General features: G+C 35.8%; 3 protein-coding genes across 3 annotated transcripts; 2 read left to right on the top strand and 1 right to left on the bottom strand.

Annotated features, from left to right (window-relative positions):
- Positions 1–34290: 34290 nt before the first annotated feature.
- On the bottom strand, positions 34291–70769 carry SLC6A15 (solute carrier family 6 member 15). The gene is made up of 12 exons (XM_056482354.1): positions 70575–70769; positions 59957–60433; positions 51173–51330; positions 50556–50682; positions 48923–49104; positions 47525–47635; positions 43847–44088; positions 43548–43740; positions 42202–42394; positions 39589–39748; positions 37002–37164; positions 34291–35637 (listed from the first exon to the last, which is right to left on the bottom strand). Exons 2-12 carry the CDS (start codon positions 60243–60245, stop codon positions 35266–35268), a joined length of 2190 nt encoding a protein of 729 aa, XP_056338329.1. The 5' UTR covers positions 60246–60433; positions 70575–70769; the 3' UTR covers positions 34291–35265.
- A 65566-nt stretch (positions 70770–136335) lies between these two features.
- LRRIQ1 (leucine rich repeats and IQ motif containing 1) lies at positions 136336–235207 on the top strand. Its single transcript, XM_056515839.1, has 26 exons — positions 136336–136464; positions 137698–137809; positions 138826–138896; positions 140086–140188; positions 140993–141198; positions 143036–143110; positions 143290–144558; positions 145366–145518; positions 146696–146846; positions 150731–150924; positions 151827–151954; positions 158015–158088; positions 158382–158475; positions 161187–161363; positions 168216–168692; positions 170654–170792; positions 173152–173271; positions 187287–187376; positions 188092–188216; positions 188832–188927; positions 189273–189358; positions 197117–197218; positions 217576–217699; positions 219258–219318; positions 224065–224185; positions 234942–235207. The coding sequence occupies exons 1-26, from the start codon at positions 136336–136338 to the stop codon at positions 235079–235081; spliced, it is 4617 nt and encodes a 1538-aa protein (XP_056371814.1). The 3' UTR covers positions 235082–235207.
- Positions 235208–248272: 13065 nt separating this feature from the next.
- Positions 248273–265831, top strand: ALX1 (ALX homeobox 1). Its single transcript, XM_056516266.1, has 4 exons — positions 248273–248623; positions 250723–251027; positions 254531–254659; positions 265208–265831. The coding sequence occupies exons 1-4, from the start codon at positions 248392–248394 to the stop codon at positions 265526–265528; spliced, it is 987 nt and encodes a 328-aa protein (XP_056372241.1). The 5' UTR covers positions 248273–248391; the 3' UTR covers positions 265529–265831.
- The last annotated feature ends 22527 nt before the right edge of the window (positions 265832–288358 follow it).

The raw sequence follows: 288358 nt of genomic DNA, 5'->3' as shown, positions 1-288358 counted from the left end.
GAGACAGTCAGCACTTCACCATCCGTTTTCTTTTCACCCAATTTCTTAACACCAAGGAAAGAGGCTACACATCAGTACCCATCAATATATATTAGAGCCAGGATTTTTTCCCATAAGCATGTTTTTAATTTTCTGCATCATTTTCAGCAGTCAACCTGTCCAACAAATTCGGGGTATAGCTGAACAATCCCCATTATATTCTGGTGGGTAGTCCAGGAGTTAATGGTTAATTTCTTTCCTTTTCCATATAATTTTTACCACTATTTAATCTACTGATATCTGTTCCTTGGTACAGGGTGATTTAATGGTAATGTGCTGCAACATAAACATGTAATTACCATGAACATTTCCCAACAGAAATGTGTCATCAGTCTGATGCAGCCTTTTAATTCCCATTGCACAAAACAATGTCTTCTTTTGTAAGAAAGAAAATTCTGATGAATTTGAAATGTCATTTTATGTCTGTTTTTCTACTGAGTTAACAGTTTCATAAGAAACAGGTTTTCAGATGCATTTTCCCTGGAGCCAAAAGGTATTTTAAAAAATGTAACTGTGGTGAAGGACCATGAAGTTGATATTGTTTTATTCTCCTAACCTCATTGTTACAGTTCTTAAGGCCAGAGGAATGATATCATCTGCATAACACAGAAAACATATTTTAACCTAATTCTGAGTTCAGGCATTCTCTAGAAAACAGATGGAATGGCTGCACTCACAAATGCAGTCAAGAATGAAATATGACAATTAATGCAGGAATTACATAAGAACTCAAGCTATCTTGCTATCACAACTATAAACTGCAGCTCAAAGTTAGAGATTAATGTATCTTATCCTTGAAAGTTGTGCTTTCTATTCTAAAATTCTAAAATTGTCCTTCTTGGCTATTCTCAGAGTATGGTTTCCCCTTATCATCAAACTTAGTAGTGAAAGAATAGGCATTAAAAATATTTCATAAAACTGCTGAAGTAGATTAACTCCATCCACTTGGCATGCTGTGATTTGAACCTTATGACAGCTCTACACAATTATTCTTAAAGATAATAAAGGTGTATAATTAATTGGAAATTTATTCAAAAGTATGAGGGGTAAAAAACCCAAACAAACAAATTGCTGTGTGAAAAATGGACAGAAATAAAAACCTGAAGAATTTCTGCCTCAGTTTCAGTCAAAAGCACACATTTTGTTCAGGCAGCAAAGCACTTCAATGTTCTTTATGCTTTTTTAGACCTATTCAGAATGCAATTGAGATAGAATATGTTGGGAATCACTGTGAATTATTACTTATTTTCTTTGATGGAAAATAGGAATTAGTCTCAATTTTCACCTCTTTATTCCATCTACTTTATCCAAGAAGGTAAGTTATGATGAATGATGTGCATCTGCTACTCTTTGGTTCATTCTGCAAGTCTTCTGCAAAAAACTACAGAAAGCAGCATAATTTTTTTTATGGCATTGAATTCTGATGAGATACAATTTAATGCAACCACAAGCTTTTGTTCTCAAATAAATATCCTCATAGTATAGCAAATTAGAAGTTCTCTGACAACATGGAGGGATTATTCACCTACCATCAGATATCTTGTCTCTATCAAATGGCTTCAAGTCAATCATTTCAGCCCTAAGAATTCTGAAAAACTTAGTAAACTCCTTCCTAAATGCTTTGCTTTTTGGAATAGAGAAATATTTTTAACTCTTTAGCAGTGTTAAAAAAAATCACTTTAGTTTTCAGTTATTTATCAAATAGCTTTGTAGCTGCTCCTTACAAAACACCTCTGTTCTGAAAACATACCTCATGCTGATTGCAATTGAGGAGAACATAATTAGAGAACTGTCCACAAATGCAACTCACATTATATTCCATTTGAAATACTATTACTTTGGTGCTGATTGCAGAGCTCAGTACATGGATACTGGAATTTGCAATCTGACCACAAGTATTCTGTGCTGATCCATTCTTTTCATCAGAGTTTGTGAAACTAAGCCATGTGTGGCAGAACATTAATTACATATATCTCTTTTAAAATCATCCTTCTACCATAAATAGGAGAATCTGGATAGTGCATTACCATTTGTTATTAGAACATTTTGGTTTTACCATTCAGCTTCTGTGACAGTCCAAGAAGCTGACAGAAGTTGCATTTAGTGTGTATTACACTTTGTTTATTTTGGATAGAACTAGTCAAAAGAATTCATTATTATTTATGTTACTGAACAGCTAGAAACTCAGATCTTAGGTGAGGATCCTACAATGTTAGATACAGAAAAAAGAGAGGAGAGGAGAGGAGAGGAGAGGAGAGGAGAGGAGAGGAGAGGAGAGGAGAGGAGAGGAGAGGAGAGGAGAGGAGAGGAGAGGAGAGGAGAGGAGAGGAGAGGAGAGGAGAGGAGAGGAGAGGAGAGGAGAGGAGAGGAGAGGAGAGGAGAGGAGAGGAGAGGAGAGGAGAGGAGAGGAGAGGAGAGGAGAGGAGAGGAGAGGAGAGGAGAGGAGAGGAGAGGAGAGGAGAGGAGAGGAGAGGAGAGGAGGCTAAATTGATTCCATTTCTGTATAAATAATAATATCTTATACTGTAATTTTGAAACAAAAGATAGCATGCATATGTTTCATTGAGAACCTCAGAATATATATTTTATGACTTTAAAAACTTTCTGTAACATTTCTTACAAAATGTGAGCATGAAAAATAGCTCTAAAAACAAAGGATTCTGCAACTTTACTCCTTCTAGAATTAATATAAATTAAAATATGCAAAAGTAACATCATGTGTAGAGAAGGCAATAACCTAAAAGTTACTATTTATATTTTTCTGTTTTAAATTACTCAAGACAATGTTTTTTCACAATTTATATTCTATGTTTCGTACTGCTTGGATGTTTCTTCCTTTTCTAATCTCACTCTGTGATCCTTTTGAAATATTTAATATTTTTCATGCTGCAACCCTATAACTTCTAGTAGTGGAACTACCTGGGGTCTCCTAACTCTCCCTGGCTCATTCATGAGCCTGAAGAAACTAGAGCACAGACAAAAGGCGTCGAGGTTTGGTGGCCTGGCAGCATTTTTCAGGCTATCTTTCATCACTTCTGGATTGTGCCATGATTTAGGACACTATGATAATTAACTCTACAAGCAGTTCCCAGGCCAGTTCTCTCATCTGTGATTAGCCAGCTGCTGTCCTTTCTTAGTTACTGATCATGCTCCCAGCCAACTATTCGATATTTTCACACAGTGTTTATATTCCCTGCAAGTCTGTAATCATCTTATCTTCCCCTTAACATCTTCCTAATGCCAAGCTGCTGTTTTCTAGCTTATCACCTTCCAATCAAACTATCCTTGCACACTATTCCATCTGTTGTGTTTCTGTTACAAAATTTGGTATTTGAGAATGTTTGGAGGAGCCTACAGCTCCTGCATTATTGAGCGAATCACCCTCCAACTTCAGAAACATTGGCTCAGATTTCTGGCCTAGATTCAGATCCTCTCAGAGGTTTTAAGCAGTGTTCATAAATGTGAGGGAGGTGGTTTCAAATGAGACTTGTGAAAAGAAAAATAAAGAGATGGAGAAGAAAGACCTGGTTCCACTCTCTTTAAAAGTCAGCCTTTAAATATATCAGATATTTACTGGAACAAAGCAGGCTTTTGGAGCAGGTTTTACACATAATTCCAGATATGAAACTGTGTTGAATTCTGTTACTTGTGCACATTCCAACAGCGACACTTATACTTCACTGAACTTGAACTTTGTGGGACACAGCACAGTACAGAAGGTGAGGAGAAGGCAGAGCCTATGTACTGCACACACAAATCTCAAATGAGCCTCCTTGCTCTTGCACTGCAACACATCATTCTTAAAAGAAGTGCATGCATATAACAACATGCTTCAGTGTTTCAGTAGCATTATTTTAGAATCTGCTGTCTTCTAGTTGTGGAAGGTTGCTTTGGTAAAAGATCTGCATACTCACATAGTTCCTTTGGTGGTGAATTGTGTTGCATCCTGTTAGTGACCAGTCACTACTGATGTCCCCCAAGCATCAGCTTTGTCCTGTTTAGTATCTTTATTGATGATCTGAAGGGATAAAACCCTGAAAATGTGAAGAACAGCATAACCTGTGTACATATCTTATACTAGCAGTCTAAGGAAGCAAGGAATGCAGACTAACTAATTACAAGATAATAAATTGCACTTGCTATTTGAGGAAGGATGTTTCAATTCAGACACAAAAGTGATTATGTTCATCTCCTTTGTGCCAATAGAACTTTCCAGACCAACACTTAATTTTTGCGACATATTTATCCTGTTTCTTTATTCTAGATGACCCTTTGCCCCATAGTATGAATTTGAAGCTTTAGTAGATATGTTATTGAAATAAAATTGTCTAGAGAAAACAGATATGGCTACAAGGCTATGAGAGGGAAGGTTTAAAATAAAAGACAGGTAAGGATGTTAAAGCTTATGTCAGGTGAACATCACTCTTGACTTTGATTTCCCAACAAAACTGAATTTCCTCATGAAGTGTAAGAGATTTTTGCACTTGCATGAAATTGTAAAACAGAGCATCAGTTGAATGTCCTTTTTCATGAAGATGCTGCACATCAAAACTTAAAAGGTTTTTCTGTGACAAAATTAGGACACACAGTAGGAATCATTTCATTGTCACAAACCTGTTTATGAGTTGAAATATTAAAAATATGTATTTGTGTCACCAGCTATATAAAAGATAGGAGCTTACATTGACTTTCTAGTTTTTGTTCAGGGCATGGTCATATGACATCAGAGGTTGGATTTGCCTCTTGAGAATATTTTTGGTTCAATTGTCTTCTACCAGTAGGTGTCTTGCAGTTCAAAAAGCTATACCAAGACCCTTGTGCTTTGATCATAAATACCTCAGCATAGAAATGGAGCAAAAGTAGAATGTGCTCTGATTAGAATATGTTCCAAGAACAAAAATACTTTAAAAGCTCAAATTCTGCAAGTGTAATTTTGTTATAAGCTCTCATATGGAAAACTAATCAAAAGGATCTTGGAACATAGCATGCTTTCATGCTGGTCCCAAGGAAAAGGGATCAAATTAGTTACAAAGATTTACTAGGCAATGGAATACCTGCACAGCATAGTGAAACACTACACACAGATAGCAAACAGCCAAGTGAGCCAGCTCAGGTGTTGGATATCTGCTCTTCTCCAAGGCAAAAGTACCAGACTGTGTGGAGCAGTGCTGCTCCAGACATGAGCTGAGCCCAGAACTTAAGACTTCTCAGGTGCAAGGGAAGATACTGCTGAGCTTGGAACTGGTTGGGAAACCCAGTGAAACATTCTTCTGATTGAATGTGTTTAATTTCAATTGAACTTTTTAATGTGTGAACATTTTAGTTTTGTAAAAGAGAAAATTATGTCAGAAAAAGGTAATTATTTTTTTGCTGATATGAAATACACTGCTGCAAATGCATGAACTGTGCTACTTTCTGAGATTCTTCCATTTACTGATCATTCAGTAAGATTTCTCAAACATTTCTGTCTCCTTCTGTCTATAGTATAACTGATATAAGTATAGACCTGAAATAAACTGATTTATCCAACTGTATGCAGAGAAATGCATGAGGAGAAGACAGTGGATGTCTCTCTAGACTTCAGTGAAGTGCTTGCCACTGTCACCCACAGCATTCTCCTGATGAAACTGGATGCTCATGGCTTGGGTGGAAGTGCTCTTCACTGGGTGAAAGATGGTTGAATGGCCAGGTTCAGAGAGTGGCAGTGAATGAAACTAAATCCAGTTGGGGTCTGGTCACCACTGGTGCTCCCCAGGGCTCAGGGTTGGGCTGGTCCTATTTAATATCTGTAATGATGGTCTGGAGGAGGGGCTTGAGTGCATCCTCAGTAAGTTTATAGACAACACCATGTTAGGAGAGTGTGTTGTTCTGCTGGAGAGTAGGAATGCTCTACAAAGAGCCCTGGACAGCTTGGATCAATGGGCATGAGGTTCACCAAAGCTAAGTGCCAAGTCCTGTGCTTGAGTCACAGCAACCCCAGGCAGTGCTATGGCTTTGGTATGAGTGAGTTGAGAGCTGCTCAGCACAAAGGGATTTGGGAGTGCTGGTGGCCAGGCATCTGAACATGAGCCAGTGCTGTCTCCAGAGAGACAGAAGGGCAATGCCAACCTGGTCTGTGTCAGGAATGGTGAGACCAGCAGGGAAGTGATTGTCACCCTGTACTTGGCACTGGTGAGGCCACACCTCAAATCCCAGTGTTCAGTCTTTGGCCCTCACTTCAGAGAAGACACTGAAGTGTTTCCAGAGAAGGGCAGCAAAGCTGGTGAAGATCTGGAGCACAAATCTTGTGAGGAATGGCTGGGGTTGTTCAGCCTGGGGAAGAGTTTGCCACTTTCTACAACTACCTGAAAGAAGATGGTAGCCAGGTAGAGGTCCATCTCCTGCCATGTCTCAAGTGAAAGGATGAAAGGAATAGGCCTTAAGTTACCAGAGGTTCAGAGTAGATCTCAGGAAAAAATTTTTTCACTGAAAAAATTTCAGGCATTGGCATAAGTTTCAGAGGGAGGTGGTGCAGTCACTGTCTCTGCAAGTGTTCAGGAGGTGATCTGGACATGCTTGAGCAAGCATTAAAGACAAGTGTATTATTGTGCAAATGCCTCCTTTGAAAAAGATTGAGTTAGATAATGCAGAGCATCCAGCTTATATGGAGCACTAACAAATGTCTCTGTATATTGTAATATATGCTTAGAAAGGTATGTTATTTTTTGGGACATCAAATACAGCAGTTCCTGTTTGTACAGACTGCAACTAAATTCTTTCCAATCTGCTTCATTGCCATTCCTTCTTCCCAGAACTTATTTGCAAAAGAATTTGAAAAGAGTTTAAAAAAGTCTATGTGACTTCTGTTGTTCTTGGGAACTAAGTATTCTGTGTTGATCTGTACTTTGTTTGACTTCAAAGCTACAACACACAGATATACAGAATGATAAAAAAATCTGTGTTTCATTCAACATCTTGCAATGACCTCTTCTGGACAAGTCAGGCTTTAAAAATGACAATAAAAGGAAGTACTGACATTTTTTTCTGATAATGTCCTAGCCTATGGTGATTTGTAGCTCATGGTTTCTTTTAGCAAGATGTAGTAGTTTTGGTTTAATAACCATTGATTAATCAATCTTATCTTTCATAAGTTTGGCCTCATCAGTTTTTGGACCTAAATCAAATCTTCAGTTGTAGAATTTCATACAAAGTATTTGCCTTGAAGCTGGATGAAAACTTTTGAGGATACCTCAGGTTTTGTATTCCTAATTTTTTATCTATATAAAAATATGTATTTATGTTTATTCAGGATGTTTTATTCCCTCCACTACAGATTGCTTTAATTATAAGCCTGCCTGTTAATGTAGAGAATCATTTTTAACTCTTCCTGATCCCACATTTCCTTTCCATGGGCCCTTTGCCATGTGCACAGAGAGCAGAGCAGTAGTACTCTGTAACTACACAAAGTACCTTTAGTACTTCCTCAGTCATATTAGTATCATTCTCTCTACAGCCCACAATCTCCACAGAAAATCTGCTAATAAAAACTTTATCACTGCTGAAAACCATGTTGCTTTTTTTTCCTTAGTCTATTCATTCAAAGAAAATAGTTGCTTACTATATACAGAATGTTAATAAATCACATCTTGTTACACAATAATCTACTCTTGTTCTGGAAAATGTTTTTTACTACTCTTGAAGGCATTATCATCAGTTGTTTGTAGAAAGCAAATGATGCATTATGACATTGCCAGAAACAATTGTAAGGAAAGCAGGACTTAACTACTTTCATTTCTTAGATCAGCAGCAAAAGTAGATAAGAAACTACGGGCTTGTGTTGCTAAAAAATGTTCTGAAAATGTGGAAACTCAGAACTAGGAACATTAATTCCTATAAACTTCCCATAGAATATGTGCTGGACAACAGTATGCTCTTCTTTCTTTATATCTCATACAAATCTGCCCTCCTTCAGTTTAAACTATTGCCTCTTGTGTTGTCACTACATGCCAGGTAAAAAGTCTTCCTTCTCTTCTTCTTCTAAGCCCCTTTTATGCAGTGAAGGGCCACGATAATGTCCTGAGAGCCTTCTCTTGTCCAGGCTGAACAGCCTCCACACTCTCAGCCTCTCTTCACAGGAGAAGAGCTCCTCTGACCTGGTTTAACAGGGCTGTGTCCCTCTATGTTGGGGCCCCACCACTGGAGGCAGCTATCCATGTAGGATCTCAAAAGAGTGGGAGGGACAGAATCACCTCCATTGTCTGTTCTTTATTCACAGCTCAGTATATTATTGGCTTTCTGGACTGCAAACACATTGCTAGCTCATGTCCAGTGTTATGTCCACCAGTATTCCCAAGTCCTCTGCAGAGCTTCTCTCAATCATTTCATTTCCCAGGCTGTAATAATATTGGGGATTGCCCCAACCCAGGGGCAGGAAGCAGTTGGCTTGGTTGGATGCTGTGAGGTTAAATACAAAGTGAATCCTAGGGATGCAGGTTCAGGGAGGCAGCCTGAACAAAGTGTTTGGTGATAACATTAAAAGTTCTGTAGCAAAGCTTTTACAGAAAAAAAGTCAAAACCAGATAATCTAACCTTTGGCTAAATGCTTCTTATGTAAATGATTTACATAAAATATTTAATAGATGTTAATAGTAGCTCTAACAAGGCTTAGAGGTATCATTAAACCACCCAGGCTTGGCAGGAAGTAGTCAGCCAGCACTTAAAAAAACCAAACCTCTCTCAGTAAAATGAAAAGAATACCTGCAGTTATATAGATTCTACAGCTGGTTAAAATACAACCATTTTGTCAAATGAGCTGAGCCATCAAATCTGAATTTATATTCACAATCTAAATCTAGAAAGCTATCAAGATATAAAGAGGTAAGTCTTCAAGCATACATGTATAAGATATGCAACCAGGTTAAAGACAAAAAAAAATATTATGGAGTACTTAGAAGAGGATGCCCAGTCCCAAAATTATGCACCTTCTTGCCAGTTTTGTCTTCAGAATCAATGGAGATCTTTAGACAGGTAACATTTCCTGAAGTGTCTCAGTGTGGCTAATTGAAAAATACTGTGGAGCCATCTGATTAGTGCATTTTAAAAAACCTTGCATTTTTTATTTATTTTACTAGAAATCGTTTGTCACTGATGTTGTATCTAGAGACTTACATTATTTTCATTTTACTATTAAATTTGCTTGATGTGATGAGTCACTGCAAATCAGCACCAGATGATTCAGAGGCTATACCCTGTACAGCTGCTGGAAATTGTGATAAAAAAAACAGCTTGATTGGTACCTGGAGGGATGTTTTCATGTATACATATGAAGATCCAAAGGCCAGATGGCTATTAAATATGTAATGAAGCTCAATTAAATTTTCAGGGTTGTTTTAGAGGTGGGGAAGAATCTGTTGAGACTCTTTTTGCTACCTTTCCTGATAAGGAGTTTTATCTTTGCCTCCTAGTTTTTTTTTATTATTATTAATAAAATTAATAATAGCTCGGGATGAATCAGCTTAGTGCAAACTTCAGTGGTCTGTATGAATGATTTGACATTTATATGAAGTGGCATGTTATAACTAGGTAACTAAGTAGGAAAAACAGGTAGGTAAACCTGGGAGTAAGAACTCTTGGGGTGCAAAACATAAGTTTGGATATGAATCTTTTTCTGAGCACATTCCGTTGATACTGGTAGAAAAAAATGTGAGATACTAATGGTGCTAACTTGAACAGAGCAGTTGAGATGAGGCAGCTTTTCACAAAGTCTGAATAACCTGTATTTCACTTGTACACAAATCAGTTTGTATGTAGTTAAAAAACAGTTAATGTTGGCTTAAATCAGCTGAGTGAGAAGGGGCAAGATCAGGGGTCAAAGGCAAATCCAGTGACCATTATAGAGCTGTTTGCTGTGGTTGGTACAGATGGTACTTTCTGATTCTGTCAGCTGAAGCCCAGCTGTGACACTCCTGTGTTACTTCTCCACTATTCTTCCAATAGATCATTACTCATAAATAAGATTTTTAGGCTGATTTTTATGGGAATTTAAGGTAAACCCGCAAAGAGTTCCCACAGAATTTTTCCTGGATATGTGTCTAGGTCTCAGAGTGAAAAGACTCGCCCACAGCTGATTAACTCAGCACAACTAACATCTTTCTAGTTCTTTTTCTTGTTCTTGACACTACAAAAAAGTAATGGATGAATGCTGCCTACTATGTGTCATGTGCTTAGATTCAAGCAGTTCACTGTAAAATGCCAGTCCATAAAGTGTTTATTATAGTGTGCTCTTGCACCTTCTGCAGCATCATTCATGTCTCACTTTTTTAATCCATGCATGGTGTTACTCCTCTGTGTAAATAGCTCTTATCAAATCCAGATGTTGCACAATCTTCTTTCATAAACTTGCCAAGACATCTGATGCTATAGCTGTGATAGCATCCATACTCTATCCACAAACACATTAATACTTTGCTCTCCTAATCACATACAGCTAAGAACCTTTTCAGCTCACATTCGTGGTAAACCAACTCCAAAAAGTAGTAACTTTGAAATCCCCTTTTTTTCTTGGCTGTTGTGTTGCAGCACATCAAACATAGATGGTTTGATATTGGGGAATGACTTGCCTAGCTAGAAATTAGGCTGGAGAGGATGATCTGTTGGATAGTCCTGCCTGGCACAAATTTTCAGCAGTGTAAGACTGGGCTGCCCTGTGTACCCTGGCAGTATGTCCTTTGTGCACGGTGTGAAGAATGATCAGGTATGGTGGTTCCAATTCAGCTTTTACACAACTGTTCAAAGAAACTCTTCTTGTAGCACTGATGTTTTACCTCCTTGAAACCAGTGATGTTAGAAAACTGCTGAATTTCTTCATGGTGACTTGCATCTTGAAGTGTTTAAGAATATGACTCTTAATTAGCAAATTCATTTAAAAAATAATGTGGACAACCCAGCTACTTTCCCCAGAACAAAGCAGATATTTATGCCCTTTTTAATAAACATCACATGACTGGTGAACAGCAAAGAATAAAAGTTCCTGTGAAAAACAAAATAGTATTTTTTTCCTTTTTTATATGAAACACTAATACTACATTTCTGGCACAATGGGATGCTGTTCAAAGAAGAAAATTAACAGTACTTCCTATCACTTTCTTGCTCAGAAATCTGCCCTTGAGCAAAAACTTATTTTTTCCAATTTCTTAGTGTAAATAAAATCCAGAGCAACCAGCAAAAGAACAGGCAATACTCTACTTCAGGAATGTAATACAGCTAGTTTCCCATCTCTGCTGGAACTCCTTACTTAACTTCAAACTCCAGTTTTCACATTATCCAGGTTTTTTTCTTCTTTAATATTTTTACTGCTTTTTCCATTGAACTCTCTCTTGCTGAGATGTTAGATTATTCACTCACTGAGAGTTTCTGGTTTATGCTTCTGTATATCTTTCTGTCCATCTAGCTATACATTTGTGGCTATGCAATATATAGAAACATAAGCCAAAGTTTTCAACTTAAGGTATCATATAATATATTGAATTTACACATTTGATTATGTGGTTTTTATTACCTCAGGATAGAATGAAGAAAATGAGTGGTTTCAGGTAGAACTTTTAGTCTGATCAATTACAAACATGTAATTTTTTAATTATTACTTCTTCCTCAAGATCTTTTCTCCCTAGTCATCTTGAAGAAATTTTTGGATTCCTTTGAAGGTGTTGACACTTGTTTACATATCTGTTATGATTTATATTTCCTGTTTAGCACACAGCTACTTCTAAAAAGTACATGAGTGAGAAGTATGTAAAGCCACAGAAGGATGAGCTTATTTTACACCCTAAATTCACATGGATATCCTCAGGAGTAACAATATTCTTCTGTGCAATCCATGTAATTGCATGCACTCTGACAGATGAAGCATGGGGGCAAAGCAATCAACTCATAATTTTTTTATTATACTGAATGTTTTTCAAAGATTTGTTATTAAATAATCTTCTGAAATAGATCTCTTAGTGTGAAAACATATATTGTTTTATTTATTTACCATCTGGTAGCCTGTGAACTCAGATCTGTGCAAGTCCTTATTCTTGGAGAAGGCTTGCCCTTATGAAATTGTTGTAAATCTGACCATACCAAAGAAAAAGAATTGCACATGATTTATTCTCTTAATATAGAAATCACATATATTAGCAGAATAATGTAAATTTTACATAATTGGTAATAAGGAACCAAATTTAGGCAGGTCAATAAAATGCAAGTGTTTCTTAAATAATGTGTATCAGTAATAAAAATGTGCAAGTCTCAGGATTTCAGCTAAAACAACTGAGAAATTGAACAAGTTCAAATGTCAGTCTACAGGGTATAATTTCATTACTTGCAGACTTTTATAAACTCAACTGCTCACAAAAAAACCCTAGATTTAATTGGATAGTAAAGATGGAGAAGGTTCCACATCAGCATATTTTGCCCCTTTCCTCTATAGTTTTTAATGGGAAATTTACTCTTTTTTTGTCAAGCCTAAAAATGCAAGCACTGATTTTTCTTCTTTAAGAAACTGAAACATGGACATTTTTGTACATAAAATTCAGAAATTTGTGTATGTGTTGGCTGAAGAATCAGCATTCTTGCCAAAATCATGTGTTTGTCAAAAGAGTTTGAGGAAGCTATATGCTGTTTTTATTTAACTGAAAACTAGTCTAGCAATTGAAAAAACATTGATAGAAAATATTTCTTAGCACCAATAAGAAGCCAAATACTGTGTGATTTTAGGTTTTCCACCCAAAGGAGCAACCACTTGTTCATCTTTCTGCTATCAAACAGTTTTAAAAGGATTCAAAGACAGTGGTGGCCAAGATAGTGAGTTTTCATGCTCTGCAATCCTATTCCTAATTTTTAAAGCACTTTTAAACCTTTCTCCTTATTTGCCTGCAGCTGAAATACTTCAGGGAAAATATGAGATCAAAAAGGAGTGGAGGAAAAAAACAAGTTATTATATTGAAAATTTGGATTGCACAAAAACATCAATTTCATGTTTCATTTTGTTTTAAAATAAATATTATAAGTAAATACTTTGCCTTTGAAAGCAATGACATTTCTGAGAATTTAGATTATGCAATTATCTGAAGTCCACAGAAGAAGCCTGAATTGCCTGAAACCTGTGCTTTGCAGCTATAAAAGAAGTAATTATTTCATTTAGTTCTTTAACAAACATTTAAAAGCCAACAGTAACTCAGTTTATAAAAGTACAAATATTAAATCCTCCAATAAAAAAACCAAAAACCACCTTTCCTGTTTTGACCTTAAGACATTTCACTGTGTGGTCTGTACAGGTACTTCTGATCAAGCTACAATAATGAGTCAGATTTCATCTCTGCTTTTTGTTGTGAATAGGGAAGGCAATTAATGTGGAATCAATTTGGGAGTCATCCTGTACAAAACAGTGTGGTTTTTTACAGGAGGCTACAGAAGATAAACAGTTAGTTTAATGATTTGTTATCAACATTCAGTTACCCTTCTGCCTCATGGATAAATCATGTTTCCACACCCAAGCAATATAACTTCAGTGAATGTTGTAGTCGTGGAAACACCTGTGCACTGTGTAACCTTGTCATGCCAATAAAGATTACAGATCAAAATGCTTAAATAATTCACCAGTTTTACATCAAAGGGAGACAGATTCTCACAATACAAAACAAGCAAAAATAAGCAAAATATAGAGGAGAACAGGAATTTCCTGTAAAAATCACCGAATACTCCTGATGTCATTGTGTAATTATAATCTGTAAAAAACTAGGGATCACTTTAGCATCCTGCAAAATAAATTGGAATCTTCCTTTGAACATTTTACTCAGTCCCGTGCTGCACAATACGTATTTACCATTGCATTGCCAGGTTCAATTTTAAAAGCTGCACTCTTTTCAAATGGTGTGAAACTGAAATGTAAAAGGAAATATAGTACTGTATTATGTGCAGAAAAAGCTTATTAGACTTCAGAAACAGTTAATAAAATCCAGTCTTGAAACAGAAAATAGATTTGCAAAACAGAAATATGAGATAAGACTTTTGCCTCAATCAGGAGGACTTTTCCAAAAAGTGTGAAATGTAACAGAGGACAAGGTTACATTCTGGTCTCATTTTTAACAGTTTGGAAAAAAGAGTACTTGAGCCAAAATGTTGCCTTTAATGTTATTTTCAATATTCCATCATGATTTTTATCAGTCATCTCCCTTTATAACAAGGCCTTTTTTCTCTTTCCATGTTGGGGCCAATCTTACAACAGAGCAAAACAGATCTGAATTTCCTTTTTTCTTTCTCACATAGTCAAATGGTGAGAAGAAAGGTACCAGTTTGATGTGTTCCCACCCTGTCTTTTCTCTTTTGTAAAATGAGATATCAATGAAACCCTAGATCATTTCAAAGTGTTAGTTACAGAAAATCTAACTATCTTAAATGCTGAACATAATGAGAAAATCACAAGTCATGTTTTAAAGAGCATCAGTTTTCAACTGATTTTACAAGGACTAGGAAAAGAAGGTGAAAATAAAACAAACTATGTTTGAAAAAAGAAAAATATTTGAAGGAAGACTTTTTTCAGTATGGGGGAAAAAAAGCTAAAACAATAAAAACCAAGACTTTTTAATAGGTGTGGAGGAGGTATTCGTAAGCAGTTGAAAAGAATCAGAAAATGAGAAATCACAGGGTGAAAAAAGTTTAAAAGGTGAAAATAATGAAATGTAAATAAATGAAATATAAATCAGAACCAGACTGTCTAGAATAAATTGAGCAGAATTTACAAGGGAAGAAAGAAATAAAAAGAAGCAGATTTATTTCAGAACTAAAGGCCCTTCAAAGAAATCCAAAATGTATAAGAAAGTTGACCTAAGTGAAATGATGTGCAGTTAAAACTGGAAACATAATTAAAAGTAAAGTGGTTGGAAATATTATTATGAACAAAAACCTGAATACTTAAAAATTGAAAATAACCAAAGAATAAAATTAATACTGCTGACTGAAACATAAAACTCAAAGTAAATAAAATGGGATTTCATTCAGAGTGTAAAAATAATATGGCACAAAAAGCTGCAAGAGTTCAGTTTGTTAATTTCTAAAACCAATGGAAGAGACTTGACCTTCATTTTAAATATACAAATCAAAGTGGGAAACTATTCCTTTCCATAGGCAAAACCAAAAGCTGTCACTTTTTATTTGCAGCACAGTTCTGTTTGGGTTTTTCCTTACAATTTCTCAACATAGAAGTTGGAAAAGCACTAAAAACACAGATCTCTTTTTTTCATTTTACTGACTTACATTGGCAAATACTCACCCTGAAAGAAGCTAAGATCATAGTCCTTCTTCCCTGATACCTCATAATAGCAGACTCAAGATCTTCAACTCTCTCCACTGACGAGTGGTACAACTGGACACAGAAGCTTGTTCATACAAAAGCTGACTTCTTTGCATGTATTTTTGTACCAAAGGCCAAAATTTATATTTTGTTCAATGAGAGGAAGGATAAGAGAGAAAAATCAAGTTTCTATCAGCTTTCATGAAGTCCTGTGAAAGATGGTATTAAATTTCCTTAACTGACCAGCTAGCCTGGATCAAGTACATCTTTATTTTATGTACTGTTATGGGCTACTCGAGGTAGGAACCTGTTCTTTTTCTGAAGATTGCATATCTGGTTCCTGTAGAGAAAGAATAGATATTTAACTCATCAAAGACTTAAAGATGACCTGGTATCTAGACTTAAATGTTCTCTCTTTCCACTTAAGCCCTCTCCTAACTTCAGTTTGAAATCAGAAAAAAAGACAAAAAAACTGCAGTGTGAGTCTGGTGAAACGAGGCTGCCAGAGCATATTTCAGATATTTATACTTACTCTGGTTTTAAAGCTCTAGACTTGCTAAGTTTTTATTCATAGTACTGCCTCCTTGAATTTACTGCCTATGTTAAGCATCTCTACAATAAATAGTTCTATTTCTTGTTCCAGTGTAATTTTCAGGTTATAGGGTATGGATCACAACTAAGGCAAATCAAAACTTCTGAAATTAAAATGCCATGTCACCTTCATTTAGTTTTAAAAAATCCCACACCTTTAAGAATACAGCATGAAGTTATTCTGATCCACATTTACAGTAAGTATGCATGTGACAAAGAGACTTTCCAGACATAAAATCTTACTAATGAGTACTGTATTTCCTACTATTGGAAAAATAATGCACCATTCTCTTTTTGAATAGAGTATTTTATTTCAAAGTATTACCTTTGGTTACTATTTTAGAAGCAACCCCAATGGTTTTAAAGCTTCTTTTGAAACTTGAGTTGATTCCTGTAACAGTGAACTTGTGTTTCTTTTAAAAACTCTGAAATGTATGGAACAAGCAGCTATTTTAAAAGATATCCTTAAAAAGAAAACATTGCCTAATCCAACGTGGAACAGAGGATAGCTGTTTTCCATACCATAGAAATATTTTATAATTTCATATAAACAAAATGGAAATTAAACTGTTCTTTATGAGTGTATCCTGAAACATATAGTAGCATATTCAAGGTTGGCATTGAGCAATAAAATGGGAGAAATGAATGTTCCCTGATGATGTGGCTAATGTTTTCATACTGAGAGACAGTTTCTTTCCTATTCTCTGCAGGTCAGCTGGCACAAGCACTCATGATGGAGAAAAATGGTACTGTTTCACCTTGTTGAAAAAGATAAATGTCAAGGACAGCCTACACTGGGATTGCAAATCCTTCATGATTCATAGGCTAACATATAGGGTCACAGGTTTGTCACAGCAGTAAGAGCACTGACACAGTAACAAGCTGAGGGAAGATGATGCTTAAAATGAGCAAAAGGAAGGATGGACAACTGTAAGAGTAGCCAAAGCCTACACTGCTGCAGATTCCTGGACAAAATCCTGCAAACCATATTCCATAAGATATGAGCTTAGGTTTCAGGATCATGAAACTTTTTCTTGGTTTCTTTTTGCCATACTCATATTATTTCAACAGCAGCAGTGCTGCTGGGTTCTGATGCATTCAGACAAAAATTCTGTGCTGCTAAGACCCTTCACTGAAAAAGGAAGGGAGTGTTTACTATGGACATTATGCAGCCTCCTTTGCCTCAGGCAATTTCTGCAAAATCTTTGTGGAAATAAACTTTTCCTAAGGAGAGGAGGGGAGAGGGGAATACAAGTAAAAAAACAATCTTTGCTTTTTTGTCCATTCTTACTGTGCCAGAGAGGAGGTTTGCAGTTTCAAAAAAAATTAATGAGTCTCCCAGTTCAAATATGTCCCTATACTTTAGCATAGCTTTCAATATTGTGTTTTGTTATCCATAGTGAGTTAAATAATCTGTATCAAATGTTATTATGTTGTATGAAAGCTGTCTGAAGAAACACTATCAAAGTTTTATGACACAAGGTCTTGAGTTTCCAGGAAGATGATTACCTGCTCCTTGTCACAAAACTGATGTGTGATTTGGAAGTTTTAAATGCACTTATTAGTTAGGGGGAGAGAATGAACAGATATGAATACAATGTGCATTTGTCACTAAGCTGAGAGGACAGTATGAGAATAAAGAATACAGAGGAATCTAGTATGCCTGGGGTCAATGATTTTCAGTATATTTACTGAGAGAAAACATGAAATCATTCTTCATTAAATTTGTAGATGACATGCAAAGAGAAAAGGTATTTATATTCCATTTATTTTGCAGGGTTTGGCAGAAGGAGAGCTTCTGTGAGACACTTACCACAGTCTTTTCTGGTGCCACACATGGTCTCTGGAAGAATTTGAGAAAAGGGCAGCAGCCAAGAGAGGTAATGGGCAAATCTTGATCTGACTATTACTAGAAAGCAGAATATTTGTGAGGACTATTTTGTAGTTGTAATGTGGGGTGGGGACAAAGGGTGTGATGTGTGTGTGTTGTTTGCCAGTGTCAGTGCAGTCATGACATCAGCTCAAATTCGGTGGATAACTCTTTATCCACCATGTGAGGTACGTGTAGACTCTGTGGTGAACGTATATTTTAATTATACATTTTAAATATGTTCTTCCCAGAGGTGAGGGGGGGATGTCTGGGTGAAGATGACCCGGTGCAGGCAGAATAGATGCAGCCTGAAGGAAGCTGCAGCCTTTGGGGGAAGAGTTACAATCCGTGGAAAAACCCTTTGGTGAAGTTAATGAAGGATTTTATCCCATGGGAGGGACCCCACGATGGAGCAGAGGAAGGGCATGAGGAGGATGGAGCAGCAGACCTGAAGCTTTATGAACTGACCACATTCCCCATCCCTCTGCCACACTCAGGGGTGTGAGGGGCAGAGGTACAGGATCAGGAGAATCTGAGCCTGGAAAGAAGTGGGAGTGGAGAGAAGGTGTGTTTAGTTTTGGTTTTGTTTCTCACCATCCTACTCTATTTTCAATTGGAAATAAACTAAATTATTCTTCCTCAATTTTCATCTCTTTTGCCTGTGACAATAATTGGTGAGAAATCTCCCTCCCTCAACCCATCAGCTTTTAATCTTTTATTGTTCCCTTGTCCAGCAGAGGAGCAGAAGTGACAGAGTGGCTGGGTGGGCACCTGGCAGCCAGCCAAGGTCAGCCCACTGCAGTACTGAACAGTGAAGGGAGAGCTTTTATCAATATCCATGCTCTCTGCAGAGTCTGTGCAGTTAAAAATAAAGCAAATAAGCTACACAAACTGGAGAGCAACTTTTAAAAAGCAGTGAATACCAAAAAGGTACTAAGAACAGATGAAAGATAATTGGTTGAAATTGCTCTCTGGAAAGTGCAATTTTTGGGAATATCATGGTAAATTTCTTATGTGTAAGCAGAGCATAAGGATTGGATGGTGCAAGTGTAGATACTGTGATTTCCTCCTTCCTTTCTCTAAATGACATTTGTGAAGTAATTTTTTGATTAGGATGTCTACTTCTGGTGTTTATTCAAGAGGAAAATAAGGTGATTGCATTCCTTTCTGTAGGTAAGCGTGGAATAAATTTCTTAAAGTACAGACATCTTTAACAGGTAGAAATTTCACAATATACAGTGGCTGGAGGCTTATATAAGACAAATTCAGACTAATATTGAGGAATTCCTTCTTTACACAGAGTAGCTAGCCATTGAAATAGCTTTCCTAGTGGAGCATTGAATTTTATATCATCTGCAGTCTTTAAATAAAGGCGAGATCATTTCTCTAAAACATCTCTAGCTCAGAAGTTGCAGTGGGTACATCACTTAGTTTAAAGCCTACAGCTTCTACAAGCAGGTCAAGCTATGATGATTCCTTATAGACTTGAAATCTATTAATTCTTAAGAGTTAAATGTGAGTGATAGGTTGGAAAAGGAAACTTAGGCACAAATTTAGTGAAGTGCTTGTAGAGGTGAAAAAGGCAAACACAGACTTGTTTTATAAACATGAAGGTCTGCATCCAAAAAAATGTGTGGATTCAGTGCATGACTAGTGATTTCATTTTAATGCATCTTACTGTGGGTTTTATCTTGTAAAATAAAATGGAAAGATTTTGGAGAAAATCAACAATTCTATAGGACAGAGGTTTGGGGGTATTTTTGTGATAATTTTATTCAATTATATTCATTTCATGTCTGAATTGTAACATTTTACTCAATGGGTACAAATGGCAAAGAAAGCAAAGAAAACATGGTGCAGGATGTTCATCTTTCTGTATACTTACCCCTATAAAAAACTTGGTTTAAAAGTAGGATCACTAGCATTCCATCACATCCAGATTTTAGATGCTTTCAATTTTCATTATTCAAGTTATATTTTTTGGAGAAACAGCTGTAGAGTAGGTTGAAGCCAGGTGCTTATCATGAACCATATTGCATAGATAGTCATTTTTTATGACTATAGCCACCTACCTCCATTCAGGCTGAAAATTTCACTGATTTTTGGAGATGTTTAGAGAATACTTGCAGACAAAGAAGAACTTGCTCACAAATTTATCCTTCTTGGAACAACTATATAGAATTGCTTCCTGAACTTGTCAACAACCAGAAGCAAAAATAAGTTGTCTACCATTAAACGTGAAGCAAAATTACAATTAAGCAAATAAGTGTAAAAACTGTTATGCCTGACATCATATATATGTGTTTTTTGCTTTCCAGTATATGTATTCTATCAGAGTAGCCATACACTTTTATTTTATTAACAATTATGCCTTGCTTCTGAATATAAGAATGATTAATGATTGATTTGCCATTGTTCCATACTTTATCAGGTGGTTCTTGCCATGCTTTAATTTGAATGCAGGCTTTATTGCCAGCTGCTTTGTTCTACACCCCTCCAAGATTGTGTTTACAGAGCAGGAATAGCAAGGAAAACTGTCAAAGGAAGACAAAACCTTTCATCCGTGTGAAAAAGAGCTGCACATCCCTAGTCCATCAGAGGGAAGACTGAGCTGATCAGTTTAGTTCCCTTTTCTTTTAAGGACAGTGTGTCTGAAGTTTGACATCCTGCTATGCACTTCCTCATCTGACAAATAGAAATTAGGGTTTTTCCCAGCTCATCTAAGGGCTGTTCAGATTTGGGAGTCACATACAGAGAAAGTTATTTGGTATGAAGTCCATTTTATGTTCTGGTTTGATCTTTCCCCCTGGCTTTAGCAGCCTACCTGGTTTAGCCAACTGTGTTCTCTCCTTTTCTGGATGGCATTCACAGGCAGCTCGTTTTTCACCTCCACACTGGAACAGAGTTTTCCTGGAGTAGTTCTTCTTTCTTAGAATTGAGGATGACAGCTCAAATGTTCTTAGAGACTTTGCTAAATGGATTTTGGATGGTCTCTTAGGAAGAGGCAGAGCTGGATACTGATCAGGATGTCTTGCTGTACTAAACTAAGATGCATGGGCTCAACAACCTTAACCTTTTTTTCATTTTCTCCTTGACTGCAGGGAAAAACATTGTATTAAACCACAGCAATGTAGATTCAAATACAGGCAGAGTTTTGAATTATTTTATGATTTGTATCCTTTGATTCTTTCTCTTCTTGTGGGGTCTGTCCATTCACTAACTTACTAACTCGCTCACTCACTCACTCACTCACTCACTCACTCACTCACTCACTCACTCACACACTCTTAAATAAACTGGCATTAAACTCCCACCCCTGCATCTCTTAGAGTCTAGGAATTTTAACAAGTAGAGCTGATGCTTTCCTTGTGCAATAGGTGGTGTGGCAGCAACTGACACATTCCATATTATATCCTGCTTCTAAACAGTGTTTATCCTGTAAAGGACATTTACCAAGTGTAATCCTACATCATTAAATCTTTTAGTATTCATGTATATATGAACTGTTTTCTACTATATTTTATCCTTCAAAAAAAAAGCTAGAAATCTCTTTCACACATGATTACCCAGATAGCTGGTGTTGACTATGTGTGAGTCACTGGGGGAAAGTATATCAGTACTTGTGAAATTTTAGAAGATACAACAGGGTTCCCATTGTGTGTTTTTATGAAATTATGATGCATTCAATTGGTTTGCTTCAGGTTATCTATTGTCTGGTTCCTGTTTTACATGAGGATAAAGAGTATTTTCCCAGTACAAACCCAGACCATTTATTATATCAAATAATTCATCTCTATCCATGAAAACAAAAAAGCTATTTCCCTAGAAAAGTTGTAAAACAGATCATGCAGTTGATCTAGGAAAATTGGGCTTTGCTCATAGTAAAATATGACTAGCTGGTAAGCAGACATTTCTTTTCAGTAGCAGAGATAATGAAATTTCTTCCTGACTCATACTTGGGGATTGAAACAAATAGATGCAAAGTTCTCAAGGCAGGGTGCTTTTCACCTTTAGAAATATGTCTCCCTTCATATTTTAAAATTAAATTTATTTTCTGTATATGGAGAAAAAAAAATTGAAGATCTAGTGATAAACTGCCTTTTTTCTGCATTTTGGAGGGTTTCTGTAGTCCCTTGTTACTAGACAGTGAGACACTACAGCACCTCATATAATTTTTTCTGCTTATTTGGCTGGCAGTACTGTGCACTTTCAGCAGCTCCATGGCTGTGCTGCACAGTGTCTTTTTGTGTCCATGAGCTGTATGTTTCCAAAGCTCAGAAGTCTGATTCAAAGAAACTATGAAAATGCACAGGCAGCAGAAATGACAACCTACAATATCTTCTGTGGTTCACCATGGATGGGAGCCATGACTTCTGACTCCTCTTTGTGTGGGTGGTCACTCGACAAGCTATCTGCAGGGATATTACTAATACACTGATACTTTTATTTGAAGTCCAAGCCTATCAGTTAGAATTAGATCATGCTGAAGAACAAACACATTTTACGAGGACAGTGAAAATTTTCTTTGAAATGAAACTTAGCCTCATGAAATCCACAGTTCTGGCAAGTGTCTCCAAGTGGATGACCTATTCATCACCAGCAGTCTCTGCAGTTGGTTGAGGAAAACTATCAACAAAACACCTCATTCCCATGAGCATCAGAACATCCCTGCTGCCAAAAATAGTCTCATTTTTATGACTGTATAACATGCCAGGATCTAAATATGACTATTAGCCACAAGACTAAAAAAAAAAAAAACTGTTTTGATTTTGTGAGCTGAGTATTCACAGATCCCCATTACGCAATAGTCCTAAATAAGAAATCCAGGTCTCAAACAGCCTGGATTTCTAGGAGGAGCTGCAAGTATATTAGCTGCAGAGGTGTTTTAATGCAGAAGCACCAAAACTTTTTGTAGCAGCCTACACAAAGTAGATTATTTCTGAAAAAGCCAAATATATCTTCCCATTACAAATAAAATCAGGCATTAATAAAAGGTTTCAACATCTGTTGTTCTCACTGTTTCTTTGATTTTTAATTTTTTTGCTGGAAATAACTGGGCAAAATGTTATATTTTCGAGAAAATTCCAGTACCAAATAAGCATCTTTCTACCACAAAGAATTTCTAAGCAGCTATCAACTTCAGCTTGTCAACTTCACAAAATGATTACAAAATCCCAAACCCTCCTGTACACAAACCATTCTTTTTGTCCTGCAGTTCTCAGAGCTAAAGCAGCCTTGCCTGTGTCCCCCTGTACGTGGTGTGACTGAATTAAGCCTGAACTGAGAGTGCCAAATTACAATGTTGAACTTCTGGAGAAGAGCTCCAGCTGATGTCGCTGCTGGATGCTTTTTCAAGTTCCATTCTGTGTGGGGGCAGCATTATGGATCATGCTGTCTAATCCATTCATAATTGATTACCTCAAGCCTCTGTCCATAAAACTGAAATATTATGCACAGCACTGTATTGAATGGGCTGGATGTACACTTATGATTACTCTTGAAAATGAAATGGGTAGACACCCTGCCCAAAATATACTGCTCTATACTGCCATAATGGAGGAAACATAATAGAGTGTCACAGAAAACTCTCAGGCATTTCTGTCATTGAGAAGAATGGTTTTCATGAGGATTGACCAATCTATCTATGTACCAATCCATATTTCTGTCTTCATTAATCTATTTCACAAGGGATATGAGTTATTTCTCCAGATTGGAATCTGTGCTCTTATCAGCAAATCTTTTGGCTCAAAGCACTTTAGCAGTGTACAGTGAAGGACTCTCAAGGAATTAAATTCTTCATTGCCTACAAATCTGTTAGTCTTAGATGATATTTTACGATTTTCTTTTGAATTTGTGAGCAAACTTTTGACTGAAAAGCTAAAAATTAACCTGAATCTCACTCTGCCTTGGGAGTAGCACAATTGTGTTATCCATCCTGAAGATCAGGTAATTACTATTGTTATTACAATGATCAGATTCACAGTTATACTACTACACTCCCAGTGTAGTCATAAGTCATATACTGGTAGAAAATTGAATCAGTAGATCAATGATTCTTGCCTTTATAAAGACAATTTCTGTCCTGACCAGCCACAGCCTAGCTAAAAAGGAAATTAGTTATGAACCTAACTATGAAAGTGCTAAGTCAGCTTCCTTCAGAGAACATGCAAGAAGATATTTGTGTCCTGAAGTAGCCCAAGCATATGTGGCTTAAAATACAAGAACCTCAGCTGAACCTGAGATTCCAGGCCTGAACTTAAGTTACATGGTTGTGATTGTTTTGGAAAGGAAAAGTCAAAGGATTCTCTACTTGTGGAGCTGGCTGAGTCTAATATTGACTGCAAGGGACCTAGAACTTCATCACTGCTAATCCAATATAACTTCCCTTCACTTGAATGCACCTAGAGTTCCTTATGCCTTCTTTAAAAGAAATTCAATGTAAAAATAGAGTACTAATTATTAACTAGAAAAAGTTATTTTGACTGTCTTCAACAAAACAGTGAAAATTTTTATTACTACTACTACTATTATTATTATTATTATTATTATTATTATTATTATTATTATCGTGGGAATATTAAGATAAGGGTGGCAACATATTCAGACTTTATGCAGAAAATGACTAGTAGAAGAGAGATGAACTAAATGAAATTACACAAGAAATATCTGTCAGAACTAGTATTCCCTGATGCATAACTCTGTACTTGGACCTTAAGAAATTCTCTCCTGCCAGCTACTTGTTTGATATGCAGAACAGATTTCAAGCTTACATTGTATACCTGTCCTGACATCCTTGGTACTCAGCTGTTTGGACATTCGTGCACCCTGTGTCACAGCTCCACTCTATGTCATCAGGCTCCAGATGTGCCTTCTCTGTACAGCACCTGCTGCCAGACAATCTCCTGTTCCCAAAGCTCACTCATGAGCTATGTATAAGTGCACATGGTCAGGAAATGTCAACATGCATTTGAATTTTCTACTTTTAAAGCAAAAATCCCCAATTAACTTTTATGCACCTTAAAAAAAAAAAGTAATAGTAAAAGATAGCTAAACCCCTCAATTAAACTAGGGAAATGCCTGATCCTTCTGTTAGCTGAAAAAAGCTGCAAAAAAGCAAACCTATGGTAAACACATTTCCCAAGGGTTTTAGGGCCAGTCAGCTCTGCACTATGTATGTGAAATTGTATCAGTATGCAGTGTGTCCTAATCCCACAAAACACGTTTTAAAGAAAGGACACATTTCTTTTTTTGTTTTCATAATGAAAGTTTCAGCTTCTTTCTCTCTTTTCCAGTGGCCATGATCTGATCTTTTCTAAATCTGCCACAGATTTCATATGTGTGCTTTCTAGTTTTTTCTTCCCTGCACAATGGAGTTCAAACATCCTATTTGATGGGATCTTTGTGCAAGTACAAATTTAAAAAAAATAAATAAAAAAAAAAAAAAATAGAAAGCATGCATCATGGGTCTCACAGTACTAGAGAGGGGCTAAAATTATCCAAATTATTCTTTCATTCTCACAGGCTTAAAACTGTTGGCAAATCAGTGTTATTGTAACATCAGCAAAGAGGGAAGTCCTGTGCATGTTGTGCACACCCTGTGCATTGCCTGTGGTTTTGAGCAGCAGTAACAACCCAACCCATTCCCAGCAGGGTGACAGCACCCTGCTTCCCATAGATTGTTTCCCACCCCTTTCCAGGGGTACTGTAGTGTCTAGGAATGAGGTGTATCCCATGGAAATTGCACAAAGTTCTACCTGCACAAGAAGAGTCCTCCCACTTGCTGATTTGGAGGTTTTTACAAGGTTATCAAGCATTACTCATGACACAGATTACAATTGCTCTTCTCCTTCTCCTTCTCCTTCTCCTTCTCCTTCTCCTTCTCCTTCTCCTTCTCCTTCTCCTTCTCCTTCTCCTTCTCCTTCTCCTTCTCCTTCTCCTTCTCCTTCTCCTTCTCCTTCTCCTTCTCCTTCTCCTTCTCCTTCTCCTTCTCCTTCTCCTTCTCCTTCTCCTTCTCCTTCTCCTTCTCCTTCTCCTTCTCTTCTCCTTCTCCTTCTCCTTCTCCTTCTCCTTCTCCTTCTCCTTCTCCTTCTCCTTCTCCTTCTCCTTCTCCTTCTCCTTCTCCTTCTCCTTCTCCTTCTTTCTTCTTTCTTCTTTCTTCTTCTTCTTTTATTTTTTAATTTTATTTTTTATTTTTTTATGAAAAGAGATGAAAAGCTAAAGGTGGGGAAATACCAAGTTACACAAGCACCTACAAGCATACTCTTCCCTCCCATGAAAGATATTGTCTCGGGAAAGGATTTTTTTAAAACTCAAATAATTATTTTTAATTATTTTAAATTATTTTTTACACTGTCCCCTCCATGTGGAAAGGAAGTACTTGCCAGCAGAGATGAATTCTTTCTAATGCTGGTGATGATGCAACTATATTAATTCAAGACTAGACTATCAATTAAAATTAGGAGCCAGAGCACTGTAAATCAAAAAGATACTGGCACACACTGGACAGTTTGGCACAATGATGTGACATGTGAATCAGTATGTGTAGTACATGAAAGAATCAAAAATCAAAATCTTCATTCCTAATGGTTGCACAGGGATATGTCTTCAAAGGGTTAAACTGTGTGACACGAGAGAAAGCAAACACAGATTTAAAGCTTCCTCTGTCCCATATTCAAGACTTTCCACATTGTAGTATGACTTGCTTCATACATGGCATGAAGTATCATGTTTTCCCCTTAAAACCTGAAGTCAACAAAATGAGGGGTTAATCCCTTAAGTTTATGAGGCACTACCTCACCTCCTTAGCATCATATACTCAAAAAAAAAGATGAAGAGAGGCATTGTTTTGCCAGTTTTTGGAGTGGTTAACTTGTTATTTTATCTTTTAAGAAAGGCAAGTGAAGAGGAATAAAAGTGAGCATCACAGTTAGTGTCTCATTTTGTTGCTGTTGCATTTTTCTCCCCATTTTAACAATTGTAATAAATCTGGGTTTAGAGAGATGCAGACTTGGAAACAGTGATGCAACCTCTGGGGTTGCTTCTGTCCAAAAGCACAACTGTAAGACTGTTAAAGATCTCTGAGCTTGGCTCTTGCTCTTTTTGCATCAAATAATTATATCCATGTCTCACTAAAATCAGTATTCACTTGTCCTTTCTCAGTAAAACACTGTCTTGAGGGAACAAGTAGGTATCTCCCACTGAATATGTTTATCTATACTATTGTCTGTTAGTACCCTGCCTGAAGCAAACCCCAATTTTCTTCATTTCTAGGCACAGTCTTAAAATCTGTTACCCTACATGCTGAATTTCTGACATATTTTGCCTTGGCAGCACTCAAAACTTCATATATGTCTGTAAATGTGCTAGGAGTCAAATCTCAGATCTGACTTTGGACACATTTGCAGTCTTTAAAGAAATGGTTTGCCATGCCTAAGTCATGATATACTGCTAAATAAAATTAGCTATTCAGTATTAGGACTGATGATGAAGGGTGAACAAGACACTCAATCCCACTTCAAGACAGAGAAAATTCCCAAGTTAGTTCAGCAGCAGCAAGCAGAGTTGAAAACTAGGAGTGGCAAATTCTTATATTCACTTTGAAGACAGGATATGGCTCTAAAATTTCCCTCAGAATTTTTTTCATAGATTAGTAACATGATTTAATAAGAATATGCTTTATGAATTTAATACATATAGTGAAAGTTCACATAAGATAGGCTTTTTATTGATATAGGGGAATTGGGAACTGCCCCTTCTAGGCCAAATTTGAGGTTATCTAGTGATACATCTCTGTCTTTTGTTACTAATGAACAAGATATGTCCATTCCCTATCCCACTCCAGCAGTCTATTCCTTTCCTGACTATACAGCGCCTCCTCCCTCCTGCATCTATCCTGACACTCACTTCACCCTGTGATAAATCAATTTGATTCACAACTTAAGAAAAAGAAATTGGAATAACAGGTGAAGTTTCCTGGGCTAATGTAATGCATCTGTCCATGGAGGTCTGATGAATATGAAAGTGGGCAGGAGTGAGAGTAAGAAGATTAAAAGAATCTCCTCCTCCTCCTCCCCTTCACCAAATTGCTGGATTTGTTCTGTTGCTTGTTCAGCACATCCCATAACAGGTGCTTCAGCTAAGAATGTTTTGGAGTGTTGCAGAGAATGAGAATTAGATCCCTGTGTCCTTTACACAGACAATACAAAGATGCAGGATGTGTGCACAGTCAGTGTTCTGGAGCAGACTCCTGACCTGTGCAATACTGGCTCAAGTGTTTTCTGTCCAGCACAGCAGCACAAGCTCAGCTTCTCTGCATTCAGACTGCAAATGCAATTAAGAAAAATGCAGATAATTCAACAGTGATTTTGCCTGAGGCTGCTTCTGTGAACTCCAGATACTTCAACAAGCTGTTGAGTCCTGTAGATTGCTGATTCTATAAGGGATAAAAAAAAGATATGGAAGGATATAAACGTAATCCCTGAAAACAGAAAAAGGCTGTGTAGTGAAACTTAAGAATTCTGATTCAATTTTGTTTTTAATGATTGCTATAAAGCCATTATTTAGTGCCTTTCTTGTATGGCTGTAAGGCCATACATTCATACTCCATGTGCTGTCTAATTTGCAGCTACTTGACAACTGCAAATTATGTAAAACCCTTAAGAGGCTGGATACTTTTGCAATTGTTTACTTGTTCATAATGTAGCTTTCATAGAGAGTACTGAATATTTCTAAGCTGAAAACAAAATGTTATGTTTCTTTCTTTGGTGGCAGTGCAGGTTTAAACAATTTCTGCTCTCAGCCCTTCCTTCCTGTCTCCACACCACCACGTTCATTGTGCCAGCACAGCTGTTTGTGCAGCTTGTGGTGAAAATGGGAACCATCTGAGAAATCCCAAGACAGCAGAGAGGAATCAAAATCAAAGGAAGCCTATAAAAATGTGTGAATTAAGATGTATGAGAGGCTAACCTTGCATTGTGATGTCTATGAGGTCTATGGACGCCCTGTTATGTTGACCCTAAAGCATCTGAGATCTAAAACTTTTAATCTCCTATGAAATTTCAAAATATGTCTAAAGAACCCTCTAATTTATGGAATTCAAAACCTCTTTCTCTGTCTAGTGACCTTATTTTTTTAGCTGTTTGTTGCTTTGAAGATTTCTTATGGAGGAATATTATTAAACTTACTGAAAAATAAACACTCCTGAGGAGTTAATACAGACATTTAAGTGCCAACTCCTTTATGCTCTTCTCTCAGGAAGTAAGATGAATTGTAGCTAGATATATATTTATGTGTACAAGGTATATATAGGTGTACATATATATGTATATGGTGAATATATACATATATATATGTATATATAGGTGAAGGGAATGTGTACATATAATCTTTGCACAATTTTTTAAAGCCACTGGCTTTTTTGTGTCTGGTAAGCAGTTTGTCTGGTATTGCTGCCTATGGGACAGCAGAACATTCATGACAGCTTTCTTAAATACAATATCCATATAATTAAACACAGTTTTAGTCAAAATATTTTATATTTGAGCAAAGCTGAACATCCAATGTCTACAGTGACCCACAGACATTGATGTCTCCCCCGTCTGTTGGGCAGTTTCTCCAGAGTTCCTCAGCTCCTTCTTTTTTTGATAAAAAGGGGTTCTGTCACACTTTAGTCTCACACCAAATGTTGCCCATTTATAGGCATATAATTTTGGAGCACTTCACTGTCCAGATGCTTTGCATATGGGAGGCTGGGTATCTGGTTTCCATTCCAGGGACCCAGCAATAAAAAGCATATCATTTAGGTGCTTTGAGATTTTGGCTAATTTCAAGTCTGTGATAAATGGTTGGAACTATTCATATCCTTGATGCTAGACAAATGCCCAAGAGATTTACTAAAATGTTAAATCACAGTTACACTGTGGACTCAGAGCTTTTAGTCACAAATTCAAGTTTCTTCACCTCATATTCTCATACCTGGGTTTTCTCTGCTTTTAAGTAATTATTTTTCTCCTTAAACCTCAAATACATGGCAAAATTTCACTATTGCTATTTTACCCTGATAGTTTTGTCTTCAGATCTGACAGCTAAAATGAAGTAATTTTGGAAGGCTGCATTTCCTTAATATCTTTTCCCAGAACATCTCAAAATGTTTTATAAAAAATAACAAGCTCTTCACTATTCAGAGACACTTGAATACTTGAAAGGAAATTCTGGCACAGCTCAAGTCTTTCTTCCCAGCACAGCGTTCTCCTGTCCTGATTCATTCCTCCTCTCTCCTCCTCCCATGCTAACAAAACCTCAGCTACCTTTGATTCATACCTCTGTTTAACAGCTATACCCCACTGCAGACTGTTCCTTCTAAAGCCTTGATTACACCATGCTTCACCACCCATCAAAATCTGTTTTCCTCCTGAAGTCCTTTATTCCCCCCCATACCCCTTTATCTTTTTGATCAACTACTACCTGTTCAATTTACACTTTGTCATTAATTGAATGTCTTATTTCCTCAGTATCATTTTCTTTCCTCTTTTAATGTGTTCCATTTCAGTTCCACCCCCTTTCATCAATCTTTTGACATGTTTCTTAATTCTTTACTTGAAGGATTGCAAACCTGACTCTCTTTTTGCATGTGTTTCCTTTTTGCTTGAATCAAAAATCTGAAAATCAACTAGACTTGCTTTGAAGGAAATTTCTTTTGTCTTTTTCACCATTCTTCGTTTCACTAATCAGTTCAACTTCTTTCAGTTAAGAGAGTTTCTCACATCTTTGAACTTCTAATGCTGGAAAACACATTCTTCTTTTTTCACCTGTTGAGTTTGGGTTGGACATGAAAGATTCAGAGGCCATCAAAAAACCAGAAAATGACATGGCACTGAATAAAAAGGGAGAATGTCTACATCTGTTTTTTCACTGAATGTATTCTTTATCTTAACACCCTAATTTAAAGACTATGCCATGGGAGCAGTCATTGCCATTCTGTGTACTTTGCTGGATAAAAATCACTAAAGACATGTTCTAATGCTGATTTCAGACAAGGTTGTCTTGGTTAGTATTTTTCACCCATTTAGTTGTCATTAATGATGAATACAGTGTAGATGGAGGACATGGTGGTTTTGTCAGAGCTAGTGAGAAATACTTTACCCCTTCCTTGCCAAAAGGGTTAAACAGACACCAAAGACACATTTACCAGCTGTACTACTCTTAAAATGGTGTGAGATACCTCAGTAGCTGCTTTCCTCAGAAGCAGTGTTGCAGGCTAGAGTCACTCCTTCTGCTGCTGCCTCTTCTCAGTGTTCTTTGCTACCTCTCCAGCAACTTTCATCTGCCTACTGACAACTTTAATCACTTATTGATGACAGCAGTGAGAAGCATTGAAGTTTTTAATATACTTATCAGTGTTAGTAGTAATATTAGAGTCAGAGATTCTCTTATTCCACTAATTTGTCAACTAATTACTTTGCTAATTTAAGAAATAAAAATATCAAGTAACAAGATATTTTCAAAATAATAATAAAAAAGTATGTTAGAAAGTACTGTTTCAAAATATTGATTCAAGAACCTACTGCCTGCTCTCAAGACCCAAAAGTGTACTACCTTGCAATGGGATACTGACAGATTGACTTTGCTTTTGACAGCATTAAAAGTTTGGGGTTTTTTAAAATAAAAATCCAAATATGTATGAAGGCTGCTGAAGGAGCAGATTATTAAAGTTCTGAGCTTTAGCCACACCATGATCATTCAGAAGTATTGTCTTGACAGAGAATATAAATACATTATTCTGCCCTTTTCAAAACTCCCAAGCAGTCCAATTCACCAACAGACATGACATATGAGCACCATCAAGTGGCAAGGTATGTAAATTACAGCTAGTATTTTAACTTCCTTTTTCCTCAAACCACAAAACCTAATTAGGCATTTCAATGTTTCTATTAAATTTCCTGCATTTAAAAAAAAAAAAAAAACTCATAACTGCCTTTCTGCTAACTTCTCAAAGATGTGGTAGAAGTAGAAAGCTTTTTTACAATATCCTGCATATCCCCTGAACTAGTTTTGAGTGTTCCATGGTGGTTAATACAGGCAAGTACTTTCAGAGTGCCTGAGATTCTTTTGCAAATACACCTTTTTTTCCTCTGCTACCACTATCACAATCATAACTGATTCCTCCCTAGTGTGACAAGACCCTTATGGCAGGATAAGAATTCATCAGCTAAACTGTATCTGCTGCTTCCTGAGAAGAGAATTGTTCAACTCTTTCCCCCCTCCCCCTTTTTTCATGCTTACATACTTTTCTTTTTTCTTTTTTCCCCTATTCTCTTTCTTTTCTTCACTACATGGTACTCTGTAAGGTATCAATAAAATTTTGATCCATCAAAGACAGGCATCAAGACTGTATGTGTATTCTGCACTTCACTGAATTTGGGAACCTGCACTGAAGAGTATGGAGGTGATTATGTGGCCTTCATTTGTGCCATATTAATTGTGGCTGATTCTTTTATATTTCTGTAGCAAAATCAGGTTCCAGAAATAATACTGGTTAGAGGAACCTTATGCCTTCTGCAATAATTATATTGGAAATCTCTTTTCACTTTCCACATGGATGATTTTACTCTTAGGCCATTTCCTAAGAACAAAATTATGTAACATGTAATTAGGATTTTCTTTAATTTTAAGCACAACTGATTTTGCAATGACCTCTTCCTTAAACCATCCAACTCACCCCCCAGATTAGTAGTTTTGACTGACATGACACACAGACATTCTGGCTCTTAAGTAGATGAATATGAAACCACTCTTCTGCCCTCTTCTTTTACTATTTTGCTCCCAAAGTTGAAGTACCAAAGCAGTGTAAATTCCCTTGGCTTTAACAGCAAGTGTACATAAAATTTCTTTCTTTGTTTCAGTAGTTCTTTCATTTATATGTAAGAACAGGATGTCACACTTTATAGTAATTGCTATTAGATATTTTAAATCTTCACATCTGGCTATTTTTCTGACCAGTACTGCTATAGTTTGGGCACACTGTGCCTTTTGAAGAGAGCATCATACTAAACCAGAGCTAAAGAACTTCTCCACTTAAGGGTGTTCAGTCATAGTTATCATCAAATTATGAACTGAACATCTGACAGTAGGCAGAACATACATTCTGGGCTTTCTCAAGCCTGAAACATTTAATGAAGCCAAGGTGATGTGCTAACTGGAGTTAATAGGAAGCAACCAATTGAGAACAAGTGGCTTAAATGAGTGAAAAATCTTAACACTCATTAAAAGTGTTGAAGCAAAGAGCAAAAGGGCAGACAGATATTCCCCAGCAGAATAATCTTCAGCAGTCAGCTAAAGCACCATTAGTCCCCTTTGTGATGCATTAAACAGAAGCAGCTATTGTACTTTAATAGCAATATCTCACTCACATTCATTTTAAGAGCTCTTCTGCAGCAGCAAACATTTGACCATGACTCTACATTGAAAACTAGGGTATATATAAGTAAAAGCATGTGTCAGTACTGTTAACTCTTCTGTAAGATCAGAATTCTGCACTGTGGAATGGGAACAGAGGGATGCATGCCAACAATCCCCAACAGTCACTTTTGAAGCCTGAAATGGTATGATAGTGAAAATTTGCTGTTGCTCTGCCACAGCAGGAATATTTTGTGCATGCTTGCTGTGTCTCTAATGATGAGCCATTACACACATGTTAATATTGCCAATACATCAGTTATCAAAGAATGAGCTGCTTAAATTATTCCAGCTCTACCCCCTACATTCTAATACATGCATTTTAGAGAAATACTTTAAATGCTTTCCTAGGTGCACAATTTCTATCACATAAAAATAAAATAAGCCTGATAATTAAATATAGCTTTTTGACAACTAATGCTACTTCTGATGACTGGAAATTATTTCAAAAGCTCTCAGGTTAAAAGTGGAAAATTATCTGAGGTTATTCTCCTGTGACAAAAGAGTTATCCATAAGGAATTTTATCAAGTTGCTAAAGTGCTTTGGTTTAAGATTCTGCTCCTTTCCAATTATTTGACACAGCTTTTCTTTACTGACATGCTCAAAACTGTGGTCATGAGACATAGAGCTTCAGAGACTTGCATTTACCTCAGATAAATTATTCTGGTTCTTTAATGCTGGGACAATGTAAGCAGGTTCTGCCCTTTGCTTATTTGAGGTAGAAAAGTCAAAAGTTAAAATTATGCCTAATTTTAAAACACTAAGGTAAGGAGTAGATCATGTACCAGCTCCCAGAGTACCAGCTTCCTGCTAGTTAAAACACTACATCACCTCCTGCATTCACAGTAAGTGGCCCTGTCCAGTAGCTTATTAAGAAGACTGACTTTTTTGTTTTCAAGTTCTTTTAGCACCTCTATTAATCTAGTAAACATCATTCCTCCAGGTAGTCCAGATGAGGAAAAAGCAGGCTGCATTATAAAAAGTGTATTAGGACATCACAGAGAAATACCTTATCAATCTCTTTATTCATTGGTTAAAATGTAATGCCATACAGTTCTTAACAATTACTGACTGAAAAAAATTATCTGCATAAAACAGAGCAAAACTGAAGGAGACTAATTAAAAAAGCCATCTTGCTTTAACTTCTGAAACGATTACATACAGAATAATATACATATTTACATTACAAGTATATTATATAAATATAATATATATGTAATCTTGTAACCACAATAAATATCAAGGTTTTTTTTAGGCACACAGCATAGAAAAAAATGCAGAATCTGCACAATCCTTAAGATTCTTGGAGTGACTCACTCTAACATTGTTTTCACACTGAAAAAGCAAATATTTTACACAAAATATACAGCCACAGTTTATGCAGTCCCCAGTGAACAGGGAATCTTTGATCGCCTTCCTATAAGTCTACTCCTTGATTTTCTATTCTATTGCTCTATACAACTATTACATAAGAAAATAGTTTGCAGGTTTGTTTTTCACTCAGCTAATAGCCTAAGTAATTATCAGTGCTAATAAAATAAGTACAGCTTATCTACATAAGGTATATACAGGTGTTTACACAAACACAGGTTTGGTGAACTAGTACTGAGCTCACCATTAATACTTGGGAGTTAACCTGAAATTCAGCAGAAAAAAAGGATTTTCAATGATATGGCCTCGGAAATATTTTATCATTTGAGCAAGACCTGGGCTTCAGAAATAGAAAGCTTTAAATTTAGAAGTAAATTAAAAAATCAAATTCTTGGCTATGCTGGCAGATGTAGGCTGCCATTGAATTTGAATGTTTCCTTCAGTGCAAATAAAAACTCAGAGAATTAATCCAAAGGGAGTTTTCTCAACCAGTACGTACAGTCACGACATTTCCAAGACTGTCACTATGGAGCACCTGAGATCGCACCCTAGTAAGTGATGCTGACCACTTCTCCCAGCAGGGCTGTGATCAGTGAGAGAAGAGACAAACAGCACTCTGTTTTACTGTGGTTACAAATCAGACTCTGGCATGTCAGGCATATCTGCCATCAGGTAGCCTATGCCATAACGTCCATTGGGAGCCGTGTCCAGAGTCGGTGATCCAGTCTGTTTTCGATAGATGTTTTTGCCAAAATTTGGAGATGGCACTTCACTTGGACTCTTCCCATGAATCAGACTTGTATTGTCTCCCTCCAGGTTAACAGGTTCCTTTATTATCCGACCTCTTTTGTAGGATACAGATGCCAGACTACCAGAACTGTCATCGATAAGGTTGCAACGGCGTACCATGAAAACTATTGGGACTGGCAGTATGGCCAGCACCATCAAAGATATACAGACAATCATTCCCCACGTGGGATAGCTGTGGAACTCTTCCATAGCCTGAGAAACACGAAAGAAAAACTATTAATACATCTTTACCAGAAAAATAACAAAACCTGCAGTTCTCACTGAGATCTGTAGTTTTCAAGCACATACTCCACTGCTCGCAGTGTGGGCACCACTACAGATCTCAAAGTAGAAGAGTTATGGAGATGTAGGATTGCTATCTTTCAGCCAGTGAACAGGACTAAAAGAATGTTGAATAGTTTCTGAGAGCACTTCAGCAGCACTCAAATCAAGATTTTCACTTTAGGCTTTCTGTTACATTTCTCTGTAGGTGTTCCCTGATCCATTAAAGGGTATCCAGAACAGATAAGTGTGCAGTGGTATCTGTAACCATGCCTGGAAGATTAGCTCTTGTTCTGTAGGCTAATAGCTGGTCTAGACAGGAACCATCTCAGTTACTGCCCTTTGCATAAACTTCAGGTACACTATAATGCTGGGGCACTGACTATAGCCCACACCTCTAGTGCATCCATGCATCAATGGCCAACAGGCTCAGCTTGCCTAGTTTTGTATGTGGAGATAAGCAGAATGTTTTGTATTCCAAGGTTTTTCTCTTTCTTATTTTTGAGGGGAAGAATCAAACATAATGAGCACTTATCTGAGAATCATGTAGTTGGTCAGGACAGAGGCAGGCATAATATCTATCTATAGTAAAGTCAACCTCTTGTGTTTATCCTTTACCTCTCTCTGCTGTGACTTCCCCCCTCCCCCCAGACAATTTGGGAAAGTTTCATTAGATTCATTTCTCTGCCATTTTCTCTCTCTCCATTTTGCATAAAAAGCCTGTAGAAATAGCCGAGGCTCATGAGCCTACAACCAGCCAACAACCAGAGTTACTTTGACTGAGTCTCTTTCTGAAGTCAAAGATCAAACCGTCTTGCCACTCACCCTGACAAGCTCTTTTTGGACACAGGTTTTAATACAGGTGCTACCTACACTGTGGAATGTGTTCCCAAAGGGAAAAAATTATGACATGGCTAAATCTCAATATTTAATTCCACATAAAAAACCTGATGTGATATCTGAAATTATTTATGCAGTAATCACTTGTTTTCTGCAGTAAAATAAGACTTAATGAAAATGAACAACCTCTCCAAATAGGTTGCCCAGAGTTTGTGTCAATCAGTTGTATTTTAAAACAGAACTACTCCAAAATTAAAAAATTGTTAGTTTTACATCAAAGTTACTTGAAATAAAAGCAATCGTGTTACTATTTATACTGATTTTGAATTTCTAGTTTCAATTTTTTGTCTGTTCATATGTTTCTCAAGTGCTTCAGCTACAACCACTATGATGATGATGACTGTATCATATATACATACACACCCTACATATACACATACATACTATGTACATACCATATCTTCAATCCAGGCATTGTAACCAGGAGGGCTTAATCCCATTTGGACAATGCTAGCTACCAGCAAACATAACAATACAAATGGTGAAACATACTTCCACATGTAGTAATAATACTGGCTTGGAGAAAACCCCAGCATATCCTTCAGGTCCTCCATAAATCTGTGAAGGGATTAAAATAGTATTGTTAGTGCAGACAGAGATTTTGAGTGCTATAATAGATACATAGCACCTAACCTGAGGGAATGAACACACTGGAAAAAATGCATAGATAAAAGTTCAGAAAGCTGTAGTTTAAATTACTTGATGGGCTGAAAAACAGAGCTTATACTAATAGTTCAGACCAGATGAACAAAAGGAAACCCTGCACAGTGCAGCGACTTAGTAGACTGCTTGCTGACCTGTGCTGGAAGATATTTAAACTTACTTTTCTTTTGTAGGATTCTTTTTTACATTTTCTTGTAGTGTCTACTGGGTTGTTTACCAGCACATCTTACAGATTGCACAACATTAATTTTGAACCCACACATGGGCTGCAGTCTAAAAAACCAAATTTGTCCATAAGCTATGGTTTGCATCATATAAGCTGCTGAAATAAAACTTTGCCAAGCTATAAAACTGCCTTCTTTCTCCTCAAAATTATAAGTTAAAAGACATGAACAAAACTCCTGTTTTTGTACTCATGATGGACTACATGGCTCCAAAGCCAGCAAAAACAGAGAATGCTTTTAGCAATAATTCTTTTGGAGTGTGCACAAGCAATGATTGCTTTAATTCCCTTGTGGCCCCACTCCCTTTTGAAATGCGCATCTCAAAAAAGCTCTTACAGAAGGATGTTTTCCAAGCAGTTACACATGTGAAGCTTCTGTCATGTAAACCCTCAGAAAAAAATTTTAACTGCACAACTTGAGACATTCTACTGCTTGTTTACACTGAAATAGAGCACATCATTAAAAGGAACCTGAATTTATAAATTGATTGTGCCCTCTATAAATAGCCTTCTTTTTCTGAGATCTCCAATTCCTCTTCCAGTTGAACATGAATCTTTACTTTAAAGACTTCTGTTTTCTCCATCCTACTTATCGTCTTCTAAAAGTCTCCTTAACTCAAGCTCCTTGTAGCACTGATTCCAGCATCAGAGATTTTCCTTCCAGGCTACAGAGACTCACAAGTTGTCTCTTTTCTATAGCACCCTTTGGATACCATGCTTTGGTTTTCTACTATCTGATCAAAGATTTTATGTCTAATAAGACATTTACATGAAACTTCATCTATAAGGAATCCTTGGTACTATCACAGTCAATTGCAGCCTGAGGCTGTTGATACTGACAGTTTTTGCACACAAAATTGTTAGGTTATTGAAGGATATTCTGGAGAAACATACATCAGTAGAAATACTAGGAATATTCCAGTGGTCATTATGAATGAGAAACTTGGCTGTTAAGCTTATAACATCTGTTATAAGATCATCTGTTTTATATCTATAACCAGGTCATCTTTTTTATCTTTTGATTGCATGTGTAAAATAATCTACGTGGTGTTTTTATATCTAAATTACCAATTATAGGATTATACATGTGGTCCAAGATGGAATTACCCCTTAATGAGCAAGTAGATCAAGTACTAATTGCACAGACCAGAAACAATGTCTGGAAACCATAAAATTAAATTTTCTTCTTATAGTTTTGTTTCATTGTGACAAAGGATTGGCTGATTGGCTCAGATCAAACAAGTAAAAAGTCAAATGAAGCCCCATCCATTCTATGTCACACTTTTTCTTCATGCAAAGGAATTACAGATGTTTTAATTACTTCAACGTGTTAGGACAGCATGCTCTGCTTGACCTGAGCATGGCAAAAATTATTTTTGATACAAACTCTTCTATTCCTTAGAAGTGGCACATCTTGATCTCACCTACTGAATACATTCTGCTAATTTTGGATACAAAATTAATTAAACAGGAAAAAAATAAGAGGGATTTATGGTCATTCCTCTTCACTCCATCCCAACAGGTGACTTTACTTCATTATCAACTATGCTGCTTCCAAGTAAGCTTTGACCCTGTTTTTGCTATCATCTCCTCTCTCAAAACCAATGCAAAGAAAAAATAATTGTTATAATACCCCAAACTAAATTTAGTTTGTAAATTGAACCTTTTTCTTTTTACTGCTATTAGAGTTTGCTTTTAGTGAAGTAGTATTTCTCAGGCTGTCTGAAAACTCCATTGAAATACTCATTCTCATCTGTTGCTTAGACCAAGGTTATTTTTGAAATCTCTCTTGAGACCTTTGTTGAGACAAATTCCCTGTATTTTCATATCCAGCCTCCTTTGTAAATCTCTAATTTTGCCCTTTTTAGACCTCTTGCAATCATTCTTTGGGTTTAAGTACACTGTTCTGATGTAAATTATCTTGCTCCAAACCTGTTCTTAATAACAGACTAGATTCTTGACCAGACTGACATGCTTTCTAATTACTTGTATTTCTGTGTATATTGCAAATGCTTCATATAATACAATTAAAATAGTAATAATTATTGTAAAGAATGGTGTTGGTATGGGCAGAGAGATACATTTCCTTCACTTACTTGTCTATTCCATAAATTCGGATGACTGCAATATTCTCCAAAATGACCACGATAAGCAGGGGCAGAGTAGCTGAGTAGTCATCAAACATTGTCACAAAATAATTTCCAGAGCGCTGCACAAAGATCAGGCCAATAAAAAATGCTACCAAGCAGCAGATGACTGGAATAAAGGAGAGAAATGTGAGCTATAACCACAACAAAGTTCCATGGACAAAGAAGAACTAACACATTATTTCATAAAAGTCAATAATATTTACTGTTTAGGGGGGTCTCAATTTTAAGCATATTAGTAATCCTACCTCTTTCCTACAAAATGGAGAAGTTGTGAAATTAGAATTACTAATCACCATACCACAGCAGTCCTGATTAAGCAGCAGAGATTAACCAGGTCACTATTTCTCACTGAGCACAATGTAAATGCAAGGGTAAAATCAACCAGTAGGCAAAACATCATACATCATGTTAATTGGTCACCAGCTCACTTTTTGGAATTCAGAATTGAAAAGAGCTTAGAAGTGAAAATGTGGGAAAAAATAAATAGAAAAAAGTTTCTATGATTCCAAAAAAGACTATGAATCTAAAAAATACAAAGACTGGATAGACTTACCCTAAAAGATCATAAAGTTCTATTAGGATCTGTCTAAATGTATTTGCATGTTAACCAACATTTCTGTCCCTTCTTTAGGGACAACCCAAAATATCTCTCTTGAAAGGCATAATGGATCTCAATATAATTTTTTCCAGTTTGTCAGTAACAGGACTTAATGCTTAAGTAAGTAAAATTTCAATTAATTGTTTCAATTAATTAACAGTTGTAGGTTGAGCATCAGTAAGACTGATTCTTATACTTAAAGTTCTCTTTCTTTTTTCTCTCAGGGCACTTAGGCTATTGATGCACTGAAGTAGTCCAAAATTAGATGAAATTAAATCTGGGTCAAAATATAAAAGATCTTTACAGAAAACATCCAGTGCACAAATCCAAGATAATAAATTATTATTGATTTTAGTACTGAAAGATAATAAATTATTATTGATTTTAGTACTGAAAGTAAGACAATGACACTGTTTCAAATACTATGGTAGAAGTCTAATCACTTTCTTGAGCCTTGTAGGAACTATTACTATAATGACTTTCTGAACTTTCCACCATTCAGCATGAGGAACAAAATTGTTGAAAGCAAAATAAATTTAAGCATTTGAGTTGGTTTTTCCTGAACTCAAAAGAGTTGCAAATGTGCTAACAATTCTGTAAAAATTGAAAGTTTTTGTCTTGTAAGCACAAAATCTACTGCAGCCATAATCCATCTTAAATGCCTCCAGTACTGCATGAAAAATAATCCAGATATTTCATTTTTTTTCAGGTAATTAACAAAACCCATCAGGTTGTAAACTTTTGAGTACAACTGAGTTTAGTCAAAATCAAGCATATACACCACTTTAAAAAGAGAAAGGCAGTTCTTGAATATTTCTTTATCTTAATTATTTCTTAAACAGAGTGACAAGGAATTACTGTAAAATGCTCCATTACCCCAGTGTAATAACTATATATCATGGTACTTGCAAAAATACTTAGGAAGAACAGCTAATTTCTAATTGTTGCACTGGTTGTTCAGCAAGAAGTTAAGACCTAATTTAAAAAACCAAACACACCAAAAACTGCTCAATAACTTAGGACTGCTGAAAAATCAATTTATTTATTTTTTTTGAAGAATTTGATTTTTTTATCTATCAAATATTACTTATTATCCCAGCAAAGTAAAGAAAGCAGTTGGGGGAAAAGCAGTGCTCTGCTGCATCAGGGGTTAACTCTTACAAAATGTATTATTATTTCTCTCACAGAGTTTATTATTTTCTTCATAGAGTTCAGTAATGTTAAAGCACCTTTTTTCAAAATTTATTTTATATCCCATCTTTTACAGACATTGATATGAAATCTGAGTTTGTGCATAACACACCAAGTGTCTTGCAACTGGTCCTGAATGTTTTCAGAAACCTCTCATACCTTTGCTGGTGTTTTATATAAAAAATAGAAATCCATCAAAATAGTCAAAGCTATGTGAACACAATACACCTCAAATAACATAGGGCACTTAAGTAATAAAAAAAACCTCAAACAAAACAACCAGACATCTTGTTTAAGACTTTATAAACATTTAACAGGGAAAATATGTTTCTCTAGAGAGCAACTGTACTCACTTTAGCATAATAAAAATTTCATCATAAATTAAGTTTTCTTCTGGCCTACTCAGGAATAATTTGTAGTAATTTGCAATGTAGTTTTACTCTATCCTTTTGTTTTTCCAATGTGTGACACAGGCTGGAATGGAAAGTATTCTAAAAGAGCCCAAAAGGACTGACCATACAGAAACTTGTAATAGAAATTAAATTAAAATTTAAGTTTTAGGGTGTTTATGCTACTGTAACATTCAGGAAAAGATTTTACTGGCAGATATTAATGTGCCTATGCATGGAAGTACAGTCTGGAATACAGTGATTTACTGCTCTGTAAAATGCTCTGTAAACATTCCTGTTTAAAAAAAAAAAAAGAATTCGTAGTCTCAAAACAAATTCAGCTTACTGCTCTATGGAGAAAAGAAAATTTGTCTAACTCACCAGTAAGAATTTCTTTCCTGACCTTGAATGTATCAACAATGGGTGTGATGATGCCTTCAATGGTTCCAAACATACTTCCAAGTCCCAAATTTACTAACATGAGAAAGAACATGACTGACCAGAAAGGAGAAGCAGGGAAGTGGGTCATTGCTTCTGTAAATGCAATAAAAGCTAAACCAGTTCCTTGAACTGCCTGTCAGTGAGGAGAAAAAAAAATTATTATATCATTATTTGTGATTTTTTTTTGTTTTGTTTTTTCAGTAGTATGACAGCCTGACAAGTCTGACTTTGTGTTCATGCAGTGTCATTGATTACATCTGGAAGGCAGAATGGGTAGTTGCTGTCTAATATATAATTCTTCCAATTAATACCATTTATTGAAACAGAATTTTCAATTTGATTGGCATTAACACAATTCTTTCATAGAATCATAGATTACTATGTTTAAAGGTGTCTCATGGATCATCTGGTCCAAACTTTCTTGGCAAAACCAGTCTAAACAAGATGGCCCAGCAACCTGTCCAGCTGAATCTTAAGATTTCCCATGATGTGGAATCTACCACTTCCACAGGAGATTGGTCCAAGGGCTGACTGTGCTCATTATGAAGAATTTTCTTTTCATGTCCAATCAGAACTTCTTTCTCTCTTTCACTGATAATTTTGCATGACAACTACTATATAGGACTACTACAAAATACACTCTGTTTTCTCCAGCAAGCATATAAAGGATTTCACTTCTATATCTTTGTTTCAAATTTAAACCACAGCCACAGTATAAGTCACCCATTTTATATTTTATCTTCAAATGCTGGTGCACATATATAGAAGTCAGTGTTTCAATCTGCAATTGCCTCTCTAAAGCTAGAAAACTCTAATTGCTGTTACAGATTTGGCTTACTGATTTCAAAACAGAATGATACTCATTAAACAACTGCCTAATAAGTAGATAATAATTTTTTAGTGTTAGTATTTATATCTAATATTAGTATCTTAACACTAGAATATCTTGCAGTCTGAGAAATTGAACAAGCAACACTTCTGTTCAGTCTTTGGAAAACCCTCACGCTCAATTCTTCTGAAAAACAGAGCTTAAAAAACTTATCACCTCTTGAGAAGAATGATATCATAATCAAAATATAATATAAATAGTCAAGACTATATTAAGACATCAGACCCAAAAGTCCTCAAGCAAGCTGGAATGTAACCATGTTTTCATCCAGGTCTTTCTAAGTGCATGGCTCACAGGTACACTGTACTGATCCTCTGTGCAGGTATATTTCACGGCTTACTTCAGGCTTACAAATATCCATTTGTTCACAATCTCTGCATTCAAGACTTAATCTCACCTTGTCAAGTTCATCTTCAATTTGACAAGATTTCAGCCCAAGAGAATCAAACTGTTCTTCTTTGACTTTCTGTATAATGTCATAAACTAAATTGTAATCTTCTGCTGTAATGCTTGAGAAATTGATATGATGTGGGATCATATCTTGGCTGAGATTGCCCAGTTTCAAAAGTTTTAAAATCTTCTCTGAATTTCTGTAAAACACAACAGAACAGAGAGAACAAAGTCAGTGGTCTGTGTTAGTTCATCGACAAAATAAACAGTAAAAATAATTTTAAAAAAAGAAATGGATATTCATACTGGGTAACACATTTTTCATTTATGATATTGGCTTTGAAGCCCAGAACTGCAAACACCACCAAAGTTGCCAGCACAGAAGTGAAAAAATTGATGAAGGACACCAGTACAGCATCAAAATGGCAGTTGTTGTCTCTCTTGTTGTAGCTTGAAAAGGCAATGACTCCACCAAATCCAAGCCCTAAGGCAAAGAACACCTGAGTAGCAGCTTCTCTCCAGACCTTGGGCTCCAGCATTATTTCAAGCTGTTTGAAATTAGATATAATATATGTCAGCTATAAAATGCATTTCTATTATATGAAAAAACAACAGAATAAACCCTACATCATACAATGCTAATACTCCACTACAACCATATTTTCATTATGATAAAATGAAAGCTGAATGCGACCTCTAAAGCTGGCAAACTTATGGGCCAGAATTTCTATTTATTTTATATTATCTAAACATCAAAGACAAACATGCTATACAGCATGTTCCCAACAACAAGACACTACTGGAGCTATGTAACTGAAACAGCTGATAGTTATACTGAGAAATAGGAGAACTTTTCTATTTACAGTATTAACTGTCTTTTATTTACAGTATATGTACTGACTTCTGTTAGTCTTAAGATGTATTTTAGATTGATCTAAATATCTAGATCTCTTAATAAATGCAATGAGTGTGATTAAACTTGGTTTTTTTGTTACTTTTCAAACAAACAAAAGGTGAACATGAGATACACATGCTTATATGGAATTATATTGCGAGCAAATATGCAAAGCAAAATGAAATGTATGAAATGAACACCTGCTACCACAAGCTGTATAGTGCATGAGTCAAATCTCTTAAGTCAGATGCTTTGAACTTAACCCTATGTTAAATGGGTCATGTATTTCAGAGGCAACTAAGCCTTTAATCAAAAAATTTAACAGTATTGCTCACTCAGATCAACTGCATTGCTCCTTCAAAAAAAAAACAACTTTGTAACAAAGTTATCAGTCATTATCTGTCTATCTCAAATTCTTCTAGATACTGAATCACAAAAAAGAATTAAAGAAGTACATGTCAAATTTAAATATCAGATTTGCTCAAGCTGATTCAGGGCCTCCATTAATGCAAGTGGTTTTTATTTTGTTTAAGTCCTAGGTTTCTTCATAACAGTAAAACTAAAAAGCATCAGCATAGATGCCATTATTAGACTGATTCTCTTACTCTCAGGAGAAATAAATATGCTGTTGTTACAAGATTTTAAATAAAATGTCTGTTTCCCATGGAGATATATTATTTATTACAGATAGGCAGCAGAAAGATTCTTTATTCATTTATATATAGCTGAAACACAATATGGTTGGGGAGGAAAAGGTGTTTATGACAATAAACATATTCCTGAGTTACAATTTAGATTATAATTACAATGCACAAGTGGCTATTGCACGTAGCTCTAACTCCATATCACACTGCTGTGCCAGAGCTTTCCCACCAGAGGGAGCAGGAGGAACATTCTTAACTATACCAAATCCCTAATTGGTTGAAATATCAAAACACTCCTCACTTCCTAAAATATATCCTTTGGTATGTGTGTTTTCAGATACATGTAGCCCAGACTTCCAAAATAAACTCTAGAATGGTTTTCTATTGAGTTCTGTATGTGAAATTTTGGAGTCTCTGTACTTCAGCTTCATATTACCCTACAGTTTAGCTGCAGTAGTTGCTTTAAGTGGTCCTTTCACATACTTTTCTTTAGGTTTTCCATCAAGTTTTCTTATTTAGAATTTCTGCTTTGTTTAACAGCCATGCCAAACAGAGAAATTCTCCCTTCTACATTAGTCTTGCACTCTCACACCTGCATCAGTGTGTGCCAGTCCTCTCCTGTTCTGAGAATTCATGGGAATTTGCTGCAATTGTCTGTGCTCAAAATGTGGTCATTTGCTCAACTAATTGGGCTGAAAATATGCTTCTCCCTCCCCTCTCACATCTATCTACCTGGACAATTTTCATGCTAGATTGGTTTAACACTCCTTTTTATAGCCTAGGTGCCCAAATAAAGTATTAGGATAGTGGAGTGAATGAAACAGGTGGGGGAGTGTGAATTTCTTCAGGTAGTCTCATATGAACCTACAGTCCAAATTAGCACTCAAATACAAAAAATTATAATGGAAATATTTTGTAAGGTTTATATTCACATATAATACATATGACATACAGGCCTCCCTACCTCAAATTTAAGCCACAACTTAAATTTTGATACAGAACTGGAAACTGTCAGAATAAATTAGGAACCATTTTTCTTTTGACATCATTTATATGAACAATTGAAACTACTGTATAATTAAGTATAAATGTAACTGTAAATTAAGCACAGCTGACACTTATTTTAAGTCTTACTCATGAAGTAGTGAATACTGAAGAGGTGTTGGTATCCAAGGGGAGTTTTTATATTTATTTTCTCTCAGTATCTAGTGGTACTTCTGCAGCCAAAGAAAGTATTAACACTGCAGCTGAGAAACCAAATTGTATCTTATAGATGTCTGTATTTCACCTCTACCTTAGACTTTCTCTCATTAGTAGGCATTTCATTTATCTCTTCCTCAGGTTTCCCAAATTTACCTGAGCAGCCTGCAAGTTCCTGCACAAGCATGACTCTCTAAAGCAGTGACAGTGAGTGAAGTGGAACATGACTGCATCAATGTGAGAGCTGACAAAGGTCATTTTTATGGGATGACAGTTTTCAAGACTCAAAACACCTGGAATCAAAACAACTGACAACAGCCTGTCATCTGGCATTAGCCACTATGTGCATTGATTTTGATTGCCTTATTATTCAGCTTTCATTTTTGAAATAATAGCCCTGTTCTTCTCAACTGTATTGTGAAGTGGACTTTTAGGAAAGCCCAAACTTAAATGCCCCTGAGTATGGCTCTGATTATTCAAACATGCTGTTCCTACAGTATAGATGTAGTTGCAAGAATCTGAGATAGGTGTGGGTAGAATTATGATCTTCAAGCTAAACAATGATTCACAACATCCCTTATCACCTCCATAGTTAGAAAATCTAAAGCTGTGTAAGGCATTTTCCTGGCAAAAATACTGGCAGTAAAAAATATATGCTTAGAACTGCTGCTATCCTGGCATGTCATAAGAAAATTGATAAGGAAAGCTGAGTGATGAGTACTTAAACTACTTTTCTATTAAATACAGGTCTCCTGTACTTTGGGCTACTATGTAAACAGCTTTAATTTTTTTTTCCAAAAAGGAGAGGAAAAAATGCTCTTTTTCAAAAGGAAAAGTTTACAAGTTTATTATGTATGCCTAGATAGTTCAAAGTAAGGCACTGACAACCCAGAACCAGACATTTCAATGTTAGAAAATAGCTAACTTCTCTTTTCTATATTTAGAGGTCTCTAAACTTCCTGAATCCTCTAAATTGTACTCTCAGTTGTTTAGCTTTGTAGAGGCTTACAACTCTGGGAACCCTCACCTAAGAGAGGTAACTCTACAGACCCTTGGAACACTTAGAGACTTTGGACTTTAGGGCTTGGTATTGTACCACTGAGATAAATAAAATTTTTGCAATTAAAGCAAACAGAAATACAGCCATATGTTCTATGAAAACAATAAGCTTAAATGAGAGCATTCATAAATGGTCAAATTGCTACTGACACTTTAATACCCTGCAAACAGAAATTAAGTACATACCTTAGGGGTGAACATGTGACGAATTCCATCCACTGACCCATTAAGGAGCAGTCCTCTGATCAGAAAGCATAAAAGTACCACATATGGAAAAAGGGAACTAAAATACATGATCTGAAATACAGGAAGGTAACATGACATTTAACATAGATTTTCTTTTGAATAGGTTCATTCACTACACACTATCCTTTAGATATATGATTGCATTGATAATCATCAAGAAATATGCAGAACACTCCCCATTCCCCTTGTCTCTGCAGAAGAAAGCAAAATCACATGATTGCAAAAGAAATTAAATTCTGTACTGTACAAAAGCAATAAAACTGCCTGATGTATTTATCACTAACCAATGAAGACCCGCTGGACTTCCAGGGAAATTCAGTATTAATTCAATGAGATGAAAACGAAGAAGTAAACTGTTGCAGAAATGTTTTTCTTTGCAAAAGAATTTTGACTGGGTGTGGCAAAGTTATGCAGCATGAATAGAAACTAATTTTGTCTTCAGAAGGAAAGGGGACAAGAATCAATAGGAAGTACATAACCAATTAATTCTATCACTAAGTAATGCTTACTGCCAAAACAAAAAATAGTAATCAAATCTGATCTTTCATTACCCATCACTGAAAATTTATTATTTTTATTTTATTTTTAAATTTTATTTATTATTTTTTTATTTGTTTTCTTTTTATTTTTTTTATTTATTAGTAAAATGATTCATTAGTTAAACTTGCCACTTATTTCTTTAACTGAAATGCCCCAAGGAGGTCACAGAAATTGCCATGTCAGTGTGAAATTTTTTTAATAGCAAAGAATTTTGCTATTGGGACAAATTCTTTTTCCTCTAAAAATCCCACTGAGATCAACAGATCTAGCAATTTTTTCACCAGCAAATCCAGCTGGTTGCATGCAGAGGAAAGAAGACAAGGTACAGTACTCAGATGCAAAGGGACAGTAAATCATTAGTCAAAAGAAACAATCCAGAATCCTAGCAAGCAGCTGTGTTAATGCCAGAAGCATGCATATGTGGATGCACTGCAATCACACAGTGAGTACACATGGAAATTTATCTCCTTAAACATTCAAAGTACAGAGACTTACACTGCACAATAAAGCTGAGGTACAGTTACATGCAACAATTACTGATGAGAAGCAAAATGATTCTTCTTCAGATCTCAATTCCCACTAAGTTACTGCCATTTCCAATAAAATTGCTATAATTTTAATGCTTAACTACTAATATTCCTCTAGTTGAGATTATACAAATACAGGGGTGAGTTAAAGCACTTAACCTGCTCCTACAGATTTCAGGTTATGTTTCACATAAAAAGAGTTGTTGAACATAAATGTCCTGAAATACTTCAAAATAAAAACCAATGTCATGCAGATAAACAGTATACTCACTTTGCCTGAAGACTGAATGCCTTTGATCATGGCTAAGCATACCATAACCCAGGCAGCCAGCAAGCAGATAGTCATCTTCCAGTTTAAACCCCCACTCTCTGACAGAGAGCTGGAAATATTCAGTGCTTCTCTGTACCAGTAATAAGTGGTTGCAGAACTTTTTTCACACTCTGGCTCCACAACTGTCAAAGAGACATTAACAAGTAAAGAATGGGTTCAGGAGACATATTTCATTATCACTTCTCAATTTCTAATTGTGCCATCATCATTTATTAAGAAACTAAACTCACAAAACAATCTTAAAATATTGCCTAAAAGATAAAGTGACATAAATGAAATAAATGTTTCCTACACACATATATTCAATGAAAGTTGTTATGTGTACTCCAGAAGTGATTCTTTGGATCATACTGTAATTCTGCTATAGCCATGTTACCAAACAGTTTAACAAACTTTGTGTATCTAGAACATGTAACACATAAATAGAAATATTTCCTCAGAAAAAAATATTTACTTAAGTTCTTTAAAAATTATTAATACCTGACAATCAACCACACACGTAAGCACGTCCTGAGTCAAGATAATTAATTAAAAAAAAAAGGGGAAATACACTCTTTTTAAGAAACCCAACACAGATGACAGATCTTCACTGAAATAACCTATTAAAAATTGAAAGATATTATCAAATATAATAGTTTTTTTAAGCTTAGTTCAGATGGCCTATGCTCAAGTTAGGCTAAGAGTAAATAAACAACCACTGCTGCTGAATTAATGGGCAGTAGCTTGTGGAATATAATCAGCTTGATAGTGTGTCAACATTTCTAAGTACTGACTATTTCTGTATAATAACTGAAGCAAGCAGCTCTGGAAGAGACACCACAAAAAGGTACAACTTTTCAAACACCCCTCGCTGTTCTTTACTCAAGTGGTAAATAAACCCACAAAAGAAAATTAAAGAAAATTTAGGATCTGAAATAAAAGGAAATTAAAAGAAGAAATAATTCATATTTCAATAGCAATAATGTGTACTTCAAGATAGCCAAACCCAAGGGATAAGGAACTTTTCACGTTGTTATAGAACATGTCCATAAGAGATTAGCTCATTACAACAAAACTCAGAGGACTGATTATATAATTTCTATTAATTTACAAAGAAAACAGTGCTCTTATCACTTGCATTTCATTGATATTTAAGTTTTTCATTTTATCTTTTGTTAACAAACCAACAACTTTTTGCCAGGAAGTATCCTACTAGTTTAAATGTAAAAATATCCTTCTTTGACTTTTATTTTTCACCAAGTAAGTATAAAAAGAAGTATGAACATCAGAAAAAAAGAAATAAGAATTTTTTTTTCTTCAACATACTAAATAGCATTCTCCTAATTTCATTACTCCTTAAAATGCTGTTGACAGTGATGCTTCTTTCCAAATACAGTGTATTTGTCTGGGATTAAGCTTTTGTATTTTTCAAGTATTATAATGTGACATCTTAATAAGATAGAAAACCACTTTTGCATAGAGCACTTTTGCACACAAATATCTTAAATTGTAGTTTTTCTCCTTTTTGTTTGAAAATCTCAAATTCTATATACTTTATATGATTTTTAAGAACCATATGTTAACACAGACTTACAGGTATGAGATGCATTTTTAACCAAAGGACATTGGTCCCACGGTAACGGATGCTGAAAAGACTGGGAAAAGTAAAACAGGCTCCATCCAATAATGACATTGTAGTACAGGGCCACAAAGAAGCATACCTAGTAAAAAGGAAAAAAAAACACAACCATAAAGTTACATTTATGAAGCAAATGAAAAATTCCCTGTTGAACTTCTGTGTATTTCTCCACATTAGTCAATGAATGTAAGTTTAATTCAACTAAATCAGAAGAAGAAGGGAACGACTTATCCCATTAAAATACCTGACATTTTCTAAATTTTCACTTTTGTCCATATCTATCATTACACCTATACTTTTATAGGCATTTTTCCTCCAGAAGACTACTCTGTACCACAGTTCCTAATTTTAAAAGAATCACAAAATACAAGTTGACTGACTAAACAGACATATATATACCAAACAGTTTTAATGGATCAATTCAAGTTCTAAGATCTTTAAAAACACTGACCTTGAAACTTTGAAAACTGACCTTGATGTCCAGCTACAAAACAATGGCCTTTCCCTGCAGCAAAACAGGAAATCTAAATCATAACATCTGAAAGCAAATGACACAACATTAAAAAACTTACTACACAGCTTGCAAATCCAATTCCTCCAAGCTTGGGGCTGATATAATTCCACACACCAATACTCCCTCGACGGATCCTCTGGCCAACAGCAAGCTCCAAGAAAAAGAGTGGAATCCCTATTATCAGTAGCAAGATTAAGTATGGCACAAGATAGGCACCTGTGAAGGGAACAAAGTATAAAATCAGAGTAAATGGAACACGAGACAGAACTTGACAGCACAAATGTGAAAATTTGTAATAGCTTCAAATTTGAATTAATGTCCTTCATGGCAAAGTTTTTTTGATGCAAGAATAATTTTAGCTGAACCTTGATCATAAGTCTTGTAAGATACTAAAACCCAAAGACACCTAATTTATAAAGCACTGTAACATATCTGAGGCAAATCCTTCTGCAGGGAGATATTACTGAAATGAGTTATTTGTTTGAAATTTTGGACATTCAAATTTTTTGGAAATGCAGAATCATCGGGAGCTGAATCAACATTTCTTAGAAAACCTTCCAGCTTGACTTGCAACAGAGCAGCAAGACTGGATTTAAAGGAAATATAGAAAACACTGTACACAACATCCTGAGTAAGGATAAAGGAACTTCAATCATAAGAATTTCAGAAGACATCTCTCGATTTCTCCATTCCTCATGGAGATGCTCAAACAGGGGATTTCATACTGTACACAATAAAGATGCTACTCAGCTGAGCAAGAAAACTGTATCAGCCTGTTGCTACAAGGCTCCAGACAGAAAACAGAAACATGAGGTGGAAGAAATGGAGTATTGTAGATCTGTATCTTACAGTACTCCCCAACTCTCTTCTCCAAGTCATATTTGAAAATGCAACTGTAACTCCACCTTCACATAAACATTATATATAAAGAGCAATTCCTCTTGTTAAAGGTCTTATTCCCAGGAATGATCATACACAGTTCTAACCTAAGGATGCATCCCCATTCATTTCAGGAAGTCTGATTGCAAGCAAATATATCCATACACTAAGCACACTTCCTCCTTGGTGTTGTGGGGTATTTAGTACCAGAGCTAACAAAACATGCAGGCATCAACAGTAAGCAACGTGGCACCTGACTTTGTGTGGCTCTTAACTGCAATACAGACCACTGTGCAGGACAACTAGCTCAAAGGCCTTGGAACTTCTGTTTGAAAACTATTATAAGGCTAAGGAAAAACATTTGAGAGATGCAGACTGCAGCACGTTGAAGCAAGCTACAGTGCAAAGATCTAAAGACCTCAGAAGCTTAGATTCAGAGCTGCTAACTTGTATAATCAGTGTCTTCATCCTGTGATGAAAGAGAAGCTGAGCAAAGTTCATAAACCAATTTTGCATTTAACCTCAACTCCAGCTAAGTCCTACTTAAAGTTCCCTCATCCAGGGTCAATTTTCTAGGGCTTTTTTTAGGAATCTATTAAAATTCACAGGCACTTTCATATCCTTAGTGGGCAATTTATCTCATGGAATACAGTTTATGCTAGAAAAGCTAAACTTTCCTAGGCTGAGCAAGAGGTCTCAGATGTTCTGGCAGCATTTGTTCCTGTTTAGTTAAGTCCACTTGCTCTTTTGCTCCTCATGAAGTACATACAAATTGGACATCCCCTTCCATTACAAAGATCTTATAAAGATATTAATCATGGACTAACTGCAGTCTTGAGTTCAAGACTAGGGGCATAAAAAGAAGAAATAAAATCTGAGAAAAAGGGGAGCCCTGACACAAGATATTGACTTCCTGGAATGAGTCCAGAGGCACTAAGTTGGTGGGAGGACTGAAAAACAGACTTGGGAAAGTTGGGGTTATTCAGTCTGGAGAAGAGAAGGTTCTGGAGAGACCTTACAGAACCTTATAGCAGTACCTAAAGGGGACCTACAAGAGAATTGGAGACCTTTAATAAGGGCATGTAGTGACAGGATAAGGGGGAATGGCCTTTAGATGGAGGGCAGTTTTAGATTAGATATCAGGGCGAAATTCTTTACTGTAAGGTTGATTGGGCACTGGAACAGGTTGCCCAAGGAGGTTTTGAACTCCCCATCCCTAGAACAGTTCAAGGCCAACTAGATGAAGTTCTGAGTAACCTGGTCTTGTGGAAGATTTCCTGACTATGGCATGGCAGTTTGAACTAGATGATCTTTATGGTCCCTTTCAAACCAAACCATTCTGTGATTCTATGGCAAACTACTGGTGCACCAGAAAAAGAATATTAATTTAATGTACCTCACAGTCTATAGGCTATGTTATCAATGAAGTAGCTCATTAGTAGTGTTTCATTTTCATGACTTGATAGTATGCTATGCAATGATATTGTCTGACAGTGTCTACTGAAGCACTGTTTTCACTGAGGTAACAGCTACATTCCTTTTCAGTACTTTGGTGTCTCTCATAGTTCATCTTCTACGTGCACATAGTGGAAAGAATGCAAAGGATTTACTTTCTATTAAGAGACAGAAGTAAATAAATGTGAGGAAAACTGAGGAACAGAGCAACAACCACATTCAAAAATTAGAGGGACTATCTGTCTTAAAAACATACAACACAGAAACCATTAAATACCCCTGACTGACTCTCAATATTCCTGCAAGACAGAATTTACATGGCAAGTGAGAAGCTTTGGCATCACTATCTTTAAAATATCTGCTCATGGAAAGCCAACAGTACACAGATGTTATATCATGCTACTGTAAATGATACCTTAGATCTTAATTAGACAGATGTGGCATAGCTGAGCAAGACAAACCTATACAGCTCCAAAAAATTGGGGCCTAGTGACTTACCCTGTATCCCACTGGATGACTGTATTAGAGCAGGAACTGAACCCAGCTCTTCAGTGTCCCAGTCCACAACCTTAATCACAAGGCTGCAAAGTTAAGCACACGTTTAAAGACTGGGCTGATGTGGGTGTTTTATGGTGAAGTATCAATATAAATTGCAAGATTTATCAGTTAGATTCTACTAAATGAGTTAAATAAGTGTGGTGTTAAATCCACATTGCATTAGACATGACAACCCTGTAAATCAGTGGGTAGCCAGACAGCAGAGTTCACCTCTATACTGCTAGGTTTGTGCAAAGCACCTGAAGTGCTGGTTCTTCTGATTATTTGAATCTCCTGAGCTTCCTTCTGATCTTGCTCCTGTCACCAAAACAGACATAATGGAAAATTGTGCATGTGTGTTCCAGTACAATAGAGCTTGGACATAGCTGGATTATACAACTGTATCACAGCTGCAAAGGGTTTCTGTGCCCCATAGTCAACATGAAACCACTGCATCTCTGGCCAAGCAATTTGCTGAAGCCTTCCTTTGAAGCTAGACATACTTCGAAGAACTCTTAGACATCCTCACTTCATCCTACAGAAGAATCACTATGGAAACATCTCAGCATGCCTCTTATTTCCCTGTGCAGGAAAACATGGGTCCTTGCAGTTATATTGGATAAGGACCATTCCAATTTGAATTTGAATAATAAATATGCCTTGAACAACATCCTACAACCAGCTCTCTGCTACACCTATCAGCTAAGCTGCCTTCTGAATATTGCAACTCTGTATACTTCAGGATCCCCAGGTCTCCTTTCAACATTTACAGAACTATTCAATTCTGAAGTCACTTCTTTTCTTTTTGCCTGTTTTGCTCTTAAACATTGGCTTTTATATTAAAAAAACTCATCTCAATAAGAAAAAAAAACCAAACCTCATCCTTCTTCACTATGAATGAATGACAAAGACATAAGAGATTTCATGAAGAGTCCATGATTGTTAAAACAGCACTGCACTGATTGTAAGAGAGCACAGCACTGCTTTAATTTCCTATTTTTTTTATTAAATCAAGCACCAGAATGGGATAGCTGATAAATTGTCTTTCTTGAGATTACCAATGCATTTGGCAACATTATCTACTGAAGTGGAATAATGACATTGGTTTTGATTTAAGCTCTTAAAAATGCTCAAAAAAAAAAAATCATAAAATTACATGATTCATTAGTGATTAAAGAGTTGGAAAACACTTTCAAAAGCAGTAACACAAGGCAACATAACCATTATCACCTTGATACTACAGAAGAATTTTCTTCTCCTAGCAATGCTTGATGTAACCTGAAAAACGTATTAACTTTCCACTTTTGTTTCAGCTGCTGCTGTGCTAGATTTTAATTAAGTGTCTGGTGTCTGATTGAATTCTTATTCAATCAAGGTGAAGTTTATTACTGTCTTGAAGGGAGACCCCAGCTCTTGCAGCTTACTAACAGAATGCAAGAAAGAAGCTGATGTTCAGAAGATAAATTTATTTTCAATATCAAATACTAAAATTTTTGAAGTTATGACAAGTGAGCAACAAAACACTGTAAGTTAAAAGTACACTAAGCTTCAGTAAGTAAAATTATTTACTACTACAAAATAGAAACTGCTTTTGTCAGGAAAATTCTGATAAATGGTTTTATGTTTTATCTGTAGCTTTATAGTCTATCCTCAAAGTCTTCCTGTCACTAGTTTCTGTTTCAGTATGTTCAGGTGTGGCTTTTTACAAAACTGTGGTTAAAGGGTGAATACCATTTTAGCCAATAAGCTTCAATGAGGAACTACACTTGCAAAATAGAAACTACACATTTCCAGTACACTAAAGCACAACTAAATTTTGAGTCTGATAATACTAGACTAAAAATTATACTGTAGTCATCAGTGAACTCAGGGCACTGAATATAAATCATTGACCCAAAGCTAATAATAAAGCCTTTGAATCCATACTCAAGTGCTGGAATAAAAAGGAATACTTGCATTACTCTAATCTCTCTTGAATTAGTTGTTAGCTTCTAACAGTAAAATGCAGAGGAAAAAGCACACAGCTTTTATCTGTAATTGTTTAGTAGTTCTTTTGAATTTTTATACCACAGATAAATTTTAGAAACTTACCTTTAAAAAAAAAAAAGAAAAAAAAGAAGAAAAATCGAAAAAATTAAGTTAGTGCTCACAAAAATGCAACACAAAATCTTTGGGCATGTAATATCTCGTAGACTACTCACTTTTCTTCAAAGTAACAGCAGAATAACTAATTTAATTTGCTTTTGTTACTTCTAATTATGTAGCAGTATCATTATTCTTCTGCTAATCCTAAAGGGAAATGACAACCAAACACAATAAACTTAAAATGATTTCCTTTGTTTGAAAATAGTGAAAGGTGTGCAAGCTGTCCTTTAGATGACAGTTATGAGCAGCAGGAAATCATAAATCTAGTTTGTCACTATTTATGAGCAACTTGGTGAGACTGGGCAGACCTGAGCAGTTTTTTAGGTTATCAAACACAGGAAGCTGAGGCAGCTCTGAACCTATGGTATGCTAACAGAGGTTATGAAATTGTTATATAGGATCTGTGCTTTCTGAGCAAACACACATTCACCTTCATGTAGCAAAGGAGGAGTAAACAAATCCTGCAGTGCAAAAATGAAATTGAGCATACTCAGCTCCAGTGGAAATCGCCTTTATCAAGCATCAAAGAAACAGTTTTTTTATCTGCTGGGCTCCAAAGAGTGGAAGAGGTGCCCTAAGTGCCAGATTGGGTCTGGGCATTGCCTGCCAGAGGTAAGAAGGGCCTGTATTGAGGACAGAGAGATCTACAGTGAGCTCCTCAAAACTTCACTGAGCATCTACAGCCCCTATTTCACAGAGCCTAAAACGCCTTTGTGCCCTCCCTCTCCAAGTGAGGAAAACCAGCACCCTGGAGTGCTCTCAGTCTCCTCCCAGACTCTTCTTTCCACTCCATACATTCAGCATTACAGCCACATCCCCAATGTGGATCCAAGTACATCCCAGCTGCATACCAGCCTTTTCTCTCACTCTCCCAAAAACGTTTTTCTAGGAATAGGACAAGTGTAAAAGTCAGCAAAGAGCTACCAAGTCTAGCTGTAACTCAGTTAACTATAAAAAAAACCAGACATGACTCTAGATATTTATGAGTTGCTATGAATTAAAGCAACAGGAGTAAGCGTTAGGTAATCACAAGAAGTAAATTGAAGGAAGTTGGTTTGGTGGAACAGACCAGACTCAGAAACAGAGATTGCAAAGATATCTACAGACATCCAAATTCTCACTGCAGCCTGGTGCTACTCAAGCTGTTTTTAAAGATGGTATCACTGGTATCTCATTGAAGTAGTAGAGAGCTCTGACATTAGGAGTGTCATTATGCCACAAGCCACAGCCATAAACAAACTAAATCTCTAGTGAAAACAGGGTGGGAAACACACAACTTTTTCTCCACAAAGTTCTCGAATAACATATTTGGGCTAACTTTGCTGTGTCTATGCTTATCTATGTTTATTTTGTTTTTCTTGTCACAGAAGTATAAAAAAAAATACTGAAATTAAGATTACTACACAGGATTTGCCTTTTCTTTTACTGTTGGCTTTAGAATACAGTGTTGTAAGAAGACTGTGAAAGAAACTACTGAGTAACTGTGGTTTTTACTTCTTTTTGGTTTAAATTGGAACTAGATTTATTGGTTTACTACTTTTTAATATACTTCCCTCCCCTCACATGGTATTTTCCACTTATAAGATCCTTAAACACAGAGAAGAAAATTAAGGTCTAAACTGAAAGTAGAGATCTAATCATACACTTCACAGTTCTAACAAAAATTCAGAGAAAGTTTTCCTTGTACCAAGAAACTTCAACAGGTATTTATGGTAAAGCTTTATCAGCAGAAGATTACAAAACAGTTCTAAGACAGATATTTACATGGGTTACATAAAACCACTCTAATTTTACCTAGAATACTTATTTGAAATAATATGTGTAGCAGAAAACAGAACCTCATATAAAATGTGTGTAGCTTTTTTTACCATGTGTCTGAAGTTTTCACTCCCTCCCCCTATTCCTCTATGCATTTGTGACAATTATCTATCCATCTGCACACACATACAGGCACCAATGCACTTTACATATTTCCAAGTTTTGTGTCACCTTCTCCACCTTGCATTATGATTAACTTGAAAACCAAGCAAACTTCAGCTCTAATGATCAATTCCTTTTCTCTGTTGTTCAGAAGGCTGCCATTTGCTAAAATGGTGCAAAATTATTATTAAAAGCCAAATACACCCTTGTCTCAGCATGTGCAGAAAAAACACTGTACCTCCACAGACTATGTTAAACATCCAATTTACTGCAATCACAGCACAGGAGAAAACACTTATCTACAATCTCATGTGACACCACAGCTACTTTTTCAAGTTTGATTATTAAAGTGTCATAATCCTTGAAGATTGGCTGGCTTACTGCTTTAGGGGTTTTTGGTTTGTTTGGGTTATTTTTGAAAAGTAAAATTATTAACGAGCTTAATTAATTTATATCTGACCTGAATTAAATTTATCCTCACTGACAGAGTAACTTTAAAAGCACCTGAGAGCATGAAACCAAGGAGCACACTGATGGATCCCTTCTTTTGGTTCAAAGGAGAATCCAGCTGGTTTGCAAAATTCCTAACTACATTAGACACAGACTTTCAAAGATACAACAATACAAAATAAACTGCTGTAGTCCATTATCCTTGAGACTACATCTTGACACCACACTTTAAATTAGTCATTTAATGACTTTCTCTCCAGAATAAAAAAGAAAAGAAACCTAAATGATAGTAAAAAAAAATCACTAACTAGATATAAAATAATTTAACTTTATCCTGAAGATAGAATATTTAGGATATAGGATAGAATAAGCGTAAACTTAATTTCTAGCACTTGAATTAAGAGAAAACAGAAAAAGAATTCCACTTGTATCATATTCTAGGTTCATTTCTATACTTCTCAATCAGTTGTATCATTCAGCTTTTAAAAAAGCAGCAGGAGTAGAATGTTATTCTTCACTTACTTTCTGTACACATTCACTTTGTGTATCATAAAAAGCAACAGGTTTGTTTTGAATTAGGCTAGTAATTAGCTACAACAGAGTGTGCATTAATGTAGTAAATTTGGGCATGGTATAGATTTGGATGAAATATTAATCCTGCATTCATAGAGGAGAGAAAGTCTCCAGCCTCATATTTCTAAACTGCATTCAAGACCACAGATGGTCAACTAACAAACAGCTTGATATTATTGTTTTAAGTGAAAGGTACTTTGTTATTTACGAAAATAGTAAACTGTCTAGCAGCACAAAAACAGATACAGTCCCTTAATGTAATAATTTAAATTATTTATCAGCAGTTAAAAAAAAAAAAAAAAAAAAAAAAAAAAAAAAAAAGGAAAAAAAAACCAAACAAAAAACAAACACACACCACAACTTTTTCCCTCCCAAAGTATTTTTGAGTTCCTGCCAGAAGTAAATCATGATCAAATGGCCAGGAGCTTTTAGCAATTAGAGAGTAAAGGTGTGAAACTTAGTACCACTAAATATTGAAAGACAAATGCTGCTTTGGTCTTTAAAGTGAGTGTAGTTTTAATGCCTTGGTTTATTGTCAAAATTCTATAAAGAACACTTAGCACAATAACCAGGTCCTAAACAATGCAACCCTCCATAATTATGTGTTATGGGAAGCCACTGGTTTGAGCAGTACCAGTGTTGTATCAAGAGCTTTCTACCCTAAAATGAGGAAATGGCATCTTAGAAGAATCTGCTACTCACTTTAACAAATGCATTTTTCTAAATAAAGAGAATGTGGGTTTTTCCTCATAGGCTCTGGCAAAATCTAAAAGAAAAACCTGACATGTTGGAGCAGGTTTGACTGTGGCTCTCTCTGCTAACTTTGAAATCCAAAAGGTTAACATCATCATCTAGGTACAGCTAGCTGTATCACAAAACTTACCTCCCCCATTCTTCTGACACAGATAGGGGAATCGCCACACATTCCCCAATCCCACAGAAAATCCAACTTGTGCCAGAATATATTGGAGTTTGCTGTTCCAAGCAGGTCTTTCATCTTCTACATCTGAGCCTTCTTCAACATCTACATCTTTTTCTTCCTGGTCATCAACCATAAGCTCACTCTTCTTGAAGGCATCATCTGAAGAGTCCTCATTAGAGAGCAGGTCCTTAACTGACTCGATGACCTCATCATCTAGTTCTCTTTTCACTACCTTGCTGTTCTTAGGCATTTGTAATTTGAAACAAACAGCAGGGAGATGATGACCAGCTGAGACAGATGGACACTGAAATAGACTCTCCCTCTGCTTGGGAAAAAATACTGAATAAAAAGACTGAAGATGGTGTCTGATGAGTCCTTGACACCAAGCAATCAAGAGTAAGGACTTCTGTTTCTGAGCACTTGTTCTACTGAAAGTACCTGTGGAGGAAAAAAAATTTAAAGCAATATTATTATGCAGAAAAAACTTAATTTTGAAATTGTGTGCTTTGTTTTACCCATTTTTGAATATCTCAATGATTTGACAAGAGGATAAAACAAGAAGAAAGGGATGTTAAACCACTTTCAAATTTTAGGCAATAAGCTCACTATTTGGTCTAAAAGATTTTATTAAATACATTTCATTCACTTGTTAAGGGTTTTGTTTTAGTTTAGTTCCTAAGGACTGATAGGCTAACTGCTCATATTTTAATACCATAACAAGATTCTTCTTATCAGGAATAGAAGGGTATGCACTTTACATAAAATGTAGGAGCTCAGCTCCATTACTTCCGGGTTTCATAGCTGTACTTGAATTTATTCAAAGAATATTTTAACCAAAGTAAATTAAATTTTTCAGACCATTTCAGAAAGTCATGCAGCAATTAAAATTTTGATAGACAGGATGCACCTAGTAATTCAAATGCAAAGGTGACTTATTTTCTTGTTATTCTTCATCCTAGAATATATAATTACAACCGTAGTTTGAAAGGAGAGATGCTCTTCTCTTATAGGCTTTAATGCTTTAGATATTTTAAATTATTTCCTGTTTCTAAGAAAGTATCTGAAATATTTGAAATGCCAAATCCATTTTAAAAGCCTACTGATTTAAATGTGTATGTACAGAAACAAAAGTGCCTTCGATTGAATACATGTTTCTCTTAAACACCATCATTTAAAAAGACAGACAGCCTTGCTTGCAGCTGCCATACAAAAGGTAACCACAAGATTTTGGGGAGGAATGTTTTTCAATAAATTCTTCACTAATCATGGGATAAAACTAGTGTGTGCAAAGCCATCTGCACAATTAAGAGTCTTAGAAGGGATTTAGATTACGCGTTAAGCTTCTGAAAAGAGCACACAAGAAGTCTAATCAAGAACTGCTAACTGATGAGAATCAGAAACTACTTCAGGAAACATGCCACCTTACAGCTCTTGCTTATGGACTTGCTGCAACATCTGGCCCACAGTATGAAGGCTGCAGCATGTGCAGAATCCCACTCAGGGGAGCAGCAAGGTGCTGCTCACAGTGCTGAGATCGAGCGCCCGCTGCCGCGCCAGACAGGGCGGTAAGCCACTGGAACCCAGCCCACAGCTTAGCAAGACGAGACTTCACAGCACCAGAAATAAAACCTCTGCCACCACAAGTACTGTCACCAGCCTCCCAGCCAACAGGGCTATTACTTTTCCCAATAATTTCCGAGGATTTGGAAGTCGAAGCTCACTCCAGTTGCCTACTGAACTCCATCGTAACCCCTTTTCATTGATTCCCTAGACTCCGGTCACTGTCTTCGCACTTTCCCTTCTGTTACTGTCTCCTCTCAGCAACTCTAGCACTGGCAGTCAGCCCAGTTTTTTTAAGCATAGTAGAACCTACTTGGCTTGTGATCTGCTTCATGTTCACCACTGTCACTGAAACCTTCCTTATAACACGCAGTGGGACTAGCACCAGGCTTTACTTTGATACCAGTTCTTCCAGAAAAAAAAAAAAATGAAGTGTATGAGCTATACAGAGAACAGCAGAATAGGGAAAAAGTTGTTTATACAAGAGAGAAATCCTAATACTCTACCCTGTATATCTGGGCTAAAATAATGTCTGTGTGGGCCTCTCTTCATCTGTTCTGTCTTTTGCATTGCAGTCTTCAAAGGATTACACCCTCTTCTAGTTCATACATGATTCAGTGGTTCTTAGTTCTGATTGAGATACCTATGTAGAACCAAAATGCAAATTTAAAACATTACATTGAAGCACTTAAGCAGTTCTAATGGAGCTTTGGAACTGTAAGTCACAGCATCTGGTACTTCAAACATTACTTTTAGTCACGTTTCAAAATTTTTTCCCCTTTGTTCCACTGATGTAAATTAGAGCAGCTTCTCAGTTCCAGTAACTAGTAATAAGTTCAGGGATTACATTAAAATGAAACAGCTGCACATGTGAAACTACATCAGTATTTGTCTGCAAGTCTGAAATCCTTCTCTAATTGTAATAACAAAAAGAGATTTTCAGTCAAAAAGACACAAGCTATCCATCAGTATTTGCTGAAATGTTTGAAAAGGTCATACCTGTTTTAATTATTTTAGTTAGAGTAACTTGCTGGGCAGCAATATGATTTATCTGGAGCTCTCATTGATGACTCAATTCCAACAAAAATTGCATCACTCTGTCCCCTGTCATGCATTAAACATTGCAATGCTACACTTCAGGATAAACTGGGCTTGAGGATTTTACTCCTAGCACAGTATCATAAAATTTCCCTTTTATTAACCTTCCATTAAGCAGCACATTATCCGCAGAAATATCACTGTATAGACTTGCAACATTTGCAGGGCTTGATAAAATGTGGGAGAGATGCTCAGCAGACTGAGCATGGCCCTGACAGTACTGCTTTGCTAATTCATTATCAGACATGCACCAAGGATGGACGACAGCCCTTCTGGACACATCACAAATCACAAAGGCACTCTCCAGCTGCCAGATTTAACACCTTTTCTCCCTGTTAACGGAGCAGGTACTAAAGCAAATAAGCAGATTTCTCTCAAGAGATACTACCATGAGGTACAAAAGTTTGAAGTGCTGTTCCAGCTGGTTTGTGCAAGGAGTCTACTGCTCAGCACTCCCAGAACACAGTCAGTGACATGCACAGAAACCTCTCTTTGATCCAGAACAAACCTGCACAGAAGACTGATACCAAACTACTCAGATTGAGCTAGGTCTGCATATGAATGCTCCTGTGTGAACTCTGAATAGGGAAAAATAGAGTTACTCACCAGCACTGTTTAGCTAAACATGAACCACTGAACAAGCTTTCTTTTATTTTTCCTCATTAGAGTACTGAACTTGAGAACTTCACCATATAAAATGCTATTCTATGTTCCCACATCATTTGGATGTAGGCCAGTATTGAAGTTCATCAGCATTAAACTAGGAATTATCACACCAAATTCTGTTAAACACCTCCAGGTACCTCCAGTACTTGTTACCTTCTACACTGCCTTGTACAGAAATACAGCAATATGTGATGAGACAGTTAATTTTGTAAATCCTTGGTGAAACAGTGATTTGTTATGTAGATTTTTGAATGATACTTAGGAGAAACTATCATTATATTAGAACTCCAAGTCCTAAATCTTGTAAGGTATTTAAAAACATTACTATGATATTACCAGTACCTTGGATTAAAAGTAAAATGTCTAAAATATAATTTAGCCTTATTAAAACTGTTTGTTTGTAGGTTGTATTTTTTTCCTGTCTTGGATCTAGATCATGGAATTTGATCAACTGATTTAGTTCTCAGCTTCTCATCCTTTTCATGATTCAAATGATATCACCTGTCAGATGAAAACACTGAAGGGAAAATTTTATTATCATATTTATTGGAGAATATAATATTTTTCTGGACTTTTCCATGACTGAAATGAGCAAATAAGAGTGGTTTTCCTTTTTTATGTAAAATTCCATTTATAAATTTTAAACTAAACCTGACAAGCATCTGCACTGTTTGATGGAATTTAACAGAATGAAAATTGATGAACAGAACACGGTTCAGTTAAAAGAACATTTAGAAAATTATTCTCTCACTGAAATAAGAGCAATCAATTACCTGAGTTGGCATAAGCAAACTTTTGCAAAAAAAGTACTAAATCAAACATACGAGCTAGATTTTAATTATATCTTAATAACATTGTCCTTGATATGTTAAAATCTATTTCTTTCACATACTGAAAGTTTTTTCTGACTTTTTGATATCGAGCAAACTGCAGACTCCAACTTTCTCATAACACAGTGGGAATTTTCTTGATGGGTTTTTTTGGGTTTTTTTTTTTTCATGGAAAAAGGATCAACTCAATGCACCAGCATGCAGAAGTAAAGTAACCTGATTAGACCTCCACATTACTAGCAGATTAAGCAATAATAATCCCTTGCAACAGGGAATTCAGATCCAAATTAGCTCCCTGGGAGACACAGGCTTGCTATAGAACTTTTACTTCAGCCTCAGGCCTGCATTCAGAAATGCTGGCACAGGGAGATAAGACGTGCAATGCCTCCACTGACCAAACTTACAAGCCTTTGCAGTAATACCCAAAGCAACTTCATGAGTCAAAGCACCAAAAGCACATTAAAAACTTCACTGCTGCCCTTTTCTCACAATCTTTTTTGTGTGGAATGCCTAGTGAGGGAGTTGTCCTGGCTCTGTTCAACACTGCTGCCCCTCTTCACCATTACACTGGCTATGAATCTTATGTTTGGCTCCTTCTGATGCACTTCTATCAGACAGATCTGCCTGCCAATCAATATTTAGGTACCTGCTAGAAGAACACCATACCCCTGGCTCTCTCGGCTGTGTAATATCAATAAACATTTAGAAGCTACAAGGCTGGAGATTTTCCCAACACATACAGAAAAACAGGCACAAAAAAAACCCTTCACAGATTTGAAAGTATAATGAGTACAGCTGCCCCATGTTCTTGGAAATTCAGCACAAACCTCTATAAAAAGCCATTTGTAAGGCAATTTCATGTTTGAAACATCCCACAATACTATTGCAATGACTGGTATAGCTAAGAATTAACGAACTTCTAGCAGTGTTTTTCCAACATAAATTACAATACAATAATTCTTACATTGCATTTCTTCTTAAAACCAGCACTACCCTCTGAAAAGGAAAGCCAAAAATACTCTTTTCTAACACAGTGTACTTTCTTCTTTCTTTTATAATCTTATTTTTACTTCTGATAGAAACACAGCAATTTGACAAAATTATTCACATTTCATTTGCAATGCATTACAAAGAATCCTCAATACCTTTTTAGGTTCAATACCTTTTGCCATTAAAAAGATTAAAGAGATGAACATTCTATTCTTCAGAGCACTGTGTTCTTCCCTGAGGAAGCAGTTGCATACCAACATGCTGCTGTGAGGGTGGAAAAATGCAATAAAAAGCTACAGCCAGTTCACATCGCTATAATTTCAGCTTTGAAAGTGGATTGTGCCAGTGCAGTGTACAAGTTCAGTCCCACAAGCTTGTGGCTTATGTTCCTGTTCATCAAATCTTCTCTTTGACTCCCAATGAAGAAACCAGTATGGTTAAGCAGAGGACATGGAAATAAAAGGATTTTCACCATTACACATGTTTATAAAAGATCTTTACTAATGCTTATGCCAAAGGTTTCAGTCTGTATGAAATCACTGGAGGAGAATCATATGCAAAAGTGAAGAAGACGAGCCTTTTGCACCAAAAGGAAACGTACAACATGCATCTCAAATACGAGGCTATAAGCTGGGAAGAAAAAAGCATGTTGGGAACAGCCAATACAGAAAATAAAAAATAAAATTTTAAGAGCAAGGGACTGCTGTAAGTCTGAAAAAAAAGGAATCTGTGCAGATGGGTTGAGGGGAATATTGGGAATAGATAATTACCATCATATCTGAGTGGAAAAGAGAGGAGGAGGACTGCAGGAGCAAACCAGGTTTCAAAGGAGTACCGTGACTGTGAAGAATGGCTATCACTGGGGGGATCTGTGTACAGATAATTGTTTCAGGAAGAGTTACACCGTGTTACAGTGCTCATTGCACAGACTGAATTACTGCTGCAATGCAGCATTGTGCTCTTTGGTGGAAATAGGAATACACACCATAACCTTTTTGTCTAGTCAAGCCCATCTCTGTGAACTGAAGCAACCATTATGTTGCTCTTCAGCATGAGCTGCATGATCTAGCATTTTTCCCTATCTAGTTTAATACAGTCAGTAAGACATAGATTCAATAGGTGCTTAACTCAATTGCAATTACAGATAATTATATTCCATACCATTATATTTGTATTAGCCTGTCTCAGAACACATCACTGAAGAATGTAAAGAAATCTGTTACACATTCATGACACTGTAAAAAAAATAGGAGCTCTGTGGGCTATAGGAGACTTAAACATTAGAAAAAGTTTTTATTTTGGTGTCCACAGCATTTATACTATACATTTATACTATAGCAAAATTATTTAAAAATGCAGGACTAAATTCACACCTGCTGCAGATACAGGTAGTCATACAGACTTCAGTGACACTGCATCTGTTTCATATTGCTGGGAAATCTCTTCTCCATTCCTGCAATATTTTGTTCATCCTTTTATCCTACAACAAATCCTTGCACAAACTCAAATGCAAAAATATTCTGGTCCAGATAAGTCTCCTTCAATTTTAGTTACAGGAGAATACTTCCTACTGTTATAGAACAAACACAATAAATTAAAAAAACAGTGAAGTTGCTTTCTCAGAATTGTTCATTATCAATAGACTAGATCTTAACAGCTTGTACAACTACTGCCAAATCACTGGCCCAACAGAAACATCTAGAGACAGAATGTTACAACCTAGAGCTCTTAAAGGTCAGGTTTTCTTTTCGCTGCACATAGTCTCTAAAGAATTAATTTGCCTTACTGTAGTTTGTCACTTCTGCTTTCATGGGTTTCTCACTATTTTCTTTTCAAAAATCAGCCTCACTGAAATACTTCAGAGACTTACAGGATGAGCTAACTGTAACCTCCTGTTCAAATAGAGAAAATATATTGCTTATTCAGCAGTCTTTTCTTATATATGCTTTATTGAAGGAATAAACTGAGTAGTTACCACTCCTTCAAGTGGAGTAATCTCAGCAATTATGAAGAAATACTATCCCTGGTTGGTCAAACTCAAAAGGTGCAACTACTGGCCACTTGAAACAAAATACCCATGCTCTAAGCTCACCATATAAGATACAAGAGAACCATGAGTTTATTGCACACTTTTTTTTTTTTTCACACTTCTCAGAAGTGGGAGGTTATAAAAGTATATTTAATATTTCAATAAAGTATTAAAGTTATTTAAGTTGCAAAATCAATTACTGAAAATTAGATACTACCAGATACTTGAGAATGGATCAATAAGTAAATCAAGTTGTCCTTGGGAAAAATTTATGTGATTACTTCTTCCTCTGTGGTTTTTATATACATAAAAAATAGTTGAACTGAACACATGGGTTAGCAGAAATCTTACTTCTCATCACATCTGATTATTTGATTTCATTACATGAATCAGCTTTCAAGTTATGTTACAATAAATGCCTACGTTCCTAAAAAGAAAATTATTAATACCAATTCCACTACAAAAAGATCAAACACTGTAAATTTCCTTTTTGTTTTCATCCCTTCTCCATTTTGGCTTAAGGAAAGCATGCTGAACTATTAATATTGCAGTACACATTTCTGACACTTGAAATGCAAAACCGTCATTTGGCAGCAGCAAGAAACTCTTTCCCCAAAGTGGGAAGTAGACTACTGGCACCATGACTAGAGGCACTGCTGTCCACAGCATTACAAAAACCTTTTCTTTGCTTTCTCCCATACAAACAAGGAATCCCTAGCCTTAGGGGTGAAGGATAAGAATGCAGAGCTCTATTTCAGTGTAGGCTTACGGGAAGCTCAGTCCAATTACTGCCATTGCCTAATGCAACTGTTCTGGCAGTCACCACTGCATTTTCACACCGTCTCAACAGGATTTGTGCTCCTGGCTCCTCAGTAGAATAGCATTTGGTCATCGTTCATCAATGATACTTTTGTTCTAAATAATTTCAATGCATTTCCTGAGCAAGGTTACTTTGAATCCATTTTCAAGGACAAATGGGTTTGATGGAGTTTCAGTCAGCCACCTGCTGATATGTCAAAGTTCTTCTGCAACTGAGAATCCAGGGATCTCTAAAGTCATATGGAAAAGCTGCTACCATTGCTATGCTGATCTATAAAATTTGGGACTGAAAACTGTTCTTCCAAAATCAACAGGTATTTTGTCTCTTATTTAAGAACATTACTCATGGACATAAGTGAAATGGCTAGCACAATGGAAAATAGTTGGGAAAGCAGGTAAAAATGTCCTTAATGTTGTGTACACTTCTGGTACACTACTCTAGAGAATTAAAAAAAAAAAAACATCTACCACAAATACTTCAAGTGGTAATTCCATACCACTTGAGCAGTGACTACTCCTTAAGAATGTCATCTAAATCAAAAGGAATAGCTGCAACGAGTAGATTGTGTTTCTGAATTGATTTTTTTCCTGACTAATTCAGCATTTGAAAAGTTTTGTGCATACAGGCTTTTGCAACACTGAAAAAAGACAAATGTAAGAATGACAAGAAATGAAAGGTCAACGGGAATCAGATCATGCTATAAAACTAGTTTCAAGATGCCTTGGCAGTTTCACATACTCAGTTTTCTGTACTGGTGACACATCTGAACAGCTATGAAATGGTTTGGTTTTTCATGCACAGATCAAAACCAATGGGAGTTTTTGTTCCTGAGTCTGAAGTGCTGATCTGAGCCCAAAGGGAGTGTCTGACATGCACTGCATGCAGGCTCTGATTCTATGGTTATCTTAATATGGAGTGTGTGTAAACAAAAACTTGCATATTAGCGTAAATGAAATTAAGCAATGTTTCCTAAGTATTTTTCATAGTTTCCTTTCTAATGTGATGCTGATAATGGGAAGATATACTGCTGAATAGAAAGAAAATGATCATGTTGTCGTTGGTTTATAATCAAATGGAGAAAGCTGCCTGCATAATACATCCAGCATACATTTAAATGACATCAGATAACAAAATCTTTATTTCATATACAGTTTTCCTTGTAGGGAGGAAATTGGGTCCATATCCTATAGTATGCCACAATGACACACAGATGGTAACACACTATTTCAAATTAGGCACATCTTAGAAAAAAACACTACAGCAGTGAGCTTGTTATGTAGCAGGATCACACTGAAAATAAAATAGTTGATTACAACGTGGTCTTTAACAAGTAAAACACAGTACAATTTACTTAAATAGATGAAATCCCATCCCAAATCTCATGTGTGCCAGGTCAGTGTGACTGTGCAGACATATTACAATCATTTCATTTACTTCCACAACAAAAGCAAAGCCTTGCAAAGAAATTCCAGTTCGCTCTAACACTAGCAAAACGAGAACAAAACCAGACAATATGGGCATAGACAATTAGAAGGATTAATAAGCAAAGAGAAGAATCACTCCAGGAGAAAACTGTAGGTATGAATGCACCCTGTGGACACGCCGCGGTACACGGCGGGCTGCAACCATCAAAACCCTGCACGGGAAAGAAACGCAAGAGGCACAAAGGTTGGGAGAAGGTCCTCATTACCATACCCACCCAAACATGGCTGACAGCGGGCGCAGCAGCCCCCGGCCGCCGGGCTGCCCCCGCCTCCGCGGGGCGAGAGACGCACCGAGCGGCCCCGCCGGGCGCCGCCCCCGCTCCGCAGCAACAATGCAGCTCCCGGGCCCGGCCACAAGGCTGCTCCCCGTCGTACCCGGCTGCCTCGGCTCACTGGCTCGCCCGCGGCGCATCCCCGGATCCCCCGATCCCCACGCTGCTCGCGGAACACGCGCTACACACGCAGCTGAGGCTTTTCACGCAACACGCGGGAGATGAATGAAATTTCTTTCGCTCGGAAAAGGATAAAGATTCCTCGCCCTTGCCAATAGCAATAATAGTAATAACGCTGATTAAAACAGCCCCGTATATCCTTTCAACCTACCGCCGGGTTAAAACACATGGGCGGCTTCTAAGCGGCGCTCGCTATTGTTTCCCGAGGGGCCGGCTGTCTCCCCGCCAGCGAGAGCGAAAGCAGCCTCCCCGGGTGGGCTGGGGGGACCCCGACCCGCAGGAAGGCGGACACCGGGCGGAAAGGAACCCCCGCACATCCTGTCCCTTCCCGCCCGGCGACACAGTCCAGGCGGCCACGCTCCGCCGCGGCCCCAGCCGCATGGCAGGGCTGGGCGAGCGCGGGCGGCACCGCAAACTCACCCTGCCGTGCTCTGCTCTACCCTGCCGTGCTCTGCTCTACCCTGCCGTGCTCTGCTCTGCCCTGCCGTGCTCTGCTCTGCCCTGCCGTGCCGGGCCATGTTCTGCTCTGCCCTGCCGTGCCCTGCTCTACCCTGCCGTGCCCTGCCGGACCATGTTCTGCTCTGCCCTGCCGTGCCCCGCCGGGCCGTGCTCTGCTCTGCCCTGCCGTGCCCCGCCGGGCCGTGCCTTACCTCCCCCCGCCGAGCGCCAGCTGCCGAAAGGGAGGCCCGGGTGCCCCCACGGGCGAGGATGGCGAGCGCGGCCGGGCGGGCGCGGGGCTCAGCTGCGGGCAGGCGGTGGCAGCCACATGTGCCCAACCCTCACTGCGGCGGCGTTTAAAGACAGACATAAAAGCGGCGGGGGGAGAGGAAAGGGGAGGGCAGCGCCGGGCCGGGGGAGCCGCACCTCCTGACGCAGGGAGGAGCGCCCACCCACCCGCCTGCAGCAGCATCTCTCTGCCGGAGGCGGGCAGGGAGCAGGCAGACACGGCAGGGGGAGGGAGGCGGCCGGTCCGCACCGACGGCATCACCGCGGCCACGCTTAGTCACGGCGGATGTCCCATTTCCACAGCATCCCCGTGGCCACGCTTAGGCACCGCGGATGTCCCATTTCTACAGCATCCCCGCGGCCACGCTTAGGCACCGCGGATGGCCCATTTCCACAGCATCACCGCGGCCACGCTTAGGCACGGCGGATGTCCCATTTCTACAGCATCCCCGCGGCCACGCTTAGGCACGGCGGATGCCTCATTTCTACCCTCACCCTCATCCCCTGCCGCCTCTGCGCCCAGAGTCGTGCGGTCCCCAGGTCCTTGTGCCGCTCGCAGCGCTGCCGGCGGCCCGCCCTGCCCCTCCTGTGGGTGCGGTAGCGCCGCACGGGCGGGGGGTCCCCTCCGGGGCGGCCTGGAGAAGGGAAGGAGGCGCGCAGGTGGGAGCTTCCTTGGGGAACACGCAGGTTTTCCAAAAGAAGGGGATTAGTGGGAATAAGGGGTGTGGTACCCAGGAAGGAGAGGTCGGTCGGAGAAAGGTGGGCAGCCGCAGCGAGTACACCTGCGTGCTGGAGGTGGGCAGGAGGCTGGGAGTGAGCTTGGGGGCTGAAGGGATGGAGAGAGAAGGTGGGAGAGAGAAGGCACCGACCATCCCCGTGGTGATGGTGCACATCTTGTAGCCCTGACTCCTACAGTTGCTTCGGTCGCAGGAAGGTGATGCTTTGCTTCAACGCCTCCCCTAGACATGCTGTCATTAAGTGTTCACTGCCCTTCGGTCAGTATTTTCTCCTCTCGCATTTCTCTTTGGGAAAGAAAAATAAAATAAAAAGGCAGATCGATCCTGCCTAGCGAGGAAGTCTTGTAGTAAAGATGAGGAAGTGAGTGTACAAAGGCGCGGCAGCCAGGTGGGAGAGGCACACTGGCTTTGCTGAGGAAAGGCACGATCGAATGGAGAATGAACTGGTTTAATGCTCTCTGTATGAACAGTTATTGCAACAGCTCCGGTCTTAACATACATAACCTTATTACACCTCGTGAATCAAGGAGAGATTTTCCTTCAGAGTAGGGAAGATAGTCTGCCTAGATGATTTGCATTTTCTTCCTCTTTTGCTGAGAAAATTGTGGTACAAACTTATTTTCATTTCTGCTTCGTTATTAAAAATGATTCATCACAGCATTGTGCGTTTCTTGATATTGGTGCTAGTTCACTTAACTAATATTTTCCACAATGTATTTCAATTATGTATAAAAACAGCCCTGTAGACAATAGATTTTCTACTTACTGATTGAATATTATTTGCAACTCAGGAAAAATGAGCTTGCCTTGAGTAAGTTTCTAACTGTGAAATAAGTTTATTTTATACTAAGTATTAATAAGAAGAAGAACTTAAGCTTTCATTTGCCAGATCATGAAAGATACTTTTATTTAGTAAATTAAGTAGTAATGTTATCACATGACTGCATAGTTAATTGAAACAGGAAGAAGTAATTTCTGGATCCCTTTAAATTCTGTGTACCATTAATGGTGAGCTTAGATCTGAGGTAGGGAGCTACACACGCACAGACATTGAGAAAGCCTCATTTACTGGTCAAACTATCCAAGTATCTCTGCTTGTGACTCAAGAGGTTTGAGGATAGAGAGAAAAAATCTAAGTGGAAAGCAAGAAATGCCAGCAAGACAAAAATCATTATCCTAAAAAGCAATGCCCAAATGCTGATGTACAAAAGCTCTACACCATCAAACCTTAAGAGGAAAAACATGCTGAAGGAGAGAAAATAACTAAAAGGAAAGCAGTTATGCCAATTTTATTTTTCTGCTAGGTTTTGCTATCTTGTCACTTGCAGAGATTTTTAATATTGTGAGTTGAAGGAGACTCACAAGGATCATCAAAGCCCAAATTCCTGGCTCTGCACAGGACAACCCAACACACACTGTGTGTCTGAGAGCATTGAACACATCTCAAACTCTGTCAGGCTTCGTGCTGTGACTGCTTCCCTGGGGAGGCTGTTCCAGTGCCCAGCCACCCTCTGTGTGAAGAGTCTTCTGATATCCAACCTAAACCTGCCCTGGTACAACCTCAGGCCATTCCCTCGGGTTCTGTCACTGAACACGGCACAGATCAGTGTCTGCCCCTCCTCTTCCCCTCACAAGGAAGCTGCAGATGCAGTGACATCTCCCCTCAGGCTCCTCCAGGCTGAACAGACCAAGTGATCTCAGCTGCTCCTCAGATGGTTTCACCTCAAAGCCCTTCACCATCCTCACATCCTTACTCTGGATGCTCTCTAGGAGCTTAATATCTTTTCTATATGGTGGCACCCAAAGCTGCCCCCAGCACTGGAGGTGAGGCTGCCCCAGCTCAGAGCAGAGGGGACAATCCCCTCCCTTGCCTGGCTGGGATGCTGTGCCTGATGCCCCCAGGACACCAGGTTGGCCCTCCTGGCTGCCAGGGCACTGCTGGCTCATGTTCAACCTGCCATGGACCAGAATCTCCAGGTCCTTTCCTGTGGTGGTGCTTTCCAGTACCTCATTCCCCAGTCTGTCCACACGTCCAAGGCTGCCCTATCCCAGGTGCAGAATCTGACACTTGGGCCTTTGCATACAAATATCACTAATATTCTCAGTGCATATAAACAACACTTTTTCACATACTGTGTAATATGGATTTAGTATTGCATTTTACAACTTTTGAATCTGTCAAGTTTGTTAATATTCTCTCTTAATCTTAGCTCAGCATTGAATTTTACCTTCAGATATTGCACTCCAGAGGATTGTGGATTATAAACTGAGTGATATCAGTGATTACCAACTATACGAGCTTGTGTAAGAAACAGTCATTCCTATTTTTTCCATATTTTTTAAAAACTTCATGATCTAGCAATTCTAAATCACTTATGATCCTTTTCAACATAAAATTCCTATTTTTATTTTATTAAAGGTAGTCTCTTTGTTTAAGAACTGTGGTAATCTGTTCAAGAAAACAAATATATTATTTGTTTCCAATAGTAGCAGTAGGATTAATTTTTAAAAAAACAGAGAGTAAAGGTGTTTTATATAAATTGCCTATTATCACTGATTTTATTATTATGAATACTTCTGAAGTTGAGGAACTTCAGCTGAACAGAACAGAACCACTGAAAAGTCACTCTGCCTTCTTATTGCTGCATCATTCTGGCTGCTCTTAGTTCTCTAGGAGATGGCATCTGGTCAAGATTCTGAAGGAGATCTTGCCTTATTGCTCAAGACACAAATTATCCCTTTGGACATAGCAAGCATACTAAGCATGGATTTTCTGACTGCAGCACCTGTTTTTGTGTTCTGGAGACACTGAGAAAGGAGCCTTATTCTTCCCAGACTGGGGCAAATCAGAGTACATTGCAAGCATTGAACAGTACAGAGATTAAAATACTCAGCTCCAGGAGCACTGTCAGTTGAGGGAAGGGCTCGTTAGGGCAATCCAAGGCACAGGTACAGGCTGGGTGGAGAATGGATCAAGATGAGCCCCAGAGAAAGGACTTGGGGTGCTTGTGGATGAGGAGAGTGACACAAATTGGCAATGTGAGTTTGCAGCCCAGAAGGCCAACTGCATCCCAGGCTGTATCAAAAGCAGTGTGGCCAGCAGGGGAGGGAGGTGGTTCTGACCCTCTACTCAGTTCTCATGAGACCCCACCTGGAATGCTGCATCCAGATCTGCAGTCCCCAGCAAAGGGAAGGCTGCTCTCTGTGGCCTCCAGGACACAAGGAAAATAGCAAGTACTCTGCTCCAAAAAATAGAAGAAAAAGGTATCAGCTGTGGGTGTCACTGCTACAGTTGTGCTAAAAAATCCTTACTTTGAAAATTAAGAAGCCAGCAGTTTACTGAGTTGTTTACATCAAAAACAGATCTGCATTGAAACACAGCATTCAAAAATAAAATGTCTACATAGAAGTCTAATATTTTCAAATTGACACATACTCAGCTTTAGCACATTTTATATGAATATAAACCATTAATATAAATCATTATATATATGGACACATAGGCATCACGTAGTAGTTCAATGTACAGTGAGCTCAGTGATCTGTTCATAGATGTACTATGCCCTGAATGAGGTAAAATGATGTCAGGAAATTCGGTCATTTTTTTTTAAAGCTTGCAGAGTAGTCATCTAAAAATTATTTTTGCATGCAGAACAATGTGTCACATTTTAAATATTATACTGAGGTCTCAGTTCAGAATGGCCTTCATGTTGAGTTCTTGCCTAAAAGTGCACATGATACTCAGAATTCCTTGTGTTTGAGCTAGGTGAATTATAAAGTTTTGCTATGCTTTGGGGTTTTTTATCATTGCATAAGGAAGTGAGCTAGAATGGAACCCTAGGCTCCTCAAAATTAATTCTAAAATTCATGGATCTAGGATAATATGAGCTGTGTTATCTGTACATTGCATGAAGAAAAGTGGTTTAAAGAAAAGTTGCACAATGTCTCTGACTGTCTTGTCTCATGAGATTTCAGAGCAAGCCAGTTTGCCAGACATATTTTAACATATGTCCTGAGATGACAGGCTTCTGGTCTGAGAAAATCCAAGCATATTTCTTAATCCCAGGACTGGCAAGGGCAAATGTAAGGCTCCACTAAGGTATGCAATCCTGTGAGTCATCATTGCCCACAGGAGCTATCATTCTCTACTTGCAGCCTAATAATTGGGTTATTCTAAAATAATATGAAATCCATGTTGGATTTTACCCTTGTCTAATATATGCTGTGTCATTTTTAGTTATTGATAGGCAAGGATGGAAATTATTTTTTTCTTTAAAATATGTGTACAAGAGAATGGTATATTCTGTAAGCTTCAAGCTGAAACCCTTATGAATCAACTTGACCCTGTGTCAAAAGACACAAGCAATTCATGTGAAATATTTTTAATTTTAATACATTGCAGTTGTAAAACAATGTGGATACATAAGCTTATAGTGCATTAATAGAATTGGAATTTAATTGTTGGCCATCAGTTAAGGGCAGGGAGTGAGGATCAGGATGTGTGTTGCATTCACAGGATGGAGACTGGAGGGGACAACTGGTATTAGCAAATCTAGTTCTGTGATATCCTATTTAACCTGTCTGTATAAACTTGTGCCTATATTTTCCTTGTTCATTCTTAAAGCTACATAGGTTTCACCACTGCATCATGCTGACATTTCTCTAGAACTTCTGTGATTGTTGAAAACCTTCTTTGAACTGTCACAGCCACAGTCACATCATTATTTATTCTTGTGCCAAAAGGTTTTAAAACTTTCTGCCTTTCTGCTTTCTGCCTTTCTATTTTATGTATCATTATATATTTTTGGAGGGTAGCTCCATCATTCCCTTCCTTTGTTTTAGCAGGGTATAAAACAGAGGGTTATTAGAGCAATGAAAGATGATACAAAACTAAACTCATGCATATTAGTCATGCACATCATGAAAGTGTATTAGCTTGAGTTTTAAAAGGAGCAGGCATGTGATAGTTTACTCCAATATTGTGCTAGAGAAGTGTTTTTTCCTGAGTTAATCTATTACATCTGTGTGAAACAAGAAGTAGCTGCCATGTAGCACAGTACAGTGCCCATGTGGTACATGTTGTGTCCAGTTAGATGCAGGACCAGAACAAAGGTCCACCTGGACAGTATCTCTCTTCAGCAGTAAGGGATGTTTACAGAAAATCATAAGGAACAGTGCAAGTATGACTTCTGATATTATTGCAAATGTTTAATTAATTTCCTACAATTAAGAGAAAATACTATTTTATTCAATAAAAATATGAAGCTAGTTTGCATGAATTATCATTAGCAAATCCATATTTTTATTCCTCTTTGACTACTTTTTATTTCAATTTGATTGAAAAATCAGCATATGATTGAAATTACCTGCTTACCTTAAATATATTTATTTCCAGATGTACTTGCAATTCTTAATTTATTCATTGTAAAAAATTACTAAGGAAAGTCTTGGAAACATGTATTAGAATTTATAATGTGTAGTACTTCTTGGTATTCTGGTCTGGAAATCATCTGGCTTTTTCCTCCCTTAACTGTCTCCAGCTACACTTTCAGAAATTGAAGTTTTATTGTTGAGATTTGCTCCATTTTAATCATTCTCATTAGCTAAGCTGCCTTTGCCACCAAGAGTTACACCACCAATTTTGCTTGAAGACTCTAGCAAGCTCTCTAAATTTTTGCATATTTTACTTAAAGACATTCTGTACTTAGTTATTGCATAAGTCCAAAAACTTCTGTAATAAGTTTCCTAACTTCTTAGCCTTGGCTCCTCTGAAACCAAAAATGTTAGTTAGAGAATTACTTAACATCTGTGTTTATGTAGACCAGATTCAAATTTGCCATGGTGCCTTTAATTTGGACTAGAAAAATTAATAACTCCTTCAAATATCAAACAATCTCACTCATGAAATTCAGCTATTTTTTGGGGGGTTTTGGGGTGTTTGTTTTTTTTTTGGGGGGGGGGGTTTGTTAGGTTTGGTTTTAGGTGGTTTGGTTGGTTGGTTAGTTTTGCTATACTAAATGCAAAAATACATACTGTGTATCACAATTACTTCACAGACATGATTTATCTAACACAGTGTCATCCAGCCCAACATAATTGTTAATTAGATTCCACTGGGAGAATGTGATAAGTTTGTTTGTGCTGTCCAGAATCTGGAAAGAACTTTAGTTTAATCCAGACTCCTAATTTTGAGGCAGCTGAAAAAATTCCATTTCTTGCCCAGGCATTTTACATAGGTAGAGTTGTGAGATCCCAAGTCATTAAATTGGCTGCATTATGACAGAATTTTTTTTACATAAGTTTGAAATTGTTGTACACTTTGACTAAATCCATATTATTAGAATCTGTGATGAAGAAAAGTTTAAAAATGACAACTTACTGCTGGCTAGTTCAAAAATAACTGTAGAAAAATTGACTTTGGATTCCAGATATTATTTTGCATCCTATGTATTACATTAATATGAATATCAGGAAAAGACTATTATGATTCAATATGAGCATAAAACTTTCTCAAATTATGTTTTTCTGATATGTATTTACAAATGCTGAAAATTTAAAACTCTTATTTGCCTGAAAATAAGCACTATTTTCTGTAGAGAGAAATCAATATAAGCAGTATTTACATTGATGATATTGTAGGATGTTTTCTTTACAGAATATTTTAATTTGGTTTCCCCTCACTGCTAGAAAAATGTTGTGTCAAGGAATTTTTGTTGTTTTGGTGAGAATTTTCTTTGAAATATATACCTAGATCTTGAAGAGTCATTTTAGCAATGCAGTTTAAACTTTCAAAATGGGAGACATTCAGCTATACGGGGCTTGTGAGTCAAAAGCAAACCTTAAATTCAATTTTCAGAGGAGATTGGTAGGGACTGGGGTGCCAGACCAAGGTCTGGAATCTGTGGAGACTTGTTAGATTAGTGCTTTTTTGGGGGGCAGTTGCTTTAGCTTGGACACTAATCTGCCCCTGAGAGCAATATGGGGTGTTCTCAAGTGGAACTGAAATCACAAACTAATGAGTAGACTGTTCACTTAATTCTCTACATATGAGAGACTTATATGTCTTATACTATCTTATAGGATATGGTTACTGTTTTATAACTTTTTCCTATGCTATCTGGTTTACCAGAGAGCTGAGATTGATCCTGTTCTTAGTAAAGTCAATGGCAAAATTTCCAAGGTAAAGCAGCAATTAGAGTTTCCCAATCCTTGACAATGTTAAATCCCCAGGAACAAAAGCTTTACTTTGCTGCAGGTAGGAACTAGCAAGAACTAACTCCCCAGGGTAAGAGAAGTAGGCAGGAATGTGCACCCCAGCCATGAGTGCCTCAGGGCAGACAGACAAGGTACTTGCAAGTTCTGCTGCTTTGTGCTCCAGACTTGCTTTAAGCCAAAAGCTCTCAGGAAGTCAGCACATGTAACCAACATTTCAAGTGGTAACTGATTGAGAAAGTTTGTCAAGGTTGATGTCTGTATAATCACATGCCAGGTGAAGTATGGGATTAAAAAGACAGAAAGCTGCCTCACATTTACACGTTTTATTCACAAAAATAGTATGTTCAAAGTAATGAATCTCTTGCAAATATGTACAAAGAGACAATTCATGCTGGATTCATTACAGGAAAGCACCAATTAGAAAGCTGATTTTCCTGGTGTCTTATCTTTAAAATGCAGTGGCCCTATTTAAACATGGCAAATGGGGACAAAACCCTGCAAAACAAGCCTTGTCTAGTTCATAGTGCTGATATAATTGTTTAATCAATGAAAAGGATGGATTTTGTTTTAAAAAGTGAAAATATATAATGGTTTCCTAAGGGATCCCAGTGAAAAAGCAAGCATGTAATATTATTATTTAACCTGTGAAAGTAAACTGAATCCAAACAATTAAACTTTAATTCTTAATTATGAAAAATGCTTATTCATACTGGGGGCAGAGAGTTACAATCATGTTTACCCAATAGAATTGATAAATGCTAATAAATTCAACAATTCAATTTTTCCATGTGTTTTACAGAGGATTATGTGTTTTCAAAAGATTTTCATAAATCTGTCAAAATCTGGAAAAAAGCTTATAGAGGACAGAGTGTCTTGCTAAACAAATAAGCTCATTAATATGCCAAAAGCTGGGAGGATGAGGTTGGGTACATACTTCATGATGGCAACTTGACTGTTGTGTAATTTTGGCAGCCAGATTCACATATGCATAAGGACTCTGGTGATTGCTGGAGAATTAACACAAATAATGGATTTGGAGAAACAACATCACCAAGAGTTCAACTGAGCTTTTAGTGAAAGAGTCAAGAGTGGACTATGTTGAAGAAGGCAATTCAGTTTAACAAGTGAAGTTCTTCAAATATACGTTTACATGTTTCTACTTTTGTATATATGTAAGGTCACTACTCAGACCCCAGTTTTATTCTCTTCTGTGACAATATTGAAGGACTAGAAAAGCACCAACAAAGTGGATACATCATTCTTCAGACCAGAAAGGAGGTCCAGAATTTAATTTTCAGCTGCCAGGTTCAAGGTCCTGAACAAGGACTGGCAGGCTACACCCATTCCACAGTGCCATGATAGCAAGTACATAGCTCCCTTTGTGGTACCAAAGAAGGTAGAGTCACCTTCCTCACCTGTTTTCTCACCACTGGCTCATAGCATGTCTTTAATGATCAGTTAAGAGTGGGGAAATTTTCCATTTTTATTCAATAGAAATTACAAGCTCATTTTTTGAAAACAGAGAATTGTTAAAAAAAAATAAAAACAAAGCTAAAAAATCTTAGATAACTTAAAACTGTTATTATTTTAGCCTGATTATTTTCTGAAGCAGTAGAATATTTATGTATTTGACAATTTAACTTTGTGTTTAAAAGAGCAAATTATCTGTTGTATAACTTCATTAAGCCAGTTCTCTTGTTCATGCGGTTGAATTTGGCTGGGGTTACAGAACAGTACATACTTGAGGGATTGGCATTAGAAACTAAAATGGGGTTAGAGGAGGGAAAGATGACTTCAGACATTTTAACTTTGCATATTTAGAAAGTTTATAAAGAAAAAAAGACAAATAGATATTCATGTTTTTGCTTTGCCGTGATTTAGCAGATTTTATGTTTGGTTTCTTTAAAATTTTCTTTCTCATATCTGAGCCAAAACACTGAAATCTCTTCTATGTCATCTCCTTTGATGTGAGAAAAAAAGGATTATAAATCACAAAATCCCTGCAAACAGAATCTACTAAGTCCCTTGGAAAAATGAATTTAGATACACCACTGTGAAACCCAAGCTGAAACAACTTCTGTTCTGGGAAGGAAAAAGAGAGCTCTCAGTACCTCACCCCAGCCAGAGGAGGATAGCTATTTTGTGCAGAGTGCTTGGTGGTAAAGAGTTAGCTATAGTTTTTACACAGATTAGCAGGTGAAGGGAAAAATAGAAGGAAAGCATTGTTACTAAATGCTTCTGTATAAAACACCTGTGGCTCCTATGCAATTTCATGGAAACAAATGAGTTAGTAAAATACAGTGTGTTAATTTAGCAAAAGGACTTTGTTTTACCATGGGGGAAGAAAGAGTGGGACTCTAAATTTGTGGTACTTAGATGAATAGTGCTTATTTTACTCATACCATTTGTTTTTTTATTGCAAGTCTGGGAGGAATAAGATAAATCTTACTACAAATGATGGACTAACATGAAAACAGCTTCAAAATTTAACTCTTTTTGACTGACAGGTGTTCTTATCAGATAATACTTATAAAATTGTACATATTTCTCCTTGAGCTGACATATATTCAGTTTCTGTAAGAATGCACACATAAGCTGTTCAATATACACACCTGCACACAAGCATTTTCAGATATATATACATGGATATGGTGTATGGGTATACATACATACCTATGGATAATTCATATACTAGAGAGAGAGAATGAGAGAAAAGGGGTGGAGGGGAGGTAGAGACAGATGCATATCCATCTGTCAGGTCCACCAACTCCCACAACTCAGCACTGTTTGCTTGTGAAGACTGGGGCTGGCAAGCTGCTGTTTCTAAGCACTGAATGGGTTTGCTTCAGGAATCATGTGCTGACACTCAGTAGTGACAGGAGACCAGCCAGGCCTGAAAGTGGGATCAGTGGAGAGAGTTACTCCAAGGGTGGCATCAAATTTGGAACTCTGGAGAGACTGTGCCTCCAAAAAAGAGCATCAGAATAAAGTAGTTCATGGTAGAAGTGCTATATGCTTTCCTTATCTGTGTGAATTCTTGTGGGAATTACTTAAAAACGGGTTCAAAGGAGGGTGATGGTAAAACAGCATGTGGAAAATCTACTTAATTGATATATTTGCTTATTTTATTTGATTGACTTAATTCAGCATCTTATGCCAGTTTCTAGACCATATATTGGATGACATTATGTCTGTTGCATGTAATCAAAAGAACAATATCCTGCCAGCTTCCCAGTTGTAAGCCATAAAATTTGTCCTCTGGCTACCCAAATCTCAAATTTAAAATGTTGCCCTAACTTGCAAATATGCAGAAATTATTTACTTCTAACATCTTGTTAGACTAAATATAAACTGTACCATTTATTGTTCATTATCCAGTTATTTCTTTTCCCGAGGAGTAGAAGAAAGTCATTTTGAAAGCTATTGGGGTGAAAATCAGTGCCAAATGAAATCTGAAATAAAATCATCTGAAACAAGCAGCAAAGTTGCACATTCCTCTGCCATATTTTGGAATAGAGATAGTAATCCTTTCCCTTAGGATATAACCCTGTTCTCCTGACAATAGGTATTTGCTTCTGGCTATGATTTCTAAAATCATAAGTAAGTAAGTTACTTCAAAGTATGATTTTTATCAGTCTGAAATGGAGGCATGCTTCTGAATTATAGATATACTTTAAAATTGGTTTCCTTTCACCTTAGTGATATGTACTCAGATCCCCTAATATATGGACACAGATTGCATTTTATCTTTTAGCCATTTCTACATATGAGAAAGTATATCCTGTCTTTTGTTTGCTTGTTTTTTTTTTTGGGTGATATTTCATTTAGATGATAGTGTAGAGAATATTCCAACTCACCCATAGGACAAAATATACTATTTGTCACATCTCAGATAAAACAGTGATAACAGTAAAATGAATATATTACTCAGCCCCTTGTTTAAATGACTGAATTTTCCAATAACCTAAAAGAAGGCTGCATATATGATTTAAAACAGACACAGGTTTCTGACCACAGAATTTTCTGAACTTGCTTGTATTATAACAATCAATTTCAAAATTAATTCAGCATTCAGAGTATGGAGAGTAGGAAACATTTTATATCTCAGCTTGAGTATGCTGCTTTTTATTTTTATATCATTCAGTCTTTTTTCTTGTCTCTTATTTTTAAGTTGACCACTGGGCTATTAAATTTTACATACTGAAAAAATGGGCAATGAGGAACTGTCTTAGGATTACAATGCTTGGGATGACTAAGGCAATCCACAATAGTTTGGGAAACCTTGGAAGCATAGACTAGTCAAAGCAGTTTTTCTCTCTGATGATTTCACATATACTCTTATATACTCTTATATACTCTTTATACAATAAAACAGATATTACTCAGATCCCAGTTTTATTCTCTTCTGTGAGTGACAATATAGGGGGAATAGAAAAGCACCAACAAAATGGATACATCATCCTTTAGACATAAGATAAGCAGAAATGAGGTGCAGGAGTTAATTTTCAGCTGGCAGGGTGCACCCATTCTGCAGTGGTAGCAAGAACAAGGTTCTCTTTATGGTACTAAAGAAGGTAGTCACCTTCCTCACCTGTTTACTCACCCACCACTGGCTCATAACACATCTTTAGTGATCAGTTAAGAGTGGGTAAATTCATAAGTGCTCTGTGTTTTAGTTGGTGGAGGGTTTTTTCCTGCTTTAACATCTTGTTAGGAATATTTCATAATGTTCAAAGCTCTGGGCAGCATCACATGTTACTCTGCATGTCTTAGCCTGGCTGAAAGAACTTTTTGTCTATATTTTTTCCCTCCCAGCTAAGGGAAATTGCCCTTGCTCCCCTTTACCATAACTGAAAGTTCGTTTATGTTTGGCTGGTGCTGTCGATTTTGGTAGCAAGAGTAAACTGGTTTCTTTTACATTTCCATTAGTAGTGGTACCAGATGGATGTGTGTTCTTCCTGTCTCATCATCCTCTCTTTCATTCTTTTTTCTCTGCTTATTACACAATTTGTTTTTTGAAGACCTATCTTGATGTTCAACCTCTGATGTTCAAATAAAAAGGAATACTTACAGCACTTTCTGCTGACTGTGTGATACTAAGTCTGTATTGAGAAAAGATACTCAAAATGTTACTAGAATAAAATTTTGCAAGTTTAGGAGGTTTATAGAGAGGGAGAGACCTGAGGTCTAGAAATAAAACCAAACCATGTCACCTGTTGTGCTGCAGCACTGAGGCACCATGGCCACCTGTGTGACCCCAGCCTGGCCACAGCCACCCTGCAGACAGACAGACAGACAGACAGATCAGGGGCAGGCAGAGCAGCTGCTGGGACTCCCCTGCCTCCAGCACTGAGCTTGTGCTGTGGTCTGCTCCTCTGCTTGCACGTGTGCTCATGTTTGTGTTGCACACACTCACACATGCAGCCCTTTTCTCACCCTCCCTATCAAGGTGATGACAGCAAACATGAAAAACAAACCTCAACATACAACCTAAAGTGTGCTACTTGTAGCTCATTTACAACACACCAGTACTCACTCTGGGTAATATTGCTTAGCAGTGAAAAAAAACAATTGAAGTATAACCTCAGAGGTAATTAAGAAATAACATAGTTTTTTCTTTTGCTTTCCTTGACATATTTTCTTTACAAGACTCAATTCAGCTTTAATTAAGTTTTGCTTTGAGGCTCTGAACCTGAAGCAATGCATTTTTATTTTCCTTGTAATATAACCTTTACCTTGCAGGTAAAAAAAAAAAAAAAAGAAGTCATGAAGCTATAATCATCAGATCATAGAATGAAAGGATTATGAGTTTTACATAGGCTAAAAAATAAAACCTTGGAATTAATTAGCATTTTATGAGTTTCAGGTACATGTGAAATATCAAAATAATAGGGCCTTATTCTATTCTTTGTAAGTGTTAGAAGAGTATTAAGTGAGAAAATGTAACTCATGTTCAATTTAAGATCTCTTCAAACTAGGAAGATGTTGGAAAGTGATTAAAAGCTAGTTCCTGAAAGCTTCACCAGCTGTAATAGTTTAAATTAATATATGCCATAGGTTTGGGGGGGTTTAACCAGAATAAGATGAATAAAATTCTGCATTAAAAAAACTCCTACCTTTTAAAAGTGAAATATCTTGTCTTCAAAGTTACTTTTATATCTCTGATATGAGCACTATCATTTGAATCTTTCCTTTCAATGGAAGACTACAAAGCCTATACTATTGCTCATTATCTAATCCCATGTGAGAGATGCAATAAAAACAAGTGAACTACTCAGTCAAAGGTAGATGCAGTTGCAGCTCTGGAAGATCACAGAACATGAAAAATTAGTAATAAAGCACACCTTTTCTTGTGTATTAAACAGGCAAATCATTCTCATTAATACTATATATGCAGGTCAAGCATGCTAAAGACAATATCGAAATTGTAATCTAATTTTGATAATGAAATGTGGTAAGCATTTCTACAGTTCTGTTTTTTAGTCACAACAATATTAACTGTTTTCATTGTTCCAACAAGCAAATATGAGTTTCCAGCAATCAGAGAGACTTATCTCAATCTAGGTGTGAGAATCAGAGCTAAAGGTTTCACTGTTGTGCAGCTAAGGCATGTATCATGTACCCTAATAACTACAGCAAGGAAGGCAGAGAGAAATTCTGATTTGAGATCAACTTCTTTTTGGAGCTCTGCTCTTCAAGGTAAAAATTGGTAAGAGAAAGGAATGAGCACAATCCAAACATAGACAGTACTACTTCTTCAATGTAATTTTGATTTCATGCTGAAAACCATAGGTCTGAGACAGAAAGTTTGTCAGAAACAATGACACTAACTTAACTTTGTGCCCTTGTGCTCTGTTACTCATGTACTTAGCTTCAGATCCACCACCCAAACTTCTCTTTCAGTGCAGCATGTTGCTACAGCTTCTTTTGTGAGGGGAAGGTAGACATAATGGAACAAGGAAAGTGTTTGGAAAAAATGGCAAGCTCACAGAAACAGAAGAATCTTTCAATATATCTGGTCAGCTACAGAGATTTCAGAATCTTGCTGACAGATTAAAGATGCCTATTTCAATATGCATATGTGACTACAGGCTAATTTTTAAACTGTTTAAATTATTCCACTGTTGAATGCAGATAAATATTCATCTGTGGCTTACACATTTTTTCCTCTGTGAAGATCAGCCATTGTGCTGGGGCTAAGTTTATTTAAAAGTTAAAATCATCCTCCTCTTTATTCACTCCTCCAATCTCATTTGGCTTCCTTATGTGACTGCCAAAACTTACTCTGACCTGAATATTGCAATAACATTAGAGTAAGACACATTTTGAGTCAGCATTTAGCATTGTTTTGATCAAACATCAGGATGTGATAAATAAGTACCTTTTAATGCAGATTTCTTCAGTGTAGTCCATGCCCTTTGACTTTCTGCTTTACTAAATCATGAGGCACTATACACTCTGCTACATGTTTGTTTGGTGAGGGGACCCTGGGCAGCTGGGGGCACAGCACCAAAACTCCAAACATCTCCTTGATCTCTTTCAGGATGCTACAGACCAGGTCCATCTGCAAAAGTGCTGAGTCTTGCTAAGTCCAGGACAAGATCTACATCAGCATCTAAAGAAGGCTAACCTGTGTTTCCCCTTCTTTGTTCATAGCCATTGCTGCAAAGGGCAGTTAGCACAGTCCATGCATTTGCTCAGCAGCCCTGCTGTCCTTTAATCAAAGTGCTTTTCAGTTCACAGCTTCCTCTCCAATTTGCTGCAAAGGTGGCATGTGCATAAAATGGGAATTTGGAGACACATGGTGAGGAAAGGACCATGGCAAAGCAGTAAGCTCTTCCACAGCACAAAGCAGCATGAGCACAAATTGCAGGACATTTTACAAAGTGGCAGCAGATGTTTATCTTGACTACACCAACTAAGGTGTGTTTTTCCCCTAGCCATATAAAATTAATATTAATCAGCAGAATGTGAAATCAAATTGTACAAATTAATATGACCTTCTACACAGGGTTGAGGAAAAGGGACTGTCTTTCAAAGTGTTCAAGCAAAGAGAAGGTGGGCTGTTTTAATAAGAGTATCATGCAGGTTCTTGTCCTGTTAAAATATTTTTATTACTACTAATTACTTATGTTCTAAGGGGAAAACAATGGTTTCTCTGTTCATTCTTAACCTATTTCACAGCCAGAGTGCACATGAGCCAGCTTGTATTTCTTAAACCAAGTAAGTGCAAGCTGTAGTCTTGATGATATTTAAGGTGCAAGACAGAGTGAAGATTTAACTAGTTCTATGTGGGTTTGTCTGTAGAAATTTGTCCTATAACATTTTAAATTTTTTATTTATACATTTTTAAATAGTGTCAATAACAGATTTATATTTTTACAAATTTTATATATTTTCCAATAGGCTCATAAAGCTGGATTTAGAGGTACTTTCTCCACAAGGACCTAAGAATTTCTGAGATCAGTTTTATTTGGTTAAAGTGACAATAGAATTTCCATTTTGAAACCAGATCTGCAGCTTTCAATTGGAGAAAATTGAAATTAGCTTTCACACTTCTGTCTTTCTTCCATCTTTGTTTTTGAAGGTCAGACCTTGCTCTTGGTCCCTCAATGTTTTTAATTGAATGTTAGTGATTTTCTCAGTGACACCACCTCTGGCTAATGCCTAGAAGCACAATCTGACAAGGTTGAAGTTTGTCTGTCCTTGCTGCCCACTGTACTCTCTTTAGTGTCTAAGTGAGACTGAGCAACTCTTGCTGTTTCCCCTCTGTAGTTTCCATAGGAAAGATTCAACGTCCCTCCAGACATCCCACTTGATCCCATCTTGTCACCTATAAATTAGACAGAGAAGCCAATGTTTTGCATTATTATTATTATTGTTATTATTACTATTATTGTTATCTGTATTTGTCAGTCGTTTTTACTTTGTTGCCACTTAAAAACAAATCTTGGTCTCATTGTGCTAAACACTGCATGAACATAACTGGTAAGAAAGTCTGTGTCCCTAAAAGCTTTCAGTCTGAAGGATAGGACATAAATAGCAGATGAAACAATCAAATCAACTGAACAAAACTGAGAGAAAACGTGCTAAAAAAAAAAAAATCCACAGTTTAATGCCTTCTGCATCACAGCCACAATTTTCCCATCTGTTTCTGACTGATAACAGAATGAGAGATACCATTTCCCCTGTTGCTGCTTAATTTAGAAAAATCTTATGTTAAAAAGATGTTGCCTCTCTGAGGGACATTAGTGAAATGAATGCAAGTGAATACAAAGCTTAAGGGGTTTTGGCTTCCCAATTATTCCAAAGGAAAATAAATGCCCTAAGCCCCAACATGATTCTTTGCTGCCCAATACTGTCAACAAAATTAGTAGTTCTAATAACAGGCAAGTCAAAGCAGCAAGTACCTCTCAGTCTTTCAGCCTTTCTGTGTGTAATCCCACCAAAGTCAAGAGCTGTACAGGATAGGATTCAGCCATAAGAGGCTGCAAATTAGTTTCAATTCAAGAAACAGGTGAAAATAAACCAAATCAATGTAAAGCAGGGAGAGGTTTTTTTTTTCCTTTAACTTTTCAGAGGGAGGAAAATATCTTTTAAAAGGTAACATCCAGCAAAAGGAAATCTAAGCAACTTTTGCTTAAAATAGCTAAATGCATATTGTATTTGAAACCCTTTTATTAGCCTTTTAATATATTCCCATAATTTTTTCATCAGTGGAAGCCACCAAGTTATATCCATTATTATTATTCACAGTAATTTGTTGTCTTAAAGAATTTGGCAAAATTTGCAAAATATAGAAAGCTAATAGAAAAATTAAAGGCAATCATTCTACATTTGTTCACCTTAGAAAAAATATTAATTTTTCATCTAGAAAATTTTACTAGAAAACATCTAGACAATTTTCCTTTTGAGATAAATTTTAGGTTTATATTCCAATGTAAGGGCTGGGATGTGGAGAATTTATTTGAGTCTTGTTTAGTTTCATAAGCAATATTTAAATGTTCAGTTGTATTTATCTAACTGATTCTTTACTGATTTTTCTTCTTCCATGCAGTTTATTGATTTATTTGCACTACTGAAAATTGTCTGTCAGATTTGACCCTGTGACACCACTGAAATTCTTCCCTTCCCTCAACCAGTTATGTAAAGATAATTCAAGCTCCTCTGTCTTGCTTTGTGATCCATAACATGACAGTTATAATATATTGCACAATAATTATAATTATTGCACTATAATTTACAATCATTTTGGTACAATAATTTATCTACGTCTCAGTGGACTAGGTTGCTTTCTTGATCCCTTCATAGGTAAGAGGAAAAATCCCATCTAGTAATGAATTTTAAAGCAAACAATTTTTCTGGCTGCATTTTGAAGTGTCCTGACTTTTTGTCTTTCTTTTCTCTATCTGATCAATAGTCTTCGATTTGCCTGTCAGGCCATCTCCTACTCGGCTGCTAATTTAGAAACTTCCGGAAACAGAATTTTTCACCTTCAGTTTTCTATTTAACACATTCCAAGCATCACTTCTCAGGCAACATGAAAGATAATTTCTTTTTCACCACATGAGAAAAGAAAATTTCTAGCTATTTTCAAAATTATTCTGAAAGGATGGAAGCTGTCTGCAATTTTTTTCTGACCATGTTTCTTTCTTTTGGTTGGTTTGAGGGTTTTTTCCTTTTCTTTTTCCCCAGAAGCCCCAAAATGGAATAAAACTCAAGGTGTTGAGATAAAGTAATTTTAAAAGATTAATTTGATGTCTTATATTTCTTTAGTATGCTTTAACTAACCTTGGCAATTAAAGGATTCTAAAGAAATATAAGACACAAGTTCCCCAAAAATACACTGAATAGCATAAACTACATTCACAGGAGAGCTATGTAGAAATTATGCTCTTTGCTTAATTTAATTTATTTTTGCTTTTGAATATAGGCAGGGTGAAGACACAAAGATTTGTGTAGTTCATAAATAATTACAATCTTCAGGATTAATTTTTTCCAGGGTTTTTCTCCCACTATCAGAAAATGGGATAGAAATCATAAGGTAAATAAATATCAGAACATATGACCAAAAAATGTCTGTTAGAACATTATAAGAAGAGAAATAAAAAAAGATGTAAAAGGGATAGAAAGAAAGGAAAATCAGGAACTGAAGAAGTAAGCTAGAACTCTAAGAGAAGAAAATAATAGTACGAGAATAAACATGTCTGTAATTTCTTCTCAGTCTTGGCTTGCAGAGTTTGCTTTTAAATACTGTTCCAAATACAATCATTTAAATATATCAGATGTGGTCTCAACAGAAAATAAGATTACCATATACCATTTCACACATCAACTACTAATTTCCACATCAGTATAGATCTTCTAGTTTGGAATGATTCACTGATCTTAAAAGATCTCAAGTAGAGATTCAACATACAATTAAGCAACCATACAATTAAATTCCAGTGCCTGTTTTCTTTTACATTTGCTATTAACCTGTCCCTATGTTTTAGTAGACTTGACTGTGTTACTAACTGCCTTTTATTTTGTTGGTAAAATATGTAGGTGCTTATATATTATTTTTCCTGTAGGTATTTTCTTGAGAAGTAAGAGAAACTACATTTTAATGGGAAATTCTTTATTAATTGCTCAACATTTTCATTTATGATTCTGCTCTCTTTTTGTGCTGTATGCTTATATGGAACTTGCTTATTGTTATACTTCAGAAGTAATTGAAATCTATAAAACACATCATACTTTAAAGACAACAAAAAGGGAAGATTTAGCTATACAGTTTATCCAAAGTGTAAGTAAAAGAAAGTCTGATGAGTTGTTTTAAATATATCACATTTTCAAGGCAAAGAAATGTGAATTTTTATTTGGTATTAAATTATTTTGTTAAACCTTACTGGAATCTTTATTCCTGCTAATGATCATAATTCTTTTAAATTGCATGGCACTATCATATGCAGTAAATAATGTCCTTTTCACAGAAATATATACTAAAGCCTACAAAACCACCTTAGATTGGGGCAAAATTAATAGCAGTAACCAGTAGCAATATTTCAGCCTCTTGTCAGCTTGTAGCTGATAAAATATTAATTCTTATGTCTGTCACAGAGAATTGAGATTACCACACTCATCAGGCACTATCAACTACTAAATATTTCATTAAAAATGATGTAGCAAATCAGTGCTCTTAGGTGTTGTTGTGGGTTGTGGGTTTTTTAGGTAAGAAGTAAGTTGCTGTGCAACCCACAGCAAGCTGCCACTTCACACTGAGCCATGGGCAGGGTGCATTGCTCAGGCAGCTGCTTTTGAATTGAAACAAAAAACAATCTGACATATTACAGAAAACTGAAATTGATGGTCCTTTACCTCAAGATGCCAGGCTGTAATCTGCTGTCATTCTGGCTTTAAACTGAAAGAAGCCAGGTTTAGATTCTTTTCTGAGGGTGGTGAGGCACTGGAACAGCTTGCCCAGAGATGTTGTGGATGCTCCATCACAGGGAATATTCAAGGCCACGTTGGATGGGGCTTTGAGGAACCTGGTCTAATGGAAGGTGTCCCTGCCCATGGCAAGGGGCTCAAGAGTAGGCAATCTTTAGAGGTCCCTCCAAACCCAAACCATTCTCTGGTTCTATGATTTCAGAAGCATCTGAGCAGCCCCAGAACCTGGCAGGAGCAGAGAGACGCAGGTCAAACCCAAAGCTTCCAACAGGGGGGACAAAGACCAGAAGCTAGGAGGATGTCTGGGACTGCCACAGTCTTCTATGGAAATATATATTCCCTGTGTCCTTTTGCCCTTCACTAGCCACTTTTGGCTACTTTTGGAGGGATGTTATCTACTCTTGTCTTACTTGGTCTTTCAAGTATAATTAGGGAACTGCAACAATACTCCCACCAAGTATTGCAGGCATAGGGTTAACATTAAACTTGATCCTTGGGAACCGAAAACTGTAGGAAATTACTGTTTCTGTGACCTGAAGACCTTGATGTTTTAATTACAATCCTTCTAATTGCTGCTTTCATTCTGACCATAACTTGAGTCACATGCCTCTCTGATCATTCAGTCTCTGCCAGCTCTATTCTGCCTCTCTGCACACTGTCATTTCTGTGTGCTAACTTATGTCATGCCAGTGATTTCGTACACTGATTAACTGAATTATTGAATGGAGACATCTTTTCTTCCTGTTATTTTCCCCTTTACTCAAGCCTGCAACCTTTGCAAGAAAAAGAAAAGCTGCTGTGTTCCGTGAACCACACAGATGGTGCACATGGTGGTCCCTGAAATGATATTCAAGTACAATTGAGTCCTTGAAGAACATTTAAGCTCTTTCTCAATCAGGAAATATCTTTCAGATGAGGGTATTATGTTGCTGAGCTTTTTGATTATACTTGTGATAGCCTCATTTCTAAGTGACTGGGCTTCTGCAATTCTAGTATTCAGAAGAATATATATCCCTTGACAAACTGCATTGATATCAGCTGCATGTGACTTTGCTCCTAAACTGAACAAACTAAAAGGAAAATTGTCCATGCCTATAGATTTTTATATGTTGGTACTGCTGTATCTCTGTTCCACAGAAAGCCAGAATTTCAGCCATAGTGAATGGCTTGTACACACATGATTTTGTCTTTGAATTCATCACTCTCTTTACAACAAAAACTGAGGTTGTTTTCATGCCATCCTATATACATACATAAACACAGATGATAGATATATAGATAGATAGATAGATAGATAGATAGATAGATAGATAGACAGATAGAGCAAAACAACCAAAAAAACTCTTTTGTAGAATCAAACGTGTTACTCACTTGTAGAAAAATTAGCAATGCACAAATTCAAATCTTTATTTACTGTATGTGTATTTGCACATTGCCATTTCCTGAAAAAACACATCTTTTCTATCAGTTTGTGAACCATCAGTCCTTTAAAAAGGAAGTCTCTTCACTGTAAAATTCTGAATAATAGTATTCATATAAATATGATTTCACAATTTTTTCTAATGATGATAACAGTATATTAAAATATTGAAATTAATATTAAATTTTCTGTATTACACAGGAAACATAATTTGCAATTATACACAGAAAAGGATTTGAGGCACAGATTCACCATAGTGCTTCAATTACTTATTACTATAAGTGACAATGGGAAGAAGGTGGCATGTAATAGTGCATATGAAGTTTGATCTTTTTCCTTTTGTTCTTTTTTGGTCTCTTCTTGTATCATTAGATGAAGGTAAATCATATATGACAAAATACAATTTTAATCCTATTTTTTATGAAAAAGATTAGATTTTGTAGAAAATTTAGGAATTGTCCAAAATTCCACACAAATGTTCCAGCTTTTCTGCTACAGAAAAATTTAAAAAGATGACCCATGTGTGCTGAAAGGAACAAAAAAGCTGAAAAGCAGATAGTGAAGTACAAAACAGAAGACATACTTTTAAATTATTTGTAATTGTTTGGGGTGGTTATTTGCTTGCAAAAATTTGAGGTTTTCTATCATTTTTGCAATGAAAATATTTCTGTTTATGGGAATATAACAGTATTGATTTGTATCTGGACTGATTTGCAGAAAAAAATACATATATATGCAATGTACACTGTGCTTTCATATGTTTTAATATATCTAATTCATCATAAATATTGTGTTGTGTTTAATTTCATATTTGCTTTTAGTTTTCAGACAAGTGCATTCCAAGATCTAACTTGTTTCTGTCACCTTCCTGTCATAAAAACCCTGACACCAATAGAGATTTCAGGAGCATGTTCCTCCACTGTAGAACTAAAATGAATTAACAAATGTTAGGATTTGCATAAGGTGTTTTGTATGGCTGGCAAAAAACAGGCCAGGAATGACATTCACAGAACCCCACAGGACCATAAATTAAAAATACATAAAGCAATTACATTGAAAATACTGAGGGGGAAAAATGCAAAAAAGACTGATGAAGATGAAAGATAAAGATATGAAATTGATCTCTTCAGGGGGAAAAAAATGTGTAATTTCATCTTTAAACTTGTAAGAGAATTTTAATTTTCAAGGAATGAAATAAACTTAATGATCACTATACATAAGCTGAACAGAAGTGTGACTAGGATCTATCTCAGTACTATCCTGTAAAGATCATCTTCACCAGATACAAAAATTACTTCTCTATTCCTCACCCTAATCCAGTTCTCTCTTACAGATATGTAAGTTCATATAAATGGAGTCATCCCTGAATCACACATTTACTGCAGTTCTGAGACAGAAGTGTTTATGCACCATGACAACATTTGTTTTTCATTTAGTAATGTCTTAGCCTTATTAGGGCACATGAAATACTTATCTGCAACAGTTTTATCTGTAAGATTTTAACTACATTACACTCATATTTATGCCAACTCTGCTCAATATTCACATGGAGATGTCATTTTAATTTTATATTACATAAAAATGCATGTGAGTATTTTGAATGAGAACAGAATACACATTGTCATCATTCAGCCACAAAATGTTTATTCATTTATTATGTCTCCATGACTCATGCTGAATTGTATATTACCCCTCAATGAGTTCTATGGCAACCCTTTGGCACCTTGCAGAAAGAAGCAGCTTAAAGATGCATAAAATATTTTAAAATATCTGCAGTTCTTATTTTCTTAATGTTTATACCAAAATGGATGTCATTTACAAGCTGTGGAGTTCAGTGACATGGCAAGAAGCAGGCCAGAATTCACTCTTAGTTACCTGTGTTAGAAGTTCTTTTGTAGTTTCCAGAGGCTCTGCTCTTGCATGTATGTATGCAAGTAGATACACATAATTGTAAAAACTGCCAGGCTGCTCTGTTTGCCCTCTACATGTTTAAGGATCACTAAGGTTTTTCTTTACTCAGCAAGTTGGAATTGATTCACATGCACTTCAGTTTCATTTGTGTTGAAGAACCCAGAAAATCTAATTACTTCTTCAAGAAATCGTTTGAACAGAGATTCATGAGATGTCATCCAGATATTTCTTGGAGAAGTTTTTAGAACACCAGGAAACTTTTTGTGTAGATTAAAAATTTTAATGAAGGTTTGACATATAGCAGGCTACTTGGTTAATCTGTTTCAGAGAGAATGCCTGCATTCCTACAGACATTTTATTCACTTTTAGTTAAACTCCAGAGAAGGCATACAAAGGCTGTTGGTTAAGTGGTGTAATGTTAGGGAAGGAGGGAATATACTATTGAGTGGGGGTTTTTTTTGTTTGTTTTTTGATTTTCCATTGCTGATTTTCAGTCCTATTCAATACTGCTGGGGAGCAGTATTTATATAATTTTCTCTGACTTTGTTACTCTTTCTCAGGAAATGTCCTAAATACAAAATAATATTCATGTGTCACTCACTCACTTTCCATAGCAAATAGCTAACTGACTTCTCAATAATATTTACACAGACCTGTGGCCTTTTGTACATTTAATCTGTGGATTAAATGTACAAAAGATAATTGGGATTAATTACAATACATTCTTGGTGCATGAAGATACATGTTCAGGTAAATTTGCCTGCCAAAATAATTGAATGTTTCTTCTTTTATGCATTTCTAATTGAACATAATTTTCAGCATCTTAATGTGGCTACAGTTCTTGAAAAGTTGCAGCTATACTCATACACATAACATAGAAATAGACACTATTTTAAAAGTATCTCAACATTATGGTATAAATTTTATTTCATTGTTTGACATTAGGATGGCAAGAAGCTGAACTTTTTACATCCATAAATACTCAGAGCACCATAAAAAATCTTATATAAATCTCTTTCATCATGCTTCCTCTTAAAAAAATTATATCTACCCAAATTCTGCAACAATGAAATGCTGAAAAAAAACCCTTTTCCTCTTGTAGCAAACTTAAAAAATAATCTATATTTTGTTGAGCTGACAGAGAAGAATATCCAGATTGCAGGGACAGAAATGTTTTCTGTTATACTGACAGTCCATTACCAATCCCCATTCTATCACACTTTTTCCTCTGCTCAGGAACATGACACAAATGTTATTGTCTCAAGCTGTGTTTATGACACAAGCTGTGGCAGAAAAGAAAAGCCAGTTGTTTTAATTTTTGGAGGGAGAAGGGGATATCTTTTACAAAACTGTTTGAATTGATCCATGGGCCATCAAATTTCAAACAGATTTTTCATCACACTATTTATTTCATTTGGGGAGCTCTTATAACAACAGCAGAAAAAGCTTGGGTTTGAGTTTTTTTGGGTTTCTGGGTTTTGGGGATTTTTTTGTTTTGATTTTTGTTATGGTTTTTTGGAGTGGGGGGTGAAGTTTGTTTGTTTGTTTGGGGTTTTTCACTTTTGTTTTTTTCTTTTTTCTGTAGTGTATGCAGATTTTAATGTTATAGTGCAGCTCTCATGTCCATTCCAAACTTCACTGTATTCTGATGTATTGTACAGGTATAAAATTATAAAGTCAAGAATATACTTTGAGTGCCTTTCCAGTCAGGTTACTTCAGTGAAAAACTACTTCCCTCACAGATTCAGTTGCTGGCCTGCTATTGAGCTAGTAGTCTGAAAACTCACATACATTAGGTGAGAAAATATAAACCCTGTGAAGTTCACTGGAGGCAGAAATCTTGCTAAGGTGGACACTCCCTTTTTACCCTAAAGAAGCCTTTGTTGATGGTAGGAGCTTCCAGCCACTTGGGATCTCATTTGCCAGGAGAGAAGCACGTGGTGACTACACCTACCTTGTAGCTGAGCAGTGAAGAAGTTAGAGCACCTTCTTGGGAAGTGAGAGGCCTGGCTTGTAGCCATTACAGAACCTACAGGTCAAGCTACATCTTCCCCCCCAGCAGATGACTGGCAGCCCATGAAGCATCTTTGGTATGGATGCTCTGGGGCTCTTCTGAACTTGATGCACTACACAGCTTGAGAGATGAGGAGGAATTTCCCCAGCTGAGCAACAGCAAGAGCAAGTCTCTCAGTACTGAACTGCCATCCTAATTCCCAGACCTTTCATTCACCATCTGTACAATAGCACAGAGGGAAAATCTCCTGAGAAGCAGAATGGATATCCCACTGTTGCCTTCACCTGCTGCATGGGTGCTGCTAGTTGAAATATATAAAGTCATGATGCAGTCATGTAAAAGTAGGCATGTCCACCATTTTGCAGTAGAAATTATTGAACTTCTCTTTTACAGAAGTTTCCCAAATTTTGTGGCTCTGTATATGATATTCTTTTGTAAATGCAGTTAGTTCAATTTAGAGGACTCCTATTTTCAAGTTTCAATAGTGTTGTTTAATGTCAAAAGTCAAAAGCTTGCATCTTTCAATAATATGAATGCATTTTCAGCATATGTGGTGAGTTATGCTATCATGTGTGTTATTTTAGGAGACATCTGTAATTCAAAGGTGCTTATTACTTCTTACAACCATTTGTGTTCATAAGTTGAATATAAATCATTTGTTCCCTTTTAAGTATTTTGAGCTGAGTATTTCTGCCATACTGGATTCTCTTTTTTTTTTTTTTCTTCATTTCCCCTGCAACACAATGAGCTAAACATTCTCAGACATTGTATCCACAGAAAAATATCATTCTTTAGCAGATTTTTTTTAAAGTGCTCTCCTAAGGTCATCTTAATAATTCTTCATCCGCAGTGTGGATATTCACATGATGTTCAACATTCCTCTGAGAGACCACAATTTAATCTTTCTCATTTTAAAGTGTTTATCTTGTATAGTCATACAGGAAGGTTGAACATATGTGATACTTTAGCAGCCTTGGAGAATGAATAACAAAAAAATTCATACTCTTTGGAACTGCAAAGATAGAGGACTAAAACTTTTCTGTCAGTATCTTACAGTTTAATCCATGATTAAACTATTTTCCTGGAGAAAAGGAGAAGGAGCAGACACTGATCTTTTCTCTGTGGTGACCAGTAACAGGACCTGAGGGAAGCTGTGTCAAAGGAGGTTTAGGTTGGATATTAGAAAAAGGTTCTTTACCCAGAGGGTGCCTGGGCACTGGAGTAGACTCCCTGGGGAAGTGGTCACAGCCCCAAGCCTGACAGAGTTCAAAAAGAGTTTGGACAGTGCTCTCAGGCACATGGTGTTATTCTTTGGGATGATCCTGTGCAGGGGTTGGGAGTTGGACTCAATGATCCTTGTGGGTCCCTTCCAACTCAGTTGATTCTGTGATTCTGTAATTCTTATTTTAAAAAAAAATAGAAGTGTTGTTATGTTCTCGCTAATTTTCATAGATGATCACGGCTGTCTAAGTTCTGCTGACTCACTTATCATCCAGTGAAGCCCAGAAAGAGGGACCAATAGCAGGACACAATTCCTCAGTCTAGACAAATCCCTGTGGTGGTATCCTGGAGAAAGGAGAGGCTTTACACTACAGATGGCAGATAGGCTTCTTCTGCAACTGGCCATCAGTTACTGTATTAAAAGAAGTGAAGACATAACCTAAACATTAAAATAGAAATCATGATAAAGATACATATATAAAGGTACACATATGTATAACTCATATCCAGACAACTGTAGTTTTCAAATCTAAACTCACACCTTCTAGGATATTTTCCACTGCCTCTTTTAAGAGATTTGCAGTTAATAAAAATGAAATCAAATTGAATCAAAAGATTTATTTTCAATACTTAGCTAATATAAACTATTTCTGTCAGGTCTCCTTGTACAGCCTGAGCAGCTTAGACATAACCACAAAAAAATCCCTTTTGGAGACTAATTTATAATCTGCTCTGGTGTGTGCATATGCATCTGTCAAAGGATATTTGTCACCTGATTACCAGGTTTCAACTATAGATTAAGAGTCATGTTTTCTGTTCCATCTTGAAAGCTCCAGATATATTTATATGTCAATATTATTTTACCATAAACTTTGTAAAATATAAAGAAAAAAAAGATGCAGAACAAAAACCCAAAAAGATTTATGAAGCTGAGGTTTCTCAATAATGAGGACAAAAGAATTTCGTCACTACAGAAATGAGGGACCAAGATGAGGATGCATGTGGTAAGGAAAGGAAGCATGGAATGGCAGGAATAGGAGTAGACATCAATATACTCTCCTTGGTAGCATGGGAATTTTGGACTGGATGACTACACAAAATCCCTCTCCTCTGGTCTGGCAAATTTCTTCACCAATTTTCCATCCCACTTCGTCCTTTCATAGCTTACACAACAAGTAAAATAGGCATAAATATTGTTTTCTGACAGTTAAACACTGATCACATAAAACAAGAAAAAGTCAAATCCCAAAGTTTTTATCAGAAAATAAGTCAGTAAATCAGCATTCTGAATTATTCCCAGCATAAAGAACATCTTTTGGTCCTGTCCCACTGAACTCAAATAGCAAAATTCCCATCAGATTAATGGGAAATAGTTCCACAGTCTATTTTATGTGTCAAGTAAGTGTGCTGTATTGGAATTTCATTATGAATTTTCAAATGTAACTTCAAAAATTAATTCTGCTATTGCAGATTGTAAGGTTATATAAACACTCAGAAATAAGGGGCTATTGAAAAGATTTGAATACAATAATTTAATGACCATATTTACTCAGATGCTCAGGAGAAAAGAAATGCATCAGTGTTGTAGTTATTAAGAGACACAAGAAGTATCAGATATACAGTAGAGATGGTGTACAATAAATGTTACTCTATTTTATCTCAGAAATAGAATTAAATAATATCAAACAAAGATTTCCTTCCAAGAGCTCTCTAGCAATAGTGAAAGGTCATTTGCACTTTGAGCAATATGGAGAAAATAGAGACCCACTGATTTTGAATTTTTTTTTTTTTTTTTCCAGAACCTGCTGAAAAAATCACCACATGCAGGCTCTCTATGATACAAATTTCTGACAAAACAGCTGCCTTTGCCTAGCTTTAACCAAGCTATTGATCTGGGCCTTCTAACTCTAAAGGCTTTATACAGCTGATGAAAACCTGAATTCTGAAGTTTATTTTACCTTATACTTCCCTACCAACAACTGTGTCTGAGTAATCACATTCCAAAATATGAGTGTGATTTATTCTCCAAAAAATATTTTAAGTTTTGGGAAATTCAATTGTTTTTAAAAAGAGGCTGGGGGAGTTCCAAAACTTGTGTTAGCCAAGCAAAGATAAAGATTATCTGGTTAGGAGGAAAAGAAGAGTAGATTACAAAGATATAGTCATCTTATTGAGAAGACTTTTTTGACCCTTAAGAGTGAGGCATGTAGAAAGTAAGTGCAGGTGGACCCCTCCATTTCTTTGGGGAAGAGTGGTAAGGGGAAGGGAGGAGACAGCTCTTTTTCTCTCCCTTTTCTTGTAGCAAGCAGTGCTTTTGTATTCCCTGTCCTTAAAGGAATTCACACTTTCTAGCAAAGTGCACAGACTTACACAAAAATGGCTCAGCAGTCTCATACCTATAGGTTGCTGATGGCATATGCTGAAAGAAATAGTTAAAGGAAACACCTATTTTTTATATCCCAAAACTCAACTATCAAGTGAGTGACTGCTTGAGTCAACAAGGAATTTATTCCTTGGGGCCATCGGACTTAGAGGACACAAGAAAAATATGGTGGAATCTCCAGTTCACAAAGAACTTAAGTTTAACTCTGATATTTCAATTCTTAGTGTTCAAATATGTTTGAATTGAAGTGAAAAAAGATTTTGTATTCACTGGCTAAAGAATTTTCTTCAGAATCCCTTTGTCTTTTTTCTTTAAATATTCTAAGCAAGCTTCATTTTTCTTCCATAGCTAGAAATAGCGAAAGTAATAATGAACTGGATCTAGGTCTACCAGCAAGCCTGGTCTAAATGAGGTTTTCATACAGCTGTTAGGATTTGTGTCTCTCTTCTTTGATCTCTAGTCTTGCCTTTGGCAGTTGAAACACTGCCAAAAGGACCTTGACAACACTTCATGTCCACTCTGTGCTCATATGCTCAGGCCTCTGTGAAACTGTGCCGTAATTAAATCTGTCTCCATCCACAGTCATAAGAGATTTTCTTTGGCTGTGGGCAAGATGAAACATTTCTGGCTTCCAGTCTGTTTATATAATGATCACAGGTTGAAATTAGAAGTCTTAAAGATTTCCCTTACTCTTGCTATAGAGAATCTTAAATTCACCATAAATGAAACAGAAGATAGTAGATTTGGATCATAATTAATACAACAGCACCAAATAAGACAAATATATAGAAAATTAAGGTCAAATCTTAGTTCTGTTAGAATTAAAAGCAAAATATCTAGATGTCACAATTGAGCTAATTCTGTTTAAAATACTACAAGTGAAAATACAATTTATAAATCTGTACAATTACAAAGTTTGGGATTTTTTATCACAGATGCTAGAGATAATTTTTCTTGGGATGAACAGCTGAACAAAAGATCCAGTTAATGCCAATAAGTGACTGCAACCTGTGCAATCAATAACTATTTTCAGCTATAACTGAATGACCATCTCATGTAGTAGGATTTTATCCATACCCATTTTCATCTTTATCAAAAATCACATTTTTCTCTGCCTTTTTTTCTTTATTTCTTTTTCTACCCCCTCTTTCTTGTGACAAATGTTTTGTTTGTGTTCACTCTCTCAGATTGCTATCATACTCTTAGTAGTTTATTTTCCTGAACGGGATTTTGCAAATAAAGGTAATTCTACGGTTTTACTTTATCCTTATACTGTAAGTTGGTATATACGTTTTTTGCTTTAACTTTGAACATAAAAACTCTTATAATTACAGTGAGCTCATTACTTTGGAACAGAGTCAGTATCCATCACAGATCTCAAAATTAGGATTTTGTGTAATCAGGGTAGAAAATACTTAATTCACTTCTCCCATGGACTTTTATTAAGGAGATAACATAATCATTTGAAAATCTTCATCCCTCTGCCACATGCTTGTCAACTCCAGGTTGCATTGGTATAAAGCATTGTGTCTCTGGTTGTAGCTGGGATTAAGGCAGAGATCCAAGTAGGTGGGATGGGACAGGCAGTTCCTCAATTAGCTGAGTCATTACATTTACCTCTAATTCATCCACCAGGTCCCAATCACTTCCCATTTCCTATTCAAGATGTTGCGTTGGTCAGCTTCCTAACAATTTCAAGAATGTATCAACAGTTTACCTCCAGCAACAGTATTTCCATATTTTCAGCACATTTCATGACTCCAGAATGAACCCTGTATTTAGGGAGAATTTTCTGGGGAGACTTGGTGGTGGGGAGGGGGATTGTGTTATAATGAATGAGTACTTTCCTTCCTCTCCATTTGATAAGGAACAGTTTTATAATTATGTCTCTTGTCTTGCTGATAGAGAAAGGGCTTGTAATTCTGTTCTTTCTGATTCATATTATATAGCTACTTCCCCAGTTTCTCAGGCTACATACATAACTTGTTTTGAGAGGGATATTGTTGATGAGATTGAGATGGCAGAAATACAGGACTCCAAAATTTCAGCTTGGGACTACTGTTTTGTAGATCATGGCTTTTGCTACAAGTCTATGATCTGCAGGTTGTGAGCATATACTCCATATTTCTCAATCATATAGAGAGAAGATCTAGGTAAATCAATGACTGTACCTTCCCCTATGATTCATCCAGGCATGAAGGAAGTACAGTTAACTACAGTAAGGACAAAATAGTAGCAACTTGGACAAACCCTTCTCTATAACAGCTCATAAGACATGGAACTTCCACAGCATATTCACATAAATGATGAAGGGGTAGGTGCCTCCTCAGCAAGTTTGCTGCCAGCACAAAGCTGAGTGGAGTGGCCAATACCTCAGAGGGCTGTACTGCCCTTCAGAAGGGCTTGAAACATCTTTCAGCAGCTTGAAAGAGGGACAGCAAAGAACCCTCTAAACCTCAACAAAGGCAAATGCAGCATCCTGCACCTGGGAAGGAATAACCCAGAACCAGCACAGGCTGGAGCTGACCTGCTGGAAAGCTGCTCTGCAGAGAATGACCTGGGGTCCTGCTGGACAGCAAACATTCCATGATCCAGCAGTGCCCTGGTGGTCCCGTGGTATCCTGGGGTGCACTAGGAAGATCATTGCCTTCACTAGGTGAAGGGACATAATCCTGCCCCTCTACTCAGCCCAGGTGAGGCACATCTGGAGTGCTGTGTCCATTTCTGGGCCCCTCAGGACAAGTAAGACACAGAGCTCCTGGAGCAGGTCCAGCAGAGGGCTATGTAGGTGATTTAGGAAATGAATGGAGCTTCTCTCCTATGAGAAAAGGCAGAGGGAACTGGGCCTGTTCAGCCACAAGGAGAGGTGACTGAGAGAGGACCTCATCAATCTATTTATGTTTGGGAGACAACAGAGGAAGTTTCCAGGCTCTGCTGAGTGGTGCCAAGCAATAGGACAGAGGCAAGAGGCAGAAACTGATTCACAGTTTACTGTGCATGTGGCTGAGCACAGGAACAGATTTGTCCAGAGGTGTTGTGGAGTCTCCCCCACTGGAGGACAGTCTGAACACTGAATCTTGTGCCATCTGCTGTAGGATGACCCTGCTTGAGCAGGGAGGTTGGACCAGATGACCCCCTGTGCTCCCTTCCAACCTTACACATTCTGCAATTCTGCGAAATTATTTGAATACTGGAAGATGTGGGTTGTGCAAATACAGAACAAAAATAACATTCTGCCTTTCCTGGAGTCTTACCAATTTCTTTAACTGGGTTATAAAAGTTGCATTCCAAGGGCTCTGGAAAGTATTTCACTCCCTTCTTTATCAAGAGAGCATCTTGATAGAGAAATGGAATGTCTTGCAGGAAATAAACCATGAAAGATCACTACAAAGTTGGGCTTCTGAATGTAAAGTTCATGATGTGTGGTTAGTTATGGACAGTGGATTTTCTTTCTACATTGTGTTCTCTTTCCATTGGAAGCTTGCTGAGTAAATTCTAAGCATAATGGAGAGAAATAGCTTTCACATGCCCTGGCGTGTAGCAGGAATGATTAAAAGCACTCAAATTTAACCCACAGAGCTTCTGTATTTTGGAGAGAAATTATTTAATTGGTGATTCTTTGTTTGTTTTTTTTCCAAATCTGGGTTTATGGCATGATTCAGAGACTCTGCAACTATTTAACAATTTCCCACACTTGTCCTGAAGTGAAAGAAAGAGAAGTCCTTTTTATACATTTCTTGCTCACAGGCAAGTATACATATCCTGTGCAGCTCAGATGCAGAAAGAATAGAGGGGATGTTTTTACACATGAAATGAGATGACTGTAACATTTCAGTCTGAATAGTCCTTTATGCTTCCTGCTGTCACATTCCCAGTCTTACCTGTAGCCACTGGTAAGAAGTGCAGCCTCAAATCCATGCTGACATTTCAATCCAGGCATTTTGAAAAGACAGGGTATAAAGGGTTATTTTGTAGTGATTATTAAGTGTGATGAATTGTGATGAGGTGTTCAGCTGTTTTGATAAGCATTTCTTGAAAAGCAGGATTTTGCATTCAGATCGTGCTCTTATTTTTTGAAATGAGAGCAGAACTTAAAATACTTTGAATGTTCACTCTCCCTAAAAAAAAGGTCTGTATTTTTCTACAGGTTTCCAGCATTCTGGAATCTATATTTAGTCTCCTAATTGAAACCACACAAACCCAGCTGCCAGCAGTCCCTATTCCTAATCTGGGTTAGACCCTTTTGCCCTTCACAAGTAGAGCCAGATCTTTGGGGACTCCCATACCAGAAATCACCTGCTGGGATGTCTTTGAGCATCACTAGATTTGCTAAAAATTGGTGAACCTGAAGACATCTTGAATAAAGGGATTCAGGCGAGCCACTATGAAATATTTATTTATTTATCTATTTATTTATTTATTTATTTATCTATTTATTTTAAATACCAACTCAAACATAACAAACATAAATTTTTACTACATAAATTTATTACATAAATATCAGATTGCTGGATTTTACTTTTATGTTTATGCCTTTGCATGGAACACAAGAACATAAATCTGAAAACCAGATTTTTTTCCAGCAATACTCCCTGTAATTTTCATGGTGGTGACAGAAGTTCATCTCAGAACTGGGTCTTGTGTTTCTGCCAACACACAGCATGCCTGACCTGCAAAGCCCTTGCTATTCCAGAACCAAACCTCTGCTGAGCAAACTCTGACAGTCATGCAGACTATGGCAATGTGGATCAGCAGCCAGTTAACAGGAAAGTAGCATCAAGGAATTAATTTTCACTTGTGACATGAAGCAGTTCTCCAGATAAGATAGCAGAGAGGCATAACTTAGTGTTCCTCAACCTATAACACCATTGCCTAAGAACTGGTGTTCAGCTGGCTGCAATTTTTAAGTGAATACTCAAAAAAAAAAATAATTTGATGATGACAGCCACAGCAGCAGGATCCAGAGCCAGCCTTCAACAGGCAGCACTGCAGTTCTGCTTTGGACAGCTGAAGAGTTTCCCACAGGGTCACAGTAATTTATTGGATTGATAATTCTGGTGGAAAAGAGGACAGGCACAAAAAACCCTATGAGCAGTTCTAATTAATTTTCTAGATGTATTTCCAAGAATTATTATTAAAAAAAATAAATCAAGAAGGTGTACTTATCTAACATTAGAAACATTAGCTTGGGTTTTGCTTTTTTTTTCTCTTTGACTACTATAATGTAAGAAAAAAGAATGACCAAGACATTTAACAGAGAAATCATCATATATTTAGTAAGGAAATTAAAGAATGAAGTAGAATATATAAAATTTTAAGAAGAAAATGTAATATTTATTAGTTTTTCAGTGTACTTTTATCCTCAGGCACTGAAATAATGATAAAACAAAGAACAGTGCTGACAAATAGTGCTCATAGTTTTCAAATAAATTATTATTGATATAATTCAGATATGATACTGATATATTATTATTCAGATAATAAATGTACATTAGCCTACTATGCATGCCATATATCTGCAGCTTGACACAATGGCATGCTCCAGGCATATCCCAGAAACTCAAAATGATCAATTTAATTTTTCATTCATCTTAAATGTGGTAGATTTTTAGAAGCATTAGGTATGCAGCAGGTTAAAAATCTCAAAGTAGAATATTGTTATATCAGAAAATTCTATGCATTATATTTTTATGAGGCATCATTTGCAATATAACAAATCACAATAGTCACACAAGCTGGAATTATTTTCCATGTTGCATGTTTCAGTGTTTCAATACTTTTCCTTCATAATTGAATTTTTAACTTTGTTTTTCAAACTTAGATTTTTGATAATGTATTACTTTCAGTCCTTGTTCAAAATACTTTCTACATGTTTGAGTCAATTATTTATAATTTATAAATAATTTTAAAATTTAATTCAATATAATTAAATTAGTTTTCTAAACACAAAAGTAAGATTGCCAAACATCTGAAGAAATTCAATTCCTCTTCTGCTCATAACCTTATGCTTGCAGCAAAAATTTACACATTAAGTTAAAGAACAGAATAATATGTTGTCTTTTTGCTCTATTCTTTCTGCAAATGTATATATCTGACAGAAATACTTAACCCTACACCTTTGCAGTTCTTATGAGTGTATGCCAGTAAGTAGATATTATTATAATTAATTATAGACTATGTTCAAACAGCAAGAGAAGAAAAATCACTTCAATGTCTGATGGATAAGGCACTTTAAATAAATTTGTCTGAAGCATTTTATTGGAACAAGGTTATTTTTTTTGTATTCATCTGAGTTGCACTTCTAATAGTAACAGTTTCTCTGTTAGACTTATACACTTTATTTTAAAATGCAAATATTCCCTGAGAAAATGCCCTTTTCCAACAGAAATATCTGTTGCAAGAACAGAATTAAACACAAATCCTAGAAACCTATGGCATCTGACCATTACACTGTACAAGTATTCAACAACTTATTCAGTCCTCAACAGGACTTTCCATCAGATGTAGCAGAGGACCTAAGCAGGCAGATCTGAGGTGAAAAAATTCCCCTTATACTCCCCACTCGATGATGTCTAAACCTGAAAGCTGTTAAGATCAGTTGATTTCTCCCTGATTGATTTTAACATTCTCTAAGCTCCTAAAATTTGGTTTCAGTGAATCCCCAGGGCTTCCTCAGCCCCAGGAGATCCTTATCTCCTGCCTAAACCTGATGCAGATGTAAAAAAAGGCATTTCTCTGCCAGGCTCCAGTAGGGTCTGACACAGGCTGACAAAACCTCACAAAAATGTTGTGGCTGCTTTCCTTCCAGTTGCAGCTGAGGGAAAATGCAGTGGCCACAGACATTCAAATATCCAACCAGGAAAGAGACACTCTGGATCAAGTTCTCTTCTTTGCCCGAGGGATTCAAACTGACATAACCAACCTCCCAGGAGCATCATGTAAGAACCAAGGTGTGGGTTATTTGAGGGAAGCAAGTATGTGGAGGAGTGCTCTTGGCATATTCTGGCCACATTTTACTCCCAGGGGTTAAAAACAGAAGGCCATGGGTTTATGGGTTCTTCATCTGAGCAAAGCAACTCTGTGTTTTGTTTGATTTAAAGCACAGAAACAGTCTTTGGAGAAGGGACCCAAAGAATCCTCCAGCAGATCAGCTTATCTGCTGAGTCCCTCTTCCACTTGTCTCATGAATTTCAGTGCTGACACATTACAGGGACAGTGAAATGAAATCTAACAACATATATTAATAATTGTTCACTGAATGTATGGCCTTGCTGCCTTATAATGAAGCTTTATGGCTTAAAGCCTCTCTTAGCAAGAATTTCAGACCCAAGCAGGCCACATTTTCTAAAAGATATGTAAAATACCATCTCTCCATCTTTCTTTTTTCTCTTTCTCTCCCTACCACTCTCTTTCTCTCCCCTTCTCTTTCTTCTAATGAACAGTAAACTCCACAGCCATATAAAAGACTGGATAGAATTTTCTGCCACCATTTATATGTACTCACCTGGACCTTTAGAAAATAAATTTTTCTTGAGGAGTCACTTTTCTTCAGCAAACCACTATTTCAAATGTACTGCTCCTCAGTGTGCTATGCAGACTTGCCTTTTACCAGTGTCTTTTCCTTTCTGGATCCACTTAATCTTTACTGGAAGCCTAAGTGCTTCACTCAAAATTTAATTTCCACTAGGAAAAAAATGCCTGAAACATAATTAAACATGCATATTTTTAGCTATTAAACACAGTTCTTCATTAAATGCAGAGAGTCAAGAAATGGAAAGAACCTGGCTTAATGCTCAAAGCATGTATGTAATTAGAAAAAAAACTCCACAGAACATTATTTCACATCAAAGCTAAATAGTTGTGATATGAAAAGACTTCCATTACTTTATGAATTGGATAGCTTTCTCATGAGGCTTTTTGCTTTCTTGGTCCCATCATTACTGGAAATCACTTGTAAGAGAAATTTGGATGCTGCACATCCAGCCAGTTACACTCAAAATGGTGGTTAGAGTGAAAGTAAGATACCAGTTTGAAACTGAATTATTATGGCTTTTTTTTCCCCCCTCCACACTCACTCAGAGCCAAAATATTATCAGTTCAATTCTGTGAGTCTTTATATATCTCATACTAATGTTATTTTCATGATTGTTCTCAGAGCAGCAAAGAGGGAGCCTATAATTCTTTGATTTTAATATACCATCACTATTTTTTAACATTTTCCCTGCTTCATGGTATCACATAATTGGGACATTCATCAAAGGAGGAAAAGATAATATGGTTATAATAAGTTCAATAGCTATAAAAGTTCTGCACAGTTTAGCACTGGGAGGCTGAAGTAATTTCACTGGTACAAAATTACAGTGGGTAACAACAGGTGCAGATCTACATATATATATAGGTATATGAATGAGCATACAGGGATTTGAACATAAAAGTACCTATTCCATACAAAGAAATATAACAGAAAGGATTGTGGCAAATGCACTTGTTTTACATGACAGGTAGTTTCTTCCTGCATTTCTGTTTTTGTAACTTCATATCCTTAAATAAAGTCTAATCACTTCGGTTCATATGGACAAAATTTTGGTCAGCTATCCAATTTATAGTTGAATCTTGAGTTTTGGTTTGCCTTGTATAAGTTACATTGTACCTTTGGATTGTTGTTTCCCTGTAAAATAATGTTTATAATGAATGAACAATAATCAAAAACATTTGAAGAGTCTACTGCTAGGCAGAATGATATCATTTTATCATTTAGCCTAGTTTATCAGAAAACCGACAGGTAAAATAATTTGCAAGGAAAGGACCTGAACATTCCCTGACATGCATTCTGAATATATTTCTCATAGCTCAGGAATTTTAAACTGCAGGGGATCCGGTCCAAACAACATAATATAATTGGGATTTGTATTTATATAGGCAAAGTGCAAGTTGGTAGGCTTTGAGAAAATAATCATACTTAGGACTAATTATGCCAAAGTTTTGGAGGCACTTAAGAACTAGATTTACAGTAAAGTATAAGTTAATAAAAAATTAAAACTAGAAAAGGAATTTACACCCAGAGTTCTAATTTATTTTCAGACTTTCTACATCTTCTCTAGATACACACAATTCAGTACCAAAAAACCTTGATTTTATTCTAAATTCTAAAAATTATTCCCAAATATGTGTAATGTAAGAAATTACCAAAATGGGAAAAACCCCAATTATTTTCATTAACTTTTTCTGATAACACTTCAGTGTCCTCTAAAGCTCTTCAATGTTTTCCAGAGACGCAGCAGAGTTCACAGGCTGAGAAGAGACAGTCAAAGCAGTTCAAACCCCTGGACTTAACAAGGCATTTGCCACGGCCTCCTCCTGTGCAAGCTGGCAAGATAGTGACTGCACAGGTGGTCTGTGGGATGGGCTGGAAACTGGCTCACAGGCTGAAATCAGAGGGTGCTGACTGATGCTTTTTACTCAGTCTGGCTGCCTGTCACACACAGGGTCCCACAGCTATAAATACTTGTCCCTACCCTATGCAACACCTTCAGAAATGATCTGGATGATAGGTTTGAAAGCCCCCTCACTAAGCTGATGACACTTACATGTGCATTTTTTGCTCAAGGAAGTTAAATTTCTTATTGTAAGTGTTCTATAGAGTATTTTTTATGCTGTCTTTCTGCCCAGCAACTTCTTTAGCTACTATTAGTCCATCATTTCCGAGTAGTAAAGATGCTACCCATGTTTAGACTGCACTATTTTCAGACTTTGATGTTGCACAAAATCTGCTCAGCAGTCGTGGAGAAAGGGAGAAACAAAGAAAGCAACTGTGTAGATTTTTTTCACAACAACAACAACAAAAAAAAAAAAAAAAAAAAAAAAAAAAAAAAAGTTTTGTACTAGGGCTTAATATTTTATCTGAGTCAAAAATTATGGAGAAAATTTTCCTATGTAATTTTGTATGAGAATTGGATTCTTTGGTGTCTACTTCAGAGTGAATGTAGAGTTTAGAGAAACCTTCCTCTGTGAAAGTTTTTTATTTTCAGAAAATTTCAATTTCTATGAATATAAAGGTTTTGAGGCTTCTGTTTTACTTACATATTTGGTACTTACAAATGGATTCAAAAGAAGGGAACATACCTCCACAAGAACTCACACATTAAGCATGACTATCTAGAACTTTTCTCTTGAGGAAGTCGAAATCCCTTCAGAGTAGCAGTAGAAGAAACACAGAAATACTTTTTTTATAAATATTATTTTCATTGTAAAATACATAATCTATTATAAAGCAGTTGCTTTTAAAAAATATAATTAATCTATAAATGTTGCCAGAAGTCAAACTCAAGTCTTCAGAAAGGTGTTATGTCTGATAAGAAATCAGTGCTGTATAAGATGTTGTTTATTTATGGATGATCTGGAGAGTTCACCTAGTGAGAATCACTTCTCACCAAGCAAGAGCTGCAAATTGTATTTGAAAGTTGTATTTCTGATTAAAATTGGCACCTCTGAGCCTCCTGTTTTCTTAAGCAGTAACTTTATTTCAGCAGACATGCTTTCAAGTTCTGTACTTCATGCTGCTCTAATGTTGCAGGAAGAATCTCAAATACTTATCCCAGACACAGCCACCAGGCTATGGAAGTGCCTTGACTTTTCCCTTCCATTTTTGCCATGCTAAAAGAGTAGCCAGTGTAGTAACTGAAAATTTCTGCTTTCCTCTCAGTTGGTGTCTCTTACCATTCTTTTGATTACCTGCTGTTCTACCATTGACTTGTGACCACCGGCCTTCCCTGTGCCAGCCCTGCTATTTTATCTATGACACCATTCTGATACATTTCTACAATTTCTGAGAAGTGTTTTAAGATATAGCAGCAGCCAAGCTACCATTGAACTATGCATCTTTGGACTAAGGATCATGTCTTCCTGTGGTTTGACATCACAAACACACAAAGTCAAATCCAATAACCTTCTAGGGATGAAAAGGCAATTGATAGTATATGTTGCTGGATAAATTTACAGTCCTGCAGAAAAATATCTGAATTTACATAAGATTTTTCTGCATTTGTGTATGCAACAAAGCAATACTGTGAATATTTATTGTATTTTGAACACACTCAGAGAAATCTTAGCATCATTCAGTGAGAATGATTTTTATTTTAAACAAGACCATAAGCATTCTGAAAGTGCTGGTTTAAGAAATCTTTCATTAGGAAAAGGAAATTTTGCCACTACCTTATTTTTTAGCAATTGATTCAAAAGAGTTTTGTAATTAGGATAATAAATAATACTTTCTTATATAATTTTCCTGTAAATATGGGGAAGAATACATCACAAAAAGAATATGCAAATTGCATTCACTGATTTAAAATGCAATCTTTTCTGTTGTGCTGCTGGAAGTGCTGACTCTGATACAATAGGTAGCAGAGAATAAGGCATACATCGTCTGCTCTGCCCTGGCTTACAGGTGAGGATGTGTTTCTCTGCTCCCTGCTGCAGCTGAAGTGTATGGGACAGCTCAGAAGGGGAGCAGGATTTGTGCTGGCCCCAGATTCCACATCCTGCTCTCTGCTGAGTCTGCTCTAAGGACAGGAATGTGCAGCAGACCATGGGAACTCCAGCATGGAAATGATGATATCTGACCTGCCCTCTGCTGCTGCAGCCATGGGGCAAGAACTCATGGCTGAGCTCAGGGCTGAGCACCAGGGACACAGCTTGTAAGACCAAGCTGTCATGAAAACAGATTTTCCTTTTGATTTTGCAGAATTTCCTCTTAGACTGACAAGCATGTCTTTCCACCTCTCTCTTTTTCTGAGACAGCAATGTACTGTGCCAGGGACAAATTGTCCCCTTTTCTTGACATATTAGTTTGGCTAGCAGCCTGTTGGTCCATCAGCTCCATGTTGGAGGTTCCCATGCCTTATTGCCAACTTTGTGTATTTTCTACTTTGAAGTTCTTTCTCCAAAATTATATGATGAAGTGAGAGACAAATTATATTTTCAGGCCTCACTCATGATTTTCATATGCTTGGAGACAACAGAATAACCTCCCTTGCCCCCTACCCACTTCCTGATCAGCTGCATCAGCAGAACAAGGAGACAGAGGTATAATGGTCCCATTATCTCCCAGACCCAGCATTGTCTGTGCTGTCTTGCAGGGCCAAAGTAAGGTTCAACTTATTTTCCTGGTCCAAAGTAAGTACAGATTTCCTAAAATGGAGGCTTTTTAGGAGGCCTTTCTAAAATGAAATCCTAAAATGGATTTCCTTTAAAATGTGAGCAGAAGTAGTGAATACAGTTTTGTAGGCGTTTCTGCCTTCTTTACAGGAGCAGCTCCTGCTTAAAAACTAAACAAGTCTATACTATAACTTTTCCTCAAAAACATTCTACAGATATTCTACAGAATTCTTTCCTAAAGGTTGTTACCTCTGTCCTTCTGTCAAAGATGAAACAGAGGTTTTTCCTGCCTTCCAAAATCCAGCTGCAGATGATGATAATTCAGTGGTTTGAACACTTAGACTCACTTGCCTGAGGGTTGTCTTATAACCTACCAATCCTCCAGCTGCATCTGGCCCCTGCCTGACACACATTAAGTTTCCAAGTGTGTACAAGAGGGCAAACTTTACCTCCACCTTTGGAATAGCCATGCTCTGAAACAAAATGACACAATATTCGGGGTGCACAAGCAGGAGACAAGGCAAGGCTGTTACACCTACTTACTTGTTCCACCTACTGTGGTGTCTTATTCCAGAAGTATGCACCACCTCTGAGTACTCAAATGCATAAAGAACTGCTGCTGCTCTTCTCCTCCTTTCTATCATGAAGAGAAAATACAAAATTAGCCATTCAAGGTGCTCGAACTTCTTCAGCTGATAATAAGAATGTTCATTATTTCTATTCTTCCCTTCCCCTATTTGAACTCTGTTGCACATTCTTGCATGTCCTCTGAGTTCAGTCTGAGATTAATTCTTCCCTTTTTTTTCAGGTGCCATTCTGTCATGGTAAGAGGGGAGGCAAAGAAGAGAAAGGAGAATGTTGCTTTTTTGGTGAAAAAAAAACCCAAAGCCATGACCCCATTGCTTTTCTCTGTCCCATTTTTGCAGAGCTCCATTTCCTGTCTCCACCATATCCAAATGTAAGCACCCAAAATTCCTTCCCATGCTGGATGACTGTGTAGATGTACCCAAAAACATCCTTGTATAGTGTCCCATATGATCCATGAGACTTAACTGGTTAACTGACTGGGTTAAGCCAGGCCAATGTACAAGACATCCTTGGTGAATTCTGCTCAAGGTTAGAGAAAAGCAGCAATCTGAGCTTTGGTCATGGGGACAGATGCACCTTGTAAGTCACAGTTGAACAAATGAAAGCAAGAAAGATTTTGCAGACCCATAGCTTTGGTTTTCATACTGTTCATGCTTTCTTTTTCCCCTCAATATTAACTTTAGTTATAGATTCTATCTGTTTAAAGTTTGGCTTGTCATGTTATCTGTTAACCTAAAGGTACTCAGCCAATCCTGTAAGTTTGGTTATTGCTTGATCTGTTCAAAAGAACACCACTTTTCCTTTACTTGCAAATTTTCCTTTATTATCATTATCAAATATTAAATGATTTGCTGAACCATTGTGTAACAATATGTCTTACATTTGTCAGTGGGTATATTTAACTGGTATGGCTATTATATTTTTAAAAATATATTATATATCCTGGTTCTTTTTAACTGAAAATATTTGAATTTAAATTAAGCCTTATCAAGCTACTACATGTATAGATATGAAGAGGCTCCTAAAATACCTTTAAAAAAAGACAATGCAGTAATAGGAGAATGGCATTCATTCTTTGAAGAATATGAATGGCATCAAGTAGTAAAGCTATGAGCCCCCTATTTGACATTCAAAAATCATCAATCAATATTTGTTTTGATCTTCTAAATCAATTGGAAATAAATTTGTAGATTTTTATGTAGATCAAAGTTGATGGTAGGTATTTTCATAATTTTGTTTTCAGTTTTATTTCTCAAGATTTTTTTCTCCATTAAATGGCACAGTTTCTGGGTTTTCACTTTTTTTTAATCCATTTAAGATGTGTAACACTACTGAAATCAAAAGCAGGACTTTTGCCCAACTAAATAAGGGGTGATTCCCCACTCAACTATTTATGTCTTTACCTTTTATGTTCTTAGTTAAACATAAATTTTTACCTTCAACTCCTAAACATGAGGGAATTTGCTGTTGACCTCTGATCTGATGGTGAAGAGTCCAAGACTGTGGCAGAAGGATACAGAGAAAAATGTCCATGCATACATAATTCAAATGTGTTTTACAAACACCTGGGGGTTTATCAGAACTTCTGGGAGAAATTCCATTTATTATTCCCATTTTGGGGACTTTGAGGAGTTAAAATTTTTCAGTAGATATCCAGAGATAAATGAAATATGCAGGTTTAATGGCTAAGCAGTTTGTGGGAGAAAAGTCTTGTTCACTGTTAGCAGATTTCTCCATCAGTCATTTATAAATGTCAGGATCCAAGGGCCTCACTGCATCACTGGATAGGTAAGTCATCTACTCACATTCAACAAAACATAGCAGACACTCAATCTTGTTTTAGTGCATAGGACATGTATAGTGAAAATACATTTCAAGGTGATTTTTAGCAAAGCTTAAATTCTTTAAGGTACTTTTAATGGCAAAGAAACACTGTGGTGAGTCATCCATGTAAACAGAAATCATGCAGGAATCCTAAACCTCTGCATTATGGAGCATGGAAGAAAAATGGTCCTGTTTGGGAAAATTACTTGAAGCTAGAACAAAACCTTATAGATGCTTCTCTGTTAAGCAGTCTCATGTGGTCTCATCTCTTTTAGAGGATTTGACCTTCTCATCCTGGAGTTTCAACGTGTTTCTGTAGCTGCGGATGCAAGAAAATCGTTGGGAGATGCTGTTAGTCAGCTGCCCCTAAGGCTGGTTTATAATTACTGAAGACAATTACAAGATATGTCAAACTATTATGTGATGTTATCTGAACAGGTTAAAACTCATAAGAAACCACATAAAATCTTTTTTTCATTAATGCCATGAAACAGTCCAGTACTTCATTTTTGTGTCATAGGCAAATTTCTCTGCTTTTAGGAACACACCCTCCTGTGTACAGTATTGCCCTGCCATCATGGCCAAGTAGATTAAGTATAAATTCAAAGTCATTAGATTTGGGTTACAATTCCTCTCCCTACCATTGAGGTGTAGGTTAAGGAACAAACTCTTCGTAGGGATGGTCTCAGTCTCTTGCCTCCTCACTCCTGTTCAAACCTGCTTGCTCTTGCTGCCACATGGCTTGCTGCACTCTGCCAGCTGCAGTCTCTTGCATAATGTACCCGTGGCCTGGGTCTCTGTGTGTGATCTTACAGACATAATTTACACTCTCAGAAATACAGTTGATAGTCATCAGGGAGTGCAGGGAATTTTTTTTTTTTTTTTTTTTTTTTTTTTTTTTTTTTTTTTTTGTTACATGTATTTCCAATTTGTCTGCAAGTTTGGTCTTTGTAGATAACTATTGAGTGCCTAGCGGGGCTGACCTTCCATCACAACTCAATAAACTGTCCTGTTGAGCTAGTTGCTGGCTGATGACTTTTCTCACATTTGGAAGCTCTACTTCACACAGATTTCACAGATGTTTTCTTTCATTTTGCACAAAGGAAAAGTTTGGAAGTTAAACAATTTTTTTTCCTACAGAACAGCATGCTTAAGTGCATTTAAATGTCAAAAGGCAAAATAAAGCATTTTAGATTAAAAAAATTAAAAATTGATGTCTCCAGTTCCTGAGCACACAAATTAAAAAAAAAAAAAACAAACTAAAAACCCAGTCATGCCATGAATTACAGTAAAGAAGCTGAAGGTACAGAGGTAAGAAATACAATATTAACACAACTTTGATTTGGGAAATATTTGTGCTAACGTTTGTGCTAATATTTGGCACACTCAAGTAAGAGAGGTAAAAGCAGCTGAGTATGCTTATAGGACTCCATTAGCTCTACAAGTCTGAGACCTGAGATTGTAGCAATAATCAAGTTCTAACAATAAAATTTCCAAAGGATTACAGTATGTCTCTAAGTTAAGCACCTGAGTGCTTGCTTTATCTTCACCTTGTATTAGATAAGTGGAAAGCAAAAAAGAACGAAAAAATTTGCAACTTCTGTCTCAAAAATGGCAAAGCTGAGCTGAAGCTTTCCAATTCCTTAATGAAAATGGAGGATAACAGGATAAAGGCTGGAAAGTAACTGTTTTTGTGAGGGTCTTTCTGGGATCATGTGTGATCTGGCTGTGGAGGAAAAAAAGTCTGTTTAAGAACTAAGAAAAAAAGTCCAGAGAACTTGAAAAATGGTGTTAATGTTTTTCTGACTTGAACCAAATCTGGCCACTATTTATGGAATCCTTCCAACAGGGTAATGAAAGAATATGATAGAAAGAAAGGTATATGAAAGAATTTCCCAGTTTGTCAGTGTTCATACTTCCAGAGGAGTTCTCATGACACAGCTGTTGTCAAGAAAAATTCTGTAAACTTAGTTATGAAAATCTTTAGAAATTGCATTTTTAAGATTTTTTTGTCAGCTATCTGACCCAGTTCTCCCATACTTGAGGTAAACTTGTCAAAAAGTTAATAATTTCTACAAAACATAAGGTCAGAAGTCTGACTTAGACTATAAAAAGGCAAGAGTTCAGATTTTCAGACCTGTGCCTAGGTTAGTTAAACATTCAGATGATCTCTTTCACCAGAATACTCTGTCAGCAATATATCAGTGATACTGAAATCAATAATATCTACTGAAAAAGATCTTTAAAGGCACTTTTGCAGGACAAAGCAAAAAATAAACATCCAGACAGCTAAAATCCTAGACATTCCAACCAGGAACCATAAAATTATCTCAGCATTTTCTCCAGTGTACTATATCTGACAGTAGATATTTCAGAAGAAGTATTTTATTTTCTGTGCCTGCATTAAACTACTTGTTTTTCTGTGCTAGATGCTAAAGAAAATGTCTACAATTGTTTACCCTAACAGTACAGTAGAAAAACACATTTGTTAGCCACACCTTGTTAATATAAACAGAAATGCTATCCAAACTTGTGCCTCTTTAGACTGGAATTACTATTGATGGTACAAGCTTTGTGCAAATCTGTGGATGAAGCTGTCTGGCCCTTGTCTGGATTTTACTGGTTTCAACAAAAGAGCTGAACACCTTTCTCCCTGCAAGAGAGCAGAAGCACTGATTGCTGCTGACAGAAGCAGACACAGCTTGCTGATGGCTGGATTTTAGACAGCTTCATTTCAATTTTATAAATTACTTTATTGCCATCCCTACAAGTGGATTTTGACTTTTGCCATTGGATAACCTGACCCAAGCCTTTTGGGCAACAGTGAAACTACTATTTATTATAGTAGTGCTCAGTGACTCCCAACAAAGACCTCTAAACAAATATGCAAAAAAAAGACATATATCCAAAAGACATAAAATTTCAAACAAATAAGTCATATGAAGGCAAAGAGAAAGTGCTCTTATCCCATTTGGGGGCTCTGGAACAACAAGAGATTTAAAGATCTGCCAACAGTGACCAAGTATGTCAATGGCAGAAAAAACTCCAAACCTAGAATTTCTGAGTCTCTGTCTATTGTCATAAGTGCAGCACTTCAAAGCTGATTTCAAGGGTTTATTTCTAAATCAAGATTCAGTGGTGGTCTCAAGTAAATTTTCAAGCTTTCTTTAATTTTTTATAAACTTTTTAAAATGCCTCCTTTCTATTTACATTTCTCATAATCCTCACAATAGTCCATTCTATATATAAATAACCCATTCAGTATATTACATGATATATTTTATGGGAAGTGCTCTCTCATCTAAATTTGACCATGAACAAATAATCATCTCATGAATGCAGCAAAGGGAATACATTTCTTCAGTTCATTAGAGATCTCTCATTTCCAGAAAGCTGGAGAAAACTTTGTAATTCAGGGTTTGTCCTTGCTCACACTATTTTCCAACTTGAGGAAAGCCAATAAATATGATGGAGTGTGAACCTGAGTGAGGAAAAGAAAACCTGGCCTTTCTCTTCCTGAAGAATTCCTCTTTGACTTTTAGGGCTATAAAAGACACAATGAAATGCATGCAATGAAAATAAACCAAGTACAACATTATGTCAAAGATATTTTTTACACATTCATGATGCACTTAAAATCATTTTGTTTTGGTAGGAGAGGAAGCTGAAAAGGCTATAAATAAATAGGGAGAAATATTCCAGTTGTCCTTTTCATGTTTGCAGAGTCAAACCAACATATGTTTGTTCTTAGATTTTTGCATTTGTGTTTATTATTTCTGTAAAACATCAGTATGTGCAGAAAAAAATATCAGCACTTGGAGGTTTTCAGCTATTGCACTGAAGAGAGAATCACTAATAAATCTATGATCTTTAGCAGTGACATGACAAAGCACTTTGTAAAGAGAATAACAGTGACTGTTATTTGCTTTTAAGTCATTAATTTTAGTTTCTCTAAAATATAACTACTTTCTAATATATGGACTAGACTTTTAGCTATTGTAAATTTCCACAGGATATTTAACTTACCGGGGTTATGTTGAGGATTTGAATATCATTCATGCACACAGTTATCTTTCTTTCAGAAGTAAATGGCAAATGAAAATATTGTGAGTATTTCCAGCTGCTTCCATGCAGCCATCACCAGTGTGATGAGTGTGGGAATCACATCATGCAAAGGTACAGGGCAGCAGATGGAGGTGTGCTAACAGTCTAAATTTTCAGTGCCATGTCTCAGGAGCAGGAGACCTGCTGTAATGGTGCCTGTGTGAGTGCATGTGGGCACAAGTGTGCACTCAGGGACAGGCAGACACAGCCTTGCCCGAGTGCACATCTGTCATTCCTTCCCCAGACCTTTTGCACCTGTTGCACTCTCAAATGTATTTTCCAGAGGAAGGTCTGAAAGGTTTGAAAATCTTAATGTTCTTCCTACAGTGTTGAAAATGGATGACTGAGAATAGCAGAAAGTCCCTCAGAGGAAGGGCTGCTATGTAAACATTCCCTTGATTAGAAACTTGACTTGATCCAGAAAAGAAATGGTCACAATGCCTAAGAGCAAGAAAAGCTCCAACTAGGCTTGCTTAGGACTAGAAAAATGCTTGCAAGATTGAGGCCAGGGATATTTCAACTTTACTTCTTGTTGTTTTTCCTTCCTGCAGTGAATGTAGAGATATTAGCAAAGCTTTTTATTCCATTCCTCTGAGCTCCTCGACGATTGATATGTACCTGTGTCTGAACTAGCAAAGGAAATAAGATGGTGTCATAGAAATATTAAAAGTGCATCTAATCCACCTAAACATACAAAACATCACTCTGATAATGACAGACGAATGGAATTATAAATAAGAGCATGATGCATGTGACACAAGAACAGGTACCAGCCCAGCGATGTTGAAGGTGAGGTACTGAAGGTAGTAACAGTCATGCTGATTAAATAATTAAATCTGAATTTTGCACACACTCAAGAACCATATAAGAAATTCTTCATTTCCATTCTGCAATTTATTTTTTTTTCCTGGAACTGTAGCTATTAAATGAAACAATGCTTTGCCAAGATGCTCAGGAGACTTTGAAGAACCAGAATCAGTTTCAGTGTAGCCATTCAAATAGAGGGTGTTGGCATTGACAGTCAGAAGAGAATGATGTTGCTCAGGATCATACACTCATTCCCAATTCATGACATTTACAAATAACACAGTGTCTAAGAATCATGTGTTGCACTAGGCTTCAATACTTTATGTTAATCTGTATCAAAACAGGACAGAGAGCCAGATAGTAAACTTGTGACTTGTACAATACTGGGAAAGTGTGGAATTGCAGATCTGTGTGGGACTAGCTAGGCTGCCCAGGGAAGTGGCTGAGTCACCAACCCTAGAGTTATTTAAAATGCATGTAGATTTTGCACTTGGGGATATGGTTTAGTGGTGGACTTGGGAGTGCTTGGTAAATGATGAGACTCAGTGATTTAAACAGCTCAATTACACCGTGATTCTGAGTCTCAAAAATTGTAAACTACTGGCCTTTATGTCATAGAGTGAAGAGGTTAGGGGGTGCACATCCAGCCATTTGAGACATCATTATATTCTTTATTCTAGACTCGACAAAAAGGGGAGAGATACACTTCCCTCATTTCCCACGGACATCATAAATGCTAATAATGCTAATACTGGCAACCTGTTCCTCCAAAGCTATCATGCCTTTTACCTGCCCTGGGAGGCCCTTTAAGATTGCCCTGCACTTCATGATCTCTGGGCACACTGGAATGGAATTGCATTTGGGTAAATTTATATTAATTTTGTTGTTAGTTCCCAATAATTTAAGATTTTAACTAGTAACGCATAAGAACATTGATTTTTATTTGAACATAAAAATATTTTAGAAAATCATTTTTGGAGCCTCAAATTCCAGTAAGTTTCAGGGGGAAAAAATCATGGCTTTTCACAATATTGAAATGCTTTATATGGTTGATCTAGAAATATTGACATTAAATCTTTGGAAACTCATTATTTAATTCAATATTTGAAAAAATTAATGGAGCTAGAAATAATTCAGGCTGGGAAAGATCAAACTGTAAACATATACTGTTCAAAATATGAAATATACATATCATTCTAATCACCCTATTGTCATATAGTTATATTATATTGTTATATGTCATAAGTTCTGTGATCAAAGCATTATACAAGACTGTCTGCATTTGTGTTTAGCATAACTGAGGCTTTAGAATGTTCTTTAAAGAAAGAAAGGTCGTCTTTAATTTTGAACCATCACTAGATCACTGGGATCATATGTTAATGTCACTACATCTGCTAAAGCAAAAAGGGTATTATTTACTGTACTTCTCTTGGAATTCTAGATATTTTTACAGGAATGGAGAATGGGAGCTAGTGATTCTTATAAGATCTAGCAAGCTTGACTTACTAAAACAGAAGCTGTTCCCATATTCTCATCTCACTTTTGTCCTTTGTATTTTTATGCTATATATTCCTCTTTTATTGTTGGCTTTTTTTTTTTTTTTTTTTTTTTTTTCTGTTGCTTGTTTGGCTTTTTATTTGTTTTTGGGCATTTATTGTTTTGTTTTGTTTTGTTTTGTTTTGTTTTTGGACATTTTTTGTTAATGCATGATAGTTTTACAACTGGTAGTATTCATATAATAAAACATGGTTTCAAACTTTCATTACTTTCTAGATAAATTACCTCTTTGATCGTTCCTGTTCTTTTGAGTTTGGATCCTCAAATTCTTGGATGTCACACCTGAAATAATCCAAAATGTTCTAGCCCAAAGTAATATTTAAAATATGTAAACCTCTTCACCTCTTCCCCGTGACTTTTATGCTGAAGTGGCTCTATCAATAGAGTTTTGGGAGCTTCCCATTCAGAACATGCACATGACATCCACAGAGCTGACATTGATTACATTAGCTTTGGATAAGTACCAAACACAAATTACAAATGTCCTGTGGGAATTGCAGATTCTGTTCCCTCAGGAACTGAGCAGAATGAGCAATATAATTACAAAACAAATAAGTGCAATTTCTATTTCCTTCAGAATATGAAAACAAAATAATCAGGTGACACTCACACCACTGTTTTTCTAGGGCTCCTAGTCATGTAGACAGGCAGATAGTTAATTTGTTCCTATCTTGTGCAAAAATTTTCTCAGAGCTTCAGTGACTGTGCAGTTTCAAAGTGCCTGCTACATTTCTACATGCCAGCTAGCTTGTACCTGTAGCCCCATAAAAATTCAAGTCTAAACTGAGCAGTGTAGGATTTATTCAGAGCCACCTGAACTCTTCTTAAGCCCCCTGGAGAATTCTGCAAACATTAGTCACAGTGAACACCATGACTATTTATTTGATGTAATGCTGACGCTGATCCCATTCCCTTAAATTATCTAATGCTATAATAACTGGAAAACCAATTACAGAGATAGGCAACGTGTTTTCAGTCTCATTATCCTCAAAAGCTTGAAATCATTTTAAAATTTCAAGTCATGAGACACTGAGAGTGCACTGAGAGTAAGATTCAGTGTCCTTTTACTGAAGATTAACCATTGTGCATCCAGGCACATAAAAAGTTGGGGCAGATATTAGAAGCACAAGAGACAGCCCAATTTTAGGATAGGGTTTAGAGCACCCTATGTGCAGAGATGAAGAACAGAAATTCCAAATTGCAGCATATATATATTTTACACTGGACAAGTGTTGACCAAAAAGACTCAACAAACAAATAAATAAGCAAAAAACTAGAGAATCTAAACCCAAAATAAATAACCAAAGCAAATACACAAAACCAAACAAACAAAAATATAAAACAAATCACTAGTTTATTGCAGGATTATTTTTTGGACCCATCAGAGCCTTGGATCAGCTCCTCACAGAGCTGCATGGGTACTAGAGCCCAGCAAGGCATGGGAGAAAGGCTAAGGACTTGAAGTGGGACCACTCTGCAGCAGAAGAGTGCTTTTGAGCCAAATGGAAGTGACTGTGCAACCACAGTCTCTGTTTTCTCTCTTTACTTTGCATAGAGAATTTATGCAGTTATGATTTCTACCTGAACACTTGCATTAATAATTCCTTTAAGGACATCTCCTAATTTTAGTGACATAACCTCTTAATTAGCTGAACTGGATCCACTCATTGGCTTACAGAGCTTTAACACAGCTACTGAGAGCTCTTTTCCGTGCCATTCCTTGGAAGCACAGTCTCCCAACATAATATCCTGTTAGTACAGTGTCATGTGGCTATTAACTTCAGACTTATTCAATATGTTTTTAAGTGTGAGTTGTGTATAAAGTGTATTTATGGCATTCTGCAAATCTTATGCTTATTTTCTCTATCACCTGCATTATTCTTAAGCTCCCTGTGTCCTCTAGTGGCTACCTATCAGAATTGCATAAATTAGCAAACAAATAATTGTTTCCACTTTTGTATCTCAAAATATTTTAAAAAATAATTAGCTTTCCTTCCTATAAATTTTATCTTGGATTCATTCTTATTCCGTTTTTTACTGAATTTTACAATAATAGTGATATATTATAGTTATTCCTAGTAAATATCAGCAGACTATGTGGCAGTATTGACAATTTTATATACAATTTTATATATAATCTTCTTGCACACACACATTTGTCTATTGTCTACTTATCCGTGTGCTTGCTGGAGATTCTGGCATCCATTATGAATTGTGGATGGTTATACAGGTCTTGTCAGGTATTGTGGAGCATTTCCTTGCATACAGAGTCACATTCTTCTCTCACTTGGGCATGCCAGGTTTTTCATCAGGACTTTAGAAGTTGATTCAGTCCATCCTAAAATAATTTGTGTACAAACCACAGTACATTTTTAAAGAATTTGGATTTCAGCCTACTTTGAAAAGCCAATATGTGAGCACATAATTGACAATTGTTCTCTAATAAAGATACATTAGGGACAAATGCAAATTTCACACGTAACTTTATCTGGGACTTTCTGAATTCTTGACTAGATATTATTGAAGTGGGGTCCAGTTCATTTAGTGTTAACCATTTCAAGTTGTAAAAGCTGTAAGTTAGGGCAAGTTGGCTCTCATTCAAACCAGCAGAATAATGGTGCTTCTAAGAGGATGTCATTCTATAATACTGACCTAGGAAAAAAGGATGAATTGCTACTCACAGGAGTACCAAAAACTTCATATGCACTAGTACACTTGTCCAGCTACACATGGCTGCACTTAGCCAGGTAATCTCATCCTCAGTTCCTTTTGAAACAGGACACATTATTAATTATTTTAAGTGTAACAAACCACTGAAACATGAATAGGTATTTATTAGATTTGGATGTAATTCATGTAAACGAATGTGCTAGAATAGTGAAGAACTCTTCCACGTGGACTGAATAGAAGCATTTGTACATTTGCAGGAGATACTTCACACTGACGTATTGGACACTCCCCAAAATGTAACTTTTAGAGGGAAGGAGGCACTCCCCTGAATTTGAAGTTCTTTAAATAAAAAATTCAGCCGGTGGCAAGCACTTGAAGTGGAATTATTTTCATTCTGAATAAAAAAAAAGATACCAAGTGTATAAGGATTAGAAAATTGATTACTGAAAGGGAAATTTTAGAGAAAAAACAAAAAATGCTACCACATATGCATGTAATAGTACACCTTCCTCTGATTCCAAGATGTCTCAAGTCACCTCATTGATCAGTGGATAAAGAATGTTTTAAGGTTTCAAGATCACTCCACTTTGAAGCACTAAAGCCATTTGATTAAATTATTGACAAGAGACATCGAGTGAGAAAAAAAGATGCCAACAGCCACACTCCTTGGAACAGACCTGAGGACTCCAATATTTATGAGACTCAGTGAAATTTCTTGAGATCAAATTACACAGCAGATAAGGACAAAACACAGAAGGACTGGAAAGAAAAGTAAAGGCCTAAGGAAGCAACATTTAGTAAATTTTTTTCTTGACCAAATCTGATAAAGGGCTCCTTCTCTTTAAAAGTGCATTGTACTATATAGTACTATTTACATCACTTTGAACAAATTGATCCAGGCACTCAGAAAACTAGTATTCAGCTAATCAGGAAGATTTGTTAACCAGTGAGTGAATAGCATAGTACTTCAAATTTTAAAGCACAAAATTTTGTTGCATACTACCATAACCATGGTCATGAGCAAAACCCAAACATATTAAAGCCCAAATATTAATTTATCATGATTACAACAAGTAAAGCCTGATCCAAATTTTAGTGCAAGTAATTTCATAGGCTGTCATAAGAATGGATCAGAGAATTCTTGCACCACAGCAATGCTCATGAGAGTTCACGATTCATTTGGCCAAATATTATTCTTCCTGAATTTTCCAAATAGCCAGTGAGTGCAATCAAAAAAATCTGGGAAAGGAAAAAGGGTGAGATAAATACAACAAAGAAAGTGTTCAAACTCACTTATGACTGAGCCAATCTGAATGCTAACTGGGCTTCTATGAATGACAATGCAGAGGATATAAAGGGGAATGATCAAGATATCTAAAGACACAAGCTGAATTTTCTGCATCAGTGGAGATTTGCTGTGTGAAGTCCAGCAAGTCACTTGGGTCCCAATTCACAGAATTGAAGTATCTTGAAATCTATTTCATTATTAAGTGTATTAAGTGTTAAGTGTTGAAAGTTTCAGGACCCTATGAATCTAAATATGGTTGGATCCAATGACTTTAAAGGTCTTTCCCAAACTAAATGATTCTATGATTCTGGGTCTAAGCTCTTGAATGGGTTTAATGGTTCTCTGCCATCTCACAAGAATGTGTCAGTGATAGGATATTAAAGATCATGAGGCAGTCATGATCTGTGCTAGTGAGGATTAGCCGATTATGAAAAAGAAACTTCTTTCATTATTGAGCTGGCTCATTTCATACATCTAGGGGAAGGTACAACATATGGAAGAGGCAAAATAGGGCATGCTTTTAATTATCAGAGTAAAAATGCACTGATTTAATATTCAATCTCACAATTTTAGATATTATAAAAAATCCTTCTTCCTGCCTTCTGCCTACCTTCAGGGTATCTGTGGGGTGAACAATCAATTCTTTTTGCCATTATTCATGTGATTTTGTTCTGGTATTGAAAGCTCTATTCTTTTTGTCAAACAAAATTTTCTCATAGATATGTGGGAGAAGAGATTTCATTGTTTTGCCTTGCTTGATTTAGTACACTCATGGAGTAGGTTCTGTACAGATAAAGGATAAAAAAGATCTTTCAGTGCAGAAATTTTGCATCCTCTTTAACCACTTCCTGACCTTGAAATGCTGTTTGCTTTCAGAAGTCTGGTCAATCACTTCATTTCACAGGCTTTGGACAATGTAATCTCTGATGATGTTTGAATATAAGGGAGATTGTTGGTAAACATTGCTTGATCTTTCTTCTAATTAAAATTCATGAAAATCTTTTAAAAAAATTGTAGAGTACATCAAACCTAAATGGCACTGGATTGATTTTTACTCCCAGTAAGAAAAATCGCATCAATTTTGGAACTTATTTTGCATCTTTACAAGAACATACTTTTAAAATATATAGAACTTTCTTTATGGTATGTTAGGTTCATGTATTTACTTGCCAGAAAGCAAATACATCAGGAATGTCTATTGTGGAACATTAGCTATAGTGTTATTTAAATTATCTGAACTAAACAGAATGTTCTTAAGGAAATTTGACATTTTTGCATGGAAATGTTCCAGAACTTCTGACTTAATCACAACAGAATTTGTTTTTGTGTGTGTTTAACTGAGAGATTAACTTACAAGTAAATGCTAAAAAGAATATTTTCAAGTTTTCATTGATTCTTATGAATTATACATGCTGAAATGGATGTATCTTCCAGGTTAAAATTTAATTTATTATATTGCTTTTTAAAACAATTTTCAAATTATTATGTAAATTAAAATTGGTAAAAATGCAATAAAATAGACACATAAATGTTTTCTATGCTTAGAAGTGATTTTTTTAATGACAAGGGTTTGTAGAAACAGACAGAATTGATGAGCAAGACAAGAGCAGATGTCACTGGACAATTTCCTATTATTTGCTGTTCAACATTGTCCAGAAGCAACCACTGCCCATGGCATTTTTATCCTCATTGGCTAGTCCTAGTAACACTGCATGTTTTTAAAATATGATAATATGAATCACTTTTGTCCAGTTCATGTAGTGATATCAGATGCAAACTGAGCCCTTGATATTAAGACACATAAAACTTAACATGGATCAGTCTTACAAAGCACATCATATTTCAGTGTCTTGCTCATTCCACTTATCCTGTTAAGTATTGGAGAGGCCCTGGAAACAAATAGTACAAACAAGTGGAGGCATTGTTCACAATTACAAGTGGAAAATATACTGTATACTTTTTATATACTGCTGCTTTCCATTGTCGTCATTGATGTGCACAGCATGGGTTTATGCCAAGATGCTTCTTAAACCACTTCTAAATTTCCCTGTGATATTGATCAGGCACAACTCCTGCTCTATTGAAGTGCTCCTTATTTAGAACTGCCTACATGGCTGACAGCTCACAAATAAAAAGTAAGGCTTCTGAGTGACCAGAGACAAAACAAACTGTTAGAACTTCAGCATTTGTAAGCCACATCTTGATGGAAAATGTGTTCTATACTTTATTTTCTAAAGTCTATTTAGTAACAAAAGTTACATTCTTCAAGAAGTTTAATATATGTTGGGACATCACAAAACCATTTCTTCAGATTGTATTTTGTGCATGAGCACAGGAACTGTTCTGTTCTGTTCTGTTCCTTTCCCACTGTGTGGCATTATGTCTTCCACAGCACTCCATCTACAATAGAAATCAAAATCATGTAACTCCAACACCTACAAAGACTGTTGCATACAGGAATTTTCACCCAAATGAGTGCTAGCTATTAGGCAGTTGATTAAATTAGTTGGATATTTTCTCTCTGTATTCAATACAGAAATGTTTCTACAGGAGATGATTTGCCCTTGCATATGCATCAGTTCCTGTGATATGCACTGGATAGTACAGACAACTACTGCATGATCCTATAATATATTTTGAAAGGAATTGCATCCAGCTCTGGAGTCCTGCACCCAGTATTTATCCTGCATCTGGAGTTCTGCATCCAGTTCTGGGAACCCAGCATGGGGAGGACATTGAGCTAGAGTGAGTCCAAAGGAGGCCACCAAGATGATTAGAGGGATGGGAACATCTCCTCTGAAGAAAGGCTGAGAGAATTTTGACCAGCCTGGAGAAGGATCCTGGGTGACTTAATTGTGGCCTTCCAATACCTGAAGGGAGTCTACAAGAAATGTCAAGAAAAGCTTTTCATAAGAGCATGTAGTAACAGGATATGGGGCAGAGGTTTCAAACTGAGAGTGAGTAGGATTGGATTGGATTGGATTGGATTGGATTGGATTGGATTAGATTAGATTAGATTAGATTAGATTAGATTAGATTAGATTAGATTAGATTAGATTAGATTAGATTAGATTGGATCCTTTGAGGCTGGTGAGGCAGTGAAACATGTTGCCCAGAGAAGTTCTGGATGCCCCACCCCTGGCAGTGCTGAAGGATGGAGCTCTGGTCTAGTGGAAAGCATACCTGCCCATGGCAGAGGGGTTGGAACTAGATGATGCTGAAGGCCTCTTCCAAATTTGGTGAAAGCTGTCCTATCCCTGTATAAATATTCAATTTCAACAACTCCATGGGTTTAGTTAAAATAGTCACCAGTTTAAGGAGTACATTAAATATCACTAAGAATATATAAAATACTATTAATGATCTTTGGTTTTTTGTCCAAATGCCAATGATTCCAGTAGCTGGGTAGGTGATGAGTCTGTGCTCCTATGACAGTCCAATAAAACTGCAGTCAAGTATACCAGCACATAGTTTAGCTGCACCATTGACACAATGGGGTCACCATTAATCACTTGGGAAATCATGAATGCAATGAATGGATTTTCAAAGAACAGATTTTAAAAATACATTGCAAATGCATTTGTAATCTTGAGACTAGACATATATGCTTTGTGAGTTATCTGGAATCATCAATTATCTTCAGCACTCATTAAAAATTATGTAACTCACCTCTGGAAGAAGTAATATTAAGGGACTCACAGCTGATCTATAGAAGCATATTAAAGCATATTAAGCTGTTAAACTGTAGTTTTTGTAATTAAAAGCTCATAATGAAGAATTAATTTCAAAGGTGGATAGCATATCACTGGTCAAAAACATTCCTAACAACTTCCAAAATAATTTATACCAGCCAAATGTTTTAAATAACTGTTCTAAAGAAGCAAACAAATTACCTGCTGCCAGGCCACAGGAAATATTTTGAGCAATAACTAATTATGTGTATTGAAAGTACTAATTTACAAATTCATTTTAGACCTCAAGCACTATTTCTGAGAGTCTCAGTACAAAACCTATTCAAATTTTCTTACAGGAGGAGCTCTACTTTGACCTTATAACATCTCTGCTTGGTTCACATGAGCCTTGAGACATAAGCAGATAAAGAGTTTTATGGTATTTGGCACTGTAAAAAATACCAGGACTCCCATTAATTTTTTCAGCTGCAGGAATTTTTTCAGGTTTCAGTGACCAGAACCCTCTGCTCCTACATGAAATAAGAATTTCTTCAAGAGCTTAATCTCATCAATAGTGACCCATATAACAGCAAGGAATCTGCCAACCCACATCAGATAATAACTGCAGATCTTGAAAATTTAATCCTTTACTAAATGAGATTTTTAAAATAAGTTCTGATTGGTGTACACATTTCTGGTCAATGCAGTATTTTTAGAGGTCATATTTGTGGGATTTTTTTCCTTACATCGTGCTGCATGGCATTTAGAATGTTCCACACAGATTCCTGCTCAGTCAGACTCTCATTCCTTTATTCAGAAATAAAATCATCAATTCTGTTGTTTAATTGATTGTGAACCTGTTAGTAAATATTTATAGCATTTGATAAATGCATGTTGGTAAGAGTGTGGATGGATAGTACAATCCTTGATCTTTTTTTGACATTCAGACTTCTTCAAGGATTACTTGCAAGCAGCAGTATTCTAATCAGTTTGCCAAATATGATCCAAGATGCACTAACAGGAAAGTTGTAAGCCAAAGGGAAGGATAAATGAAGCAACCCAAACCACATACATAGCACAGGCAGTCACAAGGAGATTTGCCCAACCGAAGCCAGGAGAGCCAGGAAATATTTTAGTTCCACCTGATCTGTCCAGAAATACTAAATTCTACTTCTCATATGTACTTTTAATAAGCACAGCAACATATCATAATAAGTACATACCAAAAATTGATTCTAGACTTAATGTGATACAAACTTTTGTGAGTATCACAGAATCTGGCCAGAACGTGTTTTGCTGTAGGGTAGGGGAATGAACAGCCCATACTGGCCCTAAATTTTGCATCTTTGCTGAGGCTGGTAAAATACTCCTTCAATAGTAATTGAAGTAGGCAAGCTCATCATAAAGAGTCTGATTAGAGAGACTGTAGCAGGGAATGTATGCAGAGCAGAAATCCTAGGCCACTAAAAGGTTTCATTACAAAGCAATAAAAAAATCAAGCTTCTCCAACTCATTTCCCTTGCTATAGCCATCCTGAAATCAAAACTCAAAAGCTTTCACAGTGAATGATGATGCAACCATCAGCAACACTTAATTAAGGTTGAGATCAAGTGTAATTACAGTTGATATAAAATAAATTTAACTTCAATTTTTCAATCAATTTTTCTAGTACAAATATCTGACTACAGAATCAATTATTCCTGACAATTTGAATCTTTCAAAATATAAAACACAGAAAATTCCATCATTAATCAACAGTTGATGAAGAAATTTGATTATACAGATGCACTTTGAAGGACTCTAAAAGTAATTTATTTGTGCTGTACTCTGCCTGAATAGCAGCAGGCTTTGGAGAACCACATGAATCTTATGAGAACATTGTCATTGGAGGTTTACTTAAACCATAGCTTTTGAAATTATGGAATAGAAAAGTGGCCAGGTTGGTCTTGATTCAGTACAGATTACCTTCCACATAACACTGTGAGAACTACTCAAGCTATTGCAGTTGGTACCTGCAGAAAAGTAAATGACTGAATGAAGTTTCAAAGTGGAACAGTAACTAGAGACAACAGCTATGTTGGTATTTATAGTGGCTTGCTGTTGTTCAAATTGAAGATACATGTTCTTTAGATTAGATCTCTGCTTGTACCTAAAATACAGGTTCAAACAATAAAGTTAGTAATTCATTGGTATACTTTGCATGCCATGATACCAACAAGTCCTACTATCAATTGCACAGGGGAAAACTGCTGTCATCTGCTAACAGACACAGCTCAGCATCTGATGCTGATTTATTTTTAAGTGCTTCATCTATAAGCTGTACAGCAACAGAAATAAATAAATAAATAAATAAAAATAAATAAATTGCATAAATTATAACAATATTTAAATTGTAGGTATAGTAATGTGTTTTCTCCTATTTTGATCATCATACCACATAAGGATGGAAAACGAACTCAAGAAGAAAAAAACCTTACTACCCTGCAGTTCAATCCAATACTGCCACCTTGTGAAAATCCATTACTTCTTTTGTCCATTACATTGAACCATGCAACCATAAAAAGGTTTGGGAGATCCTCTACTTCTAACATCCCTGCTGTGGGCAGGATCACCTGCCACTAGACCAAGTGAAATCCAGCCTGGATTTGAACACTTCCAGGGATGGGGCATTTTTATTCTGTAACCATTTAAAACAGAAGAAAAATTCTATTTATACTCAGAAAAAAAACACTGAAGAAATTCTTTCTGTCAAATAAAAGCCATAGCCAAATGTCAAAAGCATGAGACCCAGAGTCTGATGGGAAGGGGAGGGGAAGCAAAGGATTGTTTTTTAATTAAGAACATCTAAAAAAAATTAAAGCTTCTAAATAAAAGAAAGAAAACAGAATTTCTTGCCTAGAAAATTCCACTGAAGATATTTAAATAGCACTTCTGTATTTGGTTTTTATCTCTTATTTTTATTCTTCTGTTTTTAGTTTTGGATCACAGCTGAAAGTATAACCATATATTCAGTTAATTATGAAACAAATATAACTACTCTTATAAATTACAATGGAACTTCCTTTCTCCAGGTAATATTTTAGAAATTTTAACAGTCACTGATACATTGAACAAAAATAATAGCAGCAGTAGAAAGAATCAAGATGGTGTATGGTCACCATTGTCTTTGTTACACTGTTCACATGTTGTTTTTTGTTGGTTTTTTTGTTTGTTTGTTTGTTTTTGTTTGCTCATTTGTTTGTTTGTTTCAGTTTTGGTCTTGTTTATTTTAAGCTGCTAAAGACATTTGGAAGCAGCATGTATTTTGGAAGATTTATATGGCAAGATTTACATAGCCTGGCATACACTTGTTCTTCTATTCTTCAGTGCACTTACTGAATAGTAAGGATAGCAGCTGAAACAAAGAGATGACAAATGTGAAGCTTCTGCAGTCAAAAATTATCTTGCATTAACAATTTATTTTACACAGAAAACACATTACATATGTACCAAATTTGATTTTTTAGAAAAAATATTCAGCAAACACAAGCTTAGCCTGCCCTGTCAAGATCCTCAAAGCCTAGATTATAAAACTGTTCTTCTGCATGAAGAAAGCTGCAGTAAGCTTCTCAAACTAGCTCTGCAGTGGAGTGGAGCCAATAATGGGGTCAATAATGCACCTAGTAAAATTATAGACTGTATGAGACAACAGGCTTTTCAACTTCTCTAGAGAAGTTTCACTACTTTTAAGAGTAATTGAAAGTTTGTTGTTTTTTTTTTTTTTCAAAAATAGAATGCATTCAAGCCATAGTGTGATGTATTTTTTTAAGAAAAAGCCCCCTGAACAGTTATATGTTCAACCTGAAAACTGGAATCTGCACAGTTCTCTTATTAATAGCATTACCTGTGTGGCAACAGGCTTCAGGAAGTTTTGGTTCATTTTGATGCACTTCCTGTCATTCCATGATATGTAATTGTTTTCCCTTCATTTCTGAATTCGTGAAATGAAGAATTTTCATTACAGCACAGCTCCAAGATTGCTCATTTCACAATTTTTGAATCAGTGCCAACACTTGTGATGGGGATCTCAGCAGCAGCAACAAGCTACACTTGGGTTTGTGTGAGGCTTCAGAGAGCTGCAGAACCTACAGCTTCAGGGACACTGGCAACCCAAAAGGCACTGCAAGGGCATCAGGGCAGGGTGCCACAAGTGATAAATCCACACCTTTCAATCTGTGTAACCTATGGTGATGAGGAGCTCTGCACAGTCCCAAGATGTCATTAGGATCAGGATTAGGGCTGTTGTTAGTGTTGAGTGAGTCACAGAGCCCACAGCTGCAGGAACAATAAGGCTGTAACATGAACGGCAAGGTGGTCCCAGCAGGGCCTCAATATTGCTGCTCCTACTTCTCTCTAAACTCTCCCACCATAAGGATGGGGCTTGTATTGTTAGGGTTAGTGTTAGGGTTAAGTTTAGGGTTAGGGCTAGGGTAAGGATTAGTGCTAAGTTTAGCCTTCGAGTTGAGTGAGTAGTGATTTGAAAATTCTTCATGTTGCGAAATGAAATGAAATCTTTCTATGATTTTTATGGAACATCTCTTTTATTGGCAAATTTTTGTGCAAAGCGCTGGACATGATCTTTATTCAGTATGTGCCCAGCATAACTCCACTACAAAAGAAGCATGTACTGCATACTCAATCAGTGAAAAAAAGAGTTGATCACATTGAAAAGTTCACCAGTGACATGACTATATAAAAGGGATGATTTCAAATGGATATGCTTCCACTTTTTAAACATTTAAATATCCTGCTTATCGATAACACTGGTGGGAAAACTGTAAGCAGCTGCCCTTGAAGCAAATATTTTTTGCTTAATACTTCTAAAACTTTCTGAAAGGTACTCAGCTTTTCTAAGGACAGTAGATGAATGGGAAAATCCCTACCATTTCTGGCAGATCCTTCCCATTGCTCCCAAAATGCACATTCTCTATATAAAAGCTAAATTTATAGATCTTAATTTTTGGTATACCCATTTTTGCATCTTGGTATTCCTCATCAGACTCAGGGCTAGATGTGCTCCCCATAAACACACAAAAATGTTATTATCTGCACCCTGTCTGATCTGTTTAACTTTTCCTGGACTGAATTCTATTAAGTCTCTTTAAGTCTCCAACTGGATATTTTCTCCAGCTTTTAATAACCAGCGAGGGACTTTTATACAGACAAAGGGGGCAGGTTTTAAACTAGAAGAGAGGAAATTTAGATTAGATGCTTCAAGGAAATTCTTTACACCACAAAGAGTGGTGAGTTTTGAAAACAGGTTGCCCAGAGAAGGCTGTGGGTTCCCCATCTTGTGTTCAAGGCCTGGTGTTATTTTCTTTAAAGAGTTGAGCACTATTTGTTGCTATAATGTAGTTTATTGCAAAGGCACATTAGTCTTGAAAGGCAAAGAGTCACAAGTGTTAAAGCCCATGCTCAAGATTTGTGATTAGAGTTTCAAATAGAAGCAAAGCCTCAATCAGAGGTAGGAGCTGCTCCCACCGAGGTTCCAGCAGGGCTGGTGTTGCTGTGGCAGCTCCTGTCTTGGAGATGATGATGGCAGTGAGGAGAGAAGAAAACCGGGAGAGCAGGAACAAAAGCAAAGCAAATCTCCCCCCAGTGCGTATATTTTTATACATAAATTACTTAACAAGCTAAAAACACATTTCTTTTTAACCTATTAGAATTTTAGTTTCTTAGCAAGCCAGGTTATATAAAAACTACGCATATGGTCTATCTTGTTTTATTTAAAAAACGTTAAGCAATACTTTTACTACAGTTTTATTATGTCTAAAATTATGTTCTGGAGTCTTTACAGAAACACTAGTATCTAGGACTATGTTCTTCAGGCTTTACTAGAACTCACGCTTCTACACTGGTATCTAAAACCTTTATTTTTTTAAAGCACTTAAAACTTACTCTTCCTTGCTAGCTTATTCTAAAACCTAAACTTACACTTTTACATTGTGTACGAGTGGCTTAATATACTTCAATTCATTCAAAGGTTTTAATTAGATTCTTGCACTCTGATTTCTCTCTGAAGAATTCAGAGAGACTTTTGATTTACAGACTTCAACATCCAGGCTGAATGGGGCACTGAGAAACCTGATCTAGTGGAAGTTGTCCCTGCCCATGGCAAGTGGTTGGGAAGAGATGATGTTGAAGGTTCCTTCCAACCCAAACCATTCTGTGACTATGAATTTGTATTTACCTTTCTCTCACAATTTTTTTTTAAACTCCTATTAATTTTGCCCTACCTGCAGCACTGGCAAGGCTATGCTGAGACACTGGTCCCCTGCCCCTGTGAGGCCATGCCAGTGTCCAGCCCCAGCCCCAGCCCTTCTGAGCCATGACCAAGCCCCAGCATGGGAAGGCAGAGGGAATTTTTGGTGTGTTTTCATTTTTCTTTACTCTGGAGTTTTAATCCACCTTTACTGTGGTTTTGGTATGCTTTTATTTATGTCTTTTTCCCCAGTTAATTGCTTTTTGCAATTTATTGTGAACACTAAATTCCAGTCTATGACTTCAAAAAAAACCCAAATACAAACCAAAACCAAAATAAAAACACCCTCAAAAAATAACAACAACAATTCCCAAACAAGCAAACAAAAAAGCCTCAAAACCCCAATTAAAAAGAAAAAGAAAAAAAAAAAAAAGACACGAAAAAGGTGCTGCGAGGCGCACCGCCTCACGCTGGGGCACTGCCTAACACCCCAAGAACGCGAAACGACCGCTCCTGGTGAAGTTTGCCTCCTCTCGCTGCCCGTCCGAGCCGCTGTTTGCCGTTGCCGTGGTGACGCTCCCGCGGTGGCAGCGCGGTGCAGGGCTCTCGCTCTCTCTGGAGCTCCCGACGCTCCGCTGTTGGCAGACACGGAATTTCAGGGCAGAGGGGCGGCCTCTCGAGAGGCGGCCAGAAAGGCGGAGGCTCAGTGAGGAACTTGACTGAACTTCAAGTGAGTGGGCGCATGAAGTAGATGGGGGGACGGGAGTACTGCGGGCGCTCTGAGCAGTGGACTACAACTCCCAGCATGCAAAGGGGCGGTGCCGCGCGCCTGTCAGGAAGCAGGGGTGGGCGGTGCTTCCTCCGGGCGCGGTGCCTTTCGGGAGATGTAGTTTTTCTCAGCCTGGATCAGTTTCCCGCCTTCCCGGCAGAAATGCGCTCCTTGTGCCCGGTTTCCCCCTGCCTGCAGCCATCCACAAGTTTTTTACTTCTCTCTGTTACATGAGTTCTCACTGCTTGCTCTGTATCATTAAAACTTCATCGAGTGCTTTCTATATTCTGAGCCTGATTTTATAATTGTTAATATTTATTTATTGTTCAAATGTTTGTTTATTTGTTTGTTTTTCCTTTGTAGCTTCTAGGGCTAGGAAAAAAAAAAAAACCTTGTGAGGAAGTAGGGGGTGGAGGTTTTAAATATTGAAATTTAATGATATTTGCAAAATTATAAGGGATATCCTGAGGAGGATTCTCTTATCACAATATAATGTTTTTCTTATTCCTTGCTTGTTGATATGGAATGAGGTTTTCATGTTTCAAGCCAACCATTCAATAAATACATCTGAATGAACTCAGGTTAAATGAGGACTCTCTTCATTTTGGGTCATGCTGTGTTGAAAGGTATTCTTTTTTTGGTGTAGCTTTCAAAACAGATAAGGCACTGTGGGAAGTAGAATGTCAGAAGATATTGAAGAAATTGAAAGACAAGTAGAAATGGAATTAGACAGAATCAGTGTTTCTTCGTTTGGAACAGGCGATCTTGACTCAGAGGTATCAGACGAGCCCTCGAGTGACAGTGACACAGTAAGTATGCAGCGAGCTAAAACTGCTTCTGCAGTGCAGAAGTACAAAAAGTACAAAAAGTGCAAAAAGTACAAAAGTAGTGTTGGCATTGGAAAGCCCGTTTGATGAGTGAACATTTTCCCAACACGCCCAACCCAAGGATTTCTTCTGAAAAGTAGTCTTGGTAATATTGCTTCATGAAAAGTGTAACCTCCAGTGGTGACAAGACAATAAGAGAGATGAATATCAGCATTCTGCTTGAGAGGATCAGACCTGGAGATTTTGTTTTAGCATCCTCTGAAGCTGGAAGATTTGATGAGGTGGATTAAATCAGGGTGAATAAATCGATGATTCTTCACTGAAATCTGTATTTAATCTTACAAGAGATTGGATTAGGAGATTTCTTATAAGATTTCCAGATACTAATTTCATATAAATAGGTTCTTCAAGCCCTCTTTCTTGGATGACTTCTTATTTTGGGAAGATCCTTTCCTCTGAAATAAAATCAGTTATTTGGGTCCTTTTCTGCCATTTTAATCTTTCAGATTCATAGCAAAGGGATTGGTTTGTAGGATATTAGGCTAGATAATATTGATCATAAATCATGTTTCATATGACATAGACAAAGGCATTAGTGATAAGTATGTATGCACTCACATAGTGAATGTCAGCAACATCTATCACAATTTGCACATCTGAGAGAAGGCAGATCATTTTCCCAAAATTTTAACATTAAAGACAATCTTTTGAATAGAAAGTTACTATGTAATGAAGAAAACTGAAGCATTGATTCTATGTGCATACTTTAAACATTAGTAAATTTAAAATTGATTTATTTTGTAAGGAGTCTAAACATTTTAAAGAAAAAGATCCTGTGCCTCACAGGTATTTGCTAATTTTTATCTTATCCTTTTTCTTTAATTTCTTGGTCCAACACAGTTATAAACACAATCATTTATTGAAATGAAGATGGATAATTTATTCTGGAGATGGTGCAAGATACATTACTACAATTTGATTAGAATTCAATTAAAATTAGAATTATTAATTGTTCAGTGGGTGATAAGTCAACAAGAAAAGTGCAGGAATTTTAAAAAGTGTTGGAAATTGCTGCTAAATCTCCATCTATCACCTATCACTGCTTTGTAAGTGAAGCCAAAACAACTCTTTATTCTATTATGTCAAACATTTACCTCTCTTCAAGCTTGTGAGACGAAAATGTAGAATATATGTCAAAGGTTGTGGTTTTTTTAGGTTTCAGATGACTTACCAGAATCAGTTCTCTCCTATTTAAACTTTATCAAGAGCAGCAATCAAGATGCTGAAAGGTTTATCCTTCAGGACTTGGAAGGTGAGCAAAGTACAAGTAAGCATTAGTCACAGCTGAAATGTCTGTACACCTCATATTGCCAGTGGAAGTTAGACCAACACACATCAGAAAAATAATGGAAACTTTTAAGTAGAAGTAGTGAAACCTATTCCATCAGCTTTCAAATGCATGATGAAAATCTGTAGGAATAAAGCCTTATGTCTTCTTGAAGTAACATTTGAGCAGAAATTAAAACTAAAATAAGAGTTCAGATACAATTGACTCCCATAGGATATGTTTAAAGTCTGTTTTGAGAGATGCCCAAGTTCACATTGGGTGAAATGACTGTTAATTAGCAAAAAAAAACCCAAAAAAACCACCCAAAAAACCCCAAAAAAAAACAAAAAACAAAAAACAAAAAAAAAAACAAAAACAAAAAAAAAAAACCAAAAAAAACCCAACCAAACAAAAAAATCCCAACCAAAAAAAAAAAAAACAAAAAACAAAAAAAAAAAACAACCCAAAAAAACGAAAAAAAACCGACCAAACAAAAAAATCCCAACCAAAAAAAAAAAAAAAAAACCAACAAACAAAAAACCAAAAAAAAGTCTGTCATCTCTGTGACTGAAGCCAAGCTCATAGTTTGTATGCCAGAGAGCTGGTGCTGTTTGTTCCATTTGTGCAATAGACTTGGTGACCAGAAGTTCAAGATTGAGTACAAATTTTGATATCTGAGGAACATCCTTATTTATTATTTTTTTGTAATGCAATCTTACACTTTTTCATTGTTTTTAAAGTTCTTTGTCAATTTTTGACCTATCTGATAGTAGTGCTACTGTATTTTTCTGCACAGAAAATGTTCTGCTGTGTTTCATGATTCTCTTGCACACATTTTCTGCTTTTAATGTAGATAAATGATTCCCATACATTTTTAAGTAAAACTGGAGGAGAAGGAAAGGAAAAAAAAATCCCCTTTGTTTTAGTTTAAACAAACGGACTAGATAAACATTGAAGATCAAAACTGAGCACTGGTAAGGGGTTTTTTCTCTGTGACCTCATTTTTTTTTTTTTAGGTGACATTTATGGAGTAGTTTCTTGCCATCCTTCTAAATCAAATGAAGATTCCAAACAATTTAATGAAAAGGTACTTTTTACTTATACAGTGTTTATAGTGCACAAAATTCTATTAAATATTCTAGATAATTTAAACTTGTTTTGGTGGCTTCCTAAGGAGACCTATACATGTGTTCAGTTCTTTTTTCTGTCAGACTATCCAAAAGGTATTAAGATGAGATTCTGTATAAAATTCTTTAGAATTAGGACATCAACTGTAATAGACCATGTCTATAAGCTTTCAAATTTGAAATAAATTATGAGCTATTGAGCACAAAAATCAACAAAATTAAACAATACTGAATAATCCTTTAGTCCTAGGTGTTTGCAGAATATTATCTTAATATTATGATAACACTTTTAAGTTTCTCTAATCTTATTTTTTATGATGATCAGGAAGATAGACAAGTATTAATCTTGCTCCTAATATATTCCATAATTTTGCAGAAAATATAAACATAGTAATCTCTGTGCCTTTCAAAGACAAATTGAGAGTTATGAACAAGAGTGCTTCTATATTTTCATAGGATTTCACTAATAACTCGCTGAAGTTTTCTTAGAAAAATATAAAACTGTATTTAATTTAGTCACTTTTAATTTTCTGCCTGGCTTTTATTAGTGAGCTCTCTTGCAAACATGATCTCTTTGTTCTCAGAAGACCATTGTTTAAAACAGCACAATTACTTCATGTGACTTCAGCTGCATTACAAATATTAATATAGGCCCAAAGCATGTGATGAACAGATGATAAATGAGGAGGAATAGATTACTTGCCAGTAAAGAACAATGAAATAAATATAGCAATCCTTGTGCCCATAGCATTATTTTGAAATAGTCTTCTTAAAAATTTGCTCTGTAACTGGTTCTTCCCCAGTGTGCATAACAGTATTCATGCATATACTGCTTGGTTTCACAGAAAGTAAAATAAACCTCAAATGCAAGACATTCATTTTTCTAAGTCAAAATATTAAATATATTTTAAAAATCATTGAAATATTATGTCTTTTGATAAATACTACAATATTTATTACTGTAGGAAACAATATTTTGACTGATATGTTTGCATTATTCAATGTGTAAGGATTCCAGTTAGTAGTAAGTTTCACATTGTTGTACTTGTCATATGATTCAAAGCTTATCCTTGCTCTGGAAGATTTTTACAATGTTCTGCTTTTAAATTTTCTTTCTTGTTTTTTAATAAAAATTTTAAACTATGTTAGATACTGCTTGAAGTTGAAAATGAAGACTTGAAGCTTGCTGGAACACCTGATTATAAACAGTCCATCAGTGATGAAGTGGGCACTGATGACCACTTTCTTACAGGTAAGCAAGCACATTATTAATTTGGTTGGGTTGATCTTTAACATATCACTCTTTCCTGCTTTTCTCTTGTTGTAAAAAGCATAGCATTATTTTTAAAGAATTTCACATTGCAGTATAGAACAGGGCTTGATACTTGATGAATTGGACATAAATATACATATCTGCTTTTATCTCATTTCAAGATCACAAAATCATCATAGAAATTAGTATCCCAAAATACTACTCAGAAATGAAAGCTGCTCAGAGGCACTAAGCAGGTTCTACTTTGACCACAACTTTTTTTTTGCTTGTTTGGGGTTTTTTTTTGGTGGGGGGTTTTTGTTGTTTTTTTGTAGGGGTTTTTTTGGTAGTTGTTGTTCTAATTTTTTTTTGGTGTTGGTTTTTTGTTTGGTTGGGGTCCTTTTTGGTTTTTTTCGTTTGTTTGGTTTGTATTTTTGTAGTCACATTGGCTGGGAATGTTCCTTTTCCAAGGCCTTTGGAGGAGTTGGGCTGGAGCGTATCAGTGCTAAAGCCCCACTAACAGCCATAGAAGACATCCTTTGCAATCCTGCATTGTACATTTTTAGAATAAGCAAAGTAGTTGCAGAGTCATGAAGTGCTCAAAATAATAATAAAACTTCTCTGATGGCAAGGACTTGTGCTGTAGTTCTGATTTCCTGTATATATTATATAATATATATAGAAATCAGATATATATTGCTGGCTGTATCACCATAGGATCTTTTTCTTGTGAAATACCTTAAGGCTGTTTAATGTTCCCTAGTGCTTATTAGGAAATTAAATGTTTTCTTGTTTGATTAATAGCTGGTCTTGAAACGAGCATAAGTCTTGCCCATTGTGAAGTAGAAGAAGAGTGTAGACAAGCATTTGAACTTGAAGATGAGAAGATTAAAACATGGAAAGCCGAGAGAGAATCACAGGAAAGAAAGAATGAAAAGGAACATGCAAGAAAGTTGCAGCATCTGGAGCAATTTGAGGCTGAAAGAATAAAGTTAGATCTTCTTCATAAGGTAATGAATGATATTAAGCCAATATGTTCCAGTCAAGACAATTCAAGCTCTAATGTGAAAAAGAGACTACTATCTCAAACTGTATGACTGTCCTAAACCCTGTCTACTTGTATTGCCAGTGAGCTGTGAAACTTATTTAAGTATGGTCCGTTCATTTTTATGTGTTTGCTGTTTAATCAATAGCGAGTGAATTTGCTATGCAAAATTTTAAATTATTCCCCAAGCTTTGCCTTTACGAAGTTTTTATATTATGAAAACGGCCAAAGTACTAGAAATGAGAGTTATGCTGAAACTAATCACAAATGAAAAATGGCTACTGTGCCCTAATAGAAAATACTTAGTGAGTTTGGACCTCCCACCTTATTTCACATTTCAATGTTAAAATCTTAATGGAAGTAATTAGAACCAAATTATTCATTTCAGCAATGCTGGTGTTGTTCTTCATCTAGGTAAAAGTTACAATACTTGCTTTTCCTATCTTTGGGAAATCTGTGAAATTTAATCAGGCTTCATCTACTGAGTTCTGCCACAACAGATGATGACTCAACACACTGACTCGTTGCACTCTCAGACTATCTAGTCATATTTGGCTATATCGGGTGGAGCATCATACAGGATAAAGGAGTGTAAGAACAGGAGGAAATGTAACTCTCAGCACTTGTGAGGTCACAGAATTTTATTGTTTAGCCTAAATAAGTGTGTTTTGAAAGGTGCATTAACACTACATTTTCAGTTAATGGGGACTTGGGCACCAGCAAGGTAATTCAAGCCACCAATAGTAAGAAAGGGCTTAGTAAATGAAAAGACCTTTGATCTCTGAAGCCCAGTTCAGTGTTGACTATAGCTCTCTTTTCAAAAGGTCAGAATAAGTAATAGGCCTTCTTGACTCTTTGCTGTCACAAATCATTTTTGGATATAGGATGGCTTTCTCTAGAGAAAGAGGGGCATGGCCACGTTTAGGCTCTTAGATACTGCTGTTGCAGGATCGCTCTTTTGAGGTGAGAAATATAATCTAACTTTCCACATTGCAGAAGGATCTAGATGCCTGGTCTCCTGTTTTCTGAACAGCATGCTTCTGAATGCCCATGAAAAACACCTTAGACACCTGGGAGACTTCATGCTCCGAGCTGAAAGTGATTGCTTTCAACTACTTCCTTCATATCCTCCATATTTGATTTGGTTGATATATCTTGGTTCCACTAGGGGTTACGTAGTTCTGGATCAACCTGTTTTTTAGCTACTTATGGAACTAACCTTCTGGCTGCTAACCTGCAGTCTCATTGAGAGTATTTTTCTGATTGAGATTATGTTGGGCAAGGAGGGAAATGCCATTTATTTGCAAATAGTGAGAAAGTAGATTTGAGCTTTCATTTTCCATTGAAAACCAATTTCAGTCACAAAAATTTCTTTAGCTTTACTGAGCAAAATTCCCATTTGAATGATTTTAATATTATCAGTACATACCAGTGCAATTAAAGAGACATTATCTATGCTACTGTTCAGATATATTTCTGTTTTCTTCCTGTACTTTGAGTGGTTTAGTAACTAGTTTTCATCCTTCATAGTAGTTTAGATCTTGGAGAGGAAGGTGGCAGCTGTTTGGGTCAGTTCAAGATGCTGACTTTCTGAAAGTGTGCATCTTTTAGTACATGACGAAAGCTACATTACTGATACAAGTGTCCTGTTGTTTATTTTGATCCACACATTCTCATTTAAATTCAGGAATTCACAGAATTGAATTTTTGGAAAGTCAAGAAGATGGGTGAGTTTGGAGAGAGGGTGTTTTGTATTGTTCTGAGTTTTGGACAGTATTCATTTCAGTTAATTTGTTGTGCAGAAACACCAAGCTGCAATAGAAGATGAGATATGGAAAGAAGAGGAAGCTTGGAGAGACAAAATGAGGCAACATAAGGTAAGGTTGTACAATGAGCTTTTGTCAAAAGACTGTGAGGTTGCTGTTATATATGTTTCGGAATAAATGTTATAATGGTACAGTTATTATACTAGATTCTGTTTATTAATGATAAATATGTGCCAATACCTGTCCCATTTTAAAAGTGGTTGAAGTCTATCCTAATTGTTTTGGCCTAGGAATTGATCTTGAAGCTACAGTTGCAAATGGATGAGGAGAAAAAGGCCTTGGAGGAACAGAAAGCAAAAGAAAGACAGCAACTGGCTGAACAACAGAATGCAGCAGCTGTGAAAATCCAAGCTAGATTTAGAGCATTTTTAGTCCGTAGAAAATATGCTCCCATTTTAAAACAATGGAAATATGAAATGAGAAAGAAGCAGAAAATACTAGAGGAAATAGAGAGAGAAATGGAGGAAAGGGAGGAAAAACTGAACAGGCGAATGGAAGAAAACAGGTTAAAGAGAGAAGAGGAAAGAAAGAGACAAGAAGAACTTGAAAGACAAGAATATTTGGAACAGTTGAGGAGGTGTGAGGAATATGAGAAAAAGAAAGAAAGCCTGAGATTGGAAAGAGAAAAACAACTGCAAATAGGAAGAGAAGAAGAAAGAAAATTAGAACAAAAAAGAGTAGAAGCTGTGATGAGTGAAAATGTAGAAAATAACATAGAAAACATAAAAAAGGATAATACGACAGAAAATATGAAAGTAATAAGAGAAGAGAAGGAGGAACTAAATAAACAAGTAGAGGAACCAAAAAAACATGCTGAAATGATGGATGAAACAAATAGGATGATTCCAGCAGAAAGAAATTTGACACCAAGTATGTTAGGCTCTGAGGAGGAACACTCTTCTCATGTGAATAATGAGAACTTATACATTAAATCAGTAGCACAAGTAGAAGAAAATTACTCACAAACAAGTTATCTTGGTAATGCTTCAAATGGTCATATTTCAAAGGATGAATCTCTTAACTCTGATAAAGCTCCAAATGGTCATATTTCAAAGGATGAACCTCTTAACTTTGGTGCTAATGACATGATAGAAAATAAGGCAAACTGCATATGCTGCTTGTGCAACTGCATATGCAGCAGCCCACCAAAAGTCCAGCCAAATGCTAATAACAGAGAAATTAAAGATCGATTTTCTCAGTATGAAACTATGAAGAAAACTTTATTTCTGATGGAAAGTGCTACTGAAGAAGTGAGAGACACCTGGGACAGTAGCCAAGATGTGGCAGATTCTTCTACTAAAGTAATTTTTCCTGATGATATTGAAAAGAAGAGAATAAACTGGATGAACACATGCAAATCTTGGTCTAAAATATATGAAGAAAACCAAAGAAAACAAGCAACTATAAGAAAACAACTAAGGAAAAGTTCAGTTATCAAGATGCCTCCACTAAGTACAGAAAAGATAATTCATAGTGGCCCTTGGAGGACCTTGCAGCAGGTAGCTATATGAGAGTTTGAAAATGAAATGGGAAGACAAACTTATCACCCTTTTTTTTTTTTTTTTTTTGTCTCTTTTAGAATGTTGACAGAATGCTGTTTATTGTTGAGCAGGAAATAGATATTGTGAGAGTTCCTATGTCCAAGTGCAGAATAAGGGCAAATGATAATGACTTTTGAATTCTTGTGAGTGTTGTGGAACATACTGGCGTGGTATTAGTCTTCAGATGATTAATAATTAATAACCCTTTAAAGGCAAGAGCTCTTACTTTCTGCTAAATTAACAAAGTTTTGCCTTTGTACAAAGGCCCACATTTCAGCTCCTGCTCAACTAGCCCCTTCAGAGTTTTGAGAAGAGCAGTCTCTTCTAGAAACAAGATGTTACTGATATGCTTATAGATAGTGTTTTGCCATAAAGGACATCTCCTGGTTGCCAGTACTTACGTTACTTACCATTTACTAACTTATCATTGTGTGCTTGCTCTGTGCTCTCATCTTGATATCCATTCTAAGGATGGCCTACTAGGCTGACACTTCTAGTCTGACTATTTCTGTCTTTTCCACACTCATTATTTACAGTACTGTGACTATCGTGTTCATGTTAGCTTCTCCCATTGAACAAATCAAACCTGTCATTGCCATTCTTTTCTGTATGAAAAGATTACCATTAGTTGGTTGCATTTTATAAGACATTACTAGATTATAGTTTTGTTCTTTTTCATCTTAAAGAAAATTACCATATATGATGTTGTGCAATGAATGTTCAATATGCAAAGCATTAGTCTTATTTATCAATAAATGCATGTAGGTCACAACGCTTACTCTCGAAGATTTGCCAGCTTGTAGCCTCTCAACCTTATCTGAGTGTTCAAATCTTCAAGTTTTGACTCTGAGGCGCTGTGGACTGGTTGCACTGGAAGGACTAAGTAGCTGCAAAGACCTGAAGTATATCAATGTGGAGGTACCAAGCATATTTGATTCTTTGTTATAACATGAGGAGAACTGCCAGTTTTGCTCCTTAGATGATTGTGTATTTGTGTCCAACTGAATATATAACTTTTTAGCCTTAAGAGCATAGGAAAAGCAACAAAATACACCCAAATGTGAACAAAGTTATACCAGCAGATTTACAGTACAAATAGCATAAAACAACAAGCTGCAAATGATTCAACCTATACTGAGAAAATATCAGTCTAAGATTAGCATTAGTATAGATCTTCATTTCCTCAGTCTCTGATTGATGAGTAGACAAATGCTGTTCACCATAGCAGGTGCTCAGCTTGAGCAAAAATAGGTAGAAGGAAGAGTCCTTTGCAACATGGACCTTGAATATTAATTAAAATTAGTAACATATATGCTCAAGGAATAGTACTTATTGTGAGTTGTACCAGAGGTCTAATGTTTAGGTATTTCTACTGCCCAGTGTATTAAATGAGCCTAACGACTAAAGAAAACTTTTTCTCTGTATTACATCTATGTTCCAGAACTTGGCAATTTACATGAAACAGCTTTGTTCACATTTTTAATTTAATGTGTTTTAACAACAAAATGTTCCAGACGAAGAGACCAAGCAACACAAGTAGTGAAAGAGAAATCTGAGGAAGCATGATTAAAATGACCTGGGAAGGGAATGTTTAAAAAGAAGGATCCATTGGAGGAAGAGTATTAGCATGGAATAGTGTTAATGTTTGTGACCAAAGTATCTCTAAATGCAGACTTTTGCTATTAGTAAATAGGATTCCAGCAAAATTGCAACTGTTTTCATTATAATCTAGTAAATATGATGTTTCTATGCAGTTTTTAGTTCAGTTTCCCAGGGTTTCAGGAGGTAGGAAAACATATATGGAAGAGACTGCTCTGTTCTTAATTTCTTTCTATGCTTTTTTTTGTTTCAACTTTGGGCATTTTCAGAGCCAGAATGAAGTTCAAGATATATTCTTGTTCTGTTTCAGCAAAACACAAAAGGTAATTTCTAGGACTCCTGATTTTTTTTTCCTAATGGAAAAATAGACATGCCCTTACTCCTAACTAAGAATTTAGGATAAAAATACGCAATGAAGGCAATCTGCTATATTTTTACTTAGTTCTACTATTTCATATAAGATGCTATTTAATATTCTCATTTTCTTTTATTGCAGGAGAATGACATTCAGGTAGTTGACTGTGCAAATCTGGAAAATCTCTGTATTCTCATTCTGAGTAAGAACCATCTTTCATCAGTTTGTGGCTTAGATGGATGCAAAAATCTCCAAAATCTTGAACTTTCCTACAATAGAATCACTCGAATTGGTAAGAAAATTATGCCAATTTGCATAACAACAGTTATGCAGTTTATATTAAGAATTATACACCCCTTGGATTTAGAGTCAGTCAACTGCTAAGCCCAAGGAGACAGACTTTGGAAAAAACCTGCATCTTAAAGCATGACTTAGGTGCTGTTGTGTATTCCATCTAGCAGGCCATGTAACTATTGTCAGTCAGAGAGAATTAAAATCTTTCTGAAACGACCACTAATGTTATCTTCACTAAGTTAGCTGGAATATGTGAGTAGCCTGAGTTCAGCTTATCTACAGACATAATGAAAGCAAAGCTTAGCTATGCAGCTGCAGGGAATTCCAGGGTGTTCCTGACTGACACAGTAAGTAGTTATATAGAAATTGTATTGTCTGTCTCAAGTCTGCTGGACAATAAGAAAATAATTAAAAACAATTATTAAGCTCATAGACAAAACACATTCACGTAAGACTTGTAAATAAGAAGTAGTTCCACTGTTAAATAAGACTGTTAATTAACCCTGTGAACATGGAAAATACAGTTCTGTGATAAACGGCAAGGGTGCAAACAGAAAATGGGAAAGCTTAAAAAAAATCTGTAGATGTAGAGACTTTGATGAAGATATTATCAATATTTTTTGCTAATATGTATAAATGTTAGTACTCATTAAGAAAATTTTTAATATGTGAGAATAAAAGTGCTGAGAAATCAATGTTTACTGTAAAAGCATATCAGTACTCAAATGAGGAACAGTAGAATAAAATGGTTAAAAAGTTTCATTGGTTGTGGCAAATAGTCTTTGATAAGATTCTTATTCAGATTGATCTCATTTCATAAAAATGTCTGCAAGATTACTGTAAGAATGACATTGTTTTAGTGGATGACATTTAAGAATGTGGCATCAGTGTGGAGTGTGGTAACTTCAGACAGCCCAAGTGGAGTGAAATCCTCTGGTACTTTCGCTTTTGTGCAGTGAACTGCTACAGTTACTGAGTCTAATAAATTCAAGTGGGTAAATAAATGTTCACAAAAATCATCTTCAAATGTGGGATTTTTCCCTCTCCAGAATTGCTTTGAGGATTTTAGGTTAAAACAGCTGCATAATACAGGATTTATTTCGTATCATAACATATTAAGTAGATGCACAGAATGCATAAAAATGGATTTGTGGGTTATAACAAGTTAGGATATCCCTACCGTCTGTAAATCTTGCAGGATATCCCTTAGCAATTTTGGAAGCTCCAGTACCACGCAGGGAAGCTTATTTATGTTTATAATATTTAAGTTTTAATGACTTATTGTAGGAAATTTCTGGCATACTATTATTTCTCTTTTTATTCTTTTCTCCTGTCATTGAAATATAGCGTCAATAGAGGGAAAATTAGAGTTGCCAAAAACTCCTTAAAAATAGCAGTAAGAGAATTAGTCTCAATTATGCTTTTTCCCTTAAGAATACATGATCAAAATTAAGTAATTGTGACGGTAACACACCGAAGTTTGAGTGCATATGTTTGTATTTTGAAAATGAATGCTCTGCTTAAAAATTTTCATGCACAAAAAGTAATAGCATTCTGACTCAAGTCTTTGAATACACTTCTGTAGGGTATCTATACTGCTGTAGAATGCTGAGTAAAATCCTGGCAGCTCAAAGAATAGCAATGCTGCATAACCATGGATGGTCATAAATGCTGCTTTCAATATACTCTTTTAAAGACAGCCCAGAGAGGATTTCTTTTTCGTCAGATACCTTTATAATTTTTTTGTTTTGTTTTGGGGTTTTTTTGAGGGTTTTATTTTGGTTTTTTTTTTTTTTTTGTCATTTTTATGTTTGCTATCAGCTTTTACTCTGTTGTTAGTTGTCTTTGTCACACATAGAAGTGACTTCAGAACTGCATCAATAGCTAAGAGAGTCCCTTGCTAGCAGACTTCAGCTGCACTTTGCAAATTTCTGAGAACTTATGTAAATGTTCTCCTTGAATCATGTATTTGTATTTGTCAACAAAATATTTTCCTGTGGCTGCTATAACTTTTGTTTGTTGCATTGTATGTAAATCTCACAGTATCTTGTGGAAATGTGCAGAAGACTTTTATGCTTATATTTAATTTTGCATGTAGGCAGGAGAACCAGAAAATACCATCTGTTTGTATTACGTTATTCTCTCTTGTGTGTTTTCTGTTGGACTGCATTTGATAATTCCAGAATGTCCTGAATGACATTCAGGTGATCAAGAGTAAAAAAAGGTGCTTTGTGCAGCATGCAGTGAAGAAAATTCCCAGATTTTGTTTTACCTCCTTGTCTTATTGTGTGTGCAGTCTGTCTTCTCAGTCCCACCCCAGGCTCATAGAATGCTTTTAAAGTTTCCACTACTGCTAAGCTGGTCACTGAAAAATGGAGATTTAAGAGCTGCTCTTACAAGGAAATCTTGGGTGCCAACATATGAAAACATGAAAGTGTTTCTGAAACCGCTAGATGGTGCTGGTTCCTTTTTTATTTTTATTGAAGCACAAACGAAAAATACAGACCAGGATCTTGCAATCAGGGCCCATGTCATGGGCATGTTTGGAATTTTTCAGAATAATTAAAGATTTGTATATTTATTTTCCAAACCGCAGTTTTGAAGTTACATTATAGGACATGTGTGTTATATTTAAGATTATATCACTTTAATGTCAGACAATTGCATTCTTTTCACTAAGTGCTTTCCATTTTTAAGCTAAAATTTTTTGAATTTTTTAAAATTTACTGCTGTTTCGGTATTTAATTTTTTGGTTCAGTTTTCTCCTTAGAATTTATTTTCATTTTTAAGTCCTCTTCTGTATTCTCGGTACTCCATGGTGCAAACTGATCTCTGTTTCATAATCTAGTTTGTTTTCAGAGGACAGTCACAAAGAGATTCACTATTTTAAAGCTCATCCAGCTTCCTTTGGGGAACTTTTGAAATTTTGGGTGGGATAAAGATGAGACAAAGTGTTCCCTCAAATAATCCTAAATTAACTAAATTATCTAAGAATTCATGAAACAGAAATAAAATCAGAAATTCCTTCTTTTAGATATGTTTTGTAAAGGATATCCCTTCAAAGGAATTTCTTACTGCAGAGACACAGAAAAGCTGCTCAGTCCTGTAGCAAGTTAGATGGATCAGTGCCATTGCATGTGTAAGACTGTGGGAAGACAATGTAATTTTTGCTGTTGTAAGGATGATTTGGGTTACATTCTATGAAAGAAACAGATGCTGATGGGAATTCCTTTGCCTTTCTTTTGTGTGGAGATTGCATGCTCTGTAATGTAGATGGCAGGAGTAAATATGTTGAGAGTGGAATGGCTATAATACTATAGCTTTGTTCTTAAAGGCACTGGATTTTCTTTATAAATTTCTTAATTAAAAATATTTTGTCATAATTACTTAAACAAGGCTAACTTAAATAATAGCAGCATTACTGGCCTGAGTTTTAATGCAGTTTTTTTCTAACCTTGCTGATATATTAACAAATAAACCTTCAAAAAATGAAATAATAAATATTAACTTTTAAACATAGTGGTTTTTTCTGATAGATGATTTTTAAGAGGGCTGTTAGCATTTCACAGAGTTCAGAGCAGTTGTAAAGCTGTTAAAGCATAGTAAGTACTTGCAGTTTATCACTAAAAGAATGTTCTTTTCCAACAGAAGTACCAAAGAGATTATGAACTGTTATTATTGCTTGATTAACTGGATCAGAAATGTGTGAACCATATGCACTGTATATGTGATAGGGTCAAAATATAGTAGTTATTTTTAAACCCTATGCAGAAGTAATATTAATTGTTACATTAGAGAATATACAGAAAATTCTCAGTTTTTCTTAGTATTTGAATGACAAGAGATTTTTATTTCATCATGTCTGAAATCTTGAATTTTCAGGTGGTCTAGAGTCACTGAAAAATCTTCAACAATTAATTGTGGATCATAATCAGTTAATCAGCACAAAAGGTCTTTGTGAGGTACCTACTCTCATTCACCTAGACTGCTCTTTCAATCATCTCACACAAGTTGAAGGCATTGAGAATTGTGGCCTACTTCAAGTGCTGAAATTGCAGGGCAATAATCTCCAGGAGGTAAAAGCTTTGAATTTAGTGGCTGTTGTGCATACATCTTTTGCTAACAGGCATATTTTTCAGCATTCTGAGCATGTGCTCTTTGATTGGTGTGGGATGTTTCATGTTCTTAGGTAAGATTTTTTTTTTTCCCTTATCAGAGAGTGATTTTTCAAAAATACAAATGGCTAGCAGTTAATTGTTTTTTTATTTCCAAGTCCTTGAAAAATTGGACTCTCAGTGATTACGGTTCCTCCTTCATTTATAGCATCTAGTTTTTGGTTTATATTATATGATTCTGATTTTGTGTAAAAAAAGATTATTATTACTTATAGGTCCTGGTATAATATTAAGATAATTATAACAGGCTGGTAATAATGACATAATTGTTGTTACATTTAAGTGATTGCTTCTTACCATTACTTGTATGTAATGATAATACCATTATTATCACCCTGATAATAATCATGCTTATTTAACGTATGTTGATTCTCCAAAACTTGAATTTTGTGCTGCAGCATTTAAAATAGGAAAGTTGTTTTCTAGCTGTGTGCTTAATCTTATTTACTAGCAGTTATTCTCCTATGAATTCAAGTGATGAAAAGCATTGTCAATAAGCAGCAAATAACTGCATGAATAACATAGTGAGGGTGCGACTCGGGCTCTTGAGGTTTTTTTTTTTTTTCTTTAATTTTTTATATTGACTATTCAGGTGTGATAGAAGAATTAAAAAGTATTTACCACCTGATATATAGAGATTATGTGTGTCAACTGGTGCATATGTAATAAGGAAATGATACATATATCCAAAATGTGAGTTTTGCTTGTACTTAGTAATGATGTATGAAAAGCATCTGGTAAGCATTCCATTGTTGTTTCTCTAATTTATATTAATCTTAAATAACCATCTCCTTTCTATTTAGCTTCCAAGACTGGAAAATCATGTTCTCTTAAGAGAGCTGTATTTGGATGACAATAGCATTTCTTCTATGAGAATGATTTCTTTATATTGGTTGCCTCTATTGCAGATTCTTTTGCTGTCTCAAAATAGGTAAGAAACATTATTCTACTTATAGAACTGATCCAGAGGAATTTGTTAACATAACACTTGTCTGAAAAGTGTAATTCTCAATATGGTTGAAATTTTACTATCTTTTTGGGATATTCTTTAAAAATAAAAATATGTAGTTGGCATGTAATTACATTGGCTACCTCTATGTAAGAAAATTTGAAACAGCATTAACTATGTAAATTGATTTTTTGTTTTAGATGTTATGTGAAAATAATTCTTGAGCATTGGGGCATTATTAAAACCATGGTGGGTTTCTTTCTTTCTTTAGCAATTGTTTCTAGAACATGTCTGTCAAACTTCATATTTCACAGCTAACTTATTCGAAACAGACTTTGAAGGCTAAGTTAAGGGCAAGTACTAGAGTTAGAAAGGACAAATAAGAATGTTTTTTATTTTACATACATATGTTAATACCCTCCAAAACAAGTATATTTGCTTTCGTTTTTCACTCTTATGGTTCTGTTTAAAAGGTATAAAATAAAGAAGGATTGAGACAAGCAGCATAAAACTGGATCATGCACTCAAGGTCTCAGTAATTAGTTTTCTGTTTGTTTTCTAAGATAATCTATATGTCTTTAGAGGTAGAATGATCAGATATCCTGGATTAAAAATCTTTTTTTCCCCACCTCCCTTTTTATCAATTTAAATTCTGCTTAAAAAGATATGAAGCATTTATTAGAATTTTCAGAATGTTAATAGGAAAATTAATTTTAAATCAATATCCATTATTTATATACTATACTATATACATATGTATATATACATATATATGTATATATATATATGCAATCACTATACTGTGATTGTTTTGTTCTGAATAAGACTGATCTCAGCTTAACAAACAGAATACTGCATACCATATATAGAAATACACTCTCAACTAATTACTTCACTCTCCTGTTAGTGAATAGATGTTTCTAAAGGGTGATTCATCTGCCATTTTTAGCTGCCTGCTTTGAGACTAATCATAGCCTAAAAGTGCCTGTTCATCTTCAGTGACTAGTAAAAAAATCAAAATGACCACCTCATGTGTAGGTGTCTACATCTGAATAGAAGAATCCCAACCTATGTGACATTTAGTTCAGCAGAGCCAATTGTGTCTGGGAGCCTGTGGGAAAAAGGATGTGTAAGACTGAGTCCTGTTTTTATAAGCAATGTCTTTCATGGAAATTGGATATTATTTAAGTATATACAACCTATATTTTTATATAACTTTTCAAATTGTTTTCATAACATCTCTAGTGAAATACTATTCATGGAGACTCTTGGATGTAAATAAAATATCTACAGAAACTAATCTTCAAGTCCTGCTCAGGCTTCTAGGGTTTGGGATTTTTTGTTCCCTTATTAATTCTTCTGGAGTTTGGAAAAAGTGCTTTCTGCCTGTGATTAAGCAAGAGCATTATATGTTAAGCATTAAATTTTGAGTCACACTGCTTGATTTAATTCCTATTCTTAATTAGGTTTTTTTCCCTTGTCCTGTTTAGCTTTTTTTGTGGAACACACAATAATGTGGCTCTATATTCTTGTAGTTTCCTCTTTGTCCTCCAGTGGAGCTATCCTGTGTGTAATAAAGTGTTTGCAAAACTCCTTGAAGATCTCATATGCTTCCAGGGGACCACATATCAGGGACAGCCTGAATGCAGCCTCTGGATTTAGGTTGTGCTGGACTGGCCATGTAGATGTACCTTAAGTCATTTGTCCATCCCATCATCTTACAGTTTTTAATGTCCATTGTAATGTTTGCTCTGGTTTTCCAGTAAACAAGCAGAGATGTAGTGTTTGGTTTGCTGAATTCCTTTTGCTGGGCTATGAGAAAGGAGATACTTTTCCATCAAAAGACTGGATATGCTGAAAATAACCCTTAAACAATTCCCCTTCTTTCCGTGATATATCTATAGCTTATGTCAAATCTTTGTGACAAACAGGACAAGATAGACTTAAATACATATTAAAAGCCTCAAAATTCCTGGCATTTCAGTAGCCTGCTCTGTTACACTCTTTTTATGTACACTTATAAGCAGCTCCATATGTGTGTGCTATAGCATAAGTAACTTGATGTTCCATAGAAACAGTGAATGTAATGGAGTAAGCTGTTGAAAGAAAAGCTGTTTCTTTACTTTTATCCTACAGCCAGTGCAATTTTATGATTTTTTTCCAAGTGTGCAGTGAGTGCCATTTCCTCTACTGATTGCAGGAAGCCAATATAATGATAATGCCATGAATCTGTATATTTCTGAAAGTGAGGTACTGTGAAAAGAAAATTCTTACACTAATTTACAGGATATTTTTATTCCCGAGATGCTTTGTCTGCATCGTAAACCTGAAATTGTCAAAGGTGAAACTCCAAAAATTAGTTGTTTTAAATCTGCAGTCTATAAAGGAACTAAAACAGGTAGTGATTAACTCCTTCAAATAGAAAAAAGACAGCTATTTCACCACTGCTGCTTTTATTAAGTATTTTATTGTGACTTTTATATACAAAGAATATTCTTGATCAATGCGCAATTGAACAGAGACAATGATGACTATCCTCTTGACTTGGTTCCTGCAGAATTTGTTGACTATGAAGATCCATGCTTTATTTTATAGCAGCTGAGGACACAACTGTTAAATTAGTTTGAAAAAGGGATATACTCTTTTTTTTTTTCTGTTGTGGATAGGTGTAGGGGTAAACAACCTTGTCCTTGTGTGAAATTTATAAATTTTTAATATGTGTTAAGAGTTCATGTGGCATTTATATTTACAGTACATCTAATTTATGTAGCTTACTAGTAATGTCTTTTTCATTTAAAGGTTTTACAGTGAGACACTATATGTGCTGTTCAGGTAGCCCTTTTTTTTCAACTTCAAATAGGCAAAATCCCTCCTAACATTCCTGTTTTAATGTGGTATTAGTAAGACAAAGTTCTTTTTTGTACTATCTCTTGCTTTTCACCAAGATAACCTAAGTGAGATAGATAAAAAATTAATATTTTTTTAAAAATGCAGTGATATCAAAAGTTTCTTTTCATTTTTGCAAAATGGTTTGCCCCAAGTCAAATTCGTTGTGAACACTTTGCTCCCATGTTTTTGCATCTAGATGCATATTATTCCTAAAAGGTTTTTATTAGAAATGCTCAAAAGTTGGTTAAGTTCTTTCTTATCATGCATTGTTCTCTAAAATATATATGGTATCTGTATTTTTAACTGAATTTCTCAGATATGAGAGTTGAGCTCCTTGCAAGCCATGATATTTTGAGAATTTGATCAGTTTTCCAGAATTATCATGATAAATCAAAATGTGTTTGGATGTTGAAATAAGTGATTAGTGAAAAAACCTATATTGATACATAGTGTTTTTCATCATCCTATCCTTACCACTCTAGATTTTTAAAAATAATTTTCAGTAATTCTTTGCTGGTCATAAGGTTATCTCTAAGTATGTGGCATCATGGGTAATGTACTTGAAGTACTGCCTACTAGAGTATTCAATAAGTGAAATGAGGGATTTCCTATATTCTGTATATTTGCTGTTCATAAATATGGTGATTATTGCAAACTAAACTGTCTTTAATTTAAGGAATGAAAAAGAAATCTGGTCTTTACCTACAGATCTTGATTATGATAAATTTATTGTAGTTATTTTGCCCTGCTTCCTGCCGCTTATTAGCATGAATGCTAATTTTTCTGGGGAAAATCATTTGCACAGCAGGATTTAGACCATATTGAACAGTAACTGCTATTCATGTTCAGAAACACAATCTTTATTTTCTCTGATGCATACTTGCAACTAGTCTTAGATCTTGTTTTCTGATGCAGCCACATAAACTACATAAACTGTATCTCTGACCTGTTCTGGTAGCGCCTTAAATGGGAGCAGAAAAAGGAAGCTATAGCTTGCTTTTTTGTGAATATCTTTTACTTTTGTGTCTTCTTTGTAATTTATATCTCTCTTATGCCCAGGGCTAATGTGACAAGGTCAAGTAGTATTGAGTTTTCAGTAATGTCCTTTGTCTTTCTGGTTTGAATTTTCTTAGGAAAAAAAATTAACAAAGAATGTCGGTAAAGGGAAGGCTATAGAATGACAGAGAAATGTTTTAACTCTCATAATGCCAGCGGCAGGCAAGGACAGTGCAGGAGACAATTTCTAATTCACCACAGCATATGCTGATGAAGATCCAGAGAACTCATTATAAATGAAACACCTGCATTGTCTTTTGTCCCTTATGCAAAATATGACATTCATTTTCCGAATATAAGAATCTGCTGTCAGGAATGTTCAGTTTTTGCAGCCATACTTTCAGCTAGTAATATCTATGATGATATTTGCTACAAATATTAAGTATATTCATGTACTGTTGACTGATGATGAGAAACTAAAATGCTGAAATTTGTAGTACTATATACAGATCTACATACAAGGCTTAATGCTTTAGAGGGTCAATACTTGTTCATAGTTATTTGATTCCATGGAAACCTTCTATAGCAGGAAGGAAATAGAACTAAGTAGGACTAGAACCATGAGAACTTTAAAATGTAGTTTGAGAAAGAAATGGAAATATAGTGGCAGGCACTCAGTTGTCTTTATATCTGTTTCTCTGAATTTATTCTTAAAATATTATGTTGTCATATAGAAATACTTCTCAACTAAATGTGGAAATTACTTTTTTTTTTAATTTGGTTGTATTTTCTGTAAGATTAAATAATCTACAACCAACATTTAGTCTATAATTTGTGCACCAGAGTAAAATTCAGCTCTGCCTTTTGTTGAAAAGCTATGTTGAAGACACAACGTATTCATACATTTCAGCAACGAAGACGTGTTTTTGTCTCTAAACAATTCCGAGTGCATTTTATTTTTTTTTGTAGGGTCATATTTCAGACAAAAATATTCTAATTTATCCCTTTCAAAGGCACTACACCCTCAGAAAATACTAATTTCTGTGAAAATTAGCAGTCACAAACTGACCACATACAGTGGCATTTCTGTTACGATTCTCTTGCTATGCTAGGGCCTTGATGAAACATGTTATCTAAACATGTATTTATTTTTAAAATCCATAGTTAGTGAACCATGTGCTTAGTTTTAGTTGATAGTTGGGATTCTTTGCATCGTGATTTTCACCTTTTCCTGTCTCTTTCATATTTAGCATTAACCAAGATAAACTTTAATCTGAAAGTTAGTATTTGGCAATAGCCTGGCAGCTGAACAAACCATTCAACATTCATTCTTGCATTAATGAAAGTTTTTAACCAAAGAAATAACACTGAGCCTTACTCCTTTAGAAGTAACAAGAACACACGTCTTACAGTCCCAGTTCCTTTGTACAGATGAATGTCAGCTCGGTTTGTTTACATTTACTCTTCAATACTGCAAACAAGAATTTTGTCCTGTCTTTAGTACAGCTTTGCTGCATTATTGCTCAAGAAAAGCTCTGATAATGCAAGAAGAGCTATTCCATGAGCAGTTCCATAACTCTCTCAGTAATCAGCACCTATTTGACAAAATCTGTCAGAAGTAGTAACAGAGGAAGCACTAAAGTGCAGCCTTGACCTGTTGAAAAACATGTCCATGACAACAGTTATTCTACTTTTAGGATCTAGGAAGTAATGTGCTGATTGGAGAAAAAACCTCATAAGCAGTCTGAGCAATGAGAAAAGAGGAAGGAAGCCAAGCAAGTTTTACTTTTTCTGCAGAATCATGACCTTCTGTACTGATTAGTACCATTCTAGTTAATGGTGCCTAAAGAAAAGCCAGCTAAATTGTGTAAATTTTATAAGACTTTAGATCTTCAGCACTAAGTGGAGAGAAGAGAATGAAATATTTATCAGATAAAAAACCATTAAAGATAAAATATTAAAAGGTGAGATGCTGAGAAAACAAAATATTTCCAAGTTAAAATTTCTCTAATCAGTCCTAATGTCTTGGATAGATAAATAGGCATTTTCTTATATAAGTAAATTATCATACCTGCAAAAGATTCTGGTGTCTTTCTGTTGATGGACTGTTGTTTAAATATAATTTTTTTAAAAAAATATTTTCTGTTTTTTTCTTAGATTAACTGACCTTGTGCCTTTAAATTCGTTTGTGTTTTTGGAAAAGCTAGATATCAAAAATAACTTCTTGTCAGGTGAGTTGGGCTAAAAAAAAATAAAAATTCAAATAATACCTTTTTACTTAAATTATAGACTGATTTGAATAGGACTGGTCCCGTGTATTTATAAGAGACATTAATATGGAAAATATAAAAATATTTTTCAAACATGAATGTTATAGATATTAATTAAAACTATACTCTATGGATAGCAGTCTTGCATTTAGGACTTCATGGTGTTGGTACATTTTACTTTCATGTAAGATTTTATGGGAAATAAGATGGTTCTGCATTCAGACATATTTAGGTTTCTTTCTGCTATGCTACAGATCTTAAAGATGTCCATACATGGTTTAGTGGCTGCCATAAACTAAAGGAATTGTCATTGAGTGGGAATCCTCTTCTCCAAGAAAAGAACTGGAGGTAAAAAAAATACTTTAATTTGCTAAATCAAAAATCAAAATCAGGCAACGGATTGTTGTATGTATCTTAGTTGAATAGTAGAGACACTCCCACATAGTCTGAACAGTCTTGCTGCTGTGGCAGGTTCACATTGCACATAGCAAGTGAAGGGGTAATGTCTGTTAAAAGAAAAGGGCAGGATGAAGGTTTGATTTTTCCTTAGTAGTTGAAAATTAGTATTTTTTATGCTTCTTCAAATTCCTTATCTCTATGTCAAAAATTAATTCCTCTTAAAATTATGAAAGAATTGTGAGAGTAATGCTGTCATTTTTCCCTTCAGTGATGTATAATACTGGCATAACGATCCAAAAAATCAAAGAGCTAGTCCTAGAGATTATGATATGTCTCTATATAAAAAATGAGTAGGGTAGAAAAGAAACTTGACATACAAAATGGTGTGCAGTTACCATGATTCCTGAAAAGAGTACTTATATTAATTTGTAAACCATATGAGTAAAATTGTAAATTAATAGGTTTTTTGTATAATTTTTTGTGTATTAGACATAATACTTGATATTTGGCCTCCCTAGTGCCATGTATGGGATATGATCACTGCCCTTGTTCTGCTGTCCACACTAAAACCTAAAAAACCAAAACCACTCTTACATTTATATCTTCCATTTGATGATTTTTGTACAATTTTAGGATTACTAATCAAAAGAGAAAACCCAACTATTTCAGACTTTTAGTGAAAAGTATTTGAGTAGTTTAAAAGATAGCTGTGCAAGTACATTCTTGATTTTGTTTTATTTTTTTTAATTTAATTTAATTCATTTTTATTTATTAATTTATTTGCACCGCAGGTAATTTCATTCATAAAATTCGGTGACTGCGACCATTAAATTTCCATTCCCATTGTTTGAATTCCCACTATTTTACAAAACTAAGTGTTATTTCACTTGTAACCTGGAGGGAAAAGCTTTCTGAATTTCAATTTAGCTATGAGAACTGACACTTTAGATTGCTTAAACCAGTAGAGCTTTCATGATTAGACAAGAGATTAATTTGTCTAAAGGATTTAAAATATGGGATACTATGAAATATGGATTTGCTGAATACAGCATTGAACTGTAACTTCAGACAATATGTTCCAGTGAACTTTACATAACCCCTTGATACCAACAAAGGAATTAGTTGTAAAATTTCCCAATTGGTTTTGTACTTTCATGTCCAGCCAGTGATAACACCAACAAAAGTGAAGTAGTAAGAAATCTCTTTCTAAAAATTAAACCCTGGGATCAGTCTGAGCACTCCTAGGGGAATATGTTTCAATGCTGTAATGATTAATAGAGCCTCTTAAGTGACAGAATATTCACCAGGAAGTTTTCACTAAATGAAATATTGACTCAGCCCTTCACTGGGAGAAACCAGCTGGAAAAATGAGTGTTGAGATACCACAGCTCTAAGAGACAAAACTTCCATCATTGATCAACTTTGATATGTAACTGTTTTGGTGTATTGCTATTCAACATCAGCTTTGGCAATTTCTCTCTGTGTTCAGGAACTGTTGATCTAGACCCATATTTTTATTCCAAATGTTCTTTAGATGATCTTAGCCTTCATTAATGGACAGTAGAAAAGGAAAAAGGCAAGTTTCCTATTTGCAAAAACTGATGTTCTATTCTGTTATTAGGAATATTATAATACAGTCATAGAGACTTTCTCTGATTTTAAGCTTAATGTTTGTTGTTTGAGCTAGTAGTCCTTTACCTTCACAGGGAATAGTCAGGGAGTTCCAAAATTTTGAAAACAATACAATATTTTTCAATAATAGGGGGATTTACAGGCTGCAATTAGTATTCTTTCAAGAGTTCGTGTTACTTAAAACTGAGCTAATGGCAACATTGAGAGTTGATATAATTTTGCAGTCTTCAAACTTTCAACAAATTTGATCTGGTACAAGAAATATGTGAAGCAAGATTGGAGTAGCAGCTTGCATCTCTCAATAACATAAACAAGACACAGTGATGATACATTTTAAACATTTTTGGTTGGTTGGTTGTTTGTTTTGTTAGGTAAGTTACTTGTACATATTTTTTCGTGCATCAGTGGACACAGCTGTTCTTTTTATAGCAAGGAAATTTCATCTTTGCTCTCATTTCTTTCACTGATCTGAATTTATTACTTCAAAAGTAGATTTGTTTTTTCCTGTCAGGCATACCAAGTAGCAGGTCAGTGTATGTAGTATATGCAAATGATAAAGGGAGTAGAATTGGCAAGGTTTAGTATTTTGAGCCGTTTTAAAATTTAATTATTTTGATGCATCAACAAAATCACTACTATATCTTAATCTTATTAGTTTGCTGTTGCCTACTAACTGAATTAATTACAGTTGCCTGTGCACGAGTGTGTCAAATTTTCCTGTTAAGGTTTGTGTAGGTAAAATTCTAGCTCTAGTGATTTGAGACTTTCTTGCTGTCAGTTTTTCAACAGTGCTCTTAATACCAATCAAGTATTAAGAAGTCCTGCTATGTTCTGTGCTTTATACTTTATATTATTCTTTAATGTAAGTATAAATTCTTAGTTAATATGTTAACATATGAAATAAGGACAAATACATGCAAATATTTAGAGAACTGCCTTCGTGCTCTGTATTGTTACATGAGTGTATCAATAAAATGGGTGTTTTAGCACAAGGATTTTTTCGAAAAACTATTTTTTTTTCCCCTAAGGTCTTCCATGTTGAAGGTTCTTCCTAGTTTGCAGTTGCTTGATGGTGAAATTTTAACCCTTCATACTTTACCCACAACTGAAAAAATCAAAGCATCAGAATTAGGAAATTTTCTGCAACTTTGTCAAGTTCAAATTGAAGAAATTACTCAACTGAAAAAAAAGGCTGCTGAATTGGAGTACGTATTTATGTGCATATAAATTACATTCAGAAATATTTTTTTATGTATTGTTGCTGAAGTTCTTGTTGACATATGAATCAGAACTTGGGGTGTTTTGCCTGGAAATGTATTAGGCTAAGAAAGAGATTAGAATCATTGACTTCAGAACAAAATCTGTTTTAGACATATTAACTTATGAAGCCCTTGAGTTTTGTTTCTTTAAGTTTGAGAAAACAGGTGGTTCAAAACCTGCAGTTAGTAGTTGAATGAAATCATAGACACAACATAGTGCAGTGCTATGCAGAAATTGTTGCTTAAATCCTGAAAGTTTTAAAATCATACTAACACGATTTCCAACTTTTACTTAATCAAATCTAATTTGGCTGTTGGTTCAATATGCTCTCTTTTATTTGTGCATTTTTTTTCCATGTGTGCGTTATTCACACTAAATAATTGCAAAAGATTTGACCTCTTCTCTCTTAAGGTACTGAAGTAGATGGTTCTGTTTACAGGTCTTTAATTTTGTCTTGCTACCTTTATCACTGTTACCATGGTTAGTTGTCCAGTAACCAGCTTAGACCATACAAGTGGTAATTGATCACTTACACATGCTATGTTTTAATTGTTTTGTAATATCTAAATATCTCAAAATTCTCAAAATTACGTGGTAATATTGCATGGGGTTTTTTTGTTTGTTTCATAGTCCCTTTTCAGTTCCTAGCAGGTTCACAAAATCCTTACAGTCCTTTGAATATCCAACTTATTTAATTTTTGGAAAAGTAGTTTTCTTGATTCTGCCAGGTACTGAACATTATCCCAGGGCAGGTGAAGCATGTGCTGTTTTACATTGCTTTAGTTTGGACTTTGCCTTGCATACTTTGCTGGTTCAGGAAAAGTACGCACATTTTTTTCAGAATCTTGGTGATTTTGTGTTTTCATGTAAGCATATATATCCATGGTGTCTTGTTACTAGCTAACACTTTGTTAGTTTGTTGTATTATTTGCAGCATTTACTAAGCTGCAATAAAATCTTTGTAACTCACAATCAGATTAACTTGAAAAGAGATTTGTATTAACAATTAGATTGAAATTAGTTGGGAGAAATTATATAGTGCATTTTTCTATGACAGATGTAATGTGTAAGTGGCTCCTAAAATTCACGTTTCTCCTTTAAACCATCAAGATATGTCTTCTCCGCTTCTGTGATTTTTGGCTTCTAGTTTGCAGATGGGAAGCTGATATTTCATAATCTATTTACCATCCTGAAATGATGTTCTCTCCTTCCTTTTTCATGAAATAAAATAGAGCTCTTTTTTTCTATGATTAAGAAAGTCTTTCCATGTCTGATATTTAGACATTTCATCATTATCCTTTTGCAGAAAAAAACTAGCTTATAATTAGAATATGACTTGTGAGCAAACTGTAGTAGAATCTAAGGACCTAAATTTCATATACATTTCTGCAAGATGGTAGAAATGAGAGGGAAAGATGATATTCCTAAAATTTAATTTTTTGTTTTATTCTACATGAATGGACATAAGAAAGATAAATAAGAAACGTTGGGTCGTCCGGCTCAGACTATCCATTAATCATAAATGGTATGGGGCTCATGCTACTTTCTGGAAGCTGACTTGTACTTCTAATGTCTCTCACCAAAGACTGAGAGCAGGAGATGGAAGTGCACACTTACCTCACTTACAGACCACAAGGATTCAAAGGCAATTGTTGAGAGGAGGGCAACCAGTCAGACATAGGCAAGATGGGAGGACAGGTCAGCAAGAACCTTGTCAATTCAACGAGGACAAGTGCAAAGTTCTTTCCCCAGGAAGGAGGTAAAGAAAGGAGGCTTTTTGGCCCCTCCCAGGCTACTTGCTGAGTGGAAGAGAGAAGGCCTTGACTCTGTGCAAGCACTCTTCAGGAGAACATTAGTGTTTTATTAATACAGTTTCGGTCACAAATCTGAACCACAGCATTGTATGGGCAACTGCAGTGGAAATTAATTCATTCCAGCCAGAGATAGTACAACTGGATGTAAGGAAAAACCTTTTCAGGGTGTTTCAGTGATGAATTGCAATAGGCTGCCCAGAGTGGTTGTGCAGTCTTGTTCTTGGAGATTTCCAAGACCTGACTGGATGAAAACCTGAGCAGCCTGGTCTAATTTGAGAGCTAACCCAGCTTTGAAGCAGAATGTTGAACCAGAGAGACCTCCTGAGGTTCTTTCAACTGAGAATTTTTCTACGATTCTATGTAAATTTTGAAAGAGAAATATTTGAAAGAGCCTGCAGATATTTGAGAAGAGCAAGAATGGAAAGAAGTGATTATGTAAACATCTCTTCTTTCCTGAATTTATGGTTTGGGTGGAGGAAGGGCAGGGAGTGCAGAGGAGGGAGGGTTGTGGAATTTTTGAGCTTTTGAGAATTCATTCGTGATCTTTTAAATGGGTAACCATGACATGATTGAAGCATCTTGTATCAAATTTGGTCTTAAAATTAATTTCTTGTCTGTTAAAGCCATCTATCTTTTATTTTGACTGAAGTAAAATTTATGGATGACTTGAAAACCATTGCAAACTGCAGTTCATAAAAGAAACTCTAAACAACTTGTTTGTATATAGCCTTAGTGGCATAGCTATTATACGTACATATTGCAATACTTTGGCTGAATTAATGTGACATTGCTAAACAACAGGCCAACAATAGAGCAAACTTCTATCTGTTTCACATCTAGCTAAATTATGAGCCCCTGTAGGTGCAACCTCAAGTATGTAAGCTGCCAAAAGTAATCACTGCTTGCTTCCCTAATCTGTTTCATACACCACTGCTGCCCCGTTAAATTCTCTGTGCTGTTTCTTCCCAAAACTTCTCTGTTGTTGCCATGCTTAAGAATAAAACTGACTTTAAAATTGAATTTCTCTATTATACTAAGCGTTTTCTGTCACATAACTTTTAGATGACTTGTAATAAGTAATCATGTAAAAAAATAATAGGATGCCTGTGCTGGAGCAATTTGTTTTCAGCCATCAGATGTTCAGTTGTCTGGCTATTAGAACCTGAACTTTATAATTATTGTATGTATATTACAGTGAAAATGACAGGAATTTCATAAATGGTGCAAGGAAAAAATATGTCAACAGTGACCTGTTTCATGTTTGTAAGGGACTTTGGTAAACTGAAGTTGAACATCAGTAATGATGCTTATAGAAGTTTTCCTGAAGACATTAGATTTTATCCCACACTATTGCAAACAAAAGCTTAGGTAAATTGAGGAGTACTGTTTGAATATTCCATGTATTATAATTGTGAAAGTCACAGTAGGGAAAAACATGACATTAAGCAAGGTTTTAAGTAGCACACACTAGCATACAAAGGGGTGGAAAATTGACTGTGATTTAAATGCAAGGGCCAGGAGGAAACTGCCAATCCTGATCAGAACTGGCTTATTTTTTCCAAGCTGTCCCTTTTGCCTCTAAGAGATTTGTTCTGCTGACTTTTCCAGATTTACTGTCTCATTCTGAGAAAATTATGCTCTTTGAATAACCAGGCAGTAGAAAATTCTATACAAAATATGTTAGCTTTACAAGCAAGCCTCTGCCATTGCTTTAAATTCTTAAGTAGCCACATTTTTGCTGATTTAAATTTCACTGGAAGCCTTAAAGCATGAATAATTTGTCCTTTTCTATATCTGTTAAGTCAGCCTGTGCATGGATCCTTATGCTTCCTAGGTGCTGCCAGTGGGGCTTTTTCCTCTTCATGTCTACTTCCCTGTTGCCAAACACTGCGTGGGAATTGAGCAGGTTTTGGTTTAAATTAACCAGGACAGTGATGGATACTCTTTGTGACTTGATGTGAGGACTGAAATTGTAACAGTCCTTAATGAATGCCTGACTTAAATTTCCAAATAGATTAAAATCTGATTCTAATGTTTTTATCTTTCCTCAAAGTCCCTGAAAAATGCTAGCACAAATAGAGAGGTATCTTATTAAAAAACAAACAAGCAAACAAACATAAAAAAGCTACACATAGGTTTTTGCTCTTAGCTTCTTTTTTTTTGAAAATACCTTGGTCTTTAGTGTCAGGGCCACTAGTTTAGCACATTTGTACACTACTGCAAGACTCATCCCTTGCTCTTCTGGCTTATTACCACTTTCTCCCACTGCAAAAGCAATGGTTATGCTTTGTGGTTATGCTAAATTTGCATATGGCATAAATCACTTTCACTTGTTATGTTCAAAATAAAGCCGTGGGTAGCTTCATGTTCAGCAATTGAACGTGAAGGAATGTAGTGGTCAAAGCAGAAAGTCATAAAAATTTTGCTGTTGCAAGGCCACCATATTTATCTATATTTCATCTCATACTAAGCAGCCAGACACTATGGACACTAGTGCTTCCATAGGATAATTCCATTTCTTGTTTTGCCTCATTGCCAATTTATGCTTAAAACCTTAACCAAGAAGTTATGACCAATAACACTGGAAAAGGTCTGAAAGGCAAACAGTGAGTTTACATTAATTGAAAAGGAAATATTGTGGTATCAAAAGTCTTAATACTGTCATATTTCTTACTTTGTCTTCTCTCTTTCCTTGTGTGATTTTTTTTTACCATTAAAGAGGTAAACCAGTCCTGTGTATTTTCCATTACAGCAGCTTCCTTTCTGTGGTTTGAATAAGCAGTCTTCAGGAACACATCTCTGGCATCAAGAGTGCTATTGAGACACTGAGAAAGTTGCAATGTGTTGATAGGATGCCTGATATCCCTGTTCACTGAAGGGACCCACCAAGCTGATTGCCACCAAGTTAGTATTCAGGCCCCTTCATGATCTTTGGTGTCCATGCACTGAGCTTTATCTTTGCAGGAGAACCTCAAACACACCATGTCACTTCATTGCACATCAGTCTCTGAGATACCAGTTCACTTTCCTTTCTGGTTTCTTTAAACTAATATGACTGCCTAAACCAAACTGATACAGACAGCAGCCAAAAAATCCTGCAAAATCAAAGTATAGTTGTGGATTGCCAGAGAAGGTATGGGAGAGGGTGCATGCCCACAGTGACAAGGTGGTATTTTGCAGCCACTCCTTGGAAAAACTACCCAAAAGCAGCCTCTATAAAAAAAAACTAACACTCAAAATTATTCCCTGTCTGAATTTTCACTTTCTCAATCTCCTCTTTCATTTCTGCTTAACATATTCATAGCTACTAGAAGGATGAAACAGCTGCTTGAGATACACCTGCACCTGTCAAAGGAGAGGATTCACTGTTATGGTGGTTTGTCTTTTTTCTTTCTTTCTTTCTTTCTTTCTTTCTTTCTTTCTTTCTTTTGACAATGAACAAGGATACTCAAGATATAGTTTTCATAGGAAATTTTTTTTGCTCAATATATAAAACATTCTGGGGTTTTCTGCAATACTTTAATTTTCATAAACAAATAAACTAATGAAATAAAGCAAAGAAAAGGAAAGAAACAGGTGGGAATGGTTGTTTTTCCATTTTTTCAATTTTTTTTTGTCTTCTTACCATATTATTTTATGCAGAAATTTGGTAATGATCTTGTACCAGACTTAAATTTTTTAAATACTTGAACTGGTTCAATATATTTAACTAAATAACTTAATTAATGCTTTAAGTATTTTCTGTTAAATTGTTATTCTTACAATGCAGTATGTTAGATCATTAAATATATAGATTTGTTTAAATATTTTTAGGACTTTTCATATGCATGGAATTAACAGGAGTAGGAGTAATGTTTTGTAGTGGACAATCAAATGTACTATTACACAGTGAGTTACATGCTTAAGCTGTGTGGATCAATTACCCATTCAGATTTTAGCCAAGAGCACTGAAGCTGCACTAGCAGAGGAAGAGTTGGAATCCTTTTTGCTCTTATGGGATCTGTTCTTAGTTGAACTTCACTGAGGATATAATTATAATGGTAAAGACTCCCCAGTAAAACCTGATAAAAATTTCATCTTTTCAGAATGATAAACAGGAAGGAAATTTCTATTATTCTATCTATAATTTTAGGACCTAGTTTTTCCAGACTAACAAGAAAATTGATCTTATTTCTACTTTGTCTCTTGGATTGCTGACCTAGAATTTAATTAGCACTGGATTGCAGATCTCTGCATCTATCTATATTATTAAAGGAAAATGTTTTCATGATTCCAGAGCTACCTGCTACCTAATAAAATTAACAAGCACCATCCTAAGTACAGACAGCCATGTGAATCTGTAACAATTTGTTCATATTTACTTACTTATCCTCATCATTTAGACAGTGTTGCACAAAGAACAAATGAGACCAGGCTTCATAGATTACTATTGCTTCAGTCTAGCACTTTCCCTTATATTGATAAAAAGACTTGTACTTAAAAATTTATGTTTTCCTGAATTTTATTTTGATGTTGTAGTTTGTTTGAATCTATGTTTGGGTTGTGTTGCTTTAGTTCTTATCTAATTTTTAAAATTACTGTTATTTTTATATAAGCATTCATAGTTGTCAGGTAAGATTGGATTATTAATTGCTTCAAACCCTCCGAAAAATTTGGCTTCACATGCCACTAACTACAGAAAGATAATAGTGAAAAGCATGCTATAATGACTATTTTAAAAAAACCCTGAAAACTCTTTTAGAAAAACTCAAAATAAGAAGTATGTGTGATTTTATTTTTAATATGTCCAAAAGAAGACAAAATCTAAGAAGATTTATGATTACTGAAACTGACTTTCCATTAGGAGTAATTTCTATTTGCTGTAAGAATATGGAAGCATGTAAGAATACTTGAAAATACAAGCTATTTTAGAAAATAATAGAGGGTTTGTTTTTTTTTTAAAGATTCTAACAGACATGTACATTTTTTTTCCTTTTTTTTCAGAGTTGCCTCTTCTGTTGATTCTGCACTGGGACAATGCTGGTATTTTAATCAGTTGATGGAACTTAGTATTAAACATCGATATGTACATGAGTATGGTGAACTAAGCATTACTGACAGAGATGGACCAGAAGCACTTCAAAATCATTTAAAGCAAACATCCACTGGCTGCCTACAGGAAAATAACCTCTTTATCATGGGTGTGACAGAAAATAAACAGGTCTTGTTGGATCCTTCCAAAAGATGGATTACTACTGGTGATATTCAGGCCACATTCATTAACTCCTCCATACCTGTGCACCAGAAGGAAAATAGAGGAGATCAGATAGCTAGGCAGAAGAGCACTGAATCTTGTATTAATTACAGTGTGGAAAGCAAAGGCAACAATAACATGTCAGGCCAACTCACATTGCAACAGTCAGTGATATTAGCAAGTGATATGGGAAGAAATTTCCAGCACTTTGGGAATGATACAGAAAGGTAAGACAAATGTCAGGTTGCTTTCAAATCAATTATATAGATAGACAATAGGAGTGAGGATTTTTTTGTTTAAAACAGAAACACAGAGCTTGTAAGATAATATTTTCGAGCTTATATTCAAGTGTTATACACTAGGCTTGCATGTTAACAATTAAGAATCCTTTGTGGTATTCTCCCAGTTGGTATATTAGGATATAGATATTTATATTCTTCAAATAACATTGAGACACCAATTCAATGACACATACAGGATTAGGAATGCAAATGCCAAATGTTTTGCAACTAGAAGCTAGTGTAAGGTTTTTTTGCCAAAGTTATTCATTAGACATTCAGGATTCATTTGTGTGAACTTTACAGTCAGTACCATTTAGAAGGCAAGAGGAAAAATTGCTGAAATCTACCATCCTAATCCCTTGGTTTAGGCCAGTTTTCTGCTGTTGTGATGACTGAAGAGCTAATGGCCTGCCCTGCTTTTGGTAGAGGCAGGGGTGAGAGGCCAGTTCAACTTGTTATATGTCCCCAGATTTTCTCCTGTATGAAACAGACTGGTTTATTACCTCTTTGGAATGTGTTTGCTGCTGATTTGCGTGGTTCTGGATGTACAGACAAGGGAAGGAGAAGCTGATTTTTTTGCAGTAATTCTGCAAAATTTGAGTTAAAATTTCATAAGAATTCAGTTTCAAAAACAGATGACTTGAGAAAAGTATGAAAAGCAAGCACGGCAGGTGTGCTTATTTGAGCTGTTTAGGCTTATGGAAAATCGGAAACTGTGTAGTAGGTACTTAAGGCACTAATAATTTGTCATAAAATGTATGATTCAGGAAGACCATGCAATTCATGATCACCTCTCAGCAAGCTGAAAGCAAGAATACAGTAGTCTATTACATGAGATGAATGCTTCAAAAATTTTGTGAAATAGTTATTTTAGTTTTTTGTTAACATGTCGAAAAAATTCTGTAAGTGTGTTTTTGGAGAGTTCTCTTTAAAACACAATGCAAACCAGTTTTTGTATTTATCTTGACCTCTGAAGTGTGATTTTTTAAATTTTTTTTTCCTGACTAGTCATCCTCTATTTAGATGCACTACACAAGGAAAGTAATTATGTAAATATTGGAAATTTAGATATCTTTTCTTTAATACACTATCCAGTTGAAAGGAGTATTTTGTGGAGAAAATAATTCCAGTATAGTGAAGACAGTAAAGTTATAATGCAGAGCTGACATTATACTTTTTTTCTGTCAGTATGAATTATATATATATATGAACATATATTTAAAAATCTGAATAACTTAACAGATCTAGTCTTTACTTAGTATTTGTTAAAAAATTAGCAAACTAGAAAATGTACAGATATAATCAGTGGTCAGAAGTCTTAAAGAGTAAAAGCAAGTAAAAGATGAAATTCCACTTTCTGTGTTTTTCCTGTCTACTCTGTTGAAAATACCTGTCTAAACAGTTTTCAGTATTTATCCCTTCTTAGTGCCTGATTTTTTTTTGGGGTGGTTTTGTTTGTTTGTTTGCTTTATTTCTGTTTGTTCGTGTTGTTTTGGTGGGTTTAGGGTAGTTTTTTTGTTTTGGTTTTTCTTGGGGTTGGTTCAGTTTTTTGTTTGTTTTTTTTTGTATAGTCAGTGGAAATAAGTAGACCCCTCCAGTAATTTATTCAGTCATTGCTGAACCACTTCTGCTCCTAATTCCTCCTCCTCTCTGTGACTATTCATGGAAGAGCCCAGTGGAGATTAGTCCTTAGATAGCTGTATTTCAAAAGTTATGTGATGTGAATATCCTCTAGTGTTTCTGAATATATATGCTACATCTGGATTGTAATTTCTTGTTTAGTGGCACAACTTCTCATTTGTCTCAAAGAACAGTGCTATGTTTTATGGTTGAAGTTTGGCAGATATGATAATCCACTTGTATTGGTCAGGCTATGTGGGTCATAAATGTATTTATTTCTCCATAAGACTACATATGGCAGCATCCTCGATCCAGTCTTTTTGGGGGCAGTACCGTGTTCAGAGGAAAAATGACTGCAATGAAACAGAGAATCATCAGTTTGTAGAAAGTTTGAGACAGAAACATGAAGCTGCCACAGTAATCCAGGTTGGTTTATGGTATTTTCTTTTTTTATAAGTTTGATAACAAAAAAATCTTTCTGGTTTTGTGTGTCATCTTCTATTTTTGCATATTATCTTATTAAGTTTTATAACTAAACATCTTTGTTGTATTTAATAAGCTTGATGTTTCTAAACTGATACTTCTTTACAAAAAGCTTTATTGAAATATAAAAATATTTTCCCTTTTTTCACCAATTATTTTTACTTGATTTAATTCTAGTATTATATTTAAGAGATACTGTGCCCATGTTCTTACTTGGGCCTGTCTATGCTATGAAACTGATGGATGCTGTGTAACCAGTGCGTTGTGTCTGATATCTGTGTGGCTAAATAATCTTCCTGTCTCTTCTATCCTACTTATCCATTTCTTTCCTTCTCTTCCCATCTTCAAAGCCCAGGATTGCTTTATCTGTATTGTCCTTGGGAACAGCCCATTGCCTAGGCTGTCCTGTGGTAGATACTGAGCTAGTAACAGTTAACAGATTGGATTACCAAGAGCTGAAGTCCACATCTTGACTCTGTTTAGTATGGTAACCAATATTTGCCTGCCAAGTTGAAGCAAGTAAACTCTATCAGTTTCATATTTCAAGTTTACTTGGAAACATTCCATAAAGTAAGTCTTATATACAAATTTCAAAAGTGACAAGGTGATTTAGAAGCAAAAATTTGTTAGTGGAGTAAAATGTAGCTAGCATATTAACAATTGATTTCCATAGACTTATTTAATCCATTTTTGAACTTACTTATGTATTTCTCCTATACTATATATTTAAGTAGTGTGTTTAACAAATCTACATAGTGATTAATATGTACTTCCTTTCTTCTGTTTCAAACACGGTAACTCCCAAAGTGCATATGAAAATAAAAGTAATTTGTTGTTTATCTTCTGTGCATATTACAGGTTTTTAGATCTTGCATACATCCATCCTTACATCCACTTTTTGGAAATAAAATTTTAATCTGTTTAGTCTCTTTTCACATTTCTTCGTAATTCTCTTTATCTTTTTGTTCCTTTCTGAGCCTTTGCCACAATCTGTCACAATCTTATTAAAAGAAGCAACAAGAACTGAATTTCATAGACAGAAATGGAATGAATTCATACAGTAAGGAAATGCTTTTATTTCTTAAAAACATGTTTCTTAAAAACATCAAAAAATCCTGTGATTTTTCTTTTTGATCATGACTGAGCCCTGACATGGTGCTTTCATACATCTCTCTTAGCAGCTGCCTCACAATTTAGCCTTCTGCATATATCATTAGGATTGCTTTTCTCCTTTTAATCTGTAAGAACTATTTGTCTTTGTTGAATGTAATATATTTGTCATTTGATCACTCAGCAATATAAGGGTATTTTATCTGGATGCTTATGAAGGTCTGTAGGAAAATAACAACAATGAAATTATAAGAAAGCAGCTCTAAAACATTTATCATTTTATAATAATCAGGAAATATGTCTGTAAAATAATAGCATTTTCAATAATTTATGTGGTTAGACAGACTTTTTCTGCAAATTAATAATCTAAATGTTAAGACAGAATATGAGATTTACCCTTCCTATTTTAGTGCCTTCATTGCAGAGCCATTAAAGGTGTACAACACCACTTCTGTGACAGTGAGATATTTTATATGGTGTTTTAAACACTTGGAGCATCTTGAATTCTCATGATGTCAAATACTGATTTGGGGGGAAATTGCTGTCTTGTATAGAGTTTTCTTAATTCTGTCTATCTCATTTTGATCTCTGAAGTGTTTTTGCTGGACACAATTCTATGCTTGGCATGTGTTCCTAACAGCCTTTCTATTTTTCTAGCACTTTAATTTCTAATGGTCTCCTTTTCTTAGACGTTGTTATACTTACTGTTTTGGGTTTTTTTTAATAAAGACCTTAGTTAAAAAAGGGTAACTGACCTGGATCAATTACATAAGATCTCTCCAAGAATTGCCACTTGTAAACTAAGACATTTAGAACATCTGTATTTTTTTTCTCAGTAATTTGAAAGTTGGCACTCAGGTTTTTCTTATGTAGCCTTTCCTTTCAGTTTATAATAGTCCCTGAAGGAATTGTCAAATAATTAATTAGTTGACCCAGGTTTGTAGTTGAGGGAGTTGCAGGATTCCTTTCTGCTTACTTGTGGAGAGCCTCTTGAGTACTCTAAGCTTTAGACATATGCTGGCATTTTAATTTGTCTTGTAGTTTTAAATGTCACATAAAGTTCAAAAAACAGATCATTGAGCTATTAAACAAAGGCCCAAGATGTTTTATCTTTCTAATGGGATAACATGGAGAATCTGGATTTGGGTTTGATCTATGGCTATGTATAACATGCTTTAAATTTTTTGTTTAGGCATTTTGGAAGGGTTTTCTTTTGCGAAAGAAACTGGCCAGTGCTCTTGCAGATGTTAAAAGTGATGAAGTGGAAGATGAATATGAAGAAATAAATGTGGATGCTTTCACGTTTTCTGAAGTAAGCACAGTAATTAGCATAAAGTCTTCGCTATTCTTCTTAAGCAAGCATGTAGATGTTGGAAATAAAAAAAAAATGGAAAGTACTACCAAAGCTAGAATTAACACATTGAATGTCCAGAAATAAAGTATTTCATACCTATAGCTGTTTTAAATGTATTTGTCTTGGATTAACTGCTTCCTGCTCTTTGAGATGCTTTGGTACTTTTTGTGCCATTAATGTCACACCCATTGTAGAACGCCATGTATTTTTACAGCTAAAGGGTAATGAAATGAGAATAAGGAAACAGTTCCTTTTGTTCCAAAATGTGTATATTTTAGTAGTTTTGTAAAAAATTACAATTTCAGTAATATTTTAATGTGAATTTTCTTCATTTTCATGATAAAATGAGATGAATTTAGAAAATATTGTGACACTGAGTGTCAGCTATATTCCAGTAAAAAGAACAGATCCCCAAAATAAAAGGTGAAACAGGCTTATTATTTTATGTGTAGTGTGCTAAAAAATCAGAGGTTTAAATACAGTAGTAAATTATGAAGAAAAGTATGGGTAAATCAGAAAAAAAAACCTACAGCCCACACTTAGTAGCTCTGTTATACCCAATAATCAGAAATTGTTACTAGTTATTTTTACAAGTTATATAGAATTAGAAATTCTCTTTCAGTTTCAAAAGGATTGAGACTAGATGAGAAGCTTCCATTCTAAGAAATGAAAGTGGGCTCCAGAGGAATTTGAGGAATAACATGACATTCAGAACTGAATTTGGCTATACTTAGGTAAAAATTATAAAATGTCAATGGGATCAATATTGCCATTCTGTGAACAAAAAAAGAATCTTTGAAGAATTTTTTTCTTTATAGCCTCAAAAGAAAATCTGTATGGGAAGTTCTAGACCTAGTATGCATATTAAATAACAAGGCAGCTGTTGATGAGTCACCTATGTACTTGTCTGGAGAACTGCTTTCTCTAATTGTTCACATTCATTGGTTGCCTATTTTTTTTTCACAGTGCTTTCAGGTAAAGCAAAGAAAACTAACAGCAATATGGCCTTTTGAGACCTAAGAGGATATAACTAAGATTTTTTTCATGAACCCTTGTCTCTGAATGTGCTTATTCAGCTGCTGTGTCGTTGCAAGAGCCATTTATCAATATTCCACTGTAATGTTGCAAAGGAGATTGATGCAATAGCCCTGCTACTGGCAGGACTAGGTCCCATTTATAATTCGATGTTTGGATGGATCATGGAGTTAGTGAAACCAAGTTTGCTGTTGGTTGCTGCAGTGCAGTTTATAGTTGATCAGTCTTTGGCCATCTGATACCAGGATTCTTTTGCCAATTCCTCTCCATAGAAAATAGCTGGGCGTTCTATGAAATTATTACCATTGAGGTGATGACTTAGGGTAATTTTACGTTTTTCTTCTCCTTTTTAACATCTATTTAAAGGTACATTTTCAGAATTACTGCTTTATTTAAGAGCATACAAAAGGTTTGATGCAGAAGTTCCAAGAATCATTTGGTAGACGGGAAAAGTGTGTGTGTAAACATAGAGATCTGGCTTAAATTTTAGGATTTTTTTCATTTTAATTTGAAATACATATACAAAACAGTTTCATTAGCTGATGTTCTCTGATCCCTGGCTTCTTTCTAAAATAATAAAAAGCAGAACGTTGAAGGTTTTATTTCTTCACACAGGAAGGAAGTATCTGTTCATATGTTAAAGAAGGAAAATATCCTGTTTTGAATTACTCAGCCAGTAGGCAAGAGTTTTACACACAGTAATTCAGTTGAGCCATTCTTGCTTCTCTCTGTCTGGCCCAAATAACCCTGTCATGTTTGGTTTTGGGATTTTTTTAATCGCTTAACTGAAAACTACACAGACAATTTTGTTCCATCTTTCTGTCAACAAGATAATCGAGTTTGGACAGGTGTTCCTGAGGCCAGGGATAAAAGGAAGGGATGGAGAAGGCAGGAGAAAGAAACCCGGCTGATTTCAGAGAGGTTTGTACTGTATCACCCTCTGGTCTTGCCACACTTTTTTTTTTTGCCCCCAAATTATTTTTGGGTTTATCAGGAATGAAATAAAGCATGGATTTAGGGAGAAGTTCTCAGGAAGTGTTTAGGTTCAGACGATGACAGGTGAACCATGAGTTGACATTTTAATTTGCCCAGCAGGCTCAAAGGTTGAACTGTGGACTGATGTCAAATAAGTTACTCAAGCCCTTAGCTTCTTGTGATGAGAAATACAATAACATCTGTTTTCTACAGAGCAGTGTATTTGATAGATTTAAAGTGTATATGTCTGTGAAGGTTATTTTTTTTTCAGTGAGTGAATATTTCAATGTTCCACATTAATAATTGCAACTAGAATTATTTGCAATATTTGACTTTTTTTTTCTTTTCTTTTTTTTTTTTTTTTCCAAGTGTATGTGTTTTCTGTGCTGAAATGCTGACTTTGAGGAATGTGTGGCATAACAATACTGGGCATATACTCTACTCTGTCTAGCCCAGACTAGGTACTCAGTACTAGGTTATCTGTTTCCATGTGTCTGTAGCTGTTTCATTCTCTGGTTGGGTAATACCAAATCATGTGGACTTCCTGCTTCTGGAGAAACAAGCAGCAGAAACTTGGAACAGTCTATACTTCCTATTCCTTCCTTTCTGGTCTCAGTGTTTTATAGCAAAGTGCTGAAGCAGAGCCAAATAATGACACATGGTATCAGTGGCTATCTGTTGTGTCTCAAACAAGTGTGTAGGGAGGAGTACATATTGCTGGGCTAAGAGATCCCATATGCTAGGGTTTGAAGGAAGAGAAAAATATTTGGATACCATTTTGTACTGCAGATTTCTGTGTTCTATAGGGTGAGTGAAATGAGAGAGAAGGGCTGAAAAACCTTTCCTTATTGGAAACTGATACAAATGTCTTAAGTCTTGTCTAAAAGATTTTTTGAATAGTTCACTATTTGTGTTGTGTAGGTTTCAGTCATGATTTTATTCAGTGTTATCTAACATTCTACAAAATCACTGAGCAAGCACCTATCTAAACTATCTGTAAATATCACAGCGCAAAAAGTCGCTAGGCATCAGTCTTCACCAAAAATTTTAATATCTTTATTATAAACTCAGTGTACCCAGTGTTTCATGGAAGGTGAAGCTGTGAAGCAGCATAGGGGAAAACCTAGTCTTTGATAAAGATCTTCCCTTCATTTATGCCCATCAAACAATAGTATATTTTTAGTACAAGTTAAGCACCATATCACATGGAAAATGGATTGCATGCAATTGAGTAGAGGTATGGGCTTTATGTTTCTAACAATATCATGAGTACTAGTCATTTCATCCAAACCATTGCTGATACCTTCTTGTATTCATATCAGCTCCCATACATTGCTGAAGCCATTCAGAGGCAGTGATGGCAGTACTGTTTTGTGTGTGTTTGATTGTGCAATGTCAAACAGGCTGTCCCAGATGACATGAAAGATCTGGCCCACAGATGTTTCACAAAGTATGAGCTTGGTATTTAGTGATATCTTCACATCTTTCATGTGGACTTTGGAGAATTCCAGCCTACATGCTCCAGAAGGCTGATCTTAAGGCAACCTTTCATCAGCAGTCCATCCATGTAGCAAATGATCTACAAGGCAGAGCTCACTTTACCTCTGGTGGATGAAATCTGACAGCACATTTGCTTGACACAGTCTTACTTCTTACTTCTACTAAATATCAGTGTTATTGTTTTCTTGAATGTAAATATGATGTGAGCCAAATGCAAAAGTCTAAACTTGCCAAGGTGTCAGAAAGCTTAATAAACTAAATATGATGAGTTTTTAGACAATTCTTTACCCTGAGCAATGACCACTGATTAAATTACTGTTTTCCTACACTGAATGTCTTATTTTCATAAAGAGAAATATCAGTATTGATGATTACATGACACACCAAGTAAGTACTCTATTTAAAAAACTTCATTTTTAATTTAATTTGAATCACTTTAGTCATACTTTTTCAAAAAGAAAGTCACTTTATAAATTGCAATCAAGTTAGATAGAAATCCATTGCTGCTTTGTTCATCAAGGGAGATAACACAGTTACCTTGAGATAGAGTGTTGATCTTTTTCTAGCTTGATTATATAGATTTTTTAAATTCCAGACTTTTTGACAGCTTTTGAAATTATTGTCCAGGATTTTCCATCTCTTTTTTTTTGCATATCCACACTCAGACACATAGCCATTCCTAATTTTTACTTGTCTTCCACAGCAGGTAGGTAGCTGTTTCATTTTTCTTTCTTTTCATTTTTTCTTTTCTGAGGAGTGGGAAGAGTAAGAACTAGTTTATGTGTGCTAACTCTTAATAAGTAAACAGTAATTAGAAAAAGAAATTCCTCATGTCTTCCATCATTAATTTTCATATCATATGTCCAAGCTAGACCCATATGATGTGTTTTGTTTCCTTGTCTGATAATCCTCCTTAATGTGGTTTTTCTCAGACTGGAGCTTATGATTCTGAGCTTGTGACAGTGATTACTGTTTTCTGGCTAGTCCAGGAAATAAGTGTAGCCCATGGATTACAAGGTCCCCATAACATTTCTTGTATCTTGACACTCTTATGTATGTCTAGCTCCTGTAATTGCTTATAAATGTCAGATCAGCCTCCAGCCATTCTGTATTGTATGCTGCAAAGAATATGATCCTTTTTTCATCAAATTTCACGTTAAGTTACAATGTTTTAGAAAAGAAAAAAAATGCCTGTTGAAAATATCATTAGCTCCATACTCTTCTTCTAAAAAGGAGGAAAAAAACTCTCTCCTAAGCAATATATTGGAGGATCAATCTGTTTTGTTGATTGTTTATCAATAATCACTTGATATGTTCCTGTTGCTTCGACCGCTGTGTTAGTGGATTGCATGCCTTTCATAGTCTGTGACATTTGCAGATGCATAAATCTTCTACCTTTTTCAGCAGTGTTGATAATATCATTTTCTAGTTGTCTCAGATGTTCTGGGCTTAGAAGTAGGTTGTTGTAGTCAGTACCTGAAAAAATAAACACAGTCATAGCTACTAAAAGCTACCGCTAACACTCCAGCTTCACAGCTCATGCAAAATGTGCTCTGGTTGCTTTCTGGTCTTCCACCATGAGATCTCAGTTCTTCCTACCACCTGAAATGCTGTTAATTTTTAAACAAAACCTGTCTTCATCATTTGTGTCTATCCAGTTCTTGGTTAAATTCAAACAAATACCTCCCAAAGGAAAACCTACTAGGGATGCATGGAATTACAGATATCATTTGGAACCTATATGTTGCAAATGGTGTAGTATTTTTCTAAATTACATTTAGCTTCTGTGACATACCAAAGAATAGTGATATCATTAATTATAATTCCTAGTCTTATCTTTCTAAAGACAAGCATCAAAATTGAATAAGCAAGGCAAGCAATGGAAAAACGCATGTAAGTGCAAAAAAAAAAAGCTTTAGTTATTTGAAGTTTCTACTCACTACTGTAGCCTCAAAGGAAAGTTTTTCTAAGCCAAAAGTGTCATTATAAATGGAAGCAATAATACAGTCATAAGTCCTTCTCAGTAAGTACATCTCCATCTGGAGTGTCTTGAAAGCTGAGCTAAAGATCTTTTGTCATTGAATATATCTTCCCTAAGTTCTCTAATTTTTATGTAGTATTGAAACTGATGTTTTGGTATAGATATAGATTGTATTTAAAATATTTAGTTAAACGTCTAATATTTAGCACGTCCACATACATTGATGTCCATTAAAAAAGATTTTGTATTAGTCCCTATTTACAAATTTCTGGAGCTTACCTATTTGGTTTGTCTGTGCACTGTGAAAAGAAGCCATTTATTCAGTGAATATTGTTATTGAGTTAAATTGCATTTCTTACAGAGGAACCAAAGAGGAATGTGAGATGTCAGCTTCTGTGATCCTCTACACTTAAATCTCTGCATGTCTCATTGCCTGGAGCTTGAAATCCTTTGGGTTTAGAAGAAGACAGATGTTATCCAAGTGCAGCACAGTTTAACTCCCCTGGACATATAAAAGTCCAGGGGAATAGATAGGATGCATCCAAGAGGGTTTAACAAGCTGCCTGATATCATTTTGAGGTTACTCTATCATCTTTGACAGATCACAGCAACTGGGGAGGTTGCTGGTGCCTGGAAAAGAGCAGAGATTGCACTCATCTTCAGAAAACTGAAGAAGTTCCAGGGAACTAGAAGCCATCAACATTATCTCACTTTCTGGGAATGCTTAGAGTAAATACATTCAGAAACTATTTCTAAACCCATGAAAAAAGGTGATTGTGCAAATCTAGCATGGGTTTACCAAGGACTCATCACCTTCATTGTTTTCTGTCACAAAGTGACAGGCACTATGAAATAAGGGAAATGCAGTCCATATTGTATGCCTTTATTTTAGCAAGGCAGTTGACTGTCTCCCAGAGTCTTATTCCCAAAATTTATTGAGGTATGGGTTGGAAAAGTAGACAATAAGGTCATTGGCAAATTGACTGCACTACCAGGTTAAAATAGTTGTGTTTTGTGGTGCAAAACTGTACAGTCCTTATTACTGGTGGAGAGCAATTAATGGAGCCCATCATGGATTGTAGGGGGACCAAAATAGTAAGAAAATTCATAAGCTACCTGTATGATGGAACAGAATGCAATCTCAAGTGTGCAGATGACACTGTAATGAGGGCAGTGGTTGCCATGCTTCAGGATCAGAGTGTTCTTTAGAGCAATCTGCACAGGCCAGATAGACAGGCTGACCAGAGCCTCATAATGTTCAACAAGAGCAAGTGCAAAGTCCAGTACATGAGCAATACTGTTGGCTAGGGTCTGACTTGCTAGGAAACAGTCCCACAGAAAAGGATGTGCAGTCATAATGGACATTTCATGCAATGCTTTAGTTTCTAACAGTATGAAGAAACAATGGTAAAAAACCCCAAACACCTCATATGCTATAATATAGTCTTAATTTAGCTGAAAACTATTTAAGTTTCTGTCTAGAAAAGAGTGGGCTAAGGAGTCCTAAATGCTAAACACTGTCCTTCTACTCACTCTAGTAATTTTTTGGTATGAAAAATACTTAAAACATTTTTTTTTAATATGGATATAGGAGTAGCTACTGATCATTTTATAAACCAGGTAAAGATCCCGAAGAATCAGCCTCTTTCCAAAGAGTATCATTACATGTCCCAAAAGATTTAAGCTGTTGAGAATACAGTTATGAGTGAACAAATTTCAACTTGCAGATTCATTTGTGGATATTTTATTTCAAATAGAAGAGACGGTGCTACAGACATATAAGAAGGACAGTATAAGTGAATCTGAGAGATGATTTAGATGTACCTCTTTAGAATGAAGGATTTTGTACTGCAATTAGATGTTGGTTGACCTATACTCTAAAAAATCTATGTTTATAACTTAGCCCTTCTTTGCTCTTTAGCTTCCAAATCCTTTTTTTGTTCTTGTTCCTGAAATAGGGACTTTTAAGCAAAAAGGATAAGTTGTCTTGAAATTGAATCTAATCTTTCATTTGACCTGAACTTTGAAACATGTTAAAGGTTAAGTGACTATAAACTTGTGGCTAGTCTATTTTTTTATTACCCTGTGCTTCTGCATGACTTCCCTTCCTTAGACAGTTTTCATTTCTATTGTGTTTTAGTATTCATTATCTAAGCTGAACATTTTGGGTGATGTTCCTTCAAAATTCTTTGAATTCACAGTATTTAAGAGATAGGGTTGAGGGGTTCTTTGGCTGATTTTTTTTCTTAAGTTTTTAATTCATTGCCCCTTGAACGTTTTGTTTCTTTGTTTTCATGGAAGTAGAAAAACTTGGGAAAAAGTTTATAGAAACAGAGCAGCAAAAATTTCTGTCATGTGCCAGAGTCAGAGAGAAGTCCTGAAGGTTCTTGTTTATTTTAGTGGGGAAATATCTGGGGTCTTAGACCCATTTTGAGGGGGGGCTTGAAGGTTCCAAGAGCTTGATGTTTATTGAAATGGGTGGGGATTTATATCTCAAAAGATTTTTCAGGTATACATTTCTGATGCTTACTTGAATCATGTCTAACCTCTGAAATTGAGGTTACCATATACCCATCTGTATTTTTTATTCCTGTGTTCAAAGGAAGGACAAAGAGCTTCCTTTGAGCACTGTCAGGTGTAAGACAAAAATGCATTTTTAGAAAAGTTTAGGTCACATAGGTTGTGAATGATGGACATGAACTGCAATAAGATTAAGACTTTTTGAGATTTATTTCTGTATATAGACATTCAACCTTATATTTGAACAAAAACTTTTGTGGTCCTTGAAATTTTCATTGTTCATTTACTTTTCCACAATGAGTTGTCATTTATTTGCATTTGCGTAAACACATTGGTAGACGTATTAAATGTAAATAAATACATATATATATATATATATATATATGCATTAGAATTTTAGAGAACAGCTAGTTTTTCAAGCTTATTAAAAAGTTAGGAAAAATTACTTTTGGGGAACACATTCTACAATAAAATTTTCTTTAATCTTTTTGTTAACAGAATATGATTTTTCCAGTTATCATTAATATATCCTTCTTAGAAATTGACTCTTCATGTCCTCTCATTTTCCTACAAGAATGTATTCTAGTAATTAACCAGTTTTTGTGAGTTTGTAAAATCTCCTGAGGTCAATTAATCATTGCAATGTTTCCCTGGAATTCATGTGATACTCACTACTTTTTTGGCTTGAAGCTTTGTTTGGTTTTAGCAGTCATAAGAATGCAGCTGTATCCAGATTTCTAATGTATATATATTGTCTTTTATAAAGACAAGGTTAAAAGAGAAGCATTGCCAAAGGTTAAAATAACCTTTATTAGGGTGCTAACCTATTTATTTTTAGCACATAAAATATGTGGAAAATACTGGAAGACAAACTCAGAGAAAAGAACTATTTTTCCTACTGCTTGAAGTTCATATATATATTTTCTGTAAATTGTATATCCTCTAAGCTAATTAAAAAGATTTTACAGTTTTTTAATAATATTATTAAATGCATTTACATAAGTGAGCATTTAGATTGAATTTTTGTGTACCCTAAGTGGAATAATATTGCAGCTAATAGAAGATTCAATTGAGGATGTTTGTATCTGACATTTTCTTAGCTTTGGAAGTTATTTCTAAAGTCTGGATTTGAACTGATGTTCAGCTTCCTAACATTGAACTAGGCTTTACACATGAACTTGAGTTTCACAGAAGAACTAGTCCATAGAGTAATCTGATTCCTCAAAGGACTGGATGAAAGAAAAAGCTAAATACACAAATATATTCAGATCTTTAATTTCAAAGGAAGTTTTCAATCACAGTCTATCAACAATATACAAAAGAGCATAGAAAAGTGATCTGGTTCTTCTGTTTCAGCAGTAAGAGCTCAAAATCTATTATTTCTTAAGAAATTCTTAAAAACTTATTTAGAATTTAAGAGAAGAAATTCCTACCAAATACTCAGGCCTTGGCAGAAATAAGTTTAGTTTAAAAAGAAATAAAATACATTGTCCTGGTCTAGCATGATATTTAAGTGAAATATCTTACAGAGTGAAATATGTTTGCCAGGAACCAAGAGAAAAGTTACAGCTTTCTGCCAGATGAAAGGCAGTTCAGTGGGCTGGCTGTGAGTATCCAGAGGGGTAACCTTCAGCATAAGATCCTTCTGCTTCTTCACGCCTCCTCCCAGCCTGAGCAAGTGTCTAACCTACAGGATATTTAACATCAGGAAAAGCAGTTCTTCATGTGGAATGTATTGCCCCAAAAGATTTTCTGTAAGCTTATTTAAAATAGTCATGGAATGATGTTGAGGGTTCTGCCTTTCACTGGTCTTTGCTTTTACCATTTTTATTGTCTTCCAGTGAACAAGACTTTAACTGCACTATTTAAATATATTCACTAAAAAATAGAAATTAAGGACATCACTAGCCTAAAGAACTTTATTCAAATTTTTATTCTATAGAGAAGACTAATAGAAAGATTGATTCTGATTCATTTATTTGTTTAATTACACAGTATTCTCATTGAAAACAAACTGAATGGAGAGGCCAGATATTTTGTAACATCTGGTTGAAAAAGGGTCATTCCTCCTAAGAATGACACTAATGGCCTCCCAGAGGGGAGAAGAAGTACAGGAAAACTTGTTGGATAAAACCAGGCAGGTGAACTGGATGAAGGTGAATCTCTTTTCAAAGCAGAGGATTCCGCACACTATTTCTATGAAATTCTAATGTGGAAATACTGTTTCTAATAGAAGATCCTTTTTCTCTTGCCATTCTTCCTGTTAGGTTATAATGATCAGAAGCCAGTCATTACTCTTAGTTAATGGTGTGTTTTGGATGTTAGCTTTCATCTGCTTGTCTATATTGTTGGGTAGTTTACTTGTTTTTATCTTAAAATACCATATAAATAAATGCACTTAAATATTAATGAGTTTTTTTTTTCCTGACTAAACCACTGCTGTCCTGAAAACAGTGAGTGAGTCAATGAGGGGATGAAAGAAGAAAGTATGAAGAGAGAGTTTTCTCTGATTTTCGAAGATACTTTTACTGTTTTCTTAGATGGTGATTCTGAGGTCCAGGGTAGTTTCAGCTCCCATGGCATCCAGCATGATGTCCTTTTGGAGTTAATCTCCACCACTTCAGCATTTACATCATGAGTCGTATACATGATTGTCAATCTTTCTAGATTGACATAGAGATGACATGGGAAACATGCTGACTAGATAGTTGCATTTGTCGTTAGAAATTAGATTACTGGTTTAGGGTGAGGAATATTTCCCTAGATTTTGGCAGAAAGTCCTTAAACCACCAGTTTCCAAGGTCTAAAAGAATGCACTAAAGGAAGGGTTGTCCTCATCATGTCCAGCTTTTTGCATTCTTTCCCTAAACAGCTGCTACTGAACCCTTCTGGAAGCAGAGTACTGATGTAGATGGATATTTGCTCTGACCAGAACAGAGTTAGATGTCAAATGCTGGCCTTTCTTTTCAGCCTGTATTTTTAATGCCTTTTTGCATCCTCTGCTTCAAACCATAGTATAGTTTCAGGAATTGGTTTGGTTTCGATTATGCTCTTGTGATCCTCCTTGATCTCAGGGAGATGAAAGGCAAGATGTGATGGTGTTATTCACAGTTTGGGCAGTTACTTGTAGAAGCACTTCAAAGCTGAGTGTAAGTTTGACACTGTCCTGAGAACTAGTTTTTGTTCATGGTGTAAATGTGACTCAGAACAGCCCTAATTACATGTATAGTCATGATCTATTATAAAAGATTATTTAGCTCCAGAATGTAATCCAGAGCATATAAAAGATGTCTAGGATTAGACTGTGTAAATAACATTTGCAACTAAGACTTTTTAGCAGCTCATCCAGACCCAATTATTTAGCAGAACCATTCTCATTAACTTTGCTCCTTGTAGGATTAGATTCTGTTTCTGAGACTATGGAAGTTTGATGCTTGATATCAACTGTCATTACATTTTGCAAAAGAAGCAGTTGAGTAAATACTTGAAAAATGAAGGAGGAACAAAATGAAAAATATTATAAGCTGTGAAAAAAAAAGTCCCCAAGCCTCTAGAGTTTATTAATGAGCTACAAAATCAAAGCAGGAACCCTGCAGTACTAGTGTCTCAAAGGATAAAAATGCATTGTGAATCAGGATAAAAAGTTATTGATCCTAATGGATAAATGGAAATAGCTAGTAATATGAAAGTTTCATTATTAAAATTAGGAAGAAAACTTAACATCAAATAGATTCACACCTCTTTCCTGAAGAGTGTTATCATAGATAATTGTGTTGTGTTTGAAAATTAAAATATTTGTTTCAGATGGGTCAACAAAAAAACAGGTGCAACAAAGATTAGAAAGGTCAATGTATGTTTTGTGTGTTTGTGAAACTTGAAACAAAGTTATTAATGCAGACTTTTTGAAACAAACACTAGAAATAAAGTATGGAGGGTACAAAAGCATAAAACATATCTTCAGATGAACGAATATGTGTAAAATCAACTGTATGTGATTTACACAAATGTGTAAAGCCACATTGTATATCTCAGTATTTAGGAAATTACTTAATTTGACTTTAGAAATAAATATAAATACAGCTCACCTATAGCTGTTTGTGTAGACCATGCAATCAAAACCTGTCATTTTAATTGCTTTGTAATTCATCTCAGATTGTTTTTTAATCTTAGTGAACAATATCAGTACAAGCAGATCTAGTTTTAAGCCTTAGGTGTTGGTAAATCTGTGATAGATTTTTCATTAAGACTGTTTATAGGGAAGATGTAGACAGAAATTCCTTGAGCTTAGTGCTGTGAAAATGTCCAAGCAAAACATAGTGGAAGGGAGTGTTTGAAAATCAGTTATGTGTTTATTTTTGTGGACAAAGCAAACATCAGCGTGGTATAGTTTTATGATATGCTTACATTCATAAAAAAGGCACTTATTGGTTAATCAGTTGTCTTTTTTTTGTTGTTGTTGTGCATATTTATACCTTTGATTCATACTTTTTTATTATTTCTGCTATTTCTTTTCAATGCTTAGAATATTGAAATACATTTTATAGGCTACAAAAGAAATAAAACCACTAGTAATACTAAGTTAATAAATGGCAAACACTGGGCTAGGAAAATATTAGTGAGAAAAGTTTCAACATAAATATTAAGAGTAAAGAACTTTAATTGGGTTATGGTACAACTATAAAGCAAAAGGATTCAATCAGTGTACTACTAAGTGGTTCTTGTTCCAAAAAAATTGGCTACACCTTTGGAGTATTATTTCTCATGGGGATTTTTGTTCTGTTTTGATATTTTGTTTGTTTGGGGGATTTGTTTGGTTTGGGATTTTTTTTGTTTGTTTGTTTGCTTTCTTTTACAAACATTAGAGAGGTAAAATCCAAAAAAAAATCCATTTTAAGACATGAAAATAAAATCAAGCATTATTTTTCAAAGCTTGGTCAGAATGGAAGCAAAAAGAGTGATCTTAGAGCCACCAAACTGTGTGACCAGTGCCTGAACTAGCCTTTCAGAATACTGGAATATTATTCTTTTCTCTCAGAATTTCAAAGGCCTTGGAAGATCTTGTTCACCAATCTAAGGCCTTACAAAGTCCTCTTTACACAAATTACACAGTAAGGTATCCAAAAGAACCTGAATGACTGAGCCCTGTAAGTCAAGCCAAATTCTTCAGTGATATTTACTTGCTGTGTAGTCGTGATTTGACTCTCTTTCTTATCAGAATATATTGAAAAGACATGGTAAAAAGCCTCAAGGATCTAGAAGAAAAACAAGTCATATAGGTTTGAAACACAGTCTAGAGTTTGTTTTTATGAAAGAAAACTGAATTCTGCCTTAAAATGCTAAGGACACCAGTTGGTAACAAATTCTATCACCATTCTTCATTCCAGCCATTATTTTAGTTCCCCATTTAATCCTTTACATCAGAAATAAAACTGTGTAATTGAAGTGTGTAGCATTATATAGAATTTACTTTTTTAATCCCAAATTTCAGTGAAAATTACTCACCAATTCAGTTCAATAAAATCAAGTTTGACAGAATCAGGCACCTACATCTGGACATAAAATTCTGTTAGTCAAAAAAAGCACACAAAGCTCTTCATGTTCCTTATGTCTTTAAGTATTTTAGGTCTGTATTTTTTCAGAGTTTGGCAGTCTTTTATAATAACTTGGATTTACTAAAAATGTTGGAATAAAATACAGGAATTCGAGAAGGAGGGTTTGCATCTTATGCAAAACCAAAATCCAGAAAGGACTTCCACAATCCTCAAGGACTGTTGGTCTGATTTGTTTAAAATAAAAAAACACAGAGGTGCTTTGAGTGTGGTTGTTCTGCAGGTGGCAATTCTAATATACAACTTGAAAAGATGTACAAAGTATGTAGGACAATTTAAAAGAGACTTTGCAAGAGTTATGAAAACTAAACTGATTTTATCAGTGCACTATTTGACTTTGCTCATTCATGCAGGCTGCATTAGAGAAGGAATGGCTAACTCTAGATTCCACCCGTTTCCCTTCAAAAACACTCCTGCTCTCAAACCAGCTGCACTGGCCAAAGGTAACATGTCACAGAAACAACTTAGTCTTCAGTCTTTATTCGTTCCTTAAGGATATGCTATTCTGGGGTGATTAATACGACAATTTAGTGACTTAAAAACACAATTACTTTTAGAAGTCTCAGACTTTCTCCTCATCTCCAGATGCAATTTTTCTTTTAGATTTTCTTTCATTTGCTTATTTTTTTCTTTATTTTGGATTTATTTCAACACTTTACTTCACAGTAGCAAAAAAAAAGATGATGTGCTTCATCTGCACATTTGGCAATGGATTAAAAATTACCAGTTGACAAACTACTTTAAAAATACTAAGATCTGCATTATATGACAACAGCTGAATGTTTTCAAAACAGCTAAAGGTCATCGAACTGTAATGTCTGCTAGATATTTGATAAACTTTGAAGTTTTGGCTTTTTGTGTTTGTAGGGTTTTGTATTCTTATTGCAAGCACAGTATTACTAATGTTTTGTTTCCTACAATTAGGAGAAAGAAAGGAGTCTTATAAATGTACAATTTATTCTATTTGGGGATGTTAAGTGTAACTAAAGTCACTGTCCTATTCAGTCAGTTGAAAGTGAGGTCTGTAATGGGCATATCACCATTTAGAATCCTTTCATTTATAGTGATAAACTCTGCAAAACCTGGTGCAGGTTTTCCTGCACATTTTAAACTCCAACTTACGGGGACAATTAGCTGCATTCCTTTTCTTTCTCTTAGAAGTCTTCTGGGCCTTCAGATTCCAGAGGACTTTCAAATAGTTTGCCATTAGCACCACAAGAAGTTTGGCAGTGTGCTAACAGACCACATGCATACTCAGCAGAAAAAATCCTTTTTCATAGAAGGTAAGTTAAATTATATTGTTTTAAATTGTATTTTGTTCATTTGAATTTGACCAAAAAAAAAATAAAAAGGAGAAGAAGAGGCTATTTTCTGATGCTTTTGTTGCTTTTGGTTAATGTGATATTACTGGAGTTAAAATATATTTACTTCCTAAAACCAAATATATTCAATTCAGTTGTTATTTTTCATTGACTACCATAATTAGAAATACAAGAATATATATGTGTTGTTTTATTTATTTAGGTTTGGCTATAAGTCATAAAACTTCTATTTTTTGTATATGTTTTAAAATAGATTGTTGAAATAAAGATCTTTAAGACTAGATAAAGATTAAAAGGGATTTCTTAAACAGCTGCATTCTGTGAAAGGACTGAAATAAGCCTCAAGTAATTGAAATGTAAACATTTCAAATTGATGGCAGACTTTTATTACTCTCCAAGATAAAACCTTCATGGAGTATTAAAATGGATTTTTTTTAAATATCATTTCCAAGCTTCAAAAGTACCTTTAAAAGGCACAAACAAGTTGCAGTGTAACAAAAGCTTCAAAATAGTGTATAACCCAGACCCTGTCTTATTTACTTACCTTTCAGTACTGCTCTTATACTTTGTTTCCAGGACAGGGAAGGAAACAATGACAGAGCTTTCTAACTGGAAAGAAAAAAAGGAATTTTTATTTATGTCTGAAAAAGAGGAAAAAATATCAGAAGAATGGTATGTTAATCTCTTTTATTTACACAGTGACTTCCAAGAATAGGTATAGTATGGTTAGCTGTTGTTGCTTGCTTTTTTTAAGTTCCATATTTGAAGAATCTCTGTTTTCTACCAAATAAAAATTATTGTAATTATTTTTGTATGTGTCTGAGAAACTATCTTAATAAGTTGCATTAATGTAATGTTGAGATAAGAACTGCAGCTATCTCTGTAACTCAGAAAGTTTCATACTATGGATCAGTACTGCACACCAGTATTCTTTTCAAAAAGTGTATTATACAATAATATGCAGCTGGTGTAACATAATACATGTGAAATATTTAGTAAGTTATTTTCTTCCCTTAGGGGTTTTAAGGATATTTCTACTGCACAGCTAATGCTGAAGAGGGCCCATAAAATGAAACCTAAAAAATGCAGTAATAAAAGTTTAGGTAAGTCAACACTTAAAATAATGGTTAAATTCATGTAATTTTTCCATTCTTAAAATAGTGTTTCTCTTTTAAAAGCTTTGTTTGCACAACATTAAACATTAATTTGAATAAAGGTGAAGTGTGATTCAGTAAAAACAACTCATTTTAAACCAACATATTCTGATTTTAAATACCATTCTACTGGATTTTGAAGTTGAATATTTGACAGCTATGGTAAACAGAAATTTTATTTTTTTTCAGTTCAAGTATCTCTTTTTCTAGATGTGGAATTTGTATTTCTGGATTTTGTGCTTCTTGATTTTTCTTCATGGGAAAATCTTAGGTTAAAAATTTTGACTTATGTAAGAACAATTTATGAAAACAACAGTTTGATATATATGAAAGTAAATCATTAAATTTTTAAATTATATATTTACTGTGATAATAGATAAAGCTTATCCAGCTTCTCATCCAATTGTATTCTGGTTCTTCTCAGATACTTCTAATGTCAATGAACCTTTCTCAGAATCATTAATTGTTGATATGATATGCTAATAGAAATGTTGCTGGAATATATTAATAAACATATTAGTCAAATACTGATACTACAAGAAATATTTAAACATTTAAGACCCTAGTTGACAGCAGGACTTAATAAAGACCTAAATGGTTGTTAGAAAATGCACCCTTATTTACTTGTATTTTGTATCACAAGCTGCACTCATCTGCATAACTTTGCAAAACTCTTCTGTATTGTGTTGAAAATATTGGAAGGTGTTCTGCTCTTTGAAAGGAAAAATCATTGTACAGATATATGTAGGCAAAGTTTTTACATTTTTTTCTACTTTAAATACAATACCTATGACTAAGAGTAAATATGATGAAAATTATCTATAGTTAAAAAACACAATAAAAGGAGTAGGTGACAAAAAGACAGGTAATCAGCAAACCATGCTTTGTGGAAATGAGGGTATAAGAAATTAAAGTTATTATATTGAAATCTTCATGGTTTTCTATGGTACTGCTATGTTACCTTATTAAAAAAAATAAAAAAGTAATGAGTATCTGGCATGCAGCTAGTTTTTTTTTTATATATAAATATATTCTGTTTTTTGACCCTGTATAATTTTTCAATGAATAAAACTTATTAGGTTATATCTTCTTTTCTCCATATGCTGTCTGTCTTATGTTAGTAATTAATCCAGTCAGATGTCTGATTGAGCATATCAAATTTGCTATCCTATTTTTGTTGTAGTTCTAATGGATTTCTTGGATATGTTTATGTTCACTTTGTTCAGATTATTCAATATGATGTATGGTTGTTGAGCTTTTTAATGTAATGCTTGGAATATTCTCAAAGTACATTTCTAGTTTAAAAAAAATTGAAAAAACTTTTACCCAATGTTTTTATAGTTTCAAATTTTCTCCTCCTGACACTACCTCATATAGGTTTTTTTTTTTGTCTTTCTGACTATTACATCAAGCACAAAAATAACCTGTGTATATAATTTGCCTATATGTATTTCTCTGTCAGTCATTAAAATCACGGGGTTTTTTTTCAGATGAACAGAAACCATAGTTTCCAGTACCAAAAATGTGACTGAAAATATGTCACTCCATCCCTTTTCAGTAAAAAGGTTATCAAGCTGACTACTCTTTCTCATACAGCACACTGACAGCCAGTCCTTCCTTGTTCAGTAAGGAAATTATTAATGGAAATTGATAATCAAAATTATCAATCAAAACAAGTATTTTTATATTTAATTGATTTAAAACTGATGTTATACTAAAAACGTGATCCTGATCAGATATTCTCCATGTGAAAAGAATCTCCACATTCATAGTTGTGTTTTCCATCAGGTTCATTTCTGAAAGTGGTGAGAGTAAATCAGGGTCTTTTTGAAGGTCTGGTAGAAGAGAGAGACTTCAGCATTTAAATAGAGTGGATACACCTTATCCTAAGGCTAGGCAGTTCCAGATCAGGAAACTGTAACCATTAGACTGCCAGTATTTCCTAGAACTCTGTGTGGTACAGCTCATGCTAGTTTACTTCTACAAATTCAGTTTAACAGGGAGAGACAATTCACACTCTGAGGCAATTGCTTTGAGTTTAACCCTACTGAAGCAGGAACTACAAGAGAGATTTTATTCCTTCTAATATTCAAAAGCAGATTGAAATGCATCTGAATAAATAGATGTCAACATTGTCTTTTAATGTTCCCATGGAAGTTACCATCCTATTGCCTTCATCTCCACTGAAATGAGGTTCATTTATCTTGTACTTAGTGATACTGCATATGGAAAGTTGTAGGATTTAGTTTTAGCACTGCTATTTCTCTTCTTTCTTTTGGATTTCCAGGTCTTCAGTGTTATAATTGCAACTGTTTCCTTTTTGGGTTTCTAATTTAAAGTAGTTTTAAGTATGCTAAGTACAAGAAAATAATTTTGTTTGTGATAAACATTCATATCCACCAGAAAGTAAGTAACCAGCAGCCACTTAGAAGTGGGAATTATAAAGAAGCAATTTTCAATGTTATATATACTTACACATCTGACATAGAAGCAAAATTTTAAGTTTTGAGAAAATGCAAAGCAACAGCAACTCTAAAGATTCTAGATTCAAAGAAATTATAAACTCTTCACATTAAACCTATAGTTTTTATGCTGAGATGGCAGTATAATCCCAAACATCTTTTATATCCTATTGATCATTCTGTGTAAGGATCTCATTATTTGCAGGTAATGATAAGGTACTAATAGATCTTTTTGGAACAAACTAGCTGTCAGAGTATGTTTTCTGGTTCCATATGCTGTCAAAGTCCTCTGCCTTAGACCTGAGATTCACAAATGCAAAGTGTTAAACCAGCTTGCATTCAGAGAGTTATACAACTGATCTTTAATATTGTCAAGATGTCTGCTGGGTTGGAACCTGAACTGGACAGCACTGAACAGCTTTGATCCTTAATATACTCAGGTGTGGAAATTTATTCCTTTTTATTTTCCATATAAAACATTTGTCTTCTACTAGTGCAACAGTGATGGTATCCATTTGATAATTATGGAAGGCCACATCTGAGTTAGTCATCTTCATTGTTTTATGGAAAGAAATTTTCTCTTAAAGCATAATTCAAAAACAGGCTACTTGAGTCTCACTGTAAAAGCACTTATAGTTCTCCATTGCCTAGACACAAAAGCTAGAGTGTCTTGCTGAAATACAAAGTTAAACTCTAGATATGTAGAAGTAACTGAGAAGTATGTTACCTCATATGTCTGCCCACGTATCTTCTCAGTAAAGAAAAAAACATGGAAAATACTATCAAGTACACTGAATACTGTGGCTTGCATTGCAAGGGAGAGAGAGCTTAAAGTAGCATAGCCTTATAATAGGGAGTGATTCAGGCAAGGCTTATATTGCAGCAGACCAGTCCCATCAGCTAATGGCCTTAAGGCCTATATGCTCTAATCCACTTCTGTTATTTATTAATAATCCACTTTATTTGTTAATAATCCACTTCTGTTATTCTTCTTGTTTATGTAGTTAAAGAAAATTGTGGCCTGCATTTTAATGATATGAAATGTATGCTGTGTCTGCTTCAACTATTTTTACTGTACAGTAAGATAATACAAAAAGTTTGGGCAAGACACCAGAAAATTTGCAGCCAAGTAAAACTGGCATAATGTCAGAAATATTCCTGTTAACCTGGGTGCATAATATTCTATAGAAATTCTTATTCAAATCTAAATACAGCAGACATTATTGCACCTCACTGTGTTTAAGTGGCTGTGACTCATAACAGTCTTAGCTTCCTAAAGATGTCTTGGCACAATAGTACAAATTTCTTGCTTAACTTGGAATTTCCCTCATCCTGTGGATTTTGTATTAGCCTCTCAGTTAAATTCTTTTTCTTTTAAGATGGCTGGAAGCTTGTCTCTCCTACACTGGTGTATGACTTCTTGTTTAACCTTTTCCTCCCCAGAAAAAAGTTCTCTTGTCAGTGGATCAGGCCCAGCCAGCACGGGTTTAGAAAAAGCAGGTCCTGCTTTGACCAATCTGATCTCATTTTATGAACAGATGACTCACCTGCTGGATGAGGGAAAGGTTGGCTGAGGGAGCTGGGGTTGTTTAGCCTGGAGAAAAGGAACTTTAGGGGAGAACTTGCTGCTCTGTACAACTCCCTGAAAGGAGGCTGTAGCCTGGTGAGGGTTGGTCTCTACTCCCAGGCAACCAGCATCAGAACAGGAGGAAATGGCCTCAAGCAGTGCCAGGGAGGTTCAGGTTGGACATCAGCAAGATTTTTTTTTCATTGAAAGTGTAGTTAAGCATTGGAAAAGGTTGCCTAGGGAGATGGTAGAGCCATCGCTCCTGGAAGAGTTCAGAAAATTACTGGATATGGCACTTAGTGCTATGCTTTTGACATGGTGGTTGGTCAAACGTTGTACTTAATGATTTTGGAGGTCTTTTCCAACCTTAATGGTTCTGTGATTCTGTGGTTCTATACTTGATGCCGCTTAAGTAGGAAAAAAAATTTAAAAGGTAAAAAGCAGCTGAAGTGGACCTTGATCACTAGAACCAGAGCACAATAATAAAGATATTTCATAGAGGTCAGCAAATATTTGTAGTTAAAGTTTAGAATTTTTAGACAGCAATGCAATACTAGTTTAAAAATTAAATAAAAACCAGTAAAAAACTCAACCCATCTTCCTCCAATGCACGACCCCAAAACAGATAATCTGGCTTAGCTGTCAGAGGAACAATTTGGGACATATTATTCGTCCTTATTACACATTGCATGAATGACCATTGATCTATATTTTCTTAGTAACAGAAAAAAGCTACTTTTGTTGTGATTGTCAATTCTTCCTAGAAGAATCTTCTGGGAACTCCAGCCATGGATGAGTTGGAGTTCTAATTGCTATGCCACTGTGGGAAAAAATCTGGTCTTTTTTCCAAATGATATTCCAGATAAGCTTCCAGATAAGCATCTGTTGCTGTGTACAGCTTTGTCATATTATCTCTTTAAAGTTGTAAGGTTCTGTTTATGTTTTCTGAATTACAGGTGTTGCACAACACAAATGAATAGCAAAAATTTTAATTTTTCAGTTTCACATATTAATGAGTAGTTTAAGAATGTGGTATCCAATCAGGCAGTAACTACTCCTTCCATATTGTTTCCATAACATATCTTGTGTTTGTCCAACTTAACTTCTATATTTGGAGGCAGCCAAGGAATGTACATTAGATTACCTCCCTGGCTTCTAGATTGAGACCACAGATTATCATCTGATAAACCACGTTTAAATGAGTATGCCAGGAAGATATTTTTATGATTTTAAACTGTTGGATTCTTTCACAGTTCTCTATATGAAATCTAAAACATTTGATTGCTTGTCATCAAAGCATACATGCAGTTCATTTCCCTAGCTCACTCAGAGACTGAAAAGCACTAGTATTATGAAGTAATCTATGCAATATTGTCTACATTTGGGACTAGATAAAGAAAAGGACTAATTTTTAATAACAGAAGAGCTGTAGGCAATGGTCGAGGTGATCCAGGTAGGTACAAATTCAAATAGTCTGGCACTGTTAAATCCATATGGATTCTTTAAGTTATTTTGCAAAGATTCAGTGATAAATCTGATGAAAATCTCTTAGAAGAGCAATTTCCATTATTTGCCCTTCTTCTCAGTTCATGGAAGATTTTGCTGCTGACGTCTTTGTGCACATTTTGTGCACATTTTTTTTTTAATTGGAAGACTACTTTATCCATTTATACAGAGTGAAAGAATCTACAAACTTGGCAAAAGTTTGTGAATAAAATTATCTATCAGAATCATTCTAATAATCTACCTTTGCAACTAATGGAACTAATAATTATTTATTTTGCTTCTTGGATAGTTCCATTGAATTTAGGTAGTAAAAGTGAGTAAAAATTACTTTAAATATTACATCCTCTGAGTTAATCTGAAAGCTGTAATCATCCTACAACCACATGAGGGAGGCTCTTAGCTGATTTCAGATAACAAATTGTAAGGTATTGTTGATTCTGCCCTAGGCATGGCCTAATTTATTCCCTCTCCACTTGTCATGATTTCTTCATTAGTCAAATTTGCTGCTTAAGAGTACCTCTCACCTAAGAACATTTTGTTAACCAAATGCTGCTGCAGCATGGGCTGACCAAGAACACTGCCTTATCTCTTAGAGTGCCACATCCCATTAGAGATCTTCTCCAGGCTTGTAATTGATCTTCCCACTCTCTGGGAAAAACTGAGCTCTTAGGATCCCTTTATGTTCTATTAATTTGTAATTGAAGTGTCTGCTACAACTGTAGAGGGCTAGTCAAAACCAAGTTTTCAAATTGTTGTTAAAATTCATAAGGAGTTGCCCACCACCTTAACAAGACATTCTGGTAATTCAGAAATAAGAAAACTGACAAACAAAAAAGCTATTTACATTGCTGCAGTATTGTCATGGTCTTATAAACTCTCTCAATAAACAGTAATGAGATCACATAACAGAGTCAAAATGAAGCACCAGATGTAACTGATAATTTCAGTGTATTCTGTCTGAATGCTCTTATTTTCATAACTTGTTTTCTTGCTCTGTCTGTTCTGCAGTGTCTCACATATTCATTTTTGCTACATGCACATTCTTTGAGAAAATTTAGATGCTTCCCTTGCCATTTCTACTTTCTTGATAAGCTCCAATGCTGTTTTTTTCTCCTTGGTACTAATTTCTTAGTCATCCTTGTAGACAAGCTTCTTCTGCCTTGTTGTTTCTCATATATTCCTGAGAGTGGATGTATCTGTTTGGGCTACTGTGTTCTTTTAACTCTGTCAAACATATTTCTTTTACCTTTTCTTTGACATTCTGTTACTCATATTACTGTACTCCATGGCATACCTACAAAACTCTCTATACTTTGCTCATAATTGTCTATATGCTTTTGTGTCTGCATTCTTTTCAGTCTCTATTTTTTTTAACATTATTGCTGGTTTATTCTGCATTGTGCCCAGAATTTTCACATTCTTTCTAACACACTATTTCCCTTAAACTCTTACTTTCCTCCTGTGTCAAACAAAAAAATTCTTCCTTCATATTGTCAATCACCTCATTGTCATATTGAAAATCACCTCTCCTGACCTGTGTGGTCTTTGTATCAACATGTCTTATATAGATTTATATACCATTATCTGCTCATCTTTACATCTTTGCAAACTTTTAGAAGTAACAGTTAAGAAATTAATCAAGATTTCACACTTCAGCATATAGATTTCTGGGGTATTTTTTAATTTCAGTTAGGATGGAAGATGGAGGAAGGCTAGCTTATTATCTACAAGTGTAGCCTTAAAAAATAAGCTGTCTCCTGTTAACATTTTTTAGGTGTAAATGTCTTGATATAGGCTGCTGAATAATTCTGACCCAAAGCTTTTAGAAACACTGCTTGATATGTATCCAGTTAATATTGCTGCTTTAATTTCAAGCTTAAAATCCAAATTTTTAAGAAATATTTTCTGCAAATACATGCTTCAGAGTTTATTTTTAATTTGGAGATGAATGAGCTGAAAGATCAACAGTGTTAAAACTGCAAAGCAATGACTTTTACTCTCAGTTGCATGTGTATTTATATGGGTTTATTTTAGAAAGTGTAATCCTTTGTGAATATAAAACCTACTTTTAAAGGTATTTTCATTTATTAAGTGGCTAAAAGGTGAAAAACTGCTTGAAGGAATGAATGAGCCAGGTCTGACCTTTGATTTTAACTTGTTCTTGTCATCTAGACCCAGCTGTGCGCCTGGCGTTGTTCAAAAACAATGAAAATAAACATCTCTCTGTGAAACCACCAGGGAAGACACAGCCTATAAGTGCTGGTTGCTTTGAAGGTATGAACAAGTATTTCATTTTATGCATATATACTTATATATTTTGCAATGTCTTTTAAACAGGCCTACTCAAAATATAAAACAATATGCACAAATAGAAAAAGGCAAAAGTTTAAGGACCTTATCTGTTCCTGGGTATCTCAAGCAGTGCAGCAGTGGAACATTTCAATTTCAAATCATTGCAGAGAGCAGGAGGTGCTCCTAGAGTTTAATTTGTATGGAGATGGAGCCTAACTTATTTATTTATTATGTTATTATTAAATCTTTATAATGAAAAATGTCACAGCATGTCAGAGAGATATAAAATGCAAAGTACTGGAATAAAACTTCGTAAATGAAACATCACTTCAAAATTTTCATTCAATTGCCACCTTTTCCAAATCTAGACATTAATTCCTAAAAATTTTTAATGTGTTTTTTGGAAAGTACTTTCACAAATATTCTCCAGAAATCCACCATTTGACAGAAGGCAAGGGAAGAAGATTCAGCATGTAAATATTAAATTATTTTTCATAAATATTTCACAAATATTTAAATACTTATGTAGCACTTTTACTGTTGAAATTCATGCTAAAACACTCCTTGGTTTCCATACAATTAAAATAAGGCCAAGTCTATTTAAAATGTCCTTGTTGTAAGAAGACAATCATCTCCAGAGACATTGTTTTTATATTGTTTTGATTCCTTCTGCAACTCAATAGTGTACTCAGAAAGTGGCCATCCCTAACTTTTTATCTTTTTCAAAGACATAGTAGTATGCTATTTGATCTATTCCCAGTTTCACGAAGTAAAATTATAAATTATGCTGTATTAGCATTCACCGTATGAGGATAAAAATTAGTACATGTCAGAAACAGGTGTGAAATAAATCTGAGTGTAGTGAATTGCAATTCAGTCAATTAACTTAGCTGTATGGAAGCCTAGATTTGCCTCACATTCCTGAGTCCATGCTCAAATTTGTTTGGAAGCAATTCTTGGTGAATTCTGAAGAGGAAATATTTTTGCACTATTATTTGCCTTGGATCCAAGTGTGAATTAGCTCGACTATGGAAAGTCTGTGTGTACTGCACCTGGATGAGCATTCACAGTATCTCATCTATGTTTCTGAGGCATATGCTTATATAGGTCAGAATGCATCTTATTCTGAGGAAACAGGATATACAGGCTGCCTATGAAAAAGTGAATGTCCAAGAAAAGAAAAAATAGTAGGAATGTTCAAAACCATGTCAGAGATAAGCCTGATTACAAGTTCAGTACCCTAAAGTCAGTGTAGGTTTAGCCTAGCTTTCCAGCCACCAGTTTATTTGTTCCTGCCTCAAAACATTTCCCTTTGTTTTGAAAAGCCGATGTACACATTCTAAATATTACTGAGGTTACTTTTTGAATTTATGGAGAAAAGGTACCAAGGCAGATTGGATATCAAAAAGCAAGCATGGTGGTGGTGCTCTTAATTATCTTTCACTTCAAGGACCATTTTACTCCTCTAGCAGGCTAATAAGCAGAAACTTTTTTTCACCACTCGTGGCTGCTCACATGCAGTCTGCTGAACCTTCAAGAAGACAAGCAATATTATTCTGCTTGACCAGAATATAAATTTGTCCTGCCATGGGCATTGCTACTTCAGACATTGTGTCCAGAAAATTCTAGGTTGTGAATTAGGAAGAGAGTGCAACACAGAGCATTTGTTTATATGTATATGAGGTATCATCAGACAGAACTAGGAGTTTCTAAATTTAGAATTAGTAACACTATGCACTTGCATAATAACTTCACAGAGTTGTGTTATCAGAGATGTCTTCTCTTGTTCCCATTTCCCCTCTTACCTTTTAAGTGTTTCTTCCTCTTTTGCCTGCAATATATCTCTTTGGCTCTGTTCTGCCATTGGAGTTCTTTCTGTAACAAGAAGGTGGAATGTTTTCTGTCTGTATCCATAAATCTTGTGGTTGTTGTATTTTAAGTCGATAGAACCCAGACCTGGCCTTTGCATGATGGAAATAAACTTCCTCCATTCAAGTCCTTTTACTTTCACAGACTTGTAGTAGAGTCCTTGGGTAGAAAATTTGAATTCCAAACCTCCATCTTCTTCATAAACAACTAATTAAAAGAAAAAAAAAGAGCACATTCTATATATTCCTTCTTTATTTCTTTAAATTGGGAAATGGAGGGTAGAAGTCAACGTCAACAACAAAACAGCAAGTACACACGTGTTATCTGTTAAATAACAGAATCACTACTCTTGAAAGGGGATGCCCTAGGAAGTGAAACAATTAGAACAGTTTCAGATTTTCAAACTGGAACATATCATGGTAATGAATATTTAAGAAGAAATCTAGTTAAAATGTATGATGAATGTCTTTTGTCTTCATTGTGGTTTTGTGTGTAAGATTCCAAAGAAGACAAAAACTAATAAAAGCATAAGAGATATAAAAATAATGAAAATAAATGAGGCTAATATCTGATGCTTTTGTTTTCCTGAAATTATCATTCTGTCATATTTTGCCTTCTTATTTTCCTGCTACTAAAGTTTTGATAACCTGATATGCAATATGCTGATAACAAATTTTGAAATATTATGCATAACTATAATCCCATAGGATAATGCACACATCTCTAAGTTGACATGCATGTTGTAGGAAAATTTACAAAACTTGAGTTACTTTTTCATTAATATTCAAAATTTATTAATAATTTTTTATTAAATTTTGGATGAATCATCATGCTTTACTCACTGATGTTAGGCAAGTCTTGACTGGGCACCATAATTTCACATTTGAATCAAAGCAAACAGAGGCTAGTCAGAAATAAATCCCTTTGTAATTTACACACCATGCCAAAAACATGAGGAAATACTGCTCTCACAGAGAAAAGCTTACCATTTAAAATACAAGCATCATGTGAAGGCACAAACCATGACAACGTAATTCAATGCATTACTTTATATGTGTCTATGTGTGTCAGTATATTTACATACAGTACATATGTCTGTATTCACACAAATATATAAACATGAATATAATTAGGTATAATAATTCAATAAATGTAGCACTTACAACTTTTTATTTGTATATTTTGAAAGGGAAGTAAATTATGAACAATTACTCTCTGGTGTAATTACTAGTATCAACATGCATTTTGTGATCATAACATTTTCTGTCAGATGCAGTTTCAGTTTCTTTAAAATTAATTTAGTGCATGCAGTCATTGTATTATAGATACATTAAAACTATTAGTTAAATAAAAATATGCTTGAATCTTTATTGTGACGTTAACTTGAGTAGGTTGTAAAGTAAGCCATAGAATATGCAAGTATAAATATGTATTTACTGTTTCTCATAACAAATTATACCCTCATCAAAAACCTGAAAGCAGATGAAAGCCTGACTTGATGTACTCCTGATGATTGGCTGGACATTTCCTGGGACTGTATATAGTGCACTGCTTTCTTTGGTGAGATAAGGTTATGTTTCTATCATGGTTGTTGAGTTTCATTTAGTGTCAGGTGGCTGACAAACAAAATATGCCTTCTTTAATGAGTATTGTGGTTCAGTGAATATTTTTGTGGTTTGAAGATGGTGACATTTCAAAGATCTCAAAATTTTGGAAACTTTGTAAGGCACACAGATAATTGTCATAATTTCCTATTTTGCATCAAAGCATATTTTTTAGAAGGCTTTATGACTGCTTGTCCTCTTTTTGTCTGGAGGCTATTTCAGTTGTTAATTTAATGTAAAATAGTCTTGACTGTTTTGGGTAAAGTACATCAGGAACTGAAGGAAAAATCTATCCTTGACTCCTCTTGGGAAGTTCCAATTAGTCCTGGCTGAACATGTAGCAGAGCATCTCTGCCATCTGTGGGTCCATAATTACAGGATCTGTAATTTCATTTACATAGAGGAAGGATACTTTTCTAGCCAACAGTGTGAATACTTTGTCCCAGTACAGCAGCTGAAAACTAAAGAATGAACCCTAAGGCCAAGCACATTTTTTTGCTACAAGCTTTGCAAACAGTGTGTGTCTTTTTGGGTCCTCTTTAATCCAGTTTCCTCAATGGTTTTGGTGGGTTGTCCAAATAATTTTTTTCAGTGGAATGGGAAGCTGAATTCCAATCTGTAGAGCTAGTTGGAAGAATGCAGTAGCTCTGCTGAAAATCCATTCAAACTATCTAAGTATTATTTGGATATGATTCACTTTATTTCACAGAATTTCATAGACTGTGCTCTATTGGATTTTGAAGGTTAGGTGATTTATTGGCATATATGGTATATTTATTTTTAATCATATCCATATCCGTTAGTGACACATCTATACCATACACTTCAAAGTGCAAACAGTGCAATGTGACTTCACCTAAAAATGGGAATAATGATTTGTGCCTGGGAATTTAACTATATTAAAAGTGCCCTGGGTTGTGTTGACAAGATATGTTTGCTGTAGTTTGGGAACCTGTAGTTCTAATTGGCAGCACTGTATTTCCTGTCATTTCATGCTCATGGTGACCAAGGAAAATGTAATGGGTATTGTGTTAAGACCGATTTCAGCAATACAAATTTGATAATTAATAGATTATGCTTTCTCAGGTGACTTTTAATTATGCCAATATTTATTTATTTCTGTTGAAATTGTCAGTAGAAATAACATTTATTTTTCAAGAATAAGAAGTAAAGTGAGCTTGTGATTTTATCATACAATTGGAAGATAAATATCAAGGAATGCACTTAGTCATCTCTTTTCTAGCCTTCTAATAGTTCCTAATTGTGAAACCCCTTATAATTTCAAGCAAAAGTTATTGCAAAACATTTTTATAGATTATTATTACTAGTGATAATTGAAAGTGCAAATGTGAGAAAGTTGGAATTTAAGGTTTACTATTAGTTAATTCTGTGAATTCATTAAAATATTGTTGCACTTGATCAAGATATTTTCTTAGACTTTCTGTATTATAAAATATGAATAAATTTTAAAAAAACTATGTGTGATATTTAATAGAATGCTTGACAAACTACATCTACATGACAGTTAAGAGAAGATACTGAGGCTGGAATGCTAATATTCATCTTTATATGGGCTTTAAATGTTTTGTTGTTTGTAAATTTATGAGTATTTAAAAAGACCTTGAACTATAATGAGAGTTTGTTTTAGTTGTTTTCATCTCTTAGAAATTAGTTAGTTTTAATGGAGAAATATTAATGGCATCAGCTCCCAGGAATCACAGTGTTTGTAAACATCCATTTCTAAAATAAGTTGTCTTTTGTCTCTGTCATCTGTTGTCCAAAAGGATTAATAAACACATTTGAAATCTGGCCTTGCTGCAATTCTACAAGTTGAATTGCCATGTTTACAGTAAAGTGTAACTATTACATATCTCCCAGGCTCTAAATTTGTACGCCACATTAGGGAAGCAGTTTGTCATCCATACAGCACTGACAAAAATGACAAAATAATGCATTTTCAGAGAATGTAAGATCTCTCCTGAAATGTAATGAAAATGTGTTACAGAAACTTGCAGTGCAGAAGGGGGTCTATCTTTTAAAATCATAATTCTATGGCTTTGTTTCTTATTATTTAGTTTGAGCTCACACAACAGAACTCTTGCATTGAAATATTTTCTCATTTTAAGGAATTAATGGCTCTCCACCAGCCCTTCAACATGTAAAATGAGTAGGTTACTTGTGTCCAGTACATCCAAAAAGAGCCAGGATAAAATAAACATAAGGAGTTGGATATCTTGGAAAAAATCTGTCATGGGTTTGGGTTAATCATCTCCAGAAGAAATTCAACTTGATGCCTGAAATGTAAGACTTCTTGGAGAAAGCAGCAAAGCCTGAGGCAGTGTTGATCTGAAGGAGTGCTCTCCATGGGTCAGAGCTGCTCTGCTGGCAGAGTGCAAACCCAGTTCACAGCAGCGGTGCGCTGAAAACTTGTAAAGGACTGCAGGGGCCTTACAGTGCACGCACTCAAGCTTCGGTTACACACTTCCACTGGTCCAGTTTCTTATTATAAAATAAAACTGAAAAATAAAATCTGTGCCTAATTTTCTAGCCTCCTGTCTGTCAATGACAGCGTAGGATTTTTTCAGTATTCACGGATTGAAGCAATCCTGAAATTATGTTTAAAAATAAATATGTAAAACATAATTTATGTGTGTTTATGCAGTGCACTTCGATGTCTGAGTATTTATAAATTGTCTAGAAATACTAAATTTTTATTAATATTCTTTCTTTTCACATTCAAATACAAAAAAAAAAAAAAAAACAAAAACAATCCCCCCCCCAAAAAAAAAAAAAAAAAATCCAAAAAACCAAAAAAAAAATCCTTTTTGCCTGAAGTTCCTGGACAGGAGATACTTGCCATAGATACATACCAACTAATATTATGAATTCTTATTGTGGTTCTAGTCGTCAGGGTTCCTGTGTTCATATTTTCAAGGTTTCTGACCACATATTTCACCTGCCTGTGTACTTTCTCTTTATTCCTGACTCTGCTATTTTGCAGACTGTTGTAATTTGTGGTGGCATAAGGATTTTATTAGTGCATCAATATGGATGTGGTCTCTAAGCTAGAGAGTGTGTTTGTTTGTTCCTATAAACTTCCAAAACTAGGATTTTGTATGATGTATAGGTGGTTACCTGTGCTTTCATAATAGTGTGATTCTGTTTGATAATAGTTTACTGGTTTTTATCAACCTAAAAGGAACTGCACACAAGGAAAAAAATATTATTATTCTTTTGCTAATAACTACCCAGTGATGACTTCAGTAGGAGAGAGATTTCACCCAAAATGTCATCACAGGTTGAGAACTACTTTTTCTCATTGTTGAATAAGATGATATAATAGTTCAGATATTTTTATTTTCATCTCCTTCAATTTTGCCTTTTTTCTTCTTTTCTTGATCTTATGTCCAAAATCTTTTTAGTGTGATATCTGCATCTCAGCCAGTGTAAATATAAACAAGTTGATTCCACATTCAGATCCACAGCTTTTAATACTGCATAAGGCAATCTTTTTGGATGAATAGATCCCTGAGTACCGAAGCATTTCAAATCCTTTTTCATTTGACCATTCAGTGACCTGATAACTATTTCCTGTCCCTAAGTAAGGTCATGACCCAGGTCTTAGAGTGCAAAAGACAGATAATTTTAGCAACAAGTTAAATCCAAATGGATTTGGTTGGAGGGGGTAAGGAAGAATAGGTTTGGTTAAGTTCCTTTAAAATAAAGTGTTACAAAACTTGTATTTAGCACGTCCTGTTAAAAGTAATTGTTGCATTTGTTGCTGTCTTGTTTGGATGCCTGGGGACTGTGGTCAATATTGGGGTAGTTTGTCTACTTGCTTTGCTTTCACAGAACAGTACCCAGTACATTTTTTACACTTCAAAAAACAATTGCTAATGAAGAGGTCATTAAGAGTGCATATTCAGATATATTAAAAAAATATATTTCCAAAATAAAATAAAATCATATTACAATGCAAATGGTTTTTAAATATAAGCCATAGACTCTGTGTCTGTAAAAGTGCCATGAATGTTACATTGCACAAGTGTTCCTCTTGCAAAAGAATTTCCATTTGGTATGATGATATGAATAAGGAATATAATATAGTCTTAAAAATATTTTATAGGTACAAATCTTGCTTCAGTTGGAATCCATGGCACATTTTAAATCACAATTAAAGGAATATTTCCTGTAGCTATAGATTTTAATAATTTTATTATTCTAAGCACTTTCAGAGATTAAGTGAAAGAAGGCCTTCACACCAGAGCTTTTAATTAATTTGAAAATGTTATTTATTAAAATTTGTTTTATAGAAATTTCTTTTTTTCATATTCTATAATGGGAACTATACTATTATGGAGAATTACTATTATCAATGAGCTCAGAGATCTACAGCATTCCAAAGACACTGTTTTCACAAGTTTAATATTAAGCACACATTTAATTATCTTTCTGTTTTTTTAACTGATAATGTTGATGTTCAGATACATTTTTCAAGCAAAATATCAAAAAAACACTCTAAAATTGAAAGAGAGGAATCTAAAATTTTATGCTGCTCAGTACTAGCTCTTATAGCAAATTTCTCTAGCTTTTATTTCATGTAATACAGAATTGAATGTGTGGTGGAGCTACATAATTTTACAAGGAATTCCAACTAACTCAAGTATTTTAATGAGAATGTACAATCATGCAATGATAACTATGTAGCTTTTATGGTGTGTTGTTTATGTAATGTAAATTTTCCTATTTCTTAACTTTGCAGTTCAATTCTTATCAAAACATGTTAGCAGTTTCTGGAAATTTGTAGGTTTATGCTAGTTTGATGTGTGCACTGCAGATATTTTACCTGGCATGTGAGTATGAAAAAGGTAGAAATACTGAATTTTGCAGTTATATATTTTCTGTCATATTGGTAAGAATGGCTGCATTTCAAGACAGTATTTTTGAATACTATTTCGTTCACATGACATTCTAGAATTGTTCTCTCTTTGCAGGTTTATTGTCAGTTTCCCAATCCAACATCGTTGTAACTTCATATATTAGCACATTTATAGAATGTTGTAGATAACCTAGCCCAGACAATAGGATAAAGAAATCCAAGTACCCAGACAAAAGAGCTTCACTTTCACAGTACATTATGAATAACTACTTTTTTAATGGTTTCTAAATGCTCATTGAGTACCAGGCTTACTAAGACCCTGACTGTGGAAAGACATTTCCCTAAAACACGTGCATGCTTTTTGTTTTCTGATAAGAAGCAAGCTCAGCAGTTTTCACTTTATGAAGAGACCAGTGATATCTCCTGTGAGAGATGGAATTTGACTTTTAAAAAGGAGGAATTTAAACTCCACCATGTATTTTTAAGTTAAATTTTCTGAGTGTTTGCTTTAATACCTGATGTATATTTTATAATTGAGAAATTAGCAGCAAATGTAAAAAGAAAGGAAGCTATGTGCCGGTGAGCCTGAAAGTTCTGATTTAACCTACCAATGACCTGGCTTTGTTTGTTCAGATGACAGTTCTAAAAGTGTGCAGAGAATATTCCCTTTTAATACAGTTATTTGCCGCAAGCCGTGACCTCACTGCCTGTCGGGGAGCAGGTCTGAATTGGCCCTTTCTCTGATATCGTGACATTGCTTCTGTTGCCTCGATTGTGACCTCTGATTGCATGATACCCCTGAGAGTTCCATTTAATAAGCGTGACTCCTGACTCTTAGCCAGGTCTGCTTTCTTAAGTTTTGTCAGACTCTACTTGTAGTCTGGTCTACATATGCTAAAACACTGCATAGGCTGTCATCATACCATGTGAGTTGTGTGCACTGCATTGGAAATTCTCTTTCTAACCTCTTTCATTTATTGCAAATGCAAATGTTTATAAAATCTTTCTTGGAATAAATTTTAGAAGTTGTTTCTTTCACATTTGTGGCTGCTTGGGAGTTCTGGGTTTTTTACCTTTGTACAGATAGTACTCTTTCACTAAATTACTAAGCATGTGTGCTATCCATGCATCATACTGATTTCTTGCTTCCAAATTTTATTTCCCCTATGAGAGTCTTGTATATTTTTGTGACTTCCCATACAGTATATTTGTTCATTATAGAAATATTAGGGGCAATCCCTTTTTCTCATTGTGTAATTTGTACAGTCACACAAGACAGTATTGATGAGCACCCAGAGCACTGTAAGGTGTAGTGACCCAGGGCCAGTCAGGTGAAAGCTGAAGAATCTGTTTGGAATCCAGGATAAGGTGAGTAAGACAATTTAAATGCAATTGAAAATAAGTTATGTTGGGTTTAGTGACTATTTTGCTACATCATTGCATTCTTTTTTCCTGTTTTCCTCCTTTTCTAGCCAGAATGCTGAAGAAGAGTCTGTTCTGAGACCTGGATGTCTTGAGGGTGATGATGCTATTCAGATATTTCTCCAATTTTAGCACTCCTTGATGCATTTACTGAACCAGAATATGGAGAAGTTTAAAGATTGAAAGAAAGTCTCAAGAACTGTGGTACAAGCTACAGACAAGTTTCTGTATTTACTTACATGCATTTTCTATATTCTTACTGCAGATATATACCCATTTTTCTAGTCTCTGTATCAGCACCCATAACTTAGTGCTTCTAAAAAAATTATTGTTTGAGAAGAGCAGAAAAATCTTGCTGAACAAAATAATGCTTTGGGCATACTTTTGTAGTTACATTAACATTTTTCTGTAAATATTGCCATTTAATACTTTTTTTCTTCAAGTGCTTTAAAGAATCCTGTTAGCCTTTTCAATCAGATTAATTTTTCTTAAAATTATTTATTTTATATGAAAGCTATATTAGGATCTTCCTTTTAAAACAAGTTCTATATAAGGCAGAAAGTGGGTATTTTCTTGTTGCAGTCAAACTTGGCTAAGAAATTCTATTCCTTCTTCATGACAGTTTACAGTGAAGTAAAATCAAGTAAAATCAAGTAAAATCTCGGTTTGGCCAGGTTTTTTTTTTTTTTTTCTTTTTTTTTCTCTTTTTTCTTTTTTTTTTTCTTTTTTCTTTTTTCTCTTTTTTCTTTTTTTTTTTCTTTTTTCTTTTTTGTTTTTTTTTTGGGTTTTTTTTTTTTTTTTTTTGTAGATAAATTCTCACGTAAGATTATGCAATTTTACTCAATTTAGTCTCTAAGTTTTTAAAAATCACAGAATAGTCATCTGTTTCCTTCTTCTGGAGTAAATAATGTAAGATTAGCTACTGAATTTCCTTAATCTTAAGTGAGAGTTTGCCTAACTAATTGAAATTTATGGGATTTCACTCCTCTCTAGATCAGACCTTAATGCTCTGTAAATTCCTGTACTATTGGCAGGAGATTAGGTCATAGCTGCAAACAAGCAAAGTTACAAGTGAACAACTGTTTTAACCTGTTGTTAGACAACTGGTAAAACAAATTAGACTTTTAAATTAATTAGTTATGGCTGTCTTAAAAGCTGTTGCAAACATAAACAGAATGCATATGAGGCAACTTCACCTATTTGGAATCATCATGGTATTTAGGTTGTTTTCTCCTTTTCAAACAAATTTTGTATGGATGTTTTTAGCAATAAATATTGTAAGTCAGTGAGTAGGAGAGTTGTTGAGATGAAAAGTTTAGGAAAAAGAAACTAATTTAAATACACCTACAATTAGCATAAACTGTTTAAACTCAAGATTAGGGAGAGTTAATTATGTTCAGAAATAGAACTGGGAGGTTTGTGTTCATCTTCCCACTAAAAAATAATTTCAATAAAGATCTAAACAAAATTCTGTAAAAGAACAGGAGGAGTCAGGGCTAATTTATTCCTTTTTCAACTGATTTCTTCATTCAGTAGGTAAATAATTCAAACCTTCTCTGCATGGATAGAAAACTTGTGTCATTGTGACTATAACTAATCCAAAATCAATATAATTAAGTCAGTTCCATGCCTGGGGATGCCGTTGAATATGTGTTGATTTCTCTATAATTATGCACAGTGTTTTGATTCTTGCTTGTTTTCAGGTGTGAAGAAATCTATACAAATACTAAGCTCTTTGAGACATATGTATTGACAATTAACCTGGGGCAACTCATAGGCAAATTGTGGTTTTCTTTTGCTTTTTTTTGCCTGACCTTCTTAACAAATTGAAGGTTGATTTTTTTTAATGGATCTACAAGACCCTGGAATTTCACATTGTTTATTGTCTTCCATGATGTATCAACCAATTAAATATAACTCAATAAGAAGAATTAGTACTTTTATGTCTGTATTTATTTATAGACACTCATAAGTTTAGTATTTATGGTTGTTTTTAAGCTTGATATAAATATATCAGAATTACACACAATTGGGGATTAACTAATTTTAGATGTAGAATCTTAACAAAAGGTCTCTGAGACTTCTTTCCATTTAACTCAATGAACATTAAATCAAGTCTTGTTTATACAATGTTTGGCATAATGATAGGCCTGATCTTCAGTGTTACCTCTTGGTTTTGCTATGAAGTAAATTAAGCAGCAGCCTTGCACTCAGTGTAGACTTTGTGTGTGTATTTGACAATGGAGAATAGTTCTGCTGGTACACATTATTGTGCTGACAGAGCTGTTGCACAGAATTGTTGCACAGTATGGTCATCAAATACCAATAGGTATTTCAAGTCAACATCAGAAATTAAGCCAGAAATTGTTCTGCTCAAACAAAAGAAAAACCTTTTAAATTGAAAAATATATGTTTTGGTCTATCATATATATATATATATATATATATATATATATATATATATATATATATATATATATATATATATATATATATATATATGATAGACCAAAACATATATATATATATATATTTATATTTATATTTATATTTATATTTATATTTATATTTATATTTATATTTATATTTATAATATTGATAGGATGGATAATCAATCCAGAGGCATTCATAACTAAACTATGTATTGACATTAGTACAATAATTTCATTATTTCACTTTCAGTGTTACTCTGCATTAAGTACCAATATGCATGGTACTTGGGCACATCATAAGTGTTGATGAGTTCTTAAAACAAGTTCTTCTATTATTCAGATGACTTTCTAGAAAAAATGTGTATTTTTATGAATAAACATAATAAAGACTTTTTTAAAATAAAAATTCTGAAGCTGTGATGCAAAATTACGTGTTTTAATTATTCATAGAAAGTATGAGACAATAATTAATGTGATGTAAGTCATCTTTACTGACTAAATTCATGCTGCTCCTGAGTAATGATGGTTTTTTTTGTTGCTTGTAATGCTTGACATATGTATCTTCTTGTCACATATAAGGCTCCAATTTTTATTTTTAACAAAAGTTTTGTTGGGTTTGAATTTTTCAGTCACTTTCTTGTACTTTTAAGTTCTTCACTACAAACAAAACCTACCTTAATGGTTGTCACACTCAATAAAATTGATTGTATTGTGTAGGTTTTGCCCTCTTTATAGTGAACAACATAGTAGTTAGACCTCCTGCACTCCTACAAAATGTTCCTTTGTACTTGTTATTTTGAGAATTCCTTTGGAGGATCTTATGTCTTAAATAATTTTACTTGGTTTATTGAATTTAGAGAAAGATATTTCTCTGGTTTGGACTACATATAAACTGATATCTCTCCTTGCTTGGAAATACAGTTTCATCACTGAGCAACTAAACACTTCTATTGAAGTTCTTGATTGCTTCTGTCATTTCATTTTAAGAAGTGGGAATGGATAGAAATAATATCTATCAAAATATTCTGTAGAAAATGGGGTTTTATGTAATGCATCTCTTATTTTTCTCATCAACAGTAAAAAATTCTCTCTTCAGTAGAGAACATCTATCATTAGGGGGTTTAGTAAATCCCAAAGTTTATGAGAAAAACCAGAGATAGGGTGTGTAGTAGGCAGGTTTGAAATTTGAGAGTGTAGGCACTAAGGATAAACAAAATAGGGTCAATCCACCTCCATCTTATTTATACCTTACATTTACTGATGGATAACTAAGCATTGAAATGCTGAACATACTATTTCAAAATATATTTTACTCCTCTTGATTTCTTTGGTTCTTCAATAGCCTTGACTACCCAAAGAACTCTTGGTAACTCTTGGCCGTACTCCAGATTCACTTCTCAGCAGTGCTGTTGAAATTTGCAGAGTGGCTGAAGCAGGTCCTGTATAGACTACAGAATACAAAAGAATGAAGTGAAAATATGGTATAGCACTGTAAAGTATTTTTTGTTTTTTTGGAATCTGCAAACACCTGGCTGGATCTGAAGCATGCTGATTGCAGGTAGAAGTAGTTTACATCAGGAACTCTTCTCTTTCTCTGCTTGTGGATAGAGTATCACCCCTGTAGTTTGTTCATTTTGGGTTTTGGCAGGGATGTTTTCGGTTTTTTTGGTTTTTTTTTAAGAACCAACTTCAAACATGAAGCAATTCCATATTTGAACAGTCATAAATTAGGAAAAAAAAAATTGAAATTAACAGTTGCTTGTGTGGCAACTTCCTGTACATAGCAGGTGAGATAGTTTTTTAGGTGTATACATCCATGCAGAAAAGTGTCATATGTCCTAGGAAATATCTGTTTGTTACAAAGAAAATTATAAGGAATTGTATTTAATGTAAATGGAGGAGTACAGGAAGTGATAACAGCCCATAAAAGTTGCAAGAGTTGGTCAAATTGGAAGGAACAGTGTTTAATGTTGTCTTGATGTCAGTGCTAGGAAAATGAACCTTGTGAAGCAATTCAAGTGGAAATGTACCATGTTCCAAGAAGAGTAGGAGACGTGAGCATTTTAGTACAGTGGTAGTTTGCAATGTATTTGTATGATCAGAGGGTTGCAGTAGAAGAAGTTAAGTAATCAGGAGATGCTGGAAGAAGTTCTTTGATTAATAGAGAGAAATAACTTTAAATTATGTGTTTTAAAATTATGCCATTGAGGATGAAATAAGACTTAGATTTGCCTCAATGTGGGAAAAAGAGAATGTTGAGTTTAAACAGTAAGCTGGGGACAGATAAATAGTAGTGGTATATTCTGCAGGGGCAGGAATAAGTAGCAAAATAGAAAATAAAGGGAAGGTACAGGTATGAAATCCTGTTTTTATTGAATTCAGAAGCTGAAATTTGTACTTTTTCAGTTGTTTAGGAATCTCAACTAAAGGATGCAGTTTTTGCATGATCTAATAATAAGACATCAAAGAGAGAAAACAGAAAGCACAGTCTGAAATATGATAACTGCTGAAATAGCATTAAATAGTTGGTGAAGACATTTGAGAAGAAAAGGAGGCTTGGAGATCAAATAGTAATATAGTAGGCCTGGTTTGTAGTTTGAAAAAATACAAAATACCTGGTAGAAAGAAAAAAGGGCTCAAGTTTTAAGGAAAAAACTCTCTTATAATTTTTTTTCCTTTCAGTAACTACTTTTAAATTTTTGAAAGACATTCTCTTGTACATTGATGAACACTCCCATGTTCAAAACTCCTTATTGATTGATAATTGATGAAGTATTTATTAAAGCATTTTTAAGCATCAAAAATTTTGCAGTCATAACCTGAGGTAGTATTCTTTTAATGCAATTCTATTTCATCTTTTATTCAGCTGTAAACTCATTCAGACACTACTATAAGTATTTTTATTTCATTCCTTCTGGTCCTAGAGATGGAAGTCAGTATAGTCAGATAGTCACTCAGATGAAAAAATACCTTCAAAAATCAGCTAATATGTCAAAAGAAAGTATTTTAAGGTGGAAATCTATGTACCCCATTATCTGAAAATTCCAGACCTAGGTTGTAGATAAACATTATCTGGGACTGGTATTAGTAGTAAGAACTCTACCAATTTCTGCCACATGATGCTGCCAGCTGTCTGGAAGTCACATATATATTTCTACTATAAATGTATTCACAGAATACCTGTAAGCATGCTAAAGACCACTCTAAACACCATTCTTTTTCCAAAACAATTTGGGGTCTGTTGTGATTGCTATGTAATGGATGGCAGTATTTAGTGACTCCTTACAAAGTATTTTTGACAAATCTTTTGAGTTCTCCGTAGAAAAAAAAGAAATTCCTCTCATTTCTCTTACATTCTAGTACACAAATGGGTTTTGGGGCTGAAGGGCAGTGAGGCTTGTAATTTTTTCCTGTCTGTTTCCAAATGCTTCACTTTTTTGCCTTAAGAGCAAGAACAAATCATGTAATTCTTACTTTCTGTTCTGTGTTCATTGTACAGACTATGTCAGAAATAAGTCTTTATTGTTGTTGTTGTAACATGGAAAAAATGAGATAATGAAGTTGGATTTTAGATTTGAGATTTCAAGGCAATTTATAAATGTGTAATACACACATATAACTGTATAGATGAGAATAGAAATTATAAAAACAGGGTAGTTAATTTTAATTTTTAATAAGAATTTTTTTTTTTTTTTTTAGATTTTCTGCATTCATACACATAGTAACATACATATGCACTCATATTATATGTATTTTCTGACCTGTAATTTATGCCACAATACTGACGGGGAAGAAAAATATATTAATAGCATAGGCAATAATTTTATACCCAAGTTCAGCTGCTTTATTCGTATCTTAAGAGCACTGATTTTAGAATACATATTGAGAAAATTAACTCTGGTCACAGATTTTTTTTGTTATTCAAGGGAGGAAAACTTAGAATGCTGAAAAATTTCCAAGCCTTTCTTTCACACTGTAGTCTTACAGTTTCTTAGGTTTCTGTAGGTTTCTACAGTTTCTGTAGGTTTCTTAGTCTTTTATTTGTATTGCACTCCCTGTGAAGCAAGATTTGAAGTGATTTAAATAACCTTCTAAACACAAGATTTTAAAGGTTCAGTACAGTGCAAGCTTCTCTATATATTTATTAAGAAGTATGACATATTAAATTAGAACTTTTAACTTCCCGCCATCAACAAATAGATTTGGAAAAAAAAATTACTGTGTTGAATGTTCTTTAGCATCCTCTTGCATATGAATTGATGAAGAGTGGAATAACTGTCATTTACAACACCCAGGGTTGGTGTTTTCCAGGCACAGAGCTTGAGTTCACCCTGAATGCAGGCGTTGTGTAACCATTCTCTTTCCTTTTGTATGCTGGCTTGTTAACAGCACTTGTCCTAGCACTGGGGAACAAGGGTTTCAAGTACTCCTTATCACGATAAGATTTGAATCTCCAGCTTCCACATGCCTAGCTATTCCCTTGGCTGTGTTTCAGTCCTCTTTTAACAGTGACAGCTACAGCTGAGGGCACAAGATCCGTTTATCTTGAAGGAAAGAAAGAAAACTGGCTCCATGTAGAATTTAGGACACTTCACCTGATGTAGCCCATGGATTCTTTGTCCTTCTCCTTTAGCTCACGTAACAGATTACCCAGAGATAGTCTAATTTGAAGTGAATATTCACATCCATTTTTTAAGCTGAACGTGAGTTGTACTGTCTCAGAGCACACTCAGCAAACAGATTTGAAGGATGACATTTTTCTGGATACCAAAGTTCAGGTTCTTACAGGTTTGCATGCGGATTTGGTGACCCAGAAAAGAATTTGATACTTTCCTATAACATGCAGTTCCAAAGATATTTCAGAGGCTAGGGCTTTTCTAAGTTCTCCCTATTTAGATGCTCAAATTTTGTAGGAAATTGCCAGTAGGTGGCCCCGACTGCTGCATTGTATCTGTCCTAAGTGCACAGTATCTCTGTGGATTATTTGGCAACACCTAAAAATCATTACTGTATTAATGTCAAGTGTAAGACAATTCCAATCTTAAATTATTAACATATGTGTCATGTAGAAAAAAAAACGGGTCAAAAAGACTGAAGTCTCAGAACGATAATCTAATGAGGGGTATGATACTTTAAATACCTCTGAAATTAATTTGGGTTTTGATGCCTTCTTTGATGTATTTCTGTTTTCTTTGATATTCTTAGACTTGTCCACATTTAGCAATTAAAGATTATGGGTCTGATCCATTTCAAAGATGGACAAAGCTTACAGCTCTTTGGAACTTCTATGAGTGTTAATACTTCTACAAAATCAGGTCCAGGTTTTTAAAAAACATAGGGCCCTTATTTCAGAAAGCTGCCAGCAAAAGCATGTTAATTATACTGGTACACCAGATTCTTAAGTGCATGATGTTCATAAGTGGAATAGAAAAGTGATAATGCAGTGTTTTAATTCATAACATAGATTTTTTAGCAAGAATTAAAAAGCTAGATATTACTTTTAAAAAGAAAGGATATCAGTATGTTCCAAATAAGAGAATAGAATAGTTTTTTTGCAACATTATAAACAAATTATTGAAGATCATCTCCCCATTTGAGAAAAAAAATCCCTATTAACACTAATATGAACAGGAATATTCTATGTAATCGCTTATAAAATTTTAAGGAAGAAAACCCTTTTGTTTGCACTTTTATCTTGGTGAAATTTTTGTTTCAGTCATGTTTCAATAATCAACATGAAAATAAGAATAAATTAAAATAAAAGTTTATTAAATTAAACCAGTAATGCTCCAAACATAAATCAAAAATTGAAACTGAAACTAAGAAAAATTATTAAAAAGAATTTTGGAAAATTAATTACCGAGTTAAAAGAATTAATATTTTTGTAAGCTTTATTATAGCTTATTGTATGTTCATCTTCTTTCAGCCATCGCTGACGTAGAGACTGAGGCATGAACTTCTAATACTGGTCTATCCCCTATATTGATTTCCCTTTTAATAGAGGAAAAGATAAAAACACTTTAGTGAATGCATAAATTATACAAATCATTTTAATTGCAAAACATATTTATCATTAGAAAGATGGTAACATTGGGACAACTTTTCTGTAAATACAGATAAGAAAAAAAATATTTTTTCTTGGGAGATTATTCCTCATTGGAGAACATACATGGAAGGCTTAATCTCCAGATGAAACGAAGCTCTTATGAAGTTGCTCACAATGTGTCTTACTCTTGTTATAAATCAGCATCTGTCTTTGAATGAAGAGCTGTAAGGATACCAGTGTAGTTATGGACTTGGAACCTAAAAATCTTCTAAATATAAAGCTTAGGTAATTGTACTCCTGAACCAGGAAGGCAATATCATAAATTTAGAAAAAAATAAATAGTTCCCACTTTAATAAAGGAAGCTGATGAACAGTGTAATTATCAGTCTTTTAATATTTGGCACTGATTAGGAAATTCACTGCTTGACTTTTTTAGTCAGCCCTTGCACCTTTATTTGCATAGATACAGTGACTGTCCAGCCAAGATTTTCTGTCTTCCAAAGGAGACAAATTCTTCTACCTAATTTCTAGTCTGTTAGTGAATAGCAAGGCATATATGACTTTATACTCTGGACCAGGACCTTGCCTTGAACACATTCAGCCTAAGGAATGGATTTCGTTTGAAGAGAGATTCCCTATGCTAAGACAAATAAACAAAAAGCATCTGCATTTCAGACTATGAAATAAGCAGCTTTGATATTTTATCTTAGAGCTGAAATTTGAAAGCAGTAAGCTCACGGCAAAGCTGGGTAAAATGCCAGTGAGGAGACATATTTTGCAGTTTATGCAAAGTAAATTATAAGTTTAAAAAATACTACAGGTAATGTATCAAACCCCTTAAAAGGTGAATTGGTGAATATCCTATAACTTCAGTTTGTAGTGTCAAAACATGAATGAAAACTATGGCACTTCTGATATCTCCATCCCCACCCCCTGCCATCCCTTTGCAGTTACTGAAAGTTAAATCATCCATAGTAAGCAAAGGGACTTGAATGTTAAGTGATCTTTGCTGGTTCAAGAGTTCCTGCAGTTTACTAACAACCTTCTTTCTAGGAACTGCCATATTCATCTATCAGTGAGGAAAAATGAATCTTTGAAAGAAAAATAAAAGAAATAATTAGCAACAGGATGATAACTCAGTGTTATCTGAAGTGACATCAAAAGCAAAAAAACATTTGTACCCAAAAAAAGGAAAAAAAGTTCTCAAATGTCTCATAAAAGCCCTGAGTTGAAGGTGCTAAAAAATATAACCTATAAAGTTGATGTATGAGAGTAGAAAATAAAAAATTATCCTAATCCATTAATGTCTCCATGCAATAATGATGGCTCCTCTGCAAACTCTTCCAATTCTGGCATCCTCTTCCAGATGCTTCTAACCATGTCTGTTATTCAGCAGAATGGTCCAAAAACTGAAGGATGTCCAGAATTGTACTTTTTTCCCCCCCCACCCCATAATGTCACTGTTTTATTATCTATCTTTAGATGTATTTTATGATCCAAAAAATCCATTTTTGAAAAATAATATCGTAGATGTAATTGGTTTGGAATCCAAATCAGAAATTGCTATTAAAATGTCTTAAATGTCTTAATAGATCATATCAGTAAACGACAGATAAGAGTAATAAGATTTGCATGTGTTGACTCTTGCATGTGATGGTGATTTGTTTTTTTAAGGTTATAGATTGCTAAGTAAAATTGTAAGTATAAATGACTGTATATTTTTAATTATATAGATAGCACAATAAGTAACATTCATGGCAGCTGTGACAAGCAATTTATGGATAACATATACTTCTATATTTATTTCATAACAAAGGATAGATTTATTTTCAAATAAAATAAATTTATTCAGAAGGCTGGTATTACATCCCAAAAGAGAAAACAAACCATAATATTAAAACTAATATCAAAGTATTTCTTAAATATATCTGAAGAAATTTTAAATAGTTGGACTCCTCATGAAAATGAAGTAATTGCCTTTTTTTCTTTTCCAAGTAGCCAAGGGTTCCAAGTTTATCTAGGAAATCTTAAAGAAAATGTATTTTAAAATAATGATGAAAGACAGGGGCATCTCTCTTCCTTCCCAGGTAAAAAAATTTCTCTGCTGGATACTTCTTTAGATGAGAACTTACAGAGAGAAGACTTCACATACCAATGGCTTCATACACAGCTTTTGGATTATGAAGCAGCCAGTTCCAGAAATATGAAGTGGTGAGGTCATTGCCTTTAAATTAGATTTTATTTTTTTTTTTTAATTTGTCTTGTAAAGTGAAACCCAAGTTAATGGTTCTAAAACAAACATGACTTTGCAGCTAGCAGACAGTACACCATATTTCCAGATCCCAAATATGGCACCCTTTAGAACTGGCTTAGTAGTCATTGTATAGATGTTTCTTCCACATTAAAATTGAAATTATAAAATGTTCAGAATCTTATCATAAATAACTATTTAGTTTCACAGTAGCAATGCAATGGATTTTAGACTGTAAAGAGTGTAGAAAAAGGTGCTTATTCATCATATACTTTATAATGTTATTGATATGTTTTATGTAATTAAATCAAATGTAACATTAGCTATATTGTTAGATTTAATTAAGGAAGTAAAAAAATACTTTTTTTAACTAAATAGTGTGTATTTATATTTTGTCTTCAAAACATAAACCCAGAATTTACGTCTTTATACACACTGAACTAAAATGTTATAAACATGTTCCTTCTATATTCAGTTTTGGTTATTAAACCGGTAAAATTTCAATACAATTAAGGAAAATGTTCATATTACCTAAACTAACATGAAGACACTGTATTTTGGTCATAAAGTCAATATAAGGCTTTAGTATCTTAATGAAGTCACTAGTAGACACAATGCCAAGCATCTCTAAGAAAACCAAACAAAGAGTCAGCAGGCAAACAATGGGTTTGGTATATTAATTTTATCATTATTTTCATTAAAAACTTATTTATAATTAAATGGGCTGCAAATTGTTCTGTCTTGTGCAGAAAAACATGCCACATATCCTGCTTGTATCAATGACTGTAGAAACCATATGGAAAACATGTTCCTTAGGAAATATTTATCTGGCTTTGTAGTAATATTTACCTGGCTTTGCAGTAATATTTACCTTTCAGTCATGATCCATAATAGATAAATACTCAAAATGTTTGTTTAAGATAATGTCCATGACTTTTAATTTGAATGAAAACACTGGAATACAACATTTAATGATGCTTGAAAGTAAGAAGACACAAAAATTTATAAAAGAATTTTCTTAAATTCTCTTGTGCTTCCTCTGCAGGTGTATGCTATGCCCTAGAATTTGTACTGACTTTTAAAAGGATTATGATATCATTTTTTAATGTGCCAAAAGTCCAACTGATCTCCATTCAAACTTCATTGGTAGACAATTTAGGACAGCTGATATATTTATTCAACTGAAAAAAATTTTATTCCTATAAAAAGCAATATGAAAACTGGTTTCTCTACAATTTATGTCAACACATACAAAAAGTCATGCTCATTAGAACAGTTTAACTTAATATTCTATCATGTGAATAAACAATTGTTAATTATTTTTTAAATCTACTACAAAAAATTAATAGCAATTGCTCTAATATTTTGTCAGTTAATATTAATTTCTATGATACATCTTAATTATGGAATTATTTTTAATAATTAAGGAGGATTGTTTCCTGAAAAGATTCTGTCCAGGTATATTAGTGAGCCCAGTAGAGTGGGAGTTACTGAGATTTCTATTCTACGTTTTCCCAGCTGTCGTTTTTTGCCTGAGCTAGATCCTGCAGTCTGTGACAACAGACAAGTACAACTTGTGGTAAGAACCTGTTTCTTTGTTGGATTTTGCAGAATTCAGGTATTTCCAATCCATACCTGGTGTAAAAACACGAGTTTTTTTGATTAATATAATTCTGTAGTGTTCTCTCTGTTTGGCAGTCAAGTCATGCCATGGTGGAGATCAGAAGAAAATATTTTAGCACAAAACCCCATGTAGGTGCATTGGGTTCTAGCTTCATGATCTGACACTGAGTTTGTTTTTGACAGCAAATGCTACTGTGCACTTTTCAAAGCTTCTAATCCTTAATTTTCAAAAAAAGTTGAAAAAAATAAAATATGGTTCAGTACCAGCTACATTTTTTACTGAAAATGTGTATTCTTGTCAATTGAACAACTTTAAATACTCTCAAATCCTGTATATAACATATCTAAATAATTCGAACATTCCTTCAATGTCATTTGTTGAAATATAGTAAGTTGAAATTGCATATTGATATGGTGACATTATTGAAAACATTGCATGAAGTCATACTTATTCCTACAATTTCTTGCTAATATTTTTTTAGATCTTAAATAGCCCTCTGTTCTTTTCATGATTGACTTCTTTCACAGTGTTTTAAAAAATTTGATTTATTGAAACAGGTAGTCATGTTAGCTGGGGAAATATGAGCAATTTAACAATTTGAAAATTTACAAAATAGAAAGGTTGTGTCAGAGATACCCAAAAATTCCTTTAATAGCAAGCAGTTGTGTTGCCTACAGGCCAATATATATTCACTCCATTTCTATATATATAGTCTTTACATTTTAATGCCAAATTACCTATGTTCTTATTGATAAAATTTTGTACAATTTAAAAAAAAAGGGCAAATATTTAGTATCTAGGCAGAATTAGTGTTTTATACTCATATACATGATGTAAAATATTGCATAAAAACTATTTCCTAGTTAGATGATGTGTCATATGCCTCATTTTGTTCTCTGAGCTGCTTTCTAGCTTCTTCCTTCTTCAGCTTCACAGCAATTTGCATGTTTTGGAAATGATTCCATAAACTCTCATAAAATTCACCTTTGAAAAAAATGCCTTTAAGACTTACATGTTACTATTTCTGTTTTGTTTAAAGCAAACTTTGTCAAATATTTTTCTCTGGCAAGTGTGTCAAATTCTTAGGTTCTTCTAAAATTTAAAAGGCTGAAATCATGAAGCAAATGACTGTTGTAGGGTTTGATTGTGGCAGCACCAATAGTTATTTGTTAGGTGGAGTCTAAAGCAGTAATTTGAGCAAATCATAATTTAATAATGTTATCTAAATTGCATGTTATGTAATTACTGGTAAGCATATGTGCATATAGGTAGATTGTATGTTATTTACACTAAGCAGTTCTGTCCACAAAATACTGCTGCAATCCCACAATAGTACTATGTGGTGTGCCCACATAACTGGCAAAGTTATGGAATTGTCACAGCTTGTGCCACATAATAACATAGCTGTTCCACATGAATGAAATACAGAGAAAAATGCAATAGAGGGCTCAAAAATAAGAAAATGGAATAAAATGTATTTCTAATGCAGAGAGCAGTACTATACAGGCAGTGAAATAATAATGTGGTTTGTACAAACAGATGGCTGGAGAATTTTGGTTTAAAATTTATATGAGTTCTCTTTTAAAGGTTGAAATATGAGCATACTCCTACTGCTTTGGCACAGTAGATTATTTAAAAGCTATGAAATCATGATAAAAATCAAGTTTACAGCTGCAACCATTATAAAAAAAATTCTTGTAAACTGAAATAAAAGGGAAAATATATATTAAAAGCAAAGAGCAAGAGAGAGAGCAAGCATTAGAAGAGGAAAGCATTCCTGGACATTTCCACTAGTTTATTCCTATGCCATATACTTGAACATGAAGTTTTCTGATGTGCTAGACAATCCCTGCTTTTTATGTGTTCCAAAGCCTGCATTCTGCAAGCTTCATATACTTTTCTAAATGATGTTTGTGCACATTCCACTAATTTAAGACTTTCTTTTTCATGCATACAAAATTGCATTTCAATGGTTGTATAATAAAGTCTTCTCACTGGGGATTATTGCTTTGTAGCAACCTGCAGTAAATCAAAGACCTTATTATGTCAATTTTTCTCACTAGTAATACCATAGAAGTGTTTAGGAAGGCATGATGACTTACAATTTAAACTATTTTCAATTAATATGATTTCATGGAATAGCAGGTAGGATGGACTTCCTGATTCTTTTTGTATGAAGTTTTTTACAGGGTTAACCACTTCACTATTGATCAGTATCTCCAGTCATTTAAATGTAACTTGAATTCAAAAGCACCTTTTATCTCTGAAGGTTACAGAACATCTTGATAATTCTACCTAGAAATAGATAAATATGCAGATGCAAAGCTGTGTTCAAGGAACAGGTCCCTTCTGATTGATACTAATTTTCAATTAATTAGCAAGAAAGGTGTGTGGTAATAAAAAAAATAGCTGAAATTCTGAAGAGTTAACAATGGTGATCACTATAGATGGAAGTCCAATACTACAGGCTGTGAAAAACTGTGCCAGTATCTTAAATTACTCCCAAAATTTGATTCTAAGTAATAAACAAAAAGGGAAGGTTTAAATTAGCTTCAGAGGACTTTCAGTCAGCTTCTTTAAAAAGCCAAAATTAAGTTTGCTCCAGTGATTAACACAGCCTTAAATATTACTCTGACTGTAATTGGGTGAAAACACTTATCTTTATTTGAAATCAAATAACAAATATTTTATAGCAGAGATCAAGACAGTCCTGTTAAAATCTAGAATATAACCCTAATACCATTTTCTGCAAAACAATGAATCCTTAGTTTCTATGATGGTAGGGATTGAATAACAATACCATGGAAAGGCTATCTGTATAAAATTTTCTGGCCTGCTGGGTCTTTGGGAATTGAGAAAAACATTTTAAAAACTTTTGTTGTATGTTGAAACAGATGAGATAGAAATAAGAAAGATCACTTCTACTGGTTTGAGTCTCTTTGAGCATCACTATCATTGCATTATTTCTACTAATGAAAGACTAAAAGCTTTCAGTTTAAAAATTTTGAGCATAGGAAGCTCTCACAAGCTTAAAGCAACTGTAAATATTAAGGCCAGAAAAATAGAAATAATTAGCAGGGTAAAACAATTTTTTTTCAAGTTTTTTGGCACTGCTATGGAAGAGAAAATAAAATATTGACATTAACAGCAATAATAAAGACTAGCTGTGCAAAGCAAATATTTAAATTCCTCATCATTAAACACATGAAAGGTAAGCATCAGAGAACAAGGGATAAAGTTTCTGTGCGGGCACAAAGGGTTTGCAATCACTAAGGAAGAGTGTAAAATCTCTGTATCTTTGGAGCTTTTGGTTTGAAAATGCATGGACTTTTAAATGAATTTTACATTAAACAGTTACTGGGTAAAGACAAGGAAATGAAACAGGTCTCCATTTCATCTGAGTTCCCTAAGTTAGGCTGGACTACAAAGCCTGTCTGCATTGGTGCAGTGTGCTTTTGGTACAGTGAGGTAGTTTGAACAGGAAGTCTGGAAATCGTCTCCTCCAGAATGGCCTGCAGCTTCACAGTAACAGCACTGCCCTGAGAAAAGGGAGCTGTGGGCTTCAGCCCCCTGAGGAAGGACTTGAGACCCAGTCTCTCCATTCCTGATTGAGCAGTCTTGCTACTACAATGTTAGGCAAAAATTTAGTGACGTTACCACAAGCAGAGTCTTTCCTTTTCCGTAGTTTTGTTTGTTTTTATGTTAAAAAAGAAATACCCAGTTAGACACCTAGCTTCTGAAAGACATCTAGCTCTTCAGCCCAGAGAGAGGAAAGACTTAATCTGCTTTTCTAGACTTCACTTCTGAAGGTCCAAAGACTAGAAAAGTATATCCTTATGTTCAAAACTTCCAGCTGACTGAATCTATGCTGGGGATTTTGTTGACTGTTCATCAGCAGTGTCTGATTTTTCCCCATCATTGTTACTAGTCCTTAGTATCTAGTTATTGTTAGAGGCTGCTTTTCATGCTGAATAGCTTTTCATTAGATTCTTCAGTAAATGTGAAGTTGTTTCTGCAAAAATGACAATCTGCAATTTACAGTGGGTGGTGTCTTCCAGGTTGGTTTTTAAAATTTGCCCTACATGTTCCCAAAACAGCATTGCTAAAATGAAATACGATTTTCAGGTAACATGCCTCACGCCAAAACATACCACTGCTGGATGTTAGAAGTTTATAATTAATATAATACTCTTGCCTAAAGTATAATTAAAATGCTGTCTGATGGTTATGGTTAATTAGCAAAAACCTAAAAGATTAAATTACTCACTGGGCCTATGTCTGATTGAAGTGATACGTGTCCTGGATAAAGCATAAATATTGCAGGAAATAATCCAATATGACATCTCTGACATTCAACTATAACTTAAATTATAGACTGGTCAGTAAATGATCTTAAGCTGTTTAAGGTTTCATCAGCCCTCTGCAAGATTGATTTTCTTCAAAATTACTGTACTAAAATGTTTTCTTTTGTTGTTGCATTGACTCAGATCACAAACCACAATTTTAAGATCGGCTCTTATTTACAAAAATGCTTTGACATAGTGCATTTGTTCAGGCTAGGCAACAAAAAAGGATTGTGGTATCATTTTGAAGAAGGTTGTTTGACAGACCCTGTTTGTTTATTTGGAGTAATGTGAGCTACATTCAGAAAATGTTATATTTTGTTTCATGATTGTGTACATTCTCTCCCACTGCTTCCAGGCAAGCCCTGTAAGCAGAGAAGACATGGATTTAGACCTTGTTTCCATGACCAGTGGAAGTGCTTTGACTGAGAACAGAGAAAAAAATAAGCCACCACACAGACACTCAGCAAGATCCTCAAGTAAGTTATGGTACTTTTCAATATCAGTATTAAAGATCACTAAAATGCTAGGTAGAACTGAGCATGCTTGGAATCCTTAAAAACATATACTGCTTATCTTTCTGTTTCTTTTTTATCTAAAGCCTTTTCACACATTTACTACAGTTCTGTTTAAAAACTTTAATATTGATAGAATTTCCTCTTGTGATTTTAATGGGAAATTCTCTGTGATGTATTGTAGGTCTTCTCATATCTGAGCCCTGAGAAGATTTTTTTTTCCCTAATGTATGAAAAAGGTTTTCTTAATCTTCCTTTTATTTTTTTCCCAAAAGACCTTTGAAAAATTCATGTTTTGTTACCTGAGCACCAGAATACATATCACAAATCAAGGCACAGATTTCTGTCATGTTGATTACCAGTTATGCTGTAGATTATGATCCTTCTGAACTTATTACAGCTCAGTAGTAGAGGATCCTTTAAAAGCCTTATATTTTTACAACTCTTGTACCATAGAAGGTAACAAAAGAATCTATATATAGAAAAAAAGTTCTTGAATGCCATAAAATTATAGAATTTTAAGTTTCACGTCTTATTTTGTGTAATATTACTGAAGAAATGGTAATATATTTCTGATAATAGTATGACATAGTATATTTTTCTATTTGTGTACAATGCTTTTTCAAATAAATTCCCAAAAGCACGTTACAGAACATATAAGCTGTATTAAATGACTTTGGCAAAATTATCAAAATTCCTAAAACTTTTTAAGTAGTGAAGTTTCCTGAAATGTTGTCAAAATAGGAATCAGGTATTTAATATGATTTTTGTATATAAATTGCTGGATTTACTTTCTGATTATGTTTTCATATATGCTGAATTCCCACTTTCAATAAAAAAAATCAAAATTCAAGAAAAACATGCAAAAATATTTGAAATCTCTATTTTTCTGACGTACTTTGTAAAGGCTTTAGAATAAAGATTTATTTGCATTACTACCCACAAGTAAAAAATAATAATTACCCAATATATTTGTGTTTATCAATTTGATTTACATTCCTAAAATTAGATTACTGAAAATTTATCATCACAGTCTAAGTTAATTGCACCAATGGAGAAAAAACATAATTCTGTCTTTGTGCTTGCCATCTTATAAAAGAAGGGGCAGGGGTAAAGAGAGAAAGAGAGCTTACAATATTTGCTAATATAGGTATACTTTCAAAAAATACAGATCTACTACACCATACCTATGTATTCATTCTTATTTCAGTAGTCCAGGAACTAAGGGTAAAAATCCCAGGTCTTAGGTCTTTTAAAATTTGTTTCTGCATGTGTGTCTATATAAATTTTATCATCATGGATTTAAGAAATTCAACAGCAATGATACATTCAATTGTATCACCTATGATATATAAAACCAAACATTACTTTCACCTTTGTACAGTTCACATACAGTATAGAAACATGTTTATTACAGTATTTCTGTTTGCCAAAGACTGTTGCTTTTCAATTATCAGAATAAATCATTAGCCCCCTGATATCTTTAATCTGAAAACATTATAAATTTGCCTTTACTGAGAATGTATTTGTTATAAAATGCTTTCTTGTTCTATAGTCTCTCTTGATTTTGCCTTTTGAAATATTAAATTAAGATGCCTAGGAAATGTTTCAGTGATTTAGTAGGTGTATTCCCTTTGAGTTAATCTGCAGTTGTATTGCATGTTATTATAAAGATGCTGTGACCTTAGAGGTGCTGTCATTTCAATAAATTCTTATATCAAGTTTTTGTACCATTTTTTCATGAGATCTCAACCTCAATGATTTGACAAGCTGTGATTAATAAATGTTACTGAGTTCACTTTCCAGCATTCATAGTTGTGGTTGTTCCTCAGAATTCAATTATTCTTAGGAATCAAGTGCTGTTATTTGGGAGTATCATGCATGTTCCTTATATATAACTTGTAATTTAGAAATTATATCAATAAATTGCTGAGATCTTACAGGCTGAAAATTGAAGTCTAGAAATACAAAATAATGGATTATTAAATATATTTACTAAAAAAACCCTCTTAAGTTCATGTGAAACTGAAATAAAATACCTTTTATATATATAGGGAAATGTATGAATTATTGTGTCTTTGTTAAGACAAGACATATAGCACTTCAAAGTTATTATCTCTTAATTCACAGGGGATTCTAGAAAGGCTAAGTCAAGATTTCAAGAAATATTCTTGTGAACTTCCCAACTTTTATAGACCTTTTCTATAGACTTTTTTTTCCCAAAGGGAGGTTCTTTGAATTCTGGATTAAACAATTTAAAGTTTTCTTAAAAGGCAAAATTCCTATTTTTTTCTGAAAAATTTGGATGGGATACATTAATCCTAAACTAACTTAATTCTGTTCCTTGACAAAGCCAAATTAATTAAGTAATAAAAGGAATGCTTTTAACATAGTATATCTCAGTTTAAGGAAAACATTTGTTTACTTAAAAGTATTTGATTTGCTTCCCTGTTACATGTTCAAAGGGAAAACTAACTGTTCATTAAATTGACCAAATGTTTTTAAAAAATGTATAACCTAAAGAAAGAGGAGCCATTGTTCAGCTGGAGTAAAGTTGTCTGTCTAATTCAGGACTTTACTTCTGTTAATGGCCACTACATTATGATCTAAGAACATACTTATATTATGTCCTAGAGGAATATAATATTCCTTCATAGTTACTGCTTTTTGCTCACTAGTAACTATTTTTTCTTTTCTATTTCTCGAGTTTAGTTTTTTTAGGTGGGGCTGGTTGGGAAGATAGGGGTATCTAACCATTCTTCATAATTTTTATTAACTCCATAAAACATTTGTGTGAATTTCTCATTGTATTTTTTGTTTTAATACTTTCCTGAACACTAGTACTGTAGTCAGCATTAAGTTGCAAGATGGGCATGGAAATATTTTGCAAGAATTAGAAGTTAAGCATTTTTTATACCTACGTAGAAAAGTACGGTTTTTTGTATATCCTAATATCCAATTTGTGAGTAGGCTATTACTATCAACTACCTTCTATCATCCTAATCTGTTTCTAGCCAACCAATGCTGGACATATAGATAAGTCTCCTATGCATTTACATTGTCTATCATCACAATTTTCTGGTTTTCTTTTCTCTGCAAATTTAGACTTTATTTTCATTACAATTGCCTTGGGTACTGCAATCTCCTGGCCAAAATTTGAAAGTGAAATGCAATGGGAGCTGTGCCTCTAAATCTTATTTAAAATACTGCCCAGAATTCTTAATTCTTCTCTTCCCTGAATTCTAGCTTTTCAGGAAGCCTTTGAGATCAGTAAAACTGCTTTCCAGGAAAAAAAAACTTAAATTAATTAGAACATTAGCCTTGTCATTCCTTGATTACCCTTAGTTAAAAAATGGACCCATTTAGTGTATAGCTCCACTAAAAAACATTTATCAGTTCTTGTTCTCCAGTAAATTCAAACTTTATATTCTGCTAGTCAGTGAAAATAAATAAATGAAGTTTAATTATGCCTTTCTTACAGTGAAAACTCTTCCAACTCAGAAAAATAACACAGTAACTTTTATTTCACCTTCTTTTTAATTCTTACTCAATTCTTTTTGCTCTTGACAGAACCCACACCTTGATTTTCTTTGCTCCCTTTCTTTCATAATAAGAGCTGTTAGAAACCCTTCAATTTTGTTATAAGAAGTGTATGGTGGAGCTTCACCTCAAAAAATTCCTGCTTTCCTGTTCCTTTGTTCTTAGCATCACTATTGTCTGTATATTTTAGGACAAGGACTGCTGTCTTTCATTTAGGATTTGTAAACTCTCTCTGTGTAGTAAGCATCTGATTTTAAGCTCTCTATGAATTTGCTTCTTTCATACATACATATTTTTCTATGTATTGGTTAACAATCAAACAACATATACCTAATCTTGTTGAACAGACTGCAGAATGACATCTTACAAGATGCTGTTTAATTCACTTTAAGGTTGCATATTAAAGAACTACCTAACTGCAGATTTTAAAAGGCATGTAGAATTTGCTTTCACTGAATTTAACAGGCTAGGGAGAAAAAAATGATACATGATGTCATGTAATTTCATCTGTGTTTCCAGTTATGAAAATAATTCAACAGATACACAGAGGCATTTTCTAAATTTTAATTGCTTAATTTTACAGCCTCATACTCTTCTACTAGAGTTTGGGAGTTCTTCAGTAGGGGTTTTTTTGAAGAGAAACCAGCTTAAAAAAAAAATTCCATTTCAAGACATTGGCTTGTAGTTCACTTTGATATCCACTTAGAACCGTGGAACCATTAGACCAACTATAAGGATTTGTCTTATGATTTGAGTAAATAACAACAATTTTATGTTTCCTTTGCTGTGGAATCTTTGTTAAGTAAATTCAAAAATATTTCTCAAGTCAGTGCACTGAAAGGTCCAGTAATTTATGTTGGGCTACTTCAGATTGTTACACTGGATGGTAAAGATGTATCTATAATATTTTCTTTCCCAAGGCACTTTTTCTTTCCTTGCTTTTTTCATTCTAGTTTGTCTCTTTTTCATTGCTGTTTTTCCACACCTGTGTTCCATAATCCTTTCTTTTACTATGAATGGTTCTTGTTTCTGTCCTCCAACTTATTGCAGCATAACTTTCTTCTCCCATCCACTCGTCCTTCCCACAGACACCATCAAGTCTTCTGCTCATTTTTACAGACCCTGGTCTGATTACTTTTTCCTCTCACTCTCTGTTTCTTTTTGAATCCAGATTATTCCTGACAGTATTCCTTGGATTCATCATCTTCTAGTTTGGACCTCCTCCAAATATGGCTGGGTTTAGTGTACTGTATAGGCAGATATTGAGTCCAGTCTCTTAATGTACTTATTCTTTGTGTTCTTTCTTATTATTACCTGTATTTTCACTTCTTTTACTTTTGTTAATTCTGAGAGTTAGAAACCACATAGTGCCCTGTAATCCATCTTCTTTAGTCTTACACTGTTCCCCTGTGCCAATTTAGTTTTCTTCTTCCCCATGTGTTTCTCCCTGCCCTGTGTCAGGGACTTTGTCGAGTCATTCTAGTCTCTTGTGCCAACTGTGCCAGAGCACTGTCTACCAAGTTAGTGTTAGTTTCTCTCACCTTGATTCTGAGTCAGTCGCATTTCTCTCTTGGATTTTAGTTGCAGCCCTTTGTCTCTTCTCTCAGTCTTCTTCCTATTGGAGTTTTGTTTCTTACTCTCTTCATGGTTCCTGTAGCCATTCTCCATCTGCCACAGACAGCATGAAATGAGTGTGCTTTTAAGTTCCCTGACTTTGCATGATCTTCAACATTATCTTTAGGAGTAGCCTTTCTTAGCTTCATGTAGTATCATGGTGAAGCATGTTTCCATACTGACTGATATTGTAGTAAATATAGCCCAAAAGACCAGGAATGCCTTTTCTGATCATGGAAAAACTTCAATTTGTATATGCTTGATCCAAATTTGGATGTATCCTAAAATGAAGGCTCTGTTATTTGGTAGATTTCAGGTCTCCCCTGCCAAGGGCAGCATAAATATTTTACATATTTTCTTAGAAGTGACCAACCTTTTGGAAACTTTCAGGCAGTTTCATCCTAAATGGTCAAAAATTGGGGCAATAGATTAGAAGCTGAAACACATAATAAATATTGAGCTTGAATAAGCAGTGGTGCTGAAAGTCTCTTCTGTAGTTAGAAAATAATTGTATTTTATAGGAATGTATTTGAAGCACTATATTATGTTTATTTTAACTGTGTGGAATGGTAACTACTGAATGTTTATAATATATTCTTGTAAATGGTTATCTCTTTCAACTCCATATGACTGAGTCAATTTTAGAGTTCAGATTATTAAGTATGTAATTGTCAGCATGATCTAGTTAGAAGAGCATCAATGTTTGATAAATAAAGAAATTTAAGTTTATCATTTCTGAAAAATTTTAGGAGTGTCTAGTCCTACCAACATGAAGTCATGCAGATCTACAAACAAAATTCACCATTTACTTTTTAAAAAATTAATCATGAGTATTTTCTTTCTTCACATTTCAATACAAAAAGGAGATACATATGATCTTTACATATCATGAGGTATTTCATATAAATTGATCCCCAGACTTTTCAATGCTATTTAAATGCAATTTTGAAATTTAAAAATAGAATGTAAAATTGCAGCACAATAAATATTGTTATGCGAGCAATGCAACTACCAAAAAAAATCCAATTTCAAGATAGCCATAAGTAACATTATTAAAAAGTTAACTTTTCTGATATTGTAGCATTTACCTTTTTTACAGACCTGCTGAACCTATCTTCTTTCCAGAGCTTAAATTGATGTAAAAGCTTTGCTGCTAAGGATTCGTTCTGGTCACTTTCATTAAAATGCTGAGGTTTTTTTCTCCATGCCTTCTTATGCTGTATTTGCTTTTAAGTAATACAATATGGTAAGGACTTTGGAATAAATTATATCTCCAGACACACAATGTTAGGTGGATCGATAAATGTCCTATGACGTCTACTATGCATCATAAAATTTCTATCATAACCTTTTTAACAAAGCTTTTCTTCTTGGACACCAAGAATTTCATTCAAAGCATTTTACATATTGCATTACTTATCAAAACAGTGGATATGTAAACCTTGACATTTGTTAAAAGACCCAGGCTTTAACAAAAAAAAGACCAGAACAAATGGATAGCAGAAAACAGATTAAACAACCAAAAAGTGACTGCTTAGAAATAGGAGCATGTGACATTACCCCAAGACAAGCTTTCAGCACATACTCAAAATATTTTTTGATATATACCGGCATCTGAAAGTCTCTCAGACCATACTGAAGTTCATATATTAAATTGCTACAAGTAAATGAATGTACAGTAAATAAGTGCTAGAGCCTGCTTTAGCATAGGAGAAATTAAATTGCTTTTCTTGGCTAAGCTTTGTTCCCACATCAGTGGCTATTAAAATAACCATGTACCATGTTAAATTATACTTAATATACTTGCCAGGTTCTATTTAATTCTAGTACAAGTAATGGTAATAATAATAATACTTGTTGTCAAAAATATCAGAACTGCATATAGTAAACCCAATGTAATTGTTCTAATTTACGTTTAGTAAACATATTAGTTTGCACTTAATATATACCTAATTCCATTTAGTAAAGATACTAGAGATACTAAAGTATAAGAAAAAATATAATAAAGATTCATTTTAATATGTTTTACAGGTTTTGCCAAAGTTGGGGTTGTTTTCTGGTTTGTGGCTTTTTTTTTTTAACAAGACTGTATTTTTAAGGAACATTTCTACGTCCAGTCTATTAATTCCAAGTGCCATTGTCATCCCTTACCAGACTCTCTTGTCTTCTCTCACTCTCTTGATTTTGACAAAATTCTAGCCATTTCCTAATGAAGGTGACTTATTGAATATTTCTGAAGAAAGAAAATTGCCTGTTTGAAAATCAGAATTAGAAAATCTGTTGTAAACACAGGTATTGACAACAAAGTCACTGAGGTTTTTTTTTTTTTTATATATGCTTTTTGTTTATTTATTTATTTATTTATTTATTTATTTGTTTGTTTGTTTCAAGATGCTTATTTTACACTTAAGTGCAAAGCTGCTCTTACTTGAGCACAAACTCTTACCTAGATTTTCACTGGAATAAGAAAAGACATGAAATAAAACTAAGCATAGTAATTTGTGGGCATATGTATGATCAATCAGGTAAGTCCTATATTTGCAATGCATTCCATTCATTATTGGATTATCATTATTGGATTAGATATTAGGAAAAAAATTCTCCACAGAAGAAGTGGTCAAGCATTAGAACAGGCTGACCAGAGAAGTGGTGGAATCACCATCCCTGAAAATGTTCAAAAATCAAGTGGATGTGATGCTTAGAGACATGGTTTAGTGGTGAACTTGGCAGTGCTAGTTATTGGTTGGACTCTATTATCTTAGAGGTTTTTTCTAACCTTCATAAATCTGTGATTCTGTTCTTTTGTTTTAATTAATCTTTCTCTTTGGTCTTGCATTACACTTTAGGAGAAAGAACTGCAGTAAAACTCTTTCTCATATTTAACTAATACCTTCATTATAAAGGAGATGTTTTTGCTTTAGGACACAATCTTTTAGTCATTAAAAATATCTAAGCCACTAGCAGTTGCAATAGCCACTGGTGTAACATCTGAGAAATCACTGTGATCTGAATAGGAGTAAGCAAACTGCACTATGCTGTGTTTATCTGTCCTTGAGAATTCTTCTTCAGGAATAGGCTGTTGGTTCTCCATGCCAGCTCTGTCTTTCATCACTCCAGTTAGACCAATAACTGGAACAGCAGCATTGATAATAAAACCCATCACTTAGCACTATTTGGTACATATCAGAAGTGCTTTATCAGAAGTGCAAACATAATAGTACCCATTTCAAAATGGGAAGATGGGACATACAAAGGGAATGATTTGCAGTGAATTACAACAAATCCATCTGTAGATATTTCATTCCAAATCAGTTGATCATTCTCTTTATGGCTTTATTTTCTTTGGCTGAATAGTGCTGAGAACTGTGTAAAGCATGGGAAGAAAGAATACAAAGTTAACCTGTGCTTCATTTCAGTTTGTCTAGGTCACAATTGTATCATAAAGTTTAAAGCAGATGCTATGAAGTCTGATGAGACTAGATTAAAAAAAAGAGACCCATGACTGTTAGACTTTGGGAGAGCCTCTGCTTTGTTAAACCTGCATACAGCAGGTCTTTGGGATTTTTAAATGGAATAATAACACATATTTCATACTCATTTAAGGACAATATATTCCTTCCAATATATTGTATATAATTACATGTGGAGAGGCAAAAAACCTACATGTACAGATTACTGAAATCCATCATGAAAATACTATTTAGTAGTGCACATAGGTTCATAAATAAGTGAGGCTAGCCCAGAAATAATTCAGATCAGACAGTTAGGATTAGGTTGACTGACTGTCTACCTATATTGACTCTATCACTACTAGATTAGTTTTCAAACTCATTATTGATAGGCTCTTTCTAGTGTCTGTTTTTATTCTGTTTTAAAAATAATGTAGTAAAATGTATTTTTGGTATAGAAAAAAATTGGTATGTTGTTTACCTATATTGTGGATATCATGTTGAAGATGAGTGCTCAGAAAAAACATATGCTAGCTCCAGTTTTGTTTTCTACTTTAACTATGCAATAGCGATTTCCTTTTTGCTTTTATTTTAACAAAAATAATCCAGTCTTAATTTTTTATGTTGTTTAAAGTTTTCAATTTCATAAAATAATTCTTTAAATTAAAGACTTGCAATTAAAAAATATAATTACCATGTTAGATTTATTTTGAAGTTTCACTAATTAACCACTTAATTTACTAATTTGAGGGTTTCAGTCTTCAGTGAATATGTTATGGTTCCCAGGCAAAATAATTAATGGAAACTTTACAGCTTGATTAAATATTTTCTTTGCTCTTTAACAAAAGCCTTTCTGTACCAGAGAGATCTGCTACCATTTGAGGTGTTAAATAAAATAATCCAAAGGCAAGGAAACTGGGAATGCTGTAAAGGCAAAATATCAGAATTTTAAATCTATAGGAGATACATTTAGAGTTAATTATATATTTTAAGTAAAAAAAAAAAAAAACAATTTACTACATCTGTAGAGCCATAAGAAGATGGAGATAATGTTAAAAATACTTGAAAGCTCTTGGTTGCCAACAGAGAGAACTGTTTAGTAACATACATTCACAATAATTTAAGAATTCATAAGAAAGGGAACTGTAGGCTGGGAAAACATCCTGACATTTATATCTAGCAGGCTACAGGAAAGCATTCTTGAGAAAACAAAGAAACTCTTAATTTTTTAAATTTATAGCTATGTTTTATATATTGGTACATAGAATGATGTTCTACTTTTTTGTCACTGTATTTTCCATTGGTAAGTGGCAAAAAATTGTTCGTAAAATATGTGTTTGATAAGCTAGCATGTTAAATATATATATATATAGATGTATACTCACAGGCATGAACTGCTGTATTATGAACATCATATCATTCTCTTGCAAAGTTTGGGTTGTCTTCCACAGATGTTTTCTTTCTTACAGAGGCCAAAGAAAGATATTATCAAGTGTAAAGTGTTCATTTGTTTTAAATAGATATTGTACCTTTGGTCGTATCTACTGGTTATTTTATTTATATAATGGTCTGAAGAATTTTTTTTGAAACTGTTGGCTAAATTACTCAAGCATCTGTATGCATGACAATGAAAGTGGTTGTTTCACATATTCATATGTGTTCTTAAATTTTTCTGTGGCACCATCCAGCATCTAAGTTTAAATATTTCTGAGCTTTGAAGAAATCTCTCTTTTATTTGGTCTAATATAACCACAAAAACTTGTTAATTAGATCAAACTAGTTCTTCATCCACTTCAAGGATGAGTTTCTGTGTCAAACGCATTGGGTAACTCTGTAAGTATTAAGTTCAAAATAGACAGATAATGGCACTTCTGAAAATATGAAAATTTTGGTTAGTAATTTTACCATCTTTTTGGATAAGGAGTTTATTTTTTTAAAGTACTACCTTGTGAAAATACTTGTATTACTTTTAAACGGTGAGCCATACATAACTATAAAAATTGTGTGCTGTCAAATTAGACCTAGAAATTTTATTGTCTTGAAAAGAATATGGTACAGTGAAATTTACGGGAGGGTTGTTGGTCAATTTTTAATTTTATGTCTGTTTTGTTGTTTAGAAAATAATATTTCTACTCCAGAAAAATCATGCTTGGGTCCATCTCATAGAGAACGAATATCATTTCGAGACCGTCCCGTGCAGCTAAGTGGAGGATGGGGAGCAGGCAAAAAAAGGCAAAAGCTTAAAAATATTAGCTGAATATTGGAGATTCCTTAACTAGTTGATTTAATCAAACATGGAGAGCATATGGAGAGCTGTTTATTTTTAAACTTCTGAATATCAATTGTTGGATTTTCATTTATTACCAATAAACTAGTTTCATTTAACTACTTTTGACTTATTTTATTATACATGGTTACAGTGGTTTGGGTTTTGTGGGATTTTTTGGTCAAAGTATTTTATACCTGTCAGTAAGTTATCATAGTTTGTGTTTTCAATTGCTTATATGTTCATGTGGTATATAATGCAGAACTGATTAACTCTACAAGGTTTGTTGTGCAGTGACTAGGTTTAGGCTTGCTTATAAGAACTGGATGAGAAGTCCAAATGTTATAAGGGTTCATGTTATGTATGTCACATATTGAAACACTGAATTCTCATTTTCTCACAAAATAAAATACATGCTTGCCAACTGTGTTGTGCGCTGTTACCATTGTTGCCAGCAATGCAATTCTTAGAAAGTCTGTTTAGAATATTTTACTGAACCAGTAAATGCCCTTTTATTAGGAATATGAATAGTGCTTGAGATCTTTCATCATAGATTCTTGTCATAATATGATAAAGCACCAGTTATGGTTTTATACTTTCAAATGTTTCTGTTTCCTACAGGATTTTAGAAAAAAATAGAAAAGGTTCTCATTTTCTTCTGGGATAATGTTAAAAAAGGTGCAAGGAAATGTAGAGGAAAAGAAATACTGTTTCAACTGTTCATGGGTATCTAAACTCATTACTTCTAGTCAATGCTTTATCTATCAGCTTACAGAACAGATGATGTTCCTTGATTTCAAAGTCTCATATTATTTTAAAGTCTCCCACTTTGAGGGTATAAGTTGCTAATTGGATCTAAAAAAAGGTTATCTTTGGTATTTCCTTGTCTGTTTTTGTAAGCTACAACCTCCTGTAAATGCAGAAAGAGCTGGAGAGGGTAATGACATCAGTCAGTAAAGAACATAAATTCTTGCATTGAGGCTGTTTTTAAAATGTACTTAAATTAATATGTTATGCTATTTTGTAAAGTGTTTTTTAGCCAACATATCTAGCTATGGGTTAAAAGCATTTATCTCCATTTTTGTGAATACTTGCATTCATTTTCAGATAAAAAGATGGCTGCTCTCATGGAAAACCTTCAGTAAATAATTTTGATTGTTTGAACCACTGTCCTGTTTTTATTATCACTTTGCCATAGAAAAGTCAGTGCACCCTATTTCAGAAAAGATTTCATTGCCTTTCTAGGGAATTATGGTCAGGTTGCTTAACCTGACTATGGAAATGCTGTGGTTGTCAAAAGGGTATAAAATGTCAGTAGATGTTTATCTTACCTGGTTAGTTTCCAAATGTATGAAGTTAGTGTTCAGATTGATTTCAGGGTCTGCAATATAATGACTTTTAAATGTCATTAACAAATACTGAAGCTTTTCTGATTTTGCTCTTACATCAAGGTTATAAGTTTTGTAGTAAAAACTTCATTATTTCAAAATGTCTGCTGCTACAACTAGCAGTGTGTGTAGCCACTGTTACAGGTGTTAACTGGAAATCAAAATACAAAATCAAGAGGTTCATAGATTAACCCTTCTTGCAGGTTGTTCCCTCTATTTGTCTAGAGTATCCATGATACACTGCACATCACCAAAGCTGTAAATAAGGGATATTTCAGATTTTATGCTTCTTTCTATATCTGTATCATCTGTATCTACATCTATATATAAAAAAAAATATATTCTGTATAAAAATTATCGTACCTAATCTCTTTGTTTTCAGGGTGTTTCTGAATGAGAAACACCTCCCAGCATAAATAATATCGTTTGGCAACATTTTTAAGGCCTTTTATTTTGCAAAAAATAAATGGTAGTTTTTTAATATGCAATTTACTAAGTTATAAGTTGGAGTGGCAATATTCACTGATGGGCCTTTTAGGTTCATAATATACTTAGTCTGCATAAGTAAAGTAATATACCCAACATAAATTAAGGTACAAAGTTTGCCAAAACATGTTGCTGTTCTCATTACATAACCACACAATCTGTAATAAGATGAGGTCTTATTGTATCCAACACATTTTTCGCAGAATTACTGTATGTCTGTATTTTGAAAAAACGTGCAAGGTGCAACTTCTGTTCAAGCTAGCAGAAAGATCTTGGTTGCATTCAGAGGTAAGGTGAAGCAACCAACATGCCTTGGTGTTCATAGTCACATCTTAGAGTACATAAGGTCAGAGATAACACAGGTGATACACCTGGTGGATATTTATTACACGAATTTTTCAAGCCCTATTTTGCAAGCAGTTTTAAGGGGGATTTTTTGTGTTTTGTGGATTTTCTTTTAGTTCTCTATTTTTCATTTTGTTGGTTTTCTTGTTTTCTTTTTTCCCCCACTTTTCCTTACATCAGAGAACTCTGAAACTGCATTCCTGGATGTGCTGCTGCCTTTGCAGTGCTTCAGACTTCTCCCAGGCTAGCTAGTAAATCTCCTCGACCCTTTTTTCTGTTCCCTGAAGATCCTTTAACATGAAGGAGGAGAGACTTAGAAAGTGTGAGCTGTTTTAAAAAATATTCCTTGTATGTATGAAGGTTGAGACTCAAATGTATACAAGCATTCATTAGATACAAAGAAAAAAACGAGATGCATTTGTGTATTGAGCTGTTGATGGATGTTACTCGCCAAAGCAAACTGAAGAACATTCTACGAGCTCTCCTGAACAGATCCCTGGACTGTCTTTTCCCGTGCTACTTACTTGAAGGTGTGCTCTGTAGTTCTTTAAACCCTCTGTTGTTTCAATCGGGACATCAGGAAAAATACCTGATAGAAGCAGCAGGGGGAAAAAAAAATAAAAAAACCTCCCCAAAAGGCATAGTCTGCATGTTAATGAGGTGCTAATGTCAGATCATCCACACTTGATTGACAAAAGTCTGTGAGGAAATATTTCTCGCTGAATAAAGGGCAGATTTACCTACTTCAGACACAGTACCTATGCTGACCCAAAAGGTAATTGCTCAAAGGCATCTCGTGTCTTAACAGATATATAAATAGCCAGTGTAGACATAGACATTGCTTTAGTGCAGGGTGAGTTGGTGTTACAGGTTAACTTAGTACATCATTATCTTTAATTATTAATAATCCTATTATTTGAACATGCATTTATTAAAGGCATGTCAATAGTGTTGACATTTTAAAAAAATTTGCCACAGGTAGCATCCAAATCTGGCCTCAGACACATGGTTGCAAAACTGTCTCTTAGTGTTCCATTACCGTTGTTAAAAGCACGATGAGGGAAATATTGGATCAATATCTCTTTAATTTTAAGTCCGGATTCTCATGATAACAGCTATGGATGCTTCTGAAGGTACAGTCTTTCCTTACATACATACTGAATACAGATACATACTGAAATTCCTTCTATTAGCATTCATGGAAGCCAGACTAATATTCTGGGATACCATGCAATCTTAATATGCTTTTCTTTTGTCAGAAAAACACATGAAATGTAGCTATTACCACATGGCCCCAAAAAAACAGTAATAGAACTCTTAATTATATTATAAAATATTGAATTGCCTGATGCTACAACTGAGTTCCAAGCAGTTTGTACTTAGCTGTACTAGCTGGAGAAAAAAACAACCAAAGAAACCAAGCCTCAGCGACTTGGGGTTTTAATGTTTTGTTTATTTTTTTCTACAGTCATAAGTGAAAAAAATTAACTGTTGTAGAAGTTGTGAAACAGTTGTGTTTGAATATTAGTCTGTGTCAGTTGCTGCAGTTTTTAGTCTGTGTGAGAAATGTACATATATACATTCATACAAACTTTCATACATACTTATGCATATACTTTCATATGTCTCTATCTATATAGATATGAGATTGGGATGTCAACTTGTCACAGATGTAGGTATGGTTAAATAGGAATGGGACACCTCTCTTTTCACATGAAGTCAAGAAAATATACCAAGTGTAGGGAAGGATACAGGCATGGCCTGCAAGTAACAGTACACATAAAGTAGGGTTAAGTCTCATGGAGAATTTCTCCCTTAGTTTTCAAGGGAGATGATGAACAGAAAACTGCTGACCACATGCCCTTGTGAGCACTTTCTGGTGCCTTCTGGTACCAAGTTGTGCTGAATGTTAGTTAGCAATAAAATACCTATTGGAGAGATGTTCATGAAGTTCCATGATGCTAAATGAACAGGGACTGGATTTCCAAAGAGATTTTTAGTGGAAATATTGTCTAACTTCCCCAGACTGACCATCATTACAAGGACTAGAAATTAATGACATTATGAGCTGCGTTATTGTTTACAGGTCATTTAGGCAAGTGGATGGTCCTTTATAAGCATTTCCTCTGTTATTTTGGTCACAGAAGCCTACACAATAGGTTAATACTTAACTAGCTGCCAAGAACTACCATTTATTCCTCCCCCTGCTCTTCATTCGAATGTTAAATAGATTTGTTTGGAGTTAGTAACCTTTTGTTAGTTTCTTAGTTGATTGATTGTTACTTATATAGGGCCTTTTTTTATTATTTTTGTAAAACATTAAATAAGCCAAATACCTAAGAAGGTATAAAATTACTTCTAATTTAGCTAATTGATAACTCTTTAACAATAAAGCAGGTAAGTGCATTTTTTGTGGGTAGGACAGGGTAACAACAAATGCCGATCTCACAAAGTTAGTAAGTGACAAAGAACACGTTTTCTAATAGCTAAGGACCGGGTTTTCTTTATTCCTAACTTATTCATTTGTTAAATTACACTTATAGAAAGAAATCAAAGATCAGCAATTTTTTTTTTTTTTTTTTTTGAGGCACTACTTCAATCCTGAATGCAAATAAGCACCACCAAGTAGTTGAACCATAGCCAAGGTGTTTCACATATATCCTGGGATGGAAGGCAGTTTTTTGAAACAGAGTGCTCTAACTAGTTAAATTCTAATAAAGGATAAATGCCTCTATTTCAAATCGGCACAATCTTCTGTGCTTGTAAACCGTAATCTATTTAAAAAAAAAATCAATAAATATTTTTTTTTAAAAGTTCACAAATGAAGTGGGCTGTATATTAAGGCTACATTCCTATTATGAGATGAGAGCTGTCCTGTCCAAATTGTGTGGGTTTTGTCACCATTACCGGGTAGGAGAAGTTCGAGAGGTTATTCATTGCAAGAACACGGGTCAGCCGTAAGCTTGGCTCGTTTGTCTAATACATAACTATTCGTGTGATTTAATACAGTTCTCCAGCAGTTTTTCTTTAGACGATGCTGTCCTGTACAAAAAAAAAAAAAAAAAAAAAAAAAAAAAAAAAAAAAAAAAAAAAAAAAAGAAGGATTGTTGCGGGATTAGAAAAACACGGCTAGGGAATAAGGGAATAAAAATATCGGCCTTGCAATCTCAGGAAGTGGCAGTTTCTGGTGGGTTTCTCTTGCCTCGCAGTTTCTTTTCAATGTTGAGGTTGTGTGGGAGGTGCGGCTGCGGCCGGTGCCAGCGCGGAGCGGCTGCGTGAGCCCCGCTCCGGAGCGACACCGAGGGGCTGTGTCCGGGAAGCCGGGGCAGATCCTGCCTTCCATTCCGCCAGCGACAGCTCCATTCTCCAGTGCATGTCCAGCCCCGTGGATTTCTATGCGACATTTGACCGAAAATAAATTTTTCAAAAGCATCAAACAAACAAAACAAAAATAACAGCAAAGAGCTGCATTTTACACAGCCCCATCACGTTTGTGCCGTTTTCATTCGCTTTTCATTTCAGGTAATGACTCGGGAAGTTGTTGCCTTTTGTGCAATGTCAGTCTGGCCGTGTGCCGGGTTAAGCTCGGAGCCTCGGCCAGGGCGATGTGGGAAGGATTGCCCGTGCCCAGGAGAGATGCGCTGGCTGTGGTGGCAAATGGTCGAAGCAGGAGACCTGCTTTCACCTGGTGGGCACCTCCTGCCCTGCGAACAGGAGGCGATGCAAAGACTCAAGCTTTCTTAGTTCTGGCTTTACCTGATTACTTGATAACTTGAAACATTTTGTGCCTTGCCACAGCACAAACGCAAACAGAAATAAGAGAATTTCCTGCTGGGTCATGTCATCTCCTCACTGCTCATCGCTGATACATCCTAGAAAGAGCCAGCATACAGACGAACCAGGAAAAATGTCTCTTATGGTGACATATGTCGGGTATGGGTTTTGTCAGGAAAAGTGAAATATTTCGAGGCAATTTGTAATACAGTGGATTAATTTGGATTGCGCTGGGTAGAAACAAAAAGAAGACTGTCTCTTACCAAAGGCTGGGGGCTGGCTTTATTTGCCAATATCAATATTTGTGTGGAAAGCTTAAAATATGTTGTTTTTCCAAGAGTTGAAGCTTTAAAAGGGGGGAGGGAAGGAGGAGAAGGAGGCCCGTGGATGAAATATTAGCAGCATATCGGTTAACCACTAAGTTCTTTTTTGCATCCATCTAGCTTTTCCTGGGAGGAAGGGCAGAGAGTGTAAAGGCTCGGGGATAGATGCTCCTTAATTCAGGCTAGCGTTTCAAAAGATACAGGCAGCTCTCAGCAAATGACAAAATAAGGCTGAGACTGTACAGAGGCGGTGCTGAAAGACCGGAATAAAATTGCTCTGTGGCTTTCGGCATCGCTGAATTACACATTTTTAATCGCATCTAGCATACATCGCATTGGGGGGAAAAAATGCAAAAAACAGAAAAAAAAAAAGCAAGGGTTCTTTTAAACGAGGTAGCCTTGAAAACCGGCAGTCCTTGTCAAAGCAGCTCAATGCATCCATTTGTTAGTAACTCCAACTTGAACAGGCATCTATTTCTCAGACCCTGCCCCTTCTGTCTCACACCTTCCTTTACCTTCGTGCTTAGAAACCACAATGTCGACCCATATTTCATGCCTTAGAAGAAATCAATTCATCTGAGATGACAAGGCAGCCCCGCACACACTCTCCAGGCCTCTCGATACATTCAGAGCCTCGGGTCGCTCCGGTAATGTATTTTCGGAATTGTCCCAGGACCAATCAAACTGCCATCGGGGCAGGCTGGGTGACTTGCAAAGGAGCGCTTTGCTTTTCATTTGCTCCCTTGCAAAGGTACGCTAATGCTCAGTGCCCTACAGCCAGCGTCCTCCGCCATGGGAGAGCAAAAGGGGCAATTTAGGCAGAATTGTTCACTAAAAACTCACTATCAGCTACTTTGGGGGACGGCCCGCTCCTTGGAAATAAATTCCAAGGGTAAGGGTGGGAGGAGAAGCAAATGTTCACCCGTAGAAACCTAACTGCGTGCTTTTTCACGTCTAGATTTTTCTTCTAAGGCGTCTGTTTCCGTGATATGAAGAACGGTGTTTGTCTTTTGCCTCGCGAATACGTCTATAATTTGTTGGAAAACTTGGCAGAGGGGGAGGGAGAGGGGATTTGGCTTCTGAGGAGCCGCTCGGGCTGCAGGAGCCCGGCTCGGCCGAAGCCGCCAGGAGCTTTGTCCCCGGCGAGGGCGGGGGACAGCACAGAGCGACTCTGTGCTCGCCTTGCCCAGCGCCCAGAAGTCAGATCCTACTCTCAGTCCATGTGCGGCGGCGGCTCGGGGGAGTGGAGGGGAATAAATATGTTTGTCGGACCTGGGAAGCGTCTTTAGGAGCAAATCTCTTCTTTCTGATGGTTCCAAACTGCACGGAGCTTTGAGTGCCACCACCCAACTTTCAAATCCTTTCTAAAATTGATAAAGGGCTACAATAGCAGTCCGATAAAGCATAGATTAAATTCGTGTAGGATTTGTTTTTATAACACATATGTAAGTAGGATTCATTATAATTTGAACTAGATCAAGATAAGAGATTAATGCTTTTATAGAGCATCTCTGCTGAGATTTCCTATGGGGCTAAGATTAAATCAACACACTAAATATTATCTCATTCAATTTTGAGTAAAAAAAAAAAAAATAAAAAGAAAAAAGAAGTTTAAGAAGCCTCACTACCTGTTGCAAGAAGAAAATTGCTGAGGTTTGTCCAGCCCTGACAGCAATCCTGCTCTTAATGGGCTAACTTCCCCATTCACCAAATTTCTTGCCTGTCGCCTGATTATGCCTTTAAGGCACATGGAATCTTCATTTTTGCCTGTGCAGGTGTCACACAGGACATCTCCCGAGCAGCTGAGGTACTGTCAAAGCGCCAAACTGCAGGAACCGTGAAATGGTTGCTGTCGTTACGTTCGGGCTGTTCTGGGGACTAGACCTGGTAGCGTCTGAACCTCGAGCCTGGCTGGGGAAGTGGGAAAGGCTCCAGGCTCGGGCCCAGCCTAACGAGAGGTGACACCACTTTCCCTGTGCGAGGTGAGCGGGGCTCGGCAGACCCGTCCGCTGCCCACGCAGAATTAACATTAAATTACGGAGTAGAAGCGTAGTCGATTTGCTCCTACGTTTTCACTGATCTCTGAAGCTAAAGATCCCAGATTTTTGGTAAAGTCACTCCAAACAGTGTCGATTAAACATTTCCTCTCCAAACGGAAAATCTTAAAGCCGTCCACGTACACCAGAACCGATTTGTGTTTGCTCAGGTGAACAAAACCTGCCTGTTAGGAAGAAAGTTCGTTAAAAGGGGGCTTGGGTTGGGACCTTCTGCAGCCTGGCTGCGGAAATCCGAAAAACAATCTTTATTTTCAGGGATTAAAATAATGATGCTTCACATACACGTTAAAAAACCCCACCAAAAAATTAAAGCCCCCACCCCCGCCAAAAAAAAAAAAAAAAAAAAAAAAAAAAAAAAAAAAAAAAAAAAAAAAAAGAGGAAATCCAACAGTCTGCAAAACTCAACTTCTTTCAGTGTTCTTTGAGAGAAATGCACTTCTTTTTGCTGGCAATAAGAATATTTCACATGATTCTTCTCATAAACAGGATGTCTGGAAAATTATTACTCAGCCAAGCTAGATTTTGGATTGTAACTTGCAATTCGCCACATTCCACTGGGAGAGAGATATGGAGCGAGTTACAGAGTGTCTTTTTACACCTATTTTTGCTTCCGCAAGTCAGGTCAGTTCCCAGGACCGAGTGGCAGAGACCTAGAGGCTAATTTCTCAGAGGGTCTCTCTGGAGCCCATGCCCTTCTCATGCAATAAAATCGCCGTGTCTGAATATGAAGTGAGCTCCTAGGTAAAGCCTCAGCAAAGAAACCAGAAGGCTTGTGGAAATACTGAACCATTTGAGCACCTGTTTTTCAAGATAGACAGTTATCTTCGTTTTTCACACACCCTCCCCACTTTCCGCCCCGGCAGCTTTTGGGGTGCTTGATCCCATTCAAGAAAACATATATGCTTCTCTTCCTCCCCAAAACCACCCCTCAGCTGCCCCTCACTGCGGGGCCAGTCCTCCCGCGGGAACACCCAGCCCTTATCTTCATAGCTTCACCTTCCATCTCCCAGACAACTGGAGTGTGTAGAAGGAATTGAGTAGTACCCCCAAAATTCGTTTAGCCGAGTCACAGGTAGCAGGAATTTCCTCCCATTCAATCCTTAAATAAATTTTTGCTTTAACTCTTCTGGAGGGAAGAGAAGCAAGTGCTGGTGTAAAAAAATTAAAAAGTAAAAATCTTCTTTCTGTGCTACCATCCATAGTTAACCGATATTAGAAATGGGGAGGAGGGACAGTAGCGGATAGGGATTCCTGGACTTTTGAAAGGGAGATCATCGCCCGTACTGCTGCCGTTCTCACTTTATTTAAACAAATGCAAGGGTGTGAGGAGATGCCTTCAACATGCAGTAGCCCTGTTTCGGCTGGAAACTGCCGTCACGAGCAGCTGCGGCTGCAGACCCCGAAACTGGGGTCCGAACCGCAGTCGCACATTTCTCTTCCCAAATCCTTTGACTGTTCGGCAGCGAGACGTTTGAAATTGATGTGGGATCCTCGTTCCTACGCTTGATCTGTAACTTCTGATGTCAGGAAGGGAAGAAATGCCAGGACGGTGGGGGTAAGGCAGCCTGTTGTCCCCGCAGGAGAGCCCCGGCACCGCGGAGCATCCCGCCGTGTGCGCGCCCGGCTCGTCCCAGTGGACGGGCTTCCCCCAAGGAGCTCCTATGCACCGCAGGGGCGAGCTCCTTCACACCACCTCTGGCCACGAAACGTCTCTCCATCACACATAACACCCTTTCACAGAAGGTTTGGGAGATACTCCATCTCTGGAAACACAGCGGCACATCTGCATGCAGCTCTTAATAACGGGGCTGCCTGGCGGAGGGAGTAGGTCCCTGAAGAAAGATGCTTTTCAAAGCTGTCTCACCTCAGCACAGAATTTTTTTCCCTTTGCCGCCTTTTCCCCCGGGACCTGTCCAACCCCTCTCAAATGGTTTTAGCCCGCTGAAGTCAGCTTTCTGTTTTCAAGCTTTTAAGAAGAACGAATGCCATACGTGGCGCCAATTCTCCCCTAGGTTACATCTCTCCTTTCCTTTGAAGTCCGCTGAGTTGCACAGAGGTAAATGAGAGCAGAATTTGGTCCCTGGAGCTAACTGTGATGTGGAATCACTCTGATTTTTATTTATTTATTTATTATTTCCTGTTGAGGAAGGACGGATTTTAAGACCCGGTTAGAGTTGGTATCGCGCTCCGTATTTAATACTCAGGTATTTTAAGTATATATATTCACATATATATAAATATTGGCGCTAATCTCTGCGGGGAGAGCTTCGCAAAGACGGGGCGATAAGGGAGAGGAGTCCTCGCTGGGGGGAAGATGCTGCGGGAGGGTCGTGTTTTCTCAGAGGAGCAGGGGTAAAGAGCAGAGAGCGCCGCAGCCCGTCCCCGGCTCGGTCCCCAGAGGAGGCCGGCGCTTCCACGGCCCCGCGGGTCAGCCGGGGTGGCCCGACCCTCCCGGGAGGGAAGGGTGGAGGGGCTGCCGGGGTGCGGAGCAGCTCTGCGGGGAGCGAGCGCTGCCGCCGCCGCGGCTCCTCTCCGCCAGCGGGACACGGGCATCCCGCGGAGGCAGCCGCGCTCCCTCCAGCCTCCCTGGAAACTCCTGGGGGGTTTACGGTTGTAGGAGATGCTCCTTGTCCTCGGCTTTCCTGGAGTTTAATAGCTGTCTTTAGAGAGGGACATTTATTTGGATAAAAGCGGATTGCAGGCTGCAAAAACTTTGCACGTGTCTTTCATTTAAAAGACATCCAGAACTCCATTTTTTCCCTCTCCCTCTCTCTCCCTGTCTCTGTCTCACTTCCCCCCGTGTCCTCCCCCCCTTTTTTTTTTCCCTTCCCCAAGGCATTTAGTGCTTTTAAGGCACAGTTATAAACACGCTGCCGGAGTGCCAGCGCACGGAGATGCGGGGGCAGGGAGAGGATCTATTTCCCCGGGTCCGGAGCAGGCGTTGTTCCAGAAGGTGCAAGGAGGAAACGCGTCGTTTTCCATGAGAAATCCGGGGACGGGACCTGCCCTTGGAGCGGGCCCTGGGCAGGCTCCATCCCCTCTCCCGGGGCAGGCAGCGAGCTGGGCACACCGCACCTGGCCGCTCACCGCGGGCACCGCTCGTCTTGCGCGCCCCTTCGATCTCTCGTCTCCCTGGGGCTTACCGAAACATCTTCCACCTCTCCCTCCCCGCCAAAGCGACACCCCCACACCACAAAAAAAAACCCAAGTTCCCACCCCAAGTCCCCGAGCACCACCTCTGTGCTCTGTCACGACGGGGCTCCGAGCCTCCCGCAGCCCCAGCTCGGTGGTGGCAGCAGATAACCCTGGGAATCGGGACAGAGATGTGGGGGTAGCAGCCCGGTCCTGACAGATGGTAGGGAAGGGCAGATTGAGTGTGGCGGATGGTGCCCACAGCTACTCGACAGCGGTAGCTGAAAAAAACATCCCTCTACCCGCGAATATATCAAGATAGAGACCAGCTGAAGAAGGAAGGGAAGCTGCCTGCCTGGAAATATGCTGGACCCGAACTGGCCTTCCCTTCACCTTTGACTGGGTTCACAGGAAAGGTCTCTGAGCAGCTCCACAGCCCCGGCTGGCCAGGGCTGCACCGGTGCTTCAGCCACTCATTAAAGCCGCGCTTCTTCTCCCCTCCCCGCCTCGGCGGGGGAAGGGCCCACCGAATTGGGTTCTAAAATACACCCAGCAGAAAAGACAAGCGCGGGCCCACGGTGCCGAAATCCTCATCTGGAGTGACTGCCATCTCTGCTTTGCTTTACTTCACCGAGAACTCCTCTCAGGAGGAAGCGCGGAAGATCTTTTCCGTAATTCGTGCCTTTTCGAAATAGCTATCTCTCTCGCCTGTGTTTTAAATCTTATCAATGTGCGAAAGGACCAAGGAATTCAACACTTCAAAGCTCACACTTTTGGCGAAAACCACCCGCATTCCCAATATCCATAGGAATGCATGCAAATATGGCTCATTTCTTTTTACTACCGAAGACTTAAAAAAAAAAAAAAATCGAAACAAAAAAGCTTTAATTTAGAAACAGTATTGTTTTTTAATGCTAATATTTCAGGAGATTTAAAATATAGGACCATTTTAACCACTTTGCACGGACACACACAGCTCCCCAACCCCAAACACACACAAGCAGAGGCAGACTGATTGAGATCTGTTTCATAGCAGACAAATTCTCTTTTAGGCCAGTTTCTGGTGTGAGAGAGTTCTAGTTTTAAGTTTCTCTGTTTTCCATTCCCTCTACACAAACAACTGCCTATAATATTTCTTCCTCTGTTTAACTCTAGGACAAAACTTCTGAGCTGATTAATAAAGAAGGAACACCGGTTCTTAATTTTACAGCTTCAGAGAACAGGACTGCAGCTACCGACGTATCAGTCAAATCGATTAAAGAAGATCCTTTACTTGAGGGTATGTGCCCCTGAATTTACCTCGCTCTAAGCCTCTCAGGGAGCTGGGGGGAGAGGGAGGGAAGCGAGGGATTACTCCTTCCAGGATCCCTGGAGAAATGAGAATAGGTTGCAGAGGGGAAATGTCCTTTTTATTTGTCCTCCCTCCCCTCCCTCCCTTTCTCCCCTCACCCTCCCCGAATGCTTGTGTGTGTCTGTCTGAAACAAATCTGTCTGTCGAAAACGGGCCTGGAACTCCCTCCTGTGTTGGGATTAGGTCTTGGGGGACCTGGGGTGGAGTTAGACTGCTTGCTTATTTTCATATTCATTAGAAATGGGAGGTTGCACAAGAAGCCCTGCTGAGCTTCAAGATATAAGAGCAACTTCGGGTTCCCCTTTCAAGACAAGACAAATCAAAGGCTCGGAGGCAAAACAGCTCCCTAAGCACTGAACGCCTCTTCCTCCCTCCTTCCTTCCCTCCCATCCACTCGCTCTCCCTCCCTTGCTCACAGTCCAGCCGCTGTCTCAAGCAGCCTTAGATGATTATGGATTTTCTGAGCGAGAAGTTTGCCCTGAAGAGCCAGCCGAGCAAGAACAGTGACTTTTATATGGGAGCAGGAGGCAGTTTGGAGCACGTTATGGAAACTTTGGACAATGAGTCCTTTTATAGCAAAACGTCAGGCAGCAAATGCGTACAGGCCTTCAACCCTCTGCAAAGAGCTGAGCATCATGTGAGGCTGGAGAGGACATCACCCTGCCAGGACAACAACGGTGAGTCGTCATCCCGGGTTATTCCCCGTCCTGGAGATGTACGGGGGAGGGCAGGGATTCTCCCGCCCCGGGAGACCAAAGGCAGCTGCGCAGCCTTCGGATGTGGGCATGCGAGAGGCTGTCAGGTCGTAGTAAAATAACAAAAATAGTAACAATACTACTGCCGCTATAATACTACTACCACTACTATTATTAAAAATTCCTGGAGAAGGCCAGCGCCTGCTTTGAAGAGCTCTTTTCCTTTCAGCGCAGCCCTTCAGCTGCTGCCTTCCCCACCTCTCCCGGCCGGGTCCCGCAGCTCCGGCGCTCGGGCACAGCCCGCCCGGGGTCCCGGCGGGTCCCGGCGGGTCCCGGAGGGTGTGCGGGGCACAGCCGCCCCCGCTGCCCCCCGGCTCACCCTGGCCAGCCCCGGCACCCCCCGTCCGGCCCCGCTGCAGCCGCGGCGTTTTCACCCGGAGAGCTCCCGGGAAAGCATCGTCCGGACCGTCCGGGGGACCGGGCGCGGCCGCGCTCCCGAGCCAGGCGGCGAGCGGGAGGTCGCTGGGTTATCGGTGCTTCCCCCAAATATCGTCCTGCCACGGTAGCCGGGCTCTTTGCCGTGCTGCCAAATGATGCGTAAAGGTGATTCTTCCGAAAACCACGTCGGTCATCCAAAGAAAAGTGTTAAACTTTTTATCAAGGACTAAAAGTTTCTAGCTTATGGGCAAGGACGATGTAGAGTATTTTCTTCTTAGAACGTTCAAAATCTTTCCTATTATTCCAGTGATGAAAATCGCTACAGAAAAAAAAAATTAAAAATAATTTTCTATAAAAATTGGAAAACATGGTTAAGATCAGCTGCAATAAGACTAACAATATCATATGCTTTTTGAACTTCATGTAGTCGTTGAAGTATATATACTTTTTTTTGAGAAAGTTCTTTTATTTGTATGAAAAAAAATTGTGAGCTATATTGATGGATTTCTTCAAGCGTAATTTAAAAAAGAAAAACCTATATAAAATTGATTTATACTTTGGAATTTTTTTCTTAATTAGCTAATTTATTGTGTGCCTCGAGGGCTTTGGGGCATTTCCTATCTGTGTATGTGTTGATGGAAAGCATCTAAAAATTGTGTTTCATTACAATCAGCTCGAATTGAAAGAAAAGAAATTACTGAGAACGTGAGAAAATTTCAAATCCAGTTTATTATGTTACATAGCATGTTTCTAAGTTTTAATTTCTATAAAGTTTAAATATTTTTTCCCACCTTTTCCTTAGAAAAGAAAAAAAAAATTGAATTATTTAACATTACTTTTCCAGTGATGTGTGATAAGTAAAAATATTGAAAAGCAGGAAATGTTTTAATTTCTTATTAAGAAGCTGCTGCGGAATATTTCTTATCTCTATCACTCAAGTTTTACCTAAAGACAAATAGTTCCTGCAATCTTTTTACAAAGTATATTAAATGTTTTCTTTTAATAAATTAACATTTTGCAGTAGTGCCCTGTGTTTTGTAACCATAACAAACCTCATTGGGAACAATTCCACTTCATAAATCCAAAAGAAGATATATGGATTTTATTGAATTTTAAAAGTGAATTTAATTTTTGGTTTCATTTGCTTCTTGATTTGTCAGTTTACAGCTATTAAATTTCCTTCACTGTTAGTTTGTATTTTTATAGAAATAGAGGCTTTTACATTTGCTTTCAAGTTTAAAGGCACATTTGCCAATAGCTTTGTGCGTCTTCTATGAAAATCTGTTTTGTGCTAAGATTCCTTATCTGTACAACTCGAGCTGATGCTGATTTCATGGATTGTTAACTACTTTAGCAGCAGTAGCGGCAGAGTGAAAATATTCAAGTCTCTTGCAGAGTCTCCTTACGTTTTCAGACGATTATTTCAGATATAATTCTCAGTTAAAATTCAATGTGATTTAGCACTTTCATTCTATCTGTAGCTAATATTTCAAATTCCTCTTCAATGAGCTCCTACAGAAAGAACACTGCCAGGATGGAGTCTTGTTCCTTGTGAAACTGTTTTATATGAGCTCCTGAATCTAAACACCTCTCCTTCCCCCTTGATCATTTGCTAACCAGCTGTTAACCCACCCTGTACGCAGTGAACTACGGGATTACTAAAGTGGAAGGACAGCCTCTTCACACGGAGCTGAGCAGGCCCATGGACAATTGCAGCAACCTCAGGATGTCTCCGGTGAAAGGGCTGCAGGAGAAGGGGGACCTGGATGAACTTGGTGATAAGTGTGACAGCAATGTCTCCAGCAGTAAGAAGAGGAGACACAGAACAACTTTCACCAGTTTGCAGCTGGAGGAACTGGAGAAAGTATTCCAGAAAACTCACTACCCCGATGTCTATGTAAGAGAACAGCTAGCTCTGAGAACAGAGCTCACTGAGGCCAGAGTCCAGGTAGGAACCAGATTCCAGCATTTCTGTGACAAATTGTGCATGGTAGGAATGAGTAAATTGCAGTCTTGGGGATTGTACAAAAGCCTGTAAAGCTAAAGTAAACAGCTCGTTTTGCCTCATTTCTTTACGGACATGAGCTGTTATGCTGTAGTGCTAAAATAACTTGTTATTTTTTAAAATAGCTTGTGTTGCAGGTCTGAACACTTGTTTAAAGGATGAGAAAACAACATCAATAGTAAAGCTGTCTTGATCTCTTGTAGAATTCTAGGCAGTGAAATCATAAATTGTTACGTGTAGAGATCCCACTAAAGGCTTGTTGCATGTAGTTCAGACTGATGACAGTGCAGAACTCAGATGCAGAGGATTCTGTGTGTGTTATGGCATGAAAATTGCAGTCCAAAAAGCAACCAAATTCCTTTTTTCTATCCAAAGAGTGTGCAGTGAAACTGCACATACATAAACATGTGCAAATATATATTTACATCTATATTTACATAGGTATGTGTATGTGTGTGTTTTATGCCTCTATAAAACAAAGACATAATCCTTTCATCTTTTCTGTATGGAATGATCTTAGAAATGACAAAATTAGGAGGTACAATTTCTGGTGTTTAAATATTCATAACTGATGAAAAATGTTATTCTAATTTTTGGAACAAAATATAGCACATTATTTGAGTATCGAACTGTGTACAAATATGATTCATTCAGTACATGCTCATATAGTAATCTCAATAATATTTATGGCTTCTCTCTTATGGTGAGAAAAGAAGCTAAATATCCAGGAAATTCAGCCTTTCCCTTGTTTAGAGGTCTTCTGTTAGGAAAGAGTGTGAGCCACATTTTGCAAGCTTATCTTAATTTTAGATATTTTCCCTGTTCTGGTAATAATCATTAGTTCAATTTAGAGAATAACAGTCCTGTTGATTCTTACAGACTGGGATTAATTTTTTTAATTTAGTGACTTGAATATGATAACAACTTCACAACTTGTAATTAAACACATACTCACACATGCATATAAAGAAAAAGACGTCAGTGCACATGCATACAAACTGAAATTAAATCAGAAACACTTTCGGAAAGAAAGTCAGCTAATTAATTTTATAAAGAAGTGTTCTTTTCATGTCTATTCAAGCAGGTACCACATTTGCCATTGTCATCAGAAAATAGAGTCCAAAACTGTTCAGTTACATTGATGTGATATCAGCAATGTCAGTGGAATTTGTTTCAGTGGCTTTTAACTCTTTAGGCTCTGCACAATCCCTCTCCTGAATTTGGTGCAGCTTTCCGAGTATGACTTCTGTTCATTGGGATTAAGTCTTGACTTGAAAACAAGAAGGTAGCATAATGTTAAAACACTGTTTTAAGAAATACATAATTCTGGAATAAGGAGAATTACTTCAAGAACAAATTAATAGTGAGAACAGGGAGGGGAAAATTGAACTAAAGTGTGTCATCTGACTTTTTATCACATTTTTTTTCTAAGATTTAGAGGCTTCACGTGGTAAGAGTATTAAAAAGAAGTCAGTAAATGAAAAATATATGTCTATATCAGACTCTCATAGAGTATTTATTTCTATTTCATTTAAATATGTTCTTACCTTTCTTAAAAGATTACTTGCATTTCTCATATGCTAAATATGAAAGGACATGTTGCTCATTTCTGTCCAGAGTAGCAAGAGTATTCCATCACAAGATTAAGCAATTTGCAAGGCCTTACGTCATTAAAGGCAAGCATCTGGCAATTCAAGGATAACAAGCAGCAGATTTCTACATTGCTTTGTGGAGGCAAATGGTTACTTTATCTCTGCCAAGAGTAAGTTTCTAGTAAAGTGGTGTAAACAGAAACATTTTGGGGGATTGTCAAAGGAAAAAAATATGTGCCTTTTCTCATTTACTTCTATGAATTCAAGCAAATTGTTTGATTTAGTGTAGCAGAGTGATCAGCTGGATACCTTACCCACAGTTCCCTTCACCACCATTTCATCAACATCCAATTTAATATTTGTCCTGCGCGCATGCAGAGAGAGCCAACCTGAACCTAATTTATCTAAGTTGTTCTCTTTCCTGCTGCATGTCAGTTCAGTAATTGGTACCCATTTTAAGAAGATTGTCAAGGTCTTTTTCCAAGGAAAGGACTTCATGAAGAAATTTCCTTATCGCGTCCTTGATGCCTCCTGTGGAGACAGGAGATTTTTTTTTTTTGCCTTCCCTTTTCTTTTTGCTGAGCCTCAGGCATCATAAATAACACAAATTTACCACCGACGTCCCTAACAATATATGAGGAGTTCTATTCATGAGCCTTGCTTTGGTTGCTGAATCTTTTAAAAGATTTCACATACTATATCTGCCACAAGTCCTTGGGAATCAAAATGAGCAAAATTATGCTTTGGTTGCTTAAGCAGTATCAAAAGACAGTTGAGTTCTCCAAAGATCAGTGCAAGAATGAAATTATAAGCCAAACAGTGTTATTTTAAATATTCCACAATATAGAACCAGAAAATATCCCTTAAGTATCTATGAAAAGGAAGGCAGTATCTATAAAAAAAACACCATTCATGTATGTACATATAAAAATGAATTAATGATCAATTTAGCAGTTTCCTTTAAAACAAATGATGGTTCAGTTAAAAGTGTGACTTCTTAAAAAAGTCTCAGTGAACTCACACCAGAACCATAATGACTAGTTGGATATTACTCTTATATAGTGTTACTTTTCTTAGCAATCCCCTTTATTCATCAGAATAATTCCTAACCAGTCCAAACTAAAGACAAAAATAAATTATTAAGACCATGGGACAAAGTCAGTTATCAGTAGCAGAAAGAAATGGGCGTATAATATGTTTTTGATATAATACTTGATGCTCAAAATATTGCAGAATAGACCAAAGACTATAAAGAAATTTAAACATAAAATCTCAATTATTCCATAGTCTAAAGTGCAATTTTTTTGTCTTCCTTTATAAGAAACAGATACCACCTAACACCAATGTGAAAAAAAATTCACAACAGTTCAAAAACTGCCTGTGACATGGTGATTTTTTATTATCTTCTTGGCCTTTTAGCCTTCCTTATAGGAACCTTTCCTGCTGTGCAGACTACTGTGCCAACTTTTCCTGCCTTTTTATTACTGCACTTGATAAAGATTTTGGACACCTTTAGGAGGCAGATTATGGGTAGTCATAGCAAATCAGTGGGCATGGGAATTTAAGATAATAATTCTTTGCTTGCTACAGACATCTTTTTCAGGTTTTTGTTTGTTTTTTTTAGATAATATAAATGAAACAATATGTACATTTAAAGCAGCCAGCAATAAGTTAAGCAGCTGTGGCATTTGCAAGATTGAAACAGTAAAAAATTAATTTTCAGGTGGAGAACTTCTCTTTTACAAATAAACAGAAATTTTCATAGCCACTGTCCAAAATCTCTGATTTTCTTAAAACCCTTTGAACAGTATATAATCTTGTTTACCCTGATGACTCTTTCCTTGTATACTTTAGGTTTGGTTCCAGAATCGAAGAGCAAAATGGAGAAAAAGAGAACGTTATGGTCAGATCCAGCAAGCTAAGAGCCACTTTGCTGCCACCTATGATATATCTGTTCTTCCAAGGACTGACAGCTACCCTCAGGTATGGTAAAGACCAAGCAGTACTTTGGTTCTACCTTTGGCAGCTGTCTTAATAACTCTGGTTTTGTGTACTTTGCTAAGATGAGGTATAAGCTCTCTGATCTCTAGAGAGCTTCTGTTTGATGTGTTAAATACGCACCATTTCTTTATGGATCTCAGCAGACCATTAAATAGAGCAAGTTTCCTACTAGCATGAAACTGTAATATAGCCATGTAGAGTTAGAGCTGAATGTGTATTGCTGGGGGAGAGAGGCAGAGGGAGAGACAGCACTCTCAGACAGTTGCAACTGGTTTAATTTGGTTTTTTCCTTTTCAGTTCCCTAGTAGTAAATAGTAAGGTATACTGCGTAATAAGGTTGTAATCTTCTGTCTCTGTTCTCCAGCCCTTTGGTTTACTGCTTTGCCTCACTCTTTGCTTTTGTTTGTCTCTTTGCTTGTTTTAGCACATTGAATATTTTTGTTCTGGAGCCATTTTTTCCATGTCTCTGGCTTCACATTGCTTTTGCCACATAATTAATTAAAAAAAGAACCTCGCAAAGCAAAAAATCTTGCACGGTTCCCTTCCACTACTGGTGTTCTTGTGCTCTTCAGCTTCACTAGGTAGCAGGGTCTCTGCCAACCTTAAGAATATGCTCATATTCTATGTGAGCTTGCTTTGGTCGTGCTCTAAATTGGCTGAATGAAGAGTTCCTCTGGGTCAGGGAAGAGTGGCTGGAAACTGACCCAGCAGAGAAGGGCCCCTGGGTGCTGAACATGGGCCAGCATGTGCTCAGGTGGCCAAGGAGCCCAGTGGCATCCTGGCCTGGGGTTGTCCCTCTGTGCTTGGCACTGGTGAGGCCACACTTCAAACCCTGTGTCCAGTTCTGGGCCCCTCACCGTGAGAAGGACATTGAGGGACTGGAGCACAAGTAAGATGAGGAGCAGCTGAGGGAGCTGGGCTTTTTTGCCTGGAGAAATGGGGGTGCAGGGGTGACCTTATCAAACTCTACAGCTGCAGGAAATGAGATTGTAGCTAGGTGGGCCTTGGTCTCTTCTCCCAGGGAACAAGTGACAGGTCAGGAGGTCACAACCTCAAGCTGAGCCAGGGGAGGTTCAGGTCAGACGCCAGGAGGATTTTTTTCACTGAAATGGTGGTTAAGCATTGGAGTGATGGAGTCACCATCCCTGGAAATGTTCAAGAATTGACTGGAAATAGCAATTAGTGCTATGCTTTAGTTGGCATGGCAGTGTTTGGTCAAATGTTGGACCTGATGGTCTTGGAGGTCTTTTTCAATCTTAGTGATTCTATAAATGTGGTTAGCTAAGAACCAGGGGTGTTTGGCTCGTGTGCAATATACCCAGTTTAACGTGCTTTACCTCTGAAGAGGTTGTGTATTACTAGGTTTGGTGCCTGGGCCAGAGCTGCCTTGTGTTCCAGCAGCTCAGAACACGGACACAACCATTTGAGCTGGTGTGTAAGTCTGTCCAGTTTTGTTTTAAAATGTAGCAGGGCAATAACCCAGATTGCATTAGCAACCACTGCATGACTGTGTTTAGGCAGGTGGACACAATCTTAGGTAGCCCCAGGTAGATTCACAAAGACATAGATATGCATTCACTCAGAGATCTCATTCAAGGTGGTTGACTCTCCTTTGAAGGTCTTTCTGACTTTCTGATAGCAACAAGTGATACAAGGAACAGAGCTGAAACTGGGATTTCTAGACTGAATTTGTGTCTGCCAGCTTATCTTGCATTTTTAGTAGGATTCCATTTACACATTTTCCTAAGTGATAAAATTTTCATTAATATAAGATAATGGAATAATATAAGTAATTGGTAAGCACTTAAAATGATTGTCCTAAAATTAATGTTCTTCAAAAATCCCACATTTTTAAACTATATGATATTTTCTATAAAATTCTAACCCGATAAATTATTTATTCTGTACTTTCATATTGTTAAAAAGACTAATTCACTGCATTTCTGTTTATACTTTTGTCAAAAAATATCTGCTAGACATACGACACAACTAAGCTTCAGCCTGACAAATATTTCCATCACTAATTAATAGATTCTGAAAACCAGAAGATGGAATGCAAATGCTGGTCCCATAATCTTAGATCAAGCATCTCTAAGATGTGTAGAAATACAAAACATGTACTCATTCACAAACAACAATGTGACGTGCTCCCCTACAACCACAGACTCCAGTGAGAATGCCTGAGACAATGAAAATCTGTTTTAAAAACACAGTGACTACTAACATCATTGCATTAAAATCTTTTGAACTAGATGTCCATTAAGTGTTTCACTTACGGAAAATAAATGTACTGTGCCTGGCTTGCTATAAATTCATCAATTTATCCCGCAACTCAGGCAGAAAAGGTATTTAAATGTCTTTTATTTTAATGTTATAAATTGATTTCCCCAACAATTCCTTTATTTCATTGTAGTTAATGTAAGGAAATAAAACAAATATCCTTTTTTCCTTTACTTTTATTCTCATACCACCACCACAGGCACTTCTCTTGTGACAATGAAATAGAAAAATATTAGACAAACTATACCATGCTTTTAAATAAATAATTTTTCTTGTGGATTGTGGAACAAGGATCACTAGAGCTTATTTAAGAACCAACACGGAGAAAAACAGACTCCCTGTTGCGGGAAAAAAAATGGTTGAATGTTGAAAAATGATGAAATCAAGCTGAGAAATTTGCAGCTTTATGGCAGAAAGAGCAGGAACAAGCATGAATTTCTGGTGTGCATTATAAGGATTTGCAGCCTGCAGATTTTCTGTTTTGAGTCCAGCCATGGATATGTTGAGAAAACACATCTATGTTGCATTCCAGCAGCAGCATCAGTCTCTTGCAGTCAACAGAGGTGTCGTGGAGACTTCTGCTAAAGTCTCTTCAGCAATTATTTTCATCAAATACAAATTAAGAACTTAATGCTGCTATGCATTGTGCTAATAAACCTGAAAGGTTTTTTCCATTTCAGACAGAAGGTTGGCTCTGAATCAGAGAAAAGTTGAGGTTGGGAGTGACATCTGAAGGTGGTCTGGTCCAACACCTGTCTCTGTAATCCAGTCTAATTTTGCTATTAAATTCCACATCTTTATCTTCACAATAATAAAAATTTAGATTTTTTTGTAGATCATAATTCTTTGCATTGCTCTGTCAGTCTAACCTTAATTATTTTTACAGTATATTGAGTTTAGATTTTTTTTTTTTTTAAATTGCTCGTCTACCTGCCAAGAAATTGAATATCTCCTAAACTGGCCAATTCTGCATGCATGTATTTTCCATTAATTATACTGGGTTACATAGGAGGGCAGTTTTTACAATATTCTAGAACAATTATCTGTTATTCAGGTTTGTTTTTTTTCAAGGCTTTAACAACAATATACTGAAAATAAGGTTTTTCTAGGAAAATTTTATGCACAGTGATTTTCATTCATTTTGGTAAAAGTTCTCAGTTTCATTAGTTTCAGTGTTTGAATTTCAAGGTTCTCTTGCAGATGCAACACATTTTGGTCTAAGTCATCTTAAGTGTACTCAGAAAAACATATCCTAGACAGCTTTAGCTTAACTAGCAACATCCTACTGATGATGTGAAAGTGAGGGTGGAACATCTTAACATCTGTGGGGAAATGAAAAAACTTCCTTTCATGGGGAAGTTTACTTCGTTTCACTGGAGTGAACGTTAGTAAACAAGCCATATTTAATTTGGTCACTTAAATACAGTGTAGAGTGTTGTTAAATATGTCTCTGGATATTGGAGGAACTGTTGAAGTGTGGATGAAAAGGATTTAAAAGAAGGATCCATCCTTCATTTTAGGCAGCCATGGTCAGATAAGTATTAGACATTTGTATTTAGGAAACTTAACCCAAGGGACTTTTATTCCAGATATGCATTCCCTTGACAGCTGTCAAAAGTCTGATCAATTAAATTTTTTATTCCTAAAACATAAGATGTAAAATAAGTAAGATGATCTCTAAATATTTTTTATTCTGATACTTGGTTCAGCTGCAGTCATCTGTAGTTATCTTACACATATGTATAGATGGTATGTTGAAAAATGAACTATAGAAAGCCTCTTTAGCTTTGTTCTTCTCTTACCTTATTTGTCTTTATCTGACTCCTGACACTGTGTTAATGGGAGGGCTCCTGTTACAAGGGGTATTTGATCTCATCAGATTCAATGATTACCTATGAGAACTAACAAGAAAGCCTGAGACAAAATTTAGTTTTACCCCTTCCTTATTTACGTACACAAGAACCTATATTACACAGACTTCCAGCTTTCCCTGTATAAATCAAATTGGGAAAGATATTATCTTTATAAAAAAGTGCATCAGTATGTAAATAAACACTGCATCATTGAAAAGCAGATAAAAAGGTCAACATTTTTCTCTCACCTAGGCTCTTTCCTTTCTTTGTGTCTTTCCTCCTCCTTGTTCTTTGAATTATATTCTTTTGTTGTATTTTTTCTTCTAAGTTCTTTTAAAAGGATTAATTTTGTCACACCACTCTACCTTCCCTCTTATTATAGTATATAAAATGTTTAGGTGTTTTAAAAATTTTCTTGAAAATGCAGGCAAGACTTGGGTAGGATAGAATTTAATGTTTTGTTTTAATTGAAAAGACCCAACCTAGCACAGGTGGGAATCCTAAGAAAACAAAACCTTTTCAAAAATGGGGAACAGAAATGATATAGAAGGTGTAGAAAGAAAGGAAAATGTTGAAATCTCAGAAATAGAAGGAAAAGGCTGAAGTTTGCATTCCATCCACCAGAAAGATAAATCAAATTAATATGTTGAACAGCATGGCATCACATGATGTGTTGGCAGTCAAAGAGTGTAGAAATGGTATCAGCATACATGTGTTAAATACTAAGTCCTTGGATCATCATTATAGTTTGCTCTAGCCTCAGTACATATGGCTAATCCTCATTAGCAATAATCAAAGTTACATGCTCCAATTAAGTGTTCATATGGAATGTATTAGACACCACATGTTATATGACTTAAAATTTCTTTTAACTGTAGTAGACATATAAATGACAGTTAATCACAATGGTTCATTAAGGCCATGGGTGCACTGATTAAGCATGAGTAGCTGTGGCAGACATATCTGAGCTAGTTTCAAAGAAGTTTTATCACACACTCATGCTGTCTAGCTGTGGCAGCAAGGAGCCCAGGCTGAGCCACCACCTTCATGGTGTGTGTCTTGCTGCATGTGTGCTCACTTGCCTTGCTGTGGCTGATCTTCCAACAAGAGTGAAGTGACACTTCTAATCTTTCTGGGTGGTGTCTGTTCCACACAGAGTAGCTTATGCACTGCACTTTTATTTTTTCTTGGTAATAAAGTAGTAAACCACCACTGTATGTGGTCCTTCTCATACTCTCAACATTCAGTTTGTTGCTATGTGGTTGGTTTTTTTTTTGTGAAACTTGTATTTCTTTAAGTGTGAGTGGCTTTGCTGGGACGTAATTATACAGAAAATTCTTCTTTTTTTTCTAAGATACACACAATTTTTAATAGTATTTTTCAAAGTAGTAAGTATTGTCTTTAACTGCATCATAGAGCTGAAATATAATTAATCCATATGGTAACTGGCCTTGAGTTTGCAGTAGGGAGAATTTACAGTTTATAAAGCATCTCATACAGGAATGAAAGCTTGATGACTTTTCAAATCCCACATTATTTTGAAGTTAGCAAACTTGTTTAAGTGTGGAATCTAGTGGTCAGATTTCTATTTAGTTCACCATGTGTAAGCCAAATGTGGACTGAAGGCATCTATCACATATTTTAAATCTGTGTCATTACACCTCTCGCTAACATGAGCTAATTAACATTTAATTTAATCTGAAAATTGTGTGCTGCATCTCTCTCATACATAAGCCCAATGCAGTACAGGTGATCTTCCATGTGCACTTACCCAACAGCTCCTACAAAATAATCACAAATTAAACACTGAGAAGTGTTCTGTTTAGGTGTAAATGTAAAGATACAGTGAGAGAGGTGAAGCACTGGGACAAGTTGCCCTTAGAAATTAATGAACCTTGCAGCTGGAGTGACTCAAAACATGGCTGGATGGGGCTTGAGTAACCTTATCTAAATTTGAGAGTAGCTGCAAGCAAGGGTTTAGAAAAATTATCCCAGAGGCTCTTATCCATTTAAATTATTCTGAGAATCTATAAACTTAAGAGGTACAGGCAAATTTCCACCAGTATTTTGGATGTTCTAAAGAGGCACTCTTCAGATAAAAAAAAATATGGAAAGTTACAGACCAAATTAATTGTGCTGATGGACTAGATCAACAAGAGTTACAAGTTGTGAACTAGTAGTTTTGAGCAGTTTAACTGCAACTTAATCCCCCAAAAGCAGCTCCTTGTGGTAGCAGAGATTTGATATTTTCTGGCAGTGCAAGGAGAGCAGTGACAAAAGTTTAGCAAATCAGTCTGACATTCACATGTTTTCTATAATTACATAAATTCTTAACTTCATTTAGTGTCACTCTTGTTTTCACAGAATAAATGTGTAGTTTCCAATTACTTACTATGGTAATTATAATAGCATTCAGCACATATAGCAACTATTATGTAATATAACAATAACATCTCTAGAGATCTTAAAAGATTAGAATTTTGTTTCCCATATGAAGCACTAAAATAAGTGCACTCAAATAGAACTGTGTATGCTCACAGGGGTGTCTGCTGGAGACAGTCTCTAGTCTGGATAGGCAGGTGACTGAAATAAGATGAGTCAAGAGTTTGGTGATGAGTGAATAAAGCCAGGGAAGTGATAGTAAAACACCCAGAAAAATTTGATATTTGAGTTTATGTGATTTCTCCAGGTGCTGCATAAAAAGGCTGAAGCTCAGGGAGTTGAAAGTTTAACAGAAAAAAAGCAATGGCACCAAGTGGGATGACCAATTACCTCAGCTCATTTTCCTCTGCAGTGTCTAACAGAAGGTCATGTGCCTAGGAAATTATATCATAACCATGTTAACAACCATAATTCTCCAGTTATGTTCTTGTCACAGCTATGAAATCCTATTTCTTTTTCTATCAGGAAGGGGGTGTGTGCATGTGTATGTGTGTATAAAACATACAGTAGGTAAATATATTGAAGGGCTCTGGTAATTTCATGGTAACCACAAGAGCAAAGCTCATGTTGTTTGTGATGTTAACAGAAACCAGAGATGTGCTGTATGTATGGCCTCATTCACAGTCTCTGAATTGCCTTTTATATAGTTCATGGATCACACAAGATTTTAAGAGGAAAAATATTTTCTTTAAATTCATGTACATAATGTTGCTTTTCCTTCTAACATACCAGAAGAAGGTCTGATCATTTTGAGTTATTGTGAAACATTACTGTATTTATTTTTAATACAGGAATACCTTCTGCACCTAAATTTCACTACAAGATATTTATGTTGTAAATCCTTGTAAAGATATAAAAATTTAATAGCAAATGTGAAGTCACTCAACCAACTAAAATGAATAGAAAATTGATATGATTGAAACATTATTTTGGAAAGCATAACTGCCTCATGAGAGAAGATGTAAAGCTTTCCTGAAGTCTTGTGGCATTCCTAAAGTTAAGTTTCATAATTTGGATTCCTTTCTCCAAGGAAGAAACTTAGGGCACTCCTTTAAAAGTTTTAGAAATTAATAGCTTGTTCACATATTTCCTTAAAAAGACATTGGCATATTTTAGGATTTGTGGCTGAATTATGTTCTCATTTACACCTGTGCAATCTCACTGAACCTAAATTGAAAGAGATTTGTCTAGGATAAAAATATCAGGAAAATTGGTGGTACTAAACTTAGTTTACTGCAAACCAAACTACTCGAAATATGGGAAGAAAGAGTGATTTTGTGATTCCTCCAGACCACATAGGTTATTGGGCACTTTCTAGCTGAGCCTCTGAATCTTTTGAAGACTTCCCACCATGACTGTATTAAAGGCAAATTTGTTCATGTTTGTATTTAATTTTTTCTTTTAATTCCTCCCATAATTATATCTGTGCTGCCTGGGTGACTGCAGCATTTGGTACAGCATTCCTTAGAAAGAAATTTCAGTAAGTCACATAAATAAGACTTTGTGGCATGGAAGTTAGATTTGGAGATTATGAGCTCCTTCAGAAATAGCTCGTGTATTAGACACTGGGTAGATTAACAAGTTTCTCCCTGGGGAAATTTGTCTGATTATAAGTCAAACCTGGCTCAGGTAAGTTAATTAAGGAGTAATAAGGAAGCTGGGAATGATATCAAACTAGAGAGTCTCCCATGGGCTGAAGTTTGAGTCTTCTGAAAAGTGATTATGGGACGAGGCAACTGGAAAGTTCTGAAACTCTTTTTAGATTTCCTCATATAGACTTCAGGAGGCCCAAAAGAAGGACAAAAGATCTTCCATATCCTTTTTCAGACTCTTTACTCCCTCCATTGCCTCCCAGCAGACCCCCTAAAATATGCAGGAGCAGAAGCCTGAGGTGTGCCCATCCATGTGGGTGTATGTGTGTGCCTGGAAAGGCACGTCCATGAGTGTCCCATCCATTGGCCAGGAAATCTCAGATTGGCCAGCCAAAACCACTGCAATGTGCAGCTGTAACTACACTCATGCATGTCTGTGTAAACAGCTGAGCAGACCCTGAGTTTGGGGAGAGGTGTTTCTATCGAGATTTGCCCCCAGGCTTTTGCAGGAAACCAAAATGGAGCATCTATTGGATTATTTTTCTCCTGCTGGAATTCCCAAGGAGCCCAGATTAGTTTGTCAGCTCCTGATGATCTTGCTAATACAACTGTTTAAAATATTAACTTTTAAAATAAGACTATTTCATCCTTCCTATCTGCACTAGATCTCAGCTAGATGAGTTCAGTGAACCATGATTTATCGCTTTAGCTTGTTGGTGGTTTGGTATGTGCTGTTGCAAAGTGATAGGACAATGGGAGAAAACACAACTCATCAGCCTTAGAAACATATTTTCATTCTGTGTGTGCATATGTGTGTCTCTGTCATAATTCATTACTTCCCCTGACCTCTACTTTGACAGGAAAATATCACTCAGCTAGAGAGATAACCTTTCTATCTTAAAGTCAAAATTCCTTTGTCTGTGGATTTGGAATGTGAATGTAATATTAAGTTTGAAGTGGGAATTCACTTTTCAGTGTTAGCTGAAGAGTAATTGAGTTGCTCCAACATATCACAGAGAACAAAGACACGTGGGCTCAATCTCAGTGCATCAGGGCAAGGATACACTGAACAGACAACAGATGTTTAGAGTGAAGACAAATTTAGCAAAGGAAAACAAATAGGAAAGGATATAGTTACTGGCTGACAAGATCTGTACTGTGAACGGGGACTAAAAATGTCTTGCCTGATGTTATTTGTGCATTAAAAATAATCAGCATTCAGGAAAGATATATAGGTAAAAGTGGGGAAGACATTTAAAGCTGTATATTATATAATGGTGTGTGCAAATGAGGAATGACCGAGGAAGTCTGAGTATGTCAGAAATTATACCATATTAATGTAGTACTGGTAGAGAGAGAGAGTTTGGAAAAACAGGACAGTTGCTGAGTGTGAAGTTTGATCAAATCAAAGTGACTAGAACAGGAATGAAAGACCATGCAGTCTGAGATAACAAAAAGAGCTGACTTGTCTTCAGTCTTAAAAATCTTCCTGTCTGTTCATCTAGTAAAAAACAAGTGAAAAATACCTATCCATAAATAGCATCTATACATAGATGGTACAAGGCCTGAGACTCAGAATGAAGCTTTAAGTGACTGCCAAGTATAGAAAGCATTATACATCAAAGCTTGAATACATGGTTGCTCCAGACATTGCTGGTAACCACTAAGTTTGTTTCCTAGTCTGTCATGCAATGTTTTCCAGGGATGGACAATGCAGCTTAAGGCTGAATGCTGAAACAGAAATACCCTCAAACTATAATTTCACATAAAAAATCTTGAAAAGAAATTTTATGTCAAATCTATCTTTGAAACAAATTTAAGACAAGTCTTGAATGTATTATTAGCAATTCCTGTGTTTTAGGGTTTCATTTGTTTTAAAGTAATTACGCAAGGCTTCTCATTATTAAATTTTTCAAATAGTTGTTGGGCTTTGCCTCTTGAGAAATCTGAATTGCTTTCTTTCGTTCACCCTTTTCTAATGAGGAGAAGCATTTATATTGAAAACAATCTATGTTCTTGACACCTTTTCTCTGGTGTCGGTTGTGTGCCTCTATTCACTTTATTGACTGGCTGGCTGATGGCATCCTGGGGTTCTACACTAGACATCATATATGGAGCTACAGAACAAATGGATGACAAAGCAAGGAACATGACTCATCAGCCCTTGCTCTTAAGAGAACAATCTCGTATTTTGACTCGTGATCTCCTCACACAATTTTCTAGTATGGTTGCAGAGAACTTGTTAAATGCTTCTTGCTTGTTTCAGAGGAGAACTAATTATGTGTGAATAAAGCAAACCAAGCATTGCAGAAAACAAAAGCTGAACTCTCTAAGTTTAATTGCATTCATTTTATATGTTCCAGATTCAGAACAATCTGTGGGCAGGGAATGCGGCCAGTGGTTCTGTGGTCACCTCCTGCATGCTGCCACGAGATACGTCCTCCTGTATGACACCTTACTCCCATTCACCCCGGACAGATTCTGGCTACACAGGCTTTTCAAACCACCAGAATCAATTCAGCCACATGCCCCTCAACAATTTTTTCACTGACTCGTTGCTTTCTGGGGCAACCAATGGACATGCTTTTGAAACCAAGCCAGAGTTTGAAAGAAGGTCCTCCAGCATTGCAGTCCTACGGATGAAAGCCAAAGAGCATGCTGCCAATATTTCTTGGGCCATGTAATATAGCAATACCCTCTCTCAATTTCTTTTTTTTTTTTAAATTTTTTTTTTAAAGCAAACTAAAACCATTTTTATTTCCCATATTTAAAGGGAACAAAAATAAGCTGCTGTGTGTGGAATGCTAGAAATCACAATATACACGATGTCTGCTTAAAGAAATGCAATATAATATTTAAAAATAAACTGAGAATAAACCAAATAGATTTACCATGCATCAAGCTCAACAAGCCCTCTTTGTTTTGCTTTTTATATATGTTTTGTTGTACCAGTTGATGAAATATGATTATAGAACCTGCAAAAGAAAAAAAAAATAAAACTACTAAGCAAATGTGTCTACTCTATGTTTTTTAGCAGTCCTGTGTAAAAAATGATGCTTTACAAATGAATACTTCATAAAGGAACAACTTGGTAAAAGATAATAAATTTATTATACTAAACCCATGATGTAAATCTCTAAGCACACCACGCAAAGAAGGAAATATATGACCATTCATGTTGTCGGTAGAATTTGTAGACTGAGTTCTCTCAGCACTGAGCTGCTGCTCTAAGCCAACTCTGCTGTTTTGCTAAATGTATGTTGAGCTTGTTGAATACCAATGAACAACTAATGAAATAAGAATAGAAGGTCCTACTTTATCTTATGGGCTTGAGTGTGTTTCTATTAAGGATAATGAGAATTTTTTTGGTCAAATATAATGGCTAAAAAGTAGGATCACAGTGTTTAACAGAGTTTTCAAAGATGTGCACAGATTATGTGCCAACTAGGGTATTTAAATTAAATCTTAAAGGTTACAGATAGGGTGTCATGAAGCTTAGGTGACTAAAAGACAGCATGGAATAGTACTCCTACACTTCTAACAGAATACAGATCAGGGAGAAACCCCAAATAACAAAACGCTGGGGTCTTACTTCCAATACAGTCCATTTTACTGGGTTTTGCTACTCTATGGTCAATTTGAAGCAAAAAAAAAGTTCAACAGGGCTTGTCAGTTTCAGTTTGTAACTAATCTTAAGATTATATTAGAGTACTGTTCATTTCATTTTAGTTACATTTTGTTGAAACTTTGCTTATATGCTTTCCAGAGTGTAAGAGTAGTTTGCTACCTTTAAAGTATATAGGAAAAATCTTTTTGACTGCAATGGCAGCAGGATTTGGCTCTCAGCTCCCAGCCTATCACAAAGGAATTAAAATGTCAGCAGACTTTCTGACATTTTTGGTGGAAAAAAAATAGAGGAGAAGAAAAATACTTTACATCTGGAGAATTGATATCTGCTTTGATTTACTTCTCCTCCCTTTCCCCTGTCACATTCCAAGCTCCTTCAGATGAGTGAAATGTCAGCCTCTTTGAAAGCAACAGTCAGTCTCTCAGGTTCATAAAGGCAAAGTAAATTAATTGAAATAAAGAAGGACTTGCATGGCTGTGATTAGAACAGGATACAACTCTCGGGGCACCCCCTGCTCATTCTTGCTTTTCTCTCTGGCCATTAGTTAGGAGCAGAGAGTGCATGGGGGAAGAAGGGAAGATCAGGAAGCAGATTTCACAACAGCAACTGCAGAACTACCAGCACTCACAAAAACAAACACACAGGAATCCCCAGCTTTTCTCTTCTCCCACTCAGGGGGGCTAAACTTGAAACAAAAATAGGAGATGGACTCATTCTGTAGCCTTTCAAGGAAATAAACAAACATGCTTTTGAAACCATCAGGATCAACTGAAAATGGGATTTTTACAGCAGAGTCTTACACAGCTGAAAGGAAAATTGTCCTATTTTCCACTAGTAAAAAACTCAAATTTTAACACATACATATACTCCAATTTGTGGTTTCCTGATTCAATTCTCCATCTAAAAATTAGCTTCTACTTTGGCCTGAGGAGCTGGAAAAGAGTATTATGGCCAGAAGTTATCTTTTTCATTTTTTATGGTCTGTTTAGACAGCAGTAAAACTAGGCTTATAATTTAAAGCAATAAAGGAAAAAAAAAAGAATTTTATTGGTACAGGTAGAGGCATTAGTTTTGTGTAGACACTTTTGCCGCATGCAGAAGGATGAAAGTGGTGGAAATACAAGGGATTTTTTAGCAAACTGTTTTCAGTTAATTTTTTTTTTGTTATATTTTATTCAGTTTCCACATAATTATTTTTTAAGGTACAATATTTAGGACATGCCAAAGTGATGCCCAGAACTTTTTGTTAGGGTTTCATTAGTGGACAAAGACGGAAAAGTTTAGCTGGTAATCTCCGATCCATTTTTGTTGTTGACTCTTTCAATTTATTTATTTTCATAGCAGAATTTGCTATTGTTTTCTTCTGAAATCCCCCCAAAATAGTTTGTACAATGTTTTCTGTGTCAGGAGTAAAGTGTAACAATTCTGAGGAATTTATTGTAATTGCAGATTTATTACAGAATAAATACTCGTTTTCAAAATATTGCAAAAATTGCATATGCTTGAAGCTTCCAAAATCAAAGGGGAAAATAAAAGACCATGTCATCTTCCTGCTGCTTTTAATTAAGTGAAAGGGATGCAATTCTAATTAATTCTTCATCCTCAAATCTAGCAATGGAAATTTTTTGTTGCTTGTTGCTAGCACAACTTCATGCATTAAATAAATAGGAATTCAACCAGTCATTAAACCTGAGGTGTGATAAGTTGCAGGCCTGCATTAAGCTTGTCATGCTCTTGCATCAGCCTCGTCTCGAGGAATGAGTGATAGCCTGTTGGCTGCAGCGTTTCATTTAGCTAATGAAAAAGTATCTTCGTGTTAGATGTCAAGCACTACAACAGGGTCACATTCTGCCAGCTTTATTTAGTAGTGCTTTACTCCGTGAGTAGTGGCATTGATGGCAGCGAGACCACTCACATTGGCCAAATTGTGAATCACTTGTAAATGTTTATTCACAATGGCCCCATTCATGCAAAAAAAAAGCCTCTCAGCACAACATGAGTGATCGGCTCATAATCAGGCCCAGCTTAAGGTACTATTCAGCTCTAGTAAGGATGGCAGAATCTGGCCCATGCTGGCTGAAGGCCAGACTCAGACTTTTTAACCAAGATGAGTAGCTCCTTATTCCACAAATAGTGCAAATAGACCCAACAGGGCTATTTGTAGCGTTCTCTTTTTCTAAGAAAATTCCGGAAAAGAGACATTTCAATATAAGTAAATAATTTGAGTTTCTATGAAAGGGAAATTATTTTATTTTCTACTGGATTATACTCCCACACTTGACAGGACTTGTGTTCTTGTGCTTTGATTTTATCACTTAATGATTTTTTTCTCTTGAGCAACTAATCTTTTCACTGCTTCTTGAACATGTGGAAAATGCACTAAAAACAAAAGGAGGTGATTTACATAGCTCTCCTGCCAAGCATGTTAACTAATGTTTGAGATATGTGATCATCATGCTATGCTGCAAAGTAAATTTATAGAACTTCTGGGCAAAGAGTCCCTATCCTGTTAAAAGAGAAAGTGAAATATTGTTCCAATTATTGATGCACTGAGTTTTCTCCTGTGATTGATTCATCAATATTTTGAAAATATTAAGCCTTCATTTTAACAAATTTCTGAACAAATGTAAGTTTACCTATGAAATGTAAACTTATTTACATTATGATTTTCAAAGATTCATAAGTAATTATGAATTTAGCAAGATACAGTCTTCTTATGACCAAGATGGTCAGAAAAGCTTGACAAAAATTATTTCTACCTACAGTTACATACCATTGGAGCATATCAATGAAAGCATCTTCTGTTGCTAAGAATAAGTGGAAACGAACTATATTTCTCATTTTACTTCTTCACTGTCATAATATTTTGTACAATTAAGTATTAAAAAATTCAGTTCAGTATGTTAAAGGCATTTTATTTTGACTGTAAACTTTATGGTAAGGCCCTGAAGTATAAAATTTAAGAAATATAACCTGTATTGTGCATTTAATAATAAGAGAGTTTAGCATGATATAAGTAAGTCATTTTGTTTTGCAAGCAATAAAATATTACAGGTGTTATTTTCCAAAATTACAAAGGTTGTTTTCTTGATAAATTTTTAAATATCTGTGCTATTTCAAAACCAGAGTTAAATCAGTCTGATCAAAGTTAGAATCCATTAAAACCACTTATTTTTCTTAGTTTCAAAATACTTTCAGGGGAAGTTCCTTCTGTAGCAAGTATTTCTTCCCTGTAGTAGTTTAACCCCAGCCAGCAGCCAAGCCCCACACAGCTGTTCCCTCACTCCCACATCAGAGAGATTGTGGAGAGAATTGGAAGGGTGAAAGCTGGAAAACTCGTGGGTTGAGATAAAGACAGTTTAATAGGGAAAGCAAATGCCATGGACACAAGCAAAGCAAAACGAGGAAATAATTCACTTCTTCCCGTGAGCAGCCAGGTGTTCAGCCATCCCTGGGAGAGCAGGGCCCCATCACAGTAACAGGGACTTCAGAAGACAAACACCATCACTTCAAATGTCCCCCTTCTTGTGCTCCCACTTCATATACTGAGCAGATGCTGTATTGTATGGTATATCCCTTGCTCAGCTGGGGTCTCCTCCCAAGCTCCCAGGACTCCAACTCCCATGCCAAGGAAGCAGCATGAACAGCCAAAAAGGCCTTGGATACCTGTAAGCACTGCTCAGTAATAACAAAACCATCTCTGTGTTATCAGCCCTGTTCAGCACAAATCCAAAACACAGAGCCCCAGCAGCCACTGTAAAGAAATTTAACTCTACCCCAGCCAAAACCCAACACATTTCCCCTGCACTTTCATACCCAAATAACAAGTGGCTCACACTTTCCCAGAATGCATACTCCTTATTCATCTGCAGCGATCTTTTTAGATTTGTCTGGCATTAGAATGATGAAGTAGTGTGCAGTGAATGGCAGTAGGATGGCTAGGGACAGAATAATCTGGCAGGAGAGTCAAAGTACAATGCTGGAGTAAACCCATTGCAACCCTCCCTTCCTTCTATGCCTAAACCACTCCCCCTGAATCTCACCAGGACCTGGCAGCATAAGGCTTATTCTATTGCCACCTTTCCAAAATGGGTTTAAGGAGGGATATGAAGAATCAAGAGTAAGTCTTGAAGAGCTAGGGTCATTAGCAATAAATATGTACTGTGAAATTAAGAGTAGTTTTGTGGAGAAGCATCTCTAATCATGAATTTCAAGGTTTTTCTTCTCTGCATTTTTGAGGCAACAAGAGGACAGAACAGTAGAGCAAAAGCACAGCAATGGTTGAAACAGTGAGTCCACAAAATTAATGAAGTACAGAAATTCTCCTTGGCATCATAGGTTCATTAAAGCTGATAGGGCTGTGGCATGAAAATGAAGGAATATATAACAACACTACCACATAAAGTAGATTTGAGATATTTTCCTGCTCCTGCCAATTATTTTTAATATGTTTAAATAACAGCATAAAAATTACATAATTCTTTATCAAATCTTTTCAAACATTCTACACATGACAACAGCTCAACTTCAGCTTGACTCTTACTGCCCAGCTTCCTAACAGTGATTATTCCCGTAGGAATAACTAGTGAACTAGACTAATAAATACATCAATGTATAGGAAATAATATTGGTTAAAGTAATTGATGTTAGCATGAAAAACATAATTTCAAAAAGTGTAGATTATAGGATCAGGTCAAAAGTCATAATTTCTGAGTGCCTTATAGAGTGGAACTTGATGGTTCACAACATGTTACAAGAGTGCTTTTCTATGCTCTAGTTCTAACTATAGCAACCTTTCATAATCTAATAGTTGTCTTCTTCATCTCTCAGAAGCTGGGTTCTGCATGCTTTAATTATGAAAAATAATTGAAATACACTTTGTCCTCTCTGCCTTGCACTCCCGTGAGAAAATCCATTTATGTGTGCTAACTGCAACTCACTTTAGTCTCACCATCATTACAGTGAGACAAAGTCTTCTGCTTTAATCCAGTAGTTGCAAGAGGTTTGATTTTTGATACTATTACTGCACTGTTAGTTATTGATATGGAGAAGAATGACTAAGTTTTCTAAAAGTTTTTTTTTTAAAACTTTAATTTGCTTGGTTTTGGCTGAATACGGTGTGATTGCAATTAACAAACTGCTTGCAGGTGGAATAAAGTCCTAGTTAACACTTTCATAGTATTTTTGTGCATCTAAGAAGAAAAAGGCATCATTAAAATGAAGCTTTGTCAAACAGCATACTTAAAGACAGACAGAAGTAATCTTTGTAAGACTCTATTTACTCAGGTGTGTTTACAGAAGTAATTTTGGTTTAATCATTAAAAATGGAAAACAGCTGAGATCTTTAATGGACAATAACACTATAAAACATGTTAATTTCAAAGTGATATTGGAGGAACAACTCTGCTTCCAGTGTACTTAGAATGATTTTCCTCATTACTTGTTATAAACATTTTAGTATATAATGAAATACATATTTATATATGGAAAAACCTGTCAGATATTTCTTAAACACAAAGGGTAAATAAGATGTTAAATGATTTTGGAGGTCTTTTAGAAAAAGGTCTGGGATAGAGATCAGAGTTAGTGAGTATTATTTAGCAAATGCTTAAGTAGTATATACAATGAGCAAAGAGGAAAATACACTCATTGGCCTGGAGTTTATTGAATACTTAGAGCCAGAAAACTCAGTGTTGGCAAGGAGGAATAAAATTTTCTTTACTCAAAAATCTCCTTACGATCAAATCCTAATTGAAGTTAACAGAAATTTTGCCAGTGATCTCACTTGGGAGTAGGATATGATCCCTAATAAACACTTAATAGATTTATTTTGCTAAATTGAATTGTCCTGGAACAACATTACTTAGTTTATATATTTTTTTTTTTTTTTTGTTAAGGTAGTCCATTCAGCTATTTTTAAAATATGGAAATTATTAAATCTGTGGTTTACATCTGATTTACTACAATGTTTTCCATATTTGTGTCTGATGTTTTTTTACAGAATTAGAGAGACAAGGACAGACTGAGCAATGCTTTTTGTTTTTAGGGAGATGTATACTAAGAGGACCATTAGTTTTAGTGTGAAAACACTTCTATGCATATGCTAAATCATTAGTGCAGACACATTAATCCTTATAAATGTATGAACTAATTGGACTAATTCTCTTCTGGAATTAAAGGCAAAATAATGTAACTGAGATAAACAGAGTTGCTTACATGCCTGCATTTATCTACACTTTCTATTTATACTATTAAATGCTTAAAACAACACTGGCCCATAAATTTGCCTTTTTGTTCTCATTCTTTTGGCAGTGTTTCCTACATGCTGCACTTTTAGAGTGCAGTTTGGTCTCATCTCAAATAAATAAGAGCCATGGAAGGAAAAAACTCCAGCTACAAAGTAGTTCTAACCCATTAAATGCAGATGGCCCACAGGGGGTTTAATCATAAGAGAGAGAGAGCACACATCATGCTGAAATATAGAGCTGTTTTCTATCACTTGTTACCATTTGAATGTCTGTCCCAGGAAAGTGAATTCAATATATCTTCCTGGCCATCAGTTGCCCTCTGAATACTCCTTCTCTCTCTGATGTAGCTAGATTTCCCTTTAGAACATACAGAGATGAATGAGCTCTTACCACACGTAGAAGTGAAAGAAAACATTTCTTTCTGCACCAGAACAGATGAGATTCATCATTAAGAGAATGGATTTGACCTTGTCAAGTGGACCAAAGCAATTTATAAACAAACTCCTACAGGGGAGGCTACTTTTGGCCAAGTACTATATTAGCAGTGTTTTACTTATGCCCGCTGCTACCTTACAATAACTTCATAAACAGGCTGACTTCCTGAAATATAGAGTGCTGAGAGATATCACAGATGTACCTAGAAACACTGGATAGCATAGGGTTACTTCCCTCCCTAGAGGCTGTGTACAAATACGTCTACCCACCTTGCTTTCTCATTCTTGGTAAAAGTTGCTGATTACTACCCAAGTTTAATCTTAATTTCGAGTTTAGATATGCATCAAAGAACATATTTATACTTCAGTGTGCCATTGTTATGTGGTTGTTTGTATAATAGTGTCCAATATGAAACTGAACGACATCTACCTATCAGAACACTAGCAGAATAACAAAAACAATTTGGCATGGGTCTATTTTATTTCCAGCATCAGAAAAGGAATATAAAGAGTCAATAGTTTGCTACAAAGTTATTTAGAGCAGATGATACTTCTACTAATGCCAATAATGTTTCTTTCTTTAACAGGATATTTAAACTGCAGGTAGGAATTTTATTTCTCCTTCCCCCAACTTTGTGCCACGTATGCTTTTTAAGTGAGAATAATCTACTAGTGGTAACAAAAATGCAGTGGCTCCAATTTTTTTGTTCTGTCCAACAATCATAAGAAAGGAAATAAAAATGAGGACATTCAGTGGCTCAGATAATCCAGCTTTATGGAAAGAGAATACTCTGTGCCAGTCCAAGGCCACAGAGATAAAGTGAAGAAAAGACTCATTAGATATGTAAACTAGAACACAATTTAAAAAAAAATCCTATGACTTCTGGGACTTGCCTCTGAATCTATATCAATCTTAGTCATGCCAGCAGAGCTGTTATAATCTCCTCTATGTTTACAAAAAGAGAATCATGGAGCATTTGGAGAAGGGAACTGACCAGAATATTCAGGGTTTTTTGGTCTCACTTTTCCTGTGGCGTATATCCAGAGATACAGTTGCAAATGCAATTACTTCCTTCCAAGACTACAGAAATAAGCCCGTATAAATGATCATTTTTTATTTATTCTTTGTTGACATTGCCTTAGAATTATAGGGTTGATGACAGTGAGAAGGAGCTCTTCTCATATTAGAAATTTAATAGAGTATGGGTGGGGCTCTTCAAGCCATGAAATTTTCCAAAACTTGCAGGAGTCTCCACAATTAACAAGCCTCATGTGAGTATCCAGAAGATTGATACATATTTTAGTTTAGGAGAAATCTATTGTCCAAGTCTTGTCTGCTTCATCATAGAAGCTCTTTATTGTTCAAACCCAAGACCACAGTCTTGTTCCATTGCCAGTCTATGCTTCATTGCCAGGAGATAACAATTCTGACCCTCTTGAGAGGTCAGAACAATGAAAGGAATTTCCCAAGTCCCTAAAAGGCATTATATTGCATATATTCATAGCAGATTTATGCTTTATTTTCCTGTAGGTCAAGTTCTCAAGGTCTTCTGCTGTTAGGTTGAGAAAAGGCCACTTGCTGGCTTCTTGTATCAATTATTCATTATTCATGCACCTCTGTGTGTGTGTATGAGAGGAGTTCCTGAGTCAAAGATGGAGATTAGGCACACAGTTCTGATGTTAGTCTCCTGGTTTTATAATCACTTCTTCACTCTGATTTACAGAAGTGTAAGGAAGGATCTTGGACCCTGTACCCAAGCATACATATACTGAAAATATATAATTTACAGAAAAAAAGAAATATTGTAGCAAAGAACCAGTAACAGAGTACTACTGTATAACTCTGTCTTGACTCACATTTTTATAAGCATGCATCTGTTTACACTCTCTAAGAGGAAGATCAAAGTTCACAGAGAATTTTTATTGCCCTGGGAAGAAATTTATCTCTTTTTAAAAGAAGAAAACATGGTTTATTATCTGCCTTAAATGAAACATAAACAAATCTGTCCTTCTCTTCACTTCAGCACCAGACAGTAAGCATCCAAGATGGGTGACACTTAGTGAAAGGTCTCAAAGTTTCTCCAAAAGCTAATTCATCCTGAAATCAACCCTCACAGTTTTGATCTGCCTGAAAATTTATTAGGATGTTTACAAAGAGGATATTTGGCTTCTGAATTTGTTCCTGTGGATTAATGGGGTAATCACATTTCTATTGTCTTTTAGTTTTATTGATTTTGCTGCAAACCACAGACCAGGATACTAAGGGCTATTTCCCATTTGTTCTGTGTGTCAGTATTCAGATGGGGGTCCTTGGGAAGTTGTCAGAGGCAAGAATTCTATAAACTGCAATAGCTTGCTACAGAAGACATTTTATTTATTTTAACTTCTCCACCTCCATTCCTTTTTGGCATCCAATATGCATATTTAAAGTGTTGCTGCTACTTTCCAGTTTGACTTTAGAGCTCTTTGTTTTTATATAAAATAGTTCTGTTGCATTCCTCTAGTATGTCAAAGCAAAATCAAGCTTGCTTTAACTCTTCAGGCTTTATACAACTCTGCTTTCCTTTAGTTGATATACAAGCTGGCTCTCAACTATTGTTTCTATTTCATGGTTGTTAGCAAAGTTGTTGCATGGCAACTTAAATGCTCCTTTTACACAGCCCTGATATAGTATTTGAGCCCTCCCATGCAATGATTTATCTAACCCAAAAATGAATTCTTTAAGTTGTCTTCCTTGGATTTGCAGGATATTATGGATTTGTACAAAAGTGATCTAGTGTCATTTATTTTCCTGAATGTTCTGTTTATGACATCACAAAGCAGAAACTGTCCTAATTTTATGCAGAATGATTGGCAATAACAGCTATGTAAAATTATTTTTGTAGGTCACCAGATTTATGACTTCCTCTGTTTCCTCAGTTTTAGTTGTCATTCTGAAGAAAACTTCCCTATTCACTTCCCATTTGATATTCTCCATCTATTCAACTACCTGTCTGTCATAAACTAATCTTCTTTAATGCTATGCTGATTCAATTTTCTCAGCTACATCCTTCTTTTCATTGGTCTACACCTTTTTCAGCTTGCAGCCTTGATACAGTTTTCATGAATTGGGAAGCATTTTTCCACTTAAGTGTGTGCATTTTTTGTTGTTGCTGATGCTGTGTCATATGGGATTCATACTCAAAGGCTTCTTCCATTCAGTGTTTACCACAGAAGTGCTGCCAGTATCTAGCTTTTACTAGCACCAAACTCCAGTTGCAAATATATTGGTACTGGGAAAATCACTGTAGAAACATATTAAGTAACACAGGTTATATATTTTTTCATGTTAATCCTGGAGGAGAAGCAATTGACATTTCTCTGGATCTGGTTATTTGTTTATCAGCTGCCCTTCTGCAAGGTTGAGGGGTCATGGGGAAGCAATACTTGATTCCATCATTATTGCAGAAGTATCTCCTGAGGAGATCCTTTTCATCCAGCTTTGACAGACAAACACATTTAATAAAAAAAAAAAAAAAAGATGATATGCTAAATATGGTGGAAAGGGAAGAATTATATGAAATATATACTGTCAGATGGCTAAGTTTTTATTTTTAAGCATGGTATTTATATAGAACACATTGCTTTTGCACATCACAGAACACAACAGATCTGTTAACTTTAGTAGTCATTTATTATTTTACCTTTTCTTTTCATTTTAAGCAGATTCCCAGTTATCATTTCTTCTAACTTGTTCCACAGATACATAATATGTATTATCCTCTCACCTTTCTAAATGAACAATCCAAATACGATTTTCCAAGGTGGAATTAGAAAACATCCTCTCTGTACTCCACCTATTTTTATTCCTTCTTCCTTGAGAATTTGCCCAATGAGATTTACTTTGTTTGGATCACAGGCGGTAAGAAGTAGCTTTCTATCTGCTGGCACAGAACTTAAACTGAAGCAGAGGAATCTTTCTTTAATACTGAAAATCTTGTTAGGAGGCATGACAAAGGCATCATTTAACACAAGGCCATCCAAAGGGAATTCTCCTAGGAGAACTATTACAAAACTCCAATTTTTGTTTCAATGAACAAAAGAAGAATTTGGAAGAATGCTTGAAGAATCTGGCAATTATTGGTGGAACTGGATGGAGACTTAAGATTACAGTCTGCTTGCTAGATCATTAAAAAATTCTAACTCATGTTTGCTCTCCTTTTACCCTTCCATGGTGATTTCTTAAGCTTCAACAGAAATTAATAAAAGGACAAGTCTTCCTAATATATCTGGCAACTTGTTGCAAGGATATTTGGAAAAAAATTATTATTATTTTTCAAGTAGATGATGAAGCTGAGCCTGCTCTCATGAAAAGCAGAAGTTAGCCATAATTCTACCTGATGATTTGCAAAGTAGAAATGACCCTGAATGTCTCAAAGAGCCCGTGTTTTCCATATATGCATTACATAGGATTTAATATTTATTACCATATTTATAAAATAGTGTTACCATGATTAAGGATATCCAGACTGCATCTTCATATTACACTATTCAAAGACAACATGACACAGCACGTTGTTGATACATATTGGGGTTTGTAAAGGAGTTGGGAGTGAAGGAGCAAAGCTGAGCCTGAGACACTAAGGAGGAAAGTTGTTTTGATGTTTGGCTTTACTTTTCATTACCCTAATCTATTTTAAATACAAAATTTTAAATTTAAAATTAGTCTTCCCCAAAGCTGAACAAGTTTTGCCCAGCACAGTAATTGGTAGGTGATTTACCTGTCTTTATCTCCATGTGCAGGCTTGCTAATCCTGGTTTCTCCTCACTTATGGCTGGGATGGGGAGTCACTGAGCATCTGGGTGGGAATTTGGCTCTTAGACAATGTTAACACACTAAAAAATCAAATTGTTTCCGAGTCCAAATAAATTTGGTCTAAGGCATGTTGTGAAGTCATCAAACTGAAGATTTCAAGGGATTAAAAATCTTCCACTGCCCATGACAAAGCTGTTTCACTTTTCAGTCTTTCCCAGTACGAAACAGTTTTTCATTGTTTCTCAAAAAAGTTCATCAGTCCCAGTTTGGGAAAAACTGCTCCCTAATTTCATAGAGTAGTTTACTATTCCATTATTACTTTGATGACCACATCTAACACCCATTTATGGCGTGTTGGGTGAAAAACAGGTTTCACAAGTCTGAGTCAGAGCCTGAAGAAAAGATCTTTCTTATTTTGTGTTTAATTTCACATCTTTGAAAGATCATCTCCTAGTTTTACTCTTTCACCTTTTTTTTACAAAACACTGGAAATCGTTGAATGCAGTTATGAGCATTTACATTGCAGAGAGCTCATATAGTGAGGAATTAAACTAGTCCAAAATTTACAGGGGTGAGAATACTGCAGAAGTAGGTCTTTGATGAGTAAATGGCACTACTTTAAATATCACATTAGTCATAAATAGAAGTACAGTATTATCTCAGGAGCAAGTGAACAAAAATATATCCCTGTAAATATTAGAAGTTGCAAAAAATGCCTGTAAAAACAAATCAACCATGTGAGAGGGAGTGTTAAGAATTATTCATTTAATGGATGTTATTTTCTGCCCTATTTCTACCTGCTAAAGATTTTCTGTGTATCCTAACTCCTTGTGAATGAGAACACATGTAAAGGATGTTTTCCTGATGCATGACCAAATGCAAAGAGTAAAAGATAAGTTATGTTATACATTTTAACTCCTGTGGTGGTTAGAGACATGGCACAGAGACATAGCAATCTACTGCTACTAACCTCTTCTGCAGGAAATGAGTGTGGCAAGATAAGAATGCAGCAATATTATAAATTGATAAAAAGAGTATTTCTGCACAGGAAACTTTCATATTAGTGGAAAGTGTGAGTCTCCTCAGACACTAAACACAGATATTACAGAAAACTCCTAACCAGTATTTTTCACATCACTGGCTATAGAGGAAGCCTTGGAAAGTTTGCCTTGCTTATCTGAAGTCAGTTTTATGAAAGCAATGGTTTTATTGAAGCCTTACCACTGATTTACTAAGCAGAAGATATCTTTCTTGCTTTTAGTCATGAGAATGAAAGGTGGTTGCAGGAGTGACTGGTATCAATTAAAGTGTCCCTAGGTTTGCAGTGGCTTTCTGCAGCCCATCCCAGGATGATTATGGGCAGTAAGGCAACAAGGAGAATTCTGTACTGTCCCTATCTGAGTGCTCAGCCATTGTCCAGGCTGGAGCTTGCAACTCCAAACCTCAGTCAGGTGTAAGAGCAAGTCTGGTGCTGTTCACTCCAAATGAATGTGCCTTCTCTGGATCTCTCTTTTGTAGTCCTGCCCTCTCTATTTCTCAGAGCCACACACATGGATTGAGATGAGAAACTAGAAAGGAAATAAGGAGATTTTCACAGCTCTGCACATATATAACACATCCCACAAAAGTTATGAGAGTTAGGTGTTTAAAGCTCCTAAGGGTCTTTATATTCTTCTGTTGAGCAAGTTCTCTCCCCCCCATCCATAAAAGGGATGGGAAAACCCTCTGGAGACGTCGTCTGTGATGTTCATTATCTCTGAAATCCAACTATTTTAACTATTTTATAAATCAGGTTCAAACAATTTGGAGTACACAAATGTATGCAAACCTCTGAGGGCAAGTATGTGGAAAGGTTCCTCCCTCTTCCTACTTCCTTCTCCCTCCCCACAAGCAAGGCTTGCAGATGTTTTCTTCTGTTCTTTATTCTTTTCTTCCTGTTTGGCTGTGACCCTTACTCCCAACTGATTCTTTTTTGTCAAACTTTGTTTTTTCCTGAGCCTTTGATCCTGTGCTTTGACTCTTGCAATAGTGCACACGACATTATTATTTTCCTAGATTCATTTTATGATTCCTTACCTCTCAGAGTCCCCACAAACAATAACATACACTTGTTTTGTCAGTGCCTCACAGCAAAAGAGGGGGGTCTTAGGAAAACTACCACCTCACCTAAGGACAGGTGAAATTTAACCTTTTATATGTGGGCTGAATACTTAAGATTATGCACTACAGCTATAAATTTGATTATCCAGTCTCTCTTTGTTTATACATCTTCAGTTTCCCAGCTAGGGGAAGCTAGTCAAAGGTTAAAAAATGTGCTAGTAGAACCAAGTACAGAAGACACATAGCAGACAAGAGGCTGGGGTTCCAGCACTGGGTCAGGAACAATAGTTTATTGTTCTCAGAAAGAAACGTTGCCTTATGCCAAAACTGTAGATACCCTTAGGTCTTCCTATGACTTTTTTCCCTGCTTTCTTTGCTCAGAAATCTCAGTTTGATCAAGAAAAGTGGGAGAAAGAGGATCTCTGACTGTTTAAAGGAAAACAAATGTACCTGCACAGATAAAGTTCTAGTTGTAGTTGGGTACCAGTCATATAGTAGATGATATATACTGCAAGAAAATCGTAAACCAGGAATCCAGATGAGCAAATCTAGAGATCAGTAGCAAACTAGAAAGGTTTTCCTCCCTGAAACTGTGATTCAGATACAGATATTGTGTAGCATGCATGTGTAACAATAATTATAGAAGGTACAGCTTAATAAAATTTGCAAGAATGTCTTTTCATACACCTCCTTTCAGCTGCTGCAGTGATTTACTGCAATCTGACCATTCCTTGCCTTTGAAGTAAGGTGACTCTCTAGCCAGCACAAAGCTGATCAAGGAGGTTGTCTCTCTTTTGCAACAACAGTGGAGGAAGTTATTTAAGGTTACTACTGTCAGCTCCACACAGATCTTCAGACTATTTTAATTTATGTCATAGGCAGGCCCCAAGCTGTGCTCAAATGATCAGAAGCAGCAGTAATAACTTCTAAACAACACTTTTTTTTCTCAAGTCTAGTGTTAAATACAACTTAACTGGAACAGAGGGAATCGAATGCAACTTTTCTAATCTGATTGAACAAAATCAGCAATCTATGTGAAGAGAGGTAAGGGAGAGGATACAGGCTTAGACAGTAAATAATTGCCAGCACAGTGAAAAAAAAAAGAAAATTATTTTAATACTTCTTAAAAAAGTAGTTATTTAGAAGCAAAAATCTAGTTAATATGTAATAAAACCCCTAAGATAAAAGACCAATAAAGAAAGATAAGGATAAAGGAAAAAAAGGAACAAGAGAGAAGGGAACAAGAGTCTTTTGATTCTATCTATCTTCATAAAATACCTTCTCATGAAACAACCCCCAAAACGTGAAAGCAACACTAAAAGGAAAAAAATGTCCCATAGGATCAAGTCCATATAAAGAAACCTATCTTTGGCAGACAGTAAATCAAAATTGCCCAACCTGGTTCACTCCAAGTTGTCTCACAGCTGGCTGGAACTAAGGGAAATGCTGGAGAGATCTGGAGTTTCAGAGTTCACATGGATGCATCCAGCTAAGTCTCAGACAATTCAGTTTCTGTCTTTCTGACCCATAACCATGGCAAGTGACATGTCCAGCTACCAGTGCCAGGAAAGGTATCTAGTGCTTCATTCTCAACTGATTATCCTTGTGTAACTTCACATTCGTGTTTCCCAGATATAGGCAACAGAAAACACAGCAGTACTTGTTGCAGACCTGCTGGCAGAAGTAATGGATTTATATGCATATACATATATATATATGTATAGTATATTTATATAGAAGAACATAATATATATATATTTGACACAGTAAAAAACCAAACACCCAAAAAACCCCAAAAAAATGCCCACTGGTAAATTGGCTGAATGCTGGCCATCCTGGGTTGGATTACAGAAAAGTTTTTGCTGGGTAACAAATCCAAGTGGCATGTATACTGAAACCATGATGTTGAACCATTTCCATACTATAGGACAAACACACATGTTTCTGTTAAATTTTAAATCCTAAAATAGACAAGATATGGCTATAACTCAGCACTTTTCCAAAATTTAGAAATATTCTGAAATTTTATGTAGAAAGTGACATAAAGCAATTGGTGAGAAGAGCAATTAAAGCTGAATATTTGTAACTAAACTTAGTGAAAACATAGGCATATTCTGGTTTGTGATTACCTTTTCTTTTAAAAAGAAATTGTCTAAGTTAACATAAGTTAGTGCCAAATATTAAGTAGGCCACAGATTTATTCTATTGCAACCTAGAAACAAATTTTAAAAGTCTTAAATTCAGGAATAGAATATCCCTGAAGTTTTCAATGCTCCTTAATGTAGATATGTTTATAAGACATATAGAAGATTAAATCCTGAAATCAAAGAAAAACCTCCCTCGAATCCTAATATATTTATTCTCCTTCTGTGTCATCTCTGCTATTCTATATGCTTAAATTGTTTTCCACAGGCCAAATGCAAAAGGTTTTGCAGTTCTTCTCTACTTAGGATGATTTGTTGTCAAGCCCTGAAATTAATTGTCATGTTATTACTTGCAGATTTATAGCTCAATCAGCTTTGTAGTAGCCTCTTTTTTATGGGTGTTCTTTCTTTGAACATTATAAAATATCTGCTACCTCTTTCCCTTTTTTTTTTTTTGGTTAGAACATTTTTCAAAGCTCACTAAATTTGAGACCAGGAGAGCATGGATTGCATTTCACTGCTTAACTTAGATGATGCAAAAACCACTTGGCAAGATATTCTATTGAAACAATTCTTCAAGGTATTGCCACACATTTAGTGCTCAGGAGTGAAACAACTATCATTATCTACAGTGCTCTGGTTCAGAGATAACAGCTGGGGAAGGGGCATGCTATGCCTGCTTCTCAGAGTTCTCTCCTCAAGCCCTACAATTTGATTATATAATAAATCCAGCTTTGTGAGCTCTTGGATAAAAAGCACCATGGTCACACAATGCAAAATATTTTTTGATTTAAAGTTAGTTGATCACTTCAAACTTAATAGATCACTCAGAAAAAAAAAAAAATTCTACTTTTTTTTTTTTTATTATTTTATTTAGAGCTGCCTCTTAATGCCTGGTTCACACCAGCAGTGTAAAGCACACCAACTTTGCTGGTGTGAATGCAGGAAACACTACCCCACACTTATTCTGTGGTAAGATCACAATAAGGTAAACGACACATAACTAAGCCACATTCTAGATTTTTTTCTAACTTATTTTCATGACTTTTTCATAAATATTGTCATTGTTTCTAATTAGTCTTCTCTAGATAGAAGGTTTTGTTCAGATACTTCCTGTGTGACAAGTATATTTATTATGGAATTATGCTGGAGCACTTAGGGTTATATTTCGAAGTCCAGACTTCTTGGTCTGAGCTTCAACAGACTCAAGTAGTTTGCTAGAGACCAGAAAATCTTGTAACACTTGTTCATCTCTAATTTACACTTACTTGCTCTGAGTTCTGATTAAAAAAAAAAAAAAAAATCTTATATTCTTCTATTTAAGACTGCCATCCACATTTTTCCTAGAGAACTTGAGGCCCAGTATATAAGCTTAAAGCTTATATCAAGCTGCATTGACAATCTAATTTCTAAATGGAGTGCTTATGAAATTGTCACCTTTGTGAGCAGAGGTGAAAGAAAGCACATCCAATACTGAACTAAACTTGAAATTCCACCCCTAGAAAAACAGTCTGAGGCTTCCACTTCCCTTGACTTATGTCTGGTACACCCATTAAGCTTCCCACTAGTTATTAGATGGTAATGTAACTTAAGACTGATTTTTTTTTTTTTTTTTTAACTATGCTATCATTGCACTTATCTGAAATTAATGTTGAAAATTCTATTTTTCAATTCTATATTGTTAACTTATCAGACTTTTTAGTTACTGTTTATTTTTTTCTTTCTCACTACTGATGTTAACCTAGGCTAGAAAGAGAGGAGGAAATACAGGTAAAATTTGCCTTTTTCTTGCCATGAAGCGTGCAGGCATAAAATGTATTGTTCATTGTGGGATGCTTCTAGGTTAATTTTAATATCCAATAGCTTCAGAATTTGTCTCCTCACACTGATAATTTGAAATGTGCATATATATGTGGTACCAAATTCATGCTTCACAAAGGTGAAGGGATGCTTTCATGAATTATCATTTTAGATAGAAACTAAAACTGTAGCTTCCAATCAGCATAAAGCAGGAGTTGATAAAATTAAACCAGTCAGAGACACCACTCTGGACACACTTGGTTGGCTTGTCAAGCAGCAGATGGAAACAACTGATAATATATATTTTTTACTAAATATCTGAATCTAGGATTTAATCAGAGACATTATCTCATATATTATAGAGATACAGTTTATATGTTTGCAAAAGCTGTTACCTTTGGAAGAGTTAGGAACAATAAGTTTGAGCAAAGAAAAATATTTAGTACCAAAGATGGCACCTGAAACAGAGCCCCTGTATGACCTGTGGTGTATATGAAGTAGTGTTATTCCAGCATGAATGTCTGGTTTCACTACAGCATAAGTAAACATTAGCATTTCTGATCTTTGACATGTTCTGGAAGATGGGAGAAACCACAACATTCATCCCAGGAATGCACTGTTGGTGACACACTGATGCTCCAGGTCCAGCCAAGCCACTTCATGAAAGGCAAAAGGCTGTGCCAGTCAGGCTGCATTTTGAATTCTTGCTGTATCTGAGCAGAGAGTGATGGATGAGCTGTGTGCAAGAAATGGCATAAACACCTCTTAAAAAACCGCAGCTGCACTTACATCAGTCCTAAAAGGCAAACCAAGGGGGGAGAAATCATGAAAAACTGAAGAAAAATTGATTCATTTATATTTACAGAGGAAACAATTTTCAAGCCCATATAGAATGCTAAGGTAAAGCACAAAGTAGTTGGTGTCTCTCTTCAGTTTTCCAATATTGCTGAAGTATTTCACTGTCTCTCATTATTCCTCATTCCTGTTGTGAATGTGTTTTTATTATTTATTTATCATGGAGCAGTGAAGCTGGGGTCAGGGTTCTTTTCTTCTTGGTCCCATATAAAAGAGGAACGTTCTTGTTTTTGCACTCAAAGAGCTCAATCTTACAGCTGGTGATAAACAAACAAAGAGATGTAGCTGCTGAGGACAGCAATACAGTCTCATGTGCTTTTTAACTGACACCCATAAAATTTCATTGCCTCAAGCATAATTACAAGTTGCAGGCATCACTATTTCACACATTCTATTCCACTAGCTAGAAACAAAAATGTTTTTAACAAGACAAATAGCAACTGGAGCAATTTTCTTGCAGATGTGATGGATTCTTGAATGCACTCCTAAAAGCTGCTATAACTCAGATAGAGGTTACAGGCTTTGGAGCAGTCAGTAGATGAGTTTCTATTACCTGACTTATTGCAATCATGCTAATCAACACAGGTGATGTCTGAGTTTAAGATACATATGTTTGCCAAAAGAAGAAATGAAAGGAGAAGTGGCAGAGTTTAATTCATGGATATATTTGTATGCATTTTTAAATATTTGGAAGCATCATTTTGAAAGCTATCAGACAAAATATTTTTTTTTTGTATTTTAAAAATGCGTCTAATGGTTCTTGTAATTGAGTTGGTGCCAGAGACAAAAATATATTTTTAATATACATGTGTAATTGCCCAAGATACTTGGACCATCAAACCACAAAATAATAACCTAGAAATTCCCCCATAATGTTCCTGTATTATTAATATTTTGATCCTTGGTAGAGGTTGGATTGCTGTAGAAAAACTCATGGACTTCTACTTCAGAGTCAAAGTGGGTTTCTGGCAACATGACTGGGTTATGCTGATTTCCTCTGGGTTGCTGCTACCCATTTTAGGCTAAAGAAATCTGTAATAATTCTGGGTTATTATTCCATTAAGTGATCCTGCAGCTGTAGTCCCTTCCCATTGATTATCATCAGAATCCCATGCAAAGCTGCAGGAAACCCAAAGAGAAACATGCAATATCTCAGAGGAGATGCTGAAGGATGGATGAAATGCCCATTTAACTTTCTTTTCAATATGTTCAAATTTATGAATATGAATTTATGGTTGTTTCTTGAGCAGAGTTGGTCCATCTGTGCACAATAAAGATAATTTGTAATTATTATCATGTTTTTCTTCTTTCTATCACTGTTTCTTGGGTTATTTTTACACACTCCAGTATTTAATAGGTGCAACTAAAGAAAAATGGGTTGCCTCAATACTCATTCAGTCAATGCTTTAAATATCCCACATTTCTGATGTTTATTTTGATTAAACAATTTACCTGAAATTGTCTTATTTTACAGATTAAATTTAGCTATTGGATGAATTTCTTCTGTGGAATATTTTGTTTGCTCAGTTTAAATTCATTGCTCTTTAATCCACTAGATTCTGTACCAGGAACTGAGGTACTCCCACCCACACCCAAACATACATGCACTACACAAAGACAGAGGCTTTCATTTTGTGTGCAGAAAAATCCACCTCACTAGCTGTGGAAGGGAAGGGAACTCTCTCAGGAGTTCATTCCAAATGCAATGTCAAGTTTACAATAAACAGAATAATTGCACTGTTTACAGGATTTATTTTATTACTATCCTTGTGATTGCTGCAATTGTAAATAAATCTGCTCCTTGCCACAAATTTATTTTGTTTTTCAGAAAGAGGGACAGATTTGCTTCCTTTGCCTGCAATTATAATAATGAACAATATATATTTATATTTAGTTTTCTTTAGCCAATGTAAGCCAGACAGCCAGGCAGCTATTGATCTTAAAGGATTATCACAGAACAAGTTCACTTAGCTTTAGATAGTAATCTATCATTTGTGGCAAAATCCTGATTGTGTTTTTAAAACAGTTGAATTTTTAAAATGGCAGGTCCAAAGTATATACAATATCTGAAAAATGATGTACTCTTCTATGATAAACAGCACTAACTCATGGCATTCACATCTGAACATTCAGTGAGACTGTCAAGATAACCTCATGCTCACATCAGCCATACAGCAATTGAACACAAAAGACCAAAATATGCTGGCAAGAAAGCAGAATTTTGCCTGTAACTTCTGGTTACCTTGATCAGACAGATTGGTTTTGCACCATCTCTTCCCCCAGAAACTGGAGGGAAGATTGAGGCCGTGTAGTCCCTGAAGGACCTCCCCAGGACCCTTGGTGGCTTTTGGATATCAGTAATATAATTTTAATTTTTAAAGAGTCTGATTCAAATTTTAACCTGTATGTAAATGGGCTATTAATATAAGTAGACATACAATCTACTGAATTAACTGAGATACTAAGTTCATTTTGTGGTAAGTTCTTTAGGTAGGTGTTGCTCAGGCAGGATTTCTTGCTTTGTCCTGTAGCATGAACAGATTGCACAGTAGTACTGAAACACTGTCCCAGTGCAGGACAGTCAGCTGCAGCCTGCTCACCTCCATGTTGGAACAGAGGGAAAACAAAGAAATGTTCCTGCCTTGTGTCAGGCTTGGCTACACTTTTGACTTCCTAATACCTTTAGCAATTAATGTATTCTGAAGCAGTGTGAGAATTTCCATGTACAGAACAAGGGAAAAAGCCTCAGATTAGTTCACTGGAAAAACACAAAGATGTCATGTCATGGAAGAGATGTCCAAACTGCAAAATGGAAAAAAAAAAAAAAAAAAAAAAGGATATGAAAGATTGTATTAGTTTCAAGATGCAGACAGACGCATCTTATTTCAACTTATGCAAAGACAAGATTTAAGAGGTTCTTTCCCTAGAGGAATTTTTTTTTCTTGACAATGTAATAGCGATCACATGCTTATTTTAATTAAACTCTTGAGAAATTTAAAACTCTTCAAAGATTTTTTGTCATTAATATTTTTAATGTGGTCCAAAAATATGTTAATTTGATGTTTTTACTTTATCAGTCCATAATAAACTAGAATCTTGCTGGAATCTAGTCTGACATGATATTAAATGTTTTAAAATGGTATATTTCTAGTCATAAAACAGGAATTAGTGTAAAAAGGCAGAAGAAAACCCCTCAAAAATGGTAGCTAGATTTTTATATTTTCAATTGAAATTATTAAATATACAAAACACCAGCACTTTTTAAAAAATAATTTATCTCTCTCGTGCACGGAAAATGTGAGCCACGTTCTTATTCTGCACATGCACATATCTGTCAATCCATGTGTCTCAAGGGGTTATAAGTATTTGTCACCACTTCTGAAAAACCTTTACAAATAAACCATTTGGTTTTTCCCTGTCAGATAATGGGTAAATCCTGTGACATTTTACTAGTATGCAGCACAGGACATCATTAGCAGAGGAAAAGAGTCAGCAATAAAATCAACTGGA

This window comes from Oenanthe melanoleuca, chromosome 1A (assembly GCF_029582105.1).
Source record: "Oenanthe melanoleuca isolate GR-GAL-2019-014 chromosome 1A, OMel1.0, whole genome shotgun sequence".
Lineage (NCBI taxonomy): Eukaryota > Metazoa > Chordata > Aves > Passeriformes > Muscicapidae > Oenanthe > Oenanthe melanoleuca.
The sequence above is the reverse complement of the archived record's forward strand: the minus strand, read 5'-3'. Positions and strand labels throughout refer to the sequence as shown.

Excerpts from the sequence above, each read along its gene's own strand:
- SLC6A15 (XM_056482354.1), bottom strand. The coding sequence starts at position 60,245 with ATGCCTAAGAACAGCAAGGTAGTGAAAAGAGAACTAGATGATGAGGTC. Across the intron at positions 47,636-48,922 it reads GCATTCAGTCTTCAGGCAAA|ATCATGTATTTTAGTTCCCT; the intron begins GTGAGTATACTG and ends CCTGTATTTCAG. Across the intron at positions 39,749-42,201 it reads CAGGAAAGAAATTCTTACTG|TCATCTGCTGCTTGGTAGCA; the intron begins GTGAGTTAGACA and ends CCTTTATTCCAG.
- LRRIQ1 (XM_056515839.1), top strand. The coding sequence starts at position 136,336 with ATGTCAGAAGATATTGAAGAAATTGAAAGACAAGTAGAAATGGAATTA. Across the intron at positions 150,925-151,826 it reads AGGGCAATAATCTCCAGGAG|CTTCCAAGACTGGAAAATCA; the intron begins GTAAAAGCTTTG and ends CTTTCTATTTAG. Across the intron at positions 219,319-224,064 it reads ACAGACAAGTACAACTTGTG|GCAAGCCCTGTAAGCAGAGA; the intron begins GTAAGAACCTGT and ends CACTGCTTCCAG.
- ALX1 (XM_056516266.1), top strand. The coding sequence starts at position 248,392 with ATGATTATGGATTTTCTGAGCGAGAAGTTTGCCCTGAAGAGCCAGCCG. Across the intron at positions 248,624-250,722 it reads ACCCTGCCAGGACAACAACG|TGAACTACGGGATTACTAAA; the intron begins GTGAGTCGTCAT and ends CCCTGTACGCAG. Across the intron at positions 251,028-254,530 it reads TCACTGAGGCCAGAGTCCAG|GTTTGGTTCCAGAATCGAAG; the intron begins GTAGGAACCAGA and ends TGTATACTTTAG.